The following is a 269726-nucleotide window of genomic DNA, read 5'->3' on the forward strand; positions in this document are numbered from 1 at the left end:
GGGGCAAACATCAATTCCATAGTGTAATACAACAGTTGCAATGAGCGGCATAGCTCTTATAATCTTTGTCGCTAACCTGGCCTAATGCATGTAGAAAGAGGGAAAAGTGTCGCCGCACACAGTGATGAGGGAAAGAGGGGATTCTACCAGAACAAAAGAGATTACTATACAGATATCTGGATCAACATCAAAAGTGATGCAAGATCATGGGAAAGGAGCATGGACATTAACAGCAGCATATCCAGGTATTCCACACATGCACAGTATGAAAACATTAACAGTGAGCAAGAAGATCCTAAGACAAACCAAAGAAACACTCACCCTACAGGATCCTTCTGGGCTTAAGTGAAATTCTGACATAAAAAGGGGTTCTATTACACTGGATGCGCATATTATGCTGGTGCAGATATGGACATAGGGTCATATAGCTCTGACTACAAAATCTGATGGCTACCACTGAAGCCAATGACAATAGGCTTGGGGCCTTAGGGATCTTGCTACTATTGAAGTCAATTAGGATTTTGCCTTTGACTCATTCGGGACCAGGTCTAGGCCCATTCTCAATAGTTAGATGTCCACAATAATAACTTAAATCTCTCTGTATATGATGTAATTGATGTGTTTCCATCATAAGTCATGATATGGCTAATATTTGTAATAGTGCCCAATGTAGTCATACATTTATTTTCCATAAACCATTTGTATATTACTTCTATAAGGCTATTTTTGGAGTATGCAGTTTAGGAATTAATTCTGTTTGTACATAACCAGATGCTACCTTGTTAGAAAAGAGTCTGGTGGAGTAAAACATTTAGACTAATACCAATAATCCCAGTGAACAAAACTGATGTTAACTAAATACTTATTAGAAAAATAGAGAAATAGCCCTAAAATAATGGCAAATGCATCAAATATTTTAAAAATCTTCTGCAGTTTGAATATAATCTGTTTTTATAGTCGATGATAATATGCATGGGAGAGTCTGGCATTTCAATATTTCCTTATCTTGCTGGTTTTCTTTCAACCTCCTGTTGTTATGTAATGATACAAAAGGTCAAACTCACAAAATTCCTTAAAATTTGTTTAAATAATAAAAGCGGCAAACTGGCTACAAACCACAGCGTAATTGCTGTGACTATAACAGTTTTAATCCAATTCAGGAGAAGAAAGGATTTTTTTAATTTGCCGTCTGGTAGCAAAAACTCATTCAAACAATTTCAACTCTAATCTAATTGGCAAAATATTAATCTGCCTGGTTCCTGATCTAAAAGATACCATTCTCAAAAAATGTACATCTAATCCAATTTGAATATTTTAAGACTGTATAATAACAATCCCAAAACATGATCTCTGCTGAGAATAACTACAATTATCCACAGTTTGCATGTGCAAGTATATTCATACATGCTAATATTTCCTATCTTGCACATTCTATTTCTGATTTATAATTATTAGAAGCTTCAGGGTACAATACAAAATCTTAAGAGGAATCTCACCAAGAGAATATTTACTCAAACTAGGTTTTTAAAAGTATATTATAAATGTGAAATACAACAGAAGGCTTTGATGTAGAACATTACAATAAGCTACATTCTAGAAGAGTACTTTACTCCGCTTCTTGACAGAAAATCGGCACAAAGCAAGGGGAACTTACAGTGAAAGTTTTCCTCTGGCTTTCTCCAAAACCCACAGAGAATAGCATACTCCATCTTTTTGGTTATTATGAGTTGAATATGTTGCGTGTATGATTTTCTATTATTTGTTGTGGTTTGCATGATTTTAACCAGGTTGAAATACATGTTAGGCATGGCTATCGTATACTGTAAATTCAAAACCAGAGAACATATTTAGTGCAATCCCTATGGATGGATTTCATTATTTTCTAAAACTTCCACAGCTGTAATACTCACAAAGCCTTTTTGTGGTGGAAACAAAAAATCATTTTTTCAACACAGAAGGGTACTCAGACACAGCTGTGTGAGCATACCCAAATCTGCCTAGTAGAAGAAATTCTCAGTTTGGACTATATTGATAATCTGCCTTGAAATATCTACACACACAAAACATAGAGCTGATTGAAAAGTGGAAAATGTCATCCATTTTACTGCCATCATGAGTGCGCAAGTTGCCAATCTGTTCTCCTTCAAATTCCTCTTTAAGACTGCCCTCTGTTGTGATACTTAAGGAACGCTACAACTGGCTGGTTGATGAGTAGGCTGAGTATAAATCAGCAATAGCTGATATTATTTATTTGTAAAAGGAGATAAGGAGAGAAAAATCTTTCATACAATTCAGAACCCCAAAGCTGTGCAGACACCTAAACCATAGAACTTTGCATGAAACTTTATGACTATCAGGGCCGGCTTTAGGACACGTTGGGCCCGATTCGAAAGAGCTGCCGCCAAAGTGCTGCCGAAGACAGAGGCAGCGATTGAGCTGCCGCCGAAGATAGCGGCAGCAATTCAGCGGCAGCTCAATTGGTTGCCGCTGTTTCCGGCAGCAGTTCGGCAGAGGGTCCTTCCTTATCTTGCAGGGCCCCTCTTCCGGACGCTGCGGAGCCCTCGTAGGCAATTCACGGGAATCGGGCGAATCGGCCTAAATCCGGCCCTGATGACTATTATGTGTACCTCTGTTTATTTGATTATGGTTTAGTCTTGCCATATGGTGACACAGATTAATTCCTGCAGAGGTCAAAAAGATCATGTCCCCAGGAAATGAGTATAATGGCCAACCGTCTACCAACACTTACAAGACAGTGACTGTATTGTTCTCTTTGATGGTCTACTTCTACCACTGGTGTGTTCACCAGATGAGTTTGGTAAGGGGTGGGAGGCCCCAGCTTGTGGACCAGAACAAAGGCAGCTGCCTGGTTTTAAAAAGAGACATTCCCAGAAGCTCAGGGAAGACAGGAGACACAGAGTCAGTGCCTACAGGGAAGCAGACTGAGATGCAATCTCCAGAAGGGAAGGTACCGGAGATAAGGTAGGCCTGCCTAAGTTTTGAGAGAATGCTAAGCTTTAGGTATGACAATATGCATGCAGACTCTTTGTTACTTTAACCTTTTTCTCTCTGAATGTGATGTTCCTATGGATGAATAAATAACACTTTATTCTGAAGCTATTCTGAGTCACTGTATTTACCCTACTGGTCAGAACTCCCAAAAGAAAGTCTCTTGCTGAAGAATCACAGTTAGTAACAAGGAGTGCTATCGCCCAGGGATCTGGTCTGTGAGTGGGAGAATTGTGGGATTCTACTCTAAGACGAGTGGAGGCACAGGGTTTGTCCCTTGAAAGGGTGCACTCGTGAGTAGAGCTGGGCAGGAAACTGTTTTCCCATCCCAGGAAAATTTTCAGGATTTCAGAATTTTTCCCATTTCAGACTGGGACAAAACTCAGATTTTTTTAAAGCATTCTGCAAAAAAGAGAGAAAGACCCTACCCCAACAACCAGGTGGTTAAGGCACACTCCTCTGGGGTGTGGGACACCCAGATTCAAAGCCTGGACTGGAACCCAAGTCTCCTACATCCCAAGTGAGTGCCCTAACCGCTAGGCTATTGGCTCTGCTGAGGGGAGAGAGTCTCTCTCTCTCTCTCCCCCCCCCCAAAACCTTTCCGCTTCAAATCCATTTAATCCCACCGACCTCTACTTGTGAGATACTCACGAGGGACCAATGGGTGGGGTACCCTGTAACTGCGACACTTTGCAATATTATTAAAAAAAGAACAGGAGTACTTGTGGCACCTTAGAAACTAACAAATTTATTAGAGCATAAGCTTTCGTGGACTACAGCCCACTTCTTCGGATGCATATAGAATGGAACATATGTTGAGGAGATATATATACACACATATAGAGAGCATGAACAGGTGGGAGTTGTCTTACCAACTCTGAGAGGCCAATTAAGTAAGAGAAAAAAAACTTTTGAAGTGATAATCAAGATAGCCCAGTACAGACAGTTTGATAAGAAGTGTGAGAATACTTACAAGGGGAGATAGATTCAATGTTTGTAATGGCTCAGCCATTCCCAGTCCTTATTCAATCCTGAGTTGATTGTATCTAGTTTGCATATCAATTCCAGCTCAGCAGTCTCTCGTTGGAGTCTGTTTTTGAAGTTTTTCTGTTGTAAGATAGCCACCCGCAGGTCTGTCATTGAATGGCCAGACAGGTTAAAGTGTTCTCCCACTGGTTTTTGAGTATTATGATTCCTGATGTCAGATTTGTGTCCATTAATTCTTTTGCGTAGAGACTGTCCGGTTTGGCCAATGTACATGGCAGAGGAGCATTGCTGGCACATGATGGCATATATCACATTGGTAGATGTGTTACCCTTAGCCTCTCTTCCTCCCTCCCACCATCTCTCCCTCCCATTTTGTTACCTTCACTTCCTGAACCATATTTTGAGTTAAACTGTAATCTCTCCCAGTGTGTTTGTACAGCATTGAGGATAATGGGACCCTGATGCTGTTTAGTACTTTGGGTGCTACTGCCACATTATTATTAAATAATAGCAACATGATTTTTTTTAGCTTGGATTCTTGCAGGAAACAAGTACCCCCACTGCTAGTTTGGGTGGATGGAATCGCACCCCCTACTGATTCATTAATACCACTCCCTAACGTGCACTGTTGACATCATGGTGGTAATGCCTGTGAGCAGAAAAACTAAAGCTGGATGGGTCGGCAGGCATTGTATCCTATTACTTACAGTCATGCAACTAGAAAATATAAGCACAATGTAGTGACTAATAAACTGCACATTCTGAATCTTTGCAATGAGGCATTTACAAAGGGATCTAGAGACAAAGAATTATTTGTTGAATAAATCTGTGAACAATTTCAAAACCAAAAATACATTCAAGAATTCATGATATGTTCAAGGACAATTTTTGACGAGGAAAAGAGGCAAAATTCAACAAACAAATTTCATTTTATGAATCATTCTATCAGCTCTACAAGAAACCCTGATTTGAAGCTTTTGGGGACTGATTTGAAGCCTGGGAAGCGTAGTATTTGTTAAAGCAAATAAGCTCCAATAACCCATACCTCCATCTAAACGTTAATATAGTTTTAAGGCAGTGGTCTTCTGCCAGACTAAATTTAAAAAATCAAAATTAAACAAAATTATTTTAAGTCTTCTTGGTATTAAATTATATATATTCCCAACAACTTCACTAGGAATACAACTTCACAATGCAAATGTTTAAATAAGTTCATTCTTGCACAGTTAGTTTTCATTTTCTACCACTTTAGACTACGTGTGCCTATAATTCCTAATCGTGGTGGTTTCAAATCTTTATTACAAACTTACATTGGTTTCTTGCCAGCTGAGGTACTAATACAATAGTTTGCTTCATGATGCAGTTATCTATAACACAGGTCCCTCTAGAACTAGTATGTGAACAATCTTTAAAAAACCATGCAACTTTTCTTACCTTTTCTGAAGGAGATCTAACTTTGCTCCTAATTTAGCTTGAGAGGAAGGGTATATGGCTTCCATGATGACTTCTCAGATGAAGTGAAGAAAAACTGCATGTGAGCCCTCAAAGGGAGTAATTAAAATATTCTACAACATGAGCACTAAATTATTGGGGTTTATGATGGAACCTAAAGAAAAAATTATGAAACTAAGTAGGAGAGGACAGGATATTCTCATCTACCAGTGGAACAAGAGAACAAAGTTTTCTGGAACAGAATCATTCAAGTTATTTAAAAAAATCTTTCCCTTCCCCATCCTAAAATTAGATTAGATTAAGGTCTCCTGTGCTAGAAAAACCTCATCTATTTATAAACTATGTTTACAGTGGACTGTGCAATACATTCGCTATATATAGCACTTTGCTTGTCAAATACCTACCATATAATATTATCTAAACATTATTAATTGTCCCTAAATCAGCAAATAAAAATGTAGATGTTTAAAAGGTTTAGAAATGAAGATAGAAGCAGTACCTCTACTATACATGGGCATATACTTGCTGATCTTAAACACAAAAAAGCCTCTGGTAAGTGGCTGAGCCTTAATCAGTGGGCGGCGCATTCATACAGGCCAGGGCTTTATAAAGCAGTGCACAAGCGACCAGGGAGCTTTTGCGACCAGGGGCTGCTAACAGGGAGTTTCGCAAGGGAGTTAGGAAGGGGGCGAGGGTCCCTTGCCGGTTCTATCTGTTTTCTCTTTATTCCCCTTAATACCTATAAACCAACTACATTCAAAACTTCTTGCTTAAACAACCCTTTCAGCGGACAGGGGGCTGCAGACAGGAGTTTGACAGAGGGAGGCTTACGATGGTTAGGAAGACCCGCAACACCGGTGCCAGCACTGCTTCTGTCTCCTCCACCTGTGCCTGTAGCCAGACAGAGCACCTGAGCATGGATGCTTCTACCCAGATCCTGGTGTGGTTTTGCAGAGACTGTAACTTGCGATTTCCACTTACTGATATCCAGGCTGCGGGGGACCATCCAATGTGAGAGGTGCCTGCTGGTGGAATCTCTCAGGCAGCAGGTGGGAGAGCTACAGGAGGAGGTGGCTAGGTTGAGGAGCATCCGAATCCACGAGCAATTCCTTGACAGTGTCCATGTGGAGACAGCTGAGGTAGCTGTCCCAGTACACAGGACTGCTGATACACCACTGGTGGAGGAGGAGATGGCTCAGGGTGGACACTGGCAGCTGGTTACTTCTGGCAGCAGGCAGTGCTCCACCCTTGCTCCGAACCCTCCTGCCGTGGTTATAGGTAACCGTTATGCTCTTCTTGATACAGGAAAGAAGGAATCACTCCCTACAGTAAAGGAGGAGAAGCCTCGTACCCCTAAGGCTGGGAGGTCTGCTGCCACCACTGCGAATAGGAAACGTAGGGTAGTGGTGGTCGGAGACTCTCTGCTGAGGGGGAGGGAGGCGCCCATCTGTCGCCCTGACATTTCATCTCGGGAGGTATGCTGCCTGCCGGGAGCCCGTATCCGAGACGTTACGGAGGCATTGTCGAGGATTATCCAGCCCTCTGACTACTACCCCATGCTACTCATCCATGTGGGCACAAACGATACTGCGCGGTGTGACACTGAGCGGATCAAGAGTGACTACAGGGCTCTGGGAGTACGGGTGAAGGAGTTTGGAGCGCAGGTGGTATTCTCTTCAATTCTTCCTGTCAGAGGTAGGGGCCCGGGCAGAGACAGATGCATCATGGAGGTGAATGCCTGGCTGCGAAGATGGTGTCGCCAGGAGGGCTTTGGCTTCCTAGACCACGGGATGCTATTCGAGGAAGGACTGCTAGGCAGAGATGGCGTTCACCTTTCGAGGAGAGGAAAGACCCTATTTGGACACAGACTGGCTAACCTAGTGAGGAGGGATTTAAACTAGGTTCGACGGGGACAGGTGAGCAAAGCCCACAGGTAAGTGGGGAACATGGAGACTGGGGAGATGGGTCGGAAACGAGAGGGAGTGTGGGCTATATTGTCAGAGAGAAAGGAGGGTCAGGACAAAACTGGGAGGAAAGATCAAACCAGTATCTTAGATGCCTATATACAAATGCGAGAAGTATGGGCAACAAGCAGGAAGAACTGGAAGTGCTAATAAATAAATACAACTATGACATTGTTGGCATCACTGAAACTTGGTGGGATAATACACATGATTGGAATGTTGGTGTGGATGGGTACAGCTTGCTCAGGAAGGATAGACAGGGGGAAAAGGGAGGAGGTGTTGCCTTCTATATTAAAAATGTACACACTTGGACTGAGGTAGAGATGGACATAGGAGATGGAAGTGTTGAGAGTCTCTGGGTTAGGCTAAAAGGGGTAAAAAACAAGGGAGATGTCATGCTAGGAGTCTACTACAGGCCACCTAACCAGGTGGAAGAGGTGGATGAGGCTTTTTTTAAGCAACTAACAAAATCATCCAAAGCCCAAGATTTGGTGGTGATGGGGGACTTCAACTATCCGGATATATGTTGGGAAAATAACACAGCGGGGCACAGACTATCCAACAAATTCTTGGACTGCATTGCAGACAACTTTTTATTTTAGAAGGTTCAAAAAGCTACTGGAGGGAAGCTGTTCTAGACTTGATTTTAACAAATAGGGAGGAACTCGTTGAGAATTTGAAAGTAGAAGGCAGCCTGGGTGAAAGTGATCATGAAATCATAGAGTTTGCAATTCTAAGGAAGGGTAGAAGGGAGAACAGCAGAATAGAGACAATGGATTTCAGGAAGGCAGATTTTGGTAAGCTCAGAGAGCTGATAGGTAAGGTCCCATGGGAATCAAGACTGAGGGGAAAAACAACTGAGGAGAGTTGGCAGTTTTTCAAAGGGACACTATTAAGAGCCCAAAAGCAAGCTATTCCGCTGGTTAGGAAAGATAGAAAATGTGGCAAAAGACCACCTTGGCTTAACCAAGAGATCTTGAATGATCTAAAAAATAAAAAGGAGTCATATAAAAAATGGAAACTGGGACAGATTACAAAGGATGAATATAGGCAAACAACACAGGAATGCAGGGGCAAGATTAGAAAGGCAAAGGCACAAAATGAGCTCAAACTAGCTACGGGAATAAAGGGAAACAAGAAGACTTTTTATCAATACATTAGAAGCAAGAGGAAGACCAAAGACAGGGTAGGCCCACTGCTTAGTGAAGAGGGAGAAACAGTAACAGGAAACTTGGAAATGGCGGAGATGCTTAATGACTTCTTTGTTTCGGTCTTCACCGAGAAGTCTGAAGGAATGCCTAACATAGTGAATGCTAATGGGAAGGGGGTAGGTCTAGCAGATAAAATACAAAAAGAACAAGTTAAAAATCACTTAGAAAAGTTAGATGCCTGCAAGTCACCAGGGCCTGATGAAATGCATCCTAGAATACTCAAGGAGCTAATAGAGGAGATATCTGAGCCTCTAGCTATTATCTTTGGAAAATCATGGGAGATGGGAGAGATTCGAGAAGACTGGAAAAGGGCAAATATAGTGCCCATCTATAAAAAGGGAAATAAAAACAACCCAGGAAACTACAGACCAGTTAGTTTAACTTCTGTGCCAGGGAAGATAATGGAGCAAGTAATTAAGGAAATCATCTGCAAACACTTGGAAGGTGGTAAGGTGATAGGGAACAGCCAGCATGGATTTGTGAAGAACAAATCATGTCAAACCAATCTGATAGCTTTCTTTGATAGGATAACGAGCCTTGTGGATAAGGGTGAAGCTGTGGATGTGGTATACCTAGACATTAGTAAGGCATTTGATACAGTCTCGCATGATATTCTTATCGATAAACTAGGCAAATACAATTTAGATGGGGCTACTATAAGGTGGGTGCATAACTGGCTGGATAACTGTACTCAGAGAGTTGTTATTAATGGTTCCCAATCCTGCTGGAAAGGCATAACGAGTGGGGTACCGCAGGGGTCTGTTTTGGGACCGGCGCTGTTCAATATCTTCATCAACGACTTAGATATTGGCATAGAAAGTACGCTTATTAAGTTTGCGGATGATACCAAACTGGGAGGGATTGCAACTGCTTTGGAGGACAGGGTCATAATTCAAAATGATCTGGACAAATTGGAGAAATGGGCTGAGGTAAACAGGATGAAGTTTAACAAAGACAAATGCAAAGTGCTCCACTTAGGAAGGAAAAATCAGTTTCACACATACAGAATGGGAAGAGACTGTCTAGGAAGGAGTATGGCAGAAAGAGATCTAGGGGTTATAGTGGACCACAAGCTAAATATGAGTCAACAGTGTGATGCTGTTGCAAAAAAAGCAAACATGATTCTGGGATGTATTAACAGGTGTGTTGTGAGCAAGACACGAGAAGTCATTCTTCCGCTCTACTCTGCTCTGGTTAGGCCTCAGCTGGAGTATTGTGTCCAGTTCTGGGCACCGCATTTTAAAAAAAGATGTGGAGAAATTGGAAAGGGTCCAGAGAAGAGCAACAAGAATGATTAAAGGTCTTGAGAACATGGCCTATGAAGGAAGGCTGAAAGAATTGGGTTTGTTTAGTTTGGAAAAGAGAAGACTGAGAGGGGACATGATAGCAGTTTTCAGGTATTTAAAAGGGTGTCATAAGGAGGAGGGAGAAAACTTGTTCACCTTAGCCTCTAAGGATAGAACCAGAAGCAATGGGTTTAAACTGCAGCAAGGGAGGTCTAGGTAGGACATTAGGAAAAAGTTCCTAACTGTCAGGGTGGTTAAACACTGGAATAAATTGCCTAGGGAGGTTGTGGAATCTCCATCTCTGGAGATATTTAAGAGTAGGTTAGATAAATGTCTATCAGGGATGGTCTAGACGGTATTTGGTCCTGCCATGCGGGCAGGGGACTGGACTTGATGACCTCTCGAGGTCCCTTCCAGTCCTAGAATCTATGAATCTATGAAAAAAAAAAAAGAAGTTTACAAGAAGTAGAAGGTTGGACAAATGACCAGGGAGGAGTATAAAAATATTCCTCAGGCATGCAGGAGTGAAATCAGGAAGGGCAAATCACACTTCGAGTTGCAGCTAGCAAGATTAACAAGAAGGTTTTATTCAGGTATGTTAGCAACAAGAAGAAAGTCAAGGAAAGTGTGGGCCCCTTACTGAATGATGGAGGCAACCTAGTGACAGAGGATGTGGAAAAAGCTAATGTACTCAATGCTTTATTTGCCTCTGTCTTCATGAACAAGGTCAACTCCCAGACTACTGCACTGGGCAGCACAGCATGGTGGGGAGGTGACCAGCCCTCTGTGGAGAAAGAAGTGATTCAGGACTATTTAGAAAAGCTGGACGAGCACAAGTCCATGGGGCCAGATGCACTGCATCCGAGGGTGCTAAAGGAGTTGGCAGATGTGATTGCAGAGCCATTGGCCATTATCTTTGAAAACTCATGGCGATCGGGGGAGGTCCTGGATGACTGGAAAAAGGCTAATGTAGTGCCCATCTTTTAAAAAGGGAAGAAGGAGGATCCGGGGAACTACAGGACAGTCAGCCTCATCTCAGTCCCTGGAAAAATCATGGAGCAGGTCCTCAAGGAATCAATTCTGAAGCACTTAGAGGAGAGGAAAGTGATCAGGAACAGTCAGCATGGATTCAACAAGGGCAAGTCATGCCTGACTAACCTAATTGCCTTCTAAATGAGATAACTGGCTCTGTGGATGAGGGGAAAGCAGAGGACGTGTTATTCCTTGTCTTTACCAAAGCTTTTGATACGATCTCCCACAGTATTCTTGCCGGCAAGTTAAAGAAGTATGGGCTGGATATATGGACTATAAGGTGGATAGAAAGCTGGCTAGATCGTCGGGCTCTACTGGTAGTGATCAATGGCTCCATGTTTAATTGGCAGCTGGTATCAAGCGGAGTACCCCAGGGTCCGTCCTGGGGCCAGTTTTGTTCCATATCTTCATTAATGATCTGGAGGATGGCGTGGACTTCACCCTCAGCAAGTTTGCAGATGACACTAAACTGGGAGGAGTGGTAGATACGCTGGAGGGTAGGGATAGGATACAGAGGGACCTAGACAAATTAGAGGATTGGGCCAAAATAAATCTGATGAGGTTCAACAAGGACAAGTGCAGAGTCCTGCACTTAGGAAGGAAGAATCCCATGTACTTCTACAGACTAAGGACCGAATGGCTAGGAGCAGTTCTGCACAAAAGGACCTAGGGGTTACAGTGGATGAGAGGCTGGATATGAGTCAACAGTGTGCCCTTGTTGCCAAGAAGGCTAACGGCATTTTGGGCTGTATAAGTAGGGGCATTTCCAGCAGATCGAGGGACGTGATCATTCCCCTCTATTCGACATTGGTGAGGCCTCATCTGGAGTACTGTGTCCAGTTTTGGGCCCTATACTACAAGAAGAATGTGGAAAAATTGGAAAGAGTCCAGCAGGCAACAAAAATGATTAGGGGACTGGAGCACATGACTTATGAGGAGAGGTTGAGGGAAATGGGATTATTTAGTCTGCAGAAGAAAAGAATGAAGGAGGATTTGATAGCTGCTTTCAACTACCTGAAAGGGGCTTACAAAGAGGATTGATTTAGACTATTCTCAGGGGTAGCAGATGACAGAACAAGGAGTAATGGTCTCAAGTTGCAGTGGGAGAGGTTTAGGTTGGATATTAGGAAAAACTTTTTCACTAGAAGGGTGGTGAAGCACTGGAATGGGTTACCTAGGGAGGTGGTGGAATTTCCTTCCTTAGAGGTTTTTAAGGTCAGACTTGACAAAGCCCTGGCTGGGATGATTTAGTTGAGGATTGGTCCTGCTTTGAGCAGGGGGTTGGACTAGATGACCTCCTGAGGTCCCTTCCAACCCTGATATTCTACGATTCTAAGGAATTTCAAAACTCCACTACACAGCAGGCAAATGCACTAGCACAGAAAAAAACCGCAACCTGTTAAGCAGAATGACCACTCTTCTTTGAATGAACAAAGAATACTAAGGGACAGATTGTACCCTTTATCCAGAGGAGGGTGGGGACATTGGCAGGCATTCTATCTCAGAGACGCATAACCAAATCGGCAGCCTTTTCTGGGGTGGTGTATATATTAATACCTTCCCTGCTGCGCAGGTCTTACTCCATAAACTATTGCAAGGGTGTCAGGAAGGAGACTAGCAAAGGATTAGAACTTCTATTCCTGAGTACAGGGACTGCAATTTTGTCTGATTCTTATATAAGCTACGTTGAGGTATAAGTGGGGAAAACATGGCAAGTTGTGCCCTAATAACACATTCCAGCCCTCTCTTTATATATATATATATGCAACTGCAAGGCAATTATACATGCTTTGTTTCTTTGGATTCGCAGCCTCTAGGCATGCAATCTTCCTTCCATGGCAGGTAGATGTAAGTATTCTGTAGAGTCATATGTTGTTTTCTAGGCGATACAATTTTTAAAAGTGCTAATTCCATCACAGAGGAGGCAGGTTCCCATCAAACATAAAAGGAAATCTTTGCTGGAGAAATTTGATACCTATTTTATCCTGGGACTAAACTCTGATAAGAGAAACATTTTTGACCTTTGGCATGCAAAAGAAAACTTCACCTCCATGTATTCTGGCTGACAAAAACCACCCAGTAAAAAAGGGGGGAAAATGCACACTAATTAATTTACTTAACAACCACTAATAATTTTCCCATATGTATGAAAACAGAGTCATTGTTCCCAGTTACAAATAATTTAAGTCTGACTCATTTTCAGGATTCCACAGCACAAGGCACTCAGTATTTTTTTATTACCCTATCTGGCTTCAATAAAAACAACAGTAAAGAAAGTTTAAAAGTAACCATAATAAGCAAGTCTTAGCGGTGGGGGGGAGGAAGGGTTCAGAAAGAAATGAGCAGGATGTTAATATCTAAAAGCAGAAGAGACTTGGCTAACCTCAAAGGATTATTTTATAGACCTCAGATGCCTGCAGGTAGCATGTCTGTCTCAGCTACTCTCATTCTTTGGTGTCACTTAAGACTTTGTGAGCTGCTTAGCACTGGGAACGTTTTTTTTCCCCCCAGTCTGAAATAAATGCTAGAGTACAGTAGGTACAAGGTGATACTGAGGGTTGGTCTACACTTAAAATGTATACCACCATAGCTGTGTTTGTCAGGGGTGTAAAACCATTCATGCTTGCAACAGAAAAACTCCTGCCAGTGTAGGTTGCACCTACCCTACGGGGCTTTGTCACCACGGGCTCTGCAGCATAGACACCGTCTGAGTTTCTATGTCACTGAGTTACATAGTTCTGTGTGCAGCTACCATCTTGCTCATTGTGTGACTTTCAGTATCTGTGTGATATTTCAGCCTACCCCTCCATAAAATCGATATAACCATATTTACCTGCTTCATAGGACCAGGCATATGAATGAACTTTTATAAAACTCTCTGAGATCCCCAAATGAAAGGTAGCATTCCTGCAATGAATCACAGTAATTATGCAACCATTCATATTCCTCCCCCCCCCCCATACTGCATGTTTAAATCTCTGAGTCCGTTGCAGACAGCTGCCTTTGTGTATTCATTTCCATCCAGCCCATTACAAAGAAGACCCACGCCATCCTTTCTCCTAGAGACTTTACTTTTGTTTTTTCTTGGTTTATTCTTTTAAAGGCAATAATAAGGCCAAAATAAAAGGCATTTAAACTAATGACATTACCTAAATCACAGGACAAAAATGTGAAAATATTCTGCAAAATCTCAAGCATTATAAATCATAATGAACTTGGTCAGTTAGATTTATCCTTGATGTAACTCCACTTAAATCAATGGGCTTAATTCTACTCTCAGATACACTAGTGAAAATCCTGGGTAATTCCAATGATTTCAATTGGGTTAACTCTGGATTACAACAGCAAAGTTGAGAGCAGAATTTGGCCTATTGGATTTATAAATGAGATTAATTTGGTCCATAATTTCTAAGTGGTCACATGTAGTGAGGTTTAATGTAACTTTGATAATTACAGGACCCACACATATATTCTATGAGAGAAACATACAATTCTGTATGTAGCAAAAACTTATAAAGAGGTTCTTAATAATTCCATTCAAAAATTCATTCTATCAAAGTTGTTTATAAACTATGCATAGCAACTTTAGAGGCAAATCAGTTATTTTTTTTCTTAAGGGTTTTTTAACTATCAAAAACTTTTAGTTTTAAAATCTGTGGAAAGTCTATGGGGCTACATTTAAGAAATTCCATGTGTGAATGGTTCAAGCAATACTTCATAATAGCACCCCAAATTCTGCACACTGAAAAACTGCAAAAAATATTCAGAGTTTGCAATTCATTATACCTATAAGTGCTCAGCGGAGGATGAGTGTAAACCCCCCCAGGGCAGCTTTAACAAGTCCTATGGCACAACATTGCTTCCTCTCCTATCCATAGCACTGAACTACTTAATAAGTCAGTATTTATGCTTGGGTTCCTGGTGGGCCAAAGGACTGCATGGAATTTGATTTATTGAAAAGACTGCAGTAAATATTATGTTTGCACACATTTGGACATATCCCTTAAGTTATAAATGAGGTTCGAGATGTGTGTGTGTACAAATAAATCATTCTTATATTGAAAGTTGCCATAGAGACACACTACTTACTATTGACCAGAATGGCAGTTCCTAGAGAAGTAAACAGGGCTGAGAAGACAAGAAGATAATAGAGCTTGAGATGTAAAAACTAAGTCCCATTAATCTCGCTCTTCAATAAGCCTTGTTAGTTACATTGGGAATGAATTTGGCTCTGCGTGTTCTTAGGGGCTATTGTAACCCCATTAACTTCAATGCAGTTACACAAGGGCTGAATTTGCCTTTTAGAGTATTACCGATGTTCTCCATTCCTGATAAAGCTTATCTGCTGTGCTGAGCTGAACAGCAGGCCTGGGTCAATAACAAGCTATCTTCTAACTTATACTGTAGTAGTAACTTCCATGGCCCAACTATGACTCCCCATTACAACATGCCCAGTGAGACTTATTATCAGAGCTGTTGAAAAATACTATTGTCAGAACTCAATGAATATAATACTGAACTGATTTTAAAAGCCCCTTGCAGTTCACCAGATAAATTTTAAAAAATATATTATTTCACCAGTCCCAGCCCCATCCAACTTTCAAGCTCTTGTTGTGTCTCTTCTCAGCCAACTCTGCAGATTACCAAAGTATCTGTGTACACACCACAGTGTTCTCCTATCTTATCAGCCCGTTCCTCCTGTTGGATTAATTCAGAGAGCTTTGACCTGCCCAGGATTTGTAACATGACCACACACCACTACGGACATGAGGCATCTCTGTGAAAGTCAGATTGGCCCATGATCATCTTAGCTAAAGAAAAACCTGCCCTCCACAATGCAAGCCTGATACAAGAACACACAGCACCATGAATTCCTTTTTACCAAGCTGTCCTAAGAGTTGCAGTAAAGGACCTGACCCAGAGCAGTTAAGAGCCTAGGAAAGGCAAACACAAAATGCTCCATCATCTAAGCTGTCATAGCAGGGTGTAAGCATCAGAAAGGACAGACTGAGTAACTCTTGGAGCCACAAGTCTGAAAGCTGGTCAGGTGGTTTCATTCTTTCTTTCATGGTATATACATTGAGTACCAGATCTTCAGCTGGTATAAATTCATAGAATTCTGTCTGGCCAGAGTTCCATTCAGTTTACATAGGGTGGGATTTGGACAGGACCTTAAAAGGTGAGATTCTGTCTGTCTGCTCCCTGTGGAGATAACATCTCATAGGACTTTTCTTCTGAGCAGCGGTTTGTCCTCCCAGGTTTCTTAGTCAAACTTCACTTCTGTATGCAGGGCCGCTGAGAGCGGGTCGGGCCCCCCAGCAAGGGCGGACTGGCTAAACAGGGCCGACGAGGGGGCGGGGAAGCCGGGCCCGGAATTTTTTCGGGCTCCCCAGCAAGGGCGGACCGGCTAAACAAGGCTGATGGGGCGGGGGGAAAGCCGGGCCCCGGGCCCCCTTCCAGACCGCCGGGCCCCAGTAATTTGTACCGGCTTCCCCCCCCCCCTCGTCGGCCCGGTCTGTATGCTTGTTGCACTCTTCTCAGTTGCCACAGAAGTAGCTGGTTTTCAGCTGTGCTGTATGGATAGGGTTTTGAAAGTTCTTTGAGGAGGAGAATGGTAAACATGATTTTAGTACTTATTCATCATTGGCCAGGTCGAGACCTTTGCTGCATGCTCACACAGGTGAATAAAGGGGGTATACAGTGCCATGTTCCTTTCCTTGTCTTGCTACCCATATCATGGAGATGCATCAGTAGCCCCCTTCATGCAGTTAGGCAAGCAGTAGACAAACAAAATCTAAGAGTGGACAGAGCCGCCGCCACCACCTCACTTCCTTTTAAAACCGTAGCTAGAACCAAAGCTCTGCCCTCCTCAATGCTTGAGCCAGCTGAGCCAGTGTGGAGGGGAAAATAGACTGGTACCAAGAAAAGGGCTGGGAGCAAGAGAGAATCTGAGTCCTAGTGAGGTTTCTGCTCTGCTTCTGGGGCAACACGGCCTGTTACTCGGGAAAATGTATAAGAATACTATCTAGCCCTATGGTGGTGGTACGGTTTTTGTTTTTGATAATCTGACAACATTCAGTGAGTCTTACTTGGAGCAGCTGAGATAGGGAATTTTTACCAAATGAGAAAACAGACCAGTCAAAAAGAAACTTTTTGAGATCCCAAAGACCCTACCTCTTGAAATATCTCCTGAAGATTTCTCTATTGACTTGAAGCTCTTCTTAAGCTAACACGTTTGGAGAGCATGAAAAAAAAAAAAAAAAACAACTAACCACTATACAAGCTTTCCGACCTCCCTGTCACACAGTGAAGAGTTCCACAGCCTCTATTACATAAATATGCTTTTAGTTTAAGACAAGAAAGAGAGGCAGATTTAAACCTAATGGTGCCCTAATTTAAAAAGTCAAGTCCATAAAACAGTGTCACAAAATGCAATAGTGATGTTACAAGGTTTATGAGAGCCAGTAAAGTTTCATAATGTCAGATCACTGGAAAAGTGAATGCTCACATTATGTTCTAGATCTTTTATTTCAATCTTTGATCAAAGAAACACGTATTTAAGTTATGTCACCCTGCTTTTAATTTATGGGTTGCAAGATTATTATCAAAACTATACAAAATGCTGGATATAAACCCCATGTTTTTACACACTTGAGAAATCAGGTGAAATTTGACAGTTTGGACACAAAACTTGCAAGGGATAAGAGATCTGAGACATTGGTTGAAATAGTAGAAATTTCCTGCATAGGTACTGGACCTAGGGGTGCTCCCACATCTCCTGGCTTGAAGTGGTTTCCATCATATACTGCGTTTATGATTTGGTTCAATGGCTCTCAGCACCCGCACTAAACAAATTGTTCCAGCATCCCAACCTGTGAAGCAGCCTCAGTGTTTCCCATTATTTAGTTTTGCACCCCAAAATGATGAACCCACATGAGCTGAAACTGCTACATTCCACACAGTTTGAATTATTTCAGTAACTGGTGTCTTCACCTTTGCGAAACACTCTAAGTACCTTGCCGAAACATTGGTTAAGTTATGAGTCACACGTGATCCTCCTGGGAAAAAATCCTCACAGAAAAGGGGAAAGGACAGCAGAGAGTTCTGCAAGTTTAAATTCATTACAATTCTTCCCAATTCCTGACTCAGAGCATAGAGGCTGCTGAGGGAGAAAACAATTTAGGCATTCCCATCACCCTCTCCAAAGTGGTAACTTCCAAATAAATTTCTGACAGGAATGTCATTAGTTAGCCAGGGGAGCATGCCACAGAGAAGAGCTTCTCCCTTGGTCATCACTCCCTGCCCCCAAATTCAACGTCCAAAGCTGCAGAGCCCTGATCCTCTGGAGTTGGATAGGTGTGGTCTCCATGGTCTCTGAAGGGGTGTATATAGGGAGAATCCAGTGGAACTACTGTTTTCCCTTGTCTTTCTGTCTAAGGGCCACGATGCCACGTTCTTCTCCCCACCACAGCAAGCAGTAGTGGAGGAGCTGATGTCGGTCAATAACTCTGCAACCTACTCTGTTTCAGACTCTCCACTCTTCTCCCTGACCAGCTGACCCAAAGTAAAGGGCACTGGATGAGCCTGTGTGACCTAATCCAGAAAAATTAAGCAATTATTCTCAGCCTTAATTCCATACTGAAAAAAAATGAGATGTTCCCACAGAAGGAACATCCCTCCTTAGCTCTTATACACTGCTGAGAAATCTTTGCACTAACTATTGTCTGATCCCACAGGAAGATAATTAAATGAAAAAAAGCTGAAGAACAATCTTATCTACCAATTCCAGGCATTTCAGGACATACCAGGTCAGGTCAGTTTTACATTAAGTGTCTCATAACATTAGTCTTAGTTCCCATGGAAGAAAAAGTGAAGCTGCTAGGAAGACCTGGTGAATCACAGTATCTGCAGCAGTTCTTTAAATGATATTGATGAGATACAATTACTCAGATTGTGTAGAAATGTGTTTTTTGAAAGTTATTTTTCCTCTTTCATTTACAACTTTATTCTCTCTGTAACTTTCTAGCAACCACTGTGCTGTGATGGGCTCCAAACAAAGGGGGCACGAGGAGAAAAGTATTAACTGAGATTGCCAGACACAGTTCCTGTTTTGAGAAATGGGTCTGAAGGTTATTATTATACCCCAGATCATCCCCTCAAGATCCATGGACAGCAGATTACCCTCTGTCCCACTGGGTTCAACTCTTTGCCAGCACCAGTGACCCCTCCAGATCCTATAGAGGGTGTTCTGCAAGTCAAGACTATATGATGGAGAAGGGGGCAGATGACTGGGCTTGTCAGGAAGATACACATCATTGCCTCTACAGCATTCTGGCTTCAGTCACAGCCAGAGCGGAACCCTTGGTAGGTCAGCTCCAGTAGAATTATGCCAGCAAGCCAAGGGCGGTTGCCAGGTACCAGGCTCCCTACAGATTGCTTAGAATCTGCCAGATTTGGAAATAGGTGCCATCGTCCTTACTGCTTGGGGAGGGAGGAAGGCAAACTGTGTTCCCTTTCTTTCCCAACAGGGTGATACGGCGGGAGATCCTCATGGAGATTTTCTCCCCAACTGTCCCCTCCTGCTGGTTTTACAATGCGTGGGAGAAGATCTTGCCTTTAGCATTTATTAATGGCAATCTTTCCTAGCGAAATCCCTTCATTGACTTTCTCTTGCATTCTGTACCCACTTCACAAAATACAGCACCTGATCCCGAGTCCATTGAAGTCAATAGCAAAGCTCCCCTCAGCGGACACATGTTCAGGGCCACAACCCATGCAAAGATGCCTGACATAGCTGTGAATCTTCTAGAGGGATCTCAAACTTTTTCAGTGTGCACTAAGCTGAGGACCATTTACAATTGTGCAGACCAACACTCTCCCATTTGCAATTTCATGACATCCTGTCATAACTATAGCAACAGTTTCTCTTGAAAAGCAACATCAAGCCAAGTATTTATTTTTAAGTTATTAATGCAATTTAGCAGCTGAAAATATGGAATCAAGCAACACATGGCCAGCTATCCATTGCCAAAGTTGGGAACCACTGCTCTAACCTATCACAGGCTACTACGTGAAAGAGTTAAAGGTATCAGCTTTTACAGGTGGTGTCTCTTAATGCTCTATAAAATGAGATTTGAGGCTTCTATTGTCCCCAAGATGTGCATATGTCACCCATTAATGTCAGTGGGAATTATACCTGGGTGTAGAGTGTAGACAGACTTTTGAATGTCTCTTTAACCTTGAACTAAAATCATAAATATATACATATATATTTAATAAAACAGATTGAAAATCTTAATGTGGTTACTTAAACAGAATAAGAGAGCTGGGAATGAGATAATTCCAGAATATCATCGGCTACACCCTCTCTTTGGGGACTGCAACCTGCTTTGTCAGCGGAAAAGACTCAGTGATCTAATATGGGCTTTTTTTTCCCCAGCTCTATCTTGTATACACAGAACAAGTTCAAAATCATTGCGTTTCTTTCTTTCCTGAGTCGTGTAGTGATTACAACCAGACCTGAGTTTATGCATGAAAGTCTGAGTTCTGTTGAACAAAAGATACAGAAAAAAAACCCTCTCAACTCTCCCCAAATCAACAAAGTGAGCTCCCTGCCTTATTTCACTGCTCCCTAACCCTTATCCCCCACTCTATATCCCTATTTTAGTATTATTTGGGAAACTTTAATTCCAGAATTGAGAGTGCCAAGGTGGATTTTGGGGTGAGCAGGACAGAATACTCACCTTCATTGTAGAAACAATATGTTCTGAAAAGAATTATCCACCAGCTCAGAGAAGTTTATATCCTGCTCACCTTATGCAAGTAGTAAGATATCTGACTAATAGAGCTGGTCAAAACATTTTTGACAAAACAGTTTTCCATGAAAAAAATCAGTTTCATTAAAATTGAAACATTTCACAGGAACATGTCAATTTCAATAACATTTTCAATTCAAATTGACTCACTCATTTTGTTGAAGTCAAAACATTTCGATACAGCCACATTTCATTTTGACTTTATCACTTCCATTCATTGTCTTTAGACTTTAAGATTATATTAAAATAAAGTTGAAATGATATGTTTTTACCCTACCAAAATGAAACGTTTCATCATTATCCGAACAAAACTATTTGATGACCTTGAACTGAATTTTTTAGAATTTGTGGTTCTTAGGAAATTTCAAAATTTCAGCTTTTTGTTACAATTTGGAAGATTTTTTTTCAAAATGTCAGAATTTCCTGCAGAATGGAATTCCAGTTTCCAAACTGCTCTATCAGCTCAGGTAGGCTGCAGGATTTGGCTCATAGCGAGTTAACCATTACATGTTATGTTGTCTCACTCTGAGTAATTAAATTTTTTATTGATTTTTTTTAATGAAGTGACTAAGTTAAGATGAATTTCACTTTCATTGCCGCAGTTAAATTAACGTCTCTGATCACTACAGTCTTCTCGTTTTAGTGCACAGAGCAGGTACAGCGCAGGCAGAGGTAGTGAAAGCTGCTACCCTACCAATGATCCTGAAGTGGGAGATAACTACCTCTAAGCGGAAGAGGGTATTTCAATCTTTATGCCTATTGAAATCCCTGGCATCTCTTTGGAGATCTGCCATCTAACCTTGAGAGGCTACTATGGTAGGTGTTACACGCTATTTTCAAGATTTAGTTAAAGAAATCTACACCGCTAAATTTGTTTTCTCCACATTTTTGCTAATAATATGATAGTCCAATGCACTTTCAATAAATGACATTTTCTCAGCTAGATTGTTTCAAGTTCTCAATCAGTGTTGCAAAATGTTTGCATCCCCTTAAGATCTGAATATGCATGCCACTCTCATACCAAAATCTGACTAATATTCAGCTTCCAGACTAGAGGAAAACCTCATCCCCTCACTCTTTAAAACACTTCCAGTTTTGAAGATGCCCATTGTTACAGCTTGGACCAGGACCATTCTGCATGGTCACCAGTATGTTGCAAAAACACAGGTCCAACTCGTTTCCAAGTCAACTGGGTCTCGTTAGAATCTAGTTTCTAGCTCTGGGACTCTAGGGCACAATCCCAGAATCAGACTCCTTCTCTAACACCATTTTTTGGGATGTGGGACTCCATAGTCCGGCTGCCCAAAACCTCCCGAATTGCTTAATCCTGCTCCCCTGGAGCTCCACCTAGGCTATGGACTTTCTGGGCTTTAGTTTAACCCTTTCGGGGACAATAGCAGGAAACCAAAGAACACAGGCTTAGCAAAGGAATTCCTTCACTGACGTGCCTTTATATTAAAGCACTCTAGAGTTACAGATCTCTGAAAACAACAAAAGTCCTGAGATGCATCCTCCCTTAGTCTGATCTCAACCCCTCTGAGTGTCTATAGGTCATCAGTGTTCCAAGCTAGGCAGAGTCCCACTACCCTTTCTGTCCTGCTATCTTTACATATGGTAATAGTTGCCACCTCCCCACACCCACCCACCCACAGCATCACCCCACTCTTAACTGGTATCCCTGTAATGTGTTCCACTGGGACATTCCCACCTCTTCCCAAGTTCCCAGCCTCATGCCTGTGGGACCCTGTGTAGAAAAATCATTGGTCCATGGGAGTGGATCAGTAGCTGAGAGTCATTCAAAGTCCATAGCTCCAGATGGCTATCAATGAGGTGTCAAACACCTTTCCTGGGTAAGGCTGCTGTCTGTACTCTAGTACAATAGACATGTCTTGGGCAAGCTCAAGCATGTCTACAGCATATAATACAAAATGAAGTTCACAATTTGATACAGACATATCCCACTCTTCCACACCCATTTCCTACACCTACTAATGCTTTTACTTAAAACACTTTCCCACCCAGTACTGAGGTCAAGGGGACTACTCCTGTGCCTAAGAGATCCTCAAGTGTTTAAGTACCTTGCTGAATCAGGCTCCCACAGCACAGGATTTAAATTCAGTTTTTATATTCCTCTCATGCTAGAAAATAAAAATATTTAAAGCAATGACCAGGCCTTTGGTAACACAGATGCATAAACATCTTCTAACAATGTAATGACTTAGAAAATGTACTTAATTTTTTTTTCTTATTTTTTCTCCCTGAGGGCATTGTGGGAAATTGCTTTTATTCCCAATGAGAATTTTAAGCCTATTTCTTCAACTCCAGAAGTAAATATCTGAGCAGTAAAGCCTAAATCCACTGGTCCTTTGCTTCCTGGACTGGCACAAAGAGTAGGCTAAGAAATTATTTATTATAGAGCCACCTTGGGAACTATCAACAAAAAATTGTAATACCCGCCATCAAGGGCTAAAGTAGGGACTGAACCTGGGCCTTCAACACCAAAAGCAGAGATTTCTACTACTTCAGCAAATAGAGTAAACTCCATTAGCTGCTAACTTTAGTAGACTCTTATCATGTATGTGGATTAGCCAGGAGAAGGGAGACAAAACATCCAGCCAGTATGCTACACATACCACCTACCAGAGGGTGCTACCCCTGAGTATCTGAAGTCCACTAGAGTCAAGCATGAAATCCTTGAAATGAAGTCAATAGGAGTTCTGCCATTGATGTAAATGGAGCAAGGCTTTTACCCCAAACACTTGTACAAGTCAACACTTGTAAATTATCATGCAGATATGAGCCAAGGAACTTCCATATTGAAAGCACATGGATGAATCACTTGCCAAGCTCACACAACAAATATCAGAGCATTCATGTCTTGAAGCTTAGTCCTATGCTTCAACCACTGTACTTGATGCTCCTTGCATTAAGGCCATTTGTGTTTCCAGACAGAAATCTTCCAGTTGGACTTCTTGTCTGTCTAGGTTTTGTTACAGTCGCCCATCACTATGGTATCAGAGAACCTGCTCCACCACTTGTGTGTTTAGAAATTAGATTGGTGTGGCATGGTTTTGTGAGGAGCTGGTGCCACTGAATGCTGCTACTGCTCTACTGATGAAAAGTCCTTCATTAGTTATCTTTACTGCTGTGTTAGTTAAACTGGCACTTTGACTTAATGGCCCAAAGTGCGTGGCCAACTGCAGCCCGCTACAGGGGAGTCACACATCCCAGAACAAAATCTTTCCTTTGATTTTATTGGGCTTTAGGTCAGGCCACAGTGCTTGATAGTGCTGTCCAGTGTTATTTGGGGCTCTTGAATCAAAGTTCAGTCCAAAAAAGTGACTGTACAGAGTGGACACAGAACAAATATATGAAATAAAATAAAAAAGTAAAAAGTGTTCAAGCAAACATGAAAAACAGAATTCGAGCTATGATCATCATGTGGAAGAGGTTACAACCAACTCAATTTGTTAGGGGTGCCAGTATCTAGATTTTGCTTATAACCCAGATAGCTTATCTAGAATGAATTTACCATTTATTTCATACTATTAAGGGTAAAGTTCATCACTGTGCAGAGGATCAACACAAAAGGTCCGGCTTGACAAAGCCCTGGCTGGGGGGATTTAATTGGGGTTGGTCCTGCTTTGAGCAGGGGGTTGGACTAGATGACCTCCTGAGGTCTCCAACTCTAATCTTCCATGATTCTATGAAAAGGCCAATGTACTATGTAAGTCCTATTGTTGAGGGCTTAAATGATAGTTAAGTGATGCATATGCCTTATGCTATACCTTTGCCCAGATGAAATTTGACATAAATAGGATATATATTGTATAGTTGGTGGGACATAAAACACTTATGTAAAGCAATTGATTTGGTCCTGTATCATTGTCATTCCAAACAAAATCCTAGTTTCTAGTAATTAATTTTAATATAGGCAGTTATTTATTAGAAAAACATAACCTGAAGTGAAACAAACACCCACAATGAACCAAAATAAGAAGCAAATGTCCAAAAGCTATGCTGTACAGCTTCGCTGTAAGAGATGAGGAAAGGATTTATGTAATAATACCAATGTTTATTTCTTGTTCATAAAAAGAGAAAGCACCATGGGGAAACAGTATTAGCTACAATTACTTTCCCTATTTAAAAAAACTGTATTTAGGTTAAACAAATTAATTGCTTCCAAAAGACACTCCATCACAGACTTTCCTGGACTATGTAAGAGGTTAATTTCTATTTGTGATTTTCAAAATGAGGCACAAGATAATTAATAATAAAACAATAATACATTTCTTTAGTATCTGCTATCCAAATATCTCAATGTGTTTTATAAATATTTATCCTCCAAAACATCATGGCTGGTTACCCTGTATTACAAATACAAATCAGACCCCCTGAGTTTAACTAACTTGTCCAAAGTCACAAATTAAATTAGTGGCAGCATGGGGAATCAGGACCCTGATTGTTTGTCTCCCTGTCCTGTGTTTTAGCCACTAGAATATCCATCCATCCATCCATACATGAAATGCTACAGTCCAGAATCAGTTATGCAGATTGGATAGCGCAGTATCCTTTACTCTAGCTCCTAGTCTAGTGATATCATTTTGAATAGACAGACTGAGGAAAGATAGTTTGGAAAAAATGTAAGAGAGAAAAACATTTCCTACACCACAAGCATACTCCCTGCCTCTTTGGTCCATTGGGAGCAAGATTCTGCCATACTTACTCCTTTGGAATAGTACTTTACTCCGCAAAAATTCACACCGATTTCAGTGGAGTTACACACGGAGTCAAAGCACTGCTTCTCATCATGAGGGTGGCTGAATTTGGATCTTAGATTTTAAACTTTCACTCTTCACAAGTTAGACCCATGGGCTAAATCCATCGTACGGTAGGTGCTGGGATTGTGCTGAAGGGCAAACAGCTGATAATATAGGTTCTGTAAACACAAACTAGTCCATGTATTCTATTATAAGAGTCTGAATCTCCTCTCTGCTCTGACAGGCTGCCATCTGGAACTATGCCCTTTAATTTGATTGTTGTGTCTAATTCTAGAAACTAATATGAAAAAGGAGCCGTATACAAATCACATTCTATTAAGTGGTTTATTAATGCTGAAAAGCCATGATTGGAAATTGAAATGAACATAAACACTTCACACTGAAAACTCATCTAGAAGTGTTTCTGGAGACATTAAGTTTAGACTCAGGAATGGCAGTAACAGCCCTGTGGACTATGCATGCCGATATGTACCAGATTTGGGATTCAATTAGCTCTGATTTTTATCTCCAAGCCAAGCGTCCCCAAAGTAATAAACTCAAAATAATAGTTTACAGCTTCATCAGTACAAAGGCAATTTAAAAACTGCCTGGATTAATTATACTCCAAAACTTGGTTAACTCAAGGTAAGGCTGTACAAGCCTATTCCCTTATAACACAATCATTAAAAACGGAAGGAAATCATCAGTTAATGCAACATAAGCATTCAGACCAAACTGAGGATTCATAAACATAAGTCTGGGGAACACAAGGGAGCATTATTTTACCACCAACACCAAGAATATAATGCACATGGGTTCCCAGTTTTCAAAAGCAATCCAAACAAGAACACAATTGATAACATGCTTTTTTAAACACATTAACTTGATGATCCCCATACAACAAAGGCACGGGGCATTTTCTGGGGAATGATGACTGGTTGCGTCTCAATTCACTACCTTTACCTAGCACAATGCACAGGAAATGCCTTGTACCATGGTCGTTATGCTATAAATGACAAGTAGAACTGGGCAAAAAAGAATTTGGCAAATAATAAATTTTGAAAATTTGTTTTGAATCAATTTGCAAAATGGTTTGTTTATCCGAATTAAGTGTTTATGTTTTGTTGTTGTTAGTTTGGTGAGGGAAAAAAAATTTCAGTTTCAGTTCAAACAGCCAATTTTTTCCCCCTGGATTGAACTGAAAAATCAATTAGTCACTCTGTTCTAATAATGAGTCCTTGTCTCTCCAGCTTATGTGACCCATAAATAAAAGATTGTTGCAAACTGGACCAGTACCCCACTATATAGCCATCAATCTGTTGCCAGTGGACCCAATTGCTGGGTGCTTCTAAATGAACTGGGTCTTGGTAGAGCATAATCACTGCTTCTACCTCTGAGAGTCAAGGACATACTTTCAGGCTCAGATCTTTTGTCTGATGTCCCTCCTTGAGACATAGGGCACTACCATGCATCCACCCACCCACCCACGACCCTGAACCAGTATCTGAGATATCTGAGCCCCCAGTTGCTTACTTCACCTCAACTGTGGGCACTCTGGACTTCTAGTTCAATACCTTTGTGGACAATGAGGCAGGAAAGCAAAGAATACAGGCTTAGAAAAGAAATGTCTTAACCACAGCAGCTTGACTCTTAAAGCACTTGAGAACCACGAATCTTTGAAATAATAAAAGACCTGACATGCGCCTTCCCCTAGTTTGACCTAAGCCCTTCTTTTGAGTCTGTGGTTGGCTGTATTTCTGGCTAGGCAGCGTCCCTCCTGCAAGTCCTTACATAAGAATGTAAGAACATAAGAACGGCCAGACTGGGTCAGACCAAAGGTCCATCTAGCTCAGTACCCTGTCTTCAACAGTGGCCAATGCCAGGTGCCCCGGGGGAATGAACAGAACAGGTAATCATCAAGTAATCCATCCCCTGTTGCCCATTCCCAGTTTCTGGCAAACAGAGGCTAGGGACACCCTCCCTGCCCATCCTGACTAATAGCCATTGATGGACCTATCCTCCATGAATTTATCTAGTTCTTTTTTTAATCCTTTTATAGTCTTGGCCTTCACAACATCCTCTGGCAAAGAGTTCCACAGGTTGACTGTGCATTGTGTGAAGAAATACTTCCCTTTGTTTAAAACCTACTGCCTATTAATTTCATTTGGTGACCCCTAGTTCTTGTGTTATGAGAAGGAGTAAATAACACTTCCTTATTGACTTTCTCCATAGCAGTCATAAATTGTATAGACCTCTATCATATCCCCCTTAGTCATCTCTTTTCCAAGCTGAAAAGTCCCAATGTTATTAATCTCTCCTCATGCAAAACCTATTCCATACTCCTAATCATTTTTGTTGCCCTTTTCTGAACCTTTTCCAATTCCAAAATATCTTTTTTGAAATGCGGTGACTGTATCTGCATGCAGTATTCTAGATGTGGATGTACCACTGATTTATATAGATACAATATGATGTTTTCTGTCTTATTCTCTATCCCTTTCTTAATGATTCCCAACATTCTGTTTGCTTTTTTTAATGCTACTGCACATTGAGTGGATGTTTCAGAGAACTATCCATAATGACTCCAAGATCTCTTTCTTGAGTGGTAACAGCTAATTTAGATCCCATCATTTTATATGTATAGTTGGGATTATGTTTTCCAATGTGCATTACTTTACATTTATCAACATTGAATTTCATCTTCCATTTTGTTGCCCAGTCACCCAATTTTGAGAGATCCTTCTGTAGCTCTTTGCAGTCTGCCTGGGACTAAACTATCTTAAGTAGTTTTGTATCATCTGCAAATTTTGCCACCTCACTGTTTGCCCCTTTTTCCAGACCATTTATGAATATGTTGAATAGGACTGGGCCCAGTACCGTACACTCTGTCACAAAGCTGTCTTAATGAAACAACTGGATAAGCCAGGTGACACAGCATGAAAACAAAGAGGCACGCTTCAAAGAGACTTTTTTAAAAGCTTTTTTGGTGTACAGGGCAAGCCCATACATCAAACTAAGCTCGCAGAATTTCAGTCCCTTTCCTCAGAGTTTTCTTTATTTAACAGAACAATTCAATGTCAACTCAACTCCAAAATCTTTCAGAGACTCTATAGTTACCTTCCTGAAACCAGGACCTGGTGCCTGGCCTGTCCTAAAGCCTCTCGCCAGTAAAGCTTCTATCACTTCAGGTATTCCCACTATACATGGCTTGTGCAGAAAGCCCCTCCTGGATCCTTCCTCAGTGCTTTCCCTCTTGTCATCTGATTCCCTATGCAGAACAGAACTTGTTTCTTTGTCTTCATGCTATGTCATCTGGTTTACCGAAATGTTTTATTAAGACACCTTTGTGACAGTGTGGGGAACAGCTGTATCAAATTATGTCTACACTTAAACTGCTACAGTGGCGCAGATGCAGTGCCGTACACCAATGGGAGGCCACAGCCTTAAATTGCAACAGGTCACGTGCACGCAGGACCAGTGAGTTACAAACTGTACAGTTTTCAAAAGGTAACATTTTGGAGTCGCTACACACAGCGCATTCCCTCATGGCACAGGATCAATCCCTTCACTGCTGTCAGGAGTTTTAAATTTCTTCTGCAGGATTTGAAACAGGAAGCAGCGATCTCTGCTATTTCAATGGTTTCTTTCAGTGTATTGACAGCACTGATGCCGTGAAATGGAAATGTTATGCTTGCAATGGGGCAGCAAAGACTCTGTCACACATCTTTTTGGGGGGTTTCTGGTCCAATATAAATCTTAGGCACAAACAAACCTCATGGACTGCGTACTTTTGTAGGCCCCTTTAACTGACTGAGCTGGAGGTGGCTCACACTGGCTTTTTATTAACAGCGCTGCCCTTAAAGCCACCTGCAGGATAATTACAACTTTCATTTCATAGGAGTTTCTAGCCCTTCTTTTTGAGAAGACTGAAAAACAATGAGAACCAATACCAACTGATCATGTGGCTGGAGGAACAAGCAGTTCCTTTACTGCAGGGGGTAGCTAAAGATCCCCATTGCACAGATTTTTCATGTGAAAAAGTCAGTTCAGCTTGTGGTGTGATGCAGGGAAAGACTCCCATTGGCTTCAATGGGCTCTGAATCAAACTCTAAATTCAAACAGAACAGATAACATCTGTTTGCACCATGTCAAAATTGATACACATAAGAAACAAAAGGAGGACGTGGAAATGAATAAAGAATGTCGGGAAATGGATCAAACTAAAGATTTAGAGTTAGAACATTCCACAGGAAATCAATATTGTTGCATACTTAAAGAACTTTCAAGTGACATTGTGTTAGCTTTACCTTAGTAGTTAGCTGCCATACTAATTTTTTGGATTAAAAGATCAACAGGCGGTCTGTTTTTACTCTTGAATGACACCGTGGTGCTGACCCACAACAAATGATTGCAAATAGTTATTATAGTTAAAGTGTTTCATTTATGGTGAAAGCCAAGAAGACAGACAACCAAAATCCAAAAAACTGAATGTTCATTAAAGCTCCTAAGTACATCATTCTAAAGATAGAGATGCAACCCCAAATTTGAGATGTTTCTTGTAGCATATTTGTATTTCAGCAAGCTACAGTACATATCAGTAACCGAGGTGAATATTTTTCCATTCCATCTTTATTGGGTCAGAGGGCAAGTCACGTAATCTTTGCTTCAGTTCCCTATCTGTAAAATGGGGTCGATATTTCCTTTCTCCTCACCCTGCATCTAGTCAGATATGAATTCTTTTGGGCAGGGACTCTTTTCCTATTTATTCATATAGTGCCTGGCTAAAATAGGGCCTATAGGGACTACCTTTATAGAAATATACAGCAATAACTATATTAGAAGTAAATGTGGAACACTAGCAGAGTTAATAGAGTGAACCAGGGGAGTACAGATTTCCCAGAATGCACTCAATTTGTTTGGCCAGGTTGTTTCTGCCAATACTTTCCTGACAGAAATATTAATTTAGGACTGATGTCATTTCTGCACATTTTTAAGCCCTTCAGTTTTGGTTCCAAATCATAGTGAGCCCCAGAGCCTGCAATGAGCTCTGTGCAGGGAAACTTGTGCACCAGGATTGGAGTCTCAGTTAAAATAATTTCAGATAAACTCTGTACAACTCCCATAACCAATAATAACACATAGCTCTTAAATTGCACTTTTCTTCAGCAGATATTGCAGCACTTTAACAAAGAAGTTCAGTAGGACTATCCCCCCCATCTTACAGATATGGAAACAGACACCGAATGGATGTCTACACTGCAAAAAAAATAAAACAAGTGGCAGTGAGTCTCAGAGCCTGGATCAACTGACTTGGGTTCACAGGGCTCATGCTATGGGCCTAAGAATAGCCGTGTAGACATTCTCACTCAGGCTGGAGCCCAAGCTCCGAGACCTCCCCTCGCGCTGGGTTTCAGAGCTCAGGCTCCAGCCCACGCCCACACGTCTGAACTGCTGTTTGTAGCCCTATAGCATGAACCCTACAAGCCTGAGTCAGATGCTGAGCTCGGAGACTCAGTGACATGAATTTTTTTTTCCAGTGTAGGCACACCCAGAGAGGGGAAGAGACTTGCCCAAAGTCATCCAGCAGGCTAATGGCAGAGCAAGGAATAGAACCCGGGTCTTTCACGTTACAGTCCACTAGGCCACACTGCCTCCCAAATAAAGGGGTTTACAAAACAGCACATTTCCAGAGACCAAACGTTTGTTCTCATGCTGTGCTTTTCCTCCTGCCATGAGCTACATGCAAATGCCACCAGTAGGAAATAAGTGTCCCAACTTTATGTGACTGACCTTATTTCAGTGACTGTAACCATCAAATTAAGAGCTCTCTCTAACTCCCCAAGACTGAAGTCCCAGAAGAGGCCACCACTTTAAAAGAAGAAAAAACTGCCAATAATTTGCTAGAAGAATTTGTAAGTGGAGCATTTAAAGCAAATGAAAACTCCAGTGGTCACTATTAAAATGTCAAAACTCTGTGGTAAATGCTGACAATTATTGACTTTTTAAATGTCGACCATTGTATGTCTTATATCGGAACATTATAGCAGAAAGTTCTTTGTCATTTAAAAGGCACTGCCCATTACTTTAAAATCTTCTTATTTGGGGAGGAGGGGGGTGCGGGCGGGCGTTCATTAGCTAGCACAAACAGGTAGCCGGTGCAACTCTCATCCCCCAACACATCCTACACCAAGGTTATTTCTCCTGCCCTTCTGTGGCAGCTATATGGAAGCAACATAAAGCTCATTTGGTGACTCCAGTGCCCTTACCTACACTTCTCTAAATAAAAGCATTTACCATGCACAAGACAATTGTGTGTGTGTCATTGTTGAGTGCATAATGCTTTCTGCCTTAAGTCACTGCACGCTTAAGCTTTTCTCAGGCACTCTTTCTAAACTCCACTCCCATTCCATCCCTGTTGATGTCAGTGAGAGCACAGTTAAACCATTATTGCTCACTTTTGAAAATCCCACCCTGCGCCTTTAATGCATCGCTTTGTAAAATGCAGATTCACAGCTGGGAAGATGTTATAAGCAAGCCAACCTCTAGTTTGATTTGAGATCCAGTCCTGAAAGCTGATCTGTTTGAGTGGACTGCTGGTCTTGCATATATCCCACTAAAGACCATGGGTCTCCCTGCCAAGAAAAAAGTCCACCCACCTGGAACAATTTGCAGAATTGGGGCCTTTTATATCTCCAAGAAAGAAAAAAAAGTTAACATCTGAAAATAAAAGTTACTGGGAACAAGAATCGGAATATGCAGTCTGATAATGCCAGCAGGTTTGCCTCTAGAGTAAGTTGTCCCAAAGAGAAACATTTGAGAATTTTCCCTATCTTAGGCCTGGTCTACACTACGAGTTTAGGTCAAATTTAGCAGCGTTAAATCGAATTAAACCTGGACACGTCCACACGACGAAGCCCTTTTTTTCGACTTAAAGGGGCATTTAAACTGGTTTCTTTACTCCACCTCTGACAAGGCGATTAGCGCTGAAATCAGCCTTTCCGGGTCAGATTTGGGGTAGTGTGGATGGAATTCAACGTTATTGGCCTCCGGGAGCTGTCCCACAGTGCTTCATTGTGACCGCTATGGACAGCACTCTCAACTCAGATGCACTGACCAGATAGACAGGAAAAGCCCTGCGAACTTTTGAATTTCATTTCCTGTTTGCCCAGCGTGGAGAGCACAGGTGACCATGCAGAGCTCATCAGCACAGGTAACCATGATGGAGTCCCAGGATCGCAAAAGAGCTCCAGCATGGACCGAACGGGAGGTACGGGATCTGCTCGCCATATGGGGAGATGAATCAGTGCTAGCTGAACTCCGTTGCAGTAAACAAAATGGCAAAATATTAAAAAAAGTCTCAAAGGCCATGAAGGACAGAGGCCATAACAGGGACGCACAGCAGGGCCGCGTAAAAATTAAGGAGCTAAGGCAAGCCTACCACAAAGCCAGAGAGGCAAATGGAAGGTCTGGGGCAGAGCCGCAGCCATGCCGCTTCTACACGGAACTGCATGCCATGCTAGGGGGTGCAGCCACCACTACCCCAACCCTGTGCTTTGACTCCATCAATGGAGAATCACGCAACAGGGAAACGGGTTCGGGGTACGAGGAAGATGATGATGAAGACAATGAAGATAGTTCACAGCAAGGAAGCGGAGAAACCAGTTTCCCCAACAACCAGGATATGTTTATCACCCTGGACCTGGAACCAGTAACCCCCGAACTCACCCAAGGCATGCTCCCAGACCCTGAGGGCGCACAAGGGACCTCTGGTGAATGTACCTTTGTAAATATTACACATGATTTAAAAGCAAGCGTGTTTAATGATTAATTTGCCTTGGCAATCGCGGCCAGTACAGCTACTGGAAAAGTCTGTTAACGTGTATGGGGATGGAGCAGAAATCCTCCAGGGACATCTCCAGAAAGCTCTCCTTGACGTACTCCCAAAGCCTTTGCAAAAGGTTTCTGGGGAGGGCTGCCTTATCCCATCCGCCATGGTAGGACACTTTACCACGCCAGGCCAGTAGCACGTAGTCTGGAATCATTGCATAAAGCATGGCAGCGTATGGTCCCAGTGTTTGCTGGCATGCAGACAACATCCATTCCTTATCGCTCTTTGTTATCCTCAGGAGAGTGATATCATTCACGGTCACCTGGTTGAAATGGGGTGATTTTATTAAGGGGACATTCAGAGGTGCCTGTTCCTGCTCGGCTGAACAGAAATGTTCCCCGCTGTTAACCACGCGGTGGGAGGGAGAGGTGAAGTGATCATCCCAGAGAATTGGGTGTGCGTGTGCGGGGGGGTAGTTGGGTTTGTGCTGCATGTTAACCCGGAAACCGCAGCCCCTCCTTTTACATTGCAAACCCATTTTAAATGGCCAACCCAATGGGTGCTTGGTATGGAAAATGAGGGCGCTGCAGTTTGAAACCATTCCCGCATGTTATGAAGGTTAAAAAAGCCAGAAGACTGTGGCTTACCATGGCTGCCTGCAAGCCGAATTCTGTTGCCTGGCACTGCGTGAGTGATCTCTCACACCAAACCGGCAGGCCCTCAATATAAGAGGAAAAATGTGACCTTGTAATGAAAGCACATGTGCTGTGTAATGTGAACAGCAAAATTTAATGTGAAAGAGTATACCCATTGTTCTCTAAAATGTGTCTTTTTTAACCACCTCTCCCTTCTCCTCCACCAGCTGCAAATGTTTCTCCTTCACAGAGGCTAGTGAAGATTAGAAGGAGAAAACAGCGGACTCGGGAGGATATGTTCTCGGAGCTCCAGATGTCCTCCCACGCTGACAGAGCACAGCAGAATGCGTGGAGGCAGTCAATGTCAGAGTGCAAAAAGCACAATATGAACGAGAGGAGAGGTGGCAGGCTGAATCGCGGGGTGAACAGAGCAAGTGGCAGGCAGAAGATGATAGGTGGCGTCAGATTGCTGACAGAAGGCAAGAGTCGATGCTCCAGCTGCTGGAGCATCAAACTGATATGCTCCAGCATATGGTTGAGCTGCAGGAAAGGCAGCAGGAGCAGAGACTGCCACTACAGCCCCTGTGTAACCAACAGCCCTCCTCCCCAAGTTCCATAGCCTCCTCACCCAGACGCCCAAGAACGCGGTGGGGGGCCTCCGGCCGCCCAGCCACTCCACCCCAGATGATTGCCCAAGCATCAGAAGGCTGGCCTTCAATAATAGTTAAAGTTTTAAAGTTTTAAACTGTAGTGTGTCCTTGTCCTTCCCTCCTCCTCCACCCCACCAGGGCTACCTTCTCAGTTATCCCCCTAGTTGTGTGATGAATTAATAAAGAATGCATGAATGCGAAATAACAATGACTTTATTGCCTCTGCAAGCAGTGCTCGAAGGTGGGAGGGGAGGGTGCTTAGCTTATAGGGAAGTAGAGTGAACCGGGGGGGTGTGGGGAGGAGGGTTCATCAAGGAGAAACAAACAGAAGTTTCACACCATAGTCTGGCCAGTCACAAAACTACTTTTCAAAGCTTCTCTGATGCGCACCGTGCCCTGCTGTACTCTTCTAACCGCCCTGGTGTCTGGCTGCGCATAATCAGCAGCCAGGCGATTTGCCTTAACCTCCCACCCCACCATAAATGTCTCCCCCTTACTCTCACAGATATTGTGGAGCGCACAGCAAGCAGTAATAACAACTGGAACATTGGTTTCACTGAGGTCTATCCAAGTCAGTAAACTGCACCAGCGCACTTTTAAACATCCAAATGCACATTCTACCACCATTCTGCACTTGCTCAGCCTATAGTTGAACAGGTCCTGACTACTGTCCAGGCTGCCTGTGTACGGCTTCATGAGCTATGGCATTAAGGGGTAGGCTGGGTCCCCAAGGATAACTATAGGCATTTCAACATCCCCAATGGTTATTTTCTGGTCCGGGAAGAAAGTCCCTTCCTCCAGCTTTTGAAACAGACCGGAGTTCCTGAAGATGCGAGCATCATGTACCTTTCCCGGCCATCCCACGTTGATGTTAGTGAAACGTCCCTTGTGATCCATCAGGGCTTGCAGCAGCATTGAAAAGCACCCCTTGCAGTTTATGTACTCAGTGGCTTGGTGCTCTGGTGACAAGATAGAGATATGGGTTCCGTCTATCGCCCCACCACAGTTTGGGAATCCCATTGCAGCAAAGCCATCCACTATGACCTGCACATTTCCCAGAGTCACTACCCTTGATATTGCATTGGCTACTTGGATCACAGCAGCCCCCACAGTAGATTTGCTCACTCCAAATTGATTCCTGACTGACCAGTAGCTGTCTGGCGTTGCAAGCTTCCACAGGGCTATCGCCACTCGCTTCTCAACTGTGAGGGCTGCTCTCATCCTGGTATTCTGGAGCTTCAGGGCAGGGGAAAGCAAGTCACAAAGTTCCATGAAAGTGCCCTTACGCATGTGAAAGTTTCGCAGCCACTGGGAATCATCCCACACCTGCAACACGATGCAGTCCCACCAGTCTGTGCTTGTTTCCCGGACCCAGAATCGGCGTTCCACGGCATGAACCTGCCCCAGTAACACCATGATTTGCACATTGCTGGGGCCCATACTTAGTGAGAGGTCTATGTCCATGTCAATTTCTTCATCACTCTCGTCACCGCACTGCAATCACCTCCTCACCTGGTTTTGCTTTGTCATGTTCTGGCTCTGCATATACTCCAGGACAATGCGCATGGTGTTCATAGTGCTCATAATTGCCGCGGTGATCTGAGCGGGCTCCATGATCCCAGTGCTATGGCGTCTGGGCTGAAAAAAGGCGCAAAACTATTGTCTGACGGAGGGAGGGAGGGGCGAGTGCCGACATGGCTTACAGAGAATTAAAATCAACAAAGGTGGCTGTGCATCAGGGAGAAACACAAACAACTGTCACACAGAATGCCCCCCCCAAAGATTGAACTCAAAACCCTGGGTTTAGCAGGCCGGTGATTTCATGGAGGGAGGGGGAAGCAAATGAATACAGAACAAATCTGGTCCATCTATCTTTTACATCTTAGGCTGGCAGCAGATGGTGCAGCATGACTGATAGCCATCGGCATCTTCTGGGTGCTTGGCAGAAGATGCTGCATTATGACTGCTAGCCGTCATCGTCAAGACGGTTCAGTAGGACTGCCGGCAGGACTGAGTCTCCAGGAGACAAAACTTGTCTGCCCAGCTGCCTCTGACTGAACTCACTGAGGAGTACGACGATGATGGATACCAGTCGTAATACACCATCTACTGCCAAAAAGGCAAGGAGCTGCTGCTGTATAGCAATGCAGCCCCACGTCTGCCAGCACCCAGATAGCCGATGACGGCTACCAGTCATACTGCACTATCTACTGCCAAAGGCAATTAGCTACTTCTGTGTAGCAATGCAGTACCACGTCTGCCGGCACCCAGATGTCATATGGTGATGGTGAGCTGAGCTGAGCGGGCTCCATGCTTGCCGTGGTACGTCATCTACACAGGTAACCCAGGTAAAAAGGCACAAATCGATTGTCTGCCGTTTCTCTGAAGGAGGGGGAGGAGCCTGACAACACGTAGCCAGAACACCCTCTGACACTGTTTTTGCATCATCAGGCATTGGGATCTCAACCCAGAATTCCAATGGGCGGCGGAGACTGCGGGAACTGTGGGATAGCTACCCACAGTGCAACGCTCTGGGAGTCTACGCTAGCCTCGGTACTGTGGACGCGGTCCGCCGACTTAATGCACTTACAGCATTTTATGTGGGGACACACACAATCGACTATATAAAAATGATTTCTATAAAACCGGCTTTTATAAATTCGACCTAATTTCGTAGTGTAGACATACCTTTACATTAACCATCTGGATCAGACACTGTCTTTTCTTAGTTCTCCCCATTTCTACATTGTAATTAACCTCTTGGTATATGGTTCTTCCAGGAATGACTAGTGCTGTTAGACTATGCTGAGCAATTAATGGCTTACAATCATTCTCAGAAGTAATGTGTTGGTTTTGAGGTGTTGAGACAAGGTAAAGTCGTAAGTAAGCATTATAGACAGTATTTCCCTCCCATCCACTAAAGCTTAACAGATCTCTCTCCCTGCACACAGAAACCTTATAAGCTTTCCCCGATAATTAATATAGTAAAACATTATCTGAAATACTGTATGGCCTTTATCCAAGGATCTCAAAGCAGTAATTAAGCATGACAACACTCCAGTGAAATACATAGGTAGCGACAAAAATTATATAAAAACAACAAGGAGTCTGGTGGCACCTTAAAGACTAGCAGATTTATTTGGGCATAAGCTTTCGTGAGTAAAAACCTCACTTCTTCGGAAAATTATGTACAATACCACCTTCCAAATGTCTTTGCTTTTTCTGGTTGTGTCTCAGACCATTCATCATATCTTACATTTTGGAAGAAGGGGGAAGGAGTGGCTGGGAGTATCAGGTTTGCATTCACATACTTTTTTTTTTTTTCATTTTTACCTTTTGGCTTGTTTGTCTTTGTATAAACCTTGTGAGAGCTGATCAAAAGGTATCAAATAATTTTTTATAAAAAAAGAGAATGCTCTGGTTATTGATGAAACCCAATACATAAAATTTTGTTACCATTTTTCCATCAACTCTAAACCATATATTTACTTTTGCTGCATACATTTGTATCAAGGTCAATTGAGTTTGTGTGGCTGGTTTAGTGAAGAATATTTCAGTAACAGCTCAGCTTATAAAGAAGAAAGTACATTTTTTAGGAATGTTTTGCAGTTGACATGGTTAATGTTACCTTGATACTTTTATGAGACACATAGCAATGCATGTTTTTAAACAGTAGTCAGACTAGATTTAAAGCAAAAAGTCAAAATGTTATTTATATAAAAGTATTTATATAAAGTCAAAATGATATTTAAGTGTGTCTGTGTGTGTATATATATATATATATATATACACACACACACACATACATATTTTATATATATACACATATATATATACATACACACACACACACACACACACTTAAACCATTCCAAAGAACCTTTATAGTGCCCTTAGGTGAATACTTTTTTAAAACAGTAAGCAGACTATTATCTAGCCATTTTTATTTTACTGATGTCATTTGCAAAACTATGCTGGAGACAAATAGGGAAATGTATGCTATTTTAAAAGTGAGGGGATCAACTAAGATGGATTACATTTTAGGTACAGAATACACAACTTGCTAAAGGCAGCTGAATGGACATCAAATAACGTCAGAATGGATAGTTTAAAAATATTTATGTCATGTCTGCCTGAATTGTTTGATTATCAAGGAGATGCAGGTTTGGGGATCATGGATCAGATGAACTTGGAAAATGCATAAATAGTTTTCTTCTTTTTTCCCTTTATATGGAAGAAAAGTGACAGGTTCAAAATAGAGCCATTGGGGTTAATCAGACAGGATTTGCCCCCTAATATATGCCTGTAACATAGTCACTGAGTGATTGGTTATAGGGTGAATGAAGTACAAATTCAGAAGCACACTAGCCTCACTATACTACTGCCAACAATGGCTGTCCACCGTTATGCCTCTCACTTCCAAGTACCTCACTGTTCTACATCACTCATTTGGATCCAAGTATCCTTCATCATCTCCATGTTAACTCACTGCTTATTACAATACAACTCAACCATCAGAAAACCTCAGTTTTAAAACGGAGTTCAAAAGAAGCAATACACATGATAACGAACAGAGTCCACATTCTTCATTTCTGTCCTCCAATTCCTTTGCTATTTTTAGCCCGTTTCCTCTTTCTACCCTGTTTCCCCGAAAATAAGACATCCTCCGAAAATAAGGCCTACTTACAGTTTTGCCTCTCGTTGTAATATAAGGCATCCCCCCGATAATAAGACCTCCCCGATAATAAGGCATCCACCGATAATAAGGCATTTTTCATTTCTGAAAAATAAGACATCCCCTGAAAATAAGACCAAGTGCATCTTTGGGAGCAAAAATTAATATAAGACACTGTCTTATTTTCGGGGAAACAGGGTATGTTTTTCTCAAATGTGCACACAGCTGGACTACAGGAAAGTGTACTCATATCACCATGTACCTCGTCCTTCCTTTCCCCCACCCCTAGCCATGCAGTTGTTTCATCCACCTGCTGTGTATTATCAATGGCACAGATTGAGGGCAGGGATTGACTCTGACCACATTTTTGTACAACACCTACCACAAGGAATCCTAGCTGTTACTGTAATATAAATAGTTAAGAATGTAAATGCACCCACTGCACTTAGTTTACCTCTAAGAGCATTACAGAATTTTCACATCCAACACATCTAATGACAAGGGGTCCCCCAAATAGGACAACACGTGAACTCTAGATGTTACAAAAGAAAAACAGCCATATTTTTAACCTCTTAGGCTAAACAACAGTGCCCAGCCTAGCCTCTCCCATCTCCTTGATAAAATCATTTGGCACTTCGCTTCTGGTCCTACCTGGAAACTAGAAATTAATAAACTTTCACCTGAACATTTCAGAGCCCCAGAAAATGTTGGGATCCAGTTTGGAAAAGCACATGAAGGTAGTGGAGAGGCAGGGGGTTGTAGGGCAGCATCTTGTCTCTGAATCAGTTTGTCCAACTTTTTGTGGGAACAAGTTTGTTTTGTTTTAATAATATTTCCAGTGCAAAAGACTTTACGATGTCTACCTAAGGGACCAACCCCCTCAGCTAAGAGGAGCAATCTGAACTTTGGGGAAAGTTTGGGTCCAAACTTTGCAGCTCAAGCCTATTTCTAGTTTTCTTTTTTCCCATTTTAAGAGTGGTAATGATCTTCTTTGCTCTCACTCACAAATAACATGGCATAGCTGGAGGAGTAACAATACAACATGGCAGTAATTACACTAATCCATGCCCTCAAAAAAGGGGATATATAGTAATTCCTGTCAACCAGCTTTCCTCCAGTCTCAGTTGCGCCCTCTGCTCGGAGTAATCCTCAAAGTGTGCATTCCACAAGTCTTTCAGCAGCTTAAAGGTTGGCATTTTCTAAGAATTCTGTTATTGAGACAGCAAAGCTGTTTGGACTGGCTTAGTTACTGTTGGGCCAATACTTCCATTATCAGCCCTGTTTTCCAGGGGGTTTATAACATGGTCATAAAAACTGTCCCATGGCTAAACGTGTGCATTTAGGAAGAAGTCTTGACTGCACTGAAATTAATGGCAAAACTCCTATTGACTTCAATGGGACCCAGTTTCATCCACATTACTGGGTGTTTTATCATTAATATTTCGCCTGTTTAAGTTTTAGTGGCACACTCCACTCAGCTGCTACAGTCTGTCAGTTTTGCAGGTTTGAAAAACTCCTATATCACTTGCTCTTCAGGGTCTTCCCAAAAATAGAAATGCAAACCAAGCCCTGATTTGTAAAAAGACACAATGCACAAATCCATGTAATTCACATGTATGATTACGCGACCACCTGTAGAAATCAAGGATTTGCATCGACCAATGGCCACATATAAGCAGCTGGCCAATTATATAGTCCCGCATAGGCTGTGTACATGCTTTCAAGGTAATCACACACACAGACTTGGACTGTTAATGCAGAGTCTTTACATTATTTATTTATTTAGATGCACATGGCATGTGCCTGGTCTTTTGAAAATCAGGCCCATGCTTTTCAAATCACTCTGGAAAGTGTTGATGTGGTATCAGGGCTTGGCTACCATGCGTCTCCCTTTGTGTTGTGCAATAGCAAAGGACAGCGGCTTTTACCAGCTTCCTGTGGATTTCTCTGGCCCTATGCCACCCTCCATCGACCCAGGACAGGGGGTGCATCAAGGGCATGGCTACAGCAATGCTCTATTCTGGTGAAATGCGGCTCCTTGAAATCCTTTCGAGGCTGTTATAGCCGGATTCATTAACTGAACCCCTGAGGTCGCTCTAAGTTGCCCTGCTGACCAGACTGGTCTTTAGCAAGCCCAGAAAGGAAGCATAAAGCCACCTTTGTCACTCCCCACAGTGGCACAGCGCAGAACTCAGCCACAGCTGAGCATTAACGCTCAATATTTCTGTCGAAACAAAGGCCTCTCTCAAAATAGGAGGCAGGTGGTCAGAACAACTTGTCTATTTGCCTTCACTACAGAAAGTTAAATGAGTTTGAGCAGTCACTTACCCCCTGCTTCATTGCTGAGGGGGACCTGCAGCTAGAGCAGAGTTAAAAAAAAAAAGATTTTGGCTCCCATGGTTTCAGCAAATTCAAACCATCAGTTCTGGTTACACAGCTCCATATGCAGAGGTTCACATTGCACTTAACAATTTCCACCTGTTGGCAATCAGGAACTCGTATAAGGCATTGCCTAAGTCAATAATGGCAGTAGGGTCTATTCATCTTTTGCCATTTAATGACTAATTGCTAGGAAAGGCCCTAGGACCCAATAGTTCCTGATTAATTAAAAAACAAAAACAAAAATACTACATGTTCCAGCTGGCATCAGAGCAGAGCCAACACTTAAGTTTATGTATAAGAACATACAGCACGTAACTGCAATTCCCGCCTTTTGGCTTAAATCAAGTGTGGAAAAACTTAAATCTCCTACATGTCTTCAGATGGGAGGTTGTATCATACATTTGCAGGAGGATTAACTCTGTGATCTAATATGTCATTATCATCTCTATCTTCTATGACTTGCCTTTAAGACTTCAGCTTAGCTAAATCAGCAAAAAACCTCAAACAGAGACTAGATGTGTTTCTAATGATCTCCTCTTCTACAAAACAGTAATGTCCTCAACTGTGTTCCCTCTAAGCTGCGGGGTTGGTCGGCCATCCAGGAGAGATTCAAGAGCTGCCCCGTTGATTAGCAGCCATGTTGCTCTGTCCTGCAGCTGCTCCTGGGACCCTCCTGCTGGCTGTGCAGAGCAGGAGGGGAGGGGGGTGCTGATGTCAGGGTGTTCCCCTGCCCCTGTACCCCATCTCTGCAGAGCAGGGGAGAGGGGACAGCCTGGCTCAGGACTCAGAGCTGCTGTGGTGTGAGGTCTGAACAGTGGGTGAGTGCCTTTCTTAAAGAGACAGTGCATGGTTTCTGAGACTTCCCCAGTAGCCAGCTCACACCGTCTCTGTCGGTCTCTCTCTCTCACACACAGACAGACAGACAGACACACACACACACTCTCTCTCTCTCTCCCTCCCTCCACCCTGCCCATGTACCCCATCTCCATGGAGCAGGAGAGGGGAGACAGGCTCAGGACAGAGTAGGAGCTTTCAGTGAGTGCCTTAAAGAGACAGCACACGGCATCTCTCAGAAACTTCCCCAAAAGCCAGCACACAAACAGTCTCTGTGTGTATATGTCTCTCCCTCTCTCACACACACACACTCACCTCCCAACACATTATTACTGTTGTTGTTACTTCTTGGTACTTCCTGCACATATATTCTCTGTAATTTTATTCTTTCTAAGTGTGTTATTTTAGTGTTTGGACTGCTCTATGCATTTCATAATTATTATTTCTCTTACTCTTAAATTTAATTCTTTGAGTAGTGAGTTCTAAAATGCCTAACCTGTCCTGGCTGGAGTAATTATCCCTATGGTAACTTTTTAAAAATATATAATATATCTAGGTTTTTTTGTTTCTACTGGCGGCACACATCCGCACATGCCTCGGTGCACAGAAAATTTATTCCGCACATGGATGGAAAAAAATAGGAAACATTGGTCCTCTGTGATGGAACTGTGCAGGTAAAGAAGGATAATCCTGTAAGGCTAGCACTGAACTGGGGACTAGATTCATTTCCAAGCTCTACCACACAGCTCCCATTTAAACACCAAAACACATGGCCAAAGCTTCAAAAGAGCTTAAACCCTTTGAGTGCTGATAGCCTTTGAAAATCTGGCCCTACATCTGTGTTTCAATTCTGCCTCTGTAAAATGGGACTACTACTACATCTCTCCCACGCCTTCTCTATCTCATCTATTTCTGTTGTAAGCTCTTTGGTACAGTGACTGTCCTTTAGTATGCATCTATAGTTTTGCCTGTTGGCTGGAAGAGCTGTGAAAAACTGCAGAACCCTCCTATACTGACCCTTGCCAAAGGAAGACGACTTGCAAGGGACCATTCAAGATGGAAGCCCACTGTACACACACCCACAGCTACATCATAGCTACATAAAGTCTCTTGTTACTTTCAAATGGCTCCTTGACTTCTCTGACTGACAACATGATCCCAAGAGCCTCCAGGAAAAAAGCAGACATGCCAACTCTCGCAAACTGATTGCGAGAGTCGCAATTTCTAAGTAAAATTAAGCCTAATTCCTGATCTCGCAAGTGAACTCTCAAATGTTAGGACCCCTTTGGGGTTTTTGGGGTTGTTTTTTTTTTTTGCGCAGCTGCAGCACAAATGTGTTTGCAGTCAAACAGGAGTTATCCCCACCCTAAACAAAGGAATATGGTCTCTCCACGGGGTAGATACTTCCAAAATACTGTGAAAGACAATGAGACTTCATTTATATATTAGAGAAGCAAAGCTATCAAGCTCACAAGAGATAGCATGGCTACACCCTAGCCGGGAACAGAAACTTCATCTGAGAGAGAAGTGAGGGCTGGCCAATCCTCAAATAAGCAGTTGAATCAACTGGGAAAAAAATCCTGACATTTAAGAGTTCTAAAAGTGAGGGTTAATTTTACTCAGAAATCCTGTCAGACTCCCTGAGAAGTGGGAGAGGGGACCCCACTGCAGTCCCAGCAGGTTTGGGGAGGGTGAAGAAACCTAAGGAGCAGAGGTGAGACTGCGGGCTGCAGAGTGGCTGAAGTGAGGAGGGCGGGGCTGATTGGGGTTGGGGGGCTGTAGTGATGGTGGGTTCTGAGCAGATGGAGTGAGTGCTGGGAGAATAAACTGAGGGTGGGGGGGCAATGGGGTAGAGGGGCTGAACATGAGGGCTGGGGGACCGAACTGAGGGAGGGCTGAATTGAGGGAGGGTTGGGTGGAGAGAGAACTGATGGGGGACTGAGGAACAGGATTAATTGCTTTGCAGGAGATGGGCACATGTGGGGGTGAGAGCTTCTGTATCAGGGGCCAAAAATCACCTTATCCAGTACACACAGAAGAGCGGGCGTTAATTGTCACATGCACACACCCTGGGGAGAGGGGTGTTTTTTAAGTCAATCTCTTGATTTTTTAAACACACTATAAACTTTTTTTAAATGTCATGATTTGGGGGTCAAGCTCATGATTTTTGGGAGTTTGATTCCTGATTTTTTCTCTTTTGAAGTTGGCAATACTGAAAAAGTTAACAGAGAAAAGAGAGTGTAAAGGCAAAAAAATATTTGCCAAACTCTTTCAAGTCAGTAACAAGTGTCCCACTGCTTTCATAATCCTTGCTGTGTCAAAGGCCATTCATGTTTAATTAATTAAAAGTTAAGCCAAGAAAGAACAAACCAGTACAGAAAAAGAGAAAGGCTAAGGGGGCGGAAGGAGGGAGAGCAGGAATAAAATGAAGGGGTGGGAAGCATAAGCAAAATGGAGTAAATGAGAAAAAAAAATAAAAGACTAACATGACTCAGCGGCACAGCTCCCAGATGGACTCAATACCCATTTCTGGAGATGGAAAAAAATGTGAATGAAATCACATTAAACAAATGTTACCCGTGACATTTTTCACTCATCCTTTCACACATTTTCTTGAAATTTTCCATACCAGCTGTAGTTCATTCTGAAGCCTAAATCCATCAGCAACTTGAAAGATATAAATGTTTGAGCCTATTCCGTTTTTCTAAATAGATAAAATATAGCCCTGCTGGGAGGAAGTAACTGCCTCATTTGTTAGGGAATGTTCTTCATTTGAAGCGAGTAGCAGGTCCAAATGCTGTATTTCAAATCATACAATAAGAAAACAAGACTATAAAAAAAGAAAAGGCTTCTGTTTCATAAAGCTACATTTTTCAATAAGAGATTTAGAAAGAATTTGAATTACTTCTCAACTGAAGCATCATCAAGATTAGATAATTCATTAACTTGCCAATAGACCACACTGATATCACCCAAAGAGAGAGTGCAGGGAAAGGAGAATGCTAAAGCTGTAACCCTGATTGATTCCTACAGAAAGGAATAGCGCCGCCAAGTGAAATGCTGAAAGAATGGCCAGGACAGTTTCTAGCAAAGTAGGAGAATACAGAGTCACACAAAAGCCTGAGAAGTTTCTAATAGAGAGATGTTCATATAACAAAGAAATTTCCATAGCAGATCAGGCGAGCATTCCATCTAGTTTAATATACTCCAACAGTTGGACCATGAGTGGAATCAAAGAAAAGCCCATAATGGGTAATTATGGATCATCACCTTTCTCACTAACCATCACAATTTAGCAGCTGGCTTGTGCCCGGAAATAAAAGGATTCATATCGTGTTTTTCCCCTGTCTAATCTGATTGAGACCTTCTCATTATCCTGATAAATATCCAGTCTTTATTTAAGCCTACTCAGCTTTTGGCCTGTAGGATATCTTGTGGTACTGAATTCCATGGGATAATTATGTTCTAAATAAAAGTATTTCCTTTTGTTTAATTCAAGTCATTTCTGGGGTATAAATCTTACTTTCGTTACTGTAACTGAAGTCAGAGTGAGGACAACCTTGCACACTCCCCTAACTGTACATGTAAAAAAAATAATCCATCTTTAGTGCAAGTACCTCTTTTTCAATATGTTATGGTGAATTCCAGTCCTACTCACATTCACAAAATGCTTTGCTTCTATGGAGAGCAGGAGGGAGCACGGTTATCTCAAAACAGTGCCCAGCACCGATTCACGTGTTGTGGGGTTTATGATTGCATCAGTACTGCAACATTGGTATGTCCCAAACTTTTCCATCATGGTGCAACATTATTGTAATTCCTGCCCTATCTGCCTGGCCCACAATAGTGGCAGACCGGTGTGGGTCAAATCAGCTGCTCACCCAGTACCATGGGGACCTTTTGTAAATATCCAGATTGATTTTATCAATATGCCGAAATGTTGTTCTTATGAATATATTCTTGTCTGTGGTTGTACGTACTCTGGATGGATCGAGGGCTATCCCTGTGTTAAAGTCAATTCACTCACCGTAGCAAAAAGATTGTTAAAGGATTTTATTCCCTGGTTCGGTCTACCAGTCTTTATCAATAGTGACCGAGGCACCCATTTCACAGGCCAAATCATGCTGCAAATTTGCAAGGCCCTTAACGTCACGCAACGTCTGCATTGTGCTCACCACCCCCAAAGTGCCGGGGCAGTCGAACGAAAAAACGTGGAATTAAAGAATAAAATCGGTAAAATCTGTGATGAGACTAGCCTAAAATGGCCTGATACCCTGCCCCCTTGATCTCATGTACATGAGGGGCACGCCTAGGCGAAAACATGGCCTATCCCCACATGAAATCCCTATGAGGATGCCAGTATCCCCTCCCCCTCACCAACTGGATTTGCAACTGAATGATGATACTGTTATGATCTATTGCAAGACTTTAATGCGGTGCGTTAGGTCTATTCATTCACAGGTCCAAAGTGCCCTACCTGAACCAGCTGATACACCGTGCCACCCATTGCAGCCTGGAGATTGGGTCTACATCAAGGTACACCAGAGAAAGTCTTCCCTGGAGCCTCGCTGGAAGGGCCCCTACCAGGTCCTGTTGACCACCCACAGAGCAGTCAAGTGCAAGGGACTCACCTGCTGGATCCACGCCTCCCACTGTGACAGACAACACCGCCCTTGGACCCGGACACTAAAGAATTCCATCCGGTGGACCCTGCTCTAGGAAGCAACCCGAGTGACAGCAACGGTGACCTCGCTCCAAGCCCTGAGAAGGAACCCAGATATAACCTCAGGAAACGGAGGTAGACCCCAGCGCCTGGACCCATCAGTCAGCGGCAGTCGGGGTCACTGCACCCCCACCCCCTGCTAGTCAGCTGGAGCTTCGGCTCGCTGACAGAAGAAATAAGAAGATAAAAGGCCAGAATGCTGCCTTTAAAAGCCCCGTGGTGAGCCTAGCACCCACTGGCACCCCAGTCGCTATGACCAATCCTGCTTCCAAAATAAAAGAATCAGCCATGGTGCAAAAGTGGCTCATGCCCTCTATCCGGTTCATGTGTGTGACTATGCTTTTATTACTACTGTTAAACCTCCATGACAGCTTTATGTTTTTTTGGATGCCCAAGACCACCACTGATTCTACGATGAAACCCAAAGGTGAAGATCCCTTAAGGTCACTGGACCTGGATCCGAGTTATGTGCCAGTGACCTCTTCCCGGTACAACGCTAAACCATGGCTGTTCCAAGGAAGAAGGAGGAATGCTCATGCTGCTGTGACTCCCAAAGTTCAGGAATTCTTAACAACGGAGGATATTAAAAATTGGCCCTGGTGGAAGAAACGAAGTATTGTAAAGTGGCAGAGAGGGAATTGGGGAAGCCATTCTTGGGACTGTGGTATTGATTGGATTTTGGGGTTTATTCCACAAGCTGCGCCCCGTGTTTTCAGGCAAGTACCATCAGGATGTACTGCTCTCCCTAATTGGCTTCCCGATAATGATGGGGGACACCAGAAATGCCTTCCCACCACAATTATTCCTCCTACCATCCCATCCACCTCTGCCCCTATCCCTGTTGCTGACCCTAGAGTGTGAGCATACTCAGATGAAACCCAATGGCCAAGACCTTCACATCTTAGTAACCTACTAAATTATTGTTCAGACTACATATATTTTAAGATCCAAAATGTTTCATATTGGTGGGTGATTGACTGGGAAACAAATGGAACGGCAATAACAACACCAGAGCTATCTCCCCAAATGCACCCCGTGATGCATGACTGTATGGGGTCCATGAGGTTCCATGACCGGGTAGATATGGTGGCCACCCCTGGACTCTGCAGTGTGACAGGTGAAAAAGGCCCTTACTGTTATCTGATCACCCAATTAGTGAATAATCAAACATATACCCAACGGGCTTGCTCCACCACGGGAATGTATGTCTGTAGTGGAACATGCCCTGTAGTTAATAACTTAACTTGCACCTTATTGCAACATGTTCCTTCCTATGCATTTGATGCTAGTGCCTCCCAGGAGGATGTACAATTGTTCAGCCAACAACTGTGGTACAATCCTTCCTGAAGGGAGGAGGTGTTAGGATTTCGATGGACCACAGTTAATACTACTGTAGGAAATATAAGGGTCACACTGCCCTTATCTGGCTTTCAGGTTACCTCTATATACCCAAACTGCTCAAAGGGAGCCGCTATTAGGCTAGCACAGCAGAGGGCCTGGGCTTCCCCTAGGAATAAGAGAGACTTGGCCAAACACCTATGGGATGGTGCCAACAATGCGGCTGCTGTTTGGAACATTTACAAAGGCCAACAACACGAAGAAAGACTGGGGCAATTGGAAAAGGCCACAGGTCTTATTACTGGAGCACAGCTAACTAAGGTGCAGGCTGGAGTTGGTGAATTACAGGTTATATCTGCCCTTAGTTCGATGACTCAAAAATTGTTGACAACAGTGGTACCAAATATCACTGGAGCTGGGAAGGCATTGCAGTGGGATCTGGCATGTGCAGCGGTCCAAGACTTCCTGAATGACCAGCTGATGAGCATTCGGAATGATCTTGAGCATCAGGCCTGGCCCACTGCCCTTACAGACACTTCAGGAGTACTACCTGATTTGTGGTCCTGGAGACTTGCTTGGAGATTTTCCAGGTGGAAGTGCGGGCTTTCACAGTGCTCCTTCCAAGCATATGGACCGCTTGGAGGAGCCTGGGCTCCCACCCAGCGAATCCTACCAGGCCTACGAGGAGGGTGCATGTGGGATTGGATAATTCATCAAGATGAATACCTAGCCTTAACTGCAAGCATTGGGAAAGCAGTTAATGGCAAACAAACAGATCCTTAATCTACAGGAAAAGCTTGCATTCGGTATACCTTATAAGGGGTTGTTTTTCTGATTTAGGGTACTTCTGTATTCCAAATAAGGGGTTGTTTTTCTCTTCTGGGGAGCTTTGCTAATGAAGAAATGTGCTTGACTAATTGTGGTTTTAAGCTTTATAAGCCTCTGTCTGTCCGTACATCGGGGGGCACTATCTTTGATGGTGACCCCAAGCATGTTCGGGAAATAAAGAGCCTCAGGCTGTTCTGGTGAAAAACACAACGTGTGGTTAAGGCTAGGTATCATAAGACTGGCTATTGCGAATAATTCTACAAAAAAAAAATTTATACCACCCTTTGCCCTTTGGTTGTACACACAGCTAGCTGTAGCTTAGCCAGAATTTTAGGCCAAAGTTATCAGGCCTACTAAATTTCTTCCACACGTTACTGTGACAATGGAATGCAACTGTAAATGGCCTCCACTTATGCTCCCTATCACTGAGTCCTAGCTGGCACATGCCACCAATTTACATGTAGCCAGGGCGGATACAAGGATGTTTCACGCCCTAGGCAAAACTTCCACCTTGCCGCCCCTTCCCCCCCCCCCGAACCCTGTGGCAGCTGCCCTCCCACCCCCAGCGGCAGGTCCTCCTGGCCGCCGTGCGGCAGCTCCCCACCCCAGCTCACCTCTGCTCCGCCTCCTCCCCGAGCACGCCATCGCTGCTCCACTTCTCCCGCCTCCCAGGCTTGTGACAATCAGCTGTTTGGCACCGCAAGCCTGAGAGGGAGAGAAGCAGAGCGGGGCGGTGTGCTCAAGGTAGGAGGCGGAGCAGAGGTGAGCTGGGGCAGGGAGAGGGTCCCCTGCGTGCCCCCCCTTTACTTGCTGCAGGCAGCCCTCCCCACACACCCCTACCACAGCTCCCTCCACCTAAATGTCGACGACAACCAGGGTGGTCGAAGATTCGCAATGGCCGCCAAAGGACCCAAAATGCTGCCCCCCAAATGCTAGCGTCCTAGGCAACCGCCTAGGTCACTTAATGGGTTGCACCAGCCCTGCATGTAGCTTATTGTGTTTATTACAGTAGTGCGTAGAGGCCCCACTGACATCAGGACCCCCCGCTGTGCTAGGCACTTTGGGGCACATAGAAACAACGCCTGCCCCGAGGAACTTACAATTTAAATAAGCAAGACAAATAAGAGGCCAGGGAAAGGATACACAGAGAGCGGAAGTGACTTGCTCATGGTCACAGCTGTTCAGTGGCAAAGCCAGGAATAAAAACCTGTAAGGATTGTGTTATGGCAAGTTATATTTTACCCAGGCTATGGCCACAACGCTGTTAACTGTTAAATGCATTAATGCTTTCCCATTAATAAAATGTAACTGCATGCAGCTGGTATAAGCTACTGCTTTGCAGTTTCTCTCTCTCTCTCCAGTTGTCTGTCATTTTGAGCAGCGTGGCTAGAGAGAGAGAGGAGGGGTGATGGGGTATAAGTGTAATGCCGCTGCAGCCCCTACAACTGAAGCAGAAGCTGGGATTACAGGCTAAAACCCACCCAAATATTTCATAATATCCTTCATTATAACAAAGATGGTGGAGCACATCTTACCCAGCTCAGATACTGCATCCTCCCCTCATTCTTCTGTGTGGGACCTGGTCAACCCACTGTGCACTTCCTAACCTAGCTCAAGGAAAAGATCTTAAGACTCAGGGCCAAGGTCCTCTCCCTCACTGGGGGTGGGGGAGATGCGGTCTGTCCAGGGGTTAGGGAGGTTGCTTCCTGTTCAAGTTCCAAAACCACAGCCATTCCAGCTCCCCAGATAAATCCATGCTGAAATGGGGTTCCAGGCTTGGGGGCATAGCTCATGGTCCTGCTTGTTGCAAAATAGGAACTCATCAGAGCAGGATTAGACCTAGACTTGTTATCTTTGGCCTTCCAGTACCTCAGCTTGTGCATCTTTACTTTCTCCATGCACTGCTGTCCAGCCTCCTGCATCCCATGGTCAGCCAGCGTCTGCCAAGGTACATCATTGTACAGAGAAGGCTCCTTTTTGAGGAGCCAAAGTTGCGGTTTTAGTTTGCTTCAGCCCAAAGATGCACAAGATTTTGGTGGCAGTCTCTGGCCAGATGGCTACATGCTCATTCTTACCAGGCATTCTGCTGTATCAAAACACTGGAAATGACCAAAGCTGGAGAAACTGCAAGCAATGTGGGATCGAGGACACTGAACAAAAGCATATGAAGGAAGGCCACTTCTGGTCCGGGGTCAGACCACAGGTAGATGGGAAGACAGTACATAGGACTAGGTGCCCAGGGGGCGTGTGGGAATGTTTCTATTGCCATTTCCTCAGGCTAGCAACATGTGCAATAAACTAACTTGGTGTCTACCTAATAACTCAGGGCATGGTGTCTGCTTCGTCATGAGGCATGACTAGAGGCATGTTGACATGTGAAGGTAGAACATGTTCAGGGGAAAGCTTGCAACTGAACCAGAGTTAAATCTGCAGTGAAGACAAAGCTTGTGTCTCATGACTCCGAGTCCAGTGCCAGGCACTCTTCACCACATTACCTTTCTAAGCTTATGTAACAACCACAGTGCATTTGATGGCATAGACAGGTGCCATCCCCACAGGGACCCATTGTGGCCTGCAGGCATCCTACCTCAGTTACCTTCCAAATTCCCAACATAATCCACTTACACCCAGAGTCTTTAAAACAATATTTCCCTTCGCTTGGGGAATCAGATTAATCAGCTCCCCAAAAGAGTTCCCCTTTTTAGATCCAGGGCTTCACAGCCCTCCCTCTTGAGGCTGGGTGCTTCTAGCTCTGCCCCCTGTAGACTCTCTCCCAGGTTCAAGGCTTGCACAGCCCTCCTTTCTGGGGCTATGAGCTTGCTGAGTTCTTCCTCTTAGCAGCTCCTCCTGGACTGGGCTTGGTGCCTCCTTTTGAGTCACCTGCCCCATCAACTAATCAATCCCTTGATCCTCCACAGGTGGGTCTAATAACCCCATATGTGCAGGCTGGATGAGAGAAGATCCTTGTCTCACCTGCTCTACAAGGTCCCAGCTCTTAAAGGAATAGTGGTGTGAGATGGCCCTACACCTTCTCTCTCCTAGATGCTAACTGTTCCCCAGGACCATCTCCCCTCTCCCCAGGACTGCTTCACTTATTTTTCCAGACTTCATCTTCTTTCCCTGGACCCCTTAATGGGGGTAATTGGCCTCCCACTTCCATTTCTCTCTCCTGGCCTTAAAGGACCCTCTTGCAGATGGCATAAAAACAGGACATGAGATATTCAAATGAAATGCAAATCATTACAAAAGGCTTCTGTGAAATTCAAGATGCATTTGGCCACTTTGTCACTAACTGCAGCGTATCAGACATCACCACAACACCCAGAACTTGCTGCTTAATGTAGAGAATTGCAATAATTCTGCCATGTATATTTCCTGCAATCTCGAGTTCTTTAGTTTGCACTTTTTAAGACACACCTTGAAAACTTTCACAGCCTTGCTTTTACAAAGCTGGGGAACTATGCACTGGATACTTCTGGAGAGATTGCACAGCTCTAGGGTGCCACCAACAGACAAGAAAGGGATAGGATTTGATTATGCAAGGCCAGTGCCTGTAATATCTCCACATGCTACAGAGTGGGTGTGTAGGATATACATATTTTCTGTTTTAATAGTGGCAGTGATCTGTTTATCATTGTCCTCACAACAATATCTCCTACAGCAGAGCCTAGGACTGCACTTGCTATTGAGATGCCTTGTACAGAGCCCAAGTTCTTATTCTTCCTTTGGGATGTAGGGTTGGATGAAGGGGCCTGAGGTGATACCACATTCAATATCCTGACCTCCTAAAGGTGCATGACTCCCCCCTTCCTCACCCGGTTTTCCTGCCTCTCTGTATATCCCTAGAAACCCTAAAAATTACATGTAGTCTGGGACTAAATACAAGTATGTTTGTGTTGGGCAGAACTTCTCTACATTGTGGACAGCACTCCTCAAATGATTTCATTAAAACAGAAATTATTTATTGTAAGGCAACAGCAAGAGTATTTCATTCTTATTTTGATATTTGCAGATTATTTTTAACCAGTAACATTTACAGTAGAACCTCAGAGCTACAAACACCAGAGTTACAACCTGACCAGTAAGCCAAACCTCTCATTTGGAATTGGATGTACAATCAGGCAGAGCCAAAAAGAAAAAAAAGCAAATACAGTACAGTGTGGCATTAAATGTAAGTTACTGGGGAGGGGGGGGGGGAGATTTGACAAGGTAAGGAAACTGTTCCTGTGCTTATTTCGTTTAAATTAAGATGGTTAAAAGCATTTTTCTTCTGCATAGTGCAGTTTCAAAGCTATATTAAGTCAGTGTTCAGGTGTAAACTTTCTTTCAAAAGATCATAACATTTTGTTCAGAGTTATGAACAACTTCCATTCCCGAGGTGTTCATAACTCTGAGGTTCTACTGTAAATGGCAAAGGAAAGGAGTAGCACTAATAATGAGCAAACATACCCAGAACACCTAGCGCTTTTACTTTTCAGGGGTTGCTCTATTGAAGGTGGGGCAAGGATCAGACTGCTGGGCAGAACGTTCTCATTGCTCCTATTTCCCACACTGCTCTGGATCCATTAGGTCTCTTTTCCTGCAGCACTAGAAGTTTGCCCCCCCATCCCCATCTTGCTTGCAGGCCTAATTCAGTGCAGCCTCTTGCCTCTGCCCAGAAAGAGAAGAGAGTTAACTTTCTCTAAATGCTATCAAATCTTTCTGACATTGCTCTAGGAGATGCCTGATGCACAGTGTTCCTCAAACTGGGGGGGTCCACAAGTCATGTCCAGGGCCACCAGCCCCGCTGATCCCTCCTGGACATAACAGAACAGCTGTTCAGTGGAGTACAGGAGAAGCAAGGATGGGACGTGCTCAGGGGAGGGGGCAGGAAGAGGAGTGGCAGGGGATGGAATTTTTTTTTTCCTTCAAATGTAAAAAAACCACACCATCAGGCAGCTTGCGGGTCCATGAAAACTTTTTAAATCAAAAACAGGGGTCCTCAGGCTGCTAAAGTTTGAGAACTGCTGTACCTAGAGCAAAGCAGCTGTCACCCTCTCCTGCTTGAAAAGTCCACATGTATCAGAGAGAGGGGTGAGGAGTTTCATATTAAATCTTGATGTTTCACTGCTTGGAATCAAAAACCTAACTCTTCATGGGGCTAAAACACTGCTGCAGGTCCCCTGCCTCAACCTGATGCTTTGATATAATTCAGTTTTATTTCACCCAGATTGTTTCAAACAAACTCAAATCCATGTATTTTTACTTAAAAAAAATAGACAGAAATAGACAGCAACTAATAGCTTTAACCAGTAACATGCCTCCAAGGCATTCTCAAATTTTACAGGATTTTCTCTCTCAGACACCTCCATCAGTACCATTCAGAGTTCAGGAACGTTTCCAAAGACTATCAATCTATTGTTAATTTAGCAAATTAGGTGTTACTGTGACTGTGAATTAGAAGAGAATAGGAAAGACTCAAGATATTCAACCACATTATGAATTATTATATACATTTTCCTCTAATAGAAACAGTTTTAAACGATACATTGGGAGCATGGTAAATAGTGTGTAATGCAGCATAGAATAGGATTTGGTAACTTCAAACATCCACTACCACTATAAAAAAAAAAGTGGAATTTTTGATGGTAAAGTCAGAGACAGCTTTCAATTTGCAATAGGTGAACTTCAAAAGGCCTGGAGGAACAGTTAGTGTAAGCATTTAAACTTTGACTGCTTATCTGAGCTGGGACTTCAAATCTCAGGAGAGCAGATGCCTTCATGAAATTTGATACTTCCAGGTGACTGGAAACTGAAACAGTCTCTCTTACAGTGTGTGTTAGTCCTTTGGGCTTCTAGGCAAAGGCAGAACCCAGAAAAGGAGATGAACATTGACATGAAAAATAATGGAAAAGGGAAAGTTGCAAGAAATGTTTTAAACTTTAATGAAGTTTGGAGGGAATGTAGAGATCAATTATACCAAAGCCAATTGCCTCAATGAGGCCTGGCAAATCATAAAGTTTCATTAAAAAACCTTTTCCTTTTCACCCTCTACACTCTACAGGATGGGACCTATTTTTGTGTGTCTGTAACACACTTGGTCCATTATATAAGAAATAATGTGTGTGTTCCTCTGGGAATTTAACAGTGCCTATGGATTTCAGCCACCAACTTTTTGTTCATGACTCTGCACTCTAAAGCTTCATCCACGGTGGCATCTCTACCTGCCATCCCAGTCTCTCCTCCTAGATGTCCTGCCACTTCCTCACACTACATGTGGCAAAGGCTAAACTTCGCATCTGTCCTCCCAACCTGTCTTACCTCCTCTTTCTCTCTCCTACATTGAGAAGTCTGCTATCCTCACAAGCTCACCACCTAAGGGTCATCTGTGTCTCCACATCAACATACTCCACACGGAGATAATCTTAGTTGAATACCATCATTCAAATGTTTTTAATTTACGGCAACTACCTAAAGGTATGTCTCTTTTAGGGCTAGTCAAAAACTTGGTCAAAGTTTTGATGGAATATGGGGTTTTCAATTAAATGAAGATTATGGACAATGAAGAGAGTCTGGTTAACTCAATTTTTAGTTTATTAAAAAAATCATGTTTCAATTAAGTCAGTTTTTTTCCCCACTGTTGTAGTTTCCTAGTTAAACTTCAGTTTGCTTTGCTACATTCTGCCTAACTACAATTCTACATGGTATTCTTTTCCCTCCCCCCGTGTCCAGTTGTAGCCTAGCTGTTCAACTACTGCCACATTTCACCCTGGAAGCTGGGACCGAAAATAAAGGTTAGGCATTTATATGGATAAGGAAAAAAATCTCTAATTATGTTAGAGGAGGCAAAAAAAAAAAAAATTGAAGGGACAGAAGTCCTCATGCTTCACAACTGAAGCCAATGCCCTAGGGGTTAGGGTAGAACTTTTCCGATGGTCTAGCTAGTCTAAATGTCCAAAATGCGGGTTCTCACTGGACTGGATGACCCACCAACCTGATTCATGTGGCAATTCCTGTGCTCTATATTTTCAAGCAAGTTCTAACAGAGCAGATTTCAAACCACAAGATCTGTCATGTCTTTCTTTTAATCACCTACATCTGTTCCTTTTCACATATTGCATTCTGATGCAGTTTAACTACCGTGGTTGGAAACACTTTGTTTTCAAATTTCCTTGCTAAAGGAAAAATACTGTTGGCCAACTGACACATATTCCCCATGTACCCATCAGAATACACCCCTAAATATATTTAGATAGATACGATAGGGGATTTGGTTGTTTAGGGGATAGATAATGGAACAGAGTGACAAATCCCAATCCAGGTCAACAGTAGTCAATAGCTGTTACCTTCTGATGTCCTCTGCATGAGGAGAGACAGAGGTGTTAACACAGTCCACGGTAGAAGAGTGTCTGTATCATAATGAGTGCCACAACTGGCAACCTTGTTGCCACGCTCAAAAGAAATGCCCTGGACTGTGTAGGCAGAGATTGAACTACCTTCTCCCCCACTGACATTGTTGCATCAGGTCAGGGGTGAACCACATTGCCAGCACCAGATAGGGGAACTTGCACTCCAACTGCACATGCAATACCGAACAAAAGACCAGTTTACAGGACAGTGAACCAATCACCTTCTTGCAAAACTATATTAAAAAGAACTGTAATAACTACAATGCCACAAAGCCAAAAATATATCTAACAAATAACAGGAAGCCAAGTGCTGCTTGTATTCATAGCCACAATACTTGGTGGGAGTAGCTATTAATTAGCAGGCAGGTAGTATGCCAGCTACTCCTATTTAGAGACAGAGGCTGCATTTGAACAGAAAACAATTATCTGTTGAGTTTGGCACTGCTCTTTGGTTCTCTTTTCTTCGTTTCAATAAATATTTACAGTTTCTGGAAGAAGGAACAAAACTGTGTACATTTTTCTATCTTAGATTTTCTCCCCCTGAGAAGATTGTGTAATTAAGCAATTTCAGTGCACCAGGCTCTTCAATAAGCCACAAAGCTGGCATGGTATCAATGTCACTACTGGTCTTTGAGATCCATGCTTTAAAAGCTATTCAAACAAACAATCAAGAAAGTGATGGCGTTAAAATTGTCAACACGGACTGGAGTCAGAATCTATATTACAGCTAGTTCTTAGGTCAGAACCTTAAATAAGATTAACCGTTTGTTTAAATTTATCTTTTATTTAGAGAGAAAATGTATATGAACAAAGCTAGATATAGAAAATAGTTCAATAATCCTGAGCCAGTCAATGGCCTCTGTTCAATGGTCAGCTTGAGAAGACCTCTCACTATATCCATCTGCTAACTAGAATCAATATACTATAAGAAATATATATGCATTTGATTTTTCTGCCCCTTTCCAACCATTTTTATGGTTGTTTACCACAGCTTCTATTCCACGTGAGCTCTAAAATGGTTTTGTACATTAAGACCTGGTACAAGTAACCCAAAGACTATGTAGTTTTATTTTTAAATTATAGGGAATGGCCATAAAGGGACGGATGGGCGCACACACACACTTACTTATTAGCCCCAGCTCAGAACCACAGTCTGGAACACCTATTTTCATGAGACTTTAGCAAGATGATGAAAGTCTTATTAGAAGAGTGGAGATACCAATATCTCTGCCTTTCAAGGTAGTAAAAATCTCAGAGGTAATAGATTTAGAGACAGCCACCCTTTGGGGGGGGGGGGGAACTGTCCCAAGAACAGTTATTGCCAAATTAATAAGAGGAACAAAAAAAGTTACTCATATGCCTGCAGGACTTGCTCACCTTGATGTCCTACAGAACAATGCACCCCTCTCCTGCTTTGTTCTGGTATTTCAGGAACATCTCTGCATGCTCCCTCTCCTCACACAACTGTTCCTTCAGGAGCTTGGCCATGTGCCTCAGGCCACATCATCACAGTCAAAGTAGCAGAACTAGGAAAAAAAAAAGTACAGGAGACTAATGAAGAAGTCTTACTTTTAGGAAACTATCCCATTTAGAAGATAAGGATCTAGGTAGCAGCTATACCAGAGGTTCTCAAACTGGGTGTTGGGACCCCTCAGTGGGTTGTAAGGTTATTACATGGGGGGAGGGGGGTGTCACAAGCTGTCAGTCTCCACCCCAAACCCTGCTTTGCCTCCAGCATTTATAATGGTGTTAAATATATTTAAAAGTGTTTTAATGTATAGGGGGGGGGGTCACACTCAGGGTTGCTGTGTGAAAGGGGCCACCAGCACAAAAGTCTGAGAACCCCTGAGCTAGACCTATAACAGAGGAACAAAAATACTTAGGGAAGCATATTCATTTATACCATAAATAATGTAAGTCTCCAGCCTTCCTAACCAATTTCCTGTCATTCCTATACTCCAGCAAGATTTGTTCCACAACCCCAGGATTTTTGACATTCAAGCCTATGGGAATGGTTCTTCCTAAGAGTCCACAAGTTTAGTGTTTACAATATGCTATCAAGTTTTACACAAGTGACATTGTTACATTTACTCAAATGTTTGTAATTCTGACCCCAATGGATATAAACTGAAAGAATAACTGTTGCAGGGCTTTCATTACAAAGCCTGGAGAGTAGGAAAAAGAACCACCCACTATGGAACAGATGAAAATCTCATCTGCCATTGTCAGTAGCTCCAGAGGTCAGCGAGAAAACTCTGGAACCTGGATTCTGTAGGAGCAGCTATGGGCAATAACAGCTAGTCAGGCCAGTCTATGGAAATTCCTTTGTCCGGATTAGTTAGTGCTGCATGGTTGGGTGGTGGATGGGAATGGTTTGTGCATAGAGAAAAGAGCCAACACGATAAAAGTGAGACAGTCAGAACAACTCTTTACTCTCACTGCAAGTAAAAAAACTCCATTTGCTAGCTACTTACATAGTACACAACAGCATAGTTTCCACCATCTATGGAAGTGCCCACACTATGCTGCTTGTCAACTACTCCCCACCAGCAGCTGGAACAGTTATATTGTTTCACCAGGAAGTATTTGAGTTTTATAGGAAGGCACCTGAATGGAAGCATAGCTATAGCAAACACTAGTCAGACTAGACAAACATGGTCCTAAAACCAGCAGGACTAAAGCAAGAGATGGGGCGGGAGAAGTGGGGATTAAGTGGCCCACATTTAGGACATTGAGCTGCAAGATTATAGCTATTAAGCATCTCAGTTTCTCCACAGCCCAGATAGTGACACCATTTGTGCCTTTCCTCTCCGGCTGTGCATGCAGCTATATCTGGGAGATGGAAGGCCTGTTGCCATAGTGACACTCCACAGAGAGCAGGGTTCCGGCCAAAGCTACTATGGAGATATGCTCCTGCAGTCAGAGTGGAGGTGGTCAAGAATTTAGTTATTTTGGCAAGAGTGTCCAATCTGTGTCTACTATGTGGACAGGACATGTTTGATGCATCCAGTATTTTCTGCTCAATATACTGAGTCCCCAGGAGACAGGGTGAGCAAGAGTTCCATTGTCAACTTCAGAACGGAGGGCAAGAAAGCCAGAGAAGTGCTGCTCGTTGGCTGGAGTTAAAGGGATTAGCACTCAAGCTACCATAAAGTTTTAGCCAGGACTGCATTATGCAGTCATGACATGCACTGTATCAGATGTCAGTCTTTTTAGACTTTAGAGCTTATGAGTAACTCCTAGGAAACTTGATTCCCCATCACCCTTTAAAAATAAATAAAAAAAATAAAATAAAAAAAAAACACAAACAAACCATTTTACAGGGTATTGTGTAAGTGCATTTGTTTCATTTCAAGGTGTTTTTTTTGCATGGGGAGGAGGGGGAAGAAAGCCACCCACTTCCCCAGGAATGAAAGTGGCTCTAAAGTAAACTGGTTCTCCTCCTCCAACCCCCTCCCCATCACCATTTCAAGTGGTCAGAAAATTAAACCTGGATTAAATGTGAAAAGGTAATTTCCATCTAAAAAACAATCCTGACCAGCACATCTAGTTAATCTAATTATACTTGGTACTTTGATTCCCCCTCTCTCATAAAAGAATCCCATTATTCATTAAAACTTCCCTCCTTCCACTCAAAATAGGGCCTAAATTTGGGAAAGTTGTTCAAGCCTTCTGTTTTACTTCAGGCTTCTTTGCCCACCATGCATCCATATGCAGAGGAGTCCTGCTGTTCATTTACATCCACAGAAGCTTTTCATTCTATTAGTGTCAAACCTTTTCTGAAGTATCCCTTGTTACCTAAACTAAGCCATTCAGCATGGCCATGTAGTCAGAGTCTTAGCAGCACTAGCTGCTGAGAGAAGAGACAGATGCTGGCAGCCCAGCCAATCTAACTGAGTATTCCCTAAAGCATCCCCCTCTCCCATGCCTTCTATTTGAGGAACATAAGAACAGCCATGCTGGGTCAGACCAAAGGTCCATCCAACCCAGTATCCTGTCAGCAGACAGTGGCCAATGCCTGGTGCCCCAGAGAGAGTGAACCTAACAAGTAATGATCAAGCGATCTCTCTCCTGCCATCCATCTCCACCCTCTGACAAAACACACTACTCATTTTCCCTACTGCCTAGCAGACACCACACCAAGCCTCTTTGCTTTTGTACTAGGCAACTCCTGCTATGCTGAACAGGACCAGAAATGGTGTTGTAGCAGAGCAGACCCAAAATGTCTTGCTCATCATGTTGCCTCTAACAGTGGCCATATGCTTTAGAGTGTATTTGTCACAACTGGAATTTTGAATGTGGGAAGTGCTGGAGGAAGAGTCAATGACAGTGTTTTAGCTATTGTAACAGCTGATTAGACTTTTCATGGTCTATTAAATTTAACAATGAGGAAACCAAGTAGCTAAAAATAGCTTGAAGCTAAACTTTATTCACCATACTGAGGTGTTAGGCAATGGATCTTCTGCGGTCTCCTAAAGGAGAGGTCCAGGGTTCTTACTGAAGGACAAAAGTAGTGAAGAGTTCAGCTGCTCTCCCCCAAGGTGGGCTTGTCAGACAGGCATGCTTCCATGCCATTCTGTGGCACTCCCAGGCGCTTCAGGTTGGTGAGGTGGCCATCAAGCACCTGGGAGACCTTTACCTGCTCCCCTGGGGACAGACACACACAGTTTTGTTCATTCCCTCTCAATCATCTGAGACTCTGTGCTGTCAGAGAGAATACTGGGGGTAGATGGACTATTGGCCGAATCCACTAAGGCCATTCTTATGGTCAAGTCTGAGACCAGTGATGTGTTCACAGCACAAAGTTTAGAGCCTTCTTTATTTGCCACACAGACAGGTGAGTCCCATTTGCTTCAGTGCAAGCAAGGGGACATATTACTAGGGCCCTACCAAATTCATGGCCATGAAAAACACATCATGGGCCATGAAATCTAGTCTCCCCCTGTGAAATCTGGTCATGTGCTTTAACTAATACTATCCAGATTTCATGGGGGAGACCAGCATCTCAAATTGGGGGTCCTGAACCAAAAGGGACCTGCGGGAGGAGGGGGTCAAGGTTATTTTAGGGGGCTCACAGTATAGCACCCTTGCTTCTGCACTGCCTTCAAAATCAGGCAGCTGGAGAGCAGCAGCTGTTGGTCAAGCGCCCAGCTCTGAAAACAGTTCTCCGCCAGCAGCAGTGCAGACATAAGGAGGATAATACCATACCCACACCACCCTTTACTTCTGCGCTGCTGGGCAGACACGGACGTGGACATACTTTTTTGGGGTCAGAACCCCTACAATTACAACACTGAAATTTCAGCTTTAAATAGCTAAAAATCATGCAATGTATGGTTTTTAAAATCCTATGACTGTGAAATTGACCAAAATGGACCATGAATTTGGTAAGGCCCTAATCATTACGTAAGAGTTAAAGTAGTTTTTGTACAGATTTAGGAGAAGTTTGCAGAGGACTAGTATTCTCCATTTGTTATCGGCAATGGACAGTCAGCATCTAATTTTGTTTTTCAGAAAGCAGCATTTTTCCATTGCTCTGTAAACATGCCACACATTTTAGGCAGGGTAATGTTTGTTCTCCGGTTTATATAGTGGTCCTGAATGGTCCCTGGTTAGTTTATTTTTTTAGTGGAGTGACACCAGGGATAAGTTCAGTTCAACCACATTCTCCAGAAGCTTGTTAGCTTCAGTGATTGGCTTCTACACAACAGTCCCTGAATCAAGAAGGAAGTTACTTAACTGGTTTGATATGATAAAAGGGCAGTAGCTAGACTAGCCTCTGCAATCTATGCAAGACCCAGCAATAGCTTATTGTAGGTCCCAATCAATCCATAACAGGTAGCTTGGGAATCTAGCCAAGCTCATACTGTCAGTTCAGTTGCTAGCAATCACGAGAGCTATTAGGGACTGGATAAGTTAGAGGCACCATATGCCTAGCTTAGAAGAAATTAAGTCACTGCTATGGCTCATCATTGACGAATATTTTTTCCCCTTGTGTCCACTCAGAGAGTCAGGCCAATATGGCCATTAAACTGTGTGTTCACAAATGCCTTAACATCTCCACAAGCTGGATTTGAGGGCAGCTGCATGATTACTCACATGGGGGATCATTCTTCTCCATAGCCAGCTTGTGCAGGTCCAACAGGGACTAGTTCACAATTTTCTACAGTTGCAGGGCATACTGCACGGCCTCCAGGCTGTTCCCCCACTCATCCTGCTCTGGCTTCTGCAGGAGGGAAACAAACAAACAAAAAGATAGGCTAGTAGACCTCACCTTCATGAGGATTGTGGGACCACATATATAGGGTACTCTGCAGGAGAAATAGGTAGACTCCAAGGAAAGTAACAAGGGGCACTTTGAGGACAAAAGGACTAATCTGACACCTTCATTGCAGCATATCCTATTACTTCAACCAGGAGTAGGGAATGGCACTGAGAGCTCCTTTGAAGCATTCCACTCACCTAGTGGTCTAGACTGCTTCTCCCTTTCCCTGCCACACAAGGCAGACTGCAGAAGTAATACAAAGGAGCAGGCTGCCACCTCCTCCAGGAAAGGGGGAGTAGTGGTATGGCATGAACATAATGATTTAAGATGCATCAGGCAGACTGAATTTGTCTTTTGAGGCTCAGCTGAACAGCTCTGCCTACTGAATCTGCCATAAGGTCTCTCAGCCCACCAGTATTTGGTGAAGTTGTCCACTTTACTGCTAGCAGACTTTCTTCAGGCAGCCCTGAGTACACAGAAGCCTTTAGAACAGAATTAACTCGATTTGTTTTTGTCAATACTATTGTAGAGGAAGGAGCAATAGCACCGGCTACAGCTAAGCTTATTGCATGAAAGAGACATACAGGCTTCCCACACAGTTTTTAAATACAGCTCCACAGCACCCCTTAGTGTTCCAGGGCCAAGTTACAGAATATGTATTAACAGATGGGTCATGTAACGACTCTCTACAGAGATTTTTCTCCACTGAGAGAAAAGGAGATCCACTAAAATTATTGAAACTGCTTGTTTGTACAGGAATATAAAGCAGTAATACAGCAATAGGGTGACCAGATGTTCCAATTTTATAGGGACAGTCCTGATTTTTGGGTCTTTTTCTTAAATAGGCTCCTATTACCCCCCACCCCCTGTTCCAATTTTTCACATTTGCTGTCTGGTCACCCTATACAGCAATAACCTCACGTTATAGCTTATCTGAAAGCACTGAATCTCATATGGTTTCAATTATCCCTTTCCTGGATACATGAATGGATTTGTTTTGTACCTTGATATTCTGTAGGACAATGCACCTTCTTCCCCCCCACTTATTCTGGTGGTAGAAACCTCTCTGCATGCTCCTTTGCCTCATAGGACTTCAGGAACTGAGTCACATGCCTCAGAGCCACATCAGCACGGTCAAAGTAGCACAACTGTGGAAATACAAGAAATGAGTGTAGTGAGATTATACATCACACCTGGGGTTGGTTAAGGAGCCATCAATAGTTAAGGTCACCTCTTACATATAGCCTACAAAGTAAGTAGCTCTTAACACCTACAAGAACACCTTCCTTCCTACTGCTTCTGCAGCAGTGCTCCAAAATCCTCAAGTTTCTGTCTTTTCTGGCCTTTACCCAAAGCTGTTCTGGAGCCACAGCACCCTGAATAACTCCCCATTATTTTCATAGTAGTCTTTGTACCTCCAATTTAATGCGTTACTACAGTCTCTGGATAAGACACCAGCTAGTAGTTCTTCTCCCCTCCCCCACAGAAAGAAAAAAGGACCACCACACACACCCCTCAGCAAAAAAAAGTTCAGAAGCATTTCTAAATTAAGCCTTGGACCTCTAAAAAGAGGCTAAGAAACACACACACTCAGCATAGCCTGATATACATAGCTGGCATACAGCTCCATGTTTACCCTGCAACTCCCAGCAGCCTCACATTCAGCATAAAAGTTCTGGCACACCTGGGAGTCCATTTGGGAGATGTAGCACTACAATATCTGTAATAGTTTAGACCCTAGTGAGGTTATAAGCAAACACAACCCAGAGCAAATGTAAAAATCTTGCCTCACATAGTTGCTATTAATACTGCTTAGACAAGGGTATAGCAGATGCTTCTATCCAATAGACTTCTTCCTCCATCCCAATTAGCCTCCTGGACAGTGTCTGGCAGACATTCCACAGGTGACTGCATTATTCAGCAATGAGGCCCTTCCCCCAACAGTTTCCATGAATAATGGACACACTTTCTTTGAACAGCCCAGGTAGGCACCTTTTGGCTCCTTCCCTTTGATTGACTGTGAAGAGTATGATACAATAATGAGGAGAAAATTGAGTAAAGATATACAGATTCTATCAATCAACTTCTAATGTGCCTCTATGTCACCAATCACTATAATATTTAGCTGTTGGTACCTCACAGTCACTTCTAGTAGTTCCAGTAGTGGTGCGCCTAAAGTGTACATAATTTATCAGTGCATATTGAATGGCACCAGCAACCATCTCTATGGTCTATTAGAAGACCACACCTTGCCTGAGGCATATGCCTATTACAACATACAGCAATCTCTGCTCTGTAGTCTAGTACTCTGAGTGTGACATTAGAAACCAACCATTCCTGTGTTCTAATCCTACATGTTACACTGACTGCCTCTGCAGCTCTAGGCAAATTATTTCACCTTTCTGCCTTATTTTTCCCGTCTGCAAAAGAAGAATAATCATGCTATTTGCCTGGTTCAAAAGGGAGCTGATTGATTTAATTAGCTTTGAAGTTGGAAAATGCCATGTAAATACTCAATATTATTTCAGCACTCTGAGATGACTCATAGCCAAGACATGATAAGGGGTGACCTTCCCCGTTCACTATGGGGGAAACTGGAAAGAACAAGCTATGACATCCTTATAATCATTGCAATTTAAATATTTAGGAAACAATATCTTCCTTTATTGGCTTTTGCTCTGCATTTGCTAAGCTGTGTGTACATTTAGTGCTAAAATGTTACAGTGCTGGTGTGGCTTACCAGAATGAACCTTGCAAGGGGAGTCATGAACTCCTGGGTTCCAACTCTGGCTCATTCTAAAACAGAAAATCCCTTAGACTAGACTGTGAGCGCCTCGGCACAGGGACTGTGCAAATGTCCTAGCACGTTATGGCCACTAATGCAATTAAATAAAAATAATAATAGGGAGTTCATTGCAGGATCGGGGCCTAATTGACTACATCCTCAATCTTGCAAACACTCAGGCTCATGCTTAACTCAAGACACTTAAATATTTCTATTGACATCGGTTGGACAGCTCATGTGTACAAGGTCAAACACAGGAGTGTCTGTAGAAGTGTGGCCTTGCGCAAAGCACTCCACAGCTTTTCATCTATAAAATGGGGATAAAATTGACTGAACTCCACCAGGGGTCCTTTGAGGATAGTTAGATAAAATGCGTTGAGCATGCGATGCTTTGAGCATGTGAGGTTATAAGTATTACATCAATTGTGCTACGAGTTGGTCATCTGTTATGAAGTAAAAGCAAATCACAGTCCCAGCTCTGGAGCAGTCCCCTTAGTGGACTGTCCTAGAGCCAGGGATCCCAGAAACCTTGGGGGGGGGGGGGTCCATGACTTTGAGCCAGCTTGGCAGGCCACTGAGCTGCCAAGGAAGTGGGCTGGGTTATGTTGTACCACTGTCTAGGTTACATCAGAGCTTCACTGAAACTGAACCATCTCCACAAAACGTTTCCAATTAGACAAATCAGCAAATTCAGACAAAAATGTTTTGTCAGAATTTTTCTAATGAGAGCTAATGTGGATATTGTCCCTCTTTATACTGTGCGGGGAGAGGGATGGATTTTGGTATAGGACATTCACCATTTGTTACTGTAACTTACACTTGGGTTAATACCAGAAAATTGTAACCTCACACTGGAGCCAAGATCAAATGTGTCCCAATGCCAAACCTGGACTGACAAGGTTTTGCAAAAGGTAAAACACTGATTTTTGCCAGTGCCTGGGACTAGTGAAAGGCCAGAACTGGAAACAGAAGGAGTAAAGCAGGGTAAATGCATTACTTCAGTAGACGTTACCTTCAGATTATGTGGTGGATATCACGGTCGGGAGTGGCTCACAACTGTGAGTGCCTACCTCCAGGCAGACTGTCAGAAAACAGGGCAGACACCCCAAGCTGGTGGCTTGTTCTGTAATTAGATTTCACCAAGCCAGTAATGAATGTGAATTCCTGGATCACTAGAACAGTATTTCCATAGAATCACAGACAATCCCCTAAGATCCTCCAGTCTATCTTGCCCCCCAGACAAACTGGACTTTATGAAAAAATGGTTACTTACACCAAAAAAAAAAATCACATCAGTTAGGTTATCTCTAGTCCCACCCAAGAGATCAGTCACTTACCCCAGATCAAGTGGCACTCTAGATCTTACACCAGAGATAGTTTGGTGTAAGATCTAGAGCTTAGATCTACTGGGCCCTGCTCCAGAAGTAGTTTTTAAGAGTGGACATGTGTGGGAAAGGGAAATTCATGCAAGCAGCTGGAACAATTGGGTGACTACTATGAAATTCATGAAGTCTGATTCTCTCCCCCCCCTTTTTTTTTTTTTTTTTAATTAAAAAAACCACACCCCAACCCACCCCTTTGAAGGAAAACCTTGAAGAATCCCTATATTATCCTACTATACTTCTCAAAACACAAGTCACTGTTCACCTATTAGCCATTTGTCATGAATATTCAAATGACCCCCTTGTTATAGGTACAGCCACCTCAAGCAGGTATTTGGGAAAAGCAATTGAAATTTTGCTTGCAGTGGTGTCTCCATGCAAAATTGAAGAGGTTACATTAACAATTTTTAGACACTAAGCTGTCTTTAGTTCCCATTAGCCAACACTATCCCCACTAAGATTCCCAAGCTGCCAGACAGAACTGTAGCCTGATTTCAGGGTCCTGAGCTGCACCTGTATTCATGAGCAAACTCAAATCTATATACGCCACTTGATGTACAGAGGTGGAAGGAAAAGAGGCCCACATTTCCTGCCATTGTGGGGATGTTTTGAGAGAGATGCTATTCTCTATTTTGGATAAAGTCATTTTGTTGAGGCAACATGAGTGACAGCCTGGTCACTGCTCATAACTTAGGAGCAAGAGGAGTTTCTGTTCCTAAAATATGCTCTTGGAAATTAAGTAACATGGGGAAGTGACTTGGAATTATGATTCTTACCCTGAGACATGTCACCCTATCCACATGGGTTCTCCACCACCTCCTTTGTTATTCAAGCACTTATTACTCCCAAGTATAGGACACCAAACCAGAGGTTGGATCAAGGATTTTAAAGGTGTATAGATTAGAGACAATGCCAATATTTCAATCTAAAAGCAGGTTAGGCTGGGAGGTACTTGAACAATGTTATTAACTGGAAGATAGAGAAAATTCAAGGGCATGCATAGTATTGCTTGGTCAGTTATTCTTGTTGCTTAGAGATACTGGAGTAGTGCCTAGGGCTCTGCCTTATAGAAAGTGTGTTTGAAGAGTGCCTAACTGTTTTGAATGCTGTTGCAATTTTAACTAAATGCATAGGATGGTGTTTAGAGGGCCTGTTTTTGCCAATAGCCATGCCAGTGCAAGTCTAGGAAGGATTCGTTTTCTTAACCACTTCTTACCTCAAGACCCAGCCTTTTCTTCTCCACACCTACTTTACCCACTGCTGAGTATAAACTACTCAAGGGACCACCCAAGTTTAGATCTACACTGCATGATTGCTAGCAAGGGGAACAATTCCTCATCCTTACTTTTCCATCTGACTTCCTGCACCCTCTGCTGAGGCCTGATCCCCTCCCCCATACAAATGGAGCAGATACCAGATTGCAGCTGAAAGTCAAGATTTATTCAGATTTATAACAGCGAGCATTGACAAGAATCCCTGGTCGTAAGTAGTTCAGCTGTACTCCCCCAGGGTGTGCTTGTCAAACAGGTACTCTCCCATGCCATTCTGGGGAACTCCCAGGAGCTTCAGGTTGGTGAGGTGGTCTCCCAGCTGCTTGATGGTCTTCACCTGCTCCTCCAGGTAGTCAGACTCCAGGAAGTCCCAAAGCTGCAAGGTAAGTTGACATTTTGTTTCAATCTCTCAGATCAGAAACAGATCTTAGATTGTTTCTGGTCACACATCATCATGTGTGACCAGAAAGGACTGAATACAAGTATTTGAAAACCACTACCTTTAACTGGAAAGAGTCCTGGGACTGGAAAGAACAGGTGTTCAAGTTTTAGCCAGGAGATATTTTGCTGGAGCAGTCATTCAAGTGTAACATTTACCTACAGCCCATATTCCCCCACACACCCCTTAAATCTATAGCTACCCCCCACGCATTTTGGGCTTTAGCCTAGAGAATGTTAGCTGGGAAAGAGCTTCATACTGGTGATGGTTTTTTACTTCATCCAGCATCGTTCTATACCATATGGCTAGATATCTAATAGCAGATGCCATTCACCGCAGGTTAAGTGCCTGCTAACAGGACCAAGGAATACAGAAGACATCACACACCATTCTCTGAGAACATGTGTTTTGCTGCCTCTCATCTCAATTCAATACTGCCCTTTCTGCTAGTTTTATACTGTACTGACATTTATATGTTCACCCCTTAGTGTAAGTTGCTCTATTTAGTTAGCGGTATTGCTCTTCCAGGCAGGCTACTTTCCCATCATTCCCTTCCTCACCCTCTTGGATGGTCCCAGTTAATCCACTGGAAAACATTTGGCAATAGCGGGAACTTAACCCATGATAGCTTCTGGTCATTAGCAGTCCCCTGCCCAGTTCAGAAGTGCCTCCTTTCAAGGCTCATCTTAGCTGAGCCAAGTACAGAGACTGCGGCTATATAAAGCAGTGGCATGAACTAGGCTCTCCCTCAGAAGGGGTTGCTTTAGCTGATCAGTTCATACCTCAGTTAATTACTCCCCAGCAACCTTTCACCCAGACACATCTCCAACCCCCAAACACTTTTCTTGTCTCACTCCTTTTTCAGAGTGAAAGAGCTATGAAGATATTAGAGTTTGGGGGCAGGGGAGAAGAGACCTAGACAGCATCCATTCTATTGCTTTCAATGGGGGAGGGGGTGCACAGGGAAATCACAAGTGGGCAAAAAGAAAAATACAGTTTTAAGTTTTCACTTAAGTTGTGGATGTGTAAGTTTTCAAACTTTTTTGGTGTGGGGGGAGGGGGGCAAAAGGTTTGACACTATGTTAAAAAAAGCCACTCTGTTTTTCCATCAGGGAGACTTGTTGGTCAGAGTTCCCAGCTGTGAGAGGCAGCTTCCTTAAAAGACAAGTTGACTTGGCACAAAAGTGAGTAGTATACAGCAGTGGCTTCCAGACTTGATTCAGGTACAATCTCAAAATATTGCAGTGAAAGGAATGGATGAACACAGGGCCAGCTCTGGCTTTTTTGCCACCCTAGGCAAAAAAAAGCCACCCACCGCCCCCCTCCCCCCTCAGCGTGGCAGAGCGCCAGGGGGAGGGCAGAGAGCCCCCAGCGGCCAGAGCACCAGGGGGAGGGCGGAGCGCCCAGGGCCCTCCGCTCTTCCCAACCGGCCAGAGCGCCCGGCCAGGGCCCCCCTCCAGGCACCGCCCCAAGCACGTGCTTGGTGGGCTGGTGCCTGGAGCCGGCCCTGGATGAACATCAAGCTCAGATGACCTGTGGTCTATACACACACCAGTTTGTTAACATTTGCACTACAGCTCCATTGCCTCAGAATATTTCTTCCTTTTTACAAAGTGATTGGCCAGTAGGCCCATAACCCCCCTTCCCCCCCCCCCCCCCCCAGGATGTTCTTTCCATGCAGTTGCCAACTTATCCCCTTTCTTCCCACTACCTTATACTCACATGGGGGTCATTCTTCTCTGTAGCCAGCTTGTGCAGGTCCAGCAGAGCCTGGTTTATAGCCTTCTCCAGCTGCAGGGCACATTGCAGAGCCTCCAGGCTGTTCCCCCACTCATCCTGCTCAGGCTTCTGTTCAGCATTGACCAAGAAAACAAGCAACAGTCAGTCTGAACCAACTTCAATACTCACTGAAGCTACATGGTGACCCACTGCCTACTCACCCTGACACTTCTTCCTTGCACACCAGGGCATGGGGAAAGGAGAAGTACCCATTTCTTTTGCTAAAAATTGTTATTTCTGTAGGAAGCATCTTTTTGATCTACTCAATGGGAACTAGAGCTTTAAGGAACATGTTAATATACAAAAAAGGTAAAGGACCAAGCAGGATACCAGGACTGTAGAACTGCATGCACCTGTATTAAGTAGATGATTTAGGAGCTGTCTGTTATACCTTTGGGGGGAAAGGCTTGGCACATAGATAATTAACATGGTCTAAAAATGAAAACTGCAGCCTCTGATGCCTCTAGTTGTCCCCCCCTCCACAGGGCTCATTAGTTTGAGAGAAATTTTTGGCAGAAATCCCGTTTTATATATAGTTTCTCACCCTGATGTCCTGCAGGACAATGCGTCCCCCTCGCTTGTTTTGGTAGGTCAGAAATTTCTCTGCATGCTCCCTCTCCTCATGTGACTGCTCCTTCAGGAACTGGGCCATATGCCTCAGGGCCACGTCGTCACGGTCAAAGTAGCAAGACTAGGGAGAAGGACAAACCCATTAGTGAAGACAATATTTTTAATATGGCTACAACAGACCCAATAGCAGGCGATTCAGAGCCATGGAATTACAGTAGTGCAATACACACATATCCCCTAAGATTAGAGCAACTCTGGGAGAAGCCCACTACTACCAGCCTGTAGGAAGAGCAACTTCCCACATCTGTCTTTAGACAGACCGCCACACTACTACACTATTTGTTTTGTGTGGAGATCCTTGCCATTGATTCAGTTACCATCATATCTGGCATTCAGTTTGCAGCTCAGTCCACTGCAAAGGAGAGACTGCCTGAAGAAGATGCATGTAGAACCTTCAGAAATACAAACCTGTTTGTGGTTTTTTTTCCTTGTATAGGGGAGAATTTCTGTACCAGCAGCCATCATCCAGAGACTAGAAGTCTCTAGAGAAAAAGGAGCACAATTCCTTTTGAAATATGGCTGTAGCTTACATCAGCATTTCATTGTCTTGAAAGAATAGGAGTAGGTCATTCAGCAAAAGCACTCTGTTTTCCAGACTAGAAAACCAAGTTGTGCAGAAGTCACACCTGAGCAAGAAAATACTCCAGCAATGCCCATTTGCAACCATAGGCCACAATTATCTTCAAATAGAGAGCAGCAGGAGAAATAGAAGCACTCACCATGGACAGGTAGACATAGCTAGCATACAACTCCAAGTTCACCATGCGATTGACAGCAGCCTCACAGTCCAGATGGAAGTTCTGACGCACCTGAGACTCCATCTTTGCCAGTCTAACAAAAGCTTCTAGATAAGAATGACACACAGTTCTCCACAAACTCTGTAAAAACAGAACCTCCACCCAAGCAAGAGAGAGAAACTATGTCTCCCTAGCACAGCTGCTCTTAATAATGGTCAGAAAGGCTGTAGGCATGATTGGCAGTTGCTGTTGGCCAATGGAAATTCCCTTCTCCAGCAAGGGGCTAGTTAACATTGTGGGCGTGGCTATAGCAGCATTTCCACCAGGGCAAGGTTCATTTAGTGACATTTCTTCTCTTGCTCTAAGCCCAGCTAAAGGAGCTGGGGATTGTAGATATTCTCCAAGAGGACTACAGTGAGGTCACTCCATGGTTCCTTTATGTCTGATAACTGAGGAATTGGCTGTGATGTGCAGAAAACAGCCAATACGTCAGATTTCCCCACCAAGAGCTGCTCTGAAGAGATGAAAGTGGCATCAGGAGTCTGGGGCAATGATGCCTATTGTGCATAGGATGACCATAGGGACAGTCCTGATATATGGGGCTTTTTCTTATATAGGTGCCTATTTCCCCCCACACCCATCCCGATTTTTCACACTTGCTGTCTGGTCACCCTAATTGTGCACATGAGTCAATGTTTCCTTTGAATTCTGCCCTTAGGTGTCAGAGGCTTGGCATGATACATGTGACTGTTATGCACCTGACAGTCCCTTCTCTGTGTAGTCAGACTTCTTTTTTGGATCCCAAGTGGAGCCCAGCACTGTAGTATGGACATGGGGGAGTCACAGGGAGAGTGGTGAACATATGACACAGAGAGGTTGCTGGGACAGGAACACCAGGTTGATGGCAGGACATATTTCACACTACTGCCTTTGCAGACAGCAGAATTAGGAAAGCGATTGCAGAGCAAGGTCCCACCAGGAATTGTCATGGTGTGCACATCTGCAGGGGGTGAGATGGGCAACTCATGGGGCTGAACAGAAGCAGCAGGTGAGGTCACATCTATGATCTAGTATCTGAAAGAAAGAGAAATTTTGGCTTCTGTACCTCTGTGACAAACACCCCTGCTGTCATTAAAAAAAGATGTAGGGGTCCAAGAAAGGGCAGCAGTGCCTTCTTTTTCTGACTTTTATTGAAGACTTATTTAAATTGATGCCAACTGAAAATATTAACCAAACTCTGTCCCTCAGGCACCTCCCTTCTGTCTAAAAGAGCTGGGTACAGCTAGAATGTCCTGGCTTTTGGCCTCTGGCTGCTGCAGAATACAAATAATAGTTGATAAATAAATTCTTTTGAGCAATTGTCTCAAGTTGAGAAAAAAAAGATTGTCCAGTTTGCTCCTTATGTCTCCTAGGGCAGTTTGTTTCTCCTCCACCCCACCCTCCCTTTGGTTTAGTCCCTTTTAGTGTCATTGGATTACAAGCTGTGCCGCCCCCCCCCCCCCACATGCTACAGCTAGTGAAACCATTCAAGTGCTGTCCATGAGGTGCCAATAAGGAGAGACATTATCCTTGGTACTAGGGGCACTTCTCTGCAGAAGTCATGACAGAGGAAAAAGTCCTTGTTAGAAGAGCAGGGCTGTGTTCAGCTTGGGTCATTACATGCCATGCCTCTCACATTCTCCCTACTTTTTCCATTGGCACAATAATACAGCCTCCAGCCTGTCTTCAAAACTGACAGTTAGTGCTGCTGGTGGGCAACTATTGGCTTTCACCCACTGGTAAGCTGCATGTTGGTGGCAGCTTAGCACTTCTTCATAGCTTGGGGAAGACCTTCGGGGTTTTGCTGTGCGAATGGGGCTATCTAAAGATTAACGCTCTTGCACTACTAAATAGGACAAATCAAACAATGGGCAATGGCCTAATATTTTCTCTTCTCCCAGAATAAAATTAAAAGTGCAAACTTAACTATCTTGGGACTGAACTTTAGCAGAGCTGCATTGAATTACATCTGCTGCATACCTGGCTCTTTGTTTACAGGTAAGACTTTCCATTGCCTGTGACCTGTAGTACCACAGTCCCCATGGGGTCCTGTAGTTGTTTCTTGTTTCCCCCACCCCCCTCTTGCCCCTAGAGCAGGACCAGGCAGTTATAGCAAGAGATAACTAGGTACAAAGTTGTGGGACATAGGGCACATCCAAACAAGGGTAAATAAGTGAACCAGACTCCCTATCTTTAGTAATATGAAAGTAAGTCACCTTAACTTGACTAAGCCCACAGCAGGCTCCCATAGTCACTTGGTTAATAAGATGGCTCCCTGCTGCCCCTCATTGAGCATTGATTACACTAACTCTACAGTTGTTTACCCCTACTCTCCTCATAGGGCAGGTTTCCAACACTGCGGGGGGGATGGTAGGAATGTTTCCTGCTTTCTTGACTCCTGGGGGAGTCAAGGTTGTCACTGGGTGGCTCCCTGAGACAGAACAAACAAACAGCCATGCAGTGTCCTTCACCTGGGCTCCCTGAATAACCTCTTAGTGCCACAGGGCAGTACTACAGTTGGAAGCTACTCTTCAGATGGCACATATCAGGTAACCCCCCCTCCTCTGAATTTCATTTGAGCCCAGCTGTGTGCCTCTAACAGAAGCTGCAGGAGGAGAAGGACAGTTGGAGTAGCTGAGGAGATGTGAGGTGAACTTCTTGCTAAAGAGCTGTGGCACCTAGCTGACCCTTCATGGGGGGGGGAGAAAATGAGTCATTAAGCAGGTCCCTTTGTAGAGGATGAGGTTACTTCAGAGACCTAGTAAAGGATGGAGGGGATGTAGTGGGAGAAGAGTGCAGTGGTGCTACACAACCATCAGGAGGCCCTGTCACCGTGGTTTTAGACCACAAAGTCCAGGGTAGTACCAGCTTCAAGAAGAGAGATTTCTCCTATTCTGATGAAAGCCATCAAGGGAGACTAACCCCAGCATAGTCTGTTACTACAGTCACCTGGGGTGGGAGAAGTCACAGTTGAGGCCCAGCTCTGACTCAGGCAAAGCTGAGATTTTAACTGGGTTTCCCTGCCCCCCCTCCCAACTAAGATCAGTAGCTACTGGGGTAGTGCCATCTTTGGGGTAGGTTGTTGTGAGAGATACTATTCTATGGCAACATGGAACATCAAACCTTGGGTAGTCTCAAAAATTTGAGGCAGGAGAGCATTTCACACCCTGCTCTTGCCATCAGAAGAAGTGGTGAGTAGGACCCTACTGCCATGCCCCAACATAGTCATCCCATCTGCACAGAGCATGCAGAAGAGGAATAGTCATCTTGACCAAATCAAAGACACAGGATAGTGGACGCATAGAACATTTTATTGTCAGCACCTGGCCCTAGGTTGCTACACCTTGTCTATGAAGACCTAGAGATCTGCATGGCACTCAGCTGGTAGTGTGTAGTTCAGCTGCTCTCCCCCAGGGTGAGCTTGTCAAACAGGTACTCTCCCATGCCATTCTGGGGCACTCCCAGGCGCTTCAGGTTGGTGAGGTGGTCTCCCAGCTGCTTGATGGCCTTCACCTGCTCCTCCAGGTATTCAGACTCCAGGAAGTCACATAGCTGCAGCCAAGCAAGGGAAGGAAGAGGAATATTCATTCCAGTTCAACTATACTCCATTATGTTTCAGTGCAGAATTTTAGATTCAAGTAAGAGTCTCAGTGAGCTAGGGGGAAATCAGCCACCTCTCCCCAGCACATGTCAGAAGGGTGTGAAACACTACTTTTCAGTGCTATGTGGACAACTCCAGTTGTTAATATTGCTTCTCACACCCTCTAAGCAAGGAAGCTCTGTAGTCAAAGGATGAAAGCATCATTGCCAGCAATCTAACCTATAGATCCAGTAAGAGACTGTTGACAATTGTAACCATAATTCCCTCTTCCAAATATTTGACACCCCCTGCCCCCTAGCACAGAGACAGAAGCCTGGAGGCAAAAGAAGAGTAGAGGGCTCTCTCCTGCTAGAGAATAGCATCTCTGGGCAGATTAGAAAACTGAACACTGCATCAGCTGGTTTACATTTTCATCTCCCCCACCCCAGAAAAAGGGAGAGGAAGGGGAGTCTCTAGGCTTCAAGAGAGAGACTTCCCCAGAGGAACAAGTGCTTCCAAACATCTACTCCAATGATTTTGTATTTGTCTGCCATACTCACATGGGGGTCATTCTTCTCTGTAGCCAGCTTGTGCAGGTCCAGCAGGGCCTGGTTCAGAGTCTTCTCCAGCTGCAGGGCACATTGCAGGGCCTCCAGGCTGTTTCCCCACTCATCCCGCTCGGGCTTCTATACAAACCCAAACAAAGCCATGAGACACTCACATGTTGACTCCCATTGCAGGTAGGGAATAGGGTCTACTCTCCATGGAGAAGAAAGTAGGCTTCCTTCGTTTAAGAGGTGAGGTGGGGGCTGGAAAAAATTCCACTACCCTTGTCTAATAGACAGTAGTAATAAGCATTTGAGATCTGGGATGCCAGTAAGCCAAGTGCCAACTCTAACAAAAGCCTTGTCAGCAGAGACCTCAAACTCACTGCTGGAAATCAGGCCAGTTCATTTGGGCATTTGTATAGATCAAAGTCATTGTTAATAATGTAAACTTTATGAAAACTAACATTACATTATCTGCCTTGTTCTCACTTATCTGTATGTTAGATGAATAGCAAACGTTCACGTGGATACACCCCTGTAACTAAAAAACCCATCCAACGAGAAAGAATCCTTGTGGAATGCAAATGAAGAGCTTTCACAGGCAAGTACTAACCCTTGTGATCATTGTGTGGGATGATCAGTGACTAATTACCTGGCAGAGAGTGGCATGCAAAGAGCCCATGTGGTGGTAATGATGCTGTCAGCTGGTTTTCCCCTAGCAGCAACAGGTATGGACACAAGGGGGAGAACCCCCACACACCTTCATCTCTGGGTCATTTGGAGTCAACAGCAGAATAACTGTATGAGAGGACTGAGATCCCCAGAATTATTCTAAGTAGCCCTGAGAGACATTTGGGAAACTGGCTAATGGTAACAGAGGTTACTATTAGGAATTCTAGACTGGGACTCACCTGTAAATGTTGAGAGGTTAAAGCAGATTAACCAAGAAAAGAAGTTAGAAAAACTTTACTATAGACTTGGCTACTAGTATTGTCTGGTGTGAGATCTAGGGTACAAGTCAACCCAAGTGAGTGATGGGTTTCTTAGGACTGGATGTTTTGAGATAATTGCTGTAAGTGACCATTCACCAGTCCAGCTTGCCTAGATGGCAAGATAAACTGGAGCATCCACTTGGATGGTCTGTGACTCCATTATAGGCTACTGTAGTGTCTGGGAAGTCACATTTAGTACTGGGCTGCTGAAATCTACTTCTAGATCACACCACCAGTTGGGGTGTCTGACCTGAGGCAGCACTCCCAGTCAGCCATTCCAGACAGACAGACTGACAAGATGCAGAGACTATAAAGCAAGACTGAACAACAAGCACCCTTAGTGGTCACCTTGATAGCCTGCAAGACAATGCTTCCCCCTCTCTTGTTCTGATAGGTCAGGAACTTCTCTGCATGCTCCTTCTGCTCATGAGACTGTACCTTCAGGAACTGGGCCATGTGCCTCAGGGCCACATCATCCCGCTCAAAGTAGTAGGACTAGAGAGACAGAAGAGAACAGCAAAGGCAATGCATCAGGTGTTTACTACAGGTCAATATAAAAAAAATTGACATACCAAGCCCCCGTATATGGGCACAAGCCATCTTGTCTCCTTCATCCTTTGCCTTTAGCCAGGTACAATGCAAGTATCTCTAACTGCAATACAAGGGAAGTTTAAGCTTCTAGAGATTACTCTTTGTGCAATCAGTCTCCCCCTTCCCTTCCCCAGGCTCACATTCCAAGACATTCCCCTTCAAGAACTTCCCCTCACTACAACAACACCTGCCCATTACAACTGCAACTGTGTTTGTCACAGCACACCCCCAAAATACTTCATAGTCTGCCCATTTCCTCACTAGCACCCAGATTTAACCTGCAAGGTCACACACCATATTTGTTCCATATTTTCACTCTCAGTAGCTAGAAATAAACTGGGAGGGGGGGAAACCACCACACCACACAGCACCAACAGACTCACCATAGACAGATAGACATAGCTAGCATAGAGGTCTAGGTTCACCAGGCGGTTCACAGCAGCCTCACACTCAGCATGGAAGTTCTGACGCACCTGAGACTCCATCTCAAGACCTAGAAAATATAGTGATAACAGCACAGGAAAAAATGAGAAAGCTTTTAAGCTCTGTCACTACAGAAACACACCCTCAAAGGCAAGCAGAACTTGCACTTGAAGACAGGTGGCATTAATACTGTTCAGAGTAGGGAATGCTTGTGATGGGCAGCTGATGCTGACCAATGGAAATTCCCTTCCTCAGCAAGGCACCAGTCAGCATTGTGGGTGGGACTGTAGAGAACGTTCACAGCTGAGAGGCTGGCTCATCAAGATGACATCCCCTGTTGTCATTAGAGCCACAGTAGGAGGCGGGTGGGGGCTATGGACTCTCCTTGAACAAGTCACTTAGCTGATAGCTTTATTTGCTCACTTCCTTAGCATGTCCTAACCTTGGGTAACTAGCTGTATGTTTAGAACCATGTAGGAAACTAATAGTTTTACTGTCATGCTGTTTACTTAGACACTATGGGATCAGTTTTCAAAAGCACCCAAGTCCCACCTCCAAGAGTGACTGAGGCACTCAAAAGTGAGTTTCACTGAAAAGCACTGGGACATGAGCCCCTAAATCACTTTCCAAAATGGCACTTAAGTGCTTTTGAATATCTTATTCTGCCGAAACATGCATTAGTGACTTACGTTCCGGTGTTTTGGCAACACAAATATCCCCCTCACAGCCATCTTGCCCAGCTCCCCAGACTTTTGCAAAAACACAGCTATTTTTACCTGGTGCTAAAAAAGGTGCAATTCATCCTCTCTATCTCCCTGGGAGAGGGAACAGTTTCAGACTGAACTATGGAGCCCCGCCAACAGAAAACCTCTTTCTCTACAAAAACACAGGCCTGCTGGCCAGTGCAAACTGGTGCCCAAGTTATCACCAATGGGGCTGCCAGAGTTTCTTTGCCCCTACAGTCACAACACAGAGGACTGAAATCTCTATGGGGTCTGCTAGGAAGTGTCCCAAAACAAATTCAGCAAGGAACCTTAAGAGCAGAGGCAACAAGACTGACAGAAAATATGATTAATTTTTCCTTCGGAGCATTCATTTTAGCTGCTGGAGGCATGGTTTGGCAGCGCAGGACTGTTGCCACATCCAACATGTCAGACATAGGAGGTAGGGATGCAGCAAGAGATGCCTCTCCCGCAGTGGTCAGCTCCCCTCCACTTCTGAATGCTAAGAAACCAAGGCTGATATGGTCGTGATGCCCAAGGCCAACGAGAGGGGGGGGAAGCCGGTACAAATTACTGGGGCCCGGTGGTCCAGAAGGGGGCCCAGGGCCCAGCTTCCCCGCTCCCCTCGTCGGCCCTGTTTAGCCGGTCCGCCCTTGCTGGGGGGCCCCAAAAATTTTTTTCACCAGGGCCCAAACCTGCTCTCGGCAGCCCTGCAGATGCCTACACACACACACGTAGACAGAAAGCACTATTACTCCTTCCCCAGCAATCTAGCTTTAGAACTAGAGAAGGTCCCACCTCTTGTAACTCAATTTTTCAGTTAGAAAATCCTGATTGGACAAAAGCAAGAGATAGCTATTGGGAAGATATCAATTTCCTTAATATTTGAATGGGACATTATTGAAACAATCCATTTTGAAGGTTCAAAAGAAAATTGTTTCAGTTTTATCCTTTTCACTTCTCTAGTAAGCTTTAGTTTGAATGTAAACTAAAAAAAAGTTGCATAAAATAGTTTGATGAGGACAGAGTGCTTATCTTTTGACCCTCATTTCCCCCCTCCAGCCCGGTTCAGTGCCTGAGTGTATTGAACATTTTTCCAGAAGCCGTACTTACTCACTTGTTTTTATTTTCACACAGCATCACAAAAATCAGCAACCTCTGTGCTAGTGGCTATATTGCTAGGGAGGATCATGCTAGTTCCAGAAAAAGCCAAAGTGGTGCGATTGGTTAGCACCATCTGATGTCCTAGAAGGCACTGGTGTTGAGGGTACAGAATTGAGCAGAAAGTGGCTTCACAATGGTTCTGAAATCAGGGCATTAATAGATATCCCTTCATTGTTCTGTGACTCCCTCTAGTTACATCACCAGATTTTCCCTTCCAAGTGGAAGCTGAGCAATAAGAATTGCAAACCAAGGTCCATCTTCAGGGGGTTCACTATCTCCAGTCACTTCTCTAAGCCAGCTCTTTGTTTACCCCACACACACACTTCCTCCTTGTGTCAGATAGCGATACTACTTATTTGTGCACTCCTCTTACCCCAGCTTCTACACAACTGAATCTGGGACTGGATAGAAGTTCTGTCCTTCAACCCACAAAGTGACATTATAGAGCCTTCAGCCCTAGACCTGGCATAAAGGATATCACACTTAGTGTGAGTAAGTGTAGTTGGTCCATTTCCTACAATACCCAGAAAGAAATTACATTAGGGGTAATACAACTGCCAGGCCCTCCCCCAGAAGAGCACACATGGGATGTATATCTAGGCTAAGCCTTTCCAATAGCAGCCCTCCTCACTGTCATGCTTCCTGTGATTCTCATCCCCCACCCCCAGAAAGAAAGACACCTTAGAGATTTCAACAGGTTAATACATTTTATTCTCAGCACTTGGATGGCCATTGATCCAGCTTTACTATACTGGAGGAGAGCCTCCCATGTGCATTGTTCAGCTGCTCTCCCCTAGGGTGTGCTTGTCAAACAGGTACCATGCCATTCTGGGGCACTCCCAGGCATTTCAGGTTGGTGAGGTGGGCTCCCAGCTGCTTGATGGCCTTCACCTGCTTCTCCAGGTAGTCACACAGCTGCAGCTAGAAAAGGGAAGAAAGATTAAAAGATGGATTTGTTCCATCTAGGATAGCACCTTTGCATTTCAGTACACATAGCTCACTACTGTAAGGTTATGGTGTCATGTTGAGTTATGGGATCCTTGCCCCTCTGTCCTCCAAGGAAAACCCTCAGACTGTTGCATGTTGGCACTTGTATGTTTGATCTAACTAGTATAGTTAGCGAACATCCCTTCTCACAACCACAGCTGAGAACAACATTCTCTCGTTTGAAGGTTGTTCACCAAGGCAAGGAGATAGTAAGCCACTTGTCTGCATGCCCAAAGAAGTCTGACACAGGTGCAGTAGAAGGGGCTTATTCCTAAGCATGTCACCATCTTAGTTCCTCATCTCCCATTCCCCCTCTGGACACCAGAGATGATTCTGCTGCAGCAAAGCAGCTGGAGGGAAGATGTTTAGCCAAAATAGCATAAGGCAAGACCAAACTGATTCTCAGCTACAGAAGAAGAGGGCAGAAAAGCCCCCAGTGGACTGTAGAAGACAAGAAAACACATCCTAAGTTGTTTTACATTCTCTCCTACACAAGAAAATCCTTCACCCATCCCCAGAGGAAGGAGTTCTTTTTAGGAGAGCTATATCTCCAGACCTTTCTTCTACCCTTGTTTCTGTACAGGAGAGTTTTCCTGAGACAGAGCATAAGAGTGCACTCTAACTCCCACCATTCTCTTCAAAGCTGCCCTGCATTTCCCTATCACCATACTCACACGAGGGCCATTCTTCTCTATAGCCAGCTTGTGCAGGTAGAGCTGGACCTGGTTCAGAATCTTCTCCAGCTTCCGGTTCACTACAGGGCCTCCAGGTTGTTCCCCCCCACTCATCCCACTTTGGTGTCTAGTCACTGTTCAGCAAGACACCAAACATTTAGTCTGCATCAACTCCACCATTCACTGAAGATACAGTGACCTACAGCCTGCTCCTCACCCCCACACTCCTCCTTCCCCAGGCCCTGGTGTCCAAGGAGAAAGGACCCATTCCTTTTGCTAGAAATGGTGGTTTTCAAAAACCCAAAATTCCACACAGGATGGAAATGCCCTTTCCTGGGCAGCTCCAGTGATTACTTTTACAAGAGGAGCTTAACCGATTCTTGGCAGAGATTAAATTTCCACTACCAAGTGTGAAGAAGTTGCAGGAGCTACTTGGGGTCAGAACCTCAGCCACTGTAAACTAGCATAGCTCCAGAATGATAGTAGTTGTGTACAGATCCCATCGACTGATCTGCAGTACCACAACCCCAATGATGTTCCTCCAGGCATGTGTATTTCCCCTCGACCTCTTTCCTATTGTAGAATCTGCCAATTGCTGGAGAGAGACATGACAGCTTAGGAGGAGGAATTAAGATATTTTCCAGGAACAAATGGGTGATGTTTCTACATATTAGCCATGGTCATCATCAGGTGATGATTTGCCTGCCACAGTAGCTTAAGCTAGTATTGTAGCCCTCTCCTGTCAGATAACTATGCAAGTCACTTATGGACCCCACAATTTTCTTCTCCGCTATAATAGGAGACACTGGGTCACCTTTTCCATTATCCCTGTGCAGAAACAATCACTAACCCGTTTTTCCTTCTTGTGGATTTGAAGATGCTTAAGAGCAGGAAATACATATTGAGGTCACCCACTACTGATTTTGTTCAAATGCCTCCACATACTCCAGCCCTAGTTGCAGGAAGAGAAGGAGAGTTGAAGTAGTTCAGCAACTGGAGATACAGACAGGAGAGTCCCCTGTAATTAATTCTGGGTGGAGGGCTAAGTGGTTAGAGGATAACTAATTTGTCAGCCCCTCTCTCAGCATAATTAAGAAGTTATTTGGAAGAGAGGTTGTCACATGAGCCAGGGGAGGGGGGGGGGGGGGGAAGAGGCAGGAATAAGGATAGAGCCTTAGACACAAAGGTGCAGACCACTATTGCCTTTAGAAGTCTAGATTTGGGCCCTCTGAAGTTGAGTTTCAGGTAGAAGGTTTGAAATGTGTTGCTAGCAGAGGAAAGGCTTCCCCTCCCTGGTGCACAGACCATAGGAATCACTGTATGTTGCCTCTACCCAATTCCTTGTCTTAGCATCCAAAATAGGATTCATCTAGTAGACTGAACTGGCTATCTTTTCTTCTGGTTTGTTCCAGGACAAGTGATCACCAAGTGGTCCAAAATCCCATTGCATGCACTGAAATCATACCACACAGATTCTAGATGAGGAAGTTTTATTGTCAGCACTTAATTACTCTATACATCTTTTGATTTTGGGAATGGAAAGGCTCATATATTCAATTGGACATTGCAGCTCTCAGTGCAGACTTCAGCTGCTCTCCCCCAGGGTGAGCTTGTCAAACAGGTACTCTCCCATGCCATTCTGGGGCACTCCCAGGCGCTTCAGGTTGGTGACATGGTCTCCCAGCTGCTTGATGGCCTTCACCTGCTCCTCCAAGTAGTCAGACTCCAGGAAGTCACAAAGCTGCAGAAAGAAGAAATCAGGAAGACTTATTCTAGCTATGTGCTTAGTAGAGAGAGGGCTGACTACTTGACAGTAAGTGAAGATGGGAAACTGTACATGTTATGTAGAAGCAGGTAGAATGAGTGAACTGGAAGATCCTGGAACTAGGAAGAAAGGTTGCTCTTCCTTAAATTTTAATGCATGAGAGTATAACCTCAATGGCAGTTTACATGGAATCAGATCCCCTACATCCACCCCAAGTCATCATTAAACAATGCATACAATGGAGAAGTATTAGAGAAGACTTCATCCTGGTGATAGTCTTTGAATTCAACCAGGAACATTCTGTACAGTGTAGGCAAGAAATATCCCAGAATGGATGCCACTCTTTTATTGCACAGTAGTAGGTTAAGATCACTGTAAAGGACATGGGTACAGACAGACATTATACTATTTCTAAATAGATGTTTTGCTACCTCTCATTTTTGTTTTCTACGGCATTGAATTTTACATGTTTGCCCCCTCAGTTTAGGGCTCTCCATTTAGCTAGCCATTTGTTTTCAGGAGGGCTCCCCTTCTGTTATTCCTGTTCTGCTAGGTCCAGGAATTCCTTGGGCCCCCTTCACTCTAATGAGGCACAACTGTGACCGTGAGAGAACATTTGCAGTAGCTAGAGCCTATCCATGAGAATTGTGGCCATTGATATTTGGCTGCTGAATTCAGAAGGGACTTCTTTCAGGACTCTGATGTAAAGCAGGGAGGAAAACACTGCTACATAGAGGTGCATGAACTAGGCCCTCACTTTGAAAGGGTGGCTTTAGCCCCCCATCTGCTACAGGTATAACCCCATATTAATTCCCACCCCAATTAGTGCCCCTCTATGGTCTCCAAGGAGAGAGGAAAAAATGGCTGCTGTAAAGACGGAAGCCATTTTAGAAGTTGGCGTGGAAAGTGAAGGAAGAAAACTGGGGAACTTAAACACTTCATTCTGTCACACTATGTGGCCAGAAAGGGAGAGAAGACAAAATGTTTGAAATAAAGTGGTTCAGAAGCTGAAAAGATAAGGGGGAAGTGTCCTTTTACCAACACCCTGTTTTTTCCAAAACAGGAATTTTAAATCTGAGTTTCCATTAACGCCCATTCTGAACTTTGCTGACTACAACCTCCATTCCTCCTGCCAACTTCTACTCACATGAGGATCATTCTGCTCCGTAGCCACTTTATGCAGGTCCAGCAGGGCCTGGTTCAAGGTCTTCTCCAGCTGCAGAGCATGCTGCAAGACCTCCAGGCTGTTCCCCCACTCATCCCGCTCTGGCTTCTGTGAAATAGCCACCAAGAAGGTTAGTCACAACCCATACCTGCTCTAGCTCTGTTAATGTCTAGGCCCCAGTGGGGAATCTGTCCTGCTGCTCTTCACCTCTTTTCGCCAAGATGGTTATGGCCAATTGGTCAGCAGCCCCTTTGCAATGTAGGTCATTATTCCCTTTACTACTAGGGGTCTCTACCAACACCAATACTGCAATTCTGGAAGAGACACATTTTATGTGATTTCAAGACATTACAGCTAATTGATCTAGCCCACCAGGACAGGTTAGTACTAAGCAACAGCTCTCCAAGCTTATTCCCTCACTATGCTGGCTCATGCCTATGTTTAGATAGAAAAGGGTTCACATGCATTCTAGTCCCCTGTCCATAGTAAGCAGGTAGAGCCCATCACCTAGCTGACTTGATAATGTGTGTCCATCTATGGGAAGTTGTTACACAAAGCAGAAATGTATGATGCCAAGTAGAATTTGAACCCTTTCCCTACAATACATCAGCTTTGATTCCAGTAGTCCCTCCCCAGAGCATCTGATAGATCAGATGCTACACTGAAATGACTGTGTTCCCCATCCCCTCACCTCTATGTCCTGCAGGACACTGCGTCCCCCTCGCTTGTTCTGGTATTGCAGAAACTTCTCTGCATGCTCCTTGTGCTCATGGGACTGCTCCATCAGGAACTGGGCCATGTGCCTCAGGGCCACATCATCACAGTCAAAGTAGCAAGACTGGGAAGAAGTACAAGATTAATATCTCAATGCCTGGCTGGGTGTGTCAAAGATCTTTGCTAGTGCAGAACTCAGTCCATACAGGCCTTAAATGCCACATATAGGTGTAATCCAATAGCAGTACTACAGGGTTAACAGAGTTTTAGTCCCACCTCTGGAGTAGTCTCACAGTTCCTTAATGCTCTTGTACAACTCCATCTCTGCAAAAGCATTTACCCAGATGAGATACTACAATCTTTGAGTAAGCATTTATAATTCTTCCTAGTACAAAGAAGCCTTAGCTACCTCAAAAAAAGTTTTACAGGAGTTTGTTGTATTATTTAGAGTAATAGCTGAAGTAGAAAACAGAAAATAAGATCCTAAGAACACCTCTGACTCACCATAGACATGAAGACATAGCTAGCACGCAGCTCCAAATTCACAACACAGTTGATAGCAGCCTCACACTCCCGGTGGAAGTTCTGGCGCACCTGAGACTCCATTACAGCACTTCACAGAAGAAAGGATAGTGAGCACTCACCAAGCTCTATCCACACACTGCTGAAACAACCCACCCCAGAGAAGACCTGGAAAGTGTTTTCCTCACAGCTGGTTTTAATACTGTCTGGAGCATGGTGTGGGTGTGATGGGTAGCTTCTGCCATCCAATGGAAATCCCTTCCACCTCAAGGAACCAATCAGCAATGTATTGCCACAGCATGACTCAGCAACTGGGCATCTGCTGCTCTGAAACAAGTTAGAGTTGCTGAGCTTTGTGGATGTTTTCCTCCACTAGCATGGTCAGATGCCACCCTCCCTGGTGTTTTTGTTTGTATTGACCAAGAGATTTGAGCTACTGTGGAGAAAGCAGCAAACAAGTGTGATTTCCCCACAAGCCCCTGCTCTGAAGAGAAGCAGCTGGAATGGGGAATCTGCGGCTATGTGCCTACAGTGCACATGGCTTAATGATTTCTATGAATTCTGCTTTTGATTGTCAGTTTCTTGAATGCCAGAAGCTTTACATGATACCTGTGATTGTTATGCTGCCTTGGAGTCCCATCTCTCAGCATTCTTCTGTATCCCAAAGCATATCATTGTAGACACTGGAGCATGGACATGTAGATCTATTTGATCGCAGTGGAGTGGGTAGAGGAGACACAACACTGAGAAAGACAGGAACACCAGGGTAATGGCAGGACATGGTCCACACTGTTTAGCGGACAGCAGGACAGGGACAGAAGTACAGCAGCCTAGCCTGCCCAATGTAAGTTTTTACTTGTGGTTTCCCTGGTGGATATGTGGTATGTAGGGCTGACAACTCAAATTATATTGAATCAGCTCTATAGCAGGATTAGAGGTGGAAATGCCTGTGACTGATCTTCTGCAAGAAAGAAATTCAAGTCTCTCCGATTCCTCTGACAAACTAAAAAGGCCTATTTAAAGTGTATTTATTGGTTCAAGAAATGGCTGCACCTCATCCTCCTTGTTCCCTGTCTTAAGCAGATATTGATATTGATACAAATGAAATGAAGTGTACAGATATAAAAGAAGATCTGAAATCTCTTCCTCAGCTATCTCACTCCTGCCTGACGAGCAGAACAGCAGTTATCTAGACCTTACTGACTTTCCAGAACCACAGTTCAGAGATCTATTTTCTCTTCCAGTTTTCCAGTACTGGATGTGGTCTGTTCCAGCACAGGGACATCCTGTTACTTGTCTGGTCAAGGTCTTGTTTTCAGAAGCAGCACTGTGACTTCTCATGCCCTACTCATTTCATCTCTAGGAAGCGGGAGGAAATATCTCTCAGTGGTTGAATGACTGGGAAGCAGGAAAACTAACTGGGGATGAGGAAATAGATGTGCCTTACCCCCCATGCCACTGCTGCAAGTAATAAAATGGGGACCGTTGAAACAATGAAATATGGAGTTTACAATCAAGTGTGTGGGTGTGAGAGAAAACATACAGATAGAGCTGGGTCTTTTGGGGCACTGAAATAATCTCTATGTTCCCATTTCAGGACCTGAGTGTTACTGGAACCAGAACACTCCTGCATAGAAGAGAATAGGAAATTAAAGTGAGAGCAGACCCTCTGGAGCCTTCTTGCATAGAAAATTAAAGATAAGGGTATTAGCCTCTCTGTTCTGTATTGACGGGTGTAGACAAACTCTGGCTGTAATAAATCCATTGTGATTTCCTAACATCTATCTTTAGGGTCACTCAGTTCATTGTTAGAGGAGATAAAACAAGGATTTAGTCATGAAACCAGTAGATACATAATACCATTTAGGTTTTATTAATAAATAATGGCTTATGTCTGTTGCAGAGCCGGTACGGTTCTTACTAGTCCCTGAATTCACTACCAAATACCAGTTATTTATGCTTATGTGATGCATCTTACAGCAGATGAAGTCTGTGTCCAGCAACAAAGAGAGAATGGATGGTTATGTGCCTGAGTGACAAGGCCAAGAAACAGCAGCATTTATTTATCCACAGCCGTAGGAATGCATATTACCTTACAGAAAAATGAAAGACCAGCCCCATGTCTTCAGAATTTATGTGCTAAGGCCCTCATTCTGCAAACGCAATGATGTCAGTAGAACCACTTGGGTGCTTAATCTTAAACACCCTCACACATGGAAATCTGTGGCAAATCTGGGAATTAACCCAGAACTTTTGAGTTCTATCTAAACGCCAGACACACATAAACCATCCTTCCTCTGTTGCCTAAAGCATAGGAGAAGGGCAGCTTACTCAAGTGCCGCAATTCCCAGCAGCCAGACAAAATGAAGGGCAGGTGGTGTAGAAGAAAGATTCGTGAAAATTTAGAGTGGGCAATAAGATTAATGACATTTTGCACCACATTGAGTTACTCAGCAGTGAGAGCCAGCCTCTTGGTCCCAATGTAGCTCTCCCACTGAAGCCACTTGCCTTGTTTCTTTATCACAAGGAGGAGAGAGAAGGTAGCCACTGCCTATTTGTGAAAAATGGAGTAATTCTGTGTTCTATAAGGTCAACGTTACTCCTTTGTCAGGCCAAAGAGAATGTCCTTTGTTGTGTTTGCAAAGTGTCTTATGCAACAACTACACTCTAGAGCTGTAGCTGAAATCCACTATTCTCTCCAAGCACCACAACTAACACAGCAAGCTCCCATCAGTCAGCAAGAAGACTTGTTCTTAATTCTTGATGTTTAGATGGATACTACTATTTAGATGTGCAGATTGTGACTTGTCTTCATCTTACCCTCAGCAGCACTCACACTAGGGTTTAATGTCGGAACAGACAGTCTGTTCACAAGCAAGGAAAATATGTGCCACTGTCTAACGTGCACAGCAGTGCATATTATGGGGGAGTAAGGTGAATTATAGAGCACACCCAACTGTTACATGCTAACTGCCCCCACGTGGACAGTACTGGAGTGAATAAAAGGTACTTAGTTCACATTAACAATCCTCTTTCAAACAGGACTATATTCACATCAGGTAGGTACCTTTTAGGTCACACTGGCAGCATCCAAACAGGGTAGTTAGCGCACAACACGTTGGAGTGTTCTGAAATTCACACACCACATCCAGCACACTGCTGTGCACTTTACACAAGTTCTCATGCTCATTTAAGTAGAACCACAACAGCCAGAGCTGGGACACATTTTCCTTATTACCCCACTCCTGAGCAGGCAGAACCAGATAGCCAAAGTTGTTCTTGCAGCTTTTTTTTAGCTCCCTGTCTATCACTCTGCCCAGAGGATGTTTGGGTAGCAGGCTTACTTCTGAAACTCATTATGCCATGAAACATTTCCAAGGTTAACCCTTATCTCAGCTTTATACAGTTAAGTAAACCTTGTTGTCAAGATAGGGACCAGAAAGTATTAGATCAGGTTGTCTGATGTGTCACTTTATGCAAATCAAAAGTAGGAGATACCTGTGGATGTTTCCTTCAGCGTTAGTCCCTCTGCCATATTGCAGCTTTGAGACTCCAGACATAACTGCTTAAAGAGCACACATCTGCCCAATTTTTGATGTGGAACAGGAGCAGATTAGTTGAGTCATTCTGGTTTCATTCCTGAAGAGCTAAGTAGAGTCACTGATTACAGTATGGGGAGAAACTGCTTATATTGATTATCTGTTAAAAAGGCCAAAGGGCCTAGCCAGAAGCAGTACTGGTCATTCGACTCTGAGGTCACACATTCTGTTCAAGCCAATAATCTTCTCCTGTTACAGAGGGTGTAGTGGGTCATATCCCATTGTATTAGCCTGGGGCACAACCTAATGCTGGTAGCTCATTATGAGCCAAGAGGTTGAAGCATCATTAGGTAAGCCTCTATTGTTTAAACAGTCATTCCATTGTCTCAGCTGTAGTCATGTCTACCCCAGCCTCTGTTTGGAAAGTTCAGGGTACTTACAGCCACTGAATGTTTACTTGAGCCTTGCCCCAGGCCAGGCCCTACCATTATTAGTCTCCAGTGCTCAGCATTACTCCGATATATTCCCATCAAGTCCCCCTTGCATCCTTCTCATGCTGAAGCTAGACTGACGCATTATGTTAACAATGGAAGCTACTTCATATCTGAGAAGCAAGATTTATTTTTGGATGGTAGAGAGATACATCTCCCTTACATTTATCTTATTATGAGATCATCTAGCAACAGCTAAATACGGTCAAAGATAATGGGCTCCTAACCTAAGTTCAGGCCTCTCTTGTTCTTTTAATTAACTAATACATAAGAATCTGTCTCTGCAGCCCAAGCTAACGAACATTATTTTCACAGATCTCCTGTCCTTTCCCAGAGTCCTAGTACTTTGATCGTGATGACATGGCACAGGGCCCAGTTCTTGAAGGAGCAGTTTCCTTCATAAGGACAGGGAGCCAGCAGCGAGGTTCCTGAGATATCAGGACAAGCGAGGGAAGCAGACAGGTGCAAGGTCAAGGTTCTGTTGCCTTTAAGCCCTATCTTCCTTTTCTGATTCTGTAATCACATGCAGGAGCATTCAGACTAAGAGTTAAGTGCACTGTTATGGGGTAAATCAAGCCACTTAGAGAATTTAAGACTTCAGGCTGGTTTTAAGTGAAACATTCAGAGTAAGGGGGAATGGTAGTAATTCCAAAGGGGGGGAAAAAATCCCTACACTACACATGGAATTGGTCTGCTGGGTTATTGGCACCAACCTGGAGGTATTGGCAGCTCAGTTCTCACCACATGGCAACATTACCAAGTCTATCACCTCTTTAAAACCACTGAAGTACAGCCAGATTGTGTGTTGGTCCATTTCTCTATTGCAGAGAGTTTCAGGATTGCCAGTAGGTGATGTAATCAAGCCCTAATTACTCCCTTGGTATAATCACACTTCGCAAGTCATTAAATAGATCCTCCACCATATATAGTGGGAGCTTTTCCCCCATAAGAAACAAAGTGGTTTATGTTATTCAAAGACAAGTCAGGCTTGGGGATTAGAGAACTTTATTCTCAGCATTTAAGGATTTGTCAAACTATTCTTTGCCCTGGATACAAGGTTCCAGGGAAGCATAAGGCATTCTGAGTCTCTGCTGTGCCATTCAGCTGCTCTCTCCCAGGGTGAGCTTGTCAAACAGGTACTCTCCCATGCCATTCTGGGGCACTCCCAGGTACTTCAGGTTGGTGACATGGTCTCCCAGCTGCTTGATGGCTTTCGCCTGCTTCTCCAGATAGTCAGACTCCAGGAAGTCACACAGCTGTAAGAGGAGACAGAGGATGGTTAGGTCTATGGACTCACTCTTGCTCTCTAGTATGTTGTATGGCATTTAGTAACCCCCATTTTGGGCATTGTGCCAAGAAATGGTGTTGAAACAATGAACTACAGGACAGTTCAGAGTCTCTAGTACTGTAAATGGTGTGGAATCCACTGTACAGGTAGAAGTAGCTAGGAAACAGGGTTGTTGGCAATGAGATTAAGATTATCTCAAATTTCATGTGCAGTAAATGGCTCATGTCACTTGAGAGTGGGGGCATTCACTAGTGACCAGGGTATGAAAACCCTGTAGTGGCAGAAATTCAGAAGCTAGCGCAGCTTCTCATCAACCTGGCATTTTTCCCTGAGCTTTGGAAGCTCTAGAGAGAGGCCCTTTGAGGAGTGGTTTTCAAGACACACAAAGGGCAGGTAGGCACCTTACCCTCTGGCTTGGAATACAACATATGCTCCTGCCCTTACCACTCAATGTGTAAAAGACAGTGAGCGGCATGTTGAATATTGCAGCATAAAAGGGATTTGTTCTTGTTAGTCCTGTGTATAAAGGGAAGACTTCTTAAACATGGAGGGGGGAGAGGGTATGTGTGCATGGTTTTCTTGACCATACTCAGGTGAGGGTCATTTCTCCACTGGGCAGCTTGTATAGGTTCAAAGCCTGGCTACCTTGTGCCCAGGGTAGGAAATTAAACATACTGTGACTGTATGATATTGGATCTATGCATTGTTACCGCCCACAAACATCCCCCATTTCAGGGCTGCTTCAGATGGAGAAGTAAATCCCCCCAGACTGTCAAAGCAGCAATGCATGTAGTTACTGCCTTCACTCTCTCCACTACCATACTCACATGAGGGTCATTCTTCTCTATAGCCAGCTTGTGCGGGTCCAGGAGGACCTGGTTTATAGTCTTCTCCAGCTGCAGGATACACTGCAGGACTCCAGGCTGTTCCCCCACTCATCCCACTCTGGCTTCTGTTGGAGAATAAAACACCTCAGGGTGCTCACTGTAGAGTGTAATTTCACAACCAAGGCAGCTTTCCACCCCACCACTAACAGCACTGAGCATCCCTATATTTTCATATTCTATAAATACAAAGCAAAGTAGTTGCTTGTGAAGTGAGGGAGTAGATGGTCAGGTCACAGGTAAGCAAGCCTGTTCTGTGCTTTTAGCCAACACTGGCTCATGTATCATCACATGTCCATACTCACCCTTTACCATAAGATGGCCAAAGTCAGATGCTCCTGAACCATGCAGCTCTCCCTAATTTGCTACAGAGATCACTCTTAGAAGTGCTATGCCTGAACAAGGCCCATCACTTACTCCTAGAGAAGAGAATTAGAACTACACCGCAAGCACAGCTACGAACCCCATTCTCTGAAGTCCAGTTTGTGAGAGCCAGGACAGTGTTCCTTTGTTACTTACCTTGATGTCCTGCAGGACAATGAGCCCCCCCCCCCTTGTTCTGATATTTCAGGAGTTTCTCAGCATGCTCCCTCTTCTCACGGGACTGCTCTTTCAAGAACTCAGCCATATGCCTCAGCGCTTCATCATCGCAGTCAAAGTAGTAGGACTGAAGAATAGCAAATGAATGTTTACTGATCTGGGCTAGAGAGAGAGAAAATTCTGGCATTTTATCTGGACTAGAATAGCAACCTAGAGACCTTAACCTAGGTTTTCAGCCTATTGTGTTAGTAGACTCTGTACTTGGCAAGAAACACTCCCTGTGCTTCAGGCTGTACAGCCAAGGAGCATTCATCCCTTTTGATGAACAGGGAATGGAAACAGAGTGAAACGAGGTGGCCAGAGATGACAGGGGAGCTTGGGCTAGAGCTAGGAATCAAAGCCAGACTTCCCAAGTCTCCCTCAGATAGCTGTATTAAGTTCCCAGCATTCAATCCTGTAAGAATAAACTCTCTAAATGACATCATTCTGCAGACAACACATTAGTCTTTCCATAGTCAACTCAGATTTATACAAATGGATTTCTGTAGCCCCACAAACTACATGCTATCCTCAACTGGAATTAATTAGAAATTAGGGACTTAGAAAGTAAGCTTAAAAAAAAAAAACCACACAACCCTTTTAGAAAATGAAGCCCATCTCTCTTAGAACATAAAGAGACAAGAATTTGTGTTTAAAAAAAAAAGAGAAGAAGAAGAAACATTTACCATGGACAGGTAGACATAGCTAGCATACAGCTCCAGGTTCGTCAGGTAATTAATAGCAGCCTCACACTCAGCATGGAAGTTCTGACGCTCCTGGGACTCCATTTCTAAATCTATCAGATCTAGCCTTAATTAACAATAACAAATATCAATAGACCCCACTGTGTTCAAACGTTGCTGGCATAAGCACACAGCCTAGAAACAGAATTCTTCTCTCAGCACAAGCTGATATAAATACTGCTCAGAGGAGACTTTACTGTGATTTACAGATACTACTGCCCAATGAAAGTTCCCTTCCTCCCCAAGACACCAATCCGCATTGTGGGTTTACAGAATTTGCACTGGTGAGTAGCTGACTTACCAGCATGAACGCTCCTGTTGCCATTATACCCCCTTGAAAAAAAAAAAAAAAAAAAGGAGGGAATATAGAGACTCCCAGAACAGCACATTCAGCCCATTTGCTGGTTCTTGATCAATCCCCTCCAGTGGAAAAAAGGTGCAGAAAGAGGAGGTGATGCCATGATACCCAGTGAGTTCAAGCTCCACTGTTTCCCACATTGACCTTGTGAGAGATGTCAGAGGTGTTTAATCACTAGAAGCATGGCCTGCCATATCTGTAGCTGGAGTTACTTCTTGATGCATTCAAGAATCCCAGGATCTGTTAGGACAGAAAGTGTAGCATGGACATTTCATGATAAATGGGGACTGTGACATAGAAACAATGGGAGGAATCAGCACAGATGTGGTTCCCACCTCTGTCTGTCTTTCAGGTTCCATAGCCAATCTCACATACCCCAAACCCATGTGATTCATGCCAGTCAGTCAATGACTTCTTCTACTTTCCATTCTTCTACCCCTTGAAACAAATGTGTATAAGAAAACAGATTTGATCCAAAATCCATAGCAAGCACAGGCAGAAGCACAGAAAGAGAAAACACTAAAAACAGTCACCTCCATATACAAGCAGCCCCATTACTGTAAGGTGGTTCAGGGAATTCCATGGAATTTTCTAACCTTGTGTATGCGGCTGCATATTTAATAGCTGGTATGAGGGTAATGCTTTTATTCAGACTCTCTTCAGTAAAGGACCAATGTTTACTTTTCTTCAGACAAGCTATGCCTATCTAGTCTCAGGCATGAGTAAGTAATTTAGGCAGTGTTGTCCTATTGCGTTCCAAGAAGTGAGTTAGGTAGTGTTGTTTTAAGCTGGCAGAAATCTTCATCTCATTCCAGCCTTTTTGACCAGCTTTCCAGACTTCTGTGATTGTGTAACTATCCTGTCTAGTGCTGGAGAATATGGGGTTCATATTCTTTATTCCCCTCTGAAAGGGAACAGCTTCTCACTTCCTGCTGGACTTGCTCCTTGGGGCGATATCTGCCACAACAGAGGCTGGGTGGGCAGTGGGAGCAAATGTCCAAGCACAGGATGATGGAAAACCTCCCTGGAGCTCCCATCCACTTTATTTATACATGATGTAAACCTATCATGGCAGAAACATAGATGTGATATACAAAAGCAATGTAGCAGTTTAAATGCAGGTTATTTATCTCACTGTCTTTTCTTGGTCTGTTGGGCTCTAGAGCAGCGTTTCCCAAACTTGGGCCGCTGCTTGCATAGGGAAAGCCCCTGGCGGGCCGAGACGGTTTATCTGCCGCATCCGCAGGTTTGGCCGATCGCGGTTCCCACTGGCCGTGGTTTGCTGCTCCAGGCCAATGGCAGCTGCTGGAAGCGGTGGCCAGTACGTCCCTCAGCCCGTGCCGCTTCCAGCAGCTCCCATTGGCCTGGAGCAGCGAACCGCAGCCAGTGGGAGCCGCGATCAGCCAAACCTGTGGACGCGGCAGGTAAACAAACCAGTCTGGCCCACCAGGGGCTTTCCCTACACAAGCAGTGGCCCAAATTTGGGAAACACTGCTCTACAGAATCCAGTGTGAAGCTTTGCAGAAAGAATGAAGAGATAATCATCCAGAGAGTGGGTAAACAAAAGTAGATGGGAACCTGGGAGGCAGTGACCATGAGATAGTCAAGTTCAGGATCCTGACACAAGGAAGAAAGGAGAGCAGCAGAATATGGACCCTGGACTTCAGAAAAGCAGACTTTGGCTCCTTCAGGGAACTGATGGGCAGGATCCCCTGGGAGAATAACATGGGGGGGAAAGGAGTCCAGGAGACCTGGCTGTATTTTAAAGAATCCTTATTGAGGTTGCAGGAAAAAACCATCCCAATGTGTAGGAAGAATAGTAAATATGGCAGGTGACCAGCTTAGCTTAACAATGAAATCCTTGCTGATCTTAAACGCAAAAAAGAAGCTTACAAGAAGTGGAAGATTGGACAAATGACCAGGGAGGAGTATAAAAATATTGCTCAGGCATGCAGGAGTGAAATCAGGAAAGCCAAATCACACTTGGAGTTGCAGCTAGCAAGAGATGTTAAGAGTAACAAGAAGAGTTTCTTCAGGTATGTTAGCAAAAAGAAGGTGGTTGAGGAAAATGTGTGTCCCTTACTGAATGAGGGAGGCAACCTAGTGACAGAGGATGTGGAAAAAGCTAATGTATTCAATGATTTTTTTTGCCCCGGTCTTCATGAACAAGGTCAGCTCCCAGACTGCTGCACTGGGCAGCACAGCATGGGAGGAGGTGACCAGCCCTCAGTGGAGAAAGAAGTAGTTCAGGACTATTTAGAAAAGCTGAACGAGCACAAGTCCATGGGGCCGGATGCACTGCATCCAAGGGTGCTAAAGGAGTTGGCAGATGTGATTGCAGAGCCATTGGCCATTATCTTTGAAAACTCATGGCGATCGGGGGAGGTCCCGGATGACTAGAAAAAGGCTAATATAGTTCCCCAGATCTTCCTTCTTCCCTTTTTTAAAAGATGGGCACTACAGGCCAGTCAGCCTCACCTCAGTCCCTAGAAAAATCATGGAGCAGGTCCTCAAGGAATCAATTCTGAAACACTTAGAGGAGAGGAAAGTGATCAGGAACCGTCAGCATGGATTCACCAAGGGCAAGTCATGCTTGACTAACCTAATTATTGAGATAACTGGCTATGGATGAGGGGAAAGCAGTGGACGTGTTATTCCTTGACTTTAGCAAAGCTTTTGATACGGTCTCCCAAAGTATTCTTGCCAGCAAGTTAAAGAAGTATGGGCTGGATGAATGGACTACAAGGTGGATAGAAAGCTGGCTAGATTGTCAGGTCTCAACGGGTAGTGATCAATGGCTCCTTGTCTAGTTGGCAGCCGGTATCAAGCAGAGTGCCCCAAGGGTCGGTTCTGGGGCCGGTTTTGTTCAATATCTTCATTAATGATTTGGAGGATGGCGTGGACTGCACCCTCAGCAAGTTTGCAGATGACACTAAACTGGGAGGAGTGGTAGATACGCTGGAGGGTGGGGATAGGACACAGAGGGACCTAGACAAATTAGAGGATTGGGCCAAAATAAATCTGATGAGGTTCAACAAGGACACGTGCAGAGTCCTGCACTTAGGACGGAAGAATCCCATGCACTGCTACAGACTAGGATTGAATGGCTAGGCAGCAGTTCTGCAGAAAAGGACCTAGGGGTTACAATGGATGAGAGGCTGGATATGAGTCAACAGTGTGCCCTTCATGCCAAAGCTAATGGCATTTTGGGCTGTATAAGTAGGGGCATTGCCAGCAGATCAAGGGACGTGATCATTCCCCTCTATTCGACATTGGTGAGGCCTCATCTGGAGTACTGTGTCCAGTTTTGCGCCCCACACTACAAGAAGGATGTGGAAAAATTGGGAAGAGTCCAGCGGAGGGCAACAAAAATGATTAGGGGTCTGGAGCACATGACTTATGAGGAGAGGCTGAGGGAACTGGGATTGTTTAGTCTGCAGAAGAGAAGAATGAGGGGGGATTTGATAGCTGCTTTCAATTCCCTGAAGGGGGGTTCCAAAGAGGATGGATCTAGACTGTTCTGCGGTAGCAGATGACAGAACAAGGAGTAATGGTCTCAAGTTGCAGTGGGGGAGCTTTAGGTTGGATATTAGGAAACACTATTTCACTAGGAGGGTGGTGATGCACTGGAATGGGTTACCTAGGGAGGTGGTGGAGTCTCCTTCCTTGGAGGTTTTTAAGGTCAGGCTTGACAAAGCCCTGGCTGGGATGATTTAGTTGGGGAATGGTCCTGCTTTTAGCAGGGGGTTGGACTAGATGACCTCCTGAGGTCCCTTCCAGCCCTGATATTCTATGATTCTATGAAGACAGCAGATCATGTCAGAAAATAACATGGCTTTCAACCCAAGAAGCAGAATTCTGGAGAAGACAAGGACTCACCCCTCCCATACAGGACAAGGCAGTCAATGAAGGAATTGCTCACATTAGTCCTGGACATACTCACAAGGGTCATTCTTCTCAGTAGCCAGCTTGTGGAGGTCCACTAAGGCCTGGTTCAGAGTCTTCTCCAGCTGCAGGGCGCATTGCAGAGCCTCCAGGCTGTTCCCCCTCTCAGGCTTCTGTAATACCATCCAGGAAAGTGAATAAGGCCCTCGGTTATCTTAGATATTGCATATACTTGCATGGAGGGGAGGAAGGGTTAGGGTTGAGACTCATTTCTGCCAGTACTAGCCTCCCAATGTCTAGGAGTTTCCTAGGATTCAGTTAATGCTGGTCAGGACTGACAGATAGCAGTATTAATACTTGACCACCAACCCAAAGCCAACCATTCAGCACCTCTGGACACATTTAAGTGGGGCTATTTATATTTTAAGTTCTCTTCTCCACAAACACCTATTACTCTACGGAGGTAAGCAAGTTAGGTGCCAAAACAATTATATATGAGCAATTAGACCAATCATAAGAGAAGGAAAATTCTGAGATATCTATTCTACCCATTCCCTCCATGCATTGTCTTTTCCCAGTACACAAAGACAAACCTTCCCTAAAAGTTGCAGTTGTTCATTGACTTTTTGTTTCTCACCCTGATATCCTGCAGGACAATGCATCCATCTCTCTTGTGCCGGTATGTCAGAAGCATCTCTGCATGCTCCTTCTGCTCATGTGACTGCTCCTTAAGGAACTTGGCCATGTGCCTCAGGAAAACATCATCACAGTCAACATAGCAGGACTGGGGGAAAACAGTGTAAACAACGTTTACAATCTTGGGTTGTAGAGAGAAAGCTTCTGCATGTTATTTACATAGGCCCTCTCCTAAATTAATAGCCCTTTGTATTAGGCACTATTTAGTAAGAGCGGTAGACAAGTAGACTGGGACCTTGTTTACTCAGAGACAAAGTTAGCATGAAGGATACAGACGCAGGAGTTTAAAGCACAATAGCTGCTCTGCACTGACTCCCTGCCTGGACAGACTCACTTCACATGACGTTTATTTAAGTGCTCATGCAGATAGGCCCATAGTTTGTAGCAAGCTGGGGTGTAAGTCTACCCCACACTAATATGGCCCATCTCATGTGTGGGCAGTCATTGCTGCTAGAAACTAGACATTCCCTACTGCACTTTAAATCTACACCCACATTAAATAGACCTTCCCCCAAACTAAGTGCTTATTTAGACAAGCAGTGTTTGCTTAATATACTTTGTACTAAAATAGTGTCCACACAGAGAGCAAGTGCAAAGTATCTCATGTACATGAACTAGTTCAAGCTTCCCTCCACCCCCACGTAGAGCAGCGCTTTGATTTGTTACCCCTTTTTCAATCTGGGTTTACGTTTAAGTTAAGTGCTGCTCTTGATTAGGCTTCCACTATCCCCCTGGAGTCACTTGTAGGTGCCTACAGGAACAGCTTAGCAATCTTCTACTGTTTTCAAAATGGCTAGGTCAATGGCACTTCATTGACTAGTTGAGTTACATCATGACAGGATTCAAACTCTGACCGAGACTAAGTCAGCTCCCACCCCACCTCCCCTTAGAGATTTCACAGTCTCTCCAGTTACTTAGTCACACCAGCTACTGCATAGTCCTAGTTAGTTTTTTGTGCTTCATGTAATACCCATTTCTGTCTGATGCACACTAACAGCCACTCACTCCCATCCAGCCTCGCCATAAGCTGACCTACCATCTGAGCCTTGTAGTAGTTGGACAGGGCTTTCTGCTATGAGAGCAAAGGGAAAGTTAGAGCCTTCAGGCATAAACTTGGGCTAAAGGATGGCACAGTTTGTCATGAGAGAGGTCAGCATTTTTATGCAATTCCTGAGGGGATACTTCACCCACGAGCATAGGATGTCTGAGGAATATCCATAGGCAATGTACTCCTGTACCATCCCCTCCTCACCTGACCGTCTGCTCTCAGTTTACTATGTTCGTTCCATACTAGCCAATGATTTGTCAGCAAGATGCCTGTGGCCTCCTTCATCCCCATCCCAGTTCAACAGCACAATACAGACTTTAATAGGTTAGTCAATTTTATTCTCAGCACTTAGATGGTCATTGATACAGCTTCTCTCCTCTGGAAAAGAGCCAGAAGTGTTAAATGGGTAGGTCAGCTGCTCTTCCCCAGGGTGAGCTTGTCAAACAGGTACTCTCCCATGCCATTCTGGGGCACTCCTAGGTGCTTCAGGTTGGTGAGGTGGTCTCCCAGCTGCTTGATGGCCTTCACCTGCTCCTCCAGGTAGTTAGACTCCAGGAAGTCACATAGCTGCAGAAGCAGATAGGAGGTTTAGGGTATTAGACTTACTTCTGCTCTCCAATATTCAATACTGTAGATTTAGTGAGCCAGTGGTGCACATACATAGTTACACAAAGAGCAGCTTTCACTGCTGGTTAGCATGAAGCCTCCAGTGCTAGGCAGTTTTGAACAGACCTCCCTGAAGACTGTTTAGATTCTGGGAGTATGGATTTGCTTCACAGGTTTCAGGGGGCATGAACCTTACCTTTATGCACTTCATTTGAACAGACGTGATTACTCATCAGGTGCATAGAATGGAAGCTAAAGTGATTGAACAGAGCTACAGTTACCAGCATGATAATATCTCTCGTAAAAGAGACTACTCCGTCATTTGTGCACAGATTAAGAGACAGGACATTAGACAGAGATTCAGTAGCACATTCTATTTATAACATCAATAAACCAACATGAAGAGCAGATATGTATGCTGTTTCCAGACATGCTTCACTAGAGTATTGCTACCTGGATTGAAAGCCAAGGACTCGCTCTCCCCCACTGGGCAGCACATCCAAAACAGGGGATAGTGCATATTCTAGTCCTGGCCATACTCACACGGGGTGGGGGGGGTCGTTCTTCTCCATAGCCAGCTTGTGCAGGTCCAGTAGGGCCTGGTACACAGTCTTCTCCAGCTGCAGGGCCTCAAGACGGTTCCCCCACTCATCGGGGGGGATAGCTTAGTGGTTTGAGCATTGGCCTGCTAAACCCAGGGTTGTGAGGGGGCCATTTAGGGAACTGGGGTAAAAATCTGTCTGGGGATAGGTCCTGCTTTGAGCAAGGGGATGGACTAGATGACCTCCTGAGGTCCCTTCCAGCCCTGAAATTCTATGATTCTACTCTGGGTTCTGTAATACCAGCCAGAATAGCATAATAGATCCCCAACATTCTTAGAAGAAAAACTTACATACAAGTGGGAAAAGGTGAGAATGAGAACTGGGCAAGAAACACTTTTCCCATCTCTCTAAACTTTCCAGTTCTGCACTGGGATGAAAGGTGACCATCTGAAATTTCATAAAACCAAAGGGAGAGACCCAACCCAGAATAGCCTGTAGCCTGGTGGTTAGGGCACTTATCTGGGATGGGGAGGACTCGACTCTGCCCAATTTCTAGGGCAATAGACACCAAGATAATAGCTATTCGAAGTTGTGCTTGGTCTTTTACTAGAAAGACCATTCTAACAAGTGTTTTGTCAAAACCCATACTTTGAAACAGAAACGCTTAATCACTTTTCAATGAAAGCCTATTTTGAACAAACACAATGTAATGTAGCAAAGTAAAAATCACACATTTTCTTTGGTCATACCTGCCAATAATAATCTCTCAAGGCTTAAGTGTTTTCTAGTGAACATGCATCATCCACTAATAGTGATCAATAGCACTGCTATATTACTTCACCGCTAACCCCAAGCCTACCATTCACAGCTCAGACATTTAAGTAGAGCAGTTAGGAATTTAAATCCTGTGCTCCAGAAACAGTTTTACTCCTATGGCACTAAATAATAAGGTCATGTTAGACTTAGACTTCCAGTTTGACTTGCTTATGTAGCAAAGCTCTATGGGAAATTCCTCTTAAGATTCCCATCTCTACAGCCCTCTCATATTTTCTCTTCACATAGCTAGAGAAGAGAAACCCTATTAGAGACTCCATTGCACTGACCTCCCACCACACGTGGTTAGGGACTTAGTTGCTCACCTTGATGTCCTGTAGGACAACATGCCCCCCTTGCTTGTTTTGGTAGGTCAGAACTTTCTCTACATGCTCCCTCTCCTCATAGGGCTGCTCCTTTATGGACTGGACCACATGCCACAGGGCCACATCATCACAGTCAAAGTAGTAGGACTGGGGAGACAGGGAAAGCAGTGGTGACAATTTAGGATATTTGGATTGTGGTAGCACCAGGAGGCTCCAGCTGAGATTATGGGCTTCATTATGGTATATAAAAACACCTTCCTGCCTCAGAGAGTTTGATAGGCAGCTGCCCAAGACCTTACATGTAAAATGTTACTCCTATGTTGGAAGTAAGGAACTGAGGCACAATGAGCTTAAGGACAAAGTTTTCTGAAGTATGTATGTGTCTCTGGCACTTGAGTCCCAGAAATGGTTAGCAGTAGGATTTGCATGTTTCAGAAGATTTGCCTTAAAATGTCCCTCTTAAGTATCACCAACTTCCTGTGTTGGAGAACCAGAAACTGAACTCACTTTGATTAATTGCAGCCTCATATTCAGCTCTGACGCACCTGAGACTCCATCACTATACCTGTGGGGTTGAACAGGGAAGGGGATGTAGCAAAAATTTGTAACAATAACAAACACAACCCAAGCAGAAGCACAACCCAGAGCCCAGGTATAAACCTTTCCTAGGCACAGCTGGCATTAATACTGTTCAAAATAGGGTGTGGCTGTGACTAGCAGCTGCTGCCCATTAGAAAGTCCCTTCCTCACCAAGCCATTGCAGATGGGTGTGTTAATGAATTTCACTAGTGAATGGATGATTCAGACGTATGACATCTACAGTTAAAACCACACCTCTGACAAGAGCAGGGGAGAGGGTTAGTGATACAGAATGCTCCTGCAACTGGACATTCAGTCCATTTGGGGGTGGGGTAGGGGGTGTTGGTTGGGTTTGTTTTGTTTCCTGGTACAAATTATTTTGTGTCCCACTGTGTACAAACAACTGTGGTTTCCTCACACTGGCCTGTAGAGATTAGAAGACAGAAAATGGGGGTGGGGGGGGAAGAGGAGGTGATATCAAATGTATCATGTACAAATGTCACTTACTCTAATCCCTACTGAGGCAGTTCAGAGCTCTTTACATATAAGAAGCTTGGCCTACTATAGGAGTTCTCTCCCACAGCATTCATCTCTCTCTATTGAATCCCACCATCTGCCATAACAGAGGCTGGAGCATGGATATATCAGATTAACAGTGAAAGACAAAGACATGAAACCAGACAGCTGCTCCATTGCTCTCACAGAGAGTGAAAATAGAAACAGGGCAAATAGGTACATGTCCATTTCAGCTAGTGGGGTTTTCCCCCCCACTGACCTGGCAGATGCCCACACACCCAGCTCTCTTCTTTAGTCACCAGTGGGGCAAAATGTACTCTGTTCCAAATAGGAAGAAATGTTAGAGTCTATGACTCCCTCCCTTCAGCTGCTCTTGTTATGCTCACACCTATACAACCCTTATTAAATGTATTTATTACTTTGGGGAAAAGGACCCAGCTCCTTCAATAATCAGTAATTGATGTACACAGCTCATATAAAGCCACACTCTCCCCTCAGGTATGTGTCTCTTGTTAGCAGAGCAGCTGAAAACATTGACTGGTCAGAAATCCAAGGTGTCCACTTTCCCTCAAACCTTTCTCAGTTTTGCAGGATGTGGCTTGTTCCTGCAACGGAGCTGTATTATCACTGTAATCCACACAGGCACCTTGTCCAGAGTGCACATGCACATATACCACAAGAGTAAGCCAAGTCATTCTGTTACCTTATCAAACCCCTCCAATTCTAGGAGACAAGCTCTGGCATATAGGAAACTGGCCTTCTGCACAGTCCACAGCACTCCTAGAGAGAAGCTCATTGAAGAATGTTTAGGTACCAGTACAACTTGAGCCTGTACAGAAAAGGGGAAGTATATGAAATTGCTCAGGGGGGAATGTTATGCATTATAGCAAAGGCATTAACTGGCTTGTCTCTGCTGCTTGTTCCCAAGGAGTTGTTTGTTTATAATTGCATGTAATTTTCAACCTTATTTAACTAGCACCATATTTAATATAATACAAAAAGCTAAAAGGAAGCCCCTGTACTATCATTCATTTATTATCTAGAGTGCATATTAAAACTGAATCTCCCTCACCCTACTAGTGTAGCAATATGTCATAAGAAGCTCACCTCCTATGCTGTCTTCCCACCTAAAACTACAGCTGCAGATCCAACAAGATGACAGGGAGAAGAAAAAGGAAGATCAATATGGTGAAAATTTCTACCCAGGAGCAGCGCCAGGGTTTTTAGGCGCCCTAGGCGGGGGGTCCTTCCACGCTCCCAGTTGTTGTCGTCGGCAATTCTGCGGTGGGAGGTCCTTCCGCGCTTCTGGTCTTCGGCGGCGGGTCCCAGAGCGAGCGAAGGGCCCACTGCAGAATTGCTGCTGAAGACCCGGAAGGACCCCCTGCTGCTGAATTGCTGCCCCCTAGGCAACCGCCTAGGTCACCTAAATGGAAGCGCCAGCCCTAGATGTACTATGCTTCCTAGAGGCATTCTTAGAGACATGCTTATGTTGATTCTCAGTCAGGTAGGTTTAGTCCTCCAGGCCCCACTCATTCACACCCTGTCATAGCATCTCCATTGCTGTTTTGGAGGCAGAAAAGCTTAATGTCACCTAGGTTAATTGACTATTAGCCACTCATGTCTCTACTGTCTAACAGACCCACCTGAACACGAGCTGAGACAACATAATCCTGTTGAACACCTCCTAAGGGAGGCCTCTGAGGAGATGAAGAGTACCCCTCTAAGATAAGGAATTACTATACCCATTTTGCCAAAGGGGAAGCTAAGGCATATGGCAGGTTAACTTAACCAAGACCACAAGGGAATTCTACAGCTGAACCAGGACCTGAACAAATCTTTCCCCAAGCCCCAGTCCTGTGTCTTCTCAACTAGAGAGCCCTTCTACCAGAGATGCTCACCAATGCCTGATGAGCTATGTCAATGATAATCCCCTCTCAATCTGAGCACAGGCTTCTGTTAGAAACCAAATCAGCCACCTCCTTGATGGTTAGTCTGTTAAGCTGCCCACAGCAGATGGCTGGAAGTATTTGGGAGACCTACAGAGAACAGGTTGAGTTTCAGATGTATGACATAAGCCTAGCTCTTATCACAGAGTAGGATCTCCCAGCCACCCCTGTATTGGCACTATGACACATACACTAGGCCCAGGGTGGGCACGGGGAGAGGAGAAAAAGAGGAAGGTGTTACCTGTTCCCCAGACTCTGGCTATGTTATGCCTTGTTCTAGCAATCTTACCATAGGATTGCAGTGTTTATTCCCCCTTCCAGAAGGGGGGGGGGGGGGGAAGGCAGTGAGTAATTAGAAGAGAATAAGCTTTCTCTGGAAGCCAGACTACCCCCATCTGAGCCTACAGCCTTCCACAGGAAGGGGGTTTTATTTGCCCACGTCCACACTAAAGAATGAAGGACACTTGCCATTTTGGTTGCTGAATGAACTAGGTTCAATTCCAGCTCCTTGTTACATAGCTGTGGTCATCTTCAGTGCTGCAGAAGCCAACTAACCCAATGTAGGCAGAAGAGTCAAATAGCAACTCCAATCTAGAGTTTGTTGTAACTACGGTGGTACCATATTTGTGTAGGGTGAAGCCCCTCACTGAAGAGGCTACCGAAAGCACCTTGTGTTGGGGGCAAAACAAGACAAATAGGAGGCTAGCCCAATACAGTTTAATGATTTAGTTCTGCAATTGATTTAGTGTATAACACTTATGTGCTTATAGACAGGAAAACACAAGCCTGTCTTACGGCTATTTCCATAAGAAACTGTACCTGAAGCCTTAATGATGCATCATCTCAGTATGTTTTGATACTTGGCTGTTGTGTGGCAAGGATGAGACCATGTTTCCCTCTTGTCCAAGCTGGATAGACTTTAAAAAAAAATAAAAAAGCAAAACACACACGTGACAAAAACTTGTTGGGTTTCAAAGTGATACTCCATGACTCTTCCTAGATGTTCCCCGTTCATGAGAAGCATCTTACTAATAGAAGTAGACTAGAGCAACAAATAAAAGTAGAAACTAAGTTGCTGGACAAATAGCAAATTTTATTTTGAGGATATGCAGATATTGCAACTCACAAGCAGCTGTAAGACAACAGATCAGGACTGCACTCTAGACAGCTTCAGAGTTTGGAGCTCAGCTGCTCTCCCCCAGGGTGAGCTTGTCAAACAGGTACTCTCCCATGCCATTCTGGGGCACTCCCAGGCGCTTCAGGTTGGTGACATGGTCTCCCAGCTGCTTGATGGCCTTCACCTGCTCCTCCAGGTAGTCAGACTCCAGGAAGTCACAGAGCTGTGGGAAACAGGGAGGGTTAGGATGGACTTATGCCTGCTCAGACATACAGTACTGCGTTGTTTTATGGAGTTGCCAGCTAGGCACCAAGCTGCAATGCCAGCCAGGTAGTGACAGCTAATTACAGTCAAACTCTCTCAGTCCCCAGATGCTCTTCTCATGCAAGTCCCTGAAAGTCTGGGAGGGAGGGTCAAGAGGGCATTCTGCAGCCATTTAGCTCCCACTTACTGAGACAAGAAACTAGTAGGCATTCATGCTACAGTGATGGCTCATTCAAATACCTGGATAGATTATAGTAGCTTGATCATACAATGTTTCTCCTCTTCTATGGGTCTATGACTTCCCCCACCACATCCTAGGTCTCTTGTATAGCTATTTGCCATACAAGACAGCTTTGTCACCCTTCCCTTCATGTGTAGCTATAGGGACCAGTAATTTCACAACTTAATCGATCTTGTGACCCTGCCATCCCAAAACATTGTCTGGTTCATTCTTTTACAGTAGGTTGGGGCAGTTGCTTTCTATTTGCATCCATAAGAACCAGAGGGAGACTTTCTATCTATGGGTATGTCAGACCAATTCACTTTTGATGCCCTGACCACAGAAGTCAGACACTCCCTAGTTTTAGAGAGTTCTGGGGTCTGCAGAAGCCAGCTAATAAGGCTTCTGGACCATGTTCAATATAGTATTCAAGCCACAGCCACTCATGAACAGTATTCAGGTCTCCTCCTCCACTCACATGGGGGTCATTCTTCTCTGTAGCCAGCTTGTGCAGGTCCAGCAGGGCCTGGTTCAGAGTCTTCTCCAGCTGCAGGGCACATTGCAGGGCCTCCAGGCTGTTCCCCCACTCATCCCGTTCTGGTTTCTGCGCAAGAAAGTAACAGTTAGTCTGGTCCTGCCTCTCAACAATTCCAGTCTCATTTATCCAAAATGAATTTCTCTGTCTTGTGCTGGGGGATAGAAAGGAATTTGCTCTTTTACCTGAACCTGTGCATTATCCAGAGACCCCTACCCAGGACTGTGAGGAGGCAGACTAGTCCCCAGCTGCATGCAAGGCCACCCTGCTGCTGAATGGCTCCTACCCCCTCCACTATCTGAGCTCCCATTTATCCAAATAGTCCTCCATGCTATTGGATAATCAGCATCTAGCCAAAGTCCCCATTCACTGGCACACATGTTGTATTAAAAAGAGGTTTCCCCTCCCCACCCTCAATTGTTTTATCTATAAAGTGTAGCTAAACACTGGGGAAGGGGGAAGAGAGAGTGTGGGGGAGCAGGATAGGGAAGAGGATGGACAAAGTTTGTGAATTATAATAATGCCTGCTAGAGTGTTCACCGAAATCTCTATTACCAGGGTTGGTGTAGACCACAGAGTAGAATTCTAGCCCTAGCCTTCAAAGAGTTTGACAGATGTGAACAAGAGATACAGATCTTCTGCTCCTGATCCATAGGCCTCAGAGAGGACACCCTCAATGGATATGATAATACCTAACTTTTATGCAGTACTTAGCAGATCTTAAAGCACATACAAGGAAGTCAATATCATTATCCCCATTTCACAGATGGGGAAATTGAGGCACAAAGAGATTAGGCAACTTGCTCAAGGCCACCCACCCTGGGAGTGACAAAACCAGGAATAGAATCCAGGTCGCCTGAGTCCCATTCCAGTGCTCCATTCATAACCCCTACATTTTATTCTTGCAGGCCAGTGAGTCATGCTTATGACATGGAAAAGTTACTTAACTCCTAGAGAATTTAGGGCAGTAGTGGGATCCCTCAGAATCTCCTCTTAGATTTGTATCTCACCTTGATGTCCTGCAGGACAACACGCCCTCCTCGCTTGTTCTGGTAGATCAGAAACTTCTCTGCATGCTCCCGCTCCTCATGGGACTGCTCCTTCAGGAACTGAGCCATGTGCTTCAGGGCCACATCATCACGGTCAAAGTAATAGGACTAAGAAAGAGTATAAAGTATTAACAGACATCAATCATGGGACAAGGATAAAACACTTTACAGAAAAACAGTTCCTTCCAATGTGCAATAGAGAACCTCAGTGTAAGGAAAGTTATCTTATCTCACTCTTCCTCTGTGAAGAAGGTTATACACAGAAACTCAAGCATCTCTCACCAATTGAAGGTGGAGTACATACATAAAGGCCTCCCCACTTACCCTACCAAGAAGCATTACTATTATACTTCTGATACTGCTGCCATAGGGACCTCAGGTTGAGTTTGTAGCTCCTCCTTGGTCTTTAATAGATGTACTGCATGGGCAATGGTCAGTCCTGGCAGCCTTATACCCACAACAGTTAATGCTAACAGGAACCTAACAGGTCTCAGAAGTGGTCATAGGGAAAGAGTACAAGTGACTATTTTTTAACATAGTTTTGCTCTTCTATTTCAATGAGAAAATTTTTTATTAAATATGGTTCACTTACAAACAATTACCTTAATAGGTCTATAAAGGACATTTCTGTCTACTTTCTAACAGCTCTAGCCTCTGAAAAGAGAGGCAACACTCACCAGGGACAGATAGACATAGCTGGCATACAGCTCCAGGTTCACAAGGCGATTCACAGCAGCCTCACACTCAGCATGGAAGTTTTGGCACACCTGGGACTCCATTCCTCTGCTTGCAAGGTTTTTGCAGTAAAGTATGATCAATAAGCTAACACTTAAAACAACTTCTCTTCAAGCACTGCTGCACAAAACTCACAACTCCTCACCCACACAAAACCTGGTCCCCTCCAGCTGCTATTAATAGTGTTCAAAGCCAGGTGTGGGTGTGACTGACAGCTGTGGCTGCCCAATGGAAACACCCTTCCTTACCAAGGAACCAGGTGGGGGCTGTGGGTGAGGCTGTTTCTCACTTTCCACAGGTAACATGACCTGGCCAATTAGCAGAATGACCCTGCAGCCTAGGCCCTGTAGACAGGGGAGACATATGAGGAAAGTTCAACAGACAAATCCAGTTTCCCAATAGCTCTGTAAGGAAGGGAAGGAGGAGTAGTGGGGTGTTTGGAGGACAGACACTATGATGATGGCGGCCAGATAAGTACCTAGATACTTAACTTAGGGATATACCATAGATTAGACAAAATGCTCAATGGAGTGAACATCTTTCCTATGACATTTCCAAAGGGAGGCACGAGCCCTTCTGCTATCTGAAATGTTACCTAACACAGCTGGTGTTATATGGAGAACATGGAAAGGACCTTGAGGTTTATCATAAGATAGGGCATAGGAGGAAAAGTCAAGATCAGGAACATCACAGCAGCAGGGACTGTGCTTTTCTTTATGTTTGTACAGAACCTAGCACATTGAGGGTATTACCAGAAATGAATAAACAACAACAAAAACTATAACATGGACAAGGGTGAAAACATGGAGCCCCAGAGACCCAAGGAGAGAGTGAGGGGCCGGGTGGGAGCAACAGCCATGTGGCACGTAGCAGCAGGGGCATATGAAAGTTGGCAGCGATGATCACAGAAACAGAAAGCCAAAGGTAAAGCTGAACACAATTCATAAAATTGCACTTAAAGGCATCAGTGACAATAAAGGGTTTTTAGTGGCCAACTGCAGCATGTTGTTCCATTATTACATTTCCAGTTGATGGGGCTAGCACAGGGGTGGGCAAACTATGGCCTGCGGGCCAGATCTGGCCCATCAGGGCTTTGGTCTGGCGCACAGGATTGCCACCCCCGTGGCACTGCAGGGCTAAGGCAGGCTCCCTGCCTGCCCTGGCCCTGTGCCACCATGTCCCTGGGGGGTGGGGCAGAGGGCTCCACGCATTGACCTTGCCTGCAGGCACTGCCCTCCGCAGCTCCCATTGGCCGGGAACGGGGAACCACGGCCAATGGGAGCTTTGGGGGAGGTACCTGCAGCAAGGGCAGTGCACAGAGCCCTCTACCCCCCTTCTTCCCCCAGGGACGTGGTGCCAGCCACTTCCAGGAGTGGCACAGGGCCAGGGCAGGCAGAGAGACTGCCTTAGCCCTGATGCCACCGCAGAGCCACTCAAGGTAAGCGGTGCCAGGCCAGAGCCCGCAACCCAAGCCCCTCCTGCACCCCACACCCCTTCTGCACCCCTCCTGCACCTGAACCCCCTCCTGCACTCTGCACCCCCTCCCCCTGCCCTGAGTCCCCTCCCACACTCTGCACCCCCTCCCCCTGCCCTGAGTCCCCTCATACACTCCACACCCCTCCTGCGCCCCAACCCCTTGCCCCCACCCTACATTCATAGCCCTGTATGCAACTTCCCCACCCCAGATGTGGCCCTCAGGCCAAAAAGTTTGCCCACCCCTGGGTAGAGCAGCATAAATATGTAAGCAAGTGTTTTGAAGAAACAGGCAAACCTGGGCTGTAGGACTCCTGTGACCCACCTGCAATGATTTGATATCCAACATTTTTCTTCAATAAAAGATTACAGTATTTCCAGCTTTCTTTTGCTGCCTTTTATTCCAAATGGTTTCTGGCTGCATATTCACTACATAATACAGCCCCTTCCCCCTCTGCAACACACACCCCTTATGCCAGCATCTGTCTGCTGGCAATATATCAGGCCTGTCTGCAAATAACTAAATTTAAAGAGAGCCAGTGGCAGGAGCTACTGTCTCTCTCAGTTGTCTCACTGATTTTGATTCTCTGCCTTTCACTTCTAATAAATGGATTTTCATAAGCAGGGGAAGAATCTGATCCTGGTTCCTCTCAACCCCACATCAGAGGGTAGAATGAGAGGAGACCCCTTTGCATTCTTATGCCCAGTAGAAGTGGGAAAAAAAATCAAACCATGAATTTTCTGAGTAACTTGTAATATCAAATAGTCTCTGTTGACATTCAACCAGCTTGAAAAAAGCTGCTTATTACGGACAATGTCTATTTGCAGAGCTAACTTGAGCAGGCTCGCAGTCAGTGTTGCCCACAGACAGCCTAATACAATGCAGATGCAGAACTCCAGGCTGCTCCCTGTCAGCTGTAGTTCAGGTGCTGGAACAAAGATTTCCAGGCAGCCTAAGTCATCTCAACTGGTCTCTCCTGTTAAGGGCAATAATAGGAACAGAACAAAACTGGCAACCGCTCCTCCCTGCCAGTCTTCTGTTTATCACCTATCTCAAGCCAACATCTGATTAAAGCCCAACCTTCAGCACCTAAGTATTAAGCCTCCCTAAGTAGCCAAGGTGGCACTAAACTCTTGTGAGCTGGCCTAAGAGGGGAAAAAAGAATGGTTTCGTATTAGGAAGTGGAGAAAAGTGTTGAATTCTGTTCCATACTGAAGAGGAGGGGGGCCCATGGCATTTGGTTTACAGCTACAGTGGCCAGCATGAGCTAACTACAAGCAAAGTTCACACCTCTCAGACCTACAAATAGCAATGAAAGCTAAGCAGCCAGTGGGCTGTCCCCTCACACACACTCTCCTTTGCCCAGCAATATGGTGCCTGGTTCTATGTTGTGGGGGAAGAGGGAACATCTGAAAATATTGATCCTTGCAGTATACTTGAGCTCCTCTGGCAGGAAGCTCTCCAACTGCAGTTTTCATAAAGCTAGCACCAGAGCCCTGCACATGTACAGAATCCATCTATGCTTTAGACTAAGGAAGGGTTGTTTTTTATAAAAAAAGTTGCCTAGAGCCATGTGAGAAGACCTCTTATGAGACAGTACATGGACATCACTAGCTGAACACTTTCTAGCTGCTTGCAGGGGCAGGTTGTTACATGACATTCTGCCTAATCAGAATCCTAGAACAATTCTTTTCCCCACTCAGTACCTGCAGCAATGCTTGTGAGTGTACCTCACTGATGAAGGGATACTACCTGGAGAAACAGTATAACAGTCTTGGGTTGTAGGCATAGATCCAGCTTAGCTTAAATGACTTTAAGAAGATGCAGAAACTACTACACCTGCAAATAAGCGGCATCTGTTTAGCCTACCACTCACAGGTTAAGACAGCAAAGGATGGGAATGACCATCCAGCTGTGATAGAGTGTGTTCCCTTCCAGATGTATACTATAGTGGGCACAACCAAGCAGCATGTTATTTTATCTACAGTAATTGCTAGGGCACTCACTGGATGTGCAGCCCCTGTTTGTGTGTAGTGTAATTAGTGACACATACTCATTAAAGCCAAATTTAACAACACTAAGAAAGGGCAAAGTCAGGTTACAACTGAAAGCCATGTTTTATTCACATTTAGCTCAATTCTTGTTTCCTCTACATACAGATGAGCCACCAAATAAGCAATATCCCTCAAGTCCAGTTCAACTGCTCCCCTCCAGGGTGAGCTTGTCAAACAGGTACTCTCCCATGCCGTTCTGGGGCACTCCCAGGCGCTTCAGGTTAGTGAGGTGGTCTCCCAGCTGCTTAATGGCCTTCACCTGCTCCTCCAGGTAGTCAGACTCCAGGAAGTCACACAGCTGCAAAAGAAAAGCAGAGGGTTAGGAGGACTATGCTGGTTACAGATTTTTGTAGCTCAGTAGTTTGTCACACATCACACCTGCAGGTGTCTCATGGCATACTCCCAAGGTGGGACCTCCATTTTCAGCAATGATGATACTGCTTCTTGTACAGTGTTTGTCCAGAGCAATAGCACCACTGACCTTAAGCCTGGAGGAGGTGTCCAATAAGGAATCGTAGGAGGTGATAGCCAGGAACAGGCGGAGAGTCATTGTATTAACCTCATGCAAGGCAAGACACAATCCCAATCCCATCTAAGATTAGAGCTCAAGGAAGAGCAGGCCATATACAGTCACTTTAATCCAAACCCTAATTGTAGGAAGAACAGGAGTCCTTGTGGCACCTTAGAGACTAACAAATTTATTAGAGCATAAGCTTTCGTGGATTGCAGCCCACTTCTTCGGATGCATATGAGGCAAAACATAAGCAGAGGTGAAGGGCAAAGAACTGTGAGAAAGAGGGTCCAGGAAGGTTTCTCTCCAGTTCTTAGTTTATAGCATGTTTCCTCTTCACTCCCACACCCTGTAGTTTCTCCTCAAATGAATCACAATGTTCAAATTCTGAACCTCTCCTACTCATCTGTTCCAAAGGAAATGGCGATTGCCATTTTCCCCTTCTCTAGGGAGTCACTCACATGGGGGTCATTCTTCTCAGTCGCCAGCTTGTGCAGGTCCAGCAGGGCCTGGTTCACCCTCTTCTCCAGCTGCAGGGCGCACTGCAGGGCCTCCAGGCTGTTCCCCCACTCATCCCGCTCTGGCCTCTGTAGGAGGAGACCAGTAATAGAATGGAAACACTTGCACTATTAGAAATGGATCCCAGCTTCCTTCATCTAGGAGAATTACCTTATTTGCTTAGCTCCTTGCTATACTGCCTCTTGTGGTTCAGCAATTTTAGTCTCATGCTTTTGCTTAGAAAAGCAGTATTTTTTTCTGACCCACAAACACTTTAGAATTAACAAAGGGCCACTAGCTGTGCAGCCTTCTCACACAAAGGACATTTCAACCATTCGGAAGAAAGAAAAACCAACCACAATAGTGTCGATTTGAAAACAGAGTCCAATACATGCTAGGTAAGAAGCAGGAAGTAAATGTTTCTTATTCTTCAAATGAGCATCAGGACAATGGGCTGATCAGGTAGTAGATTATGGCTCTTTTACAAAGGAGAAATTGATGCCACTACCAGCCTATGCAGGTTCACACAGCAAGAAATGCTGAGCTACTGTCGTAGAATCTTCATGCTACTCTCCTGTTTGGGTGATTACTGACTGTCTCTCACCTTGATGTCCTGCAGGACAATGCGTCCCCCTCGTTTGTTCTGGTATTTCAGGAACTTCTCTGCATGCTCCTGCTCCTCATGGGACTGCTCCTTCAGGAACTGGGCCATGTGCTTCAGGGCCACATCATCACGGTCAAAGTAGTAAGACTGGGGAGGAAGACAGGAAATGAATGACATTTGACAGTAATAAAGCATCGTATCACAGAAAGTTTCTCACTGTGAACAGACTATTCATGTGGCTTTCATTGTTCTAGGCAGCAGCTCTTCAGCTGTAGGGATAGAGCCTTCCCCATACCTTCACTGGGCTTACCTACTACAGGAAGAAGCAAGCTATACACCTTCAGATGAAGCCAGACACAGAGAGAAGGGCTTCTGAAAGTTCTTCCCATACTCCAGAACTTACAGAGAACCTAAATCCTTTTACTTCATCCACATAGCCCACTGCCTCACATTCCTGTAGGACATTTTCAAGGCAAAACACAAGTAGTGTTTCAGGGCTATACAGATGCAGAATAGATTACTGGGTTTACAAGTAAGAAAGCTACTTAGAAAAAGAAGCCTGGAAGAGCATATCCCTTTTTCTACCAGATCCCAGCTATATAAAGTTTGCCAGCCAACTAGTGCTAGGTTGTAACTACTCACAGACTCTTTGCTTCCCACAGCAAGCTGTAAATTAAAACAATGCCATTAGACAAAAGACTCTAGTTGCTAGTTTTCTCCCATATACTTAACAGGGCTGGGAGTTGTTTGTGCTGTTATATAGAGGGATCTCTTCCCCCCCCCCACCCCCTCACATGGAATCATTTTCTGACCAACTTTGCAAGTTACAAACAAGAGGAGAACCATTACTTAACTATGGCTTAGGAGCAAGCAGTTGTCCAGCATGAAGATATTTCACTAGCCACTGAATTAATAAAGAAAAAGGATTAGTGGTTCACAAAACAAAGATGAACATAATGACCCTTCTAGATCTTGAAGAAAATGAAGAATCAGTCTCCAACATTACTAGTTTAATAGCTCATCTATAGACCTCTACAAAGGGAAAATTTTATCTTGGCCTAAAGTTTCTTCAGGAACAGCTACTTGGAAAAGGTACTCAAGGGATTCAACCCAGATAATAAGAGAAACCTCAAACTTATTTTAGTATAAGAACATGAATCCCCCTAATGCAAAAAAAAAAAAATCATACCCAGTCCTGGATACACAGAAATACTAGAGAAGAGAGAAACACTCACCAAAGACAGATAGACATAGCTAGCATACAACTCCAGGTTCACCATGAGGTTCACAGCAGCCTCACACTCAGCATGGAAGTTCTGGCGCACTTGAGACTCCATTCCCCTCTTTGTGAGCTTTAGCAGTAAACTAACTCTGGAATCAAGACCTGGATAACCACTACCACAACAAGACTACCACCTAGGCCTTCACAGTTGCTATTAATACCCTTCTAAGTCACACCTGGGTGTGATTGGCAGCTGTTGCTGCCCAATGGAAATCTTACTCGCATCAAGGAACCAATGAGCATCCAGGGTGGGGCTGTTCCTCACTTCCCACAGATGAAGGGGTGATTCAGTAATATGACTTGACCTGTTACCATGACCACCCCTTTGGTGTATGGCAGCCAGACACAGAGTGACAGGCTCAGCAAATAAATCCAATAACACCCTGTGGGGAAGGAAAGGACAGAGGTGTTGGGGGTGTCCGGAGGAATGTTTATATAGGTGCTGAGTCACTATGATAATAGAGGCCATATAAATGCCCATACAGAATAGATACACATGAGATTAGATATATGTTCCTTGGACTGTACATGGCTTCCCATTTCTTGTGACATTTCCCAAGGAACACCAAAGCCTCTCAGGTATCTGAAATGTTGCTTAATGCAACTCCCTGTTCTGTTCTATGGAGAATTCTGAAATCCCCTCTCTGTTCAGATCTGTCTCTAGTAGGCTGGGGTTTCTCACAGGAGAGACTGTGGTAGGAAAGCACAAAGGCTGGAGCATCACAATGGAGTGTAAACGGGGATTGTGCCTTCCCTCATATTTGTGCAGCACCCAGCTCATTATGAGCACTACAAAGGAAAAAATAACAACAGCAAAAGTACAACCGGGAGAGGACAGCTCAAGCAGTGCAGTGGAGACCTAAGGGAACTGGAGGGACACAAGGGAAGCCCCGGGGATATGGATTGGAGCAGCCAGCATATGTGAAAATGACAATGATTCCAACAAGAACAGCCATCTAATTATTCTTGTGGCAATGCAAAAACAGAATATCCTGCATCCCACTTGTTTTGCAGAGGTCTGTTCCTCCTGGCTAATGTCAATGCAGCAAGTCTGTCTGACAGAGCATTGCAAGAAGTGACTGAATACTCAGAAACCCAACTACAGGCAAAGGTGCTGGAACTAGGGGTGTTGCCGCACTCCCCGGCTTGAAGTGGTTTCCATCATATACAGAGTTTACAGTTTGGTTCAATGGCTCTCAGCCCCCACTATGAAACTTTTTCCAGTCCCCTTGGTTGCAGGATCCAGTTTTCCCTCAAAGGGTCACAAGTTCAGAGGCACTGGGAAATCCCTCTCTCTGCCATCCATATTTCTTAACCACAAAATTTAAAAACAAAATGAAGCACACACTGATAGGTCTTCTCTTCCATTCAATCCTAGGAAGCAGCTCTTAGCATCAGGAATGTATCCTGCTGCATACCAGAGCCACATCAGAGAAGAAAGTGACAGATGACCCTTTGGCTAATGCATGCAGTGGAGGGATGTGGGAGTCAAAGAATGGAGTTTCTGAATTGTCTGTAAGGGCAATACTCCATTTACATAGAATATCTCACATATTAAGCCGTCTTGGAAATCTGTTCCTTCCAAATTAAACATAGATTTAAAGCAGGATTCCCTTTGTAAACAACTTCAAAGAGACTGGGAGTCACAAACTGTACCTTGACACTGAGCAATGAGTTGTAGAAAATCAGTGACCTTGAACACTGGTGCTGGTACCAGATCTCACACGGAGGGAGAGGGGCAGCAGAAAAGGCAAAGAGCAACACTGACAGCAGCTTGTCCCTGCTACTCTTCCAGTTATCACTATGCTAGAATATGAGACGACACAGAGCCCAGCTTTCAATAACTGTGTGTTTATTGACAGCCTCATGTGTCGATGTAGCTCTCCGGTGCTGTGTTACTCCATGCAGGATATTTGAGGACAAACAGGTTTCAGGCCCTCACCTTCTTTAAATCTTCAATTGCACCTTCTGTAAACCAAATGGCATCAGCCCCATCTCTAACTTCCCAACAAAGGTAATGTAATGTCTTATTCAAAACCCAGCTCTCTTTGGGTAGAAAGAGGCTATTCCAAAGGCACCTATCACCCTAGTATCTACTAAGCCAAGAAAAAAACCCTAAAAATGGAAACTAGGTTTTCTTTTTTGTTCTTGCTCTTCCCCCTACTTTGGAAGACAGATGCCCTGAGTGTTTGAGTTTCCCACCTCCCCTCCTTTTTTTTTTCCAAAGTACTATTTTATCTCATTTACCCTAGCAAGGGGTTCTGTAGCTGTGATCCTGCCACAGAACAAAGGAGCAAGATTGCACCTTTGCCTCCTGACACTTATTTACAATATTAGCCTGAAGCAGGTGAGTAGGTTCCAGCCAGAGCAGATATACATATAGTATCCAATGAGAGGATGGTCTAAGCAGGAGAGATCTCAGAGACCACCCACGTGCACAGAGATTTCCTGACTCAGGCGGAGTAGCAAGTATATGCAACAGTGAGTGGGTCTAGCCTCAAGTAACAAAACTATCTTGGTCCCATGTGCTCCCACAACCAGGGAATTTCTAAACCTAGTCACACCAATGGCACAATTCCTCAGCTGTTAGGAAGCTCAGGAGAAGAGAGGGGGCTCTGCCTCTCCTTTATCTCTCTCTCTCTCTCACACACACACACATACACACACCAGTATCCAGTTATCCCACCCCACTGTCTCAGCTAGCTAGTGATAGACTATGATTAGTAGTCATCCTCACAAGGGCCAATCATCATTCAAAGGTATTGACTGTGGAGCACCAGTCTTATAGCTATAAAGGACATGGGTAGAGGAAACACACCTATGGCAGCAGGTGACTATCCTGACTAAAGATAGTCCTTATCCCTCTTTGTGGGGCAATAATGGCCTCAAACTACATGTTAAATGGGACATGTGCCTGTTGTGGGATGCAGCTGCCATTTATGCACATAGGGGCACTTCAGTATGATTTAATATTAACACTACCAGCTGAACAAGTCTTCATCTGTAAAAAGCAACAGAGGGTCCTGGGGCACCTTTAAGACTAGCAGAAGTATTGGGAGCATAAGCTTTCATGGGTAAGAACCTCACTTCGAAGTGAGGTTCTTATCCACAAAAGCTTATGCTCCCAATACTTCTGCTAGTCTTAAAGGTGCCCCAGGACCCTCTGTTGCTTTTTACAGATGAAGACTAACACAGCTACCCATCTGATACAAGTCTTCATCTGTGACCCAGAAAGTGTGGGCTTGCAGCAAACCAGGCACAGACAACAGCCATCCATCCATAATGTGGCATACAGTCATTTCTGTCAGTCCCTGTTGCCAGGGGCTCACAACAGGGATGAGTTTAATTAGAGCACCCTGTAAGCAAAGTCAGACATGCCACAAACAAGCACCATATTTTATTCTCAGACATTGCAAATAAGGCAATACAACTATGCACTGGTAAGCCAGTACAGTGGACTGGTTCTACACCATGAAGTTCAGCTGCTCTCCCCCAGGGTGAGCTTGTCAAACAGGTACTCTCCCATGCCGTTCTGGGGCACTCCCAGGCGCTTCAGGTTGGTGACATGGTCTCCCAGCTGCTTGATGCCCTTCACCTGCTCCTCCAGATACTCAGACTCCAGGAAGTCACAAAGCTGCAGGAGGATTACAAATAGGAGTTAGAAGCACAGATTTTTAACCATTGCAGGTACTCATTAAATGGCATTATCTTGTGAGGGGACCTCAAGTTTGAGAGACGAACAAGTCTGTCATTAGAGCTCTCTTACTGTCTGCAAATAAGCCAGTCTGGATCATGTCCCTAGCAATGGGGGCTGTATGAATTTTGGAAGGTGCCCCATCAGTGCATGAGAAGCTGTCCAGCTTCCTTAAGGAGCTGCAGCACAGGGCATGACATATAGGTATATGACTACACCATATGAAAGGAGACTGGACTCTTCCTCTCCATCATCTTTATAATAGAAATATTCACCCTTCCACCACACCTTGAGAAAGGAGGCTTGGGAAATAGGTTCCAACACTTGCCTTTTGGAAGGTCTGCCCTACATAGGTCCCTCTATGGTCTATGCTGCTTCCCAAATCTACCCCAGTTGTCTTTTCTGAACCACTGTAGGGAAAGGCAGCTGTTTTCCCCTTCTTAGTCCCAGTTCACTCACATGGGGATCATTCTTTTCAGTAGCCAGGGCCTGGTTCAGAGTCTTCTCCAGCTGCAGGGCCTCCTGGCTGTTTCCCCACTCATCCCGCTCTGGCTTCTGTGCCAGGGAACAGATTCACATCCTGCAGTGAGATACTCTCGCCTTGCTTCTCAGCAACAGCATTTTCATTTACAAAGCACCAGTTTTCATTCCCTGGAAGTTGCATTTATTTCAGTTTTCTTTCCTCATTACAGGGGAAGATAATGCAGTTAGGTGCAGGGAAATAGCAAAAGAGAAGAAAAGTTTCTCCTGGCCCCTCAAGTTTGGTCAGAGCTCATGTACACCTGCCAATATTAGTCATTTGAAACTCTAGTCACTGAATAATGGCCAATGCTACACCAGCTGTTGCAGCCTAGCCTTTCAAAAGGCAATGTCCTAGGTTATTTGTTATCCTTTTCTTTTTCTGCTAACTGAGACCTCTTCCGTCACTGAGAGGCCTATGGCTGATTATGTGGAGATGACTTTTTGTGGCAAGGCCAGCATACCATGTTCTGTGCTATTCCCCTATTACTTAGCCCCTTTCCCTGGGGAGTTCAGACTAGCAGTTCCATTCTTGGATACAGAAATTCTCTCCCACCTGCATGTCCTGAAAGACAATATGCCCCCCTCGCTTGTTCTGATATGTCAGGAATGTCTCTGCATGCTCCCTTTCCTCCTGGGACGGCTCCTTCAGAACCTGGAGCATGTGCCTCAGGACAACATCATCACGGTCAAAGTAGTGGGACTGGGGAGAAGTAGAAGATATTAACAAAGACTTTTGTCATGTGATGTCAGATATCCATAGGATTTTCCTTCTAATACACAATTTTCCTTCTAATACACAAAGGGGAACTTGACTCTAAGGAGAGTTATTCCCAATTAAATTCACACAACCTAACCCATCATACTGCTGATGTTGCTACTAACATGAACCTCACACAGAAGGGCTTTTGAGTGCCTGAATTTGACAATCTTCTACACCCAACAGGTACATTCATAGCTCTCCTTGGGAAGTAAAGTATTCATCAACACAAAGAATATGCTAATTGAGTTAGTTAACTCCCCCCATAGCCAAATTATTTTGTTTTATAGAAGCTGAGATAACCTTAATTCGTTATTTAGGGGTCAAATTCCCACACATAGCTTCGCATACCTATACTCAGCATAGTTAGTTGCCATACCAGTCCAAAAGAGGATTTAATATTACTAGAGCAACCCTTTTAACTGAAATATTTAAATAGTTAAAGGGGGTCAAGGAGAAGGCCACATTTTAACATGAATCCCAGTAACTGAAGTCAGCTTTGGAACAAGAGATTCTATGAACATGAAGCTCAGTGCATTCCAGTAAGCTGTTCTTTTAACCCCAACCCAAGACATTTGGAACGGACTGCAAGAGAGCTTTCAAGAAGAAGATGATGAGGCATTTAGCAGGCTGCCAAGTGATTCTACTATTCAATGTAAAAACTGATAAGTTACATCTTTTAAAAATATAGACTAGTTATTAAGTTTTAGAGAAATGGCTGCATATGTGTCTCAAGAACACTTCTGTCTACTTCCTTTTCTCTGAAAGAAAAATAAACACTCAGCATAGACAAATAGGCACCACTGGCATACAGTTCCAGGTTCACCATACAGGTCACACCAGCCTCGCACTCAGCAGGGAAGTTCTGGTGCACCTAGGACTCTATTCCTTCATAAGATAGAAACGTTAGCAGTAAACTAAATCTTAAGCTAACGTCCAGTCAAACACTCTTATACAAGTCACCAACTCCACAAAGCCTCTGCTTCCACAGCAGGTTTTAACAGTGTTCAAAACCAGGTGTGGGTGTGGTTCACTGCTATTGCTGGCCTAAGAATCAGTAAGGACTGTGGTTGGGCTGTTTCTCAATTTCCACAGGTAACATGACATGGCCTATTACCACATTTAACACAGACGGGGGCACAAATGAGCACAGTTCAGCAGATGAATCTAATTTCTCACAAGGCTTTGTGAGCAAGGGAAGGAGTAGTAATGGGATGTTTGAAGGAATAGGTTGAGACCCTATGATGATTAGATTAGATAAAATGCTCTCAGGAGTGTCCCTCTTTCCTATGTCATCTCCAAAGGGAGGCAAGGGTCCTTTCGTTTTCTGAAATGCTGCCTAACACAGCTGCTGTTACATCAAGAACATTTGAAATGGGGAATCACCAGAGAGCAGGAGTGTTTCTAGTGGAGTCCCACAGGGCAGCTGTTTTGATCCTATGCTATCTGACATTTTGAGGAAAGACCTGGAAGAAAACATCACCGATAAAGTTTGTAGATGACATAGAAATTGTGGGAATGGTGAATAATGAAGAGCACAGGTCACTAATACAGAATGATCAAGATCTCTTGGTAAACTGGGTGCAAGCAAAAATTTATTTTAATAGGGCTAAATGCAAATGTATACATCTGGGAACAAAGAATGTAGGCCATATTTACAGGATGGGAGACTATCTTGGGAAGCAGTGACTCTGAAAAAGATTTTGGTGTCATAGCAGATAATCACCTGAACATGAACTCCCAGTGCGATGCTGTGGCCAAAAGTGCTAATGCGATCCTTGGAGGCATAAACAGGGGAATCTCAGGAAATAGTAGAGAGGTTGTTTTACCTCTGTGTTTGGCACTGGTGCAATCACTGCTGGAATACTTTGTCCAATTCTGGTGTCCATAAGTCAAGAGGGATGTTGGAAAAATTGGGGAGGGTTCAGAGAAGAGCCACATGAATCATTAAAAGCCTGCCTTATAGTGATAGACTTAAAGAGCTCAATCTATTTAGCTTTACAAAGAGAAGTTAAAAGGGTGACTTGATTACAGTGTATAAGTACCAGAGAAAGGTGTAGACATTTCTAGCAGAGAAAGGTCTGACGTGATCCAGTGGCTGGAAGTTGAAACTAGACAAATTCAGACTGGAAATAAGCTGTACATTTAACAGTGAGAGAAATTAACCATTGGAACAATTTACAAAAGGTAGTGGTGGATTTCCCTCACTGACAGTTTTTAAATCAAGATTCGATGGTTTTCTAAAAGATGTGCTCTAGGAATTATTCTGAGGAAGTCCCATGGCCCGTGTTATACAGGAGGTCAAGCTCACTGAACACAGTAGTACATTCTGGCCTTGGGATCTATGCATCTATACATCCCCTCTCTTCAGATGCCTGGAAAGGACCTTGAGGTTTGACATAGAAGAGACTGGGAAAAAGTCAAGAGCAGAAGGGACACAGTTCAGTATTAACTCTTTGGAGCAGGAGATGGGCTTTTTGTTATATTTGTACAGCACCTAGCACATTGTGAGCACAATAACAACAAACAAGAAATAAACAAAAATAGAACATGGAGAACAGGGAAAACTAGAAACTCCAGAGGCCTAAGTGGAGAGGGAAAGGACTTGATGGCAGTAAACAGCAGCACAGGCCTAGGAATATTGGCAGTGGTGGTGACAGGAACAGCAAGCAACATTTGTGGCAAGGTTAAAACCAAACCTGATGCATCCTATTGCACTTGAAAGAGTCAGTAGATAATTAGAGTGTTTTCCATTATTAAATGTCATGCTGGGGCCAGAAGATGAAATATGTGAGTGTATTTTAAAAAACAGGCAAAAGTCCCACGACCCACATGCAATGATTTCTCACATTTTTTTTCCAGTGAAAGGCAATGCCTTGCTACCTTTTTTATTCAAAACATTTTATGGGTGCACCTTCAAAATGTCATGTACTGATGGCACCTGGCCTCTGTCAGTGCAGGAGGTCTGTGTGGAAGTGAATGAATTTTAAGAAACACAGTGACCAGAGCCATTGTCCCTCTGGATGTCACACTGAGTTTTCTTCTCTGCCTTCCACTCCTAAAAAAAACCCAACCAACCAAAAACAGGTTTTAGCATGTGAGGGAAAAGCCTGATCCTGGTTCCTTCCACAATCACACCAGAGGGTAAAAATTAAAGGAATGCTCCCCACTTCCCTTGGTGATCTCATGCACAGTGGAAGTGGGTAAGTCAATTAATGAATTTCCTGAATAGCCTATAATAGAACAGTCCCTCTCAGCCAATATTCAACCAGCTTGAAGATCTGCATTCCACATTTTTATTACGGGCAAAGCTAATTCAAAGGGATCAGGATCACAATGTTGCAAAACAACATCCAAATACACCCGAGCAACCAAATTTCTGCCAAATCTGTTATTTATCACCTGCAGCTCTGCTGCTGGAGCAAAGATTCCTGGGCAGCCCAAACTGTCTTAACTAGCCTCTCCTGTGAAGGACAGTGATGGGGAAGGGTAGGGAAAGGAACAAAACTGGCAACATCTTGATTATCAGCATTGGATCAGCCCGCCCTCCCCCCACAGGTGGCACTAAACCCTTACACAATAGAAAATAGAATTTTTTTAAAAGGTTTCTTGTTACTATTTATATGTCAGTGAGTTTAGCTCTCTTCCTTCCAAGGAAATAAAAGACAAGGAAGCCATGGCATTTACCCCGTGTCAACAGTGGCCGGAACAAAGTAGCTACTACAAGCCAAGATCACTAATCTTTCATACTGATGCCTTGAACACAGTTACTCGACTATTTCTCACCACCTATATGGTGCCTTTTTAGACAGGAGAACTCAATGCTAAGAGAACATTGCAGAGATTATCTTTGAACACATTCAGCCTGGCGTGGTACCGGACTTCATTCTCAAGGAGCTCTGCAACCATGGTTCTCATAAATCCAATGCCAGAGCCCTGTCAACGGGAGGGTTACCACTGTACTTATGAAAGGTTCCTCCCTCCCTTCAACTACAGCTTTCTAGGTAGCTTCTGACAAAATAGTGTCTCTGCCCATTGCAAACTGCTGCCTGTAGAAGTCAGAACAGTCCTCTTGTGACAGGTTACCTGGAAAGCTCTATTTGAGAGGCACTAGACTACTTGCAAGGGCAAGCTAGTACAGGGCATCAATCTGCTTAATCAGAATCTTAGAGGTAAGAGATTTTCACCTACTACCTGCAGTGATGGGGTGGGGAAGGGGGGGGGGGAAAAAGAAAGAGAATCTCACTGGTGTGGAAATACTGCCTGGAGAGCCAACAGTATGGCAGACTTGAGTGGAAAATAGAGATAGGTTGGTTATTAAGTGACTATAAGAAAATAAGCTCATTTGTACGTGCAGTAGTTTCTGAACCTGTTTAGGGTAGTGGTTGAGGGATAAAACAGGAAGTGATTGAGCCTTCAACTATAATTGAGTGTTATGTTTCAGCTTCCTGCTGAAGTGGGTATAGTCAAGAAGCATATGCATGTTATTAATGTGCAGTAGTTAGAGCACTAACAGTATTTTGAGTTCTATTGCCTGTGAGTACAGCAGAACTAGACATGTAAGCCAGTTCACTACAGCACAAAGTAAGGCCAAAAAAATATCAAGTTACAACTGAAAGTCATGTTTTATTCACAATATTTAGCATTCAGTCAATTCATCTTCTCTATGCACAGAGGTGTCACCAAGCTAGGCAGTATCTCAGAGTGAAGTTCAGCAGCTCTCCCGCAGGGTGTGCATGTCAAACAGGTACTCTCCCATGCCGTTCTGGGGCACTTCTAGGCGCTTCAGGTTGGTGAGATAGTCTCCCAGCTGCTTGATAGCCCTCACCTGCTCCTCCAGGTAGTCAGACTTCAGAAAGTCACATAGCTAGAGAAAGAGGCAGTAGTTTATGAAGAACAGGTATCACCTGTTCTGCTGTACTGTCACCTGATGTTTAAGTGACAGGTGTAGAGATGACTAAAAATTGGAATTTCAGTCCTATAAAGTTTTGCTATTTCCACATTTCATCCCAACTAGTAGGCAAGGTTCCAAGGGAATAAAAAAAATAAATAGATGAGGAGGAGGAGGAGGAAAAAAAGGGAAATCAGGAGAAATCTGAAAGAAACAATATTAATGGCATAACAGTAAGCTATCATAACTAAAAAAAAAAATCAAATGTACAGATACAAAATGGGGAGTAACTGGCTAGGCAGTAGTACTGTGCTGCTGAAAAGGAATTAGTTATAGTACATGACAACCTGAATATGAGTCAATGTGTTACAGTTGTGGAAAAAGCTAATATTCTGGGGCATATTAACAGAAGTGTTGTGTGAGAGACACACAAAAGAGATAGTTGCCCTCTTTATTCAGCCCTGATTAGGCCCAAGCTGGAGTATTGTGTCCAGTTCTGAGTGCCGCACTTTAAGAAAGAAAGATATGGCTACATCGGAGAGAGTCCGGGGTAGAGCAACAAATATGATAAGAGGTTTAGAATACCTGACCTATGAAGCAAGTTTAAAAAACTGAGCATGTGTAATCTTTAGAAAAAGAGAGTGAGCAGGGATCCATAAGTCTTCAAATATGTTAAAGGCAGTTATAAAGAGGATGGTGATCAATTATCGTCCATACCTGGTAGGACAAGTAGAAACAGGCTTAATATGCAGCAAGGGAGATTTAGGTTAGGTATTAGGAAGAGCTTTCTAACTGTAAGGATAGTTAAGCCTGGGAAAAGGCTTCCAATGAGGCTGTACAATCCCCACCATTAAAGATTTTAACAACAAGTTGCACAAACATTTGTCAGAGATGGTCTAGGTTTACTTGGTCCTGCCTCTGTAGAGAGAGCTGGACTAAATGACCTCTTGAGGTCCCTTCCAGCCCTACATTTCTATAATTCTAGCTCTGGATGGAAGCCTCAAAAAATTGGAGTTTCCTAATCAGGACAAAATTCCACACCCATGCCCCCATTTCAGAAACACGCAACATCACATTTTGACTAAGTTTGACATGGAACCGATCTTCCTGAGCTGCTGTGATGTCTCATGGGAGTTGGCGTTCTGGTGCCACATGCCTCCATAAGCCTGAGAACTCAATCAGACAACATTCTATGAATGACACACCACTGTGATTCAGCCAGAGAGGAAATGGGTGTACCATGTGAGTTGTAGCATGGACAGAGCACCCTGCCAACAGAAGAGAAGAGGGACATGAGTCACCTGCAACCCCATGGCAGCTCAGGATGAGAGATTGTGTTACAATGACCCAAAAGTTAAATTGTTCAGATTCTCCCCGCCAACAGAAATCTGAAAGATATTGTTAGAAAGAGGTTTCTCCAATGGAAACTTTTCAATTTTGTAGAAACCACATTTTCCATCAAAAAATCATTGACAGTAGGTTCCGGTCTTGCTCTAATTGTGGACCAGATCCTCATTTAGTAGAAGTCACTTGTCAAACCAGCATAGTTCCATTGAGGACCTGGGCCTGTTTTTCAATGCAGGGTTGAGTGCCAAGCAGCCTGTTCATGGCCAACTACATAGGGCGAGGTATTGTGTAATTGAGCACTTGCAGTTAAAATGCCCTCCATTTTGTGAGGTTACCATTACACGGTGGAACTGCTAGTCAGGGAATCTCAAACAGATAAATGTCTTCTAGTTTGAAAGATTCTAAATAGGCCAACAGCCACTGTGGTCATATTAGAAATCTCCCACTCCCCACCCAGAAAAGGTAGCTTATGTTCCCATATACATCTCCACTTCAGTCTCAACTCCCACACATACTCACATGGGGGTCATTCTGCTCTGTAGCCAGCTTGTGCAGGTCCAGCAGGGCCTGGTTCAGAGTCTTCTCCAGCTGCAGGGCGCATTGCAGGGCCTCCAGGCTGTTCCCCCACTCATCCCGCTCGGGCTTCTGTACAAGCCCAAACAAAGTTATGTGCCCTTTAACAAATGGCCTTCTAGCTTCACTTACTGAAATCAGTGCCATCTGTAGCATGCAATACCTCTGTTTAGCAAGTGAAGCAGTGTGGCTTGGCCATCACCAAGGTGCCTCACTGGCACAGGGAGTTCATTCCCCCCTCACTGAAGCTTTCACTGGGCTTTTGTTTAACTTGTTTTCTTAGTTATTCCTATTTAAATTAATATGCCTCAATGCTGTATCAGACTGTGGTAACACCAGTTAGAGCTAAAATTTACTCAGGCTGGTGAGCTGCAAGCTTCTTGCACTGGTAGACCTGTATGACTATCAACTTGGCAGAACATTTACCTTGGTATTCTAGACCAAATACTTTCCTCAAACCACCACCTCTTTACCACAAAGATTAGCGGTTGCCAGTCACCCCTCTCCTTCAAGCAAGGGCACTAATACATCTACTTCTGAAGCCCATACCTCTTGTCAGAGAGCTAGACAAACAGGTCAGCTAGCCAACTATTTAGAGAGCTGTTACTTGAGCTCATCTGTCATATTCCTGTAGGAGTTCATCAATTACAGCCAAAAAACTATACCTAAAACAAATATTTAGACTCCTGTTTGAATGCTTAGTGCCAGAGATCTTTCTCTTGCACCCTGATTGGTTTCTCACCTTTATGTCCTGCAGGATAATACGTCCTCCTCGTCTGTTCTGGTATTTCAGGAACTTCTCTGCGTGTTCCCTTTCCTTGAGGGACTGCTCCCTCTGGAACTGGGCCACGTGCCTCAGGGCCACATCATCACGGTCAAAGTAATAGGACTGGGGAGAGGTACAGGAGATCAATGGAGGCAATTAGACCTAAAGAGGGACTATATATTCATATCATCTGTCATTGGACAAGTGTACCGCTACCTGTTTATGTGTAATAAGGTGTGTATGCAATAGACATTGTCTGAACACCAGTGTAGGAATTGCCCAACTCTATAAAACCTGTGAGCCATCTACTAGCTAGCATCAGTTACTTCAAAGGAAGGTCCAGGACCGACACATTAGGCACAGGTGATGCAATCTGCCTCCTCATGGATGTCTCATCCTAAAACTAAGAGGAGATTGGCTTAAAATATGAGGTTTTTATCCATTCCAATACTTCTGTATTACCTGTTCTAACTCTAGATATTCTTGTTATCCATATAACTATCCAATCCCTCTTTGAATATTGAAAAATGTCTTGGCCTTGACAACATCTGTGGTAATGCATCCCACAGTCTAATTACACATTGAGTGAACAAATACAGCCTTTTAACAGTTTTGAATTTGCTACCATTTGCTTTTGTTGAATTATGTCCCCCATCTCCATACAAGGACACACTGAGCTGCTCATTGAGCAGATAGCTTCATTGAGTTATCGACAATGAACACAGCCACACAATTTTAAAAGCAACTGAAACATTAAAGTGCAATAGAGGCATATATTCTTAGGTGATTAATACAATGGGAATTACAGTTACAGCCCCTTCCCTGCTACTGACTCTGCTCTGGAGCCACCTCAGATTTAGAGCTTTCTTTTCTCTACTTCCTCCTCCCCACTCAGTCCAACCACCTGCTTGGAAGCACTGTATGGCTATAGTGTAACATGGGAAATTTAGTTCTCTATTCCAGGCTCCCAGGGTGGACTACAACTCCCATGAGGCACTATGGCAGCTCAGGCAGATGCAGGTCACTGTCAAACCAACCTGAAACAAAACATTTTGAGTGTTCAGGCAAAGTGTTGCCGTGTTTCCTAATTGAAGCTTTTTGTTTTACAAAAATTTCACAATTTTATCCTGATTCAAGACAAAAAAAACAAATGTTGAAATATCAGTTTCTCCTCAGAAGAATAAAATTCTCATTTTCAAACAGGTGTGCTGCCTGGAAACTGCATACTGCTAGATAGTAACAATATACAGTTCAAATCTAATCTATAAGCTCCCTATGCCAGAATGGGGTGCTCAGTTTTGGGCTACATTTTTTCAGAAGTTATAGGAAAACTGACCTGAGTGGAGTGTAAAGCAATAAGTATATTGGGGGACTACATTAATTAAATTAGAAAGATTAGAAGGGCTGAATATCTATAGTTTGCTTTAGAGATGACCAAGATGGACTTGCCATGTCCATCTGCCCTATAGATATTTGACAAGTATAGACACCAAGTATGACAAGACAGTTAGGCTGGTGTCTTGGAGGATAGCTAGGAATTATGCACAGAAATAGACTGAATATCACAAAAGACTTTTGACAAGATTTATTAGCCTGTGCAAACCATGATTTAGGGCTTTGAAAGCTGTACAAACTAGCCACCAAATTTAAAAAGAGAAAAAGTATTATGAGAAACAATCCAGATTTAGCAGAGAGATCTAACAGGTCTTTTCCCACCCCAGTACTTTATTTATATATAAACAAACAAACAAAAAAAAAAACCACACACCATATCTAAGTTTTACACCAAACAGCTGCAGTTAAAAATATTACTCAGGAAAAGAACTTTTAGAAGTCTGTTTTAAACCATTAAACATACAGCCAGCACTCACCATAGAAAGATATACATAGCTAGCATACAGTTCCAAGTTCACCATCCGATTGATGGCAGCCATACATTCACGATGAAAGTTTTGACACAACTGAGACTCCATTACACTACTACTCATAGCTGGATCTAAATTTCACTATAAACTAACAATTTAAACACCACTGAACCCAGAGTCTGGGTTACATTCCACATCTGGCATTAATACTCTTCAAAGTAGGATGGATGTGCTTGTCATGGGCTCTCCAACCAATTGAAATTTCTCCCCTCTTCCAGGAACCAGTCAGTATTCTGGGGATGGTTTGTAACAGAATTGCCCCAGCTGAGCGGATGATTCAGTAATACAGAGCACCTGTTGTCCTGTGACTTTAGGGGTTTATTGATACTTTCTTAGAACAGCATAGTCACTACAGGAAAATCTCTGGTTTTCTTGCACTGAGTGCAAAGAAAATGGGCTAGTAATTACACCCAATTGCCCAAGGAAGAAGAGCTAGAATGGGAAGTTTGAGGGAATTATGCCTGTAATGGTATGTCTTATTGTTTCCAATACTATCTTTTGAATGGTGTCAAGGTTACTTACCTACTAGTAAAGCTGTGTGATAATCTGCCTGTTATATAGAAAGCTCTGAAGTCCTGCTTCTCCTGAACCACTCAGTTCAGGGGTCTAGATCTGGAATTTTGGATTGACCCATTCTAGAATGGAGCCAGCTGCAATGTCCAGACCCAGATCTGAACATCCTCAGAGTTCAGTTATTTTTGGATGTGGGGTTTTGGTTCAGACCCATCTCTAGTTTCTGTACATTCAGATCACCTGATGTCTGTCACAGAACAGTAATAGCGGGGATATCAGAGAGCAGTGAAATGAAATCTGAGTCAGGGACAAAGGAAAGCAGCAGAAACAATCAGGAACTGCTGAAACAGTTGTAAGAATCTGATGTACCTGACAGGAGCATCTTCAGAACACAGAGGAGTAAGAACAGTCAAGACATGGAAGGATGGGGGGAAAAATCAAACTGAAGCGAGAATAAGAAGAATGTGGGATGATGTGACATGCTAATGCATTTGTAAATATCAGGAGCTTAAGTAGAAGTGTAGTAACCACTGTGGCCATCTTGGCTCACACACTGAGGATTGAATTGGAGAACCTCCAGAACTTAAAAATTGAGCTACTACAGTTTGAGTTTAAAAACTAAAGCTTTCTCAGTGAGGCTGGAACAGACTCATATCCTCTATGAAAGGGACACTAAGGCAGACCTATAACACACACTCACCCATGGGTTACATAGCTGTGTTTGTAGTTCTTGATATTACAGATGAGTTCTTCATAGGGTACGCTCTCTTTCTGGATTTTCTGATGGTAGCTGCAGAAACATCCATGACCAATTTTCTAAGAACACCAGAAAATGGAGCTAATGGATCTATTGGAGAACGGACTCTCCAATATATTTTTGCAAAAAAGGCACCAACTCAAGGAACACTCATTTAATTTATAAAAACATGTGTATTATGCATATGATGGAGAAATTGTTCACCGGGGCACATGGTGCCATTGGATTCATTCTGCACTTGTAACTTCCTCAGCTCCCCACTATTTGATTTCCTTTCTCAGGAAATATCCCTTCACCCAATAAGTCCGGGCCTAGTTTTCAGGAACAAACTCTACAGAACTCAGTTAAACAATACAATTCAGACTTATATTTAATAGGTTATAGACTATGTAAAGTAAACAGGTGGGTGGAAAAAAACAGCTGCCTACACAACCCTCATTTCTCCCCCAACTCCTACATGTGATTTGGGCTTGCGTGATTACATAAACCTTGAGTTTATACCATCAGAGCCTCAGAACTTCCACTTCCCTGGAGTTAATCATGGACTTCCCAGAGTTCCATCATGTAAGGAATTCTCCCATATTCAGTTAATAGTACTGGTCTTTCTATTAAGAGACCGGGATGTACAAGTCACTGTAATACTATGTTTGTTGATGTACGGCTTTGATACAAGCTGTTAGCAGAGGAGTTTTTTAGTCAGTGTAGTTCTCCTCAACAGCCTAAGGTGTCTTTAAATAGCTAGTGAAGATGAGCTGAGTTTGCTTTGTATCCTGAAAGATCTAACACAACAACCTCAATATCCTTACTAAAGAGAGCACACCTGTATTCACTTACATACTTACACCATTAAGAGCTACTAATCAGAGAATACTAGCCCTAGCAAAACTTGTTATCCTCAACCAAACATCTTTACAAGAATTTTCTTTTTGTCATATGGCTACAATACATTGTACTCTCTATTTTAGAATACTAGAACCAATAAGGCCTTACCACTGACAAGTAGATATAGCTAGCATATAACTCTAGGTTCACTGATGTGAAAGTTCTCAGAGTGAAAGTTCTGATACACCTGGGAGTCCATATCTCTGTCTAAAAAAAATATAGGTATAAAATACTAACTTAGAGCCTGTTCTAACACTAATGAATGAAGAACACATCATCAGAATAAATGTAGATGCCTCTACCCTAGCACAGCAGGTACTAATACCATCCCCAACAAGGTGGGAGTGCGTCTGGCAGCTACTGCTGCCCAATGGAAATATCCTTCTTCATCAATGCCACTCAGCATTGTGGGTGGGGCTATGACAGTATTTCCATCGAGGAAAAAAGGACTCCCCTGTATAGTTAACTTGTTAAAATGATACTGCTGAGGAGAGAAGGACTGTATCAAGCAGAATGCTCTCTGGTTTCTTGTGTTTTTAATGCATTATGCATGTAATGATTACAAGTCACCTAATAAATGTGTCTGCCCACAGTGGTCTGCAATGAGGTAACTAAAATGTAGAGCTTGGGAGCGTGTTTCTTGGAGCATGCATGGTGTTTTTTGTGGTATTTCCTAGGCATCCATACAGTTCCTCTGTATGGTGGTTAGTTCTGTGAAACTTTACTTCCCTGTTACAGTGGAAGCTCTGGAGGCTCTTCTCTGTTAATTTAGCTCTCCCTACAGTAATGCCTCTTACACACTCATGCTCTGTGGTCATGGATGGTCCACAACCTGATGACAAGAGGGACAGTCTGCTGCTAGGATGTTAGCATACCAGAAAACTAGAGCAGAGATAAGTACTGGCATGACTCCTTAAATTCTCTATTAACTAGGATGATGGTGGAGGAGACAGTTAGCAAGTGGCTTTAATCTTATCCTACTACTTGCAGGAGAGGCACATCTGATATAGCTGTGATGTTAGATAATACATTGGGAGGGGCCCATAGGAGAATTTAAGGTAAGTATGGGATAGGGGGAAGGTGCCATATTAATAGCCATGACAGAAACCTTTATATACAGTTTTAATAGATACCACCCATCTGGGATATCAGGAGTTTGCTGGCACTAGCACCCAAAGACAGCGAGGAGGAAAGGGCCTTATCTTTCCAAATCTGAAAGTTCAGATCCCCATAAGTGAGCACAAGCAACAACATGCATTTATTCCAATCTGTGTCAATCACTTGAGCAAAAGCCTTTCAAGAATGTTTTCCTGGTTCCATCCATTTTTAATATGTCTTGGTTTCTGTTGGTTTACTGATTCTGTACAGGATGAGGATAGTAGATTAGCCAGGAGCCAGTGGGAATTATTTACATATATTGGCTGTATTTTTTAACCATTTCTGAAATAAGTATCTGCTTTCATGAAGTGAGTAATCTGAAGAACTAAAAAGACAAAGCTACAATATATATAATTTAGCATAACAGAGAAAAATACAGTTTGATATTAGCATATACACTAGGCAAGGTCTGGCACTTGAGCACTTTGTTCTCTGTAAGGTCCCAGAGCAGCAAACCCGTCTTGAATTTTACTAATCTGAGCAGTCCCCGTGAAAGCAATAAAAGTTCTCCTGGTAGTAAAGTTAAGCACATACGTACGCCTTTGCAGATTGGAGCCTTCATCATAACTCATTAGAAAAAAAAAATCTGTGCTTTGGAGCTGAAAGTCTCCATCTTTAGTCTTAGCCCAAAAAGTAAGTTTCCAATCTCATGGAGGGAAGAAGAGTGGAGAGTTCAAGAAAAATGCTCATTTTCTTTGTATTATGGGAAATGGAATGAAAATTTAAAAATATACATGTAATATTAAAAAAGACCCAACTTTCAGACTTGGGTGCCTCAATCTTGCAACAAGCTCCATGCAAGCAGATCCCTGCCTCTATACAAAACCTCATGGATGTCCATGGTGTTCTACATGGGTAAAAGGATTCACCAATGCAGGACTCGTTGCAGGAGTGGGAACTTAAATACATAAGTTGCCTGATATTCCAGGGTGCTGCCCATCTACAACTTCCTTTGGCATCAAGTCAACTTGAGTCATGCAAGATTGAAAAGTACACCCCTATGTTTTATAGATAATCATGGACCCAAGAAGAATTTTGCATTGTGTACACACATCCTCTTGAAACAGTTTAAACAACCTTCTGTCACCGTAGCTAGCACTGTGCTGGCTGTGGGTATACATTTAATCCAGGACCACAACACGCACAACTATGATTTGATTGAAGTTCTACTTTGAAGATTTCTTTTGAAGATACAGAATATTAACTGAACAAAGTAAATGAAACCAGAACAGCTGAAGTGTGATCTAAAGGTTAATAGCAATAAATCATGTATTATCAAGAGATCAAACACTTTTATAGAATGCGGTCTTCCCTTTCTTAAAGTCAGTAAAGGATAGGATAGAAATAATTTAATATATAGGTGAAGTGAGTATGAAAAGCTAGTATGATTCAGTAAAGTTTTACTGTCCAGTTAATAAGGTTATTCCTTAAATTAACCCAATAGTGATTTTAGGTGGAATGGGGAATTTATGCATTATCTTCCAACTTCTCCAATCCATGTCTCTTCACTCCACCCCATACTCTCAGCACATGGGGCTACAAAAAATGGATTCACTTCTACCACTAAGAACTCTATCTCTGCTTATTGCAATAATTGCACTACTGCACACCGAATGGGGAAACAAGAAAGTAGCAGCAATGAACCAGGTTTGAGAGAATGAAACAATTACACAAGGGATACTCCATGCCTGCCAAAAGCATGATCCCAAGGACAATCAGTGCAGCTATTAGCTTCCCCAGGATTATACTGAGCAAGAAGGTGCCTCTTACAGCTATGCCCTGTAGAATGTTCTCACTGCACCAAAAAAAAAAAAAAAAAAAAATTTAAAAGCCACTCTGCTTTATTTCATGAAAGCCAATGACCCCCACCCTCTAACCTAGAGAAACCCGAGGGAGTTGTTCCTGCAGAAAGGCTCCTGATCTCATCCTCCGTGCACAGCAGAAGAGAGGCCTCACATGTGGTACTGTTAATTAACAAGCTTTTATTCCAGAGAAGAAAGTATGGTTGTTCATTTAGAAGAGGGTGGAAATAGGTCTCATCCTACCCAGGAGCGCATGTAAGGATGGTGGCCTAGTGTGGAAAGAAAGTGAGGGGGTAGAGCCCTGGAGCAAGAGAGAGTCTGCCCCAGGGCAAGAATTGTAGTTCCTACTACCACAAGCCTGTGCTGCAGTTAGATGAGAGTCTCCCCCTTCTTTGAGTCAGGGTTTCTCAGTGAAAATGAGCCCCAGCCAGTGCTGGGCTTCAACAAGCTAAGCCCCATCCTGTGTGGGTTCCAGAACCATTCTCTCCTGCCAAGGCTCAGCACCTCCCTTTGCTGCTAGGCCTGTCACGTTTCCTTCTAGTGGGTGTTAGAACCCCTTTGGAGGCAATGGGTCTCAACCCACCACTCCACTGAGTCAGATTCCAAGACAAGGAACCATTGTGATCTACTCTGATGATCTGTAGATGACAAGCCCAAAAATTTCCCCCAATTCCTGCTGCATCTCTTTTTTCAGACCAAGATCCAATATCTTTTAGAAGTTGTCAGTGATTGAGAATACACCACAACCCTTGTTAAGTTGTTCAAGGGTTAGTTATGGTCACCATTAAAAGTGTACACCTTATTTCCTGTTTGAAGTTGTCTAGCTTCAGCTTTCAGCCAGTGCTGTGCCTTCTAGAGGTATTGTTCCAGCACCCACCCCTTCCTGCATTTGTCTTTTAGGGTAGGAGTAGAGCGGAGTAACAGCCACAGCTAGAAGCTGCTTCACTTTGCTGCAGGTGTCCAGTAGGTGAGGTGGTCCTACCCTAGAACACACCCTTTTAATGCATAGTTGAGCAGGGAACATAGGTTTCCACCAGCCTATCCTGGTCAGATAACTAGAGGATGTTGGAATGTTCCATCTAAAAATCAGAAGAGGGCATGTGTCCCTTCTTGGCATATAACTCGCTGTGCTATCCTAATCCAGCCCTGATACAGGGCCTCTCAAACACAGAGCGACCTACTAAACTCTGGTTTTATATGGCAGACGCCAGCTAAAGTAAGTGCTACAAGAGTCTGCAAGGAATCTTGTCTTCCCTCCCTCATCCCCAGTTGACTTTGGGTATGTTTTTTCCTGACACTCCCTTTAAGAGATCATAAGGGACAAACCCTGTATGTTTAAGGCCTCGTGATTCCTGGAAGCAGTTGGATTAGTACTAGTTCTCCGGGGGGGGGGAAGGAAGAGAAAACTCTTCCCCTTCAGCACAGCTCTCCCAAATGAATGGGAGCTCAGATTACAAATGGCAACATAGTGTCCTACATCGGTTTGGTGAATTAAGTGCACTATTTCTCCATCCCATTTTCTGCTGCCACCACTATCCGTAGCCAGTCCCACTCTTGGCATTTACATTCCTATTGCTGGCTGATCCAATGAATACTATATTTGTAGGGATTCCTCCTGAACTGTGTACAAGGAGATCTGCTGAAAGGAGTTAGATTTTAGCCAGAATGTGTGTGTAGAGGAAGACTAGCATGAATAAACTCCTCATAGGGCCACATCTGTTGCTGTATAGAATGTTAGTTGAATTTCACTGTCCCTCATTATCCTCTTGACATTATGCCCTCCCATGCTTTGTTCCAATACAGTTTAGAGGCATCCTATATATTACACATATACACAAGTGAATGCCATGTTACAGCCAAAACAGCTTTCCATTCTTCTTTATTTTGAGCTCAGGTAAGACATTCCTTCTAAACACAAGAATCTGTACTGCATTCAGCTGCTCTCCCCCAGGGTGTGCTTGTCAAACAGGTACTCTCCCATGCCATTCTGGGGCACTCCCAGGCGCTTCAGGTTGGTGACATGGTCTCCCAGCTGCTTGATGGTCTTCACCTGCTCCTCAAGGTACTCAGACTCCAGGAAGTCATAGAGCTAGGGGGAAAGACAGAAATAAAGTGAAGGTGGATTGTTCCAATCCTATAAAAATGGAGAGAATATTGACTTGAGACAAATGTGCTGAGAGACTCCATGGTCCACTGGGGGCCTGGAAAGGAAGGCAGCATGGAGCCCCCATTGGTGACCTTGCTCAAAGCTGAAGTTGGCAAAGCATGGACAAAAGAAATCAGTTCCCACCACATTTCAGGGGGGAATGTAAAGTTGCTCACTCACCAGCACCTGATCTGCAATGGACAAGCACCAAAAATGAGGTACCCACACCAGAGTTTTAACAAGCTTCATTCTACCATCAGTTAGCATGGAGGAGTATTGTAAGCAAGACATGAGAAATAATTCTTCCATTCTACTCCGTGCTGATTAGGCCTCAACTGGAGTATTGTGTTCAGCTCTGGCTCCCACATTTCAGGAAAGATGTAGACAAATTGGAGAAAGTCCAGAGAAGAGCAACAAAAATGATTAAAGGTCTAGAAAACATGACCTTTTTCATTCTGGAGAGAAGACCGAGAGGGGACAATCATTTTCAAGTACATAAAAGGTTGTTACCAGAAGGGAGAAAAATTGTTCTTAACCTCTGAGGATAGGACAAGAAGCAATGGGCTCAAATTGCAGCAAGGGAGGTTTGGGTTGGACATTAGTCACCCTGACAGTTAAGTTTCTCCTAAGCACTGGAATAAGTTGCCCTAGGGAGGTTGTGGAATCTCCATTGTCCAACCTGCTCTTAAAAAATCCCTGAACACCGGTCAGGGATGGTCTAGAATGAGACTACTTAGTCCTGCCTTGAGTGCAGGGGACTGGACTAGATGACCTCAAGGTCCCTTCCAATTCTATGATCAGTAAAGGAATTCCCATCAGTACTGCAAGTCAGGAAGGCTACTGTGAAGTCACCTCATGCACATGGCATGAAACTGCACAAGCCTTTCCCACCTAAACAGGTAAGGTAAGAGGGCAAGAGAAGAGCCAGTGGTTCAAATCTCTCTCTTCTGATCCAAACACCTGCATTTCCTTGTGCTTTATTTCTATTGTGGCAACATCTAATGACAACCAGGGAGCAGGTACCCACTGTACAAAGAGCATGCACCCATGGTCTCAATTTAAGATTTAGCTAGTACTCACATGGGGGTCATTCTTCTCAGTAGCCAGCTTGTGCAGGTCCAGCAGGGCCTGGTTCAGAGTCTTCTCCAGCTGCAGGGCACATTGCAGGGCCTCCAGGCTGTTCCCCCACTCATCCTGTTCTGGTTTCTGTCAAGGCAGACCACCATTAAAAGAAAAAAAATTAAAAAACCACCACACACGACATCCCCACCTGTCTCATTTATGAACCACAGATAGCAGGCTCCTTTTACAATACACTGCACCATTTCTGAAGATGAAACAAGCTATTTATCCTTTTTAATTCTATGAGCTACTCCATTACTTAGTGTGTCATGGGGGGGTGGGGGGGAAGAGAAGGTAAGCTAAACTCAGGGCCAAGACTACTGTAGAATGCTCTACCAATGCTGCTTACTCCTGATTTACCACCTCCCCAACTGTACTACCAGTACTCTGACACTCCCTACCTCTGCCTTCATCACCATAGTTCGCAGTGCAAGAGGTTTTACTGCAGGGGATTGGGAGCCTCAACTCCCCTCAGATTTTTTTTTTTTTTCCCAAAAACAAAAAAACCACCATGGTTTCACAAATAAAGGTTAGCAGTCCTATAGCAGAGCAAATTGACTACAAACCCATTTACAACTAGTAACATGCAGAATAAAACTCTAGAGCCAGGGTCATTCCATCAGCTGCTCGCTGGGTACTCATTGAAATATTTATTCACCTGGATATCCTGCAAGATAACTTGTCCCCCTCGCTTGTTCTGGTAGGTCAGGAACCTCTCTGCATGCTCCCTCTCCTCATGGGACTGCTCCTTGAGGAACTTTGCTACATGTCTGAGGGCTACATCATCACGATCAAAGTAGTAGGACTAGAGAGAAAGTAATGCAGAGGATTTTCCTTCCAGTGTCTCAACTCTTTGTGAGTAGTTATAGGGATTCAGACAAGATTCCTCCCCCTATATCACCACCCACTGCCCCAGAAACAGTTACAAGATTCCAAATCAGTCTGTAATAGTAATTAGCCTCCCTCACAACTCCTACAACCTATAGAAAGAGGTTAGGCCTTTAAATCTTAACAGTTACTCTACATAAAAGATAGGTGCAACAGCTGCACATGACACACTGTTGTGATACAGCACTTTGCCCTATGAGCTAAACATTGTGCTACATGTTCTGCTGACATCAAAAACTTATGTTCATTATAAAGGTGGTTTACAGCATCAATGGAGTTGTCCCATTTCCTCATCCTCTTTCATTTATCCACTACTTGCACCAAGGTTTCTTTACTGTTGATTTCAGCATTCTGGAGTTATCCAAGAATTAATAGAAGAGAAAATAGCTGCCTAGAATTCTAGAAGAGGGACAATAATAGTCCTCACCACTCATGAGTGAGGAAGGTTGCTCACAATAAGATAAACACCTTGATATGTTTTGCTGCTAAGGCAATCAGAGGTTAGTAACCTTGACATTCCAGTTGCCATTAGGTTTGAGGGAATCACATTGAGAAATATACCCTCATTTCAAAACTACCAGTACATAAGAAAACATGCTTCTCCAATAAATTATGGCTACAAGATTAGCCCTGTTTAAGGCAAAATTTTATATGATTTTAAGACAAAGCTACTCACCATAGACAGGTAGACATAGCTGGCATACAGCTTCATATTCACCATGCGGTTCACAGCAGCCTCACAGTCAGCATGGAAGTTCTGGCGCACCTGGGACTCCATTGCCTTACCTATAAGGTTTAGGTGTAAAACACCCACAAACACTTACAACTGAAAGAGACTCTCCACAACCACTATTGAAGCAAGAACTCACCCACACAAGGGTATAAAAGCCTGTCTTAGAGCACTTGGTATTAATACAGTTCTGAGAAGGACAAAAGTATGACTGACAAGCTGCTGCCATCCAATGGGAATTTCCTTTCTCACCAAGAAAACCAATCAGCACTGTGGGTGGAGCTATTACTGAATTTCTACAGGTGAAAGAGGTTATTAGCCATAAGACACACCTCAACAGTTGTTTGGAAACCCTTGGAAAGCAGGGAGCAATGGACACTCCTAGAACAGCCCAATCGGCCTGTTTCTTTATTGAGAAAAGTGTGGCTCATTAAGCATCACTTTTATAGGACTCAGCAATACCAATTTCCCATTTTGCCCTAAATGGGAAGACGGTTACAGAATGGAGAATTTGAGAGACTATTACCTGAGATCCACCCATCTTAACATTGTGTGCAATATTTTCTTAGGTCTATCAGGACCTATATATAAGTTCTTTGAGCTCAGGAAATACGGGTTGCTATTGCTTTTTATATCAAGAGCTCTGGAGTTCCCACGGTGGCATCATGATCTGTCCAAATAGCCCAAAGTCGTGTCATAGTAAATACTGCTGTAAGGACAGAAAGGGGGCATCTGAGCGAAAGGAAAAAAGATTTTCAGGGACCAGGGGAATACAAGAGGGAATCAAGGATACAGACACAAAAAGCATCTCTGGGAAAATGATAACATCATGAAGACAGGATGGGACCAATATGTAGAAAGGGGTGTGGTTTGAGGCATTTGGCTCAAGTAAGCCCAGCCTGTAGGGTTTCTTACAGGTCCATGTTGGCACTAACAGTCCAGTAGCAGAACCTACTGCCCAGATATACATCTTGAGGTAGGACTGACCTAGCTCCAAGCAACCTCATCTCCTTTTTGACTGCTGTAATGGTAGGATCGTTATTAAAAACACACTATAGTAATAATCCAATATGCAGTAGCTTACACTACTGTTAGCACAGTATTTTGGATCCTTACTCTGGAGTGCAGGGATATCTTTTTGGAAGCGGATTGCTATACCCTCCCCTAGCTAGTTATTCATGATGCTTCCTTTCCTGAAATCTTCACCTGCAGAATTCCTCATTCATCCCCAGTTACTTGCTCTTGTATGTAACGTTTGGCATTTTGAGCCGTATTCCAAGCTCAGCTACACCATTTATTTGATTTAAGTTACACTACAGATACAGTAACTGAGCTCAGATTTTTGAGCTACTGTCTGAATCCCCCAGCATCTTTTTAAAGAAACTTCACCTCAAACAGACATTTGCCTGCTGGATATTAAACAAAAAGCCAGCGATACCTTTTTGGAACTCAGAGTTGCCCCAGTGCTACCTAAGTAGCCAAAATGTGTCCTGCCTTCCATTAATTCTGGTGCCAAAAGTGGTTGCATCCAACAAGCGATGTATGCATGTACATTTTGGAAACACTTGAATGGCATAACAGAACTGGCCCTCTATTTGCTTAACTATCCAGAGTTTCACATTTCTTTACCATAACTACAGTAAAGTAATATTATAGTTAACATCCTACAGTCCACAGTCAGCATAATCGTGTGTTTTTCTGCATAGCAACAAGGCAACTTTTTGTCTATTTATCACAAAGGCAGCATTAGGATGGCTTTACATCCTACTGCATTTGGCCTTCACGTGAAAGGCGACACACACCTACTTGCTTGGCGAAAATAAGTTTATATTGTGACAAGCAGATTTGAATCTTTACCATTGTTTGGTTTGGGTTTTTTTATATCTATATATACACAAAAATACATGTGTCAGTTAAGAGAACAGAAAACAAACACTTTGCATTAACTACTTGGGTTGAGTTTTTCAGTGCATTACTGCTGACAGGGCAGCAGTCTGCATGCATATCACTATGTCCTGTTTCACCAGGAGGTGCTTGGCTGGAAAGCAGTTTGCCCAGGCTGTACAGTATTGTTAGCATCAATGTATTGGTAATAAAGAAGTCCCCTTTCCCTGAGGGTAGATTAAACCCTCCCAGAAGCGGAAAGCTAGAAGATGTGTCCTGTCTTTAATTTGGCTTGAGAAGATGTCTTGAGCACAAGGATGGGTCCCTTGTCAGATTTGGGCAAGTGGAACCTAGCATGGAAGCTAAGCAGAGTGCTGTTGTCTAGCAAGCCAAGAAACAATGGGAGAAGCCGGTGTACTGCAGAGCCTGTTCACATAATAGAATCATAGAATATCAGGGTTGGAAGGGACCTCAGGAGGTCATCTAGTCCAGGATTGTTTGGGGCGGAGGGGCGGCTTTTTACTGCCCTCGACAGAAATTCGGTGGGGGGAGGGTGGGGGGTTCCTTCCGCTCCGGGTCCTTCACTTGCTTCAAAAGGACCCCCACCACTGAATCTTCAGAAGAGGGTTTTTGCCGCCCTAGATGGCAGTGCTCCTGGCTGCAGGCAGCACCTCTGTTTAGGACATACGGATAATCTCTAAAACCAGACTAAGGAGTACAAAGCTGCTTTGAATTATTCCCCTCACCTACCAGTCTTCCCCCATTACACTCACAGCTGATTTTTTGAACTTATTTTTTTATTGCCAGTTCAGGACCTTTCTTCCCATCAGCTACTCAGGTGGTTCCCCACAGCATCAAATAGATAACAGCCTAGCTACAGTAGAACACACACACACAAAAAAACCCACACACAAGTTTTATTCTCAGACAATAAAAGTCAGCCATTTCAGCTCTGCTATGGGTGCCAGTCTTCAGGCCCAGCATTCATCTGCTCCCCTCCAGGGTGTGCTTGTCAAACAAGGATTCTCCCATACCATTCTGAGGCACTCCCAGGTTGGGGAGGTGGTTTCCCAGCTGCTTGGTAGCCTTCACTTGCTCCATTAGTGGGACTCCAGGAGTCAGAGCTGCAGTAAAAGGGAAGAGGAGAAAGCCCATCCAGCCCTTTTGCGCTTCACTGTCATGATTAGATACAGTCAATATTTTGCCACCTCATTACTACAGGAGAGAAAATGCAGAGGTTGGTCCTGTCCTCAAGCTCTGGCTAAAATAGCCAGTTTGAGGACTAATGAAGAAACACTGAAAGTGGAGAACAGCTGATGGGTCAAGGGTGCCTCAGCAGTAGACTAAGTCCCTGCAATGCAAACAACTGGTACAGCAGTTGCTTTGCAAGTAGGTTGCCACATCTTGTAGGGAACTGGGGGAAACTACACACCCAACCACATACAGACGAGGAGAAAAACTACAACCCATGTATGACTGGGGCCAGAAAAAACCCACTACACACCACCCCACACTGGAACCTCAGCTCTAGAAATAGGACCAGCAGGGGGGACAGCATGTCAGATCCACCACACTGCAAACCTCTATGTTAGTAGCAAATTGAGAATGGACCCTGTCACCCCAGAAAGCAACATGTTTATACACACACCCCCACACCCCTAGGGGCTCACAAGAATCATCTCCACTGGGATGGATTAAAGACTAGGAGTTCCTTACACAGCACAGCTAGCAGTAGAGAACTTTAACTGCAGAACCTTGCTTCTAGCCGCAAGCACAGCCAAGGCAGTGGTTCTCAAACTTTATCACTCCCCTTCCCCAGGGCATTACTGCCACCCAGCTCTGAAGGCAGTGCTGCACCAGTAGAGAGGTAAGTGATTAATTTCACATGGCCTCCCTCTCACTTGTCACAGCAGGCTTAGCACCCTATTGCCACCTTTACTTCTGCACTGGTGCTGCCACCCCAGGGTGGACAGCCAGAGCCTTGCCACCTCCTGGTGTGGGATTGGGGCAGAGTGGGTGAGCCCTAGCCCAGGTGGCAGCATTCTGGCTGTCCCCTTCATCCCCCCCCTCCCAGGTGTGGACAGCCCTTCGGCATGAGCCCCAGCCATCCAAGGTGGACAGCCAGAGATCTTACCACACATCTTGCATCCCCCCTTGGGAAGCCCACCCCATAGCTTGAGAACCATGGATCTAAGGGGAACTCGTTGTGCTGTGATTTCACACCACCACCACCCACGCCAAAGTCACTTCATGGCACAGACAGTTCCCTGCACCATTGTCCCATGCAGACCCTGTCCCATCACAGCCCTCAACCACATGTTCTTTAGTCTCAAACACAACACTATTGAGGACCATGCTCCAGTCATTTCCCCACTCCACCTCACAAGATACCTGCTCTTCTTAGTGACTCACTACACATTAGTATTCATCCACTACAGCATCTGTGGGGAAACAAGCCTGCATCCCCAGGTGAAGTAATATCACATGAGCCAGGTTACACCAGAAAGCAGAGATTTTATTCTCAGTATTTAGGTGAGACAAGGCATCTATTTTCTCATCTATATCCAGAGTAATGCAGCTATGACATCATGATCTACACTACTGTTCAGGTCCCTAGTGTGGAGTTCAGCTGCTCTCCCCCAGGGTGAGCTTGTCAAACAGGTACTCTCCCATGCCGTTCTGGGGCACCCCCAGGCGCTTCAGGTTGGTGAGGTGGTCTCCCAGCTGCTTGATGGCCTTCACCTGCTCCTCCAGATACTCAGACTCTAGGAAGTCACATAACTGCAAAAGAAAGAGGGACTCACTCCTGCACCGATAGGCACTGCTGCCAAACTTAGTAGCTACAACAGTCTTTTAGTGACCAACACAGGCAGGCCTGAGAACCATGTGTTTAACTCAAGACTTCACCCATTTGTTAACTGGCCCTCGTTTCATAAGTGCCTCAAGTTTCTAGGTCACCCATTTGGCCTTTGAGGACACTCAGTAGCTCAGTTACTATCCAAGCAGACAGCAGAAGACTGCATTAGGGCCAGCTCTCAACTCTATACGACTCAAAAGGTGCACACCCTGAGTCCAGCATAAGGGTAAAAATATCCCACAGGTCAGGGATGTGTACCTGAAGGGTCAGAATGAGCATTTGTGCAAGTGAGAAATTCCTTCTTGCCCACCCCTGCACACTCTTCCCTGGCCAGGCCTGAAACTACAATGTAAGTCTTCCTCCCCCACCCCCAGCAATCTAAATAAAAGCAAAGCTTTTGCAGGGACAGCTTTGTCTACTGATACACCACATAGTGCCCATGTGGAAGCAGCCTGTTCTGGTGCCAACACAGCAAGCAACATAGGGATTGCTCCCAGGGAAGGTGAGGCTATCCAGAAGATTACTCACCTGGTACACACCACAGACAGCAGTAGAAAAGTTAGCTGCAAAATAATCACTTGCATTTCCCTTCCCATCCTTACCCTCTCCTGCCCTCCCACTCCATTCTCTGCATTGAGATAGACTGAAGAACCCATCTTCTAAAATGCTGGTCCAGACAGACCTTTTCTTCTGACACCATCAACGCACATAAGACAATTAACTCACATGGGGATCATTCTTCTCCATAGCCAGCTTGTGCAGGTCCAGCAGTGCCTGGTTCAGAGTCTTCTCCAGCTCCAGGGCACATTGCAGGGCCTCCAGGCTGTTCCCCCACTCATCCCGCTCTGGCTTCTGTAGAGGAGGTGAGCCATGGAAGAGAACCAGACATCACTCTCCTTGTTACCAAATTGTAATTTTTCATCCAAAGCAGGTTTCCACCCCCACCGATAACAGTACTAGTCATCCCTTTTAGGGTTCTATAATTATGAACTAAAGTCATTTCTTGTGAAGTGATGGAGCAGATGGCCTGGTCTCAGCTAAGCAAACCTAGCCTGTGCTTTTAGCACAATCAGAGGCCCACCCATACCTTCGCATACCCTTTACTAGAGGGCCAAAGGCGGATGCTTTTGAAACATACAGCTCTAGTTTACCACAGGAATAATCAGATCTCCCAGGAAGCCTCATCTCTTTCCTTTAGAGAAGAGAGTTCTAGCTCCAACCCCACACATGGTGATTAACCTCAGTCTAGAGTCCACTCCCCCCTCCCAGGGACACATGTTGATTTGTTGCATACCTTGATGTCCTGCAGGACAATGCGTCCCCCTCGCTTGTTCTGGTATTTCAGGAACTTTGCTGCATGCTCCCTCTCCTCATGGGATTGCTCCTTCAGAAACTGGGCCACGTGCCTCAGGGCCACGTCATCACGGTCAAAGTAGTAGGACTGGAGAAGAGTAGAGGAGATTGGTGACAGTAATAAAGCCTCAAGCTAACAGCACCCTATGATCAATTCTCTCACTTGACAGAGAACATGTCTGCTCGTATTAAGTTTTCCCACTCTCCCACAAAGAAGCCTCAGAAATGGCTGTTAAGATTCAGACTCAGAAGCTTCTCCACTAACATGCCACAAAACCACAAGGGTCAGAAGTAGTTTTATGCCCTCACTGCTCTCCTGTATTGTCCACTGGTACAGCATACAGCTAGAGTTTTTTTTTTTTTTTTTAAACCATACAGTAGCAGACAAGCTAGCTCTCATGGGAGCTACAACAAAGTGATTTGAAAAAGCTTAACAGCACAGCTTTTGAACTACACTCACCATGGACAAGTAGACATAGCTAGCATACAGCTCCAGGTTTACCATGCGGTTCACAGCAGCATCACATTCAGCATGGAAGTTCTGGCGCACCTGGGACTCCATTTGTCTATCTGGAAGATTTAGCTGGAAAGGATCTCAAGAAATTTCTAGGGATACCAAACACTTCTAACCAAGACAGAGCCCAGAAAAATACCAGAAACTTTCTTCTTCACAGATGGTATTAATGCTGTCCAGAGCAGGGAGTGGGTGTGATTGACAGCTGCTGCCATCCAATAGAAATGTCCTTCTTCCCTACAGCACCAGTCACCTTTGAGGGCTGGATCCTAACACAGTATCCACAGGTGAGGGCATGACTCAGCAATAGGACAACACTTGTTGCCACATTACCCCTTGAGCAATGGGAGAGATTGACAGTTTGTTATTGGATGAAAATTAGGAGTATTCACCAAATTAATCCAGTTTCCCACGAACCCTTTGGATACAGAGAAGGTGGCAAATGGAAGGCTTTATTGCATACCCCTTCCCAAGGTGTCCCTAGGTCAGTGTTTCTCTAACATATTATACCTGGGGAACCCTGGTCATTTTCTTCCAGTATTCAGAAGGCTCTGAGACAACTGGTGAAAATGTTATTAAAGACATGGAGGCCCTGTCATCTGAAGACATATTGGAACTATTCAGTCTGGAGAAGAGATGGAAAAAAGAGGGGATATGAGTGAGAAACAAAATAAAGAAGGTATGGAGACTTTAAATTTGCTGCTCTTTCATCATTAGAAGAGAACAATGGGATAGCCAATAAAATGAAAGATATTTAGAATGGATAAAAGGACATGCTTCTAGGCACAGTACATATATAACCTGTGGCTCTCATTACCAAGGGGTGGAGGGATAGCTCAGTGGTTTGATCATTGGCCTGCTAAACACAGGGTTGTGGGTTCAAGCCTTATGGGGGCTATTTAGGGATCCAGAGTAAAAAAATCTGTCTGGGGATTGGTCCTGCTTTAAGCAGGGGGTTGGACTTGAGGTCCCTTCCAACCTAGATATTCTATAATGAAAAAAAAATACAGGATTGAGGGCAAAAGCTTAAAAGGATTTTTTATAAGATATTAAACATGTATATGACTGAGAATGTACTGTTTCATTAGATCAAACAAAACATGGTTAAACAGGGTAGATGGCCCCTCATGCTTTAGTGCATGTACCAGCTGCCAAGGTCAAAAGTTATGGAGTTCATTGGCTCATGCCTTTTTCTTTAAAGAAACAGAAAACTGCAGAGTTAACCCCCATGTTCCACCCAAAACTCTGAGTAGAACATATTTTTAGTCCAATAAAAGGCAGCAGCTTATTTCCCCTGTTAAGTGTAATCTAAGCATTTTGTATTGCTTTACAGGCACCTATGCAACCTAATGCAGAACAGTTTTTAATTCCTGTTAGCTATGCAATAGACCTTGGCCCTGTCTGAAGCTGTTTAGCAAACAAGGACAAATAACCCCTGGGTAGGGTATTAACTTAAGACCTCAATTTCCTGCTCTACTACAGGCTTCTAGGGGTAAGTCACTTAGTCTTCCTGTGCTTTCTGTAAAATGGGGATAATGTACTTCCTTGCCTGGGTGAATGGGGGTGTTATGAGGATTAAAACATTGTGAATATGCTCAGATACTACAGTAATAGGAGCCAGATACGTATCTTAGATAGGAAGGCTGGATTATATGACTTTGGTTATGTTCAGCAGTGTTCTATGACTTCCTTCCTGTTTTCCTCACCTTGGTAACCTTGAAATATTGCAAGAATTGGGGCAGAATGTAGAGTCCATGGGGGGAGTTGAAGGCAAGTCTGCCCTAGCTCACTTTATTTGACCGACTGGTTACAAATATATAATCTCAACTCTATGGTGTCCATCATTGCATGTTTGAAAAATCTAATGCTGCGGTTTCAGTGTAGATTTTTTGAGCAAATGCATTAACGTTCTTTCTCCTACTCATTGGACACATCACTTAATCTCGCTCTGCCTTATCTAACTCAGTACAATTTCTATATTATCTCCCGGAGAGTGGAGGTTAGAGAAATAACTGTTGTTTGTACAGCATTTGGGGAGCTATTCAGAATAGATGCTAGAGAAGAGCAAAGCAATAGCTATTAATTTGAGATTAGGTTTACACAGTAGTACTCAGCTTTTCTATATTCTGCTTGTGACTGAGATGTCTCAGCCATTTTCTTTCTGGATTTTTTTATCTCAGCTCCATTGTCTAGAACAGGGGTCGGCAACCTTTCAGAAGTGGTGTGCCGAGTCTTCGTTTATTCACTCTAATTTAAGTTTTCAGTGCCAGTAATACATTTTAATGTTTTTAGGTCTCTTTCTATACGTCTATAATATATAACTAAACTATTGTTGTATGTAAAGTAAATAAGGTTTTTAAAATGTTTAAGAAGCTTCATTTAAAATTAAATTAAAATGCAGAGTCCCCGGACCGGTAGCCAGGACCCGGGCAGTGTGAGTGCCACTCAGTGATGGATTAATGATTTTGCCGCCCCCAGCCCCATATGAACTTGTTTTAGTTTTTTTACAAATTCGTTTGAACTAAAATGAATCTAAATATCATTAAAATAATTGAACATTTACAAGTTTTATTACAAATAAAATTACAAGTACAGCAGACCCTCGCTTGAATGCACGTCTGTATAGCGCGATTTCGCTTATAGCATGGATCCAAAACCCCGCGTTCAAACGGGGGTCCGGTGCAGTTTAGGATTCTCATGAGTATGTTTACTAAATGGTGTCACGCTGTCATTGGTGGTTTCAATATGCGCTATGATTGGTAGAATCGCGGCGTCACTGAATGCACAAAAATGCTGCTATTATAAATTTGCCGCCCCTGCAAATTTGCCACCCTAGGCCTAGGCCTTGTTGGCCTAGGCGATAATACGCCACTGGTGCCACTGAAAATCGGCACGCGTGCCATAGGTTGCCTACTGCTGGTCTAGAATATAATCAATGAACACAAAGATTAGTCAACTATTAGCTGCTGCATCACCTAAAATACTTGCTGCAAGATCCTTTGGTCCTTTTATTGCCAAAGCCGTTCTTTCCATAGACAAGAAGTAAGGGAGAGCACCTCAGATGGTGCTCAAATGGATATCACTGGCTCTAGTCTAAGTTCTCTCACATGGACACATCCACTCACTGCAGAGCTGCTCCTTGTGCGACAGCTTGAAGACCCTTTTTTCAGAACCCTTTACTATGCTGCTTTCAAATGTAGTCATTTTGGGACCTATCCTTACTCACGTAACACTTCCATTGAAGGCTAGAGAGGCGAAATGCAGCACTAGTCTGGCCTACAAGCAGGCACAATTCCCACTGCCATTAATGGACGGTGTGCCCATTCCTACCCCTGTTGAATTTGGTCCTGCAAAGTGTATCTTTATAGAGTGCTGGATAAGGCTCTTGTCTGGTTCTCCTCATTGCTGAACTCTGCCATAGAAAAGGGTTTTCTCCTTTTATTAGTATGTGGTTTTGCTTTCCCCCCACCCTTTTATTCATGTACTGGAGGTGACAATTGCAGCATTTATTCTGGGTTGTAAGAGAGTTACCTTTTTTCTTAAGTGCCACTGTTAGGAATACCAGCTTTTTACTACGGGTAGACCATGTCTATGGGGCAGAACTGAAGATATTTTCTATCCCATGGCTCTGCTAAAGCAGCAATGACTCAATTAAACCTGGCAGGGTCCCTCTGTCCTTTGGAACGTAATGACTATTGGAACATTAGCACAACCAGGTCTGACACATTGCTACTAACTGAAACAGGAGCTGGACTTTTTTGTCATCATTTGTTTGCTACTCCGTAGGAAACCAGGAAACATGAAGAACCAGGAATTTGTACCACTGCACTGAGGTTTCAAATATCCAAATATAATTCTGGGAGAGAGGTTTGGATACAGCAGCTTCTTGAGCAGTAATGATGCAGGAAAGCTGGTCAAATGGATTTGTACACCCCTTTTTTCTGGTTTCATGTCTCTATTTGTACTCACTGAGTTACGTATAGAGATGGTCTTACACACTACAACGTGCACCCAGGTCCACATTTCAGCCATTAGACCCCCATTTGCTTGACACACAGCTCAGGTTTGCTGAAAGCTCCACCAGTCTGCAGCCTCCTCCCTAAATCTCAGGGCTGCAAAGAAAACTGAAGCCACATGCACGGCTTTAGCTGGTTTGGAATCTTATTAACACTATTTTATTCAGTTCTCTTTGGCGGTGCCAATAAATCAGACAACTGAATAGGCTTGTACCAGGGACTAAAGAAAGCCCAAAGGATCAGCTACAAAGTTCAAAAAACACATTTCCTTTGCCAGTTTCATCACTCTGATTCTGCGACAATCTCTTTTTCTTAACACATAAGAGGATTTCAAACTTATAAAAGAGTATTTTAGAGGCTTCAATCTGTCAAGTGTGCAAATTTCGTTTTTCCTTTCCCCTCCATCTATCCATTATGGTGGCAGAACTGTCATCTCCAAGTTTTTTTGTTTTGTTTTAGAAAACTTCCACAGTTCCCCCAGTTTGGAGACACTATTGAATTTCCCTCAAATACTAGGTCAAGCAAGATGTATTAGGCAGGATTCCATTGTGGAAACATGGTTAGTAATGAGACTAATTAGATTTTGATACTTCAGACTGGTATGGGCAGGGTCAGTCCTTTGATCTTGTTAGGTTTTAAAGAGATTATGGGAATGACACTTCTCCACTGCCCCTGCAGTATTTTGCAGCCATGCACTAGAAGCCCCTCTAGCTCCTCTTTAAATATAATGTAACGATAAATGTATGTAGCTAAAGTTTGGGTACATTATGCTGTTTTCTAAAGTACAGAATCACCAATCATTTTTAATTTTAGGGAAGTAACTGTACTGACTTGCAATATCAAAAGAGCAGCTGAGGTTGCTGGATTGTGTCCCTTCCTCCCAATACACTTGGAATAAACTCATAATTGCCCAATTCTTGGTGTTCTCAGAATTGTCCAATTAAACAAGCACTCTCAATTCTAACTGGATTGTGTTCTCTGGCTTTAGACCTCAGCTGTAGCGGTGAGTGGGTAAAGAAATGAGTATTTTCAACATAAGCTTATGTCTGAGATTTCCATGACTTTCTGCTCTTGTTTAGCCCAGAGGTAACAGGTAAAAAGCCTCTCTCTCACTATGGCAGCATTTTTGCTTCCAGCCCCATGCAAAAGCAGAGTGGTAGGGAAACAAACAATAATGGTGCTCTGGACGTGTCATGTCATGGCTCTGAGGACATGTGGTCAGAAAAGATGACATGGCACTGCCCTCCAGCCCCTCCCCAGAGCAGAGGCACTAACTCTGACTGTCCTGGCCAGATTTTTGGTAGTAACATTGTCTGTCCTCTGCAGTTTGAGCAGCATAAATTGTTATGACAGCTCCTAACTCTTAAACAATTGTCCTGTGTCACCCGAGCAGACGCAGATGGATGAAGTATTCTGCATCTATAGTTGACATATAGGTTTGAATCTCTGTAGTGTCACTGTTAGGGACCCTTGCAGGTGAAAAATACTATGTAGAACTAAGCTATTAGAAAGAGGATAACCCACTGCTCCACAATAAACTCCCTCCAAGGCCTTCATTCCATACAATCATTGTGCCAAGCCTTAAATTCTTTCGGTGATGACCCAACGACTGATGTGTATTAAATAGCAGAAGATCCAGACACTGTAAATGGAGGCAGTGGTATTAGACAGCAGTGGTATTCATACAACCCCAAGGCAGTTTTCACATTTCTATTATGCCTCCTAAAGATCTATGGCCTGAGTTTCAGAGATGCTGAGCAAGTGTAGCTCCTATTGCCTGCAAAGGCAGCTGGAGTTGCTCAGCGCTTCTGAAAGTAAGACTTATGGTTTTACCCAGTTATGGCTGTTTTAGACCTACTTCCTTCCATGCAAATACTGACTCTAGGCCTGCAGGAAGAAAACCTAGGTAAAGGGAATACTAGGCACAAGGAGAAACACCCAGGCTTTAAAATCTAATATTGTATTTTAGATGGACAAAACCAGAATGGAGAAGTGGCCATGAGCAACTGAGAACTCTTAAGCTGTAGCCACAGCAGTGTCCTTACAGATTTAAAGACCCAGGCCCCGGGGGAATTTAGGTTCCTGACTTCAATTAAAATCCTGTATTAATGGAAATTAGGAGCCTGAATACCTTTGAGGATCTGACCCTCAGCAGAGAGAACAAAGGCATAGGAGTTACACAGCTAAATCTGCCTATTGTATTAATTTAGCTGGAATATGTGGGCTCAGACAGTCAAAGGTGTTAACATAACTCAGTCACTGTCCAGCATTAAATAGTTTTCAACCAGGTTTGGGTTTGGTATACGGAGACTTCAGCCTGCTTAGTACCAATGCAAACAGCTGCTTAACCTTTTACTAAAGATGCAGAAAAGAAGGGGAAATGGTTCAAGCATTTGAAATGAAAACTATTAAGTAGGGCTTTTATTTTATCAACACCCTTTATTCCCTTTCTCTCCAGCTAGAGGGCGAGGGAGTTTTTATAAGGCAAAATCCCTTGTTTGACAGCCTTTTAGATGGTATTTTACAACGGTCTTACAGCAATGTTGTAAAAATATACAGTTTTGGTCAGCTAAGCCAGACACAGAAGGAAAAATGGAGAGAGATAGGGAAGAGGAGAAATAAGGGGGAGGAGGTCTCACATCCCAGGTGGTGTTTGGGTGTCAGCCAGAGCCAGTGGAGGTGGCAATATCATTTGGGTCCCTCTTTCTGGCCCGGCCAGATGACAAAGATCCAGCACTGTTCCAGTGGATCACTCAGTAATTGTTGCACTCATGCTTCTCCCCCTGATTTTCAAGTGTTTTAAGGACCCACAAAGGGAGAGATGGGCAGAACACTCCATCCTCTCATTATTTTGTTCACCAATTAAGCCTAATTTCTGATACATCGATTTTGATGCACTGATTTCCAGTCCCACACTACCTCTTGTTTATCAGGCATGACACATTCCTTGAATTAGATCAGTAGGCTTTTCTATTTAGACTAATTCAGTCTGTCTCCCCTTTGCGCCTTTTCCCGTCAACATTTATTGTTTATAGGTTATTGTGACACTTCATCAACTTTCTCAAAATTGAGCTAACAGTTAAGGTAAATATGAAGATCTAATTGCAACAACATACCCTAGGGACAGAGGAAGGGTAGAAGAAAGTGCTCATTGGATATGTATTTTAAATATTCATTTTGGTTTGCTAGCTCAGCTGTCCACTCCTTTACGTTGGGAAATGACCTTCATTAATGCAGACAAGTTGTTAAGGATGGTGCTGAATGGAACAGCGCCTAACATACCCCTTATGAAAGGCAGAGGTTAAGCCATTCTGGCAAGACAAGAGTTATGCTGGTTTAAAAAGTCTCCAGACAATAAACTGGGCTGTGCTTTACCCCTGGTACAGCTGGCCTCAGAGGAAGTGCCCTGTGCTTGTCCTTGAAAGAGAAAAACAGACTGGCCCACAAAGCATTTTATTATGGGAAATGCTTATGTGGATTCTCAGGTCAAAGCAGATGAAAGGGGCCCATGGAAAAATACATTCAACCTTGAATATTGCCAGCTTATTATGAAGCAGTGTATTTACATATTTCATTTAGCTCTTTAATGTTTCTCTGCCCTTCCCCTCCACCCCCCCCCCCCGACTTTTTTTTTGAGCTCTGGTAACTGCTGTTTTTTATCTAATGAGAATCAAATTAACTAAACTAGTAAAATATGAAACAAAGCGTGCATTTGTTATAAATTCAGAAAACTGTTTCAAATAAGGAGACATTTGATAGATACCCTGCATATTCAGTTACCTGAAGAGGGCTGTGTCATTTTTGCAAAGTGCTACATTTAAGTCACTTATGACTCTCATTAAGTCTTTAATTTAAAGTTTGTATAACTGTTTCCAGGACCAATAGTTCTTACGACCTAACAGTATATTACTATATTGTCTGTCAAACCTTCAGGAAAAAGTAGATCTGTACCCTGCCTTAAGGCAGTCATCCAATAGCATTTTGAAGTCCTGCCAGACTATGGCCAATTTCTGTTCTCAGTCATACAAAAATAACTTATAAGTAGGCAAACCAGCTGAGAGTGTACACATCAAGACATCCTCACACAAAGCTACTTTTGGGTGTTCAAAGCTTTATTTATTTAAAGTTTTTCATTTCCACACGCCTGGCTGCAGTTCCTGCTGGTGGCTGACACTGAAGAGAAATACCTAAATGTGGATACTGAGAAAGCCCATGTCATAACTATAAAGGGAAGGGTAACAGCTCTCCTGTGTACTGTACTATAAAATCCCTCCTGGCCAGAGACTCCAAACTCCTTTTACCTGTAAAGGGTTAAGAAGCTCAGGTAACCTGGCTGACACCTGACCCAAAGGACCAATAAGGGGACAAGATACTTTCAAATCTTGGTGGGGGGAAGGCTTTTGTTTGTGCTCTTTGTTTGGGAGGTTGTTGGCTCTTGGGACTGAGAGGGACCAGACATCAATCCAGGTTCTCCAAATCTTTCTGAACAAGTCTCTCATATTTCAAACTTGTAAGTAAACAGCCAGGCAAGGCGTGTTAGTTTATCTTTGTTTTCTCAACTTGTAAATGTACCTTTTGCTAGAACGTTTATCTCTGTTTGCTGTAACTTTGAATCTAAGGCTAGAGGGGGGTCCTCTGAGCTCTTTAAGTTTGATTACCCTGTAAAGTTATTTTCCATACTGATTTTACAGAGAGGATTTTTACCTTTTTCTTTCATTAAAAGCCTTCTTTTTAAGAACCGGATTGATTTTTCCTTGTCTTTAGATCCAAGGGGGTTGGATCTTGATCCACCAAGAGTTGGTGGGAGGAAGGAGGGGGATGGTTAATTTCTCCTTGTTTTAAGATCCAAGGGGTTTGGATCTGTATTCACCAGGGAATTGGTAGAGAGTCTCTCAAGGCTACCCAGGGAAGGGAATTAGTTTTGGGAGTGGTGGCAGCCGACCAGATCTAAGCTGGTAGTTAAGCTTAGAAGTTTTCATGCAGGCCCCCACATTTGTACCCTAAAGTTCAAAGTGGGGAAGCAGCCTTGACAGCCCATTCTTGAAGCCCAGCTGAAAAGCAAGAAATACCAGGTATTTTATGTGTGTGTGTGGTTTTGCGAGATTTGCTGCACAAAGTCTGGATTTTTATCTAAGCCTCTAGATTCTGCAACATGAAGGAATTTATCTAATCCAAGCTCCCAGGGCATCGATTTGCCCCATCCACTTCCAATTAATCAAATCACTACCATATAAAATGTCAGGGGCTCCATAGCATACTTGCTCAACATGCCCTCCTATATTTGAGCCACATACTTGACCAAGTCGATAACATGCCATCATGGATGGACAGCTTGCAGCATTAATACTACTACAATGCAATGCCATTTGTTGCAATACCGCCAGATTAATGATAACGGTGGGACCAACCCTTGGCTGCGGCCCTCAGACCCATTGCTTCCAGGGTGTGCCAGACTTTGACTGCCATGTGTCCTACAAAAAAAGGGAGGCATGAAATGGATGATGTCAGAGAACAGCCTAACCCCACAAGTAAATGGGCCAGCTCTCTTTGCACTTTGTGTTGAGCAAATGGAACACAGCACCCCAGTTGTTAGAGGCTGGAGACTGGGATGTGAGAGGCTATTGGGAGAGATTGTCTTCAGGCCTGTCACCTGCCATGTTGTGTTGTAACAACTGCTGCGGCCTGCCATGACTGAAACTCATGCAAGGGGGGGGCACCTGGTATTTGGAATAAAGCAGCAGGCATTGTTTCCTCTAAAATTACTGAGCTTTGAATGACATCTTCTTAGCTATTTCCTAGGCCTGCTGTAAGTTTGTGCCCAGTTCGTTGGAAGACTATTGTCTTGGAGATTGTTATGGCTTTAGCAAGTGCCATGCTTCTTGAATGCAGAAAACCAACCACTCCCCTGGTTTGAAAGTACAGCTCTGAATTTAACCAAGCATCTAGCCTTGGCAGGACCTTTATACAAACCGGGGCTAAATGATGAGTGTATAATTACTCCAGTATAATTTTAATCCGTCCACCTTCATAGCACACCACAATGCCCTGTTAAACGAATAGTGTTAGGATGATGCAAAGGGGAAATGGGGTCCTGCTAGTGAAGGCAGGGGGCTGGACTCGATGACCTTCAAGGTCCCTTCCAGTTCTAGGAGATAGGATAGGATATTAACTTGATTTATTTTTGTCTGAATGAGTGGGAGTTTTGTTTCTTTATCTGATTACATGCCAGGTATCTACAGTACTCACAGACACCTTTGCAAATAAATAACATGAAAAATTCAATAAGAATTGAGCCTCAGCAGTGGGTTATAAATAATCTGAAAAACTGCCTGTTTCTTCAAGTCAACAAAACTCCCAAATGACTGGCACTCTAGCTCCCTCTTGTGGATTTGAGTGTCAAACTTCAACATGTTTTGCAGCATCTCTTCCGCTATAAAAGCTAAGCTTCAATAGCAGAATACCACAGTGGTCTTCACGGAAAATACTGCTCCATTGTGAGTTTTGTAAAAAATGGTGTCTACGAGAGACAGCACAGATTCTGATGCTTGTACTTCATTAACATCTCTGCTGTCCCAGGAAGGGGGAGGACGTGCAAATATTGGTATCTTTTCTTTCAAGTGACAGCAAAGATTGCCATTTGCAATTTAAAATGCCATCTCGGCCTATATTTACATTTTTGATAAACAATACAGTTTGCTCAAAGAAGAAATTTCGCCTGTGAGCTTATTCTTGGCCCCAGACTTATGCTAAATATTTGTCAGCTTGTTATAAACTGGGTCATTGCCAGCGTGAACAAGTTGTGTGAATCTCCCCCCATACTGATGGATTTGTAAACATGAACTGATGTGAACCCAGTAGATGAAAATTAAAATGCAGCACACGGGGGAAACAGGAATAAGTGCAGGCTCGCGTCTTGGAAGAGAAATCTGGGTAGTTTAGCAGAGAAAGGAAATACCCCCTCAGTTCCCCAGCAAGCAACAGCCAAGATGATGCAACTAGATTCTACCCTTTTTGCTTTGAATGTTTTCCTATTCTGCCTGCTCCACTCCCTCTCTCCCACGAGTTTGCGCTGAACTTCTGCCCCCTCCTACCCCCCATATTACATCCAATAGGAGAGGCTGAGAGATTCGGGGAGGTGGGATTAAAAAAAGTTTAGAGTAAACACTTTCGAACCCACTATATTAAAGGTTCTCAATTATCCATAACATTTACTAAATACTAATGACCAGACCCAAGTTTGTGTTTGCTGTCTGTATATTCCTTTGACTTTTTTTTTTTTTGGGGGGGGGGGGGGGGGGAAGGGGATAACCTGCATTGCATGCTTCCTGCATACATTCTAACACAGCTAACACGGGTTCACAAGCAACAGACTTTAGAAGTTAAGGATGAAGTCCCAGTTTACTTGAACGTGCAGTAGATGGCACTAAAACCCTTTAATAAAATGGAGCTGCATGACGCCAAATGCCACAGGAACGTGATTTTCCATGATGAACCAATATGGCTAGCTGATTCTTCAGTGTGGTGTGGCTCGGAAAAGTTTAAATATGGTGCGCTGAGGTGGGGACAAAAAAAGGTAATTCCTCAGAGCTGTTCTAATAAATTCTAAGCAATAAACCAGCAAGAATAATACTCCTCTATTACAGTGCATGCAAATGAGTGATTGTGATCAGCTTAAATTTATACAATACTTTGCTCTTTCACAACATCATTCATTGGAGGATTTCTTTACAAATGTTATTGTAGACTTCACACGCTTGACCTTTTCAACTTGTTCTAAAGCAAAGAGTAAAAATGATTCATGCTGCCAGAGCCTGGGCTCCAGTACAGTTAGTTTTTAAGCAAAAAATTAGTTCTCCACTACAGAGCAAGCCCCAGGGTCCTTAATTGTGCCAGTGCTCTTCAAAACTCCATCCCATATTTTAGACACATTTCACTGGGAGCAGGGCCGGCTGCAGGGTTTTGGCCTCCCCAAGCAGCCAAAAAAAAAAAAAAAGCTGTGATCACAATCTGCGGCGGCAATTCGGCGGGAGGTCCTTCGCTCCGAGCAGGAGTGAGGGACCGTCTACCGAATTGCCGACGAATAGCTGGACGTGCCTCCCCTCTCCGGAGCGGCCGCCCCAAGCACCTGCTTGCCAGGCTGGTGCCTGGAGCCGGCCCTGACTAGGAGGGACCCATGTCCTATTCCTGTAAGGGAGCAGTTTCCTAAACAAGGGTTTGAATTGTCTTAGTGGGATTGAGAAGGGGGAGAGAACAAGCATGGAAATGTGAAGAGCAGATCAATGTAGTACCCATCTGTCGGTGACTTGACATGCTGGATTGTTTTGCCAGAGTTCTGGCATACACACACCGATTATATTCGGGATTCACTGATAGCAGTGGAGAGAGCAGGAGTACTTGCAACAGGAAGAGGACGTCAGAAAACCAGAATATGTGATATAATTCCATAATGATACCTCTGTGCCCACACTGGGTAAGACATCGCTATCCACCCCAGGTTACACAAGTCTCACTGTGCTCCACACCATGGCAACCCCAATATACACAGGGACAGAGATCAGCATCTCCTAATTAAAAAAAAAACAAAAAAATCACAGCCCCTGCCATTTCACTAACAGATACTTTTGTACAGTATTAATTGTAACCATCCAGTAAAAACACCTCGGTGTCATTATGCAAAGGTTTCTTTGACTTGGTCATAATGTGAAGTGGCACGTTATCTTTTCTACAATAGAAGAAGAGGGGAAGGAAAGAAGTTAGAGGGTCACACATTTGGAAACTAGTAAGTTTTTAATACAATGTATCATCAGTCTGTGGAACTCACTGCTACTAGAAATCAAAACATTTATATGATTATATCAATTGCTATCCTAGACAGAATTAAAAAAATTATCAAGTGTATCAACCTTAATGCTTCAGTATATACCAACCACTAACAGTTAAGGTGAAGAGAAAAAAGAAGAACAGGAGTACTTGTGGCACCTTAGAGACTAACTAAGGTGCCACAAGTACTCCTGTTCTTCTTTTTGCGGATACAGACTAACACGGCTGCTACTCTGAAACCGGTGAAGAGAAAGTCCCTCCTGTTCCTCCCATAAATATGTTAGCGCACAGTTATCTATTATGGGGTATTATATACCAGATAATGTCAGACAAGACTTTGGCTGGGATGTCAATTCTTATGTTCCTTTAATAGTTAGCAGTCTATGCAGCTGTAGTTGAACAATTCCAATTCCATACAATAGAGAGAATGGTGTGTGCACACTAGCTATTGCATTACAGCATATAGAACTCCACATTGCTTAATAATTAAGTGTATGCAACATTTTATTGAAAAAATATGATCCTTCTGTACAGTAAGTATAATTTAATGGGCTTGGTAAAAGACAAGCCTACAAAAAAGCAGCTTCTGTACTTGTGCAAGTGCAACCCATCGCTGTGTGCAATGCAACACCTCTATTTCCATGTACTGGATTCTCAATATACTCAGAATCATACAATGATGGGCTGCAGGAATTTTAAATGGGGAAGAACTGCACTGGACTGATCTTCGATCCACTGACGGTTTGAAATTGATTTAAGCAACCTCTCTGTGAAACTCCTAGACTGTTTGCGTCTGTGTTTCCACTGTTTCTAACAAATAAATATAAAAATAAATAGGGACCTGCCTCCTCCACAAAACCATAAGTCTCAGAAGCTACACACTGTTTGTAGCAATCTACATACATAATCAACTATATCAACATAATTTATTTAAATCTATAAATGTATTAAAGTATAAATTCTTATCCAATACTTGAACTGTAGTTCTGGAAATGAACCCACAAAACTGTAGCTTTGTCAGACAGTTCTTTCAACTTAGTGTTTTGTTTAGAAAATGCATTATAGGTGAACTTCAGCAAAAACTAGCTATATAATGTAGTCCTATCCCCATAAACGAATATAAAAGCTTTTAAAATCTTGTTACAGTAACTGACTTTCGAGTCCTAACTTTATACAGTTTCTAAAAACACTGCACGTTAGCCCTGTTTTCTAAAAAGAGATTTAGTGTTAAAACTACATTCACAAATGCCAGAGCATCAAAGCAGAAGCCAAGTACAATTGTAGATTCATGATTCACTTGTGTTGCCAGTTGGATGGTGTACTACTGCAATACAAAAGATATGTATGTAGCAACTGGAGTGTCACTTGACAAAAAAACAATAGAACCAGTACTAAGATCTACGGTATACTGTAAAGGTTGGTGAGAAAAGTCTAGTAAGTCATTCAGGAGACTGGATGGATGATGGAAAGTCTGTGTTTGTTTGAAGGGAGGAGAGAGAGAAAGAGAGAGAACCTATTTTCTTCTCCATTTAAAACTGGAATGTCCTTTGTCATCAAGAAGGTAAATGTGCGATGGTGCAGAAAGCTGTATTAAATCAAGAGTAAATGGTGATGACTTCACGACCACCTCCTCTAACAAGTAATACTCTCTCCAAGCCCTCTGTCAAAACCTCCAGGAATTCCATATCTGTATCAGTAAAGTCAAGGACAAATGATATTTTATAACTTAAATGCAGACACTGAGTCACTGGCATCCTTTTTACTGAACAGTAATACAATAGCAATAAGTTTTCTAATATACTGAGTGTATCTAAAAATCTTGAGCGATTTCTTGAAACAATCCTCTTAGATTTCTTAAAAATGAATTTATTAGTAGGTCAATTGCAATTGGGAGATTGAATTCTTCTAAATAGTATGGGCAAACTCTTTAAAGAACTAGTGCAGTTAAACTTTTGAAGAACTGGTAGATTTAAAGTTTCTTAAATTGATATAAACATTTCATATTCATGGCTGCATATACTTTGAAAATGTTTATGCTTTGAAACCAAATGAAAGGCCAAATTACATTTTAGCAGTAAATTAATTTATTGCAACTTGACTAAATCTGACAGATCTGTGTTGTCTTTGTGGACCAATATAGCATCAAGCACAAGATGTATGGGATGCCCCAGCCATATTTGGAGTCATGTTTCAACCATATCCTAAACTTTTTTCAAACCCTGCTCCCTTCAGAGTGCAAGTTGGGTCTATAACAGGGCAGGAGTGGACAGTTGTCCACCATGAGATTTTAATCCAAGACAAACTTTAGTGGGACGTAAGGAAAACAGAGGGACAGCTGATTCATGGATACTACCCAGAAATTTCTCCCATGCTGCATCTATTCCTTAAACTTTGAGCTATAGGAAGCTAAAGAAGCTAGTATGCCATTTTAAGGTCACACAAAAACTTAACATTTTCCCTGCTTTAGAAACACACCTGAATCCACAAAAGTCATGTATTACCCAAGCCACTTCCTGGGCAGGATGTCCATACTGCCTCCTAGGAATATGCTCTAAATCTCTCTGGAAATGTCAACCATCCTGGAAGTGCATCTTACTCACCCCTACAGATTCACAGTTGTAAATGTCAGACTGGCTAGATTTCAGTTGTTACAAACTTCCAAATATAGGGCCAAATAGACGATAGATTTGAAGTTACCATGTCAGAAGTAGATCTTTTGTTAGTATAATTAAACTAAGTGCCTCTTTAGAATCCAATCAGTAAGCATTAACCTCTTTCCCCCACTCTCCTTGTTGATTTTTGTGTACAGGAATTCATTCTTATTAAATGCTTCAAAGTACAATAAGAAAAGGGTAGCTTATTCCTTGAAAGAGCAAATATCATTTCTATGTTAAGTAATGTCAGCTTGTTTAGCCTCATTCTGTAGGAGGAAAAACTCCTGCTACTGAATTTCCTTACTGTTGCCAAAGCTTATGAAGGCAGGCCCATCAGAGAAAATGAAACTAAGAAAGGAGTGTAGACAAGACAGGTCAGGCCCTCTGACAGGTGACGTTAGTAAAGCATCTTGGGTACAAAACAGGAGAGTGGCAAGGCAGATCTGACTTTCCCTTAAAAGTATTTACTGTATCTCAACAACCACGATTTACTACTTTATCCCTGTGACCTCACTCCTGTCCCTGTTATATCTTTAGTTGTCCCCCGTAATTAATTGAGATCCTGGACTTTGTGGATCCTCTCCTTAGGCTGAGGGAGGTCCTTTAGCAGTGGGTGGGTTTCCGCCAGTGCACTTCCAGGATCCCAACAGGACGATTTACTACTTTCATACCACTGGAACAGTAAGTTACACTTATTTTGGTTTAAATAAATATCTTTGATAGGCAAAGTATAAGAACCTGGTTAGATAGGGAGATGCATGTTTTTGAGTATCATCTTGGCTTTCCTTCAAAGGATACAGTTTTCATCACCATCTACATTCTTTGGAGGGCCAGGCATGTTGAGTAGAACAAGTCTGGCATCATGGGATCTATTTACAATTACTTCATTTAACTTCACTGCTGTGTGCATTCTTCTGACATTTGACTGGTTCCTGTTAAAGAATCACATGTTTACTGTTAGAAAAAAACTTGTAAAACTGAACTGGGAAAAAATCATTACAAAAATATCTTATAATGACCATATCTACGAAATACTATTTAAAAAGTAAACTAATCAAACACTTTTCCCCCCAGGTTTTATTTGAAAGGTACAGAGTTATTTGTACCTCCACGTGTTTAGAGCTAATACTATTCCACTAGTTTTTGTGATCTGTGTTTGGAAGGCAACATTTAACTTATTTCCCATTCCACTGCTGTGCTTGGTCTCTCCTAAGCAGCTATTGCCAGACCGCATGAGATAAGAAATTCACCCTTGAGATCACCAGTACAAACAAACTCTATTGCACTGACGGCCTCATCTACTTACTCACTGATGCCAATGGTAAGAGTCTCATTGACGTCAAGGGGCTTAGGATCAGGCCCAAACTGAGTAAGACATGGGCTGGAGTGGATGGTTATTGACTATTAAAAGTGGAAAATACCCAGGTCCTCCACTGTGACCTCAGATTAGAGTTGAGCTGGAATTCTTGAGTCACAGTCAACAACTTGTAACAACCTAAGGAGCGTTCCACCAAACTGGCAGGGCTTTCAAGCAGAGCATTATGCTCCTACACCAAGGAATAAATCACTAGCCCTATGCATCCACACAAGGGGAATAAGGCACTGCCCTCTTCCTCTCTTGCATGGGCCACCCACGTCTTGGGTTTCAGTACAGAAAGGAAAGCAGGCTCTACAGAGCCATTACTGCTTCCTTGCTCCTGCCAATGCGCCAGTCAGCACAGCCAGCATGCCAGGTGTGGTACATTGTGCTGAGTGTAAGCCCGGCCCAGTTTACTTCCTCTGAATCACAGTCTGGTCCTTAGGCAGCATAACTATATACGGCCTCTTTCTCAGGGCACATGGCAAAGCAATAGTCCAGGTCACACTGACCAAAAATCCCCCACTCAACACACTAAAGTACAGAAGAAATCCTCAACTCGGAGAACTCCATGTCTCACAGATAACTCAGAAACTGGTGACAGCAACACCAGCCCACATTTTTAAGAAGTGCACTTGTGTTTTTTGAGCTGCAAAACACTCATATCCTCACAGAAAGCGTCCAGGATTTATTACACTGAAAATATGATCAGATCACACCAATCCATGCTGAATAAGAACTAGAGAGTCAGGGAGTCATTTTTAGGCAGAAGATGTCTCCTGCCAATAGGAAACTAACTATTTGTGTGGCTAATAAGGGCTAAAAAGGGAGAACAAAACAAAAGACAGACAGATAGATGCAGACCTAAAGGGAAAATCAATTAGCCTTTGCAACTTGGATAAGGATTTCTTTATTACTATTGATGTTTTTCAACCAAAACCAGGTATTTTAGGGAAGGGGGTTACATAAGTACCCATTTTACATGCTACAAATTATGGTAACAGGCCTTACTGAAATCATTTCTTTTCTGGAGGCTTTTTTGTTTTTGAAGTCAGTTTAATTTTAGCTTTCGTCTTGTGATGATTACTTGGGTTGTATGTTTGTTGACATTTTGTAAGGGAATAAGCTTCCCCAAAACATTCAGGAAGTGGCAGATACACGGAGGTGACTTATTTGCACTGCTTTACCAAGAAACAGTGCTGCTGCACAGAACTATTTAGGAGCAAGATTTACAACAGGGTCCAACTTGCCCGGTTTGGAATACTTTCCTTCTGATGTCATGCTATGGCCGTATGTTTTATTGAAAAAGTGAGCACAGTCTCTGCCTCTTCCATGTCAGAAACAGAAAGGTCACAGACAAGAGAGGCAAGACTTCACAGTACTATAACTATGGGAGATGAGGAAGGAATTGTTATTTTTGTAATCAACTTTTGGAGGAGATCCAAAGAGACAAAAAAAATGTTCAAGGTGACCCTTAAAACTGGCATCTATCCAGAGAGCTGAGAAAATGCCATTTAGTATGGTGTAGGCATGAAAGGAATGGTTCACCCAGCCTCCAGGAGAGACTACGAACAATGTTCCTTTGGGGACAGGATTGGGGGCATGTGCAGACAGAACTGGACCTGAAAAGAATCTAATTTCAAGCTGCTATGAAAGCTACTGCAAACAATGGAGAGTAAAAACATTCAAACGATGGTAAAAGCACTTTGACTATGTCCTTTGCGTATCATATTTAAGCTTGTGAGAAAACTACAAAGAGCTAGAGAAGTTCAAGTCAGCACTGTCCTGAATTTCTGTTCTGTACGACAGGCTGAACTTTGGCTTTCCCATCATCTGATATTGTGCCCCAACAATAACACACATCCTTTGATCACCCAAACGGAAGTATGCCATTCTTGAAAACACAATTAAATGCTCAAACCTGAAGTTGTTTTTCCCTGAGTCAGTCCTGGTTAGACAGGGTAACTCTTGCAGACTTTGCTTTATGTTATTTCTAAGATACCTATCACCTTAAGAATTAAGGACCCAATCTTGCACCCTTTAAAGACAATGGCAAGTTTCCCCTCAACTTCAAGCATGCAGGATCAGGCCCATTGTACAGCATCAAATGTAGGCTAATAATGTCATTCCTTTTCATCTAGGGAGAATTCTAGATCTTCCCACTCCCATCCACAGAAAAACATTTTTAAACAATTAGCAAAAAAACTTACAGGTTTTCCCACTCTCTGAAAGCATGAAAGGGAGATAAGAATACATCAATTTAAATTTAAACACAGAATTTCTATGGATTTTTAACAGTAAAATATGCTAGAATTATCAATACCAATGAATAGGAATTTCAAACACTCAGGAATTTTCACTGAGTTACTTAGCAGTAAGTGATATGATCATCTGCCAATAAACTAGTGCTGGATGGTCTCAGATACACATATATTACATAAGGGATTACAAACAATTCTTCCATTTTATATGAAGCCACAACTTAAGGACCAATTCTAGAACTTTGGGGATTTTTTTTTAGTATTCATAGCCACATTTAGCTCTGCATTAGGGTGACTAACTTTGCTGACTTTCCACTATTAAAGCCTCAAACGTTTAAATGCAAGAGAGACCTGTGCAGTACTAAAACATTTTTTAAAAAAGGAAGTCAAGTTGTTTTGTCATTAGGGGTGTCGTACAATGGACAGCAGCACAACCAGACTTTAACCCCAAGTGGTCTGAGATATCAGCCCCACTGAAACTCACGGTTTAATACTGATCAGTTCTCTGAAGTTTTCCACTGCAGTGTTCCGGTTCCGTTTTTCAGAGTCGCATTTCTCTTTTGTCCATGTCATCTGAATTTTATCAGGTACTGTCTCCCCCTCATCTTCTTCATCCGAGTACAGGCTTTCCAGCCGTATTATAGAATGTCTGTCCTTTACCAGCTGGGCCTGAGAAGTGTTTAAATGGCAAGTTGAGTTCTACTTTCACAGGTTAATTTTATCTTTTCTGGATCCCTTTCACCAAGTAAATAGCTCTCATTTCATTGTACCCTTCATACTCCTGTATTCAGGAGAGGAGCCAGAGCAGTTCACTAACACAAAGAGCAAATAGGGTTATGGTGCATATGAGTCAACCAGAATTTGGACCAGTGTGGGTGTCTCTATACAGAGAAATAGAGAACTTGACATCATAAGATAATATGGAACCTGGCAGCCCAGACTGACCCCAAGCTGATGAAAACTGTTCTGCTCAGATGGGACAGCATAATACAAATTGAAGAGCTTTGGAGGCCAAGTGAATTAGTTGCCTGGTTCTACCAGAATCCAAGACATGACATAAACCCACACTAGCAAAACAGGATGTGTCATGAACTGGGACAAACCCAAGATATCGCATGTACCGGAAACTCTTGAGACTTTCAAGAAACCTCCTAAGTCTTATATTCTGAACTAACAAGACATCACATAATCATTCAGGGAAATGCACAAAAGGCTTTTTACAGCTTACGTGACCACCATGCATTCTTTCCTAGGACAAAGCATTTCTAGCATGGCTCCATGAGTGCAGGCAAGATGTTAACCAATAGGAATAAACCTAGTTTTCAGACATAGCAACCAAAAAGGCTACATTGAATGTTCGTTTTCTTCAAGATGTGGGAGGTGTCTATGTATTAATTCATGAAAGTTTTACAACGCTATATGAAGGATTTGAAATTGTACTAGGAACAGTGCTTGGATTCATCCACCTTAGCTTTTTCTATAGTGAATGACATACCTCCCTTTCCCTTTCTGTTTTGGTCAGTCTCATTTGCCTCAGCATCTGAGATCTCTGCTCCATCATTAGGGTCCGCTCGTAGGTATAAGCTGAAATATCACTGTTTTGCTGCAGAAATAAGAAAAATATTCCTCTTTGTAATCAAACAACTTACTAGCATTCAAACCTTAAGGAGAAATAGGATCAATCCCTTACCATTTCTACCACTTCCACCTCTGCTTCTATTCGTAGTTGATAAAGGAAAGTAGCCAGGTCCTTCTTCATCTGAATGCTGTTATCATCCATCTGGGCTACTGTGAAAATTCTCATTTTGCACTTTCTCCAGACCTATGGGGGAAAATACAAGTTCTCAAAACACGTGAACCAACAACTTATTTTCTACACAAAACAGAACTGTAATAAATATAGCACCCTTGTTTTCCAACATAGTTATTGTACTGAGCTCTGTGGATTTTTTTTTTAAACACATCCATACTATTGACTTTCCCATCAGAGAAATCAAGCATAGTTTAGGAGCATTGCTGACGCATTGTGTTGACAAACTGAGATGATTATCAAGCATGACTTTAACAAACACAGTTAATGAGCCATTAATGTAAGGCAGGCCTTAAATTTGTATCCAGCTTCTCTTTTGGCTTAAAGATAACAAAGAAAAGCTATATGAGGCCAGCCCAATGGTCCTATGAACTAGAACATAAGAAAAATCCCAGTTATATTTCTCACTAGTGAGTCTGCACATTTTTCACTGCTATGTTTCCCTTGACAAAACCCATGACCCTTTTTTTTTTTTTTTTTGAGGTGGGAGGGGATACCTCAATAAAACATTATTCATTCACCCTGGTCTGCTCGCTGGTGAGACTGCCACAAAATCTTGACATATTTCATTCTTCTGGGGTGTTTTATGATCTTTATATTCTTTTAAATTTTAACAACAAATAAACTTAACACTGATGTGCTATATGCCAAGGTTTGTGAGATTAATTTTTTTCTTGCATTCCTGTCATGACAAAACCAATCATAGCCTTTACATTGGCTGATAAGTTTCCTGGCCCCATCAAGTGATCCCACTGGCCAAAGCTGAAGTGTCTTCAGCATCAAGTGACCCCGCTAGCTAAAGCTAAAGTGGCTTCAGGAGGCTTAATATTTTCCCATCCAGCCTAAAGCCATGATGTAGGGACCCGCAAAGGACAAACTGGGAAAAAGTCACCAAAAATCCCAAGGGAACTATATTTTAAAATCATAACATTTTGGACACAAGGGGCATAAATACTGTCTTATTTTTAAAAGATACAGTACTACTGAAAGACTTTTTTAATCATCTTATTTTAACCATCTCTCCTGATGACAGAGAGGTTAGTGGATTCCTTTCACTTAAGGAGACCTAGGTTCCTCCTCTTTGCCCCGGTCTACATTGAGGGGGGAGGAGGGAGGTCAACCTAGGATACGCAACTTCAGCTACGCGAATAGCTGCCACTGCCACTCCCCCTTCGACTCCGCTTCCGCCTCTCACGGGCTGGAGTTACGGAGTCAACAGGGAGCGCGTTCGGGGATCAATTTATCCACATCTAGACGAGATGCGATAAATCGATGCCCGACAGATCGATCTCTACCCGCCGATCCAGCAGGTAGTGAAGACCTGCCCTTTGTCTTTAAGAAATAACCACCACACTTTGGAATAATGGACTGCCTCTTCCAAGGGAAGCCAAGAGATGGAGCAAGGCAAGGCAGCTCAGAAGAGGTGCAATCATTGGTAAGTATGGGATAGAGAGACGGACGACTTTCTTTGTACCTGCCTGTTTTAGAGAAAGTTTTCAAATTTGTTAAGTTCCAATCAATTTGTGAAAAGTTTTCATTAATTTTTTATTGCTGGTTTTCAACCAGTTTGAGTGCTCAAAATTTCTCAACATAATCAAATTTGATGAAGAAGTCTATAGTTTTCATAATTTGGGGTCATTTCTCAACCAGCTGTACTACCAGCACTATTGTGGTCCCTCACCTTCATGATCATATTGAGTTTATTAAATTCAGTTTAATTTCTGGTACTACAACCGCTTAATACAAATGAATTCTTTCTTTGGTTAACTAGTACACTGGCTTCCGAATTAACACTTGCTTCATAACCTGACAGTGTTCTCCTTTTGCATGCATATAATCCAATTATATTGCAATGAAATACATCAAGTGTCTAAAATTTAGACATCCATTAGGTCCTATAGCCCTTGTGAAAATGGTATCCATAAGCAGTCTGCTGAGTCCTTTATGGTACACTTCTTATTAAATTTACATAGCTATCAACAGAAGGCTGAGCAAGTCTTTGGGGGGGAAGGATAGTTCAGTGGTTTGAGCATTAGCCTGCTAAACCCAGGGTTGTGAGCTCAATCCTTGAGGGAGCCACTTAGGGATCTGGGGCAAAAAACTGTCAGGGACAGTACTTGGTCCTGCTGTGAAGGCAGGGGACTGGACTCGATGACCTTTCAAGGTCCCTTCCAGCTCTATGAGATAGGGATATCTCCATATTTAAAAAAAAAAGTCTCAAACACAGCTACAGGAGCGCTACCTTTTCAATGCAGTACCTTTCCTTTTTTTACAAGGTAAAGATTTGTGAGTTTGTATGACCACTCCAGCTATGATCAGGTAGGAAAAGATACATTCTGGTAATATAAGAATGTATTGTACATGAGAAGAATGTACATGTGGGTCAAAAACCATTTTTTATAAATATATAATACAAGACAAAACGTATTGGGAGAACAGCATGAGGATCTTCACTTATTGCTGGCTCACTGTTCCACACCATACACTGATGCATACATAGTAGGCAGACGAATTTGTTCTCTAGCTCTTTAAATCCTTACTTTATGCTGCTTCAGTAGAAAAGGAAGCAACATCAACATGCCTCCATCATGCACAATCCACCACACATCAATGTTGCCTTCGTTGTAACGTTCATGGTTGCTGGGATAGAAAGACACATTTTTGGGCACCAACAGAGCCAGATGGGCAGCAGTTGTACAACGCACAGTATCTGCAGGGAAGGGGAAGAAAGCAAACAGTCACTTTTCTATGGTACTGTAAAAGAAAATTATAATGGAAAAGGCTATTCAGTGAGCAAGTGCCACTTACCCATAAAATCACCGCTCACATTAAATACATGTATTTACTCCTTTTGTATAACTGTGCAACTATAAAGGCTTTTTAATTGAAAAAATGGTATTGTTTATTAAAAAACATTTGAAATGGCATATAGACACATATACCTGTCAATGAGTGCCATTACTTTACTTTTTACTTTTTTTGTTAATATTCATGCAAATAGTGGGAAAGCAATACTGAACTTGCAGAATAAATCTGTTCAATCACAAGTATAATGTGTGTAGAGTAGTACAGAGAACTTGGTTCTGGGTGTCTAACCACATCACATATTACAACTAACCTATAAATGTTTTCCAGGCTCTCGCATCTTCACTTTGTCTCCAGCCATACGGCCATCCCAAAACCACAGTGTTGTGTTTCATGCCACCTAGTCCACAGGACTGTATCAAGTGGGCAATTCCTTCTCGAACCTTGGTGGCTACAACTACTTGACAAAATCCTTTCACTTTCTCAATTTCAATCATGTTCTTAATAGTCTGGAAGATAAGGCAAGGGAAAAAAGTTCTCCATTAAAATGAACTCAGATCCTCTACATCAACTGATTATTATACTTCTTATGCATGTTCATACTGTAATCTGCATATACTCATCAGGGGCAAAAGTTTACTGCCCTATTTTGAGAAATGAAGGACAGGAGAATCATATGTAGTATAAGGCTTCATATGCTATAAGGCTTTATAACAAAGCTGCAAGATATAAACAGAACAATAATGGCCCGGGCTGTGTGAGTGCCACTGAAAATCAGCTCGCGTGCCGCCTTTGGCACGCGTGCCATAGGTTGCCTACCCCTGATCTAGAACTTAATGCCGCAGCCATGACATGTCTTTTAGATCTTTAGACCCCAATTCAGCAGTGCACTTAAACATGTCTTTAAGCACTTTGGGCAACAGGCATCTAGTACACTCATGTTTAAGAGTTTTGCTTTACTGGAGCCTGTTTTACTTTCCACAAAGTTTAATAAACGTTCACTACAATTGTGTAAAATCATCATTATATGTCAATAGTTAAAGCACGCACCTGTTCAGCAGCTTGGGCCTCTCCATAACTCTCCAGGAAATTCCCTTGGATCACTGTCCCTATGATAGTCAAACCTTTGCCAGCTTTCAGCTGAGAAGCAAATGTTAACAGCCTCGGATACTTCACGTGCAAATCTTCATCTAATTTCAGAAGCACCAGCAATTGAGGCCTAGAAGAAAAGAAAAAGCAGTCCAGGTAATTCTTATAAAACTTTTTTTAAAATGTTTGCTTCACTAGTTATCTTAATTATGCTTCAACATTAACACTAATATCCACAACAGTGAAGTACTATCGCTGTACCAATATGCACTGAAAGGGCAGTACTTGATGTTTTAATTCTTTAAACAAAGCAGATTTGGAATATTGTCTGGAGAGTCTTCTTCCAGGTGGGTTTGAAGCAAGGATTTTACTAGTCTGAGAGGACTGCATTAGCATTTTACTTAGAGACTGATTTTCAAGGATCTGCCCGATATAAAATACATTGCCTACTACATTTATGCAATAAAGCTACCTTCTAGGTCTATATGGATATTATGTACCAAACACCTGGGAATTAAGATTACAAATGAATTTCACCTTCTTCTGACATGTGAGATACATGCAACTTCAGTCTGACAATATTTTCTTTCCCAACATTCAGCTATGAGTAACAGAATACCATGATGTATACGATTTTGTTTGTATTATTTAAGGTGACTTCTACTCCTCTGGATAGATGGAGGAGTGCTCAATATCCCCATACAGTAGTGCTAGTTAGCAACATAACACAAGCTAGACTGAGCTAGGCACTTCAGAGATGAAAGTCATGGAAGAGAACAAGTTTACCTTTCGGTTAATGAGGATTTCTCAGCCCACTAAGCCTTACTATTTTCCAGCTGCTGCACACAGAGCTCTGCTCTCTCAGAGCAAAATGCATGTTGCCCGTGTAATCTGGCTGCATGCAGCTGAAGTGCAGAGGCTAGAGGGAGAAATCCTTGGCCACTATTCCAGTTTTAAAGCTGCAGCCACATCAGCAACCTCTGTGCCACTACGGCAGGTATTAGGCCACTGCATTCCTGGAATCACAGATTGTGTGTCATTCCCCAACTCCACTTTCTGAACTAGCCTACACAGGGCCTGAGACTCCATCCACATCCCAGACAAGATGGGCTGCTGTTCTGTCTCTGCAGGGCACCCCCCGTGTAGTTAATGTAGCAGGGATATCTTACATGGGCTGCTGCTCTGTCTCTGCAGGTCACCCCCCATGTAGTTAATGTAGCATGGGATATCTTACATGGGCTGCGTGCATTTCACACTAAGTGTGCAGGACTTACTCACATGTTCTGACTCCCATCAGGGGCGGCTCTATGTTTTTTGCCACCCCAAGCACAGCAGTCAGGCAGCCTTTGGCGGTCCACTGGTCATGCGGATTCGGCGGCATTTCTGCAGGTTATCTGCCGGTCCCACACCTTCGGCGTACCCGCCGCCAAATTGCCGCCGAAGCCACGGGACCGGCGGACCTCTCATAGGCATGCCGCCGAAAGCTACCTGACTGCCACCCTCACGGCGACCGGCACACCGGCCCCCGCGGCTTGCCGCCCCAGACACGCACTTGCTGCGCTGCTGCCTGGAGCCGCCCCTGACTCCCATTAAAAGATTGAGTTCTTAAACTTCTTTTGTATTTTAAGATAGCAAAGCTCCTATCCAGTGTCAAGCTAATTATTTACATGTAAATTGTGGGCATTGTTTTGAATCCTGCACATGCAACCAGAGGCTCAGCAAAATTTGCATTTTGCACATCCAAAATGCCTACCTCCAGTTCTTGGTGTGGGGAGGACCTTCTTCCAGTCTTAGCAAGGCATATCTGGCAGCACTGAGTGACAGACCCCGAATACCATCACCCCATTCCTTCTCTGCACTGCAAAGGATCACATATTTTAGTGAATACATGGTTTGAGATCTGATGATGAAAAGCGATATATATGAGCTAGGTAGTATTATGTCAGCAGTGTTTAACTTCCTTGCTCTTGCATAGAAGTCATAATTACTTTATAACAAATTTACGGATGTGCTTCACAACCTAATGTATTCACTGGGCTGAACTGCAAGATGTATTTCAAGCAAACACATCAGGCAGAGAATCATAGAACTGGAAGGGACCTCAAGAGGTCATCTAGTCCAGTCCCTTGCACTCAAGGCAGGACTAAGTATTATCTAGACCAGGGTAGGCAACCTATGGCACGCGAGCTGATTTTCAGTGGCGCTCACACAGCCTGGGTCCTGGCCACCAGTATGGGGGGCTCTGCATTTTAATTTAATTTTAAATGAAGCTTCTTAAACATTTTAAAAACTTTACTTTACAAACAACAATAGTTTAGTTATATACTATAGACTTATAGAAAGAGACCTTCTAAAAACGTTAAAATGTGTTACTGGCACGCGAAATCTTAAATCAGAGTGATTAAATGAAGACTCGGCACACCACTTCTGAAAGGTTGCCGACCCCTGATCTAGACCATCCCTGACAGGTGTTTGTCCAACCTGCTTTTAAAAATCCACAATGATGGAGATTCCACAACCTGCCTAGGCAATTTATTCCAGTGCTTAACCACTCTGACAGTTAGGAAGTTTTTCCTAATGTCCAATCTAAACTGCCCTTGCTGCAATTTAAGCCCATTGCTTCTTGTCCTATCCTCAGAGGTTAAGAAGAACAATTTTTCTCCCTCCTCCTTTTAACAACCTTTTATGTACTTGAAAACTGTTATTATGTCCCCTCTCAGTCTTCTCTTCTCCAGACTAAACAAATCCAATTTTTTCAATCTTCCCTCATAGGTCATGTTTTCTAGACCTTTAATCATTTTTGTTGCTCTTTTCTGGACTTTCTCCAATTTGTCCACATCTTTCCTGAAATGTGGCACCCAGAACTGGACACAATACTCCAATTGAGAACTAATCAGCATGGAGTAGAGCAGAAGAATTCCTTCTCGTGTCTTGTTTACAATACTCTTGCTAATACATCCCAGAATGTTTGCTTTTTTTGCAACAGCGTTACACTGTTGACTCATATTTAGCTTGTGATCCACTATGACCCCCAGATCCCTTTCCACAGTACTCCTTCCTAGGCAGTCATTTTCCATTTTGTATGTGTGCAACTGATTGTTCCTTCCTAAGTGGAGTACTTTGCAATTTATAAATCACTCCTGTCTGTGGTTGAGATTTCCTTGGGACATCATCATGCATGAACCACACCATGTGCTTCACCATCTGATTTGTGAAGATGAAGTTATACAGTCAAACTACCAGTCTAAGAGACTGAGAATAGCAATCTCATGCATCCCAAGGAAGGCTGAGTTTGGGTGCTGGTTCTCTCCCCACAAGACTCTCTAAAAACCCTTACTGCCTGGCCAATTTATGAGCCAAGAGTAGAGGGCTCCATTCAGGCCTCCTTGGCTAGAAGTTGTCAAAGGTCCAGGAGGGTAAAGTGGAGCAGGGAACTAGATCCCCAAAATAGGCCTTCAATTCAATTCCCGCTAACACACAGATTTCAAGAAACATTTTGCAGATGCTTACCCAAGAAATACGTCCTGATCTAATAAATTCTTTTTGGAATCACCACTGCAAAGGAGTTGCAAAAATACTCTCACGTAGGAAACTAATACCATAGACACAAAGCAATGCCCATTCACGTGCCGAACCAATAAATGGTAAGTAAGTCCAAGTCCCCCCTTACCCTTCTCCTTTTGGAAATACTTACCCTTGGTATTCAATGTACTTGTAAATCATGCCCGCAATGAGCATAGCCACCAGAGCATAATACCAGGATGAAATGAACATCAACGCAAGACAAATACTCATGCCTAAAAATGATAAAGCCCTGGGAGGGGGAAAAAATAGGTATTAGCAAGTACCTGGGGAGAAAAAGCTAAAAGCTTGAAGTACCTGCTACAAACCCATTGGTTATTTTAATTGCTTTCCCCCTTGAAGTTTCTCACCTTCTGTATCCTCTCTCCTGAAGAGATGGCAGTAAAAAGCAAACAATAACTTCCATCACCACTATTGTAATATACTCTATTGTGGGGATGACACTATTATTACATTAATCACCACAATTCTGGTCCACACTAAACAGAGGAGTTTCTTCCTGCATCCCTGACTACTACCAGATGGATGGAAGAAATCAAGCAGCCTTAACTGAGTCCCTCTTGATAGCCCCAGGGCACTGCAGAATCTTTCCATCTTCTCAGCCATCCTAAGATTGCCCAAGACACAATTTCAGAAACGAGGTGAGTGAGTAAGGTCCTCCATGGCTAGCTGCAAAAGCCAGCTATAGAAACACTCCACGCCTGTGATCAGCAGCAGAAAACACACACTAACATCCCCTCTATTAGGAAGCTCTTCCCTCATATGAAGGGTTAACAACAGTCTTTCAAATCCCCTCAGTAGACCAAAGAATACGGACTAGAGTAGACCAAAGAATACACTGAGTCATTTGCTTACCAATGATAGTATTTAAATCGGGGCCGCCAATTTGGAGTTCTTAAAAGTGTTTGTACTGCACATGCCAGATTGACAAAGAGGTAACACATCAAGAAAAACCTGTAGAGAAGGAACAATTTAGCACACGTTAGTTTTTGACACAAACTGTAATAACGGAAAGGTCTGAATGTCACTCACATAACACCAAAACCAATATCTGTTTTGCTAGCACAAGAGGCTATACCTCCAATTTGTTACTAAAGACGAGCCTAAACTGTTAATACAAATTAGATGTAAAGGTCAGAGACTCTTTACAAATGACTCTAACCAAATTCCTTCTGTCCAACTGCTGAGCATCAAACATGATACGGTTTTCTAAAGGGAAGACCAATCCAGCTATGTCAGAAAAAAATGTTCACTCGTGATATATTTCAGAGGCATGACAATTTACATGTTAATTAAGATGGACGTCAGGTCATTTGTAGTCCTTAAATAAATGGAACTTCTGTCCCAATAACTGTTGTATTTATCTAAAATAGAGGTTCTAAAAGGTAATCAAGTTAACAGACTTCAAAAGCCTGCCATATCTATCTTGTAACAGTGACTTTGTTCCTTACATGGAGAGAATTGGAGCCACCATGTCAAGTGAAGCTATAAGAATTCCAAGTTCAGCAATTAATGCTGTTAGCAGAAGCGCCCATGTTGGTTCACCATTTGCTTTCCCATGGCCAAAAACCTGAACAAAAAAAGAAAAGGAACATTATTTATTTGTACTATCTCACTTGACTCAGCTTAACTTGACACTGCTTACAAATACGTTCAGTAACATTCTAAAATAAAATCTATTTCCCACGTCAAAGATAGCGTGCAGGGGCGAATTTTCATATCTTTCATTGAAGGACAAGGACAGGAGTCTAGCTAGCCTCTAATCCCATTCTCTAGTCCATTGAGTTTGATGTCACACTCCTTCATGATACAAAAAATATTTATCCAAATCCTCCCTTCAATCCACACCTGCCTTTTTTTTATTTTAAACACAGACCCTCACTTTAAAATCTAGTTTAAGAGTGGGGAATCCTTGTCCAATCTTCCTTTCTTCTGTTTCTAGGAAGAAGAGCCTTACCTTGCTTTTGACAAGATTAAGCAAGAAGCTAGTCGGAGAAGAGGCAGTAGTGGTCTGCAAGCAGTAGACAGCAACTAAAAAGTGAAGGTATGGCTTCTGCTTCAACATATGAAACCTGACTGGGGCCCTACTCTGGCAGAAACAGCAAAGAAGGGTGAGAGCTGACCACTGAGGGCTTGTCTCCATTACCCGCTGGATCGACGGGCAGCAGTCGATCCAGCAGGGGTCAATTTATCGTGTCTAGTCTAGACACGATAAATTGACTGCCGAGCACTCTCCCGTCGACTCCGGTACTCCACCAGGGCGAGAGGCGCAGGCGGAGTTGACGGGACAGCGTCAGCCGTCGACTTACCACAGTGAAGACACCGTGGTAAGTAGATCTAAGTACATCGACTTCAGCTAAGTTATTCACGTAGCTGAAGTTGCATAATTTAGATCAATCCTCCCCGCCCCCAGTGTAAACCAGCCTCACTCTCAAGGTCCAAATATCCCATAGCGAGAGGGCCTGGAGGAATCTCAGCAGTTACATTTGCTCCACTCCTCCTAGCACCAGATCAAAGTGTAGGCAGGGTTAGTAGTGGGGCTGGTAGGCTTGCGAGCAGGGACTGGGAGCTTGAAGCTTAGTGGCCTGATTTCTGCATAACCAGCCTGCAACTCAGCGATCAGGTTTCTGATATCTGCCAACTACATCTACATATTCCAATTTCCTTCTGCCTGTCTCCAGGAACATAACTTTACCCCACTGGCTAGGCCATGGGGTTCGTGTATGCTGCGTACAGCACAATGAACGTTATTTAATATTTACAAACCCATAGGAAAGGAATAATGTTGTCCTTTGCTATAGCTTGCAGTAGCCGTGGGGCTCCAGTGAGGCTCTGTAAGCCTGCTCCACAGGTAGAGAAGAATGAGCCTATCACAATGACCCAAGGTGAGGGCCAAGAAAGCGTGCCCACCACTAAGTTCTTGTTCACTGCATCACCATACCTGTAGGATAAAGAAAGGTTAGCCAGTCTTATATTTCACTTTGACAGAGTCTGTCTTATTCAAATGTAAGCCAACAAGAAGTATGTTAGATTTTATTTAAACCAAAATTTCCAGCAACTTCTTGAACAAAAAACTGCAATATAGGAAAAAATCTGAATCAATAGCCCAAGCGACCTCCTACAGCAAGCTAACCACTACTGAAAAGAAGGTTGCACCCATTTTCCAAGGACAGGCATCTGAAAACTCACTTCAGTCTTAAGTTATTTATAACACTTCTATTGCCTTGTTAACCAAGTACTCGTTTCTGTTTATCTGGTGAGAAGCCATCCTTAGTACATTGAAACCGAGCTCTCCTGTTTATTTAAACAACCAGTGACACCTACGTTTTTCTGCCCTATGTTTTTTAGCATGAAATAACCACCATTAAGTATGGAAATTGGTTGTACAATTTCAGACTCATACAAAAAGCTTCAGTGATGATGGACCTTTTCAACCAGATTGTAGCCTTATGCCAGACTTTATTAACAAGCAGTTCCCTGCTTGTCCCCTGAGAGAAGATCTTCATGGGAGCTTTCAGAAATGCTGTTTGTAGAGTCCAGCATTAGCATAACTATCATTACTTGATTTACAGGGTTAAGAACCTGAGGGTAAGAAACATGATCGTCAAATGTGGCAACATGTTTCTAATTATAAATGGCTGCTTGGATTTGACCATGTTCACATCCCCTTTTTATTCTTAATTCACAAGTGGGATTTTGGTCACAAGCATTTAAGGGAAACAGCAATCCTTCATGTAAATACCCATATGTGCGCAAGACCACAAGTGAGCAGACACGATCATACACTATTTTAATGAGCAGTCATTCTGTATTAAAAAGTTTCAGCCATTCAACCAAACTATAAAAAATATTATCCTCCAACTTGTGCCCACACTGCCCACGAGTAACAGAGAGCAAACTATTCATTTTAACAACTATCTGCTAAGATCACATTGGCCCAAGACTATCTATACTATTAGACAAATTCTCACAAATAGTCAATACATTTGCAGAAATCAAAAAATAGTTTCTCAGGAGGAAAAAAGGGCTGAATTCATCACATAATTTATTTGCAAGGAAAAATTTCACCAGGTCTAGTAAGGAGGCAGAAAGGGAGAACAGGGGAGCAAAGGGGAAGTTCAGTGTTCAGATAACATCAGCGGGTTTTTGATTTTCTAGAAAGTCAACTGTAATGACAAGAAATCGATCTCTGGACCTAGTACCCCTTGGAACTCAAAAGGCAACCCGTGATGCGAGGCAAAATGGATAAAATGTTCTTCTGAAGACCCTACACTACTAGTGTTTGGAGGGAGCAGACACACAAAGCAGAGGGAAATGTAGAACCCATTCTTCCAAAGTATCCTTTACATTTTGAATGCAGATATGCCTAAGAGGCAGCTTTAGTCAGGTGTGGAGGTGAAGGCAAAGACTAAAATATTCATTGGCCAAAGGCAGGGCACAACCTCCCCTACCATGTTATAGGTAAAATATTTCATCATTACTTACTTGTCTCTAAGTACAACGCCCTCTATGCAGGCTCCAAATAGTAATACACTGCTGAAATCTTGAGTATAGAGTACATTAAGGAAGGTAATTTTATTTAGACATGATGAATCAATGCAATTATATTGAACATCATTAAAGCTCAATGTTTACCCCTGTGCAAATGATTATGATGCAGTGGTATCCTCTGTATAATCAGATATCATGATCACTCGAGGTATGCGGGTCAGTGAGTTGTTAATACCACCCAATGTACCAATCTTTAATAGTTAAGAGACAAATATGATTAAATTGTTGTTCCAAAATTCAAATTTAAGAAAGACTGGATTAAAGAGACATGGTTAATGTTTTTAATAAAATTTGTTTTACATTTCAAAACTCCCTGGTGGGAGCTGAAAGCCTTAAAAGAGACTGCTTTGAACCAGACGTTAACAGACCAAGTAGAGTAAGCCAGCAACCATGCCCCAAACAGAAGAGCTCCAGTCTGGTAGGAAGTGACCCAGCGAAAGTGTAACTTGGGGAGATCAATTACTGATCTAGACACTATGACAAACCCCGAGGGTCCTGGATGGAGATCAGGTGGAGTGGGCCCGGGTCGCCCTACCTTGCCTCCATGCTCCCCTGTAAAAGCAGCCCGCTGCATACAATCTGGCCGGGACGTCCTCTGAATGACTACGCCGTCAAAAACTGTAAGGCCACTGCCTGAGCACTAGGCCAGCTGGTCACCAGACTGTCCCGCTACATCAACGTACAAGCAACAACTTCTGGAACAAAAAAGGTCAGCTCCAGAAGTACCACACGGAAGCTCTCTGGAAGACAGAAGGAGTATGACATGGAGTACAATGTCCTTTTGATGACAAAGGGCTCAGTCCTGATCTGCAGTTTGGCTGAAGTGTCAGAAGACAGGTTCATTTCCTGGTTCACATGTAGTTTGCAGAAGAGCTTATTAGCAGGATATCAGCAGCTAATTTTAGAGTGGTCTGGTCTACACTGATTCCTTTTATTCCAACTTTCCGTCCCCACCCCAATTCCATTTCTAATTTAACAATCTAGCTACTACATCTTGCCGTCTCTGGCTACTTTGATGCTCCTTGTGTTCCCTTTTACACATTTCGCTTTCAAATTCTTAGACAGCACACAGTGCTCTCCCTTTACTCAAAATTAAAAACCTATTTGTTTAAAAAGGTACTGTGATCTAGAAATTCCTGTATTTAAGGTCTTTCCCCACCTTACCAGCTGGCAGTGTTTTTAATGGATCTCTGCATTCTGCCAGCCCAAGATACCACTGACTGCTAGTCAGCTTTCTTAAAGGAGCAAGTAACAGCAGCCAGAAAGCAAAGAGATAGAGAGGGGAGGAAGTTACATACTCTCAATTGAACCAGTGTTTATGTTCTTTCACTGACATATGACAATTGCAGGGGTATTTATATCAACTGAAAACAGTACAATGAACCAGGAGCACAAATAATAATAAAATTCAATTGAGTCACAATGTGCTAGAATTCTATTCTACTTTTAAAGGATACAGACGAGTGACGTGGTGACAATAGCCAGAATTGTTCCGACGGGAATAGATTTTTGCGCATCTTTGAGGTCTCCTGATCTGTTTGAACCAGCCATGATACCTAAACATAGATTTCAGTTTAAGAAAATACCACAAGAGATCAAAGAAAGTTAATTAAAAATCCCACAAACCCTTTCCCAGTATTCACCAGTCACTGAAGGGAAGAAGATGCCAACTAGTACTGTGAAGGAAGTGGCTATATCCGCAAACACATAAAGGTGAAGGTTGCTTTTCAACCCTGATACATCAACTGATGGATGATCAGCTTTTTCCAGTATCTCTCCTTTCTCCATATAATTGCTCCACAGATTATCTGGGGGGCAGGAAGAGGGCAGAAAAGGGGTGTTACCACCACAAAAAGAGAGCAGTAAATACAGGCTCACCCAAACCTAACTTACTGAACTCTTAATGAGCTACTCAAAGCAATAACAGACTGGAGTGAAACTTAGTGGGTTACTACAGCTACAAAACTAAACACACAAAACTTCCAAAACAGAAAAGGTTTCCATCGTATTTTCATGCAAACTTTTCACAAGCGCAACAAACATGTTTGGATTATCACCTCACAAATCAACTGCCTGGGAAGGTTTATGCAACATTTTTTGATTCTATGAAGTTAATGAACTGATGTTATATCATTCTAACGTACCACTTAAATAGACTTGCTCTAACAAAGCAACATAAGTTTAGCATTGCCACATAAATTAGGTATATTAAATGAAAGAGTATACATATACATAGTAACTGAAAAAACCTAAAGCGGTAACCCTAACCAGATATCTGGATGGAAGTTATTTTATTCTTTAGGAAGTGGAAGTATTATGACTGCATGGATTTGCATTTAACTAATGTTTCGACAATGCATGGAATAAGCAGTGAATATGTCTGCTAAACTTCCTTGTTAAATAGGAACTTTATGAACATATACACATCACCTGCACACAGAAAATGTTCCCTGTAATTCTTGTTTAGAGTGAGCATTTTGTAGTATTATATATGTAGCTTTGCAGTAGGTTTGTAGAGAGCAAGGACACAGATAAATCACCTCCATGCACACACTTCTATGCTTCTTCCAGCTAGAATCTACTATGTTATAAATCGGAGTATGTAACATCCTACCACTGCTCTCCAACCCAGACATTTTAGCCTGGTTTTGAAGAGTTATATAGTATGCCCAGGTTAATTCGCCCTACAATATTAATGTAGTTGAGTTTCTATTGCAAATATCAGTCTCATTCAGTCAATTTTGTAGAACTGAGACTAAGCCTCTTATCTAGAAAAACGATTAACACCATCTACTCTTTAAAGTATTCTAACAGTTTTCTTCGAAAGGGTTTTCTTAACTGTAATTAGATTTCTTCAGTACTTTTTCTCTACTAGCATAGAACAGCTCAATCCACCTGAACTGCTCTGCATGCCTCTTAACAAGAGGATTTCCTTTGATCCAACAGTGTTTTGTACCATACCTTTTAAAATGCCACTTGCAGCTCCAGGAATACCTGCTATCTCCGTAACGTTGTTGAGCAGAAAATACTTGTCACAGTTATCGGTGGTTAAGTTAGAACTATGGCAGAAGAGTTCCCAGAGCTTGGTGGCCACAGTCATATTGCCCACAATTGTTGTTTTGGCACAAACATCAAAATGACCTCTCGTCAGGGTCCTGTTGCCCAGCATGCAAATCCTGGAAGGGGAATGAGAGAGTCATTTAGAAGTACATACTAAGCAAAGATGGTTACTCACATCAGATGTTATTTGGAAAGCGTAGCTTTTCCCTTTTCATACACTGGGATTTTAAAGTGGTTCTCCTTCATAATAACTTGTTCCAGATTTGAGACTTTCCTGGGAAGCAGAACCATGAGCGTGTATGTTGACATTGTTGTGTTTTAATATTCAATATTTTGAATATTAAAACAAACATGTAATTATTTCTCTCTCCACTTCCCCTCGGTGTCCCACTTCCAGGGTGCAGCTCGGGATATTTTGCCTACAAGTGGGGCTGGCAGTTCTGAAGATCAGCAGCATCTGAAGGGTATGTGCCACCTAATGCCCCTTCCCCCATGAGTGGGATGAAGAACAGATGGAGGGAAAGGATTATAGAGCACAAGCCTTCGATTTGGGGTCCAATTTCCTCCTCTGCCACAGACCCCCTTTGTGTCCTTGGGCAAGTCTCTTAGTCGCTCTGTGCCTCAGTTCTCTATAAAATGGGGACAATAGCACTTCTCTATCTCACTGGGGTGCTCTAAGGATAAATACATGAAAGATTGTGAAGTGCTCATATAATAAACTAATGGGGCCATATGAGGTACAGGCTGACCAAACCTAGATCACCAGTGTGAATAGGGGGTCACTGCTATGTTTCTCCAGCTGGTTTGTTGGGAGTGGAGAGAAGAGAAATTCAGGAAGTTTCAGTGTGGCTGTAATCCATGACAAAAAAGATATTAGCCAACATTTTTGCTCTACTTTTATGCATGAGTGACTGAAAGACTGTACTTAGAGTAGTTACCAATGGTTCATTGTCAAACTGGCGGGGGGCAGGGGAGAAAAGGGGGAGTGTATATATAATAGGGTCCCACGGGGGTTCGTCCTGGATCCGGTACTATTCAATATATTCATTAATTACTTGGACAACGGAGTGGAAAGTATGCTTATAAAATTTGCAGATGACACCAAGCTGGAAAGGGTTGCAAGCACTTTGGAGGACAGGACTAGAATTCAAAATGACCTTGACAAATTGGAGAATTGGTCTGAAATCAACAAGTTGAAATTCAGTAAAGATAAGTGTGAAGTACTATACCTAGCAAGGAAAAATCAAATACACAAGTACAAAAGGGGGAATAACTGGCTAGGCAGTTGTACTGCTGACAAGGACCTGGTGGATCACAAATTGAAAATGAGCCAACAATCTGATACAGTTTCTAAAAAGTCTAATACAATTCTGGGTTGTATTAAACAGGAATGTCATATGTAAGACATGGAGGTAACTGTCCCACTCTATTTGGCACTGGGGTACTGTGTCCAGTTTTGGGTGCCATACTTTAGACGAGATATGAACAAATTGGAGAGAGTCCAGAGAAGAGCAACAAAAATAATAAAAGGTTTAGAAAGCATGATCTATGAGGCAATGATTTTTAAAATGGTCATGTTTAATCTCGGGAAAAGAAGGCTTGGGGGGAAGGGCCGGGTGCTGATGACAGTCTCCAACAAGGAAGATTTAGGATAGATGTTAGGAGAAACTTTCTAACTATAAAGATAGTTTAGTTCTGGAATAGGCTTCCAGCGAAGATTGTGGAATCCCCCTAACTGAAGGTATTTAATAACAGATTGGACAAATATCTGTCAGGGGATGGCCTAGGTTTATTTAGTCCTGCCTCTTGACTCAAGATCCTTTCCAGACCCACATCGTGCCAGCATGAGTAGGCAAGCAGAGGGAAGCATTCACTAAATAAGAGAAAGCTACAGGGAGAGAGAAACACCGTATTTTAATTTATTCCTGATCATTTGTATGCGAGTTTGGTTTTTGGTTTTTATTTATTTCCATTGAAGTCAATGGTAAAACTCCCACTCTTCACTGCAATGGTGCAGACTGGGCTCTACATGCATAGTGGGGGCCTGTGGAGGTTGTGGCTACTCATTTAGCATTACGCTACTTTTGTCAAGTGAATAATTTGTCAGATTAAGCTACCCTAACTGCACTGCATAATCCCCTGCTACCGTTGCCTGTGCTCTGCATTCCCTTGTACAGCATGAGCCTGCACTGAATTTAAAACAAAAAGGACTAAGTCAACTGTACTCTGGCTCAGAACTAAAGCAACTTTGCATCACAAAATGAACTGATGCCATGTGAGGAAAGTTTATGTTGTATCTAGAGTATCTGGTTCTCTCTTTCTGCATGAGGGGGAACCGGTTGAAAAGCCTCAACTTCCATCCATCTTCCTCTATCTGTGCAGAAGACCCAAACCTAGTGGATCTGGCTAAAGATGGGAAAGGTTAACAATGTGTTTATTTTAGGCTAAGGAGCTTTGTTCCATGGGTTTATCGAACTATGCTCACTGCAACATAAAATTTAACATTCATAAAGTAAACAATTTTTATAGCACGTAAGTGCTGCCATATTTGCTGGGTAACTTTAAAATAACTTCCATTGAATCAGTGCTTCCAAATGGCAACTGAAGATATTTCTGACTTGCAGGTTGACATACCCAGTGAGCAAGATTACTTACGGAAATGCAGGGGGATCGAAGATGGACTTGATAGCACCAGCATAAATGGACAATATGGATATTATTACACAGGCCAAGAAGAGAGAAGCAAATTTGTTAACATATTTCACTCCTACAAAAACTACCACAGCCATAAAGGTGAGGAATATGGTTCCATAAACTCGCATGTTGTTCAGTGTAGCACTAGATGTATCATGGGCACCAGTGGAATGAAAAATTGCTGCTTGTGGTGCAATGTATGTCTGAAATAGAAAACAAAAAGTTAGCTAAAGGGCTGCAGTAAGACAACAAGAGTTTCAAATATACTTTCACTTATTGCATGTTTCAATTTTAAATAAGCGTTACATACCAGAACATTTATTTCAATGTAAATCAATTCTCTATTTGCAAAATACATTGAGCTAGGGTTCTTCACCCTGTAGAATAGTCAATCGATACGGGCAGTTTTGTAGTTTTACCTCCATAATACAATTAACTAGCCTTAGCTATACCACTGACTCACTGGGTGGCTTGAAATAAGTCACACTTCAACCTACATTTTCAAATGTGAATAGTGATTTGGGGAGTCTCTGTTTTTTGATACCAAAATGAGACACCTTCAAGGGCCCTGGCTTCCAGAGGATGGACACTGCATTTTCTGAAAGTCAGGCCCCTAGAAAAGAATAAAAGTAGCACCCAATAATCACGTTTGAAAATGTAAGCCTTCATCCTCTATGCCTCTTCAAAATGAGAATAATTCGATCCCTATGAGGCAGGAATTCTGCAGTAGTTTCTACATGTGACTTGCCACATAAGCATTACTACTCACCAATAAAATCTCAATGGCACCAAGTATGTACATAGCTCCTGCAAATGTTGTTCCCAAGTAAAAGCACAGTCCAACAGCTCCACCGAACTCTGGACCTAGGGACCTTGAGATCATGAAATAGGAGCCACCAGCTACAAGATAGAAAAGGGAGGTGGTATTTTCCAGAATATTTTATATTACGAATGCGACATTTTAAAAAATCCAGGACATGCATACAAAGTTATAAATTGCATATCCAGCTTTTTTCAGATCTTTACCAGAAATACCTTTGTTTCCACAACAGCAAACTAAACAAAGATAGCTCTCAGTTGCCTAGGCAGCATTCAGCAGAAATACAGGCTATTAAATCAAGCCTTGTATCTTGGCTCAATCCAGGTTTCCTCCCCAGAAATGTATTTAAATCTTTTACATTTGGGGACAAATGCACAAGTGGGTGCTAGTAATTTACAGTGACCGAAATCCTGAGGGTGCTTATGGTATTTAATCTATTCTTATTCTATTTTGCAATTTCCCATTCTATACAAATTTGTTAGACTCAAAAACAAATCATATTCTTATCCTCTTCGGATAAGAGAAACAGTCATATGCACAGACAAACTGGGTAAATGAAGGGCTACAACACAGATGAACTAAGTTACATGCAGTGCAAATCTGTTTAGTGTCCAATGAAAGATTAGCTAATATCACCAGTCTGAAGAATGAGCTACATTTTAAGTTCCTGGATTTCACATTTTGTATACACTGAACTACTTTTCTTCCTCATTAAATCAGTCCCTCAATCTGCTGTGAAGTTCAACTTGATGGGATCTGAAGAAAAAAAACCTTAGAAAAATAGCAGTGAGACCATAGCAATGGTGGCTATGTCAGAACAGGACATGTTTTTCAAACATGTGTTGCCAACCCATGATTTTAGCAAGTCACCATGTTTCTTAAAAACCTGAATCTGGGAGGCATGTGATATGGGGAGAATCTCAGCTTTCGTTTAAAATAATTACATGCCCTTATGGTAGCAGATCAAGGTTTGAAAATGTGGCCCAAACATACCTTAAAGAAAGGGGAAAAAAACAGGTACTTTGGCTTAAAAATCATGAGGGTTTTTTTTTTAAATCTGATGGGTTTGGGAGGGGAGGGGGCAAGAGAGGGCCTGGCTCATGATATTTTAACACTTGGGGTTGGCAGTTCTGGAGAAGGTACAATACAGTTCTTCACTTGACATGTCCGGACATTAGTTTGCCTTCTCATCTAATTTCAATGGAAAGCAACAAAAAAATCTACCTTTATTAAACCACAATCTTCTAGTTAGCATACAGATTTGCACATGTTTACAGTTGTATTTACAGGGAGGAAATGTGAGTCAAAATGGATTACAGATGTGCTATTCTGAATGAAGTGAGGAATTTACTAATTACAATTACCTGGAACTACACCATTTGTTGCTATTGCACTCATTGATATGGCTGTCAGCATAGTCTGTGGAGAAAAAGACAATGGATATATTTACATAAGTAAGTCTCAAAAATACAGTTCTTTCCCTGTATAGTAAAATAAGCAAAACAGAAAAAGTTGTCATGCTTAAGTAGGAATTTATAGCATTTCTGTTCTACCCCATGGTAACAGAATGTACCCCTGTATTCACGCCATATACACTACTTACTCCTGAGGGCATTCTGCGCCAAAAAATTAAATATTCTGCGCACATTTTAAAATTCTGCAAGTTTTATTTGGCATGGCATAGGGAGCACAGGCCACTGGTTCTACGAAGGTGGGAGATCACCCTGCAGCCTCCCCACACCAGCACCCCCAGGACACGGACTCAGTGGTGAGGCTGCATCCGAGCCTGACACAGCACAAGGCCTGGGCCTGCCCCAGAAACACCCTGGGGCCCCTGCCCCTCTGCGGCAGGATCCAAATGTAGAGGGGCTCAGTGTGGGGGAATCCAGGTGTGGGGTGAGAGGATTCTGTGTGGGACAATCTGGGTGCAGGCAGCTCAGTGGGGGGTCCATGTGTGGGGGGATCTAGACAAACAGAGGCTCGTTGGAGGGTGGGGGTTGCCAGGTGTAAGAGCAATGGGACTCTGCAGGGGCTTCCAGGTGAAAGTGGTTGGGGTTCAGCAGAGGGGTCTGGGAGTGGGGCTTGGTGAGGGGAGGGTCTGGGTGCAGCTATTTGGGGGTCAGTGGTGTGGGGGTCTGGATGTGGGGGCTCAGGATGGTACAGTGGGATGGGGCTCGTCAGGGTGGAGGTTTGAGTGCAGGGAGCTCAGTGGGGGGTGGTCTGGATGCAGGGGTGGGGGTCTGGAGGCAGGGGGTCTGGGTGCATGGGGGCCTCCAGATGCAGGGGTTGAGGTTCAGGTGTGGAGGGCTAGGGGGGTTCTGGGTGTATGGGGTGAAGGTTCGCAGGGATGTCTGGGTATGGGAGGTCCAGATACATGGGGGTTGGGTGGATGGGGGAGCAGCTCCCCTTACAGTGACCCCTCGCCCCGCAGCTGAGGAGCGATGGGGGCAGGAAGCAGGGGAGGATGCTGAGATTCCTGGGGGAGGGTCTGACACAGCCCCAGCCCTTCCTTGCAGGGGAAGAGGAAATCTCATCCTTCCCTGCCTCCAGCCCAGCCGGGACTAGTAGTTGATCCCAGCTCAGGGTAGGAGCCACTGGCTGGGATGTTCCCAGCCCTACAGTGATTTACCTCTCCGCCGGCTGCTCTGGGTGCCTGAAACAATGTACCTGTGCAGCTAGGGAGTGGTGTGCAACTGCTTTTGCAGCTTCCCTTTGCTTCCTGTCAAAAAGTCTTTTGTCTGCAGGGAAGCAAAGAAATCTGCGGGGGATATGAATTCTGCGCACGCGCAGAATTCCCCCAAGCGTACCTACTGTAATAATCTTTGTACAATGTATGCCTTGTAAGTTATCATTTGAAAACTCAATGTGTTGATCAGTATTGTTCTGATAAAATATGTGTGGCAACACTGAAGTTATAAGATTCTATTGTATAGTGTTATTAATAGATGGACCAAACTGAGGTAGGCAAAAGGTGTATCTCAAACAAAGGAATGTGTGCTCTGATTAATTTGCATTTAAGCAGTAAGCAGAGTCATCAAGCAGGAAGGGAAACAAGGGAAGCTCAAATAAATGAGGAAAAAGCAGCAGGGAAATCCTTTCCTACAGACTTTTTGTCTCCTAGCACACAGGTGGAAATATTTTCCAAGAGGGGGACTGAAACTATAAAAAGGAGGGACAAAGACCCCAAGGCACACTTCAGGTATGCACAGACACACACACACCCCCGACCTAAAGTGACAAAGAAACCATTCACTGGATTCTGGGAGAAGCGGTCCTGACCTAGGGTATTTGGTCAATAAGAGAGCTGAAAGCATATGGTGAGAAACTTTGCTTGACTCTAATATAGTTTAAGTTAGGTACAAGTAGCATTTTAACTTTATTTTCTTATAACCATTTCTGACTTTTATGCTTCTGTGACGTTATTGACATAAACTGGGACCGTATAGATCATTGTTGCAACCAAGGTCCTGTAGTGGCACCCAAATCTTGTATAAAGGGGGTCAAATGGGGTGTCTAGGACAAGGTTATGGTTTACTGGTTATGATTATGCTGTCTATATGTGTGTATCAGTTTTGTAGTTGAAGTTATGAATATTGGCTCTATACTGTCTGTATGGCGAATATTGGCTCTATACTGTCTGTATGGCAAACTTATGCTATGCTTCTGGGTGACATCCCAGACAAGCTGAGATTAGCTCTGCCTAGCCTGCTTGATGGCCCATTAAGGACCATCAGCTATACAATGGACCCATGGAGAGAAGGCAGATAAGCCTTGTAACTCAGCAAAGTATGCAGGGACTGGCCCATGTGACTCCAGACTCCATTTTGCTGTAATTTTCCACAGTAAGAACAAAGAGGTGTTCTTACACCTGGAAAAGACTATATAAGGCTGATGCCTCATCTCCATCTTGTCTTCAATCCTGCTTCATACCTCTGGAGGAACTTTGCTACAAGCTGAAGCTTTGAACAAAGGACTGAGGACCCATCCCAGCGGGGGATGTATTCCAGAGACTTGATTTGAACCTGCAGTTTATTCCATCGCTGCTGCAAGCCTGAACCAAGAACTTTGCCATTACTGTATGTAATGGATTCCATTTAACCAATCCTAACCCTCATCTCTATCTTTTTCCTTTTACGAATAAACCTTTAGATTTTAGATTCTAAAGGATTGGCAGCAGCGTGATTTGTGGGTAATACCTGATTTGTATATTGACCTGGGTCTGGGGCTTGGTCCTTTGGGATCAGGAGAACCTTTTTTCTTTTACTGGGGTATTGGTTTTCATAACCATTTGTCCCCATAACGAGTGGCACTGGTGGGAGTACTGGGAAACTGGAGTGTCTAAGGAGATTGCTTGTGAGACTTGCGGTTAGCCAGTGGGGTGAGACCGAAGTCCTCCTAGTCTGGCTGGTTTGGTTTGCCTTAGAGGTGGAAAAACCCCCAGCCTTGGACTGTAACTGCCCTATTTGAGCAATTTGTCCTGAGTTGGCACTCTCAGTTGGGTTCCGCCAGAACCGCATTGTCACAGCCTCATTACTTGTACTCACTTTAAATCTCTCGCTTTGTGGCTGTTTTATTGTTTTATCTAATCATGTGTGTTTAAATTTAAATGTCTGGGAAACTCCATTTGGGGTGGCAAGTTGTGTGCATATTATTTCTATTAAAGAAATAATACACACTATATAATTTGTATTGTCCAGAAGAGGGCTGGGAAGTACAGGACATACATTTCTGGGGGAAAATCTAAGATTGGAGGTGTGTTGGGGTCACCCTGAAGTATAACCAAGGCTGGTGAGAGCCAGAGTGTAACCCAAGTGTGGCTGGCCAGCTGCAGTTACGCACAGACATGCAGGGTGTGGCTTGCATGCTGGACGGCTGTTTGTGAGTGGCCTAGGTGAGAACTGCTTCAACCAAAGTATTGTAAAGTACCCAAGGTTGCAGGGTAGGGTTGTAGAACACAGTTGCTCAGTAGTCTGGATTGTACCCTGGTATGTCACACCCTCCAAAGGTCATTTTCTCAATGCAGAAAACTTATCGATTTCACAACAACAAAAACAATTTAACGATTAAACTCTTCAGCCTTTCATGTGGGAGATGAGTGTGGCTTGCACATACAGCGTAACAGATGTGCCAAAGGAGAAGAGCTTTGTAAGACTTCACACATTTACTGTCAATTCTGCTTGGACAATATTGTGGGATCTGAATTTCCAAACCCCACCTATAAGAGTGTGGCTGCTTAACTGCTTAGATTGCACATGCAATCTGAACAATTTATCTTAGAGCCACAAGGTAGATTCACCCATAGATCATGGCAGGGCCCCCTTCACCACTCTTTACTACCCAACTAACTTAGGCCAGGCCTACACCAGAACAGGTTTGCTGGCATAGCTATCCCAGAAAACCCTCCTAGTTTAGTCGCAGTTTATACCAGCAAAAAAGTGCTTTTGGCAATAGAGGTTACACCATTTCCCTGAGCGAAATAAGACTACATCTGAAGTGCTTTACCATCATAGGAGTACCAGTATACTATACTGGCAAAGAGTTTCTACTGTGGACACATGTATACCAGCAAAGCTGCACTTTGTAAATTCCCACCCACACACCCCCAAGCAAAATAAAAGTATCTGTAAAGCAGTGATTCACTGATACAGTTGGAGATTCTGCCAACCACAGATCTCTTCACATCCTGACCAACATAGCTATACCAACAGAAGTGTAGCCTAAGTTAAACTGGCAAAAGCACTTGTACACCATTATAACTGCATCTACGTTAGGACTTTTACCGTTATAATAATGTTTACCTCCCCTGCCCCCTCAAAAAATCACACCCCTATTTGACATTACTATGCTGTCAAATGTTTCTGATGTAGTCCTGGTCTTAGTCCTACACACATGTATAGTTAACCCCCTTAGAGGGGCACAGTAAAAGCTTTGCAAGAGGTACACACGGTATGAGACAGGTCTTAATTTGATCATGTACTCACACAACAGCAGCAGATTAAGACTATCAGGAAGGACTGTAGAACTCCTGCTGTTCCCACCATCCATGTCAACCGAAGGAAGAGAATAACCCCAAAGATATTCTGCATACATGGAAGGTACACTCCCATCAGGGTGCCCATGCTGGGTGACTGAAAATAAACACATACATCAACTTTCATTCACTCGGTAACTCAAAACTAGGGTTTAGAACACAGAGGAGGAAAATAGATTTCAGATATTTAAATGACATCATGCTGTGATAGATTATAATAAAAAGATACACCACTGTTACAATGCTGTACTTCCAAAAAACCTCAAGAGAATGGTTTAAACCAAAACCGTTGGTTGACTGGCAACAAAATTTGGACCAGGCTGCTAGCTCTTCATTTCAGCCCCACCTCTCCAGCAGTTACCAACTGAACATATTTATATTCTTTATTAGTAGTACTGTGGTAGTACCTACAAGCACCTAGCAAGGAGCTGGACTCTGCTGTGCTAGATGCTGTACAAACACAGAACAAGAACCCGGCCCCTGTCCAAAAAACTTACAATCTAAGTAAAGAACAGGTTTATCCCCAAAAGTCCAGTGTGTTTCCAGTTACAACTACCAAAAGATTTGGAAACAGCTTTGAGAAATGTGCTATATATTTTCCATATCTTTACATATCAGGTTTATACAGTAAAACCTGTGCTCTCCAGCACTTTACCAACTGGAAAGCTCTATAAACCGGCATTTCTGATCTTCATTGAAAGTCCAGTTTATAGTCTGGTTGGCATGGGGTCAGCAGGCTCCCTAGCTGCCTCTGTGTGACTCCCCAAAAGTGGCAACATGTCCCTGCTGCTCCTAGGCGGAGGAATGCCACGAGGGGTTTGGAGTGCAGGAGGGGGTGCGGGGCGCAGGCTCTGGGAGGGAGTTGGGGTGTAGGAGAGGGATTGGAGCAGGGGACTGGGGCATGGGAGGGATTTCAGGGTGCCGGATCCAGGCGGTGCTCACCTGAGGTGGCTCCCTGCAAGTGGTGACATGTCCCTGCTGCTCCTAGGCGGAGGACTGGCTAGGCAGCTCTGTGCACTGCCCCCGCCCCTCCCCAAATGCTGAAACTACCAACTGCCTTTTCAATAAGATTTTGCATCATGTTGCTGACGTGAGGTAGCACCACACTTCTAGTAAAGAACAGGCCTTAGAGCGTGGGCTGATCAATTCTCAAGAGGACACTTGGGAGGCAGGAGGGGGAGACCAAGTCCAAAGAGTCTTAGACTGGATTTTTGATGTTTATTCTTAGCTCCTTTTGTAACTCAAGCCAAACCAAGTAATTTTTTAGCCATTGCAATTTGTGTGGCCTGTTTGGAGAAGAGTGGGAGGGCGGGAGTTGGGAGGAGGGGAGGTCATGTGTTCTGTTCTATTAGACTGCCAGAAGGTGGCTGATTAATGATGCAGTCAATAACTGTTCCATCATACAAAAACAGCTATCATTTGTGTAGCGAATAGTTATTGTACTACAACACTAATGGAATCAACGTGGCCCACTATGAAAATATGTTTTGGCTTTTCCTTGGCGTGTATGAAGAAGCAAGAAATCATTGTCCCATGATGCTAATGGAAGCTGTGTTTGTGCACAGACATCCTAATTAGAAGTGCCCTAATTCAAATTTCAGAAAAGCTGAACACTCATTGGAAGAGCTGTTCAAATTATTTGTTACCAGGCTCTCGGAAAACAAATTATGAAAATATTCTTAGAAACTTCCTTAGTTCACTGTTTTATCTTAAATTGTGTAGATATTAAATCTAGGAGGGTGCTACGTAAGGTTGTGTCTATTCATTGGGCTGAATGTGCAAAGATCCAAAGACTTCTAGATATCATACTAATGTCTCTGATTTGAAATTAACTGCCCTTGCATGCTCTGAAGCACAGTCTGGTACATTACACTCACATTTTAGTATCCCCACTAAGTTTGTCAAGCTGGATAAAATTTGTAATGTCTATGCAGATACTTTATTTTAAAGGTCTTACGCTCACTAACAAGAGAAATGTCTTAGAAAGGTTGTCATGCTGTGTGTAAATTACACAAAACATTTAGTCTTTGACATGAAACCAGGAAATCTAATTTACTGTGAATTTGCACTGTACTAATTCCCTAACATACTACTTTTGTTTACTTGCCCCAAGGCCTGCATCATTACCTCTGCTAATTCTGGCTTTTGTTTTAAATACTCTCTCCTTTTTCCCCTCCAAAAACAGGATAGTATGAGGTGCTTGATATTGTTCAAGGTGTTTAAAAATTCAACCAAATCTGTGTGCATATAGTTTGCATTTGAATGTGTTTGAAATGCAGTGTATAACAACTCAAGGATTGATTTGCACACTAGACTGCCTGGCTGTGGCAGCAGGAGCTAAGTTTACAATTGCAAGGTTTTAACAGAGCATATTGAAGCTTTCAGGCCTACAGTCAAATCAACCCTAACAGTGTTATCACCTCCCAGCATTTGAAGTGTTTTTCTTGCAGCCTCCTCCCCCCTCCCCCCCCCCCAACCTAGGGTTACCATACGTCCGGTTTTTCCCGGACATGTCCAGCTTTTCGGCAATCAAACCCCCATCCGGGGGGAATTGCCAAAAAGCCGAACATGTCCAGGAAAATGCCGGCCGGGCACTTCCCCTCCCGCGGCTGCTCTGCTCCTCCCCTGACTCTTCGGCTCTGTTTAAGAGCCGAGCTGCCCGAGCGCTATGGGCTTCAGGCAGCCCCCTTGCCTCCGGACCCCAGCCGCCGGCCGGGCACTTCCCCTCCCGGGCTCTGGCGGCGCAGGGTCCGGAGGCACGGGGGAGCCCGAAGCCGGTAGCGCTCGGGCAGCTCGGCTCTTAAACAGAGCTGAAGAGTCAGGGGAGGAGCAGAGCCTCCGGCCGCGGCTGGGAGTGGGAGGGAGAAGAAGAAGTGGGCTGTAGTCCACGAAAGCTTATGCTCTAATAAATTTGTTAGTCTCTAAGGTGCCACAAGTACTCCTGTTCTCTTGCTCTGGTTCCTCTTCCTGCTCCCCCTGCAGCCTCTTCTATACCAAGTTACAATCTTAGTCGTAAAGGGAAAACATTGTGCATTCATTGCATACTTTGAGAATTGCAAAGCAGTACAGCTTAAGAGATGCCCAAATCACAGCATTACTAAGTGCACCTCAGACATAAGTCGTCACTGGGTTGTTGGTTTCGTTACCCAATTAAAAATACTGCAAACAAAGAAATGAAGCAGGAGAACAGCTTGCACTAGCACCAGTGATTTGCAGTGACTGAGCCCTTCTCTACATCCTCTTATGTCAGCAGATGCTGCTACTGTCAATGGTTATATGAAACTAGTCAATAGAAGGCAATCAGAAATAGCAAGGGCAATATTATACCGAACAGGCTTGTCAGTACCAAATGGGAAAACTGAAATACTACTCTAAAGATTGCACTGAGCTAGTAAAATAGCAGATATACTGACAATCGGCAAATGGTAAAAAAAATCCTCATATCTTCTATGATAATTATCTGTTTTCAGCCAGGCAGCCCACGCTTCCACATGTGTGGTATCCACTTTGATCAGCTTCAAACACGTAACTGACGCAAGCTATTGATTTGAGCTAAAGGACACCACTCCCCTTGTGCTAGCCTGATTGTTTTTCTAAACAACTGGCTTCAGGGCCCAAAGAAATTGACAACTGCCATTACCAGCCACCCAATATAAGTAACTGAGGGTGCCACAGAACTGCCCCAAAAGCCATAACTACAGACATTTGCATAAAGCTGAACTGCCCAGTTACGTTGTAGAAGCTGAAGTAGGTAATCTGATCTCCAATATGGGAAGTAGGATATTTATTATTCATGAATCCTAGGACTGGAAGCATAGGACTGGAAGGAACCTCGAGGGGTTTTCTAGTCCAGTCCCCTGCACTCATGGCAGGACTAAGTATCATCCAGACGATCCCTGACAGATGTTTGTCTAACCTGGTGTTTGAAGCACCATAACTGTGTCAGTGCTTTACTACAGACCGTATTCATACTAACCTAATAAGCAAAACAAAATCCCCTGCCACCCTCTTAAACAGAGAGAAGGTAATTGGTAATGTATCTTAACACACAGCAAGGAGCTACAAAACAACATAACACTGAATACTAAAAACTTATGGCAATACTGAAGCAAGGTGAAATAGTTAGTGAGCCATACTCCATTTAAGTTTGTCTATTCTTGACACTTTCACAACTGAGCAAATCTTCTAAAGGGGATGGGGGGAGAGGGGAGGTGAAGAGACAGAAATTCCATATAATGTATTTTCCACACTGCAAGTGTTTGTGAAAAATTTTCAAGTCTCCTTCAATCTTGTAATTTTAGTAAGACCAGTAAGATGCAAAATTGTCTTCAAAATCTAAAGCACCACATGATCTAGCAGCCTAAGCATACAATTATCTTTCCATATCTAGTTTCAGAGTAACAGCCGTGTTAGTCTGTATCCGCAAAAAGAAGAACAGGAGTACTTGTGGCACCTTAGAGACTAACAAATTTATTAGAGCATAAGCTTTCGTGGACTACAGCCCACTTCTTCGGATGGTCTTTAATACTTTGCACTTGCATACAAGTGAGTTTTCTGATTTTAAGTGGCAGTGAGTTTGGAAAGGAGAGCCTGCCTGTGCTAATATGGCTCTGGTGAAACCGGTTGATACCGACAAGCATAGCAGGAAGCAGAATTCACTGAGAGATTTGTCTTCTGTCAGCAGTTTGTGGAGATATAATTTTTATTTATAGAAAAGACTGCATTATTCATGCAGCTTAGCATTCCACATCCAATGATCAATTTAGGCATATTAGATGAGGTGGGAAAGCCAGACCATTAAAAATTCACGCCTGCAACATGCATCTAACAACACATATTGAGATTTTAAGGAGTTGGGCAACAGAGATTCAGAGTCCAAACCAAAAAAAAGCTCATATTCCTGTTCCAGCATTTCCCAATGGAATGTCAATTCAAATGACTGAAGAGACAGGGTGAGGGAGATAATATATTTTAATGGACAAATACGTTGTCTCTCTAATATCCTGGGACTAACATAGCTACAACAACACTGCATAATTCAAATGATTGACATGCAATTTACTTTCAGCCATACTAGGTGAGTACATTTGCTGGATGTATCTGGTGTATCATCCAGCAACAAATGCTAATATTTAACAGCAGAGTGTCAAAGTTTAACTCCCCATCAAGATAAGTGGGGATTTTATGCCTTGGTGCTACTGTTTCCTTGAGTCAGTATTTACACTTCAAAGGGAGAAATAGAAACTTTTTAAAATAAAAACCAGAAACCTGTAGGAAAATCCCATTTCCACAGTTTCTGGAGGCTCTCTCAATGCTCTCTCCATTGTCTCTGCCCATGATTTTGCATTCCTCTTTGGTGACTTGAATTAGTATTTCATGTCTGTATTCAACTCCCTAGTTTTATATTCCAAATGACATCTGACATCCTCACAGCTTTAATGTTATTTGAATTCCTCCACCCCATGCCAACTACAATTAATTTAGATTACACACAACGGGACCTTTACTGTAGTGTCCTGCACAAAAGACAGACACTCTAGGCAGAAATTCACTAACTGGAATTCCAGCATACACAGTGTACTGAAACACTAGTTCAAGATAATGTTTTCAAAAGCTTTGAGTTACCCCGAGACTACACTACAAAAAGTTAACACTGTGCAAACAGATGGGCCAGAAACTAATGCAGGAACAGTGGGTTTAAAAAAAAAAAAATCAGTCCTACCCATACAAGAACAAAATGTGCTTTAACCATGTCAAGTTCTACTGTGGCAGGACCACAAACCACAACAGTATAGCTTAAAATGGGACAACTGAGACTTATTGTTATAGCATAAATGGAGTTTCACTATATACAAGTTCACTTTAAGGGCTTGTCTACACTTACTGCACTGCAGCTACGCCGCTGTAGCACTTAGCAAAGTCATTACCTCTGCGGGTGGGAGAGCTTCTCCCATGAGCATAGGTACTACACCTCGTTGAGAGGCCATAGCTATGACAACGGGAGAAGCCCTCCCGTCACATAGCGCTGTCTACACCAGCGGTTAGGTCAGTATAACTGCATCCTTCAGGGGATTTTCCACACCCTGAGTGATGTAGTTATACTGACATAAGTTGGTAGTCTAGACCAAGCCTAAGTAGGTTACACGATATATGCAGTATCTAAATACAGAATATTTTACAACACCGTGAATTACTCTGCTAGGGATTGATAACACCGTGAATTACTCTGCTAGGGACTCAACTTCCTATCATTCCCTAATCTCTTCCTCACTGAGGCTGGAACGAGCTACCAAATTCTCTGCAGTCTTTTTCAAAGGGAAAAGAAATGGCTGGCTTCCAGATGGCCAGTGTAGAATACCAGTGTGAGGTGTCATTTTATCTTAAACAGTCTTTAAATAATACTAACAATGGCCAAAAACCATGCCATTTCAGAAAGTTAAGGATTTTGTCTACACTATTTCTCTACATTCTTTATTAGAGTAATTTCTCCCAATTTTTTAGGAAGAACAGACTGAATAATCAATTGAAATTAGGCACTCCCATAAATTAACAGGAAAAGACAACTGCTCATGCATGATTTTAGTATTATGCCCAGACAAACAATCTGATATATATTCCCTTTCAGGCGTAACCTTAACTATTGCATATAAATATATAGTTAAGGGTATGCCTAAAAGGGAATCCAAATACATTAAGGTATCAAAATGCACCAACACCTAAATAAGCTAACTCTGTCCTTTAGCGACATCATAATAACCATAACACTGAGGCATTTTCATGCTTCTGGTCCCAGATTCAACTAATTTTTTTAACAGGTGTTGGGTCTGGTGACTCCACTGAAATCAGAAGGGACTACCTGTGGAGTGAGGGTGCTGGAATCAGACTTTTAGCATGGGTTTAACATGCATTCCCTTTGAAAGTGAATTGGCAGTCTTCAGTGTTACTGCCTCTGTCTTTTTTCAGATTTCTGTACGTATGGCAACACAGGATGACAATAAATCTGTACTGTTCACATTTCACAGCAGTTTACTTGAAAACCTTTTGCTGAACCTTTGCTTGAAAACCTGCAAGCAAAGCAGCAAGACCTTTAAATAGGAAGTTTAGCCTTAATGTGTTGATTTTTTGTACCCTGTTGAAGCAAATGGCTTGATTTTCAGAGATACTGGACAACTGCAGCCCCTACAGAGGATAAAGGGAGCTGCTGGTGCACAGCACCCTCAAATCAGGTCACTAAACCTCACCTGCTACAGTGTTATTAGAAATGGGGCTCAAACAGGAAGCCTAAACACACACACTTCCGCCTCTAAAAATGGTTTTGAACTCAATGTGACAACTCACAGACTAAGTTTCTATTTCAGGTGAATAAGGGTGGCAGAAACAGGCGGTAAGATTTAAATGAATGATTTTTGTGACATTGTGACCTACTTAATCAAACTTCCTGAGAATAATACATACTAAGACTATCCAAGTGCACTGGAATGACTAGATTGCTTAAGCATTACTTCACCTCTGATTTTCTCAGTCTAGAAACAAGAAATTACAAGTAACTCACTGCGTTCATTTGGGGCCCAGTCCTGCTCCCAGTGAAGCCATGTCATGTCATGGCTTCCATGGTGGGGGTGGGAGGAAGAGGATTAGATCCTTATTCAGAAATGGTGATGAAGCACAAGGAATTTCAGAACTCTCCAACTGCACACATAAGCAATCTCAGTTACAAGCTGGCCATTGAGAGAAGTTCTACTTACTTTTGATACTTTCCTCTTTGAATCTTCAGCACTTTCCGCCTCCTCATGTTCTTTGGCTCCCTGAGTGAGATTTGTGTAGCTGACCAACTTACCAAGCAGAGAAGATACCTTTGGTCGTATATCCAGTTCCTCCTGTAGAGGAAAACAACTTATGTAAGCCAAAGCGGTCAGAAAGAACAGGGCGGATCATATAGCTCTTTGGCAGGGCTGGAGATAAACTCACTGAAAGAGGCTGCAGTATAGGGTTACCATACGTCCGGATTTTCCCGGACATGTCCAGCTTTTGGGGGCTCAAATCCCCGTCCGGGGGGAAATCCCCAAAAGCCGGGCATGTCCGGGAAAATCGGGAGGGCTCTTTGGCCGGGGCCACATGGCCGGGGGCATGGTGCCGAGCCCGGCCGGGCGCACGGTGCCGGGCCGGGGTCGCAGTGCCGGTCCGGGGTGGGCGCGGGGCCGGGCGGGGAGCCGGGGGCGCGGTGCCGGTCCGGGGTCCGGGAGCTGGGGGGTCCGCTGGGCTGCGAGGTCCGCGGGGCCAGGGGCCAGTCCGGGCCCGCGAGCCGGGGGCTCCGCTGGGCCGTGGGGCCGGGAGCCGGGGGGTCCGCTGGGCCGGGAGGTCCGCAGGGCCGCGAGCCGGGGGGTCCGCGGGAGCCGGGGGGTCCGCGGGGCCGGGGGACCCGCTGGGCCGCGGGGTCCGCTGGGCCGGGGGGTCCGCGGGGCCGCGAGCCGGGGGGGGGGGGTCCGCGGGGTCCGCTGGGCCGGGAGGTCCGCGGGGCCGCCGGGGGCTGGCAGTGCTGGGCGGGCCGGGGGTGGTGGGCCGGGGCCGGTGCCGGCCCAGGCTGGAGCCGCCAGGGGGCCAGCCTGGGCCGCGCCTCCTCCCCCCACACCGCCCCTTACCTGCTACAGGCTTCCCGCGACTCAAATGTTCGCGGGAAGCAGGGGAGGGGGCGGAGACTTTGGGAGGGGGCGGAGTTGGGGCGGGGGCGTGGGCGGGGCTGGGGGCGGGGCCAGGGCCCCTGGGGGTGTCCTCCATTTGGAGGCACAAAATATGGTAACCCTACTGCAGTAGAATAAATGAAATATTAATTTTGTCTGATTTGACTAGAGGACATTTGGGCTTTGAAAGCTCTCTTAGGAAAGGTTTACAGTTATGGGGAGTCAAAGACAATAGGGACTCACCTTCTACTTGTCAGGCATTGGCAATGAAGTGCAAGGGAAAAAGAGCTCTGAACTCCAGCATTTCAGGAAAGTGAAAGATTTGCAGTTGACTATTATGCATATCTTGGGTTAACATTAAAAAAACATTTTCAGGGACAATTCTTCAACTAAGCCAGAGATCCAGTGCCCAGAGTCCCAGCCATTGCAGTGTTATGGGCACATTCCGGTAGATTTAATATGATCAATATCTAATCCAGGGCCTCTGAGAGTTTTGAGGTTAGCTAAGCCTCCTAAAATGTGTATGTTTGTTTGAATGTATGAAGGTCTCACAATCCCCTCTCCCTAAATTCCCCACATCCAGGAGGATTCCTCTTACCCTGTGGCTGTCTTTGAGGGTGGGGAGAGCCAGTGTGTTGGTACTTTGCACCAATGCGCTCGAGGAGAGGCAAGCAGGCACATTCCCCCCATACTGCAGCTTCATCCTATCTTCTGGGGGAGTATGGCAGGAGAGAGCCACTTGTCTCATTTTTATACCAGCTGGGATCTTTTGGGAAGTGTTTATAGAGTACTCTGATTACTCTCACTCTTACAGCTTCTCTTCTCTGCCTTCCATCTGTATTCTTTTCTGCATTATCTCCTTAAGATCCTTAAAATAGTTCTGTTGTTCTGAACTTTCTGTTCTGCGCCTCCCCTTGTGCCTGCCCCACACACAGAGCACACCTGTCAGGTTAAAATTTTCTCAAGTGCCAACCCTACTACTGCAATAACTAAAAATCAGGGAAGTCACCAGTGAAGCCAACATTCTCATCAATTCCAACCTCAGCCATCATAATTTATCAGCCACACAGACCCACAGATCCTGCAAATATACAAAGTCCCTTTGTTCTAACACAGCCACCCACAATACGCCCAAGCCCGCTCAAAAGCAAAACTCCAGCGTCCACCAGATTAAGATATCTTTCCTGGCAGACATGCATTTGAGAGAAGTAATCATCTGTTATCTGTCCATGAAGTCTCAGTTAAGGTTTCGCTCAGAGCGAGAGTGGCAAGAACTGGAGGTGTGCATTGTGACTGGTTCCGTCTTACAGGCACTAGACTTTTTCAGCACAAGCCTCTACATGACAGGTCATCACCGTGGAAACAGCTTGTGCTAAAATGGAGCTTTTGTGACCTGATGGAGCAGCGGCTCAGCAGCAGCTAATCTAAATGGCCTGTTGGGAAAGGGAATGCTTAAGAAAGCTCAGCACATGCTTTCTCATGAACTGAGGCATCTGAATGGAGGGCTGATAATTCTCCCTTCAAGAAAAAGTCGAGGATTCTTGCTTCTTTGGATTCTATGAGAGTGGCACAAACAACATGCAGTGACAGGAGAAAACTGGAAGCAAATGGGAAGATTAATGGATTCTTAGGGCCCTGGAATTACTACCTTCTTCTTTAAACAAAATACATACACACACACACACACACGCGCGCGCGAGTTCAAAGATGACTACCTAAAGTTAGCCACCTGTGTAGCCTGATTCAGAGGCACTGAACAGCCATACTTATAATTGGAGTTGATAGGTGCTCAGGACCACTGAAAATTAGGACTCCTAAATAACCAACTTTAGGCACTAAATCTGAAAATTCTGGCATTCATTTATAGAGCTTTCCATTACAAAATTATGGCCTTCCCCATGTAAATCAATGCCCTGCTAACCCAGCCACGCAAATCAAAAACAAAACAAAAAAACCAAGCCTGAGCAACCAATCTGCAGACAAAAAAGTGGTACTGGTAAGAAGTTACTCCTCCTCTGTTCTGTGTGAACCTCAAAACACACTCTCAGCATGTCAAACTTGCTAAAGGGTGAAGAGGCACACTCCTCAACCATACACATGATACAACAGCGGCCGGACAGGAAAGGGTTTCACGGTATGACTGGGGTTTTATCCCAGACTTATTTATCATGTTGTCCATTCCTGATCCTGTAGCTCAGTAGCTGGTTGCTATCATACACGGTATGATGCAAAAACTAACCGCAAGACAAGAAAAAGAGTTGTGCATGGGAGAAGCCACCAACCAGCTAGCTGGCAAAAGCGAATAATAGCAGATGCTGGTAGATTGGGTCAGTGTGGTGCTGCTGTATTGAACCTGATCTTCTGGGTTCTTCAGAGCCTCCTGGGCATCATAGCCCAAACATGCTATTTTTTCCCACACATCCCTAATCTGTAGCTCATGTCATTCCTTGTTCCCAATCTCTGGAACCCACATTCCCAATGTTTAACCTTCTGGCACTAGGTCCTGACAGCAGAGAGGCTGAAGTAGCGACAGTTACATGTGAGTGCATGGCACCTGGGATTCCAACTGTTCCTTCTGCTTTCTACTCCACACATCACCGGCAGAACAACCGCCCACAGACACTGCCTTGGACAGTGGCATTATAAGTGTATATTAACAGGCGTGACATACCAAAAGCCACCCAACACTTTTAAAAGATTTTTAAAAGGCACAAATGGCATTTAGGTGTTTGACTGCTTGACTTTAGATGGGAATTAGGCATCTACTTGCCAGTTGTAGCTTTGAAAGTCTCCATCCCCTCCCTCTACAGAAGAAAGAGCTTATCTTCTATTCTCCATAACTCAAGATCAAAAATGCTCATGCCCAGTGGTCTGGAAAGCAAAATTAAAGTTTACCTCAAACAAGGCCAAGTTTCTGTCATAATAATCACTTCCCTTGCCAGCTTCAGAACTGTTGAGAAAAGGACTGTTTTCTTTATGGTTGCCATGACCTGCAGAGAGAAAAAAGTTGTAGTTTTTGGTAAGTTTGGAATGGAGGTAAAATCTGAGGAGCATCTCAACTCCCCGAGGAAGACTGTTCTATTCAACAGCTGTTCTATTCAATTTTAATAAGCTGTTCTATTCAATTTTTAAAATCCCAATTTTTGTTCAGCATATAATTTTAAAATGGCATAACTGTGTTAGTTATGTTTCATTTACCATGACACAGAGAAATTGAAACCGTCATTGATATTGCTTTCTGTGTTGAAAGTAATCTTTTTTTAAAAAGACAAGGAGTAATACAAAACTGCCTCAAGGGGAAGTTTACAGGTGGGATGTCGTCTTGGGCCTAATAACCTTGACAGTTTCATTTTTACTTTTTTTTTTTTTTTTAGTAGAGTATTATGATGAATCAGAAAAGACAGTTCCTGAGAGCACTCACAGTTAGAGACTATTGCTGATTTGTAACACGATTTTCTGCTTAAGCAATAAGTACACAAACAAATTACACACATCTAATCAAGCTGATTCAAAAAATATTTAGTAAGTATTGTTGCAGCCTAGTTAAGATAATACCATGTCAACTAACGAGTATTTTCCTTCTATTTTATTGCAAACTAAATTCTGTAAGTAAATATGCACTTTCTCGGTTGCACTAAACCAGTGGTGGGCAACCTGCGGCCCATCAGGGTAATCCGCTGGCAGGCCGCAGGACAATTTGTTTGCATTGACTGTCTGCAGGCACGGCCACCCGCCGCTCCCAGTGGCCGCAGTTCACCGTTCCCAGCGAATGGGAGGGGCACAAGCTGCAGGGACGTCCTGGCCACTGTTTTCCACAGCTCCCATTGGCCGGGAACGTAAACAAACTGTCTCACGGTCCGCCAGTGGATTACCCTGACGGGCTGCATGCGGGCTGCAAGTTGCCCACCACTGCACTAATCCCTTCCCCCTCATGTTTTTGTTCATATAAAATTACAAGCTTTTTGGGATAAAGACTCTTCTTAAGAGTCTAAACTGGCATCTAGCACATTTGGGTGCTGTACAAACAAATATTTCATAGCTTTTATATACTGTACAATGTGCAAGAAAATTTAGCACAGCACAGAGAACCTAAAGAAAGTTTTAAAATAGTTTCAGTATTAAAACTTTTTAAGCGCACTGCAGCATAAAATGATGTGATATTCTGCACAACAGAACAATGGTTCAGGTTTTCAGAAATTCTCAGCATCTGCAGCTACCATTGGAGCTGTAGGTGATCAGCATTTCTTAAATTCACATCTTTTCTTTAGCACTCTGAACTGCATTCCATGTGTTTCACAGGTCCAATACACAAGGCACAGGTGTTTACAGGTTCATGTCCCTAAAAGAAAACCAATATAACCTAAAAGATATTCTAGTCCAGTGGTTCCCAAACTTGTTCCGCCACTTGTGCAGGGAAAGCCCCTGGCGGGCCAGGCCGGTTTGTGTACCTGCTGCGTCTGCAGGTTCGGCCGATCACAGTTCCCAGTGGCCGCGGTTCGCTGCTCCAGGCCAATGGGAGCTGCTGGAAGCGGCGGCCAGTACGTCCCTCGGCCCGCGCTGCTTCCAGCAGCTCCCATTGGCCTGGAGCAGCGAACTGCGGCCACTCGGAGCCGCGGTCGGCCGAACCTGCAGACGCGTCAGGTAAACAAACCGGCCCGGCCCGCCAGGGGCTTTCCCTGAACAAGCAGCGGAACAAGTTTGGGAACCAATGTTCTAGTCACTAATTTAAAAAAACTAAACTACTAAAGAAAGTGAAAGAATATCAAAGACCATATCCTACAAGTTAAAAGAGGGAATTGTGTGTTGAATTTGTAAGAAAAAGCAGAAGATTGAGAGATTGAAAACATTTCTTCAAAATTAGATCTTACAATTCAACTGTGCTTAAATCAATTTAAATCAACTGGTATAGCCTCTGTTGAATTAGCACTACATAAGTGAAGTATCTGTTTTGATATTATGAAACCTGGACGCGTTTCACAAAATTACAAAAATAAACCCAACTGGATAAGTAGTTGGCAAGCTAAATAGAAGGCTCCTATCCGTGTGCAGCATCACATGCTTTCAAGTGTGTTTAAACATTCAACATGTTTAGTTGGATAATTGTTATAGCGAAAAGAAATTCCTATCTTGTTATTTCAGCACCGTTCTCATCAGGGGAAGGGTTTGGAAAAAGCGCAGCTGGTTTGCTGGAAAGTAGAGAGACATTGTGCGTCCACTTGTTTTGGTTAGTAAAAGCAAAACAACTAGCAAAAAGATATCCAGATATAGGCAAAGCAGTTTGTTTTATCCGCTAAAAATAACGGATTGGGTGGCCCTTTTCTGCTGGAATTAAGTCCAAAGTTCAACAGGTGCCGCCATATCAACAGCCACGTGGCTCATCAGGAACACTGGAACCTTCAGATCCAGCATACAGACCTCTGCTACTTCAGCTAATGGAATTACTGGTAGCAGTAGTATGTTGTCATCCTCTATGTGGACCAGCACTAAAAGTTGATGATAAACTTTGCCAGCTGCTTTCACAGATTTGCTGGCAAGAATCTTGAGTTCCATTCCAGGCTCTGGAAGGGAGTGTGCTCTAGTAGACCCAAACTATTCTGCTCTTTTCACACCTCCATGACCACCTTCTGCCTTGAGCCCTCCAACCTGTGCCTGTCCCAGTCCCATCTCTTCCCTACCCCGACTTCTTATTACAGTCCCCTTGCCCAGCTATTCCTAATTTCACCACCATCACTCCCAACTCCTCACACTATCCATCTCTCCCCACAACTCTGGCCTCCAGTTGAAACATAAACATGTCCCCACTGGCTCCCAGTCCTAATCTCCCATCATCCTCAGCTCTTTATCCCACTCTCTTTACCCAGCCAGTCCCAATTCTCCCCCTCTACCCCAACTTCTAGTCTGAGCTGTCTTCCTTCCCACCTCACTGGTTCTCAGTCCGTCTCTCCCTATCTCCACTCCCTATCCAATTTTCCCTCTCCTAGCCCACCATCCTCCAGTCACAGTTTCCACTCCAATCTACTCCCACCCACCTTAGATCTAACTTGTCTCCTTTGCATTCAGGTTGAGAGCACAGGAGAGAGCCTCTCTGCTGTCAGTTCAGGTACCCAGACCAGGTAGAGCCTGTAACAGCTCAATTGCAGGGAAAGTCCTGTTTAGCTCAAGATATGCCCAATGCAGACAATCTTCAGGGAATGCAGTTGCTAAAAATCTAAGAAGCGCAGGTCTAAAATCTGAGTATGTGTTTAAAAAAAAAAAATTCCTCTGGTTTAAAAAAAAGTGGGCATATTTTCAAGGGGAATAACACAGGGCACATTCATGGAACAAAAGCCACCCCCCAACAAGTTCAAATCCCTGCTCTAAAGCTTTGGGGGCACTAGAGGCTTTTCAAAGAAAATGTCATTTGAATTTTTTAAGATGGGCACAACATTTTGTCACTAGCCTCATTCTCACAAACAGCTCAACTGTTTTGGCTGAAATTTTCAGAAAAATCCCAACTGAGTCAGTCACTCAGCATGGAAAATTTCAGCCTAAATTGTTGACGTTTGGCAAAGATATGAACAACTGAAAACGGGGATTTATGAGAAGTGTTGAGCAACTTTAAGAGACAGTACTACCAGATCTGTCTACAATACACACACAGTACATAAGACTTTTTTTGGAACCCTTCAAGTAAAGAGACCCTACATTAACAACAAGTCTATTACCGTTATATCTCAAGTCCTGCAGAGATAGTTAACTAGCATTTCTGAAAAGCCTTAGAACGGTTGTAGTTCATTTTGGGGTGGAGAATGCAGGCTACAAAACTAGATTCTATATTGAACTATTTACCGAGGGCCCAACACAACAGTGTTTTTACATGGTTACTTGGCTATACAGCTTGATCATTTGAAGTGTTTTAGAAACAAAGCAACTATTCTCTGTTTAGAACTGTTTGAATGGCAACATTTTAACTGGTAGGTATCCAGGAAGGAGCAGCACCCTGCTTGCTGCCACCAAAAATGCAAAAGATTCAGGCTGTTTGAGCCTGTATGGGTTTAAATAGGCCTTGAATAAAAACCGTGCAGGGCTAGGGTCTTTGAAGCCCCCAGATTTCTGGAGGTAAAATAATTTAGTTCTGATGTAACCGAAGTATAGCCAGTTCTCCAGGCGTACATTCAAAGCTGCACTTTGACTACTGTGTTTCAAGACCCCCGGGCTCTCATAACCCAAGAAGTTGGTGTAGTCAATGGAGCTAGCCCATTTAACAGGGCCTCCTAATTTCTAAGATGTAAACAATCAAAACCACACGTAAATCACCACTTGAGGGGAGCGGGGGGAGTGTAATATATAATTTAAGTCAAAATGGTTGAATAAGTCATTTTAGAGCTCTCCTAAATGAGGATGGTAATGTCAGGTAGGTTTCCTGTAATTTGTTAGCATACAAATTTCCCCAATCATCTTTTAAATGGGCTAGTTTAATTATAGTGGTTTTGAAGCAAGCACAGGAGCTGTGCATGTTCCTTTTTATGGTTCTGCCAATGTACTGAAATCTTAACCAGCAATAGCTTCTGGACTCCTTTAACTGGGCTCTCCTGAGCAGACTACCTTATTGCAAACCTCAACCATTCAAAACTCATGGGTCATGCCTAAAGAAACGGTATGAGATTATTGTTTAAAATCTCTGGCTTCAAAATCAGTTTTATTTGCCTCTGGGTTTTGAGTTTCCAAGGATCTACGTTTACAAGATTTCTACCACCACCTGGAGGATTAGAAATGTTCTTTTTTTTTTTTTTAAACGTGAAAGATTCTCACATAATCACACCTCTCCAGGAGCTGGGCTTTACGAGAAGACAAACTATCCCAAGATTCCATAAGAACACCTGGTTTGGCAACAGAGCATCAAGCTGAAATGAGATGTTTCTTGACTTTTTAAATATAGGAAAGTGTCTACTGGAGACTAGACTCAAAGAACCACCCATTCACCGCACTTGTTATTTAAGCCAGTTTTCAGACAGTCTGCAGTGGTGAATGGTAATTGTAATAAAAATACTGCCCCACCTAGTTCCTCAAGATTTTGGACCATGCTGTAAGAGATTATTGTTCTCTCAGGCAGTTGTTATAGCTTTGTCTCAAGCAGTACTTAAATTGTCTTGATTATTTATATTCTAGGGTTGCTCTGGTAGATTGGAAGTTTTAAAAATGAGCTAGTAGATCATTTTTTAAACTGTACCTTTGCTGCTTGAAGTCTCAGGGCCTGCAACTGCAAATGCAACAAACAGATTTTGTGTTTCTCTTGTAGCTGCAACATGCTACTGTCAGAAATATCTGCTTAATGGGATATGGGTTCATTTTTAATATATCTGGGAATATTTCTAATGCTTTCTGTAGAAATGCCTGCGCACTTTTTAATCTATAAAAGTCATGTGATTGATCGTTTTAATTTTATGTAAATTAGATTAACTATGAACCCAACAAGTGACAAACTCTTTTGCCCTCTTCAGTCCTCTCATCACTCTTTTCCAACATTCTTACCCCAACCTGGGTTTCTCCAACCAAAAGTGGAAAAATCATCCCCCCTCCCTGGACCTCACTCAGAAGATTAGTGTATCAATAATGGGCTGAAAGTTTACGTTTCATCACAGTATTAGCGTTTAGGGGTGGCTACACTTCCGACGTCATCAGAAATATCTAGCACAATCAGCCAGAAATAGCACGTGATGCCTGCCTTCTGCAAAATGAGGAGGGTATAGCAAAACCACATCTGGATCACTTTCTTCTTCATGTATACAGCATTTGCTCCAGCCCCTTGAAAGAGCATGCAGAAGTCACGAATTACTGATTGTGTACATTATAAATGGGCCTCTGAACTGTAGTCTTCCACTCGTCCAATGGCTAGCCACATTTTGGGTCCCACTTCAGCCCTCTCTCAAATACTGCACACTTCCCCAGTAGTAACCAAAAGCTGAGAGGTTTACAGTCAAGTTCACTGCAAGGACATCCTATTTTAACCTCCATCAATCGTTAGATTTGGCTGCTGCGGAGAGACAGCTTCATGTATTTGTTATACTCTCGCTGGGAGTACTGCATTGCTCTGTTAGATGCATTAGTGGACCAAAATCACTTTCAGCATCACAACTCTTCCTGAGCAATCTGCTCGGTTTAGATGTGCTCTAAACCACAACGCCAAAATGATCTCATTTTATCTGGTTTTTGCTTGCTTCCAATGTCCTGAGTAAGGACCATGTAAACTGACCCCATTTCCTCTAGGAAACAAGAATCAAATACATTTGTAAAGTAATTTTCTAATGTACAATGCAAAGTAATTTTCACAGGATTTGCCATACCGGAATAGCGCATTAGTCCACTACCTTGCCTCTGTTAATGGGAAATACCTAATACATCAAAAAAAACCAACTCTGTAATGTGGGATAGGAAAGCAGTTCAGAGAAATTCCTTTCTCAGCCCCACATGTAAGCAGCTCACATTCTGAAGCATGAAATATGCTTGTGTTGCCTGTGGACAGTGGAGTTGGGGAGCTGATCCCCTGGCAGGCACAGCAAGGCTTCCTCATGCCAAGGACAGGTGGCACGGAGATGTCTCTTAATCCAAATATCGGGACTGTCCATATAAAATAGGGACAGCTGGTCACCCTATATGCAAGGCTCTGTGCAGAGGTTTGCCAATTTCAGCCTGTGTAAGTCCTTAAAAAGTCCTATGATTTGGACATGACCAGCTGACCCAGGCACTCACCCAATTCCCATCAAAAGGAACCGACACTCCAGGCTCTCTCTCAACTACAAAGTTTTGCCAGCATAGCTATGTCACTTAGAAGGAGGAGGGGGAAATCACACTATGACGCTTCCCAGGGTACCCAGGATTAAGAGACATCTCCGTGCCACCTGTCCTTGGCATGAGGAAGCCTTGCTGTGCCTGCCAGGGGATCAGCTCCCCAACTCCACTGTCCACAGGCAACACAAGCACGCCCCTCTTGGCCTGCGCAGGCCCCGCTCTCTTTCTACAAGTTAGCAATAGGCACACTCCTACCCATGAGCATCTCCCTGGAGTGTCCAGCTTCTGGTCCACTGAATACTTACAGTATTCACAGATTCGCTGTTCCCAAAGGAGCAGTATGTGACAGCTTACCAGTTACACCCCAGATCACCACTTCACTTAACACACACTGCTTAGAGCTGTTTATGGTGAAAATGTGTAAAAAAATTATTTAACAAAGTATACGGATTCAAGTAATAGCAAGTAAAAATATTGGAAACAAATGGTTACATATAAAATAAAATCATAACACACATTCTAGAACCTAGACTTACTTAACTAGATGCTTCCCTGTCTTACAGCATTTTACAGCCAGGCTTGTCTGTGATCTTCTGTTTATGAAACAAGTTGCCCTGTCAGTGGAAAAGGCAGAGTGTCTGTTGGTACCCTCAGATATATCAGCACAGTCCTTTGTCCAACTGGACACACGTTGCTGATTTTTTTTTTTCCTGTGGCCTCCCTCTTTTGTCAATTTCACAACCTTTTGATTAGCATCAGGCTCAATATGCAAATAGACCACCACTGTGAAGCAGACAATATACAACGACTAGACAGGGAAATAAGCATCTGTTATCCCCTGCCTGAAAGGAACCGGTCCGACGCACATCACCTTCCTTAAGAACAGAGTTTTCAGTATATATACATAGCTTCTTAAATATCCACCTTATATACACATCACAATTATGACAACCGGTGGGCTACTGTCTCTGAGTACAGACCTTATTCTTTGGTGAATTACTATGCATATATCTGAGCCAGGAGATCCGTGTAAAACTCCCTGTGCCCTCTGCTAGTTGGCATCAAGAGGTCCCTGGGTGTCACACACTCCTATATCAGAGTACCCTACCTGACACAGCTATATCCCCGTGTAGACACAACTATGCTCATAACAGAGTGCTTCTGTCATCTTAGCAAACGTCATTTGAGGAGGTGGTGTGGCTATGCTGGCAGAATTACTCCTGTCAGCTTCTGCAGCATCTTCACTAAGGGCCTCTGCTGGCACAGATATACCAGCAAAGGCTCTGTAGTGTAGACAAGTCCAGACACGTGCTTCTCAGGCTAAGACCAGCTCAGCAAAGCTTCTAATGTCATAATTACAAGGAGTCCCTTCTGATAAGGCAACTTCCTACAGTCTACAATGTGTGATGATTGCATATGTAGATTCCAGACGCAAGATGGGGGACTCATGTCTGCACTAGTGACTGACAGCTGTCAGCTAGGAGTGTGTGACACACTTGTCCTAGCCAGCAGCAATAGCTACCTCTAGTTTCAATAAGAAGGGTCAATTTAGAAGCCAGCTTCCACTAATTTTAGGCCCTGTTTTAACCTTCTCCTGTCCATCAGTTCTACCTCAAATTTCACACACCCTGTCTTAGACCAGAGTAGAATTAATTTTAAAAGTTTGGGGTAAACTGAAGAGTTTTGGAGATAATGACATTTTACATCACAAGAGGCTCTCTTGTATAACGTTTTAACAATCTTTTTATTTAGGTCTTGGTGATTGTCAAGGAGACAACTTACTAGACCATCAGAAATTCAGTGGTAGCCTCACGGCTGTCCCTACCCATACGCAAAGTATGGGACCAAATTCCCTGGTGCCCTACGCAGCTGCGTGCTACTCCAGCCCCTGCTCCTCCTCTTCCCGCCCCTGCTCCACCCCAGCCCACCCCACTCCACCCCTTCCCCAAAGCCCCCGCCCCTGCTCCATCCCCACCCCTTCCCGCCCCTGCTCCACCCCAGCCCTGCCCACACTCCCCTGTGGACTGCAGCAGGGTCGGGCCTACACTCACCGGCGACGGGAAGTGCAGCGACCTGGCCCCAGCCGCACCACCATAAGTGCGGGGGGGCTGCGTAGGGCCCCAGAATGGCTAGGGATGGCCCTGGGTAGCCTAGCCATGCATCAAATACAAATTTATTTCTCCAGAAACACAAAACCAAATGCCTTATTTGTGATCGTGCTTTGCTTGTGCGGACCCTGTTACTGACACACACTGTCTACTGAAAGACACCTTCATAAGACAGACTGCATACCAGGGACCAGCATGCCCTACTGTTCAAAATTATACCAATTATACTAGTCCAGCAGTTCTCAAACTGTGGGTCAGGACCCCAAAGTGGGTTGCGACCCTGTTTTAATGGGTCACCAGGGCTAGCGTTAGACTTGCTGAGGTCTGGGGCCAAAGCCTGAGCCCCATCGCCCAGGGCCAAAGCCCGAACCCAACGGCTTCAGCCCTGGGTGGCGGGGTTCAGGTTACAGGCTCCCTGCCTTGGGCTGAAACCCTTGGGCTTTGGCCTTGGCCTCCCTGCCTGAGGCAGCAGGGCTCAGGCTTTGGTTTGGCCCCCCCGCCCAGGGTGGCGGGGCTTGGGCGGGCTGAAGCTTCAGTCCCCCCTCCTGTGGTCCTGTAGTAATTTTTGTTGTCAGAAGGGAATCGCAGTGCAATGAAGTTTGAGAACCCCTGTACTAGTCATTAGACACAGAGCTAGAGTGTCTACATACACAAACCTTGATAGGAGTATCACTTAGACTCAAACATATGCGTATGTGAAAGCAGTTATAAAACCAAACCTTTGTGGTTTCAATACTCTGCCTGCAGAGGGAACAAGTACATTGCCTGCAAATTTAAGATTGGAATAGCAAACCCACGGCAAAAGAGTTAATTCTGGTTGGGTAATCTAGTCTCAAGACTTCTGTATTTTCTGATACAAAGTGGAAACTTAGTAGCAAACTTCCAAACTGCTATTTGTTTTTGAGAAAACTACAAAACTCTCCAAAAACTTTGTTTGAAGTGACAATGTGTAACTGAATTTTTAAAAATCTATTTTGACTAGGAAATATGGAAAAAGTTATCGGACTCCACCTTATACCATCCTATTCACGTTTATAAAAGAGATAGGGATCAAACAAATGCAATCCAGTTAGATATTGTTCAGATGCAAAAATTGCAGCAGTGTTCAGAGTCACAAGCAGAGTTCAGCAAGTTCGCTTCAACAGGTAGTTATGATTTCCTCCCACCCATCTCAAAAAAATATTGCTGATCCTTACTTTTTCCAAGTTTGGTTTAAAAGTAAAAAGATACAGGCTGAGAACTGATTATCTCCATCTTCTCTGTCCCCGTCCAGTTACCAGAGGATCTTGGTATTTATGATTATTTTAGCCTCAGTCCTGTATCAGGCACTTTGCAGACATGAAGGAAGATACAGACACTCTCCCAAAAATCTTTATCTTAAGACCAGATTCTGCTTCCATACTCACAGGAAGTAGTATATGCTCAACTCATAGCTTCACTGACTTCAGTGGAGCTACCTGATGAGTACAATACTGCTTAATACTAATTAAGCTGGCAGAATCTGACCCTGAATCTTTGCCAGTATGTATGCCAAAAGTCTTGGTCTTCATACTGTGGAATATTTTGACACTACAAAACTATTCAAGCCTATTGTTTACAAATACCAGTGCACTTCAATGTTATGCTAATCTCATGCCTACGTAGAAAGATACAGTAATTCACATATTCAAAGTGTGATGACCTACTATTTGAGGAATATACTTCCAATAGTCACACATCATGGTACTGTAAGGTATAACTAGAAATGGAACTGTCCTTTAACTGCTTGCTCTTGTTTACTAAACTTCTTCTGGTTCCATTACTACAGAGACTAGCATGAGGACATCTATTGAATAAACATACTTCCCAAAGCCTTGGTAAAGTTCCATGGCAAACTACTCAATTAGCAATTGTTTATTTTCTTCAGAGATTTCCAAATGTAAACTACACAACTGAAAAATCACATTCTATTTATTTTTGAAGTTATTGGCTTTAAAAGGCAAAAGAAATCATAATCCAATTATTTAAATAAGATTCCAAGGTGACTAAATTATCAGACAACAGAATTTAGAACCTATTAGAAAAACATGGTTGGTTCTCTCTAGACAACAGTGAATAATGTTTGCATTAAAATGTTTTACATAATACAAGTTTCTGGCTATAACACATTTACACTATCTCCATAAGCAGCTTACGTCACAAATCTGATGAGGAATATTGATTTATTTTTGCTTCAACTGCATTTTGATCAATAGTTAAATTGTCAGAGGCATTTTTCTTTAAAAATGTAAAAACAGTTACCATGGCTGTAAGATTAGATTTTTAACCTGTTGATATTTTTTCAGAATTGAAAAATGTAAATTAAGTTACATCTTAAGGCAGTCAACCTTTTGGTGATTCATCTCTGTAGGCTCCACAGATCAAAGACTCCTGTTGAAGTCTAGCATACTGAAGAGTTTAATACTTTTTTTTATTCACTACATTAAATACATCTCAAATTGTGAATAGCAGGAAATAAAAATGGAATTTTATTATACAACTTTATTTTATATACACACTGAGATAAGTACTGACAGTGACATGACTGCAGAGGGGAAAAGAAGCCATTCTGAGTTCAGCAACAGCTCACCATCTTGAACTTCAAAACCCATTTCACTGAAGGAGAAGGTTGAGGGAGGAGCTGTTGAGGAAATGTTGACTGCTACTCCAGGTTTATCCTCTATTTTAAGATATGGTCACAGGGAGAAGCCAAATCTGTCCTGGATTATACCCCATGCACCAAGGGGGACTGTATGGTGTGTAGGATAGGGTAGACTTCGGCCTGGGATCTCTGATTTCTATCTGAGTTGCTTTTAAGCATGAATAAGGGATCACATTGTACTTTAAACACAGAATTGAATTCCAGAGGTTACACTGATACATTTACTCTTGTACATCATTATCACAGATATGTCTCCATCAACCAGGACAGCTTAAAGCCCAGTAGGAAAACCAAGCTATTAACATTTATAGATAGTTTAAACAGACAAAATTGTTCACCACATCTTTTAGCCTACAATATAATGTTATCCATCTCAATGCTGGGTCACCACTATACCCAAGACTTTGTACTTAATGGATTTTACCTGGAAAAATAAAGGTTGATTAAGAACAGCTCAATTTGCACATGATACTGCATATAAAACATGTAAAAATAACTTATGACCAATAACATCAGCTTTTGCATCTGAAAAGGGTTTAGTACAAGCAAACCAGATATTTACAAATTAAATACTGTTTAAAATGAGCCACTAAAATGTTTTGAAATATATAAAGTGCAATTCTCAGTTCAATACTCCTTAAGATTTGTTTTATGGTTTGTTTAGTATGCAGGTGTAACACCAGCCCTATGAAATCACAGAATCCACCTTTCCCAGTATTTTGCAAGACTGCGATAATACCTTCACAGCCATAGCAACGACAATGAGAACTGCACAACTCAAGTGATTTAGCCTTGAAATGTTTGCGATTAGTGATTCAACAAGTCCCTCTATTTTACTCCTCATAAATAAGCCACACTGATGCCTGCAGAGCACTGCACCCCTTTATAGTATTAATATCAATGCTACGTGCGATACTTACCCCTTAGCAGTAATTCTTTGCCATTTTCTGTCAGTTGGTTTATCATTCTTCTCTATTCTTCAGACAACATTTAGTCAGCACATGCTTTTTTATGCAGCCCTGAAGGACCAGAACAACTAAAACAAGTAATACTGTACTTCCAAAGGAACTGTTCACTATTGCCAGGGTCACACTGACTGCTGGCTGCTGCACTGCACAGAATTGATTTGGTTCATAAAGCAATATCCTTTCTCACAGGAAGACTAAGCAGACATTGATATGGTCCTAAAACTATAATCCTTTCAAAAGAGACGAACTATATAAATGTCACTAACTTACTGAAAATGCTGTTGCTAAAATCCCAAGCTACTTATAGTCAGAAGCCACATTGCCTACCATCTTCCTTTGGCAAAAATGAACTCTGGAGTCCATCATGACTTTACAAATATTGGAGAAGTCTCTTTTCCCGGGAAATCCTAGTGGAGAACCATTAAAGACAAGACAAAATTCAATCCTTAAGCGAGAGAGACGGTGCCTAGGCATAATTTAAGCTTTAGTCAGTATGCATAGGGAAGAGGTAAATTTTAAGTACCAGCTCCGTTTCATCACATAAATCCCTCCCCACACTTGAGTCACAGGTTTTCCTCTCCAGCCTTGCACCTTGTAATATGGATGGCCCTGAAGTCAGTAGCACCATCAGTTATGCCTCAATGTATTATATTGCCCTATTTTTCAGGGATGGTTCAGCAGGGTAGTTTATAACATCCCATGTCCAGAAACCGAAGGTAGAAATATTTAACAATGAGAGGAATGAAGGAAACAAAAATGATTAAAGGTCTAGAAAACACAACCTATGGGGGAAGATTGAAAAAACATGGGTTTGTTTAGTCTGGAAAAGCGAAAACTGAAAGGGGACATGATAACAGTGTTCAAGTATGTAAAAGGTTGTTACAAAGAGGAGGAAGAATAATTGTTTTTCTTAACCTCTGAGGATAGGACAAGAAGCAATGGGTTTAAATTGCAGCAAAGGAGGTTTAGGTTGGACATTAGGAAAAATTTCCTGTCAAGGTGGTTAAGCACTGGAATAAATTGCCTAGAGAGATTGTGGAATCTCCATCACTGGAGATTTTTAAGAGCAGGTTAGACAAACACCTGTCAGGGATGGTCTAGATCAGGGGAAGGCAAACTACAGCCCGCAGGCCGGATCCGGCCCGTCAGGGCTTTCAGTCCGGCCCACAGGATTGCCAGCCCCACGGCTCAACGGGGCTAAGGCAGGCTCCCTGCCTGCCCTGGCCCCGCACCACTCCCGGAAGCGGCCAGCACCACGTCCCTGCAGCCCCTAGAAGAGAAGGGGCAGAGGACTACGTGTGCTCCCTCGCCTGCAGGCACCGCCCCCCACACCTCCCATTGGCCAGGAACGGGGAACCATGGCCTACGGGAGTTTTGGGGGTGGTACCCACAGGCGAGGGCAGCACACGGCAGAGCCGCCTGCCCCACCCCCAGGAGCCACTGCCGGACATGCTGACCACTTCTGGGAGCGGCATGGGGCCAAGGCAGGCAAGGAGCATGCCTTAGCCCTATTGTGCACTGCTGCCACCCCAGAGCCGCTCAAGGTAAGCAATGCCGGGCCAAAGCCTGCATCCCGAACCCCTCCTGCACCCCGCACCCCAATCCCCTGCCCTGAATCCCCTATCCCCTGCCTTTAACCCCCTGCCACACCCCTCCTGCACCTCAACCCCCTGCCCTGAGCCCCCTCCTGCACTCTGCACCCTCTCCTGCACCCCAATCCCCTGCCCTGAGCCCACAACCCCCTGCCCTGAGCCCCCTGCCGCACCCTGCACTGCTCCTGCACCCCAATCTCATGCCGAGCCCCCGATGCACCCCATACCCCAAACCCCTGCCCTGAACCCCCTCCTGCACCCAACCCCTTGCCCTGAGCCCCTTCCTGCACACCGCACTCTGTCCCACACCCGGCACGCCCTCCTGCCCCAGCCCTACATTCATGGCCCTGCATACAATTTCTCCACCCAAATGTGGCCCTCAGGCCAAAAAGTTTGCCCATCCCTTGTCTAGATAATTAGTCCTGCCACGAGTGCAGGGGATTGAACTAGATGACCTCTCGAGGTCCCTTCCAGTTCTATGATTTCCAATCAGAAAAACGTATTCCCCATCATAGTAGAATCAGGTGTTGGAATTTTTTAAATAAAATTGTTTCAGTCTGTTTTCTCCCTTGTATATGACCAAAAAAAAAAAAAACCCCAAACCCATGAGTAACCTCAGATTCACAATCCAGTTATATAAACTGGACAACGTAGTAGCTGCTCACCACTATTCCTCCAAAGGGGAAAACATTGTTTTAGCTAATCCTTGTTACATTTTGTGCCAATTAACATCTAGAAGAGATTGTTCACTGTAGCCAGCCAAGCTAAACGGAAACTGCAGGGAGCACTCCATAATTAGCAAAGAGGTCCAGAGGGAAGAACACCATATTCCAACTTCACCACAGAAAGTAGGTCTAGCTCACCAAGTTCAGATTATAAATTCTTTGGGGAAGGGATCATGTCTTCCTCTGTGTTCTGTGCAGTCTTAAGCATACCCCCAGCACTCAAATAACAGTTCACGTTTACGCAGTGGCTCTAATCCTAAACCATTCCATACAAACCACCCGGGAAGCATCCTCACTGCAGAATAAATTAATAATAATTTGTTTTGAATAAACTTAATCCAGCCAGGACCATCGAGGGAAGGTTTGTTTGGGTTTTTTTTAATTAAACTACCAGATTGACTTGTAAATATATGAGCCCTACAGAGGACAAGTGGAATGGATACTGCTCCAACTGACAGGTACCCATGATTTATTACTATTCGCTTTCTCTCTCTGCATATGGTCAGTATCAGTTTAAACGCTGAGGTTTCTACCACCAGTCTGGTCATTTTAGGTCCTTGCTAGCTCTTCCATCTTCAGAGGAGCGCCTGGTGCTCGAGAGAAAGCTGCACCCTTTAGCAATGGATGCTTGTGGCTAGGGTAGCATAACTTTATAATTGGGGTGGGGCTTTTTGTCACGGGAGCAGTGTTTATCCCGAAGTTCTTTTCAAATTTAAACTCATATACAAGCTAGAGATGATTTCACACCCCATTTTAAATGAAGGTCACAGCTGGAGTTAAACAGCAGCTATTTAGCACACAGCTGCGGCAGCACTGTGACGTGGGCAGTGTAGACACGCTTTATCACTGGGGGAGAGCTCTCCCAGCCATTAAAAAAAAACCACCCCAAACGACGGTGGTAGCTTTCCCGGGGATAAAGCGCTGTCTCTACTGACACTTTTCAGCGCTAAAACTTTTGTTGCTCAGGGGGGTGTTTTTTCACACTCCTAAACAACAAAAGTTTTAGCTCTGAAAGTGGCAATGTAGACACAGCCTAAGTGATAATCTAGGCCAGAAAGTTAATAGACAAGAAGGCATTTGAAAGACAGAATTACCAGATTTGAATTTGACGGGGCTAGTGGAGTGCCTTATGAAAAACAAAAGGTACAGCGGTATCTTTAATGCACATAAGCGTTGTGTCTCTCAGAAAGATGGTACCAGCAGAGCGCTGTATTTTGAGGCCTGGTTTAGGTCCGGGGCAACACCCTGGTTTACCTGATTACCTGGGCAACACCCTGAGTTTCCACGGAGATCGTCTTTGCATACCGAGACCAAGTTCAAGGCTGTTTAGCTTGGGAGCACAGACAGGATCTCAGCACAAGGTGGGGCTGCTATAAAAGTGTGTGGCTCCTAGGTATAAAATTTGTTTCTTACTGTGGCAATCAGCAATTTAAAGTATGCAATAGCAAGCCTCAACAAGTCTGCCTTCTCGGAGAGTTACCGTAGTTCAGCAAAACAAACTGCTTCAAATGGCGCGTAATAAGAATCTTTTTGCCTTTGAAATAGAGATGAAAGGCAAAATTACAATGGTCTGACTCCCCTGAAGACACATTTTCTCAGACAACGTCTGATGCCCTAATTAAGTAACTTCTCATACACAGGACCTGCTTAATAAAAAATGAATAAGAAAAAGCACTGGGCTGTAAGTAGGGACCGCAAAAAGATGGAGACTGGCAGCTAGTTTGTAGGGGGAAAGTGTGACTTCTTTCATCTGTGAAAAAAGGGAAGCTAACGTGTAACCCACACACCACCTGGGTGTGGTGTTCTGTCTCATCTAGTGGCACCGAGACCACTTAGAAATGAATGAGCCTTAGCTAAGATTCCGTTGGCTTTTAGCTCATGCGGTAGAGGCTCATGCACTAAGCTCCGGAGATCCCGGGTTCAATCCCGACGACCGGGGTCTGTTGGCATTACAAAAGCAGTCTGTAGAACGAATATGCTGTATTATTTAAACACATATCTGTTTCATCTATTTATCAGAGGTATTTATATGGCCCCCACTACTATAGAATCTCTCCCAGTCAACTGCAGTCCTAGTTTTCAAAGCAATTAATGGATCAAGACCCAATTAAATTGAAGACTAAATTTTGATCTGTGAACCAACACAACAGCGGCACTCCTCTGGGACAATGCACATCACCAAGCCCAGGACAAAGTATGTGAGAGCTGGGAATAAAGCATTCTGGATGGAGGGGACCCAACTATAGAACAAATTTCTAGAGGCAATCAGGCAAATCCAGAGTCTAGCCGTGTTTAGGAAACACTGCAAAACTATCATCTTCAAAAAATCCTTTCCACCATAAGAATGGCACTCAGCACTGACACCCTCTTTTAACTAATAAACCCCCACCAACAGAAAAAAAGGAATAAGACCCAAAATACAAACTCTACGCCTCCCACTCTCCCAGCAGAGATTCCTCCCCTCCCTTAAAATAGCAGAAGTGCTGGAGACTCCGTAAAATCCACTTCACTATTACTACTGAATTTACATTGAAGCTGCTCTGATACTATGGTGATGGGCAGCAGTACAAATCCATAAGACTGAGATGTTTGGATTCTATCTTTTGCTAAAGGATTTATCTTCAATACCTCTAAGTGTTAGAAAAACTCTATTATCCCCATTTCAGAGAAGAGGAACTGAGGCCCAAGGGTCTTGTCTTCATTGGGAAAAAAGTTGTATTTTAAACACACGTTGCTAAGCTGCGTTAACATCTCAGGCCACATCAACAACACAAAGTTCTGTCAACGCGAGTTACGTCGGTGTTCAGCTGCTGACCTCTGTATATCACTTGGGCACGTGCCTACTTGGGTGCCTGCACCGACACCGCACTTACTCACCATGACTGCTTGCATCGAGGTAAAATGCAATGAATCATGGGAAGGTATCCCAGTGTGAACCACACTGCTGTCCAGCTTAATGCCTTCTGGGACATTTTTGCAGTGCTTTGTGGGATACCAGTGGTTTGGCCAGGGATTTCTGAGAGCTATAATCAAGTTCCCACCACTCCACTTTCTCCATCCCATATTGCTTTCCGCATCCCGTAATTTCCACACCTTTTAAAAATTCCCAAAATTCCACACACCGCTTTTTTGGTCTCCACCATCAATGTTGGCAGAAGCATGGACCCTGCATAGCTCAGCACAACTGTGGTAGAGCAGGGTGTCTGGAGTCCCAAATTAGTGCCCTAATCACCAGACCATCCTTCTTTTCACATCCATATTAGTACAGCCATCACTGGTAAAAATTCAGCATTTGTCGAATAGCTACAACACTATTTCTCCTCATTCCTATAATAGTACATATACTCTATATATATACTATACAAGTACATATATATATACTATATATATATATAGTATACAAATACAATAGTACATATTCTATAATAGTATACAAGTGTTACAATGGAACAAATGTTCACCACTACTTCAGACATCATGCAGTAATGAGCACACTAAGCTCTTTGAGGTGCGTGTACAACTTAGCATGGCTATCAATCTAAGGCCTGGTCTACACTACGGGTTTAGGTCGACTTTAGCAGCGTTAAACCGAATTAAGCCTGGACACGTCCACACAACGAGGCCCTTTCTTTCGAATTAAAGGGCCCTTTAAACCGGTTTCTTTACACCACCTCCGACGAGGGGATTAGCGATAAAACCGGCCTTTGCGGGTCGGAATTGGGGTAGTGTGGACGGAATTCGATGTTATTGGCCTCCGGGAGCTATCCCACAGTGCTTCATTGTGACCGCTCTGGACAGCGCTCTCAACTCAGATGCACTGACCAGGTAGACAGGAAAAGACCCGCGAAGGTTTGAATTTCATTTCCTGTTTGCCCAGCGTGGAGAGCACAGGTGACCACGCAGAGCTCATCAGCACAGGTAACCGTCATGGAGTCCTCCCAGGATCGCAAAAGAGCTCCAGCATGGACCGAACGGGAGGTACGAGATCTGCTCGCCATATGGGGAGATGAAGCAGTGATAGCTGAACTCCGTAGCAGTAAAAGAAATGGAAAAGTATTAGAAAAGATCTCCAAGGCCATGAAGGACCGAGGCCATAACAGGGACACACAGCAGTGCCGCGTGAAAATTAAGGAGCTAAGGCAAGCCTACCACAAAGCCAGAGAAGCAAACGGAAGGTCCGGGGCAGAGCCGCAAACTTGCCGCTACTACGCGGAGCTGCATGCCATTCTAGGGGGTGCAGCCACCACTACCCCAACCGTGTGCTATGACTCTCTCACTGGAGAAACACACAGGGAAGACGGTTCGGGGAACGAGGAAGATGACGATGGAGGTACTGTAGGTAGCTCACAGCAGCAAGGAAGCGGAGAAACCGGTTTCCCCAACAGCCAGGATATGTTTGTGACCCTGGACCTGGAACCAGTAACCCCCGAACTCACCCAAGACCCTCAGGGCACACAGGAGACCTCTGGTGAGTGTAACTTTGTAAATATTTGTAAACATTACCAAAAAAAAGCAAGCAAGTCTGTTAACGTGTATGGGGATGGAGCGGAAATCCTCCAGGGACATCTCCAGAAAGCTCTCCTGGTTGAAATGGGGTGATTTTATTAAGGGGGACATTCAGAGGCGCCCGTTCCTGCTCTTCTGACCAGAAATGTTCCCCGCTGTTAACCACGCGGTGGGGGGGAGGGGTGAAGTGATCATCCCAGAGAATCGTGTGTGTGTGTGGGGGGGGGGGGGGTTTACTTGTGTTTGTGCCGCATGTTAACCGGGAAACCGCAGCCCCCTCCTTTTACATTGAAACCCCATTTTAAATGGACAACCCAATTCATCCTTGATATGGGAAATGCGCTGCTGTTTGCAACCTTTCCCGCATGTTAAGAAGGTTAAAAAAGCCAAAACACTGTGGCCTACGATGGCTGCCTGCAAGCCGAAATATGCGACCTTGTAATGAAAGAGTGTACCCATTGTTCCCTAAAATGTGTCTTTTTTAACCACCTCTCCCTTCTCCTCCACCAGCTGCAAATGTTTCTCCTTCGCAGAGGCTCGTAAACATTAGAAAGAGAAAACGTAAGACGAGGGACGAGATGTTCACGGAGCTGCAGATGTCCGCCCAGGCTGATAGAGCACAGCAGAATGCGTGGAGGCAGTCAATGACGGAGATGAGAAAAGCCCAATATGAACGAGAGGAGAGGTGGCGGGCTGAATCGCGGGAAGAACAGAGCAAGTGGCGGGCTGAAGACGATAGGTGGCGTCAGCTTGCAGACAGACGGCAAGAGGCAATGCTCCGTCTGCTGGAGCATCAAAGTGATATGCTCGAGCGTATGGTTGAGTTGCAGGAAAGGCAGCAGGAGCAGAGACCGCCGCTACAGCCCCTGTGTAACCAACAGCCCTCCTCCCCAAGTTCCATAGCCTCCTCACCCAGACGCCCAAGAACACGGTGGGGGGGCCTCCGTCCACCCAGTCACTCCACCCCAGATGATTGCCAAAGCATCAGAAGGCTGGCCTTCAATAAGAGTTAAAGTTTTAAAATGCAGTGTGTCCTTTTCCATCCCTCCTCCCCCACCCATCCCAGGCTACCTTGGCAATTATCCCCCTACCTCTGTAAGGAACTAATAAAGAATGCATGAATGTGAAAAAACAATGACTTTATTGCCTCTGCAAGGGGGAGGGGAGGGTGGGGTGGAGTGGTTGGTTTACAGGGAAGTAGAGTGAACCGGGTCGGGGGAGGGGGGGGTTGCAGGGTTCATCAAGGAGAAACAAACAGAAGTTTCACACAGTAGCCTGGCCAGTCACAAAACTCGTTTTCAAAGCTTCTCTGATGCGCACCGCGCCCTGCTGTGCTCCTCTAACCGCCCTGGTGTCTGGCTGCGCGTAATCAGCGGCCAGGCGAGTTGCCTCAACCTCCCACCCCGCCATAAAGGTCTCCCCCTTACTCTCACAGATATTGTGGAGCGCACAGCAAGCAGCAATAACAATAGGGATATTCTTTTCGCTGAGGTCTGAGCGAGTCAGTAAGCTGCGCCAGCGCGCTTTTAAACGTCCAAATGCACATTCCACCACCATTCGGCACTTGCTCAGCCTGTAGTTGAACAGGTCCTGACTCCTGTCCAGGCTGCCTGTGTACGGCTTCATGAGCCATGGCATTAAGGGGTAGGCTGGGTCCCCAAGGATCACGATAGGCATTTCAACATCCCCAACGGTCACTTTCTGGTCCGGGAAGAAAGTCCCTTCCTCCAGCTTTCGAAACAGAGCAGAGTTCCTGAAGACGCGAGCATCATGTACCTTTCCCGGCCATCCCACGTTGATGTTGGTGAAACGTCCCTTGTGATCCACCAGGGCTTGCAGCAGCATTGAAAAGTACCCCTTGCGGTTTACGTAGTCGGTGGCTTGGTGCTCCGGTGACAAGATAGGGATATGGGTTCCGTCTATGGCCCCGCCACAGTTTGGGAATCCCATTTCAGCAAAACCATCCACTATTGACTGCACGTTGCCCAGAGTCACTACCCTTGCTATCACCAGGTCTTTCATTGCCCTGGCAAATTGGATCACAGCAGCCCCCACCGTAGATTTGCCCACTCCAAATTGATTCCCGACTGACCTGTAGCTGTCTGGCGTTGCAAGCTTCCACAGGGCTATCGCCACTCGCTTCTCAACTGTGAGGGCTGCTCTCATCTTGGTATTCTGGCGCTTCAGGGCAGGGGAAAGCAAGTCACAAAGTTCCATGAAAGTGGCCTTACGCATGCAAAAGTTTCGCAGCCACTGGGAATCGTCCCATACCTGCAGCACGATGCGATCCCACCAGTCTGTGCTTGTTTCCCGGGCCCAGAATCGGCGTTCCACGGTATCAACCTGCCCCAGTGACACCATGATTTCCACATTGCTGGGGCCTGTGCCTTGTGAGAGGTCTATGGCCATGTCAATTTCCTCATCACTCTCGTCGCCGTGCTGCAATCGCCTCCTCGCCTGGTCCGGGTTTCGCCTTGGCATGTTCTGGCTCTGCATATACTCCAGGACAATGCGCGTGGTGTTCATAGTGCTCATAATTGCCGCGGTGATCTGAGCGGGCTCCATGATCCCAGTGCTAGCTATGGCGCCTGGTCAGAAAAAAGGCGCGAAAGTAGTATCTGATGGACCAGGAGAAGGAGGGCGGGAGGGAGGGAGGGAGGGAGGGAGGGCCGAGTGACGACATGGCGTACAGGTACAGAAACAGGGAGAAACACAAACAACTGTCACACAGAATGGTCCCCCCAAAGATTAAACTGGAAACCCTGGGCTTAGCAGGCCGTTGATTTCACGGAGGAAGGGGAAGCAAATGAACACAGAACAAATCTATTTTTTACATCTTAAGGTGGCAGCCGACGCTGCAGCATGAGTGACAGCCATACCAGTACGATGATGATGGGTACCAATCATAATATACCATCATCTGCCAAAAGGCAAGGGGCTGCTGCTGTGTAGCAATGCAGCCCCACGTCTGCCAGCCCCACGTCCGCCAGCACCCAGCATCGCCCTCGGCCTCTTCTGGGTGCTTAGCAGACAATATTGGGCAATTGGCAGAAAATAGTATATTATGACTGGTAACCGTCATCATCGAGACAGTAGCATGTCTGCCCAGGTGGCCATGATTGACAGCCACTCCAGTACGACGATGACGGGTACCAGTCATAATATACCATCGCCTGGAAGGGGCTGGTGCAATGCAGCCCTACGGCTGCCAGCCCCACGGCTATCACTCATGCTACACCGTCTACCGCCAAAAGGCAGTTAGCAGCTGCTGCTGTGTAGCAATGCAGTCCCACGTCTGCCGGCACCCAGAGGACATATGGTGATGGTGAGCTCAGCTGTGCTGAGCGGGCTCCATGTTGTCTGCACAGGTAACCCAGGTAAAAAGGCGCGAATCTATTGTCTGCCGTTGCTGTGACGGGGGAGGGAGGGGCCTGACGACATGTACCCAGAACCGCCCGCGACACTGTTTTGCATCATCCGGGCATTGGGATCTCAACCCAGAATTCAAAGAAAAGGCGCGAACCGCTTCTCGGCTCGAGCTGTGGCGCAAACGTAGTATCTGACGGCCTAGGGGAAGGAGGGAGGGGGGCCGAGTGACGACATGGCGTACAGGCACAGGGAATTAAAATAAAGAACGGTGGCTGTGCATCAGGGAGAGACACAAACAACTGTCACAGACTGGTCCCCCCCAAAGATTAAACTGAAAACCCTGGGTTTAGCAGGCCGTTGATTTGACGGAGGGAGGGGGAAGCAAATGAATACAGAGAAAATCTATTTTTTACATCTTAAGACGACGGTGCAGCGTGACTGATAGCCCTCGGCATCTTTCTGGGTGCTTGGCAGCAAATACGGGGCGGTGTATGACGATGGTCTTCAGGCCTATTGCACGAGCTGCTGCTCAGGGAAGACTCTGCTAATGTGCGATGACCCGACTTGTAATAGGCCGGCTAACAGTCATAATACACCATTTACTGCCAAAAGGCAAGCCCCACGGCTGCCAGCACCCAGATCGCCGATGAAGGCTACCAGTCTACTGCACCATCTACCGCCAAAAGGCAGTTAGCAGCTGCTGCTGTGTAGCAATGCAGTCCCACGTCTGCCGGCACCAAGAGGACATATGGTGACGGTGAGCTCAGCTGTGCTGAGCGGGCTCCATGTTGTCTGCACAGGTAACCCAGGTAACCCAGGTAAAAAGGCACGAATCTATTGTCTGCCGTTGCTGTGACGGGGGAGGGAGAGGCCTGACTACATGTACCCAGAACCGCCCGCGACACTGTTTTGCATCATCCGGGCATTGGGATCTCAACCCAGAATTCCAAGGGGCGGCGGAGACTGCGGGAACTGTGGGATAGCTGTGGGATAGCTACCCATAGTGCAATGCTCCGGAAGTCGACGCTAGCCTCGTACTGTGGACGCGGTCTGCCGACTAGAGCACCTAGAGCATTTTATTGTGTGGACATACACAATCGGCTGTATACAACCGATTTCAATAAAACCGGCTTCTATAAATTCGAACTAATTTCGTAGTGTAGACATACCCTAAGCAACTTTGGAACAACCTGGAGACAAATGCAACTGTTGCAATAGCTTTTAAGTAAAGCAAAGACCTCAGAATCCTGCAAGTGGTACCAAAAAGAAAATCCTTTCCCAAACATCCAGGCAAAAACTCTTAAGGCTGCTACCACTTAATTTTCCACTCCGCCGGCCAAGCAAATGTCTGCCTGTGGGCATACAGAGCAGAACAATGATTAAAAGATCATCAGTAACTCAGCATAACATTTTGTTGTGCCAAATATTTCCATGGAAATGGATTCCTCACACTGTTCTAGGCAGCTGTCCTTCAAGGAAGGTGTACAATGACACACAGGAGTACAGGAAAAGGTTGGTTGACACTTCCAAGTCCCACACTGGTCATGATTATAAAAGTTAAACCCCTACCACACAGCAGGGGCCATAATCCACTGAATTAGGTGTCTGTTACTAAAAAAATACCCTACAAATATAGACCAATATCAATATACAAAAAATATAAAGACAAACTTCCAGTATGGAGATCAGGGTAGATAACTTTAAGTCCACGAGAGAACAGATTATCATTCTGCCACTTACGGAATTATATTGATAAGCAGTAGATATAGCAGTCTCCTGCAATATCCTGAATGAACTTAATTCAATAAAGTTAAACCTTACTGAATCAGGGGTCCACTGTATTAAAATTCCACAATAACACATGTACAATTTTATCTCCCGTCTCTGGGAGGAGGGGGATGCTAATATATTTCCTCTGTTATTGGTGCTTTGTAGACACACACACACACACACACACACACACACACACTCCCTCCCTCCCGAGAGGAAGGCAGTTCAAACTGGATTCTCCAGTGACCAAGAGCCTAAAAGGATTTTTGGATAAATAGCCTGGTTTTAAAATGGCTCAGTGCCTTCTTCCTGACTTAGCAATGGACAGTATCCCTGGTCCACGGAGCGCCCCAATCCTTAGAGTAGGATTGGAAAGACTGGGCCTACTGAGGCCCCAAAGACTGGGTGCTAGTTCTGAGCTGAAGCTGCAATGAACTTGTGACTACAAAGGAAACCCCTGAGGCTAGGGTGCTGAAGGACTGCTCCTTCCAGAGCCTATGTTGAGATGGTGTCTAGTAAGTTTATTAGCAGGCATGTTGCTTCTTTTATCGATTTTAATGTTTTCTCTGTAGTGCTTTTACCTTAAGAATAAAAGAGGCTTGCACAGAAAGAACTGTGTGGTAACGTATAACTGGAGCAATTACACCTGTTAACCGTCTCTGAAAAGAAAGTAAGCAACCTGTCTCTGCGGGGAATAACACAGTGAAGGCAGGGAACTGTGCAGCCGGGAAGTAGCCCAGTCAGAAGGGAGTAAGACGAGGGTCTTCACCCAAGAAAGCCACAGTTGAGGAGCTGAAAGCCTGAGAGTGAATGCCCTTGCTGAACCAATGAGGGGAAACACATGTGCAGTTGCCCTGAACTGTGATAGTAGGATCCACAAACTCCACTAACATGTACCAAACCTGCTAAAGAACAAAGTCTGTGAACAGACTGGGAACAGAAATACTTAAAGTCAAACGTATTCACTCTGGAAAAATGTTCTCTTGTAGGATCTACAGAATAATCTTTTCATTCATGGGGAGGAGAAATGCATTATATAACAACATTTTTTCCCCAAGGTACACCTACCATTAGCAACAACATTGCAGCAGAGAGCTCTGGGGCTATGTCTACACTACAGCTTTTATCGGCATAAATTATGTTGCTCAGGGGGGTGAATAAAATCACCCCCGAGTGACATAAGTTACACCAACATAAGCACCTGTGTGGACAGTGCTATGTGGATGGGAGAGCTTCTCCCACCGACATAGCTTCTGCCGCTCACGGGGGCTGGAGTGAAGAGAGCTCTCTTAGAGCGGCTACTTTAGAGAAACTCTCTAGTGTACCCGTGCTCTAGATGCTGTAGACTTCTTTTTTGGTAATTGGCTTGAAAGGAGTCAAAACCACACTCCATCTGAGCGGCTACCGCAAAGTTTGGTACTTGGATGTTAAAGAACTGCCCATCTCTAAGAAACTGAAGCTTTTGTTGTTCCTGCTGTTGCTCTTTTGAGATTTAGTTCCATAACAACTGGGATTAATTGTGAGGCAGCAAGATTAGCACATGTGTAAAAGATTCTGAAGTATGCAAGATAAAAACTATAAAAAAAACTTATGTCCAATTTAACATTGTATTTTACACGCATTTATAAAGTGTCATCTGATAAATTCATATAAATGGGCTAGTGATTGGAAGCAGTTTCACACACCTGGCAAGAGATTCTCTCACTTACGATATTCTGTATAACAAACCCCTCCCCATAGCACGCTGGCCTTTGTAGTGTTGCTGCTATTTTGCATACAAAAAAATCACTTGAGAACTCATCTATACAGCCAATAAAGCATTTGTAGAATAAGTAAATATGGCTGTTTGGACTACTATGAAGATTCCTTATTCTCTTCAACAGGGTACCTGAATCTAGTCCTCAACAGCTGCCAGTAGTGCTTAAATTATAATGAAAAATTTATTAACCAGAAAACATACAGAAATAAGGTTATGACAGGCAATTTACAGGTGATGTTGTAACAGTCATGGGAACAACATCTTTAAAAAGTTTCCCAAATTTTTTTTTACACTGAGGACAAGTGCATACTCTTAAGGAGTTAGGAATGTAGAATTTACAAATTATAAATTAAGACACCAATTGAGAGGATTTTTTTGTTTCCTACAGTTAATCTGATAACTAAAGAAAAGCCTCATACACCAAGGCCTCTACACTGTAAATATTTGCAAAGGCAAGTTATTTAACAGAGAAAACTTGACATTGCAAGCTAGAAGATTAAAATACATTCTTGTCTGAAACTGAGCCATAGTGTTTTAATTGAATATTAGAAAACTCCTACACATTAAAAACAGGACAGAGAAAAGACATTCACAAATTAAGAACCTGATTTAGTTACAAGACTTAGAATACTCACATACAGCATTCTGTTTTGCTGCCTGCTTCAAAAGCATTCGTTCTGGAAGAATTTACTTGACTGCATATGCCACAAGCACACCTAAAGAAGAGCTCTGTGTAGCTCAAAAGCTTGTCACTGCTACCCACCGAAGTTGGTCCGATAAAAGATATTACTTCACCCATCTTGTCTCTCTTAATATGCCATAAACACTCAAATCATACCTACCACAGCTGGCAGAACTAATGTACACAGCTCTCTACATACATGGCAAAATACATGTTTCCTGAGGAATATCAAGAGGGGAAAACTATAATACAACAATAGCACTGATATAGCTTTCACTAGTCTGTCATAAGGAAGACAGAGAATAAACTAATTTTGTCCATCATTATTCACGTTCGGCTCACTATTAAAGAGGAACAATTCAGAAATAAAGATGTTGCCAGCCAAATCAACGGAAATACAAAAACAAACCCATTCATCAAATAAGTCTGTTGCACAAACAGAAATGGTGGTATTTGCTTTACTGCATTCCAAAAAAACATCTGCTTATTAAATTTGGGAAAGCTATCTTGAACGACTTTGTCAAGATACATTTACGTTTTTAGCTTGTTCCTGAAGTTTTATATTTAAAAAGAACTTACCACAAAGTGTTTTTATCTCTCTGTGGCACTGAGTGTCCCCCATTCCGTTACACACACTAAAAAAGAAAATAATGAGCAGTACGGGTTTTTTTTTAAACTTGAGTGAATGGTGTTTATGCCTGGCTGCATTTGCTGGCCAATAGGGCTGCAAAGTGTCTTAATCTCCACTTAGCATGGGGCTTCACTGCAAAAGCCAAGTTTTAAAAGATCAATAAAACCGTAATCATGAAACTTAGCTGTTGGAGTGGGGAAAAGGAGAAAGGATGGTACTATTTACTTTTAATGAAGTACACTGGTACTTACCAGTACTTACCAGTACCACTTACACTGGTAAGCAAGCTGCGGAGGGGGCGGGGGGAGGACAGAATAAAGTTTTATATGAAGCAGAGCTTAAATGGGAAAAGAACAAGTAGCTGAGTTAGGATCCCTAGAAAAGTGTTCTGTTTGATGTAAATTTCCCACTGCTTCAGCATGTAAAGAACCCCTCTGAATCTGACCTCTCTTGTTTGAAACATTCATTAGTCAGCCAATCACTGAAAGTCATCATTTGTAGATAAAAATCAACAAGAAAATCCATTTCTCTGCATATCCTTGATAAGCTTTCTAATCACAGTTATAAACACTGAGCAGTGGAGTTTTTGTTTTACACCGCACACATCCCAACAGACACATCAGAGGGTTGTTTTTAGCTAATGTTGACGCATCAGAACAATCTTTCCTAGACACTTCCAAATTACTTAAATTCCAGAGAACCCAGAAAAAGGTGCAGCTTCTTCTAAATTTAGCTAAGGAATCCGCTGGCAGCCGGCAATGGGAGTCCTTCAGTGCACCACAGTTGCAGCTACCGCCCCACAGAAATCAGAAGCCGTATGTGAGAGGCGTATAAAACAGGCTATATGGGAGCATGGTTTTTTAAAGTAAGCAGCTATACATATAGAGTAAGCATGACAAAGTGCAGACTACTGAAAAGCTTCAGAAACCCGACTAGTCTCCTGGGGCAACACTAAATGGGGTGCCCATGAGAATCTCAAGGCAGCACCTTTGCTTTCAGATTGTCTGAACCACAAGAAGAACGAATACGCCTTCTCCTCCACCATATTCAGTCGTGTTCAATTTTTGGGTAAGTTCTGAAGCCCTTCTCTGCTCTTTCCATTTTCCACATATCACAATTCTATCTTTATCAGCACACTAAGTCTGCAGACCTTTGCACATGAATGCTGAAGGCTGCATCCTGAGTTTGGCCCCTGGTACCATTGCTATAGTAACTGCCAGCTGCCCATAAACCAGACCACACACTTGACTTCATAAAGAGGGGAGAGATTTTTAGTTCAACCTCATACAATCTAGTCTCAGACGCTCAGTTTCCATTACAGGTTATTTTATATCCTAGATGGATGTTTACAAGGTGGTTCTATGGTATTTATCACTCTGGCACCAAAGCACAGCATGGCTCTGCATCACATTCATATTGTATTTGTAGCTGAAGGGGGTGAGTCAGATCAAAGCATCAGGCTGGAAATATCTCAACTTCCTTGATCCAAGGGTTTATATAATAAACATTACATAGAACTCACATTATATTTGTCATCTAAGGCTTTTAAAGCACCTTACATGGCATCATTATCGCCACTTAACAAATGGGGTTGAAAGTGGGTTGAAGTGACTTCCTTGGCAGAGCTATTTAGCCCTTTATCTTTGAAAACTAGGTAAATTTAGACAAAGGCCCCGTGGCATTTATCACTGGACAGTGATAAATCACATAGGAGTCAGTTCCACCATTATTGGAAATAACACTGCACTCCACATTCCAAAGTTATTTCACTCTGCTTCCCTGTAGAGCTGCTTCCTAGAATCTTCCCCAACGCTCTCCTGCTTGGCTTCAGTCTACATTTTTCAAGTAACATGAAGAATGACAAGGGTAAGTGTGTAAAAATAGGTTTGTCTCTTCATCTAGACAAAAACCACATTTGTGTAGGGGGCTGGGCTCTGTTTATCCATATGGCCGCTACTCTCAGCCCCCAAAATACCTGAATTTCAGTAATACGCTTTTATATGTGTATATAGGAAAGATTCTGTGGGAACACACTAGTTAAGATGTCTAATTTCATTATTTTTCTCCTGTCTCCAGACTTTGCCATAGTGTCAAGTGCTTTGGAATCTTTTGGAATGAAAAAAATGCTACATAAACTATAAGAATTTTCATATACATTTTACATGAGCTGTGTTCCAAGTTTTAAGAGCTGTTACTTCAATAATTTAACCTATATTTAAAAGCAAATATTGTCATCAGATATTTTTAAAATACCTATTTGGGGAAAAGATTAAAGTGAAAATATAGGGTCTTGGTATCATCATTTTACTCTCCTTAAAAAAAAAAACAGCTTGCAACTAAGCTATTTATATTGTATCAGGCCACCATAACCTATTACTACAAAATAAACAACCACCTCACACATCAATACAACTTGTAAGCATACTACTAGCCTGCCATCTCTGGAGGAGAGGCTCCAGGCTGGTCAGAGCACTGTTTCACTGAGTTCCATGGATTCAACAAAAGCTGTAATACAACTGGCAAATAAGCGTGAAAGTGCACTGGCAAAACCAGAGGTGGCCACTGCCCGAACTAGGTCAGCGACACCAAGCTTATTAATCTCAATTCCACACACATCACTGAAAGATAAACAGCTTCCTACAGGGCACATATCTGAGATTGTCAGACTTGTGCTGGCAGAAGTCAAGCACATCATGGAGGTGAACAGCTCAGCCTTCTGAGGTCTGGGAAGAGTAATAATCTTTATGAAAGATCAGCTTTAAGATAGAAGTTTTATCATTGTTCAAAGCATTTCTTTGCCCCTTTTTAAATGAGAACCCAACCAAGTCACCAGCTTTATCTCAAATGTTGGAGGGATGCCAGGTGTGTGCATTCTTACTGTTGCTGATACACAAAGCAGGGCTCACACACCTACATCCCTCCTCCAAATGAAGGAAGTGTCATGGTTAGGGTGACCAGATGTCCCGATTTTATAGGGACAGTCCCGGTTTTTGGGTTTTTTTCTTATATAGGATTCTATTACCCCCCACCCCCATCCCGATTTTTCACACTTGCTGTCTGGGCACCCTAGTCATGGTTAGTCATAAACAGTGAGAAGGATTTGTTTTATTTACAAGTGAGCAATTTAACCAACTGATAGAATTAAATAATCACATGTTAAATGTTTTTGTTAAAATGTGTTGTGTTGCACTTTATTTACTTATAACTAGTGTTGACAAGAAATTGTAATGTTGAAATGCTATACCACCATAAGATGGCAACGTATCCCATACAAAACAAAATAAAACATTCAAAAGCAAAAAACCCATGAAGCAAACAGACAGGGACTGAGGGAGGGGAGGGATCAAATTAAGTTCCCCCAGAATCACAGTCACACAGCTGTATTATAGCATGAGACAGGTGTTTAAGGAATAGTCTGAAAACCAAAGCCAGTGGTTTTTCCCCGTTAGTTCAACATTACTACAATTGAGAGTCAGCATTACCATGATAAAGTCATACCATAACTTGTCATTTTCGGCCATCCACGTGATCAGTCAAACTGAGCTACCAGGAGCAGCATTTAAATATGGCTCTTACTAGCAAGCTACCAAAGTAAGAGGTTCACAAAAATAACTGTACTTAGTTTCACCACTCTAGCCCTGGTGGCAGGGATCATTCCACTGGGCCACATGGAGGAAATGGACAATGTGCCAGCACACTTATTGCCAGACAACCCCTGCACGTATTCATGGATTGTCCATTTAACAACACACGCACTTTGGGGAGAATCGCCAACTAAAATTGTAAAGTGACGCATTCCAATTACACAAAAATATAACATCCTATCTGGCGTCGCAGTTCCCACCAACTGTCAGTGTCCTACTCACAATCCATACTCACAACTGCCTCGGAACACCCTGGAACATTCCCTGCAGGCCCATTCCTCCCCTCAGTTCCAATCGGCTCACTTTCACAGGTTTCCTGCAGGAACTGCCGGCCTTACGGGAGCTTCCCTCACTTAGCTTGTGCCTTATTACTTGGCGCTCCCCATCCATTGGATGCTCCCCTACATCTCTACATTAAGCTGGAGGGAGGCACTTGGAAGCAAAGAGGAGACAAAGGGGGGAGTTGTCTCCTCTGTGCAATCACAAAAGGATGGAACCTAGCAGGAGCAAAAAAGGGCTAGGTGACTTCTCCCCAGACCTGGAGTTCCCCTTTGCTGGGCTCCAAAAACAGTTGTAGTAAGTGGGTCTTTACTTCCCAGGGCCTTACCTACAAGGTTGGAGATCACTGGGAGATGGGGAGTGAAGCCTTTCCCCCTTCCTCAAGCCTCCAAGCTGTGGGTCCTGAGGAAAGGAGCTAATATGTCAGTAGAAGTTGCAAGGCCATTCATCATCTTTATGCCCATGCCCTGCTGACGTGATCCAGCCCACATAAATACTATAAGGGGGATACAGAAATGGAAAACATTACAGCTAAAAACAAAACAAAAAAATATTGCTGCAGCACAACACACATTAACACTAAACCTTCACCGGACATTTGTCAGCTTCAGAGTATATGTACGTCAGCTGTAGCCCTTCAGGCACATTTTTGTGTAATAGTCTAAAAAGCAGCACACTCAGGGCTATGATGTGGCAGCCTGCCAATATGCAGGACAGACAGCTGGTTTTTGTTTTTTTATGGGAAATGAAGTTGCTTTCAGGACTTCAGCAGTGGCTAAGTGGAGCAAGATGGACACAGCCAAACGCCTGGGCTCTCTTCCCTTCTCTACCCACATGCAGCACTAACTCCTAGGGTATGTCCAGACTACTCGCCGTATCGGCGGCTAGCGATCGATTTATCGGGGATCGATATATCACGTCTCATTAGATGCCATATATGGATCCCCGAACGTGCTCCCCATTGACTCCAGAACTCCACTGGAGCGAGCGGCAGTAGCGGAGTCAAAGAGGGAGCCGCGGCTGTCAATCCCGCGCCATGAGGACGGGAGGTAAGTTGGAATAAGATATGTCTAAGATAAGTTGCGTATCTTACATTGACTCCCCCCCACCCCCATAGTGTAGACCAGGCCCTAGTAGTCCCAGTGGTCATTCCTACTCAGCCCCAACATGGGGGCAGGAAGTGATCAATTGCTCCATCAAGTGGAGAAGATACAAGCAAGGCTCCATTCCCCTTTAGCTGGTTGAGGTAAAGACTAACTCACACTAAAACTACAAAAAGCCTTGTCTTCACTTGGATCAGGGTGGATTTGATTTAAATCAATTTGATTTAAATCGCGGTTTAAATCACTAGTCAGGAAGACTCGATTTAATCATGGTTTTCTACATAAAAGTGCATTCTTATTGGTGGTTATAACCTTAACACATAGTCTTCACAACTCAGAGATAGACATACGTTTTATTTTTAGAAGGTACTCTCTATACATTTTTAAAGTGATTTATTTTGAAAACTTTTCAGATTAGTTTTACAGCTATATCAGAAAATGAATGATTGTTTGGTTATTTCATTTACCAAAGGTAATTGAAGCAGATATTTATGAAGTCATTGGGAGGTGAACTATCTCCAATTCAACAGGTTAATCATTCATATTTAGAGGATTTTCTTGCCCTGCTGTATTAGGAGGAGAACATCACCAGACAGACATTTACATTGTTTTATTTAACTGAAACAACAATGTTATGTATTCTGGATTTTTTTCTTCAACAGCAAACATATATTTTAACAAAACAAGCATACGAATTTTTGAATTTAGTTAAACACTGAAGTTTTTTAAAATCAGGTTTGCTTTTATTAAAATTGTTTTTAACTAAAATAGTTAAATGAAATATTTTAAAAAAAAAAATTAAATCGACTATGTCAGCCAGGTCAACATGAGAAACTTAAAATATTGGCCTCTGCAGCTAACTCAGTGATCTTCACCTTCATTTTCCTGTTTGTTCAGAATCTGGAAAAGAAAAACAAGCGTTCCTTCTTTTTCAGGTCCCAAGTGATTTCTCAATTTGGAATTAATTAGTCCAAAGGAAGATAATATTCTTTCTACACCGGCAGAAGAAGCTACTTCTGTTAAAAGTGAGATCATCACTTCTAGGGTTACCATATTTTGAGTGTCCAAAAAGAGGACACTCCATGGGACCCCAGCCCCGCCCATGCCCCCGCCCCAACTCCACCCCTTCCCCAACGTCCCCGCCCCAACTCCGCCCCCTACCCTGCTTCCCCAGCAGGTAAGCTGGGGGGGGGCGTGGGGGGAGGAGGCGCGGCCCAGTCTGGCCCCCCCAACCGAGCGGCTCCCTCTGGCGGCCGGCCCCAGCGTCTCCAGCCTGGCTCGGCTCCTGGGGTGCCGGCCCCGGGCAAGCCCCCGGCCCGGGCCCGGCCCAGCACCCCCGGGCCCGGCCCGGCCCAGCACCCCCGGGCCCGGCCCGGCCCAGCACCCCCGGGCCCGGCCCGGCACTGCCGGCCCCGGGCCCGGCCCCCGGCTCCACACCCGCGGGCCAGCCCCCGGCCCAGCACCCCCAGCCCAGCCCCGGCCCCGCACCCCAGGCCCCCGGCCCAGCACTGCCAGCCCCAGCCCCGCACCCCTGGCCCCGCACCTGGTCCAGCCCCTGACCCCCGGCCCCTCCCTATTTTCCCAGACATGTTCGGCTTTTGGGGATTTCCCCCCGGACGGGGATTTGAGGCCCAAAAAGCCGGACATGTCCAGGAAAATCCGGACGTATGGTAACCCTAATCGCTTCAACAGTCTCTGAATCCAAGTGCTTAAGTGACTTCCACCAGTTAACTGGTGTGACTTTCTTTAAAACATCATCAGCAAACATATATTTCTTGAATGGTTCTTATTCCCAACTGGGTCTCTTTTACGGCCTGCTGCCATTATAGGTTTTCCCTTATAGTGAGAGAATGGTATGGTAGATCTCAAATCAATGAAGGCTACACTCAGAAAGACCTCAAGACTTCTGGAATATGCTGCTCAAACAGTTTCACTTTTGTTTCTACTGCCTGTCCCTCCTGTCTCACATTTATCTCCAGACTTCTTCTCCTTGTCCACATCTATTCAAGCCCCAAAAATCTCCTATTCATTGAACTTTTTGAAACTTTGCACTTTTAGAAAGAGGTAAGGGATTGACTCTGTGTACATGAATTTGAAGAGACACAACAGGGTTGAGGTTTGTTATTTCTCACCTCTATATATTATTTATTTATTTAAAAATATTTTTGCTGTTAACAAGCATGTTATCTCTGGAGACACAAATCCACATTTTGAGAACTGCAAAACTAAGCATCTCTGCTGGTATCCTCTAGACTGAACCCCATTGGGTAGATAGAAAGATTAACCTAAATAATCTATACAGAAGCCCCTGGAACCCAATAAAATTGGGTCCCTAATCCATGAACTATTGGAACTCATTTACAAAACTTTTCTTAAACATTACATGAATATATTGTCTCATACTATAGAATTAGAATTTATAATCCCTATTCCATGATAAAATATCTTTGAGCTATAATGTATCTTAATTAAAACTATCTTTAGATAGTTTTTTTCCCTCAAAAAGCATTTTATCAAAAAATCCGATTTAAATTTAAAAAATCCAATTTTTTTGATATTTTTTAAAAAATCATTGATTTTTATCCACCCTGACTTCGATTTTACCTCATGTTAGTTACCACACATTCATTAACATGAGATAAGAACACACTTTTTTGCCTAGTGAAGACAAGGCCTAAAGGACTAATACATTTTATGGGTTAATTCCTTAAATTTATTTTTGCGGGTGAGGGATAATCCCTAAAAAGCATTTAGGACCTTTTGGAGTGAAGGTTTTCAGGATTAAGAACTAGTCCAGCAGACACCAACCCACCTGTCTAGCAAGCTGTTCAACAATAGAAACTGAAATCTAAAACCCAGTAGAGAAGCAGACAGCCTGAACAGACAAGATAGAAGAAGACCTGGAGGCAAGAGAAAAATAAAGTTTTACAGATGGGAATCTGACACACAAAGTAACTTGCCCAAGAGTGAACAGTAAGCCTCTAATTGAGCCTGGAACTGAACCACAACTCTCAAATTCCAGACCAATACCTTAACCACAAGACTATCAAGGTGGTCTGTATTTGCTCAGCCCATATCCACCACCTCCTGCTCCAGCTCCCCCAACCTGTGGCTCCAGTCACACAGCACTTAGCGCCCTCTGCAGCAGCAGAATGGCAGCTAAGGAAGCACCAGATCTCTGGTATGTTACCCTTGCATCACCACCTCTGACCTTGGAGAATATCAAGATATCTGTTCTATATGTCCTGAAGAAGTATGATAAGAGAGATCCAGAAAAGCTCACAGTAACTACCCACTTTATGAAAGACCTGGGCTTGGACAGTTTGGACCAAGTGGAGATCATCATGGCAGAAGATGAATTTGGGTTTGGAGCTCCCAATGCAGAAGCAGAAAATGTAGCGTGTTCTCACAAGAGACTGTAGATTATATGGCAGATAAGAAGGATGTGGATGAATAAAGACATTTCTTGGAAGCTGAGAAACTCTCTTCTATCGTGAGGAATGGGATATCAGCGGGTGTGTGAATGTAAGCTCACATTACCATACCATTGTTGCTTTTATTGGAATAGTTCTGTTGGACATTGTATTTGAAGTCTTCTAAATCTGTGCTGGTCTTGGATTGAGAGTGGGATTGGAGTGTTTTCACTGGTCCAAGATTAGTATTTGGAAATTGCCCCTCAAAAGACCTTGGATGCCTGATAAATCCAGTTCTGAACAGCTTGAACTCCACCAGCATGTGCACTTTATAACATTTTAGAAAGTACTAAAAAACCTAGAATCATACTTGATCTTCCTATACCATGGCAAGCTTTTAAATTGAGATCCCCCTGCTATGCTTGTGAAAGGATTTTTACTCCTGAAGGCATTTTACAATGGCACACTAATTAAGCATCTCAGAAGTGTGCATAGGTATTACAACACACCCTGGTCTGGCACATTGGAATGCAGTGGTCACTTGCATCTGGAGCCTCCCTATTTTGATCACTTATAGAGCTAGATTATTATTTGTTTTGCCTGTCTAAAATTCCATTGTTGCTTGCAGTGTTGTTGCAGCCACTTTGGTCACTCACCTTGGGTCTTTTAAATTCCATTTCATTTTAAAAGTCACAGTTGAAACATCCAGAAAAGCTAAACAGTGACATCAGCAACCAGTTGAACAGTGGCCTAATTAAAATTCTATTTCCCCACCATCAGCCCCCAGGGTAGGCCTCTCCCTCTTAAAAGATTGCCTTCTTTAAATAAATTAACTGCTAATGATATGCAGTTATGCCTAACAGAAGCAGCTATAAAAGTAGCCCAGAGACAATGCAGAGAGTATTTGCTACATTATTTAAGCACTGATTTTACATTAAAAAATAGCTGTCAGACCTGCAGACCAAATGAATGAGAGTATATAACCACAGCAGGAAAAGCTAACAGTAACATGAGATTAGATTATTTAGCTATAGTGTCTATCGTGAGTTTATTTAGTTGAGAGCACTTAAATATTTACTCATGTCAGCTTTTAACACTCCCATCACAAATCATGAAAAATCCTTCCATGTGCAGGATTAGGCCATAAATTCTAGAATCTTCCTCATTAAGAAATTTAAATTTCAAGACAAAAAGTATCAACAAGTGATTGAGAGAAAAACTTGTTTTGAGGGGGAGGGAATGGGGCCAGAAGCAGAAGGACGGGTTAGTTTTTTAATTGTAGGGGCATACCGTCTTTTTGCGTCAGAGAAAAACCATTGTAACTAAAATTATTTCTTGTCTCTCGCTGAATGTCAGTGCAACACAGACAGGCTAGCCATAATTACTATTTGGTGGCCAGCCACAGCATATTATTTAATTTTAAAAACCACTTCTAGATAATAGCCCATTATACAATTGCATCAGGTCATGTCTAAGAAAACAGAACAAAAATAACTTCCATCACCCATCATTTTAAAAACAAAACAGTGACATCTAAATTGATTTTCACATACTGTACTAACATTGCATTGACTCCATGCATCTGAAGAAGTGGGTTTCTTACCCACGAAAGTTTATGCCCAAATAAATCTGTTAGTCTTTAAGCTGCCATCAGACTCCTTGTTGTTTTTTTATTGCATCCTTAGGCTACAAAAGGCTAGAATAGTTAGTCACTGTGGGGTTTTTTTGTTTGTTTGTCATAGGCAAGATTTTTCACCCAGTAAATCTTTACAATAACATCACAAGCCTCACTATTACAGACAGATTTGGCAACAGTGGTAAGGAAAGATTTGAAAATCCAGATTCAAATATTCCATCCACGTAGCTTTTTAGTTACCAACAATAAATAAGCATGTACAAGTCTGTGAACCATTTCCATTACTGTAAGTCTCTTTTACTGTTGTCTTAGCTTCCTAAAATAGTGGCCAAAAGGCCCGACGCATAATCAGGTCCTATTATACTGGGCACAGCAGGAACACTGAAAGAGAGCAGACAATGATCCTGCCCACACTCAAGCAATGAGTAACTTTACTCACAGGAGTAGTCCCATTCACTTTTCTTTTAAAGTAACGGAAGAAGAGATTTTAACGAGCTGCTAACAGGCCAGCGGCTTGCCCACGGGCTAGTGGAGGTGAGCTGTTCGGGGTAGGGGGTTTTAAGTGTGTAGTTTCACTCTCTCAATATCATGAAAGGAGAATTGGAGCGTACAGCGTCAGCTGATGTAACGAGACATGGCACCTGGGCTTTGCACACACACACACAGCCTCTCTCCTGAGGCTGCACCACCCTCTGTCTGCACGGGACAGGAATCGCCTGTCCCGGTTTCATTGTGCTCATCCTGACACCAGTCCCCTCCATTCAGAGCGGCCCCCGGGGGGCTGGACCCCTTTCCAGACACCACCCCGCACACACGCGGCACAGCCCCAGCAGAGGCTGCAAGTCCCTTGCTATCCCGGGCGCCGCGCGGCGCTTCCCGCCCGCGGGAGGAGAGAGGCCGGCGGGCCGGGGAAGTTGCGGGAACTTTGCCCCACTCACCCTCGGCGCTGGCGGGGTCGTAGGGGTCCGCGGGGCCCCGCGCCCCGCCCGGCTCGCTGTAGTCCACCCAGCTCAGCCCTTCCAGGCTGTCGTAGTCCCCGCGCTGCTTGTCCGCCACCGGCACCACGGTGAAGTGCGGCATCTCGGCGGGGCCCCGCTCGCCGCTCCGGCTCCCCGCGGATCGCTGCCAGCCGGGCGGGACGCGCTCCCCCGCCAGCTGCGCATTCCAGCCCCGTGCGGTCACTTCCTCTCGGCGCCCAGCGCCGCCACCCCACCCAGCCCGCCGGCCGCGCTCCCTCTGCGGGGGGGACTTGGGGCGCTCCCCTCTGCGAGGATGGGGAAGGGGGGACTTGGGGGGACTCCATTCTGTGACCGGGAGGGGATTTGGGGGGCCTCCACTCTGTAACCGGGAGGGGGAGGGATTTGGGGGGCTCCCCTCTGCGAGGATGGGGAAGGGAGGACTTGGGGGGACTCCATTCTGTGAGCGGGAGGGAATCTGGGGGGCCTCCACTCTGTGACCGGGAGGGGGAGGGATTTGGGGGGCTCCCCTCTGCGAGGATGGGGAAGGGGGGACTTGGGGAGACTCCATTCTGTGACCGGGAGGGGATTTGGGGGGCCTCCACTCTGTAACCGGGAGGGGGAGGGATTTGGGGGGCTCCCCTCTGCGAGGATGGGGAAGGGGGGATCTGGGGGGACTCCATTCTGTGAGCGGGAGGGGATTTGGGGGGCCTCCACTCTGTGACCGGGAGGGGGAGGGATTTGGGGGGCTCCCCTCTGCGAGGATGGGGAAGGGAGGACTTGGGGGGACTCCATTCTGTGAGCGGGAGGGGATTTGGGGGGCCTCCACTCTGTGACCGGGAGGGGGAGGGATTTGGGGGGCTCCCCTCTGCGAGGATGGGGAAGGGGAGACTTGGGGGGACTCCATTCTGTGAGCGGGAAGGGATTTGGGGGGGCTCCACTCTGTAACCGGGAGGGGGAGGGATTTGGGGGGCGCCCCTCTGGGAGGATGGGGAAGGGGGGATCTGAGGGGACTCCATTATGTGACCGGGAGGGAATTTGAGGGCTCCACTCTGTGACTGGGAGGGGGAGGGATTTGGGGGGCTCCCTTCTGTGAGGATGGGGAAGGGGGGACTGGAGGGCACTCCATTCTGCAATGGAGGAGTGGGGGGGCTCCACTCTGCAACTGAGAGGGTGAGAGGATTTGGGGGGCTGGGCTCCCCTCTGTGAGGGGGAGAAGGGGATTTGGGGGATTCCATGCTGCGAGGGAGACTCCAGGAGACTCCACTCTATGAGGAAAGGAGGGGACTTGGGGGGGTTCCACTCTGCAATGGGGGAGCTGGGGGGCTCCACTCTGCGACTGAGAGGGTGAGGGGATTTGGGGGCTCCCCTCTGCAAGGGGGAGAAGGAGGTTTGGGGGACTCCATGCTGTGAGGGAGATTACAGGAGACTCCACTCTGTGAGGGAGAGGAGGGGACTTGGGGGATCCATGTTGTGAAGGGGAGGAGGGGATTTGGGGGGATTCCACTCTGCGAGGGGGGGGAGGAGGAGTGGACTTTGGGACAGGACTCAACTCAGTAATAGAGGGAAGCACAAGTGGAATTTGGAGGGGGGCCTCAAGTAATAGGGGGTGCAGGATTGGGGGGGGGGGGACTCCACTCCGGAAGAGGGCCATCAGAGGAATTGCACTAAGCAGAGAGAACTTTCATTCAGCAATTGGGAGAGAGGAAGGGACTTGGAGGACCCCACTCAGCCATGCCAGGTTGGGAGTGGAGACCCCATTCAGCAATGCTAAAGCGGGAGGGAGAGTGGAAAGAAAAGGATCAAAGGGAGACAAGCAGGATTTTGGCAGAAGAAGGGAAGGGGCAATAAAAGGGGTGTTCAGGGCAGAGGTGAGGAGACAAGGCCTTAGGAGAAGTCAAAGCCATAGGGCATGAGAGGAAAGGAGAGCTATGGTAGGACTGATGAAGATGGGATGGAGAAGGGAAAAGGCCCCTTTGCCAGGAGAGAGGCAAAACCCATTGCCCCAGCAAAGCACAACAAAGCCAGATGGAGCACTTAAATTGGGAACACTTAGAAGCAATATCTTCCCCTCTACCAGAGTCCCCCAATGCCCACAGACAGGGTCAAAGAGCACCTGTTCACCTCCTTGGAAAAGAGGAGACTAAGGGGGAATATGATAGAGGTATATAAAATCATGAGTGATGCGGAGAAAGTGGATAAGGAAAAGTTATTTACTTATTCCCATAATGCAAGAACTAGGGGTCACCAAATGAAATTAATAGGCAGCAGGTTTAAAACAAATAAAAGGAAGTTCTTCTTCATGCAGCGCACAGTCAACTTGTGGAACTCCTTACCTGAGGAGGTTGTGAAGGCTAGGACTATAACACCGTTTAAAAGAGAACTGGATAAATTCATGGCGGTTAAGTCCATTAATGGCGATTAATGGGAATGGTGTCCCTAGCCTCTGTTTGTCAGAGGATGGAGATGGATGGCAGGAGAGAGATCACTTGATCATTGCCTTTTAGGTTCACTCCCTCTGGGGCACCTGGCATTGGCCACTGTCGGTAGACAGGGTACTGGGCTAGATGGACCTTTGGTCCGGTATGGCCGTTCTTATGTTCCTTGCTATATTGCATTACAGACTCTGTGTTTCCTGCAGGAAAGGCATCCAGGAGAAGCCAGGGGAAGCCTCGGTCTGGCAGCCCAATGGGGAGAAGGGGCAGTCCTACAGCAGGCCCAGGTGCCTCAGACACTTAGCATCTTTCCTTTTCCTGCAGCTAGACCTGAGACTGTCAAAGAGAGGGAAGGGAATTCGTCTTCTCTGCTAAAAAAGTCTCCTGGTACAGAAAGGACATGAAGAAAGAACCCTTCTATTGGGCTGATTTTTCAGATCAGTAGAGTAATTGCCCTAGAACCTAAGGGGGCTGGGTTGGGGAAAGCAGGAGACAAGCAAGCTAAGCCAAACCAGTTTGCTTGCAAGTCTCACAGCTTCTCTGTCTAAGTAGGGAATAACACTCTTCTTGCTGTGGAGAACAGACTCTACTACTATTGTGTCCCCCTGTAGCTTTGCTCTAGGGACAGACCAGTGATAAAACATGCCTCTGGCCCAACCCTCCCCAAATGGAACCTATCAGGAGGAGTCAGAAGCTAAACAGTCCCCGCTGAGCTCCAGGGAGGCAGAGAGTGCTACGGGAGCATCTCATTGGTCCTACTCCTCAGGACTTTAATTGGGGGGAGAAGGGGAGTCCTTAATTCGAGAGGGTTATTGGCAATAACTGGGGAGGGTATTGCTGGACAGCCGTGGAGCTGCTTAGTATTTTTTCCTCCAAATTCTCTATCAGAAACACTTTTAGAGCTGAACTGGTAAATATGGCTGAATCTGAACAGTGCAGCAGTATTGCCTACATCAAATGTTCAAAAATTATGAGTCAGGCCACAAAAAGTCACGATTAGCTTACAAATAATGAGGGTTTTTTTTTTTTAATTGTGGATTCTTTGTATTAGCCTTCTGGGCTTCTCTTTCAAACTTTCGCAGCTGGGGATAAAACCTTTTTTTAAAAGGAAAGCTGTGATTCTCACATAATTACATGACTCATGGCTTTAGAAAACACCAAATATTGCAAGACTGGTCATAAAATTGCAAGAGTTTGCAACCCTAAGTTTGTGTTTGATTGGGTACAGAACCACCACTGTTTTCCTAACTCTGCTTCTTATCCCAAATTCCAAACAGATTATCAGCGGTGAACTAATTAAAGGAACACTGTTGATTTAAAATCAGGTGTATTTTAAATTACTTAAAAAGAGTCTCTGGCACTAGACCTGTCCCCACATCCTTCTGTCATTTGTGGTGGTTTTCACATTCATGTTTTTATATTTCCTCTCCCATGTTGCAGTCTGAAAGACCCACACAAGCAAATGGAGAATTGAGTAACTCACTATACTGGGGAAACAGGAAAACTGACTGCCAAAAGTGCTGTCGGCAAACAAACAAAACAGAGAAAACTTTTTTTTTCTAATCTTTCACTTAAGTATTAGAGAACTTTTATTTTTAAGTGATAGTGTCTAGATTGAAAATGATTAGGCTTCTCTATTAACACCCTAGTTAAGCATTCACACTTCTTTTGGGAAATTATCTGTGAAATGACAAGGATTTGACCTTCTTTTCTTATTGTTGTTAAATTAATGGTTAAAATTCTTCAAAATTCATAAAGTCACCAAAAAAGAATAGGGAAGAGATTATATGGTTGACTTTTCACTATTGGCTCAATCCAACCTGATTTTAGATTTAGGGCTAAAAAGACTCCCTAAATCCGGAATCTGACTCTCTGTAAACTCATTGACCATTTAAATGTTCTGTAATACTGCACTTCTTAGTTCCTGCCATTAGACAGAGAAAGAGTGCGCAAACTACACAGGAGCCCATGGAAAACACTAGTCTTAGGGCAGGAAGAGCGGAAGAAGGTCTATTTTGAGATTTCCTGATCTTAGAGGAACCCAATCTTTTGGTGTTTTTTTATCTCATCCTGCCTTGACATTATTAACAGAGCAATGCCCAGCTTGTCGAAAGGTACTGGTAGTGAACAGAAGTGGGAGACAAACAAGAGAGAGAACTCTTTGTTCACAAGAGACGAATAACTATTCTACTTTTAATTAGTTGGGTTTAAGGATCCATGCTGTGGAGCGACTGCTGCCAAGGGGGATGAAGGTTTCTCAGTTCACTTAACACAAAGCGTACTGATGGGCCACCTCTGGGGAAAGCCAGAACAATTGCACCGCCTAGCAGTGATCAGACACGTGGAAAGGCTTCTGAGAAAGGAAACAGTTTTCTATCATCTGCATTTTATTTACATCTTTTCACAGTGTTAACAAACAACAGAAGGGTGTCTGTGTTTGGTTTGGGGCATTTCATTTGTTTTGCTGTGAAGCATCTTCTCGCTTCCCTATTTCTGGCCAGATAAATGTATTTTCTCAATAATTTTAAAATATCTCAAATATTTAGGGTGGGATTTTCATTGATCCTGTTGAAGTCAATGGGAGTTTTACCAGCAACTTCCCTGGAGCAGAGTTAGTCTGAGCATGTCTGAAAATCCACCCCTACTGTAGATTTTAGAAACTCAGGTATTACCACCTCAGATCAGGCCAGTGGCACTGTTCCATATAGCCAGTATCCAGTGTATGACTGTGGCAGGTATCAACTGCTCCACACAAAAGTGCAAGCATCCCAAAGTTGTCAATTATAGGATACCTGGCCTAAAGGAGAATTTTCTTCCCTAGCCCTTCAATTTGAGGTTGAATCATGTCTCCCTTATATATCACACATACTTGAAGTAGTTATTAGAACTATAACCATCTTTCATTGGATGCTGGATTAGCCCCAGAAGTTTGAAAGGAGGTAGAAAGGATAATCTCTAGGGCACTAAAGCAGCATATTACAGGAAAGTAGGAAGATGATCAGAAGTGACTGTTCTATGCAAGTTTACATTTACTCATTTTTCTATTGTGTGGTTTCCATTTAATATCATTAGGCTTGAGGTGTTCCACACAGTGGTGCTCTCCTAGGAAAAGCAACAGGGATTGCAGTGACTCCACTCCTGGTGACAAAGCAAGCGATACTGAAGGACAAGCTTTAATATCTGTAAAAAGAACAGGAGTACTTGTGGCACCTTAGAGACTTATTAGTTTATTTGTTAGTCTCTAAGGTACCACAAGTGCTCCTGTTCTTTTTGCGGATACAGACTAACACGGCTGCTACTCTGAAACCTTTAATATCTGTGGCATCCCATGTAGCCAGAAGGGAGAGTCAGGCGAGGAGTTTCCTTCTCCTCTCCCCTTTCTTCTGCAGAGGAATTGGGTCTGTATAATGCTGCCCAGGAGTACCTCACCACTTGCCCTCAGTGTGATGTAGTTCTGTCTGTGCCTGCTGTGGACAGGTCTCTGCTATCAACAGCCTCTCCTCTGGCAGCACAAGCACTGCCTTCCAGACTTCTGCAAGCTGCACTCTGTCTGCACACCTAGCAATAGGCACACACCACTACCACCCAGCCCTCAGAGCCTTCCCTGCAGCGTATATAGGGTGACCAGACAGCAAGTGTGAAAAATCGGGACGGGGTGGAGGGGGTAATAGGAGCCTATATAAGAAAGACCCAAAAATCGAGACTGTTCCTATAAAATCGGGACATCTGGTCACCCTCAGCTACAGCCCCCCTTATCCACAGAACACTCACAGTATTACCAGGCCTGCTGTTCCCAAAGGAACAGTACACATACCAGCTTGTAAGCTTCAGCTCAAAAGCACTACTTTGCTTGACACACAACTCTTACATATATTTATAGTGAACACAAGAATATGTTTATTATCAAAGAAGAGAGATTCAAGTGGTAAGGGGTAAGAATATTGGAAATAATTACATGTAAAAAGAAAATCATAAAATGCTTTCCCAAGAGTAAACTTAACTAATAGATTAACCTCCTATCTAAAGGTTTCAGGGTAGCAGCCGTGTTAGTCTGTATCCTCAAAAAGAACAGGAGTACTTGTGGCACCTTAGAGACTAACAAATTTATTAGAGCATAAGCTTTCATGGGCTACAACCCACTTCTTCGGATGCATATCCTATCTAAAGTTTATCTCACCTAAAGTTCCCTACCATGTTTTCAACCAGACCTGGTTAAGACCCCTTTTTCATGAAGACAAGTTGCTGTCTGTTTACTTCCTCAGTGAAGGGGACCTGAGTATCTTCTCTGCCCCCCCAATATAGTCAAGCATATCTTCGATGTAGACCTCAAGATAAGGTTCTTTCCCCTGCTTTATTTCTCCTCCTGTTAGTACCTTTCTGAAGTTCTTGCAATCTTTTGCATTCAGTTCAAACTGCTGATAAAAAGCCCATTGTGCATGAGGCAATACTCAATTTACATGTAAACAGATACAAGGATAACCATCTCATTTGACAGAAAAACTGTTTTTCACCTTTGCTGGTGACCAAGCCCTGCCCTGCCCTACGCCCCTACACTTTTAAGAACATATTTTATATATATAAGTAACTTGTCACATCGTATCTGTACATTCTTTTCATAATGATATTGATGACCAGTGTGCCACCAGTTTTCATGTAAGATCTCATATGGCATTCTTTGGTAAACTAGAATGTACAGATGAGGCTCAAAGGATCCCTGTAATCTCTCTGCATTCTCTTGCCAGTTGGCATTAAGAGTTTCTTGGGTCACACAATCTGGCCGGGAATTATTTCCCTTCTTCAGATACTAAACACAGGCATCTGGGCTGCCTTAGAAAAGGCAGGGCTTTGATGAACCAGACTGCATGGTTTCCATTCATTGAAGCAGTAGCACTGAAATTCTTTCAGCTAGAAAAAAATTCTGCTTTCACACTTATGCCCACAACTCCCATTTTCTTGTTGAAGGGGAATTGCACGTGCATATCTGAAGAGAGAATTTGCCTCTAGGAAACTATGCAAATTAGAGGGTGAGATAATTTATTACTTTTGTCTAAAGTCAATGGCTTTGTTTACTGCTCAGAGGCTGGTCCAGAAGTAAAGATAAGTGCTTACTTGTCCATAACAACTTTGTTTTGCAGTATCTAGGTTGAAAGGGAACTGGAATTTCAACCAGGGCATTAGGGATCGAACAACAGACTGAGCATAGAGGAAAGGAACTGGACGTACGGTTATACTGGCTAATGCAGTTTATTGTTCCTCTTAATTTCTTTTCTTCACTGAAAATACTAATCCTTACTTATGAGTGATACAAGTGGCAATTATATAGCTAGTTAAAAGGGTTGTCTGAGATGGGCAGGAGCCATCTGTGGGCGAACAAGAAAATTGTAGGTTACCTTCCTGCTCATCTTAGGACCCATTACCAGCAGCGAGAAGTGGCCTTGATTTTTATGTTAATCTATGTGGCTCTGAGAACTGATGGGATAGGGAAAGCAGAAATGATGATAAAGGAAAGGACCTACAAAGACCTTTGTTTTCCTGTTTTTCAAAGGAGGAGAAAAAGTCTGCAGTTCTCAAACACACAATACCCATTGATTACAGCAGGAGTCACATGCAGGTCAGATTAGCAGCAGCAGGTCTTAAAGGACCTGATCTTGCAGATTTAAAAATTGTATTAAGATGATGTTTTTAAAAAGTGAACAGTACAGAGTTTAAGCGTAGAAGTTTCTGGTTATCAGGGAATAACGTACAGATTATCGAGGGTGTGAAGTTCGGTTTAAGATCGGGTGTCGTAAAGAATACATAATTTGCAATATCCCCGATTGGGGGTAAAAGGTTGATGCGGCAAAGTACAGACATTGAGATATGAGGGTATGAAGTTCATATAATGGCTATGTTCGGGTGTGGAGTATAATGAGTGGATACAATGATGAGGATGGATTTACCCTCATTGGGTGAGTTTTAATGTTCAGTGAGTTTATGGTTCCAGTTCATATGGTCCAATGGAAAAAGTCTCAGTCCCTTTCTCATAGTTGATGCATGATGTTGTTCTGGCTCACGCCTCCTGGTACTGTCAGTGGCCAGTGATGTGGTTGATGTAGATGTCCCTGGACCATCGGATGGTGTCCAAGACCATGAGGCGCTGCATGAGCCGGGCATAACGTTAACCAATCTCACAGCTCCACAGCACACGCTCGTCCGAGGTGCCCAGGGCTCCGACGATCAGGGCGTCCATCTGCACCTCGTAGCCCTTCGCTCTCAGGGTGTTGACCAGGGGGGCGTACTTTTCCAGCTTACGAGCTCGGGCTTCACAAAAGGCCAGAGTCCTGTTCTCAAAAGAGACGGTGACGTCGACGAGGATGATCTTTTTCTGGGCCTCGTCAGTGACGACCACGTCAGGTCGCAACTGGCTGTCGGTACCAGGGATGGCGCAGTTCACTGCGACCTCCCCCAGGTGCGGTGCGATGGCATTCACCAAGCAGTTCTGGATGGTGTTGTGGCGCAGCTGCCAGGCTCTAGTTTATACTTTAGAAAATTCCAATGAAGTCAATGAGTCAGCACACATCTGTGCAGGATAGGGACAAGAAAATTGATTGGGACAAAATAATTTGCCTGAAATTTTGCTCATTGCCCTTATCCAAACTGAAATTTAAAGAGCAAACATGATCAGCAGAGTGACTGTAAAGGTACCCACTTCCTCCTTCACAGGTCTGCTTCTTCTGTGAATTCACAATCAGAAGGAGATGGACTCTACATTGGCTCCTGCATCATCTACAGACTGAATAAGTAAGGACATGGATACAACTCTCATTTTACGTCACCAAGTGTCTCATTAGGTTCGATGAACAGTAGTTTGGGCCTGAACTTCCAATTGCAGGGCCAATATTTTCCCTCAATTTCACCCATGCAATTCAATTCTAAACAATGGGTTACACAAACATCACAGAGCCTCTTGGAAAGTTTAATAAATTAATGTTGTAAGATATTCAGATACCCTTCTGATGAGCCCTGTCTAACTGCTTAGGCAAAGAGGTATAATCAACGGCAAAGTTTATCCTGCACAATCTTTATTACAGGTAATAACATGCAAACAAAAAAAGCCAGCATGACGTTCAGAGCCCACCATGAGATGGTGGCACAGAGCCTGCTGGCAGATAAAAAACACATTTTTACTTACAAACTGATGGAATTAGATACAGTCATTGAAAGGCAATCATTAATTTATAGGCATTTCTAAGGTATTAATATCAGCATCCCTGCCAAGCCCCTGAGACAGAGAAGATGGACATGAAACTACATGATACCAGCTTTAGAGAAGACTTTCAGAGTAGAACTGCACAACGAGGTCTGGGCAGGATGTTTCCCCATCTCTTTAATTACACGTGGCTGTATACTTCAAGTGAATCGGTGTAGTATCTGGGACTGCTTTACTTGTTTAAATGTGTTGCAATGAACACACAACTAAGCTTCTGATGTTAATCTCAGTTCAAGAACAGGCAGCACCTCAAGTCCTATTTTCCTTCAAATAAAAAGTTATTACTGTAGGTTTGGGGTTACGCATGCCCAGTATCTCAGATTAGATTTGGCCATAGCTTTTTAGTTTTACATCCCCACAGAATTTATTGGGGAAAATCACAGCTGTAGATACATGTTTCAGTTTTTATATAAGGCACAATTAAATCATGGCGTGTCAAAGATTATCATTAGAAGCAGGAAGTTGAGAAATTTTACTGAGAGCTCAGATTTTGGAGAATGAATTCTAAGATTCAGAGTACACACTTGTCAAACTGAGCTAGCTCTGACATTCTGTTTGGGTTGCTTTTTAATGAGAACAATAGGAGATGTTGGTTAATACAGAAAACTTTGTACATGATTTAAATGAGTTTTGCATTGACTGATTTGAAATATACAAGGATACAACTGTACAGAACTGCAGCATCTACGCCACCTACAGCCACTGATGGTCAGCAGTACTGTATATATCCCTGGGGATCTGGTTAAGGCAAAATATATTCAGTGTGGTTGAAGGCACGTCTGATGGAAATATTGGCCCAGGATATTGAAAAATGCTACATTTATGCCAAGTACAAAGCCCTAAATTGCATGGGATACATATATTTCAAATGCCTTAGATGCACATGTTGTGATTGTTATCCATTAAAATAAGCTGTAGATTTAAGACTTCCATCTAAACATTTTGCCTTATGGCAAAGCACCTCCTTTCTCCCTGTCCCTCTCCGACTCCAGGGGTTTTTTAATTCTTTACTCTGGTTTATTTTTCAATATTTACAAGGTAGGCCAAGTAGTGCACTTAAGCAAAAAAACAAAACAAAAAAAACCCCACCTTCACACTCTTGAGCAGGCATGCCTGGAACCTGCTGAGATACCTGGGAGCTGCAAATCCCACACATGCCACTAGGTGGCAGGTGAAAGCCAATGCCATCGCTGCTAAACTTTTGCAGACATCAAAACAGCAAATGGACAAACAGTATCACAGACAAATCCAGCAGCAGCTCCCTCCAGCAGATGATATCCACATGCGCTCCATTGTCCCAGTTGTCTGGGCCATTCACCGCTAATGAGATCAATGCAGCCATGAAAATGGGAAAAGCAGCAGGAAAAGATAGTATCTATCCTGAATTCCTATATAACCTGGGTCCACTGGCATGGAAATGGATGATGTCGTTTTTCACCAACATGCTGGAGACTGGAGCAATCCCCCATGTATGGAGAGAAGCCAAGGTCATTGCACTTCTAAAGCCTGGAAAACCTGCAGATTACCATTCCAGTTATAGGTCAATCTCCCTCTTGAGCACCACCAACGTGATGATGGAACATATGATTCTGAACCTAATCAGGCCCACTGGGGATGTCAGTCTACCCAAGCAGCAAGCTGGTTTTTGCCTCCACAGAAGTTGCAGTGACCAGGTCCTGGCCCTCACCACAGACATTGAGGCTGGATTCCAATGAAAACTCATGATCAGAATTGCTTTCATCGATCTGTCAGCAGCATATGACACAGTCTGGAAGGATGATCTGGTACTGAAACTGGCCAGTCTGGAGTCTATATCCCCCGTGTGTGGATTCTCAGGCTGCTGAACACCATGCTTAGCAGCCCAAGGATGCACCTATACCTCAGAGGTCAAACCATCAACCCACACCCTTTGAATAAGAGGGCTACCAACTTCTTCTGTACTTGCTCCAACACTCTTCAGTGTCTACACTAGTGATATGCCTGAAACAATGGCACAGAAGTTTGCATATGCTGATGATCTGCTGATGAACTCAGGCCTGTAGCTTTAAAGAACTTGAAGTGACCCTTACATCTGACCTTTAGATCATGGAGGTGTACTTCCAAAAGTAGCAACTAAGATTAAATCTGGGCAAAATCGGTAGTCTGTACTTTCCACCTTGACAACAGAATCACACAAAACGCTCTAACTGTACCATTTTCTGGTGTAACTGCAAGTTAGGACCCAAAGCCCACATATCCTGGTATCATTCTTGACCGCACACTGACTTTCATGACCACCTCAAGAAAGAAGCCTCTAAACCAGAGACTCGTACCAACATTCTTCAAGTTAGTCGGAACAAGTTGGGGATCAACTGCCTTGGTGCTGCGAACATCGTGGCATTATCCCTGGTGTACTCAGTTGCAGAGTATTGTGCATAGGTGTGGACAAGAAGTTGCCACGCCCATCTTGTGGATAGGCAGCTGAATCAGAACATGCAAATCATCAAAGGAACTTTAAAATTAACGCCTCTGCTGTAGCATTCTGTATTAGCAAACATCCAACCTCCAGCTATCCCTCAAGATCTAGCCACAGCACGAGAACTTAATTACTCCAAAGACTTCCCATCTAGGAGGATATGAATAATAAACCCCAACACCGCCTGAAATTGTGAAAAATGTTGTGGGTCACACGTGACCAGCTCATGTCTCTGAATCTGGCCAATGTCTGGACCTCATCTACCATTCCAAACAAGCCGCCTTCCCAGTTTTAACCGGCCCTGCAGACTTTGGACCACAATGAACTGTATCCAAACAAACCATGGAAGATGCAGCTGCTTGATGCATAAATTGAAAAATCACAGACCACCACCCACGCCCCCATGTGACTGCAGTGAGAGCATCCAAACCAAACATATCATGATACAGTGACCCAAATATGGAGTCAAAAGTGAATTGGATGATAGCCACAATGTCACAGAGGAGACCTTAAAATGGCTTATGGACAGATGCCATATGCAAGAGAGAGAGAGAGAGTGCAAATCAAGGAAACAAACTCATAGCACAAGAAGAAATGCCAGTCCTTTCCCAAACAGTAGTTAACGGGTTGTTTCCCTTATAGGGAAGGCAGCAGCCTTCCACCCAGGCAAAGCCTTTTCTCCCTGCTTGTTTCTCATCCTTCCTCCCTCTCTCACCAGAAGGGGGGTTTTTAAAGGTCACTGGCAGCCCTTAATTGGACTCAGATGTCCCTAGTTGCCCTGAAGTAACCTCTTTTCAACTCAGGGAGAAAAGTGCCTTCACCATACTAGGGCTGATAGACCCGCCTTCCACCACTCCGTTCTACTCTTTTGGCACATTTGAGGAGTAGTGGGCGCTGTCCGGGGTTCTCTGCTCAGTGTCCCCTTCTGGTTCCCTAGTTTTGGCCCTTTAACCCCCATGCCTGTTCCCGTTATTGCATTTGTTGACCCCCGAACTCAGTTGGGTTCTGGGTTTAGTAGTCCCTCCCTAGGCTGGAGGAGGGGCTTTTAGCAGTGGGAACACTGAGCTGTGTTTCATTACAGAGGCCTAAAACCATTGCAGCATTATCCAGAGCCCTGTTACCCATTTCTCACCTAGATGCAGGATTGTGTTTCTGGGCAGAGGCTGGCAATCTGCAACTTGCAAAGCTGCATGAGGTTTTTAAGAAACACCTGTAACTTCCCACTTCTGTAGCAGCATTAAACCTTATCCTTTGAAGATGCCTGTATAGCTTTCACACAGTAAATCAAATTGCTCTTCACTTACTTGGAAATTTTCCACAGTATATTTAAGTAACTGATTTGTCTTTCTCTTGAAGGGCTAGGGAGCAGGATCATAGATAGAGCAGCTGGAATATTACCTTTTGTTTATTTTTCCCTATTGACTGAAATGGTTTACGGCTTTCTTCTTTCTCTTCCCATCTTCTACTGTCCCAAATCCCTTTCATTTGGGATTTTAATGAGTGGTTTCCATTCTATAGTTCTGAGACACTCATGACAGTCCATAGCTTGCAGCACAGACCAATCTAAAATCAGATGGACACAATTCACAGTCCTCGGCTCTGAATTAATAGTTGCAAGATTATTTTGATGAAGAAACAGCACCTACAGAAAGTAGCAAAATAAATACTAGGCTACCCAGAGCTGAATGGGTGTTTTTGCATTTATCTGAACCTACACTATAATAAACAATGTACTCACTGAATTACTTATCATTGAGTATATTTAATAGTTTTAGAACTGATACATTTGAAAAATTGTAAGTAAAGAACAAATACCAATGATCCATGTCTGTAGCAGGAACACATATAAAACTGTCTGCACTCAGACAGCAAAATTAATTCCAATGACTGTAACTGCATATAGGGTACATGCTATTTATATAAATAGCACCCTAAATACTCATGCTGCATGACAGGCAGTCATGTAATACTACCATTTGTAATACTACCATTACAAAAAACACATATGTTGATTTTTTTTCCTGCACTTTACGGCAGCAAAAAGCAAAAAAGGTGATCTTCATTCCTCAAGGAATATACGTCAGTAATCTCAGTGTGGTTCTGACCCTGCAAACACTTGTGAATAAAGTTAAGCACTTGTGGAACTACACTACTCATGTAAGTAACATTACACAGGTGGAAAAGGCCTTGCAGGATGGGGCCCTTAAAATTGGATGATGCTCAGGGTAGAAATGATTTTCAATGCATCTTTTACAAGGTTGAGTTTATTAATATTTAATAAATGCTATTTTATTAGAATGGCTTTCAGAAACTGCCTTTTTAAGAGTTTGCACCCAAATTTAACCATTTAACCTAAAAAAACCCAGACCTACACCATAGCTAAGTGCCGAATTTCAATATATTTTCTCTCCTAAGGGAGAGTAAGTACAACTTTTAAACTAGGAGATATGTAAACAAAATCCACCACTTCCTACATCAGTGGTTCCCAAACTTGTTCCGCCGCTTGGGCAGGGAAAGCCCCTGGTGGGCCGGGCCGCCGCTCCAGGCTAATGGGAGCTGCTGGAAGTGGCATGGGCTGAGGGACGTACTGGCCGCCACTTCCAGCAGCCCCTGTTGGCCTGGAGCAGTGAATCATGGCCACAGGGAGCCACGAACAGCCGAACCTGCGGACGCAGCAGGTACACAAACCAGCCCGGCCCGCCAGGGGCTTTCCCTGCACAAACGACGGAACAAGTTTGGGAACCACTGTCCTACATCATTTGCTGTCCCCATGATTTTTAGTGGAACTGTTTTCAGTGCCATCTATCCTAAGTTCAAGCACACCTCAGGGAAGCTCTTCCCGGGCATCTGAAATTAGCTGCTTGAGCTGCAGGCTATGTAACTGGACTTGACCATGGAAAGTGGCAAATCGCTGCAGCTGCCATCCTTGATTGGTTACACAATGATCATCACAAAATTAAGGATCCCATGAAGTCAATGGGAGTTTTGTTATTAACTTTCACGGGAACAGATTCAAACTCCTAGCCAGTAACTCGGCAGTACAGCAGCATATGGGTGGTGTTTCAATCAACACACAGATCTACCTGGGGGATTATACTTTTTCAAAAAAGAAGCATTCCAGTATTTACTTGTTTATTCACTCTAGCAAATAGTGCTTGTCCTTTTTCACTAATATTTTAACAGAATTGAGTCAGACAGGGAAAACCTGACAAGACCAGCAGCGGCAGACCCATGCCTCCTGAAAAGACAGGCTGTCACATCATTGGCTTGCAGTTTCTTCTATGATACGCAAAACGCAACCTTGAAACTTTAAACTTCGATCAAATATCTCACATTCTTAAAAGGAAAGTCTCGATGCCTGAGGTTTTTGAATAGATAGACTGAATACTTAAAACCAATATCTTTAAAACCAATATCCAAATAAACTCTAAATACAGAGTTTTAAAAGGGTACAGTTTAGATTTAAAGAATAGATTATATCCTGCCCGAAGTGGCTCTACTGCATGTGGAGATTAGAATATAAGGGGCCATTGCAACACCACCTATGTGCTACAGAGAACAGCAACAGCTCTGAGAGACATCCCTGGTCATTGCCCGTGAGTCAGTGCAGCCACCACTATGATTTGCCATCGCAGGACATTTCTTCCTTCCAGATCCCTTCTGCATCACCCACAGATTCAGCCTATGTGTTGTGGGTCAGAATTTGATTTGACCTCTTTTTTTGGAAAAAAAGAAAAGAACAAGTAAATGCATCCATCGAAGAGGAGTGTGGTAACGCTCTCCACAAAAGGCTGCAAGGCCCAGCAGGGTGTCACAAGTGAAATTTCCCTATTAGATACGTTTGTATTTATTCACATCTAAACATCATGCCAACAATCTAAAAACACTTTGTGATCCCAAATCAGGCCACAGATTGGACATGAGAAATTGTCACTAAAAAGCGAAAGCTTTAGGCTTCCACTTCAGATAAACAGTTGCAGAAGGAGGTCCCTTCCACACCCAGGGAGGCAAAAAAATAGTTATTAAAGATGCTACCATTTACCAAAGCTGGGAGAACCTGGGAAAAGGTACTAAAAAAGGTGTGTGGTGGGGGGGGGACACACACACCTCCTGCTCATTTCCCTCCAACCATGAGTTGTCAACAGTAGACACATCTGTAGGAAATTCACATTACAATTCTGCAAATGTTTGCATGTCAACTGCAACTGTGGAAATTCTGCTTTTGTTTTGTGAGATGTTCTGCAAAGCATGTCAAGGCTTAGATGCTATCAACCACAAGAGGGCATTATAGTACCGTGTAGTAGGAAGATTTTTCAAGAAACAGTTTTATCCCAAATTAACTTCTAAGAAAATATTTTTCTTTGAGTGATGGTCCTTCTTGTATGCCATTAAGGGTTACATGTGTGCACCACATGCCCGGAGCAGGAGCATTTGAAAGTAGTATCTGTTGGTCCATGCATGCCTCCTGATTCATCTTGTGCTTCCGTCCAAGGCGATAAAGGGCAGGGTAGACCGACTACATCTCCAGTTCCTTGTCACTGCCGCATGGTCCGGATCGAAATGCTCAAGAGTCCTCATCTCTGACACACATCTTAAAAAAGATAATTGTACATAGTTTAGAAGTATTATTTTTCTCTTAGTTCTAATAGTTAATAGTTTTAGCGTTTGTTTTAGAGAGACTTTGTGGTATTCACACATACCGCCGTTCGGGTACCGGACTACGTGTAGGCCTCCAGGCTGCAAACTCTGCTTCTCCTGCCCATGATCCTTTTTGGTCAGCAACAACCACCAACACTTCCTCCACTGCCTGGGGGAAGCTCACATCATGGCTAAATGTAGTATTTGCCAGTCCTTCCTCAGCTGCACCCAAGAAAGCCGGGTACAGCTTTCCTTTTTGCACATCACTGCATGCAACTCACAGATCCCGCATTCTCCTCCCCTGGAGGCCCTACAGGAGGTCTCAGGATTTCAGATATACTTCTGTGAGTTTGTAGCCTATAAACAGACACGGACCATGCAGAGGACCACATACTTCTTATCTGGAAGGCTGGATGTGACGCCCTCAAGAATCAGCCTGGATCAGGGGACTCATTTGGTAAAAAGTTATTTAAAGAAATTTACCTGGTGCCTTTACAGAAGTCCTGGTCCAATGCCCTCCAGTTTGAACTATCAGATTCTTAAGTGGCACTACAGAACTATACTATCAAGCCAAGCACAAGTATTTTTCTTATGGTCATTTGAAACTCAGATGGCCAGATTCTCACAAAGAGCTCAGAGCCAGATGTACCCACAACTGGAGCCAGATTTGCAGAATTCTGAAAATCAGACTGAGGGTACGTCTACACTTACCTCCGGGTCCGGCGGCAGGCAATCGATGTTCTGGGATCGATCCCGGAAGTGCTCGCCGTCGACGCCGGTACTCCAGCTCGGCGAGAGGAGTACGCGGCATTGACGGGGGAGCCTCCGCGCCGCATCTGGACCCGCGGTAAGTTCAGACTAAGGTACTTCGAATTCAGCTACGTTATTAACATAGCTGAATTTGCGTACCTTAGTCCGAAGTGGGGGGTTAGTGTGGACCAGGCCCAAAACAGAAGCTCCAAAGCCTGGGAAATGTATTGTTATGAGTTGTGTTACACCCACCCATTTCAACTAGGTTTAGCAGTTGCCCTTCATTATTGATAACACAAATAAGCTCCTTTATGGAATCAGATAGCTGAAACAATAGCCGCCTCCACCAAAACAAAGGCACATGGGGCAGAGGAGTTTTGTTTGGTGGAGTTGTTTGTCTCTGTCTCCAGGAGAGAAGCACAAGAAGCATCGGAGAAGCTGAGAGAGAACTGCAGAAAGCCAAGGACACCACCAGAACAAGCATTGGGAACATGACCCTGAGAAAACCCTATAGAAAGCTTTTAGGCTAAGTCAGAGAGGGACTTGGAACTGTGAGCAAAGAAAGTGTCTCCCACTGTGTAAAAGGAAAAAGGCCTTTGTAAAAAAATAAGAATTTATCATCAAGAAAATATCTGACTGTAACACATCAGATTTCTCCTAAACTCTAACAGCCCATAACACCCCTAATTTTGGCAAACTACCCCAGTTAAAAGGGCATAACAGTACTTAGCATCATCTGTGGTCCAGTGCAAAGTGATATAAGTAAAGGATTACACGCCCAATGTTGGACTTGCTGAGCTACTATTAATGTGTGAAAAATCACACTGGAGTCTAAAGAAACCTGTATTTTCTTAGGTTTTATTTTATTTTTATCTAGAATCAATGTAAGTTTTGAACATAAAGCAGGTTCCATAGCTCAGGGGATTCATTGGTCTCTAGTTCAAATCCAACAAAACTCAGTGGCAAATAAATCACTACTGTCTGACAGATCCTCACTAATGGTTATATAGCTTTTCAAATTAGGTTAATAGGGGACTTGATCATTATAAGTACACAGAAGGGAGAAGCAGAGGACTCCAATGCAACAGACAAAGGAATAAAAAGATCCAATGGTTCAAAGTGGAAGCTATACAAAGTCAAACTGGAAATAAAGTGCAAATAAAGGGTTTTTCCTTGGTTATGAATTCTTAACCATCCTGGCTCAGAACAAGCCCACCCATGTATCTGAGAGTCACTCCTTTATACAGTTTGGGCTTCTGATGTTGTTCTCAAGTAACAGGTGATCAGCAGATAACGGTCCCCTGCTCAGGACAAAGCTTCAAAAGGCTGAGTTCTTGCATAACTGGAGGGGGCACATTTGCATACACCTCCCCCTAGAGATTTCCTGGGAAACCCACTTAACTTTAAACATTTATTCTTGCCTGACCCATTGTTTCAAATAGTTCTGTAAGCTCCCAACACCTCCCAAGATTTACATTAGTCACATCTCTCCTCAGAGACATTACACACAACCCCACAATAATACATAAACATTTGCATTTTTAATACAATGAACTCCTGAAATACTTAAATGTAAAAAGGTTTAACCTAATTCAATAAGGTTTGTCTAGGATATTGCAGGAAATTGCCATTCCTGTCACATCCTGTACTCCCCCCACGAGAGCAAGTCAGATACACTAGCTGAACTACAGGTGTCAGAGTGGTAGCTGTGTTAGTCTGTATCAGCAAAAAGAATGAGGAGTACTTGGATTTCCACTTCATACGGCTAAATTCAGTGCCTTGCGTGGTGACAGGTTTCAGAGTGGTAACCGTGTTGGTCTGTATCAGCAAAAAAAACGAGGACTGCATGCATAAAATGAAGTGGGTTTTAGCCCACGAAAGCTTATGCCCAAATAAATTTGTTAGTCTCTAAGGTGCCACAAGGACTCCTGTTCTTTTAGCTGAACTACAGTGACTTCATGTGACCAGTTCAGCTCTGTGTAGCTGTAGCTTTTAGGACTGGTTTATAGCATCACCAGTTACTCAGATGAGGCAGCTGATCATGGCATTTATTTCAGTGGGCCCTGCAGCCAGTTGCTTTGAAAACTGATAACACTTGCACAAAGGAAGTGGTGTCCTTCAGAGTCACATCAATATTTTGTTTGTAGCTTATCAGTGTGGATATCACACATGTGACACCACGAGCTGGCTGGCTGAAACACATTTTTAAAAGGTTGCAGGCTCTCTTATTTGCAAAACTGAATTAAAGTACTTGACAGTTGATCAGTAAATCAGCTCGATCTTTACGCACTAGTTTATGTAGCAGTCGGGATCGATATTCCCCCAACACAGACATTCCTGCAGCTCAGTCTTTGTCACCGAGTATTTACATATCTCCATAAGGTAGTTGATAAGGCATATTACTAGGCTATTATCCCATCTGATGGCCTTCTACTGACTGTCTAGCACCACTTCCCTCACCCCCACTCACTGTGGTGGAATGTGCTAATTCTAGATGCTGCCAAGCAGACTCCACCCACAGCCAAATTCCAAACACAAAGGTTTTTACCAGTTGGTGCAGGCTACAGCCATCCATTGTCTGCAGGCACTATTCTCCCATTTGGTAAGGAAAACTTAAAGAGCAATTATTTCCTGCTTGGGGTGCCTTAGGGTGTCTACACTGCACCCATGGGAGGCCCATGCCAGCTGACTTGGACTTAGGCTAATGTAGGGTTACCATACGTCTTGATTTTCCTGGACATGACCTCATTTTTGGTCCACCCATCTCTGTCCGGGAGGATTTTTAAAATATTAACAATGGTCCGGGATTTTTCTCCCAACGTGGGGGGGTCCCAAGAGCTGGAGCTGAGCCTCTCCAGCTTCCCCCTTTCCCTCCAGCTCCCACAACCTCCAGCAGTGTCCTCTTTTTGGGAACCTGAAATACGGTAACCCTAGGCTAAGGGTCTGTTTAACTGAGGTGTAGAGTTCGGGCTCTGGCTCTGGGTCATTCCCACCTCGCAGGGTCCAAGAGCCCGGGCTCCAGCGCAAATGCAAATGTCTACACCTCAATTAAAAAGCCCCTTAGCCTGAGCCCTAAGAGCAGGAGTCAGGTGGCATGGGACAGCTACTGATGTCTAATTGCAGTGTAGACATACCCTCAGAGAACAGTACTGAGAGTTTCTTCCTCTGAGCTGCTCTGGGAAATGGGAGCAGAGGCATTTGGACCTCATAGGATCAGCCCAACTGTGATTTTTCTGCCTGAGGTCATATCCATATCTGATGGTGCTCTGCTTTTAAATTACACAACCAATGAGATTTTTTTTTTTTTTACTCTGGTTGAAATTTGTATCTGTGCATGATTTGAGAGTATGCACCAGTATTTTCTTACCAGGCCTTTGAGACAGTTATTTGTAATTATTCCATTACCTCATTTCAGTCATCTATCTCTACTGCCTGCCTTGAGGTCTTGGTTTGTACACTCCACATAAGAAAAAAAACACACCCCCAAATGCAAGGGCAGTAGCCTATGGGTCAATTCTCACAGGAAGTTTCAAGATGGTATGCATTTTTTAAAACACCAGCCCATTTATTATGGGCACATTTTCTAGCAAGCATGAGGTTTGCTTTGGAGGGAAAAAAACACATACAAACTCACCTTTTTACACATTGCTAATGTCACGGCTACAAGTAAATAAAAAATAGAGGGGCTGCAAAAAGCAAACTGCCAACTTGTGTGTGCAAATGCCACCTAAATTTCACAGCGCTCTTCTAAACACTCATTTCCAAGAAGTGATGGCCAGCAGAGGGTGCTCCGGTTCTGCATGTTGCTATGGGGAAACAAATTTAAGCAACTGATCAGGAAATGGAAACTTCACCCCCTTCCCTCCTCCCCCGCCTTTTTTTTTTTTTTTTTTTTTAATAGTGCTGTTTCACACTATGGGAGCTGTTTGCAAACTTTTTGAGCTTACCCCCTTTCCCCCCTCCCCCGGCCTTTGAGTTACAATTCTTGGTTGCGTACTCCCAACGTGGACAAAAATAGACTTATGCAAAAGTATGCTGGATAGCCTACTCCTAAACCTACCAGAGAACTTAACACAACTTTAATTAAAATAACCTACACCTGGAAGTTTCAAATACACAGATACTTACCTCAGTGGCACAGCCAAGGCTTTCTCAGCAGTGGGCTGCTTCTACCCTGCGGCCAGGCTGCACCACTAGGGCAAGGCCAATACCCCTCTGCCCTTCTCCCCTCTGGTTTTCAGGGTGGGGGAAGCCACATGTGAGAGTCTCTAGGGGTAGAGCCAGTAGGGTTGCCAATTCTGGTTGGACATATTCCTGGAGGTTTCATCACATGCCATCATATTTAATTGAATATTAATATTTAATTCCTGGAGACTCCAGGGCAATCCTGAAGCGTTGGCAACCCTAAGAGCCAGCGCTGGGGGCAGAGGTTGCTGGAAGTGGGAATCAGTGCAGCCCCAGCAGATGTTGACACTGACCCACAGGCTGGGTGACCCGCTGAGGTGAGGCAGGGGGTGAAGGTGGTGCTCCCTCTCCTCCTCCGTGGGGATTGTACCAAGCCCCGCTGTATGCGGTTGGCACAAGCCCACCCCCTCAAACATTCCTCCTTGCCCCCTGACAGGGCATGCCCCACTGTTTGAAAACCTCTGCACTATAGGTCGTCTCTCCAGGCAGAAGTGAAAAGAGAAAACTTAGTGAGTTCAAAAGACTAAAATCAGAGCTGCCATACCAAAAACTGGAACCAAATTAAACCTGACTTCTGTTTTCCTTACAGACACAAAACTCAGGCCAGGTTTGACCAAAATGTTTACACCTATTTCAATAGGCCTGGGTTACATTTCAAATAAACCTAAACTAAGTTTCAAAACAAGTAACTAATGAATGTGGAAATAGTGTTATTTACAGACCGTGACTTTCCATTCAGTTTAAAGGAGTGTCTTTCTAAATAGTATTTGTTATTTATGGTAGCACTCACTATGCACTAAGCAGTTTCCAAATGCTAAAAGGACAGCTCTTGTGTAACCCATACACCTCCTGGGTGTGGTGTTTTGTCCCATTTAGAGACAGACAGACAGATAGATATTAATGAAATTTCTCTACACCCTTAGCTAATAGGCAGTTGGCTTTTAGCTCATGCGGTAAAGGCTCATGCACTAAGCTCCAGAGGTCCCAGGTTCAATCCCGCCCGCTGACAACCAGGGTCTGTCAGCGTTACACTTGCACTGAAGAGCTTACTCTGTCTAAGGAAAAAGTATGTGCTAATGTAAACCTTAAGCAACCAGAGGAACTCTGGGACAGACGGAGTAAGAGCAGCCAGGATGGTGATTCATTAAAGACCAATAATTTTTGCTTCAGGCGTCCGGAAAAGAACTATTAACAGCACTACTATCAATCATCTGCCACTTGGAGCCACATGTTAGAGGCCTTGAGTACATTAACCATAAAAAATAGAGATGGCAAAGGCATATTAAGCTCAACTGGTCTCTCTCAGATGAGCAGAATGGTTTCCTACAGCTTTATACTCTAGAGCAGGGGTTGGCAACCTTTCAGAAGTGCTGTGCCGAGTCTTCATTTAATCACTCTAATTTAAGTTTTCAGTGCCAGTAATACATGTTAATGTTTTTAGAAGGTCTCTTTCTATAAGTCTATACTATATAACTAAACTATTGTTGTGTGTAAAGTAAATAAGGATTTTAAAATGTTTAAGAAGCTTCATTTAAAATTAAATTAAAATGCAGAGCCCGCCGGACCGGTGGCCAGGACTTGGGCAGTGAGAGTGCCACTGAAAATCAGCTTGCGTGCCGCCTTGGGCACGCGTGCCATAGGTTGCCTACCCCTGCTCCAGAGCAGCAGTTCTCAAACTTCATTGCACCGCGACCCGCTTCTGACAACAAAAATTACTACATGACCATGGGCAGGGGGTGGGGAGACGGAGCCCAAGCCCCGCTGTCCTGGGCTAAAGCATTCAGCTTCAGCCCCAGGTCCCAGCAAGTCTAATGCTGGCCCTGGTGACCCCATTAAAATGGGGTCATGAGCCACTTTGGGGTCCCAACCCACAGTTTGAGAACTGCTGTGGTAGAGTTTTATCCAGTCTTATTTTAATGATAATTAAATAGCACGCCACCCCTAATCCTGATTGTAATGGTTGCAAGAACTGCAGATCATCTTTGATATAAAACAAGCTAGTGGTCCATTTTTTCAGTTAAGATTCATAGAACAAGGTATTTGACCCCTGGAAAATATTCTTATAGCTGTTTTTTCAATACTCCATCACTGACTTCCTTGAAATGGAGAGTGTCAATAAGTCCAGTTATACCAATTTGTGGAAAAAAAAGTGCATTTAACATTCTTCTGTGCTTGCCCACACAATTCACTGTGAGTGATACTGCGGTCATGGATTCACTGCGCCCACTCCAGGCCAGTCCTGCTGAGCCCCATTTACTCAGGGTGGTCAGAGACCTCCCCGACCAACAGCCACAGCAACAAACTGCAGTAGCAGCTATGGCCTTAAGTTAGGGCTTAGGCCTACTTCCCTCTGCTCTCACCCATCTAACCCCTTCTTCAGATCCCCCCAATCTTGCTGGGGTGGCTCCGCTGGAGCTGTGCTCAGTGTGCAGGCGATGCTGAGGCCCCCCGTGCAGTCTGTCTACACCAGTGGTTCTCAACCTATTTATCATTGTGTTACCTGGTCCACAGGTTGGGAACCACAGCGCCCCTCCCCCTCACCCTCCAGACTCCTATACCCAGCACCTCCCACCCAGAGACCCCTCCACAGTGGAGCCCTGGGCAGGGGGCCAGGTGACCGGAACCGCAGATTCTGCCATGCAGGGCTGGGCAGCAGCCCCGAGCCTGGACCTGGCCATGCAGTGCCAGGTGGCAGGGCAGCTGGGCGGCAGCCCGGATCCGACACCATCAGGCAGCCCCTGGACCCCGGTGGGCCGGTCGATAGCCCCCGGACTCCGAGGGGCTGGCCAGCAGTTCCGGACCCCCGCCATGCAGGACCGGACGGCGACCCCACTGGACAGCTGGGAACCCAGACCCCGCTGGGCTGTAGCTGTATGCTAATTGGGCCACATGTGGCCTGCGGGTTGAGAAACGCTGGTCTACACCCTGCCCTTCCCCCTGCAGTAGAGTTGGGCCTAATCTACTATTCTCAGGGCCTTTTGCAGCCCTGAGCATTGCATGTGTTTGGCTAGATTATGCCACCCAGACTGATATTTTTGATAAGATGTTCTATTTATCTTTTCCTCACATATTTTGCCTCTAATGTTCAAATTATCAGTGGCACAGAGAAGTCAGCACCTAAATACAAAATAATGTGATTAAAGAAAGACAGTAAACAGCAAATATCTGGTAGAGTGGTGGAAAGCGAATCATGTCTTGCTTAGGTGTCACTGGGCCAGGTTTTATTTCTGAGGATGGGAATGCATTCTGAATAGAGTGCTGCAGTGTGGACACACATACATAAGTGGAGGGGATAATACATGTGGGAGGGGGGAGAAAAAAAAGGAGGGAATACCACTAAGTATTTTATACTTTCAAAGTTTTATATAAATGGATGGTCACAAAAACAATTTTACACTTGGAGAAAATGGCAGACCATAGCCCCATAAAGTCAGTTGCAGAGCTGGAATCAGAACATAGGAGTTTGCTCGGCTCAATTATTTTAATCATTTCAGTATTATGCCCTCCAAGTCCATTTGATCATGCAAGCTAGCTAACATCGGGAAAGCCAGAATTATTTTAACCCAGTGTTGTAGTTTCCAATTATACATCTATGTCTGAGGCCAACATTTGACAAAACAGTTCTTAGAAATATGACTCAAAATGTTCTAATTTACTCCACATGGTTAGGCTTAAAACCACAGTATCTAGAGCAGGGTTCAGAATATAGTCAACACATTCTGATAAAGCTGAACGCTGTAGGTGGAGAAAAAGCCAACCCCATCCAAAGTCTGACACAAGTATAGTACATGGCTCTTCCTGAAAGGAGGTAAAAAACTAACTGAAGAAAAATCAATGGCTTTTATTAGATTTCACCATGTAAAAGACTAATATACATTTTTAACTGCAGTTTTAAATCCAAGGATTGAGGGGAGAACAAGGAATGAGACCTACCCAGCAATATGCAGAGCGAGCAAAGGATCCAAGCAACATAGATTTTGAACCTGGATAGTCATTTCTAAAAGCCGGTCAGAGACCACTCACCGCATGTGGTGCCTACACAACTCTGGGGATTAGCTCTTACCAGGCGCCACCCTCCTCTGGCAGGGTCTCTACCCATCGTCTCTTTCACCCGAGGTCCCTCTCACTCATGGAGCTGCAGCTTCCTGTTTGTGGCTTGGTCCTCCACCCAGACCTCTAAGGTCCTCCCCTTCCAGGGAAATCGCAGTTGTTCCGGACTAGTTATCTGGTTGGCATTTCCATGCCCTGCGCCACTTCCCAGTGGCTGGTAGGGAAACTCAGGCACACCCTCTACATTGGCCAGTCACAGGTGTCTAGTTTCTGTGTAGACATATCCCAGTTGGCCCCACTGAGTGAATCTGAGTAGAAGTCAAGGGCATGTCTACACAGCATTTTGGAGGGAGCCTCCCAGCCCGGCTCGACAGCGCTTCAGCTCTGAAGCCGAGGGACAGGGTGGACTTCAGAGCCCGAGCTCCACCCAAGTGGCAACTTCACAGTGCTCACTATACAGCTGTTTTTAGAGCATTAGCATGAGCCCCGCTAGCCCAAGTCTGTCAACCGGGGCTGGAAGTCTATCTCCTAAATGCAGTAGCGACATACCCTAAGGGGTCCCGGTCCATGCCTGGGGCTCCTAGGCTATCCAGTAACAATAGGTGTGGTAGGCAGAAGGTGGATCAGGACCAGGCAGGGCTAGATCTAGAGGAAGGAATGTTAAAGTTGATCTGTTCTACAGAGGGGTTTCCTTCAGAGCCACAATAATGAACTTGGACTTGCTCCAGCAGCCTATTTCTGGATGTCAGCTTTCAGACTGAGACCCCTTTGAAAAGATTCGATTTGCTGTTTGCATTACAGAAATTATCAGCATTCTCCTTGTTACTGTTGGAGATATGATGTGTTTTTACAAAGATAATTCTTACTCCAGCTCAGAGCCGTAACTAGCTTTTTTTGCACCCGAGACAAGACTATAAAATTGCGCCCTCCCCGCTCCATATAAGAAGAAACGGCACGCATAGGGTGACCAGATCACAGCCTTTGTCTGGTGCTACAAGAAAGTATACAATTATACAGCAACTGCGTAAACAAGCCATAATAAGAGAAGGTATACCAAGTAGTAAAGGGATTTCCAGGGTAATCAAAGCAGTCTTACAAAGTTAGTGATGCAGACTTAATTTTATTGTGTATTTTGCAATATTTGGAGTTTATTAAAGTCTGAGCTTCTGGAGTCATGTGACTATGTAAGAATCTCTGCTCTCTCTATTAAAAAAAAAGAAAGTTTCCAACTTCATGACTGTGGAAAAGAAAACCTTGAACCTAAAGGCTCAAATACCAGAAGGCAAATAAAAAGAACCCACATTTTAAAATCTCATGATTTTTAAGCCAATCCCTTGATTTGTAATGCTGAGGTTGGCAATACTGCAGTTAGAGCTAGGTGAAATATGTGTAGGGGAATGTTTTTCATTTGCCTATTTTAGGAACATTTCTTGAACTGGAAATTCTCCGTTTTTTTCAAGTTTTGGAAATTTTCAGCAAAATGTAATGCAAACACTATTTTCTGTTAGTATAACAGCAAATATATTGGGGCAAGAATGGTCCGTTTCCCCCTCTGAACAGCCAGGGTTCTTAATTGAGCATGGCCTTCTCATGTTGCCTCAAAACACAATCCTGATGAGGGACAGCAGCCCCAAAGCCTCACTTCAAGCAACTCTCCAGTGCCTCAGCTGACCTATGCCCTGCTCAGTTTATGGAATTGGGAAGCTTGAAGCTGCAGGATGCAATACAGATCCCTATGCTACTGCTAGAAGTGGAATCTGAGTTGACATGTCCCTGGCCATTCCATGCCCATCTGATCTAGGACAGTCAGTCTGTGTCTCACAACCTTCCTGGTCCTCTCATGACCTGCAGTATTCGGTGATGATGACTACAGCATGTTTTCGGCTACTTATTTAACAAGAAATAACTTCCAA

At 43.8% G+C, this 269726-nt stretch overlaps 9 protein-coding genes and 3 pseudogenes across 9 annotated transcripts; all 12 read right to left on the reverse strand.

Annotated features, from left to right (window-relative positions):
* Positions 1–61319: 61319 nt before the first annotated feature.
* On the reverse strand, positions 61320–64758 carry LOC128849042 (ferritin heavy chain A-like; annotated as a pseudogene).
* Positions 64759–68692: 3934 nt separating this feature from the next.
* Positions 68693–72235, reverse strand: LOC128848563 (ferritin heavy chain A-like). The gene is made up of 4 exons (XM_054048536.1): positions 72068–72235; positions 71263–71409; positions 70662–70787; positions 68693–68876 (listed from the first exon to the last, which is right to left on the reverse strand). The coding sequence occupies exons 1-4, from the start codon at positions 72167–72169 to the stop codon at positions 68721–68723; spliced, it is 531 nt and encodes a 176-aa protein (XP_053904511.1). The 5' UTR covers positions 72170–72235; the 3' UTR covers positions 68693–68720.
* A 3285-nt stretch (positions 72236–75520) lies between these two features.
* Positions 75521–78384, reverse strand: LOC128848564 (ferritin heavy chain A-like). Its single transcript, XM_054048537.1, has 4 exons — positions 78219–78384; positions 77593–77739; positions 76265–76390; positions 75521–75676 (listed from the first exon to the last, which is right to left on the reverse strand). Exons 1-4 carry the CDS (start codon positions 78318–78320, stop codon positions 75521–75523), a joined length of 531 nt encoding a protein of 176 aa, XP_053904512.1. The 5' UTR covers positions 78321–78384.
* Positions 78385–83339: 4955 nt separating this feature from the next.
* LOC128848565 (ferritin heavy chain A-like) lies at positions 83340–86112 on the reverse strand. The gene is made up of 4 exons (XM_054048538.1): positions 85954–86112; positions 85427–85573; positions 84718–84843; positions 83340–83546 (listed from the first exon to the last, which is right to left on the reverse strand). Exons 1-4 carry the CDS (start codon positions 86053–86055, stop codon positions 83391–83393), a joined length of 531 nt encoding a protein of 176 aa, XP_053904513.1. The 5' UTR covers positions 86056–86112; the 3' UTR covers positions 83340–83390.
* A 4989-nt stretch (positions 86113–91101) lies between these two features.
* Positions 91102–93540, reverse strand: LOC128848818 (ferritin heavy chain A-like; annotated as a pseudogene).
* Positions 93541–105882: 12342 nt separating this feature from the next.
* LOC128849054 (ferritin heavy chain A-like) lies at positions 105883–108855 on the reverse strand. The gene is made up of 4 exons (XM_054049423.1): positions 108673–108855; positions 107957–108103; positions 106890–107015; positions 105883–106150 (listed from the first exon to the last, which is right to left on the reverse strand). The coding sequence occupies exons 1-4, from the start codon at positions 108772–108774 to the stop codon at positions 105995–105997; spliced, it is 531 nt and encodes a 176-aa protein (XP_053905398.1). The 5' UTR covers positions 108775–108855; the 3' UTR covers positions 105883–105994.
* A 3487-nt stretch (positions 108856–112342) lies between these two features.
* Positions 112343–115255, reverse strand: LOC128849055 (ferritin heavy chain A-like). The gene is made up of 4 exons (XM_054049424.1): positions 115107–115255; positions 113872–114018; positions 113231–113356; positions 112343–112556 (listed from the first exon to the last, which is right to left on the reverse strand). Exons 1-4 carry the CDS (start codon positions 115206–115208, stop codon positions 112401–112403), a joined length of 531 nt encoding a protein of 176 aa, XP_053905399.1. The 5' UTR covers positions 115209–115255; the 3' UTR covers positions 112343–112400.
* A 3376-nt stretch (positions 115256–118631) lies between these two features.
* LOC128848968 (ferritin heavy chain A-like) lies at positions 118632–124035 on the reverse strand (annotated as a pseudogene).
* Positions 124036–124791: 756 nt separating this feature from the next.
* Positions 124792–129716, reverse strand: LOC128849051 (ferritin heavy chain A-like). Its single transcript, XM_054049421.1, has 4 exons — positions 129575–129716; positions 127680–127826; positions 126884–127009; positions 124792–124993 (listed from the first exon to the last, which is right to left on the reverse strand). The coding sequence occupies exons 1-4, from the start codon at positions 129689–129691 to the stop codon at positions 124838–124840; spliced, it is 546 nt and encodes a 181-aa protein (XP_053905396.1). The 5' UTR covers positions 129692–129716; the 3' UTR covers positions 124792–124837.
* Positions 129717–136638: 6922 nt separating this feature from the next.
* On the reverse strand, positions 136639–140132 carry LOC128849053 (ferritin heavy chain A-like). Its single transcript, XM_054049422.1, has 4 exons — positions 139573–140132; positions 138667–138813; positions 137967–138092; positions 136639–136829 (listed from the first exon to the last, which is right to left on the reverse strand). The coding sequence occupies exons 1-4, from the start codon at positions 139672–139674 to the stop codon at positions 136674–136676; spliced, it is 531 nt and encodes a 176-aa protein (XP_053905397.1). The 5' UTR covers positions 139675–140132; the 3' UTR covers positions 136639–136673.
* A 3777-nt stretch (positions 140133–143909) lies between these two features.
* LOC128848836 (ferritin heavy chain A) lies at positions 143910–147074 on the reverse strand. The gene is made up of 4 exons (XM_054049049.1): positions 146181–147074; positions 145662–145808; positions 145094–145219; positions 143910–144291 (listed from the first exon to the last, which is right to left on the reverse strand). Exons 1-4 carry the CDS (start codon positions 146280–146282, stop codon positions 144136–144138), a joined length of 531 nt encoding a protein of 176 aa, XP_053905024.1. The 5' UTR covers positions 146283–147074; the 3' UTR covers positions 143910–144135.
* Positions 147075–159016: 11942 nt separating this feature from the next.
* Positions 159017–242229, reverse strand: SLC12A4 (solute carrier family 12 member 4). The gene is made up of 24 exons (XM_054048681.1): positions 242034–242229; positions 203358–203452; positions 199530–199661; positions 191735–191881; positions 187118–187172; positions 185703–185833; positions 184895–185136; positions 182141–182355; positions 180823–180987; positions 180637–180735; positions 179114–179171; positions 177395–177569; positions 176080–176198; positions 175484–175582; positions 174741–174860; positions 172800–172904; positions 171008–171176; positions 170271–170466; positions 169693–169862; positions 167033–167164; positions 166838–166945; positions 165827–166011; positions 162523–162656; positions 159017–160757 (listed from the first exon to the last, which is right to left on the reverse strand). The coding sequence occupies exons 1-24, from the start codon at positions 242173–242175 to the stop codon at positions 160666–160668; spliced, it is 3285 nt and encodes a 1094-aa protein (XP_053904656.1). The 5' UTR covers positions 242176–242229; the 3' UTR covers positions 159017–160665.
* Positions 242230–269726: the final 27497 nt, after the last annotated feature.

The sequence above is a fragment of the Malaclemys terrapin genome, chromosome 14, assembly GCF_027887155.1.
Source record: "Malaclemys terrapin pileata isolate rMalTer1 chromosome 14, rMalTer1.hap1, whole genome shotgun sequence".
Classification (NCBI taxonomy): domain Eukaryota; kingdom Metazoa; phylum Chordata; order Testudines; family Emydidae; genus Malaclemys; species Malaclemys terrapin.

Bases quoted from the DNA above. Each gene is read 5' to 3' on its own strand.
- LOC128848563 (XM_054048536.1), bottom strand. From the start codon at position 72,169: ATGGAGTCTCAGGTGCGTCAGAACTTCCATCTGGACTGTGAGGCTGCT. The intron at 70,788-71,262 runs GTGAGAAACTAT...AATGCTGAACAG, and splicing joins TTGTCCTGCAGGACATCAGG to AAGCCTGAGCAGGATGAGTG. The intron at 68,877-70,661 runs GTGAGTATAAGG...CTTACCTTGCAG, and splicing joins CAGAGAAGAATGACCCCCAT to CTTTGGGACTTCCTGGAGTC.
- LOC128848564 (XM_054048537.1), bottom strand. From the start codon at position 78,320: ATGGAGTCTCAGGTGCGTCAGAACTTCCATGCTGAGTGTGAGGCTGCT. The intron at 76,391-77,592 runs GTGACCACTAAG...GGGTTTGTATAG, and splicing joins TTGTCTTGCAGGCTATCAAG to AAGCCCGAGCGGGATGAGTG. The intron at 75,677-76,264 runs GTGAGTATGGCA...GCTTGGCTGCAG, and splicing joins CAGAGAAGAATGACCCCCAT to CTATGTGACTTCCTGGAGTC.
- LOC128848565 (XM_054048538.1), bottom strand. From the start codon at position 86,055: ATGGAGTCTCAGGTGCGCCAGAACTTCCACCGGGAGTGTGAGGCTGCT. The intron at 84,844-85,426 runs GTGAGGGGATGG...GCTATTTCACAG, and splicing joins GTGTCCTGCAGGACATAGAG to AAGCCAGAGCGGGATGAGTG. The intron at 83,547-84,717 runs GTGAGTAGAAGT...TTCTTTCTGCAG, and splicing joins CGGAGCAGAATGATCCTCAT to CTTTGTGACTTCCTGGAGTC.
- LOC128849054 (XM_054049423.1), bottom strand. From the start codon at position 108,774: ATGGAGTCCCAGGTGTGCCAAAACTTCCATGCTGAGTGTGAGGCTGCT. The intron at 108,104-108,672 runs GTGAGTGTTGCC...ACTCTTTCTTAG, and splicing joins GCTATGTCTATCTGTCCCTG to TCCTATTACTTTGACCGTGA. The intron at 107,016-107,956 runs GTGAGATACAAA...TTTCTTGCGCAG, and splicing joins TTGTCCTGCAGGACATCAAG to AAACCAGAACGGGATGAGTG.
- LOC128849055 (XM_054049424.1), bottom strand. From the start codon at position 115,208: ATGGAGTCTCAAGTGCGCCAGAACTTCCATGCTGAGTGTGAGGCTGCT. The intron at 114,019-115,106 runs GTGAGTGTTTCT...CTTCCTCCCCAG, and splicing joins GCTATGTCTATCTGTCTTTG to TCTTACTACTTTGACCGTGA. The intron at 113,357-113,871 runs GTGAGAGACAGT...CTCCTCCTACAG, and splicing joins TTGTCCTGCAGGACATCAAG to AGGCCAGAGCGGGATGAGTG.
- LOC128849051 (XM_054049421.1), bottom strand. From the start codon at position 129,691: ATGAGTAGTAGTGTAATGGAGTCTCAGTTGTGTCAAAACTTTCATCGT. The intron at 127,827-129,574 runs GTGAGTGCTGGC...ACCTCTCCCCAG, and splicing joins GCTATGTATATCTTTCTATG to TCCTATTACTTTGACCGTGA. The intron at 127,010-127,679 runs GTGAGAAACCAA...GGGCTTGTACAG, and splicing joins TTATCCTGCAGGACATAAAG to AAGCCCGAGCGGGATGAGTG.
- LOC128849053 (XM_054049422.1), bottom strand. From the start codon at position 139,674: ATGGAGTCCCAGGTGCGCCAGAACTTCCATGCTGACTGTGAGGCTGCT. The intron at 138,093-138,666 runs GTGAATAAATAT...CTGCCTTGACAG, and splicing joins TTATCTTGCAGGATATCCAG to AAACCAGAACAGGATGAGTG. The intron at 136,830-137,966 runs GTGAGTACTAGC...CTTTCCCCCTAG, and splicing joins CTGAGAAGAATGACCCCCAT to CTCTATGACTTCCTGGAGTC.
- LOC128848836 (XM_054049049.1), bottom strand. From the start codon at position 146,282: ATGGAGTCCCAGGTGCGCCAGAACTTCCATGCTGAATGTGATGCTGCT. The intron at 145,809-146,180 runs GTGAGTGTAGTT...ACTCTTCTCCAG, and splicing joins GCTATGTCTACTTGTCCATG to TCCTACTACTTTGACCGTGA. The intron at 145,220-145,661 runs GTATGCAACAAA...CCTCCTCTACAG, and splicing joins TTGTCCTGCAGGACATCAAG to AAGCCAGAGCGGGATGAGTG.
- SLC12A4 (XM_054048681.1), bottom strand. From the start codon at position 242,175: ATGCCGCACTTCACCGTGGTGCCGGTGGCGGACAAGCAGCGCGGGGAC. The intron at 166,946-167,032 runs GTAAGGGATTGA...TTATTTCTGCAG, and splicing joins AGGTGGAAGTGGTAGAAATG to CAAAACAGTGATATTTCAGC. The intron at 162,657-165,826 runs GTGAGTTTCAGT...ATTCTTTAACAG, and splicing joins GAACTGATCAGTATTAAACC to GAACCAGTCAAATGTCAGAA.